At 50.5% G+C, this 228889-nt stretch overlaps 9 protein-coding genes and 2 long non-coding RNA genes across 18 annotated transcripts; 2 read left to right on the forward strand and 9 right to left on the reverse strand.

Moving 5' to 3' along the window:
* Positions 1 to 8146: 8146 nt before the first annotated feature.
* LOC103532969 (sulfate transporter) lies at positions 8147 to 11745 on the reverse strand. Its single transcript, XM_030459402.1, is given in 4 exon segments — positions 8147 to 9745; positions 10520 to 11150; positions 11593 to 11666; positions 11668 to 11745. Coding segments are annotated over 4 exon segments (2382 nt in total).
* Positions 11746 to 21166: 9421 nt separating this feature from the next.
* SLC26A2 (solute carrier family 26 member 2) lies at positions 21167 to 31801 on the reverse strand. Of its 2 annotated transcripts, none has more exons than XM_030459075.1 (3): positions 31671 to 31801; positions 25644 to 26297; positions 21167 to 22728 (listed from the first exon to the last, which is right to left on the reverse strand). In XM_030459075.1, the coding sequence occupies exons 2-3, from the start codon at positions 26283 to 26285 to the stop codon at positions 21229 to 21231; spliced, it is 2142 nt and encodes a 713-aa protein (XP_030314935.1). In that variant the 5' UTR covers positions 26286 to 26297; positions 31671 to 31801; the 3' UTR covers positions 21167 to 21228. The 2 variants fall into 2 exon arrangements, with proteins under 2 accessions (XP_030314935.1, XP_030314934.1); XM_030459074.1 differs by lacking the exon at positions 31671 to 31801 and adding an exon at positions 30910 to 31052.
* A 3672-nt stretch (positions 31802 to 35473) lies between these two features.
* On the reverse strand, positions 35474 to 37819 carry LOC115599069. Its single transcript, XR_003988126.1, has 4 exons — positions 37725 to 37819; positions 36978 to 37172; positions 36794 to 36816; positions 35474 to 35650 (listed from the first exon to the last, which is right to left on the reverse strand). It is a non-coding gene; the product is annotated as an uncharacterized LOC115599069 (long non-coding RNA).
* Positions 37820 to 39604: 1785 nt separating this feature from the next.
* LOC103532967 (tripartite motif-containing protein 29) lies at positions 39605 to 40299 on the reverse strand. The gene has a single exon (XM_030459403.1). The coding sequence runs from the start codon at positions 40070 to 40072 to the stop codon at positions 39605 to 39607; it is 468 nt and encodes a 155-aa protein (XP_030315263.1). The 5' UTR covers positions 40073 to 40299.
* Positions 40300 to 41101: 802 nt separating this feature from the next.
* Positions 41102 to 46616, reverse strand: LOC103532966 (E3 ubiquitin/ISG15 ligase TRIM25). The gene is made up of 6 exons (XM_008498781.2): positions 45720 to 46616; positions 45020 to 45115; positions 43750 to 43983; positions 43631 to 43653; positions 42554 to 42696; positions 41102 to 41902 (listed from the first exon to the last, which is right to left on the reverse strand). Exons 1-6 carry the CDS (start codon positions 46353 to 46355, stop codon positions 41367 to 41369), a joined length of 1668 nt encoding a protein of 555 aa, XP_008497003.2. The 5' UTR covers positions 46356 to 46616; the 3' UTR covers positions 41102 to 41366.
* A 10301-nt stretch (positions 46617 to 56917) lies between these two features.
* On the reverse strand, positions 56918 to 99565 carry PPARGC1B (PPARG coactivator 1 beta). The gene is made up of 12 exons (XM_030459036.1): positions 99408 to 99565; positions 68271 to 68444; positions 65650 to 65862; positions 63650 to 63766; positions 61747 to 62887; positions 61285 to 61321; positions 60796 to 60860; positions 59573 to 60341; positions 58994 to 59063; positions 58134 to 58255; positions 57603 to 57757; positions 56918 to 57109 (listed from the first exon to the last, which is right to left on the reverse strand). Exons 1-12 carry the CDS (start codon positions 99528 to 99530, stop codon positions 57006 to 57008), a joined length of 3090 nt encoding a protein of 1029 aa, XP_030314896.1. The 5' UTR covers positions 99531 to 99565; the 3' UTR covers positions 56918 to 57005.
* Positions 99566 to 117040: 17475 nt separating this feature from the next.
* On the reverse strand, positions 117041 to 130532 carry ARHGEF37 (Rho guanine nucleotide exchange factor 37). The gene is made up of 13 exons (XM_030459409.1): positions 130146 to 130532; positions 127912 to 128129; positions 127370 to 127496; positions 126837 to 126984; positions 125793 to 125992; positions 125075 to 125205; positions 124062 to 124166; positions 122130 to 122240; positions 120642 to 120971; positions 119572 to 119700; positions 119074 to 119269; positions 118503 to 118675; positions 117041 to 118158 (listed from the first exon to the last, which is right to left on the reverse strand). The coding sequence occupies exons 2-13, from the start codon at positions 128113 to 128115 to the stop codon at positions 117949 to 117951; spliced, it is 2064 nt and encodes a 687-aa protein (XP_030315269.1). The 5' UTR covers positions 128116 to 128129; positions 130146 to 130532; the 3' UTR covers positions 117041 to 117948.
* Positions 130533 to 148960: 18428 nt separating this feature from the next.
* CSNK1A1 (casein kinase 1 alpha 1) lies at positions 148961 to 182975 on the forward strand. Of its 5 annotated transcripts, none has more exons than XM_030459431.1 (11): positions 148961 to 149577; positions 150418 to 150524; positions 162224 to 162350; positions 164103 to 164201; positions 166553 to 166636; positions 169892 to 170031; positions 173154 to 173232; positions 174237 to 174311; positions 175455 to 175561; positions 176318 to 176466; positions 181455 to 182975. In XM_030459431.1, exons 1-11 carry the CDS (start codon positions 149455 to 149457, stop codon positions 181460 to 181462), a joined length of 1098 nt encoding a protein of 365 aa, XP_030315291.1. In that variant the 5' UTR covers positions 148961 to 149454; the 3' UTR covers positions 181463 to 182975. The 5 variants fall into 5 exon arrangements, with proteins under 5 accessions (XP_030315291.1, XP_030315294.1, XP_030315293.1 ...); XM_030459433.1 differs by having other exon boundaries at positions 148987 to 149577; positions 176318 to 176430; XM_030459434.1 differs by lacking the exon at positions 166553 to 166636.
* A 12917-nt stretch (positions 182976 to 195892) lies between these two features.
* On the reverse strand, positions 195893 to 199550 carry LOC115599117. Its single transcript, XR_003988135.1, has 3 exons — positions 199446 to 199550; positions 199169 to 199240; positions 195893 to 198461 (listed from the first exon to the last, which is right to left on the reverse strand). It is a non-coding gene; the product is annotated as an uncharacterized LOC115599117 (long non-coding RNA).
* Positions 199551 to 214261: 14711 nt separating this feature from the next.
* On the forward strand, positions 214262 to 215005 carry IL17B (interleukin 17B). Its single transcript, XM_030459215.1, has 2 exons — positions 214262 to 214521; positions 214696 to 215005. Exons 1-2 carry the CDS (start codon positions 214262 to 214264, stop codon positions 214949 to 214951), a joined length of 516 nt encoding a protein of 171 aa, XP_030315075.1. The 3' UTR covers positions 214952 to 215005.
* Positions 215006 to 221413: 6408 nt separating this feature from the next.
* Positions 221414 to 224672, reverse strand: PCYOX1L (prenylcysteine oxidase 1 like). Of its 3 annotated transcripts, none has more exons than XM_030459071.1 (6): positions 224537 to 224672; positions 224033 to 224239; positions 223339 to 223513; positions 223038 to 223249; positions 222798 to 222938; positions 221414 to 222244 (listed from the first exon to the last, which is right to left on the reverse strand). In XM_030459071.1, exons 1-6 carry the CDS (start codon positions 224625 to 224627, stop codon positions 221586 to 221588), a joined length of 1485 nt encoding a protein of 494 aa, XP_030314931.1. In that variant the 5' UTR covers positions 224628 to 224672; the 3' UTR covers positions 221414 to 221585. The 3 variants fall into 3 exon arrangements, with proteins under 3 accessions (XP_030314931.1, XP_030314932.1, XP_030314933.1); XM_030459072.1 differs by having other exon boundaries at positions 221432 to 222190; positions 224537 to 224649; XM_030459073.1 differs by lacking the exon at positions 224033 to 224239 and having other exon boundaries at positions 221432 to 222244; positions 224537 to 224649.
* Between the last annotated feature and the right edge of the window lie 4217 nt (positions 224673 to 228889).

The following is a 228889-nucleotide window of genomic DNA, read 5'->3' on the forward strand; positions in this document are numbered from 1 at the left end:
TCCCATCCCTGTGAAACAACGATGTGAGACAACGATGCCCTCCAGCGGCTGCATCCCCCCCCCCCTGCTCCCCTGCATCCCCGCCCCGGGATGACACCGGCCTGGATTTGGTTTTGGTTTTTTTTTTTTTTTTCATTTAATTTTGGCATCCTACCTAGTCTCAAAATAAATAAATACTTAAATCCCCCCAGTAAATCTTCTCCTGTGCCCAAGCCCTCTGCACCAGCACGCACCCACACGGCAGCCCTGTCCCTGCCTGACCCCCTCCCTGCCCTCCCTGCACCTCCCCAGCAGTGTCCCTGGCTGTCACCTCCCGGTGGCCGGGGACACTTGACACTGCCAGCTGTTGCATTTAGAGTAAATATCGATGTGGAAGAGAAAGCTACTATTTGCTGGAAATCGATTCAATTAAACGTTCTTATCCTTAAAAAAAAAAAAAAATGTAACTGAAAAGTAATGAACAGATTTATTGGCAGGGATGGTTGGAAGTGGAAACATCTTGAAGATGCATTCACCACCATTATATCTCTTCTACTTTATTTAACATTAGTATCTGTTATCCATTACCTGCTTTGTGAGTCTCCGATGCTCTCTAGCTTAGCATGTATTTTACCATACATTTAATCTTGTCTCTGTAAAGAAATCTCAATTGTACCAGCTGAAACACATTTCTAAGTAACGGAAGGAAGAGAGGAAAGGGAACAGAAGGGAAGGGAAGGGAAAAAGAAAAGATTTTCTTATTGCTGGACTCTTTTTTTCAGCCTTTAGGATGAAATCCCCTGCCCCCCATTTTCTCTGTTTTTTCCACAACTATGAGGGCTATATACTTGGTATTTTTAAAGATGCAACAGCTATCTTCATTGCTTCTAGTGATTCCCAGGAGGCAGAGCTGTTCAGATACTCACCACAGAGTCCCAAAATTGCAAGACATGACAAAACTGCAGGATTTTGCCAGAAAGGCCAAGGGCAGCAGGGCGACTGGAGCTGCTCTGGTGCAGTTGGATGGAATCAGAGTCACACTCTAAGTTCACCTACTCCATGTCTTAGGGTTTTTTAGACTAGGCAAATAAAGTGCATTTCAGTTCCTCTCCCTGCCTTTCCAGCTCGCTCTTATTACCATCTTTCTGCCCTGTTTTGAGCCTTTCTTACTTTCCTAAAAGAGATGAATTTCAGAGATTTTCCTTGTTGTCTGACAAGTGGACACAAAGGTCTCTCTGGTCACATTTTGTCCATTATGCTAACACTGTGCCACCTCCTGCCATTCTGAGCTGAGACCCTACCCTCGCTGTCCCCATGTCATGTGTCTGACAGCTGCTAGAAACCAGGGTTACAGCCTGTTAAGGATGCACTGAAAAAAAATTCATCCTCCTCACCTTTTTTCAGTCATGACAGCACCAATGAAAAGAGTTTCCTGTCAAGTTTCTGAGACCAGTATTATTGATAGATTAAAAAAAAAAAAAATTAGAAACCCCATCACTAAACTGAGCTCACAACACCAACATCTGCCTTAGGCCCTCTGTGGAACATCATTTGATTTTATACCAGCTGCAGATTAACTGTGCCATCACTCACCTCTTCTGATATCCCCCACTTTGTGACAGCATGACATGTCTGTCACCCTCACAGGTGATGGCAAGCTGTCACCTACTGATTGCCACAGTCAGCACAAGTAGATCTACCAGCACTGAACTCCTTACTCCTTTCTCCAGCCCCAGTAATAAGGTCCCCATGGTCAGGAGTCTTCTTGTCAACTCTCCTCTGCCATCTTTTCACTGAAATTGTAGTGTTCTTGGGCAAGCAGCCAGCAAAGGAAAAGGCAATAAAAATAAATCAGAGAGAGAAGGTTTAGTGATGCTTTTCAAATCTCTCCAAATCCTCATCCCACTCAAATGACCATGACTTTGTAACATTGGCCTTGTCCCCAGGGAGAGCCCTTGACCCTGGGAGAGCCCCCTCAGTTATCTGTGCAGTTGAGCATCCCATCTCCTCTATGGTTTGCTTCTTTAATTATTTTTGTTCTTGTCTCTAATCATTGTTGTTATTATTATTACTAACAAGTACTCCAAACTCTCAAAGGCCATTATAATGAGCACTAATTAACCAGCCAGATGGCAGCTGCCAAGAAGGCAGCACTGAGCATGGCATTCCCCAAGCTGCAGTGTGTGTCCATGTCCACCCCTCTCCTCCCTTTCCTCAGTCTCTCTGGCAAAGGCTTCCCCACTTGGATGGTTCAAACTGTAATCACCAGCAGCAGATCCAGTTCTGTAGCCAACAGCTGGGATGTCTTGGGTGGCCAGCAGCTGTATGTCCCCTCCTCAGGAGCTCTGGCTGCACTAGGCTAGCAGAGCTCTGCTTTTCCCCATTCCCCCTGGCCTTTACTTTCCAGCCTCCTGTTACATGGGTGGCTTTCCTTGATGGTTCTCTCTCTAACCAGGAACTGGCCCATAGCTGTGATGACAAACCCACACCACAGTCTGGTTACTTTCTTCTCCATGTGGGCTCCATGCATGCACTGGCACCAGTGTTGCTGATTTCTGACCTCCAAAAAACTCCCAGCTGGGCCAAGGCTGGGTGGATCTGCACAGTGCATCTCCCTCACTCACCTGGGCCCTCAGCTTTCCCTTTCAAGGATGTAAAAGGATACAACCCCCTCCCTGCAGCCATCCTGGGCTGTGCAATGAGCTGGGATCATCAGATCATACCCAGCCAGGAGTTATACTCTCTGCTTTTTGCACCTCAGGTGGAACATAGCTCCCATCCTCTTTCTCTATCAGTGCCATAGGATCTACCATTGCCATTTGCTTCTGCACAGCCTGAGTCAGATGAGAGAATTCTGTCTGTCTTTCCAAAGTGGCAATCTCCCAATTTGTAGCTACCATTCCCTGCATCCTTCAGCTGCTAATATGCCCAGGTAAATGGTTGTGGAGTGCTCAGGAAAGCATCAAGCCTGGGTGTGTAATGCAAAGGTTGTTATTCTGCCTGGAGAGTGGGGAGGCTCTTTGCACCATTTACTCCCTCCCAGACACCCTCTGGGGATGTCTACATCAGATTTGTCCTTCTGGACTCCCTCCATAGCCATGGGAAAAGACAGAGTCCCTCCAAAGGCTTTGAACTCCTCTTTAGAGAAGCAACTCCATGTCTGGAGAAACATCTCTCTCTTGATCAGCATGGTTTGAGAGGAATTTCCATTGCATGTCAAAAACTGGAAGATGTGGCTATGCCCCAGGTGTTGTGGCAGCCTCAGTCCTGCTGCCCAGCCTGATGCTGCTGGGACATGGGAAGCAGAAACCTGCTCCCAGTGCCCACTCCCCTAATAGACAGGAGGAAGCCTTTCTTCCCCAGGAAGCTGCTCTACTTCTTCAGACATTAATGTTAATCACTCATGAAACTGCCCTTACCGCTCCAGGGGCTGCTGAGATAAGAGGTGCCACTCATGCTGCTAATGTAAATTTGCTCTCATTTTGGAGGGAAGGCTGTTTGTAAGCAGAGGAGATGAGGATTACCAGGAGCCCAGAGGCTGCTGACAGACAGCTGCCATCCCTGTGTCTGCACTGCACTGGGGTGCTGGGTGGCTGATTAATCTGAGGATATTGAGCCATATTTATAAAAAAAAAAAAAAAAGACTGAAAGGTCCTCTTTTTACAGGAACAGCACCAAGAAAAGTCCCATCTCTTGGATTCATTGTGGGAAGAAAAAACGACTGAGAATGTTCTCAGTCAATATGTGGGACTCAAAAATATGAGGGATATAATATGGGGGATCTCAAAAGCTGCTGTGTCTGCTCCCTTTGCTGTTCTTGGCCATTGAATATCTGGAAATGCTACCAAAAATGTCTCTTGCAAAGCTGCCTGGTTGTAGCCTGGGCAGCTCTCTTTGGGGATGTAAATCTTATCATTTCCATTTTACATCATGTGGAGGGAGGAACTCAAGACAAACAAGATCTGGATGCTCAGTGTGCTGAGGTCACAGACACCCACACAGCTCAGCCTGGCAAGCTCCTGAGAAGTCAAGGGAGAAGGAGGCCCACTGGGTGAAAATAAACTGGATTATGTTAGCTCAAATCATTGTCCAGTGATTCCTTCATCCCCAGGCTATCTCCAATTATGGCCCTAACCTTTTTTTTTTTTTTCCCCCAAGGAAATCCAGTGCCATGGCCTGCAACTCTCTGCTTTCTCTTTCCAACTCAGTCAGGTCTTCTAGGGCATGCTTGCATGGGTAAGCTCTCTGCATGGCCTGGCAGCATGCTTACTGCTTTATTGCAGGTATAGATCTGCAGAAGCAACTTTTTGCCACGATATAGAGTGTGTGTTTCCAGGAACAGTCAATGGGAGCGAGAACAGCCCTCCATGCAGCATTCGGCGTCTCATATGTTTTCCAGAAGGGGAAGCAAACACCCATCATCCAGGACAACCTTTATTCCTTAAACTTTCCCAGAGGGAGCATTTCAAGGCATCAAAAGGATTTAAACCTGTCCAGCTGCTGCTGCAGCATAATTAACAGCTGCACAGTCAGCTCCAACTGCAGCTGACAAAGCCTTAGCAGCAATCCTCTCTTTATCACACTCCTGGAGTATTTATAGATCCACAGGAAGGCAGGGGGGGAGAGAGAGAGAAGGTGAATAACAGGTGAGCTGCTTACCAGGAGGGATAACATTTGCTTTCAGCTGCATGGCATTTCCTGGGCTCCTGGGGAAGCTTTAGGGGAGAGGTTAAGGTGAAATGCCCTGGGGTGCAGGCTGAACCCAACAGGATGGAGCAGCGTCTCCTCCTGGGTGGGAGATGTGGTGGGTCAGCTTTCCCATGGAATGGTGAGGTCCTTTGGCAAAGAGGGGGACTTAGGCTGAGTGCTGGAAGAGGACCAGTGCCCTGTGCCCTAAACAGCAGCCTTTTATCACTGGGAACTGGGAAACACAGTTTGGGTCCCTTCCTGCTCACATCTGCCTCTACTAGCGGATTTAGGTGGTGAGAAGCCACCCTGATCTCCTGTAACACTGATTATAAGATGACCTTGGACTCTGCCATTTGTTTTTCCTCATGTCTCCTATGTGTCACTCCCTGGGCCACTTTTTAGGAACTGATATAAAAATAGTACTTCTCCTTGAGCTACCCCAAGGGGAATGAAGAAACACCAGCTCACCAGGACGTTTGACTTGTGGGCTGGAAGGAGATGCTGGACCTGATGGGCTGGGAAGTCAGCCCAGGCAGTCTGTGCAAGGACTGACAGAGAGATCCCAGCTGCTCTGGGTTGGGTAGGAGAGGAAAGGAGATTGACACCTCAGTTCATCCCATAATACTACCAGATATCTCTGGCATTTTCACAGCTCTCCCAGCTCTGAGCAGAAACTGCTCAGCCATTTACCATCACAAAGGGCAATAGGAACCATTGCTCTGACAGTGAACTCCTCTGCCCTATCTTGCACCAGGCTGTGCCCAGGAGTTATCAGCACTGGTTTTATTTCCTGCTGTGGCTTTATGACCCCACTGAAATCATAAATGTATCTAAAGTCTAACTAAAGCAATTTAATATGCCCTATAAATGGTCTTATAAAAAAATGGAGCAATGTTATTCCAAAGAGGAAGGAAGGTTACAATCCTTGCAGGTAACAAGGCATTTCATCTTTACTGATTCCTGTTCAGACACAAAACTTCCCCATTATCCACTGCTCCATGGCTGATGCAACCTTCCTGGGGAGTTGCCTTATGCTGTGATGGCCTGAGAGCACCCTTGGAGAGACGTAGGAGCTGCTGCTCCTTAGAACTGCACCCCACTTCTGTACGTTCCCAGGGCACACTCTCAACCCAGCCCTGCAATCCTTGTACTTGCCCCTCAGTTTAGCTTGATCTGACACTCACAACCTTGCTCCATGGACCTGCAAGAACCTGGGCTGGGTTCCTGGAACCATAGTATTATGCTCTTCAAGCCATTTGGATTAGTCTTTCAACAACAAAAATACATTTTCCTGAGCAGAGCCAGCAGGTTTCCTTTTCCATGCACTTTATTTACAGCAGGCTCCCTGTCCCTGGGCTCCCAGGAGACTGCCATAGCTACAGTTCCCTTCAGCACAGTATCTTTTGTGCTGTATTTCTTGGATGAGGCCAGAGGAATAATCATATATTAAACATGCAACTTAAGAGGCCTTTTTACAAATGGAGTTTACAGAAGAAAAGCTGCTCTGGTACTTGGCAATGCTGCGGAGCCTCAGAGCAAGGACTCACCCCCAGGATGCAGAAGCAGAGCCAGCAGGCTGTCCCAGCCCAGGAGAAAGGACAGGACCTGGTGTCCACTTTGGAGCTGAGGCCTCTCCAGTTGCATACCTGGGGCCTTAGTGCATGTACAAGGCAGCCCTGCCTCATGGCTATGGGTGGCAGCACCATGTCTCCCTCTTTTCTTGGGATCTGGCCATGTACATGTTCTGCTGAGCACTGGGAGAACTGTGGCCACTGGAAGCTGTGGCACAAGTGTTCCTGATTTACATCTTATGAAGAGCAGCTGGTGACCTCAGATACTTTTTCTAGGCAGGAAATCTTGGATTTCAGCCACAGAAATTGTGAGAACCCCAGTCTATAAGTAATAGCAGGAGAATGTGCCTCTCCTCCACTGAAGCAGGTTGTCCTGAGCATCTCACAGGGCTTGAGAGAGAACTATCAGCTGAACAAACCCCCAGCAGCTTTCAGAAATGTCTTTATTTTTAAGGGAAGTGCTTTGCTGCTACCAGTTTGCTGCTGCAGTTTTGTGGCCATGAAGGGGGCATTAAACTCCTTGCCATAGGGTGTTCAGAAAATAAACAAGCCTCTGCAATCCATTTCCCACATTAACTCACATGGGCTGTGGGGAAGGCAAGGGCAGTTCAAAACAAAGGTATCTATTAATGAGTGAAGGAGTGAGTGGGAGTGGTGTTTCGTGCCCTGGTGCAGCACATCTCACGAGGCAAAAGAGTGGCCTCGTGGTCTGGCACCCAAAGATGCCTTGGGGTGTCTGTTTCTCCACAATATCATTTTATCACAGTATCATTTTCTCCAACAATATCTGTTTCTCCACAATATCAGAGTCTATACCACAGGAGGGTAGTGGCATCCTCCTCTCTTTCTCACATTATTCTGCCTTGGGCCAGTATATGGACAGTAGAGGTGCACACAGAAGGAAATTCCAGGTAACAAACTCCAGTTGCATTTGTGAAACTTCATGGTGGGTCCAAGCTGGCTGCATCCCCTGTCTTGTCTGGGGGTGCCCACCCTGAGCTGCAGAGCAAAGAGGCACAGCACAGGGGAGCTGCTTACCTTCATGCCTGGCCACAGAGGATGGGACCGTGCCTCCCCTGGGGAGGTGGGAAGCATCACCAGGACTTCTTCGAAGAGCAAATGGCAGACCTTGCTTTCCTTTCTCCTTTCTCCTTTGCCTTAGTGCCCTGTCTCGACCCTCCCTTCTCCCAAAATCAACCAGACGGTGGTTAATGCCAGGGAATGAGATTTTTGGGCATAAAGCTTGGGCCACCCACAGACACCTAGGGACAACTCTCCCCGCACCCCCCTTCCCAATGTCACCTGCTCAGCGAGGGACAGTGCTGCAGCCCGGAGGTGGCCCCGGCAGCTCAGTGCTCTCTTGACTGAGGCTCCCCAAGCCCCAGCGAAGGACCTTCCGCTCACTCCCCCCCCCCGGCCCCCCTTGCTCTGCTCCCCCGCCAGCGCTGCCCGGGGCTGGGGTCCGCAGCACACCCGAACCCCTCCGGAGCCGGCGGCGCGGCCGCGCAGCGTGGGGCACTCGCGCCCCCCAGCGGAGCCGAGCGCGAATCCGGGTGCTCAGTGCTCCTGGGGGGAGAGGCACCGGGGGTGGCTGTTCAAAGAAATTGGCGGTGGGAGCCTGGCTTCCCGCCTCCCTGCTCGGCATCTCTGTCCGGCACAGCCCTTTCCAAAAGGGAGATGGGTTTAAAGCCACCCAAGCTCTTCACCGGCAGGACAGACCTTGAACTGCCTCTAGGATTATTTACCTGCTGGGAATCTCTCCTGAAATCCACACTTTCCCTATTTCTTTTGCCCCATGCCTGCTGCTGAGGGTTCATCAAACTGTATTTTGTATGCTTTGACTGCACAAGGATTAAAGCTGCCCTCAAGAACATACCAAGCCCATCCCCTTTAGAAATCATGCAGGTCTACAAAGGCATCTGCAAGCTCACATCTCCAGGGCTTGGGAGAGCGTCATTATTCTCCTTGCCCTCCTCCTGCTGCACATGGTACCACCGTTCAGCAAACCTCACTGCATCATGGACACTGTGGAAAGCCAGCTGACCACCACTGTCTGTGTCTCCAGCCCAGCCTCCCTCTCTGAGCCTGTGGCGGATGGAGGGGTTGCAATTAGCCAGGAGCACCTGGACACCAATCTCCTTGTACTCGTGATGTATCTCCTTTAGAGCAGAGAGACCCACAGTGTCTATGAATTGCATTGCTCCACAGTCAAGAACTAAGGTGTGCATATCTGTGGAGGGAGGGCAGGCAGCTGCTGGAGGCTTCTCAACTCTTTCCTTGGCAGGTTTCAGGCAGCCAAACCTGGTGCCAAAAGAGCTCTTGCTGTTGCCTGTGTCTGCATCTCCCTGGGCCTCCACTCTTTGGTGCTTAGCAGACAGCAGGATAGGATTTACCCCAGTTTTCCGGTAGAGAACAGCCTTAAAATAGTCCTTGTTGGCATAGTAGAGGGATGACTCAAAGCGGAAGATTTTTATGTTGGCAATGCTGCTAAGCTGCTTGTAAGTGGACTGATCCTCATAGATTTCTGTGTTGCTGACCTTGCCCAGGAGCGTGGCCCTGGGTCTTTGTGTGCGGAAGATGATGCAGAGCAGAGCGAAGCAGATGCCCACCAGGAGCCCAATCTCTGTGGTGATCAGGGTTGAAGACAGCATGGTTGTCCACCACACCACTGTGTCCAGCTTGCTGAGCTGCCACATGCGGGGGGTGTCACGGAACTTCCTCAGGCCACTCCGCAAGTTGACAATGGTGACCACACCCAGGATGGAGGTCTGCAGTGAGTAGAAGAGGGGGGCAATCCACAGCAGCACTAGCAGCATCACCAGGGAGGTGACCAGGCCAGAGATCTGGGTATGGGTCCCTGTGGACTCCTTCAACAGAGTCTTGGTCAGGGCTGCGGAGCTAGCAAAGCAGTAGAAAAAAGAAGGGATCAGATTGCACATGCCAATGGCAATCATCTCTTGGTTGGCACGAACAGCATAGCCATGCTTTTTGCCAAAGATTTCCGCCAGGGAGACGGTCATGGCAAAGCCAATAACAGCAATGGGCAGAGCATCAACTGCCAGGGTGGAAAACAGGTTTATATCTGGTAAAGTGGGTTTTCTGAAACCAGTGGGGATAATCCCACAAACAGCAGACTTGTATCGCTCTTCGAAGTTGAAGTAATAAGATGTTACTGTGGCTACAATGACCACCAGAAGCTCTATGGGAAATGGGGCCTTCATCTTCTCCTTATACCTGTCATTGAGCTCTTTGACTGGCACTATGATGGCCAAAGCAACCAGGCTGGTGATCAGGTCACAGATGTTGGAGTTCTGGATATATCTGAAAAGGTCAACCCATGTCAGTATGAAGGACCCCACCCCTTCATGACGAGGGATTTTCAGTCCCAGGAGATACTTCATCTGGGAGGTGATGATGGTGAGGCTGGAGCCAGTCACAAAGCCACTGAGGAGAGGTTCTGATAGGTAGACAGCCACAAAGCCCAGCTGTAAAAGCCCCAGCAGGATCTGAAAAGCAAGCCAGCCATATCTTTAGATTCAAAGAGAAGGGTTGGGAGAGGTGGCAGGCAGTTTGTTAGTTTGCTTCCACTTTAGCAGCTCTGTCTATTCTGCCTACTGGGCACCCAGTGTGAGGCACAGGACTTTGTCTTCAGAGGTTAATCTGGGGCATGAAAAACTAAAAAACTTACCTACAGGCTAGGAGGTCCCTGCTGCTCTCTCCTTACAAGCCATAAGAGCACCTGGTTAACACTGAAGGCTAAGGCAGCAGCTGTGAGTACCACTCAGTGCCTTAAAACAGGTGATGCACTGAGTTTTAGTTGTCCCAGTGAAAGGGCTTGAAGCTGCTCGGTGACAGCTGGGCCCAGGCAGTGGGAACATTGCCAGGGAGGACAGCCTTTGAAGGAGGGTCTGCTGATGGCAGGGTCCTCAAGGGCTGTTCCTACCAAAAACTGCTCTAACCTGCCCCAGAGGCCAGCTCAGCTCCAGGGCTGGGTTGGTTATTCACAGTTCCTTCTCCCTTGCTCTGTCTGATCCTAAGCAAGTTTCAGACACATCCAAGGATGTGGCCTATGACATGGATGGAAACAAACCCTCATATTCAACTGTGTTGGGGGGTTTCTAAATCACTACATTTGACTCAAGGATGTCAGGATCTAGTCACATCAGAAAAGGTTTCTCATGACTCTGAACCAAGACTGGAGCTGAGAGATCTTTAGGTTCAGAGAAGTTCCTGGCAGGGCAAGGACAGAGGGGAAGCAACACAAGAGTGAACATTTGTACCTGATAAAGACCAACCAGAAAGCTTAAGGAAAGGGCCACAGTGATGGCGTAGCAGCTTCTGTCACAGGTACCTGTCCCATTACTGGAGGAGGTGAAGTTGCCCACCAGCAAAGAGCCCGTGTTGTCATTGCTGTACCCTGCTAGCTGGAGGTGTCTGTTCACAGACTGCCCAATCATCAGGCACAGGACACCAAAGGAACCCACAAAGTTATGGCGTGAAGTAGCCATAGCCACGTAGATGATATTGCAGAAGAAGTTGGTGTAGATTCCGTAGATGGGATCCTGGTTGGCTAAGAGAGAGTAGGAGATGGATTGAGGTATGGCAACTATCCCCACCAGGAGCCCAGATATGACATCTCCCAGCAAATGGGTCTTGGTGTTGTAACGGGGAAGCCATTCCAACACTGGGAACAGCTGACAGAAGAAGGTGATGATGGTTTGATGATTGCATGTGCACACCTCTCTGGCTTTCTTTAGGATGAAATCCTTGGTGCTGAAGTCTGGGGGCTCATTCTCCTCCAATCTGACAAGTATAAAATTGGCAGGACTCTCTTCTGGTGGTAGGGAGCTCAGTACATCTTTGCTGTGTCCTGACTTCTGGCTTGATGTGTCCTCCATTGCACCAAGAGAGCTGAGGTGGGAGAACAGGCAGCCATGAGGTGCTGCAGTCACACATATAAATGCTTTACTTAGCTGCAGGGCTCATCACACAGCTTGTACAGGTAAATAAATAAAGGAAAATAATCTCAGAAAAATCGAACAGAAAAGCACCTTCTCACTGGGCTGGTTGATTTGTTTGTTTTCCCTCTTGGACCCGATTAACCACAACCCTGTGAGGAGGCCTAGCATGGCTGCAGTTCAGAAATTGAACAGGGATGATAAGAAATCCCAATCCCCAGCCCTGCTGGGTCCTTTCACAGCACTCAACCCAAATCTCTTACCTCTTCCTGCAGAGAGACGCTTGGTGATTTCTCACTACCTGGAGCTCCTTTACTGTGGACTTCCCTGGAGCTCCTCACCTCACCTCACAGCACACAGTGAACAGAGAAAGAACGAGGCAAACAGCTTCAAACCCCTTTTCTTTGCCTTCCTTCTGGACCATGCACTGCTTCACTTGAGAAGAGATCTGAGTTACTCAGCCAGGAGCTCGGCCCTTTTATCTGGCTGCAGTTTATGAAAATGGTGCAGCCATCCAAACCCAGCTGTATTTTGAAAACAAACATCATTCTGGGAGAGTATTGTTGATGACAACTTGCTCTGGCCATTAAGAATGATTGAAGGGATTTAAAGAAGTGCTCCTGCCAGATTACAGTATTTCTGGTATCTGGAGGTGTTTGCTAAACAAGGGGAAAAAATGCAAAGAAATCTTCCTGCCTGTGCCTCCCTGCAGAGCATTGATGCCTGGGTCCTGCCAAACTTCTCTGCTCAGGTTTTAATCTGTACAGACAGGAAAGGTGTGACAACACAGGTTATTTCTAGGTAGGCAGAAGAAGTCTATATATGTGTCAAACCTGCACAATCCACATCTTGTTTGTGCCTTTTAGCACAAATAACAAGGGATTTTGCCTGCAAAAGTAAGCACAATTTAGTAAAATGCAGCACTGCATTTCTTCTGTAGGAAAAAGAGAACAGTTGCATTAGTAGCCAGGAAAAAAGGCAAAGTCTCATAATTCTGAATTGAAATAGAAGCCTCATAAACACCAGCTGTAACTGCTCTGCCCTTGCAATCTATGCCAGCAACCTGCATCAGACCTCTCAGCACACACTCCTACTCACCTCATTCTCCACTCTTTCTTTTCCACCTCTTTTTCACTGACTTGGTCTCTTAAGATTTTTCTGGACATGCCATTGCTTCATAGTCAGGCAGCTTGGTTGCTGCCTCTGCTTCTGACATTGTGTTCTGGGAGCATTTGGAGAGATGATGTGGGGTATGGGGAGAGAACATTTTCACAAAGCTTTGATTTAGATGCAGGGGAAATAACCTGAGAGAAGAGGAGGGGGAGATCAGCATCCTGAGTTACATTTATCTCATCAGTGGAAATCTGCATCTCAGTAATTAGAAGTAAATAAATAAGAAACATCAGTGCTCTCTGGCAACAGGAAAAAAATGAGAGCACATGGTAGGGTAGACAGCTACTCAATGTATTTATCTATTTATGTGAACTCTTGTTATTTCTGCCATTCCTCCACAGCTCATGTATTTTCATCAGCTGATAGCTCCCATTTCCCTTCCCCATCTTTCAGTAATGGACTGTATCTTCCCTCAGCCTTGTCATTGCTCTTGTCCTTAAAAGATGATCTCTTCATGTGTTCTATAATCCTTCCTAGCTATAGATAATTTTGTATCTTGGCCTGTCATCTGATATTGTCTCTGCTCACTCATTTTTATTTTCCATCTTCTTCCTTAGCAAATGACCCAAATTTCTATTTTCTATACTATTCCTTCATCTTGAAATTCAGTCACTGAAGTACTAGTGAGGCAGTCACTGAAAAGCTGGCCAGGTTTCTTTTAAGTCAGCTTGTCAGCTTGGATAAAACATATCTGAGCACAGTTCATCTTTGGGTTTTTATCTTTCTTGGAAAGCATTCATTTCCAGGTCTGGATCTCTGATCTGTACGCTATGAAAATGGAACAAGACAGTTGTGACAGTATCTAAGTTCCTTTCTCCTCTGCTCTGAATGCTGCTGCTTTTTCTTCCAACTTCCATTTTCACTTGTATATACTGGACCTCTTTTCTTCGTTATGATTTCCTTTACCACTTGATGTAGCTTGGTAAGCCTTGACAAAGCCATGCTCTTTTATCTGTCACAGGCATAGGTTCCTATTCAGGTTTCCGTTCCTTCTTTCTCCGTGCCTCCCCTGCCATCCTTTGCAAATCCCAGTATCCTTTCAATGAAGTCTAAAGCCTTACTTACCTTTCCTTTTCCCTCTGTGCAAATTCCCAGTTGCTTTTGTACACTTGGCTTCAATATATTTCATACTTTCCCTGCAATTATGTTCTTGAGCTCCTTTTCCCAAATAGCTTCCCAGTGTGTTTGGTTCTCTGCACTGCCCTCTTTGAAACTCCAAGCCTTCAATGCTCGGGCAGCTTCTGCATGGTCCTCTCTGTGCTGGAAATTTGGGCTGTGGGCACCAAGGAGAGGCCATTTTCTCCATACTGGCAGAGATACAAGAACACACTGGCTGACACTGACCACTCTGCATGTCTCCGAAAACACTTTCAATGAGGTGATGCCAGGGTGGAAGCTGCAAGTGTTTCCTGCTTGCTCTAGAAAGTGTACAACAGAGAGTTTAAAAAAAAGAAACCCACAATGGAACCTGAATGTGACCTTGAGCTGGCTAAGGCTGTGCTGCCTTCCAAAGACAAGGTCACTATTTTACTGCTGAAACTGTTTGTTTCCAAATGCACCTTCAAGGTGGCTCTTCATTGCCACCATAAACTCACTTAGCTGTTTAGCTCCATTCTGGGCAAGGTTGGGTTGGACAGATGGTATTAACTGGAACAATTCAAGTGTAGATAGGACATCGTCTGCCAGTAACATGGCAGCCTCTGATTTTAAGACAAGCAGAAAGCATGAAACCCAAATTTGTCATTTGTGGTATGGTACGTGAGCAATGTGGACATCCATCCATGCAACAGCCATTGCAGCCAGCTAGAAACAGAGCAGTGGAAACCCAAGCTCCAGGTGCAAGGAAAAAAAAATAGTGGGGCTACTTTGGTTTCCTATCCTAAAGCAGAAAAATAATGAAATTATCAGGGTCCATGATTGTTACCCAGACATTTTGCAATGGGAAATGTGTTGAGAATTCAAGTCTCTGCTGCTATGGCAATGCATTACTTCTGTTTAACACAATGAGCTGGCATCTCCAGTTTTCTTTGGAACAAAGCTAACTGCACTGCACAAGATTTTTTATTTGCTTTAGGGCTTGTAAATATACTCAAGACTTTGGCTACTGGAAGCCTTTCAAGTAACATTCCACCTGTCTTGGCTCCACAAATGGGCCAGCCTGGCATATCACACAGCTGAACCCCACTGCTTCACAGTTATTTATATCATATGCCCCTTCATTAGAAGAAGAAAAAAAAAAAAAAAGTGAGCCCAGGTAATGTTGCCAGGTATCTAAGAGAGATGTCTTTACTTCCCTTTAGATTTAGTACCTGACAGCCTTTTTGGATGGCTGCTGGTTCACTTCCACTTGGAAATGAATTTTCAACATGCAGACATCTGCAAAACACCATCCTTCCTCTAAAAGGAAAAAAAAAAGAAAGGCATTGAACTGGTCCCAGTTCTAAGACAGAGCAAAACATTACAGAAGTGCCCAAAGACAAAAAAGATTAACATAACTTCTTCTATGGTTTCTTGGAAAGCATTTCACATTTCTGCAAGAGATAACACCAGAGAATGTGGAAGCAGTATACAGGAGCTTTTTCACACACCCCAAATGGTGAGACAGACTGTCACAGGGTGCCGTGGGAGTCAAAGGGTTCCAGAAAAGGGATTAGGAAGCTTCACAGAGAAGTGCTGCAAAAGCTTTAACTAATGTTAAAGTGCTCAGGAAGTTTCTAGCCTGCTGCTTACCAACTTCTGGGAGGGCTCTGCATGAACTGGGCCCCTGGGGGACCTTCCCAAGCAGCCTCCACCAGGCTCTGACCTGGGAGATGGGGCTAGGGTGTCTCATCCAGCATAGGGGAATGTATGGTGAGGATTACAGCTGTCCACAGGTAAGGTAGTAGCAGGGGTGATGCTGATTGGAACTGTTATCTCAGCTCTGTATCAGCAGAAATCAGTTACTCAGCTGAAGGCAATGGCTCTCTGATGCTTTTCAGGAGAGCAGAAAGCTTCTGCTGGCATTCTCCATAACTGAGGAGTGCTCTTTCCACTCTGCTGGCACCAACCCAGTAATTACAGCATGTGCCCAAGGTCTCCTAAGGTAAATGGCATCCTCAGGTAAAAGCTGAGCCCCGCTGGATCAAGCAAGTCTTCTGCATAATTCAAGGGCATTTATGCAGATCAAATATTCACCGTAAGTGCCCAGAGCTGCACCCAAAGCTGCCTTCATTTTTGCTCAAGACACTTACCAGTTATGGCTGGTAACGTATCTGACCAAGTCAGACAAGTTATTATGCCAAATAACTCCGAAAAACATTGCATCAAGGCTGAATATGCCATACCATGTGCCGGAACTACACATCCTCTAAAAGCACAAGTGGCACCAAACCGGACCAAATCTGCCGTTTCTTGCATCTTGAGAATACGGGCCCGGCCCACAGGAGGGTGCTGCTGACCCAGCACAGCATCCCCGCACTGCTCCTCTTTAACCAGGAGACAAAGAGAGAACCGGGGTCAGGGGGAGGTGACAGCCTGCTGCTGGCCACGTGTCGTCGGTCAGTGCCTGGATAATGCCAGCAGGAAAATCCCACGGGTGTCTGCGTGGGTGCCACGCAGTGTAGGAACACGTGGGGTACACCAGGGAGCGGGCACTGCTGCCAAGAGAAAGAGGGGCTGGGAACTCACTGCTGAGGGATGGGTGGGTTTTCTTCTTCAGTGCTGCAGCACTTTCTAAATATCAAGCATGTGACCACGTAAAAAAAAAATCATAGATATAATCTTTTAATGGTGATAAAGAAATCCCAAAGATTTTAGCATGTTTGATAGAAAAATCGTTGTGCTAACAAAGCTTCTGCAATAAGGCACATTAGCATTTAAAAATGACAACTGATCCAGCTCTGACAGATGGAGACAATGTAAAGAGGCAACGACACAGAGAGGCTATATCCTATCACAGGACAAAACAAGAGGAGACACTGGCAAAACATTAATCCCATCACAAACATCACAAACATTTGGTCTGAGAGCACAGCACACAACAGGGAGCTGATGGCAAACACCCCTCCTCAGCCTGGTTGCAAATGCCCACCCAGCAAGGACTGATGCCATCAACTCACTTCCCAGAATCTTTAGATTCCACCACCAGTCTAGGAGAGATGTTATACCTTATTTTTTACAGCACAGACAAGTCACAGTAAATAAAAAGTAAGATCTTTCACACATACTGTGCACCTTTCCCACATTTTCTTCAAATAAAACTACTTGGTAAACCAAGGTCAGCTGATTGATGTGACTTATTCCATTCCTGAGGTCCTATTTGGTTAAACTTATTCTGCAACCTGAAAAAGCTACTCCAGGCAAAATTTGTCATGTTGTTAACTCTGCAAAACATTATGTCACAAATATCTAAAATTATTCTGAATTCAAAATAATTTTAAAAAACATACCCTGGAACATATCAAGGTACCAGAGATGATGGTCAGGGAACTCAAGAGCCTGAGGAACTCAAGGCATTATGTGCTTACCAGAAAAAGTGAGGCTTTTTCTCTTTAACCATGTTTCAAGTGCATTTCAAACATACATAAAATTTGCTTCCTTAAGTAAAAAATTAGACACAGAAAAACTGGAACAAATCCATCACAATGTTTCACTTCCTATTTTACTGTCAAGTCCTGAGATCATTTGGAAGCTGGACTAGGAGCTAAGTGCTTTCAGAGCTGGAGGGAGCTTGCATTCAAATAATTTGGGCAGTAATTACTCAATTCAGATTGGAATCTCAGTTCAATGCTGTAATTTTGCACATTAGAGAACAGCAATACACCTTATCTTACATAATATCCAGAAAATAAAACATAAAGGTGCTAATTATACTGTGAAATAAATACATATATTAAATATTTTCCATTTTACCTAGCCAGAGGCTTCACTTCCAGCATTGTAATGATCTCAAAAGAAAAAGCAAGGCTCAGAATTATTTCCACTTTAGGTAGAATTTGACTGAAATAGTTTTTCACATGAGCAGCTGATCCTACAAAGGCTTACAAACATGACAACCAAGTGCAAGTAATTCTTGGGACTTAACAAGGTCATTCACAGTGCAAAGTCTGCACTAAAGACATTGCTCCTTTTCCCTCTGCCAACAGAGCAGAAGTGCAAAACCCTTCTAGTGGGGACAGTGACATCAATACAGAAATCCCACTATGGTGTCCTATATTGAGACTCAGCAAAGCAAAGTAAGCTACAGAGATACAAAAGCACTTTGTACGGCATGAGCAGCAGATGACTGCTATCTGCCTCACAGCTTTATTAGCATAGCCATGTAAATAAAAACAATTAATTAAAAAATTAAAATAATTTCAATTATTTAATCACTTTTCCAAAGCCTGTGAAAAAAAAAAAAAACAAACTCACAACAGAAGATAATGCCCTGGAACAGTTTCACCCCCAACTCAGGGTTCTCATCTTCCAGTTTCTAGGATCTTCTAGACCAGTATCCTTGCCATGCTCCCAGTGCTGGGAGCACAGGTAGGGTAAGGTCATTGCTGAGCCCAGGTGAGCCCTGTGCCTGCCTGTGCACACCTTAGGGCCAGCACGGGTTTTCCTTCACCAATTCTGGAATGGAGACCCCTGGGTGCCTGATCTGACCCTGGCTAACAGCTCCCAACACCAGCAGCACTGGAGATGATAGCAGGTAAGTAAGAGTCATGGAGAACAGAAAGTTGGCACAGCCCTTGGGTGAAATATCCAAGGAACTGGACCCAAGGAGATGTGCAGTGCTACTGCCCTTCTCAAGAGACAACTGGCCACAGAAAGATTGGACCCCAGCAGGTAAGACCTAGATGTAGGACTTGGCACAAGCAGAGCTGACAGCCAACCTCAGCACAAGGCTGGGGGAGGCAGCTGGATATTGACCAGCTTAAAACCCTGGTGGGGCAGCCAGGCTGCTTTCCTGCCTGCAATACCTCACCTCTGCAGTCAGACCTATCAGCAATGGATTTTAATGTCTCTTGGCACACCCCAGCAGAAATGAGTGGAGATGAAGGAATAGCTGTGTTTTTTTCCCCAGAGAGAGTGCATCTTTCCATCCATCACTGCAGCCTGGCAGGGAAGGAGCAGAGCAGCCTGGAAGCTCTGCTGCCCTGGCTGAGAAAGCCACAGACAGACTTCAGTTAAAATTAGATTAAAATAAAAAAGCATAACACCAGAAAATCCCTTATTTATGGAGTTTGGAGCAGTGACTCCTGCAGCAGCACAAGAACACAGGTTCTGTGTTATTATTACACTTGCTATGGAGAAAGGCACACAGCAACTTAACAGTGTCACACAGCAGCCTTACAAAAAAGACACTTCCAGGTTAACCCATCATTCCTAGGAGGCACCATTACTCCTGCAGCTACACAAACCCTCACACAGCCCCACACTGGGCTGAGGTTCCAGGATGCCTCTGGGGGGATATGTACAGTGGTGCCCTCCATAGCCCCCTTTCTCCCAGAGAACTGGCGGGAAGTTCCACACCCTCTGTTGAGGACCTCCAGCCTTATCAAAAGATCTGGCATGAAAACTGAATAGCAGGTCACACGTAACAGCAACATACACAAAGGCAGTGACTCTGCTATTTACAGTCAATCATATGCAATGTTTTCCAGCAAAACACAGAGAAAAGTGTTTGAGGGTGGAGAGGTGAACCTGACAGTGAACCGGGGGGGGGAGCTGATGGAGCTCCTCCTGGACTTCACAAGGAAATCAGGTTCACTAAATCACACAAGGCTAAGCTTGTCAATGCCATTATAAATCAAAAAATTAGCACCACATACCCTACTGCAGTACCCTTCCCTGTTTTATGAAGTGAATTGAAAATTGTTTCCAAGCCAAAACAATCACAGAAGTGAAAGAGTTATTCATGCAACTGCCACGTTACAAGGAACTGACACTACCATCTACCACAGCCTGAACTGCAAAAAGAGAACCTGACATTTAGAAGGAGACTACTGAAAACATTTCCAGGAGTCTTTAGTATAGCTGAGACTGGGAGTGTTAATTTCCATAATGCAGTGTTATTGTCATTACTGAATGTGCTAATGATCTCTTAATCCTGCATTTAGACTGCTCGTTGCTGATAAGTACATTTGGGAATGGAGATGAACTGATTTATACCATCTCCCAGCCTGGTCTGGGATACTGAAGGTTACACCTGGGATCAGCATCCCTGTTCTGCACAAAGGCATAAACCCAAACCCAATAATCCTGAGATTCTCTCTTCCTATGAAGTACAAATTAAGCTGTGAGCAGGGATAAGAGAGAGCTAAAAGGCAGAGGGTACAGCAGACCTCCCTTTACAAAATCCCATACATGTATCCTACCATTAATTTAAAAGAGCAGAAGGCAGAAGAGCCCTTTCTAGGACAGCAACAGGAGCATTGCATAAGTATAACTGGACATATTTAGCTGCTGAATCCACCATACAGCAGCAAAAGATATACAAATATGTAGATACACACACACACGTGTGTATACATAGATACTAAATTTCCTTATAAGACAATTTGGGGACACAATTTTCAATCAGTGGTTCCTGATTCCTAAAGTAAAAATCAGATTACTTTAAAAGGGTCTACAAACTTATTCAAGCAAAGCATGTTTCCTGCTAGTAAGCTTAAATTGTATTCATGCCTATGTTAAAAAATTATTATAGGCCTAAGAATTATTATAGGCCTAAAAAAAAGACAACAACTTCTGGACACTACCTTAAATAAGAACATTAAAAGCTGGTCTTTGGTTGGTTGATTGCTTTTGGATTTTAATATGATTTCTTGTGTTTTGTTTGAAATGGAATTTTGAAGGCCATATTGCCAGTTGTGGCTGCACAAACAGCACTGAGGCCAAACAGCCTAGCTGAACATAAATCATTTCACTATACCTTTTAGCTGTAATCTAAAATAATGGCTTGAAAAACAATTTATGGCTGTTTTATTGTGCTTTTATGTAAACAAATACCCATGAGCTACAAAAATGTGTCCTGCTAGCTGTGGAAAGTGCATTCTTCTTGGAAGTAACATTGTAATTCCTCCCTTCCTGGCACAGGTAGAAATAGATGCAAAAAAGAAAAAAAAAACCAAACAAAAACCCAACCAAAAAAACAAAAACAAAAAAACAAAAAACAAAAAACCAAAACAAAACAGAAATAATCACTGTTTTCCCCTTCCCAAATAGAATTTGGATACACAAACCTGTGCATGGTCACAAGTCAAAAAATCCTCCACCTGAGCAGCATGGAAGGAATGTGGGAGAGAAGTTGGGAGTGCAAAGAGGAAAGACTCACCCAGAACAATTTCTACTTTACCTCATTAAGACCTCATGTATATTTAGATTTTATTTACCTGCCTCAAACCTGGGGAGTTTATAAAATAAACGTAAAAGTAAAAAACGAAGCAAACAGAAGCAATGCCAGGATGAGGGACAATAAATGAGTTGCCTCTCATTATTTGGCAGGACAGGATGCCCAGACTCCTTCAAAATCCCATCCCATATGTAAAGACAGTGTTGCAATAAAGACTTGATGATCCAAACTCAAAGAAGAACTGAGACATGGAAAATTCATGAGAGAAGAGAAATGAGATGACCAACAACATACAAAAGCTTTAAGTTTCACAGGTTGGCCTTAACCAAGAACTGCCTTCATTCAGTATCACCTATTGAATCACTATTACCAACAGGCAAATTCAAAGCCTTAATCAGACTGCACTGTAACCAGTGTGTTAACAACAACCCTGCCTCTTTTAATCAGGGTGCATATATATATATATATATATATTGCACAGACATACAGACCCACAGTCATTTTTTCCCAGGCTTTGTTCCAGCTTGCTGCCTCTCCACAATTAGTTCTCAGGATTGCTGGTCTCCCTGTGCCCCTTCACACCCAAAGCGAAGTCCACGGCCTGGTGCACACTGTGGAAGAGAAGGGGGTCCTCCCCCTCTTTAAAGAATTCTCCTCGGATCAGGGAACTCCTCACAGAAGGATTGCACTGGGCAAGTAGCACCTGGATATCGATCTCCCTGTAGTCCTTGCAGACTTCCTTGAGCGTGCGTATTCCTGCTGTGTCCAGAAATTGTACTGCACAACAGTCAATCACTATTGTGTGAAACCCCAGAGGTTCAGAGGCAAAATCCATGGAGATGTCAGTCTGGTTGCCACCAGACTTTTTCTCTTTAAGCATTGTTTTTGCAGCCTTTTTCTTCACTGCCTTTACCCAGACTGGGTTTACCCCAGTTTGCTTGTAGAGGGTGGATTTAAAGCACTCCTTGTTGATGTAGTAGAGGGGTGCCTCAAAACGAAACACCACGATCCCTGGCTTGGTTTGCAAGTTCTTGTAAGCAGACAAGGATTCATAGGTCTCCGACTCTGCAACCCAGCCAAGCAGTGGTGCCTCGGGTCTCTGAGTTCGGAAAATGACGCAGAGCATAGAGAAGCAAACACCAACCAAGAGCCCAATCTCAGTGCTAATGAGTGCTGAGGCTGCCATTGTAACCAGCCAGATCACAGTGTCCACCCTGCTCAAATGCCACATTTTTGGCAGGTCCTTGAACTTCCGCAGGGCTCCTCTGAGGTTCACAATGGTTATGACAGCAAGGACACACTTCTGAAGGGAATAAAATAAAGGTGCGATCACAAGGAGGACTAAGAGGATTACCAAACTAGTCACTACGCCAGACACTTGTGTCCTACAGCCCGTAGACTCTTTGACAAGAGTCTTGGCAAGTGCTGCACTTGTTGTGAAGCAATGGAAGAAAGAGGGAATGATGTTGCAGAAGCCAATGGCATACATTTCCTGGTTGGCCTTCACGGAATAACCATGCTTCTTGGCAAACATCTCTGAGAGGGAGACAGTGATGGCAAAGCCAATAATAGCTATAGGGATAGCATCCAAAGCCACATTAGGAATCAGGTTCCAGTCTGGAGGATGAGGTGGCAGAAACCCAGTTGGGATGTGTTCAGCAATGCTCGAGCCATAAGTCTCTCTCAGCTTCCCATAGTGAGATGCCAGAGTAGCTGCCACAACCACAACTAGTTCAACTGGGATTGGAGCCTTGAGCCTGGATTTAAAATGTTCATTAAGCTCTTTGGTTGGAATAAGTACAAGAAAGCATAAGAAGCTGGTGATGAGATCACATATGTTAGTCTTGTGTATGTTTCTGAAGATATTTATCCACGTGGTGATGAGGGAGCCAATGCCACTGCTCCGTGGAATGTCAAGGCCAAGGAGATACTTGACTTGTGAGGTTAAGATGGTGAAGGAGGCACCCGTGACAAATCCACTCAGCAGTGAATCCGAGAGGTACACTGAGAGAAAGCCCACTTGAAAGAAGCCCATTGCCACCTGGAAGGAATCAACCACACACAACAGATTAGGATGCAAATCCTTCAGATATCACTGTGGGACTCTGGAGGGAGGTCAGATTAAAAAAAAAAAACACCGTGCACAGCCCTGGAGCACAAGGCATGGTCTGAGATAGAGAAAAACAGCATCCAGCTAGTCCTGGTGCACTGCACTTAAGTCAAACGCTTTTTTAACAGGGAGAAGACTTTTTAGGGGCCTTTGTACTCTTAATTGTTTGCTCCTTGGTTCAGATGTAACTTCTTTTAGTTACCCCAGAAGGCAAAAAAAGAAGAAATCCTGGGGGGAAAAGCACTTGAAGTACTGGCTGCTTCTGTCATTTCTCTCTCAAGTTCTAATTAGCTCTGTGAACACTGCATGGATTCAAAACCTTTTTGTCTGTCTGTCTTACACTGGAGCTCAGAACCTGCAATAAAAATACAGCTTATGCCCTAACTGCTGTCCTTTGTACTGCTTAGAGTTTGCTGCATCTGACTCAGAAAGTACGTGAGGCAGATTCCATAAATTTTTAAGTGCACTGTCATTCATTTTTATTAATGCTCTTTCATGGGAGTGACTTATCCAGACTTATGGATACCTGCTCCATACACATTTCTTGATACCTGGAAAAAGTTCTTTCCTCCCCACTGACCTACATGCCAAATGGAACATGGACCTTCCCACAGCAGTTTGCTAGAAACTTTTTAATTCCCTGTGCTGGCCAGCAGGGATACTTACTCTGCTATCTGAAGAACCCATAGGTAGAAAAAATCAAGTAGTGTCAATTTGAGATACACTACTAGGTAGCTAAGGCAAAATAAAGGTAGCCAGGATCACAGCTGGAAACCTCGTGAGAACAATAAAGTATTTTTGATGTGAAGGCAAATTTAGGACCTGGACTGACTAGACATTGGCTCAGAGACAAACTCTAAAAAAAGGCTCCCTCACAGCCTTGGTAATTAGGTTAATGGAAGGTTTTTCTAACTGTGAAACATTAGCAATAAGTGCCTTACCTTGTTATGCTGTAGGCAGCTGGTGTGAGCAGACTTGCATTCTGAGATTTGATTAGAAAGTTTCTGGTACAAAAAATTTCTGATTCTGGTTACAGCTTCCAATTAAAAAAAAATATTTGAGCATATGAAGACCTATTGGTTAGCAGGCAGAGAGACAGAATAAGCCTAACAGAGGTACATAAGTACCTTCATACAAAGTTAGTTGTACCTACAAAGAATTGTGAATTGTACAGTGCAATTCACAACCTTGACACTGCACTGACATTACAGTGATGAAACACAAAACCCAGGGTATCTCACAAGTCCCAGAATATATCTGACATTACTCTATACTAACTTGCAGTACAAAAAAATGTCTCCAATTGCATCTAAAACCAGTGTTTTATACTATCACTGACATATTTCCTTATTTTTTGCTTCTCTTCAGTTTGATTAGCTAACACCCTGGAGGTCACCGTTAGAACAAATCAATGTGAACTCACAGACTGAAATACTACAGCTCTGGCAGTACCACTAAAACTAAATCCATTCTGATTAATGCACAATACTATGTGGAAAAAAGAAAAAAAAGAAAAAAAAAAGAAAAAAAAGAAAAAAAAGAAAAAAAAGAAAAAGAAAAAAAAGAAAAAAAAAAGAAAAAAAAGAAAAAAAAGAAAAAAGAAAAAGAAAAAAGAAAAAAAGAAAAAGAAAAAAAGAAAAAGAAAAAAAGAAAAAAGAAAGAAGAAAAAAAGAAAAAAAGAAAAAAGAAAAAAGAAAAAAAAAGAAAAAAAGAAAAGAAAAAAAGAAAAAAGAAAAAAGAAAAAAGAAAAAAGAAAAAAAGAAAAAAAGAAAAAAAGAAAAAAGAAAAAAGAAAAAAGAAAAAAGAAAAAAGAAAAAAGAAAAAAGAAAAAAAGAAAAAAGAAAAAAGAAAAAAGAAAAAAAGAAAAAAGAAAAAAAGAAAAAAAGAAAAAAGAAAAAAAGAAAAAAGAAAAAAGAAAAAAGAAAAAAAGAAAAAAAGAAAAAGAAAAAAGAAAAAAAGAAAAAGAAAAAAAGAAAAAAGAAAAAAAGAAAAAAGAAAAAGAAAAAAGAAAAAAGAAAAAAAGAAAAAAGAAAAAAGAAAAAAGAAAAAAGAAAAAAGAAAAAAAGAAAAAAGAAAAAAAGAAAAAAGAAAAAAAGAAAAAAGAAAAAAGAAAAAAAGAAAAAAAGAAAAAAAGAAAAAAGAAAAAAGAAAAAAGAAAAAAGAAAAAGAAAGAGATATTTGCTTTAATTTCAGTATGCAGTGAATTTTAGGAAGTAGCGATGGAGTAGTAAAATACAGCTGTGTAATGTATTTTAATATGGTAATAATTACATGTTTTATTTCAAATATATTTTATCACTTCAGTAGTATCCTTTTCATACAACAGCATTGTTTGGAATTTGAATGGGCAAAGAACAAAGTTTTACAAGCACAGTGACAAATAAAAAGAAACTGGAGATACTTTTCCTGTCCAGATTATTCTTTGATAAAAGGCAGATGACTGAAGTCTGAAATTAAAAGCTGACACATCATATTTTGGTCCAATGGAAGGGAGGCCTAAGCTATAAGCTAGAAAACAACCTAACAACTTCTGGCTATAGTGAGGAAGGTGATGAGTAAATTGTTTGAGAGCAGCAAGTGGCTATGTACAGGTCCTTACAGTCCCTAAGAGAGTAGCAATTAAGCACAAAACAGAAATTTAAAAAAAAAAATTAAAATAAAATAAAAAAGGACACCGAGGAGTTTCTTGCACCACAGTAACTATAGAACTCCAGTCCTCCCAGGGTCTGCTCCTTGGGATGTAGATTGAGAAGACTGCAAGCCCAGCAGGCTATTCACACAGACAGTGCCTTAAAGAATAATTAAAACTATTTCCATGAAATACTCGTTTGCCCACCTCCTCTTACCTGATAGACTCCAGCTATGAAGGTCATGGTGGCTCCCACTCTAATTGCATAGCAGCTTTTATCACAGAGCAGCTCCGGGGATGTCTGATTCAGAGGTGAGATGGTGCTGTTCCCAGGCGCTGCTGCAGCGCTGAGGACACTGAGTGCAGCTGGCTCCAAGTCATAGCCAGCTCTCTGTATTTCACGATCCACCACCTGTCCCACCATCAGGCAAATCACACCAAAGATGCCAACTGAGATGTGGAGGGAGGTTCCAAATATGAAATAAATAATGCTAGCAAAAAAGGACGTGTAAAGGCCATAAATAGGCTCCACTCCCGCCAAGATAGAATAGGCGATTGACTGTGGGACTAGTAAGACCCCCACGATCACACCAGACATTATGTCTCCCAATAGGTACTCTCTAAGTTTGTATTTAGGAAGCCACTGCAACACAGGAAAAAACCCCAAAACATGGTCTTTAACTTTGTCTGGAGTGCAGCTGCAAGTTTTCTTTGCTTGCTTAACCACCAGAGCCTTCAAGCTGCTCTTCTTCTCTTGCGGTTCCAAGAACATTGTGTGATGGAAACTGCACTTAGCATCATCTCCTTCTGGCATTTCAGTCACTGTGTGGATGTTGTTTGATTCTGCCATTGCTGCCATCTCAAGGACTCCCTGCAAACATGAAGGACCATTTGCATTAAACTACAAATTAGTGTGCTACGTCAATACTTTTTACCAGAGGAAATACAGTATTTATGAAAAACAAGAGCTGAAAGTCTCAGTTCAGCACAGAAAAAGCAATTTTCAAGCAAAGTTGGGAAAAGCCTCCTCATTATAACCCTGTCAAACAAGGAATCACCTTCTCTAGGAGGGAAGCTGATATCTCATAGAATAAACCTGCTGCTGGCAATATTGTGAAATAGAAAAGAATGCAGAAGCATTGTCACTCCAAGAGGCTTCCTTGGTAAAATTCTGATCTGCACACTGTTCCACCATGCAAAGATGGGCACAAGATTTTCTGGAGTCCAACAGTCACATTAATTCAGCTGCCAAAAATTAACTACAATGAGTATACTTCTAGTATTGCACAACTTGGTCTATATCTCACTTAAATATTTTTTTTTAATCCAATGTTTTCACACAGTGTTACCTAAGAAGATGCAATCTTTACACAGTGGCTTTATTCAGCCAATGATACACTGAAAGGAGTGCTCTTCACTTTTCAAAGTTGGTTTTCAAATAAATTACATCTGACCAAAACAATACACACAAATGAATAGGCACAATGGAAGGCAGGTGACACACTTCTGCTAGAACATGGGCTTTAACAAAAGCTGCCTACAAACAGTGAATCAAGGTAATTATATCAATGCACATTTAATACTGGAAACACATTGCCTGAAGCACTACAGCCTGCATTTCCCTAGAGCTACAGCATGCAGGGATCTATCTAAAGTCAACACACAGAACAGATGCTGATAGATATATCTGAAGTCAACTCACAGGACAGTTGCCAATAGTTAGCCAACAGCAAATATCAGAGAAAGGGGTTTGCATTTTCTGTTCTGCTCCTGGCCAGGACTCCTAAAAGGTCTTTTCATTCACTACAGAGCCAGAAACAGTGTGTCTTCTGGTGGGTAAGCTCCTGCATCCTTCCAGATAACCAAACAGAGCTCCCTTTGCTAGCCTGACGCTGGATTGGTACTGAAAAGGAGCCGTGTTTTGAACAGACACCTCCCTGGCTCCAAAACTGATCTGCATGAAGGCATCAGCAAGGATGGGTTTTCTGGGTAAGATGGGCACTGCATGCCTTCCTGTAATCATAACACACACAACCCATGCTCTGCCACATGCTGGAGCAGAATGAAGAGCATTGGCAAGTCTCACATTCTGTGTGAGATACTTTATTGATACCTTCACCTCTCTTCCCACCCAGCAGGTTTTTCTGCCAATGTCAATGCTTTTCTCCAGCTCCTGTCCTGTTCCCTATTTCCATGCCACACACTCTATACCCAACTCACCTGAACTGCACATGGAGCTTGCAAGGGGGTCTGAGCACAGCTGGAGGAGCTGCTTAGGCAGTGTCACACCCCAAAAAATGGACAAATGAAGTTTTAACACACTGCTGGATTGGGTGAGACTTCAGTGGAAAATTCCTAAGTTTGAACACAAGTCTTGATTCTGGTATCTATGTCCTCTTTTGCTCTTGGCCTTTATAACTTGGAGAACTGAAAGTTCTAGCTCCAAGGATGAGTCCACATAGAACTTTAGTACATATACATTTTTAGGAGTAAATTTTCAAATGTATATACTTGTCTCCATATTTGCTCTTGTAATTGAGTACAATAAAAGGAAAGAAAAGAAAGCCTCAATTTTGCCTACCTGCCCTGCTTGATTTTTCCAAACTTTTATCTTACAGCCTCGGCCATACTGCATTGTATACCCACATGTCTATAACAAATGTTATCATGACGAACTTTCCTTGGCTAATGCTTCCCAGATCTTTAACTTTTATGTGTCCCTATTAAGAACTGAGTTCATTACAATGCGGAAACATGCACTGAAAGAAATAACATACTCGAGATCATGCTTGAAGAACAGAATCACAGAATGTCAGAGGTTGGAAGGGACCTCCTTAAGATCATTAAGTTCAACCCCCCTGCCAGAGCAGGACCAAAACTAGGGCAGATCACTCGGAAAAGCAACCAGACAGGTCTTGAAAGTCTCAAGAGAAGAAGACTCCACAACCTCTCTGGACAACCTATTCCAGGGCTCTGTAACCCTTACAGTAAAGAAATTCCTCCTCACTTTGATGTGAAACTTCTTGTGCTCTACCTTGAAACCACTGATCCTCGTCCTACCACAGGGAACAAATGAGAAGAAGTTGTCCCTTCCTTCTTGATGCCCAGCCCTCATATATTTATACACATTAATTAGATCCTCTCTCAATCTTCTCTTCAGACTAAAAAGCCCCAGGTCCCTCAGACTTTTCTTCATAAGGTGGATGTTCCAGTCCCTTAAGCATCCTCATAGCCCTACATTGTACTCGAAAGTAAATTCCTGTCCCTCTTGAACTGGGGAGCCCAGAACTGGATGCAATAACATCCCTACCTTCCAGATACCTAATCATACCCCCATGTACAGTATTGAAAGGTCCACTCAGGGATTATTTATAGTACTCACTCCAAAGAAGCAAATACTACACAGTGAGAATTAAGTGGATCCAGCATTCAAAACCACATATGCATAATGTGTGTAAGCACATTCTATAAGCTGTATTTGCAGTTTCAGTCCTTTTGCATTTTACAAACCAAAAAGCTTTTCACCCAAAGTTCAGCAAATCAATACTGTAAAATTTGAGGGAAAAATTCACTCCAGACTGCCTTTTATTTGCAGCAGATCACTCAAATGAGTTTGTTCTCTGACTGAGATTTTAGTGAAGACCTTACTAAAAGAAAATCCTTCTGATTCCCCTCTCCCTCGTCCAGGACTTGTAGACAGCTCACTCAGACCTGGGATTTTCCCTTAACATGCCAGAGAAGTCACACACGAAACCCAGACAGTGCACTTCAGTTCTCTGCAGTGCTGTAAAACAGCTGCACAGTACCTGGCTTCCTTCAGTCATGTCTAGACAGTAGAGAAATGTCCTAAGTAGAATTCTTTTTGGCTACTAAACTCTGAGCATATACTGGATCTTTGTGTTGACCTGCAGGACAGCTTTCTCTACGTGGCATGAAAGGGGCCTTTCATCATGCAGTAACTGCTTCTCACAGTGCTATTTCCTAGTGTCCTGACATTTCCAACACCCATTTTACCCTTTTCTGCCTGAAAGGGTTGCTCTATAATATTTTTGAAACCATTGAGCTCCAAGTTTGCCTAGTAAAATTGGATTTTGATCTTAAAAAAAAAACAAAACCCACCCTTTGGTTACACTGAGGGATATTCTGTATACTTAACTTGGGAAAGGAGCTACCTTGCTTTTTACTTTGAAAGCCTCTTAACTGTGTACAAGAATCTTGTATGCCTAGAATTCCCTTTCATCAGCTCCTTTTTTCCCTAAGATCTTCAGGGAGTGTCTGATTGTCTCAAAGATTCACTTAAGATACAAAGTAAAAGCCTATAACACAGAACTGAGGAAGCTTTTAGTATCTCTGTTACTGATTGAGAAAAGAAAAAAAATTTTAAAAATATAAGGGGAGGGACTGCATTCTTGTGAGACTTTTACAGACTATTTCTGGACCCATACAGGCCTTACTGATGCCATGACATAGCAGAGGTGAACTAGCACCTGCCTAGCATCTGACTCTGGAGAAACACTACCTGCAGCACTGGGCTTGCTGGCGTGGACTCCATTTCTCTGTTACTGATCCCAGTCACATTGGCAGTGAGAGAATAATGGATTGTGAAGCCCACTCACCTGCTGAAATAACATTAAAAATTTAAACTTGAGAATTTAAGAGTGGAAACCATTTTTTTTCTAGATTATTTTTCTAAATTTCATGTGCACGAGTCATCACCATATGCAATCAGTACTCACCCTCACGTACCCATAAGTACAGAAGTTTAATGAACTTGAATACTAATGTATAAACACATGATCTAAAGAGATATGAACAATTTTTTAAGACATATAAAGGAGAAGCAGGCAAATCAAAAAGCCCAGTTCCACAAGAACTGTTGGGTTGGGTTGGGTTACTACCTCTGGGTCCTTGGAAAAGCGTCACCTTAAGAGTACTAAATGAAAGTATGCCACAATATTTTTGTAACTAAATCTTTGTCCTCAACTCTTCTTGGACAATAGCGTTTTCCAATTAATCTCTTAACTGTTGTGGAGGAACAAGGAAATAAAACTGCTATGAGAACACTGTGATAGGCACTGGAACAGCACTGCACGTACCTTGGAAGAAACTTCAGATTTTTGACAAAAGCCTTAATGTCCTCCAACAAAACAAACTACAGGTATTTAAACAAGAGACAAAAACTGTATGAATCTGAAATCTTATTAAGAACTATAAAAAGCAATACCATACTTATCAAGTTAATCAACACATTTGGGATGAGAGCTACTTCACTGTCAGCACAATAACTAAGCAGTCATTATCTCAAGTCGGAAAACCTGTAAAGCCGGACAAGAAAACCATCCTTGCGTAAAACATTCGATCTTCTCCTCTTTCAAATGTCAGCTCTCCCGACCACCGCCTCACGCAGCCCCGGGGCCCCTTCGGGGAAGGTCCCATGGCATGTGGCAGCCACGCTCCCAGCCATCCCTTCCCAGCCGTCTCACCTCCGAGAAAGCAGCTGTAAACCGAGAGTATCGGGCACACAGATCCCTCTCGCTGATAGCCAGCTGCCGCCTCACGCAGTTTCCATCCGAACCGGGTTTGTTACCGAGTTCGCCAAGCAGTACTTCCAGCAACCCAGTCCTCCCTCAGGACCCTCCTCCCGCCCTCACCGTTAGGTTAAAACAGCGCAGCCGTGTCCGGGCGGAGCTAGCGCTGCCCCGACGGCATTTCCTCGGGTAGGGGCTGCCAGGCTGAGGGGGATGGAAGAAACCGGTCCGGATCCCCACAGAACAGCGCAAGGGGTTTGCGCTGCACAAGGAAGTGTTTTGGATTTTTGTTTTGTTTTGTTTATACTTAAAGTCTGTAAGAACATACAGCAAGAAGACACCCATGCACACCTTCTACGCTCCTGAAATTGCGGGGTTTCGAGAAGAGTTTGTGTATCGCCTCGGAAACCAACCAACATTTACGCTTCCAGGATGGTGAAAAGTGACCAAGACTTTCAACACAACGTTCGGTTTCATCCTCTCCATCTCCGCACCGCTCCATTCACACCCAGCCCTCGGGCGGGCGGGCGGGCAGCCCCCCTCCTGCCTTTCATACTTCGTTTTCCTTCCCTTTTTTCTGTGGTAACGTTGCGCGAACCGCTCCACAAGGCGGGGCAGCGAGCAGCACTCCCCCCGCGGAGCCGAACCGGGCCGGGCCACGGCAGGGCGTCCCTCCCGCCTCCCGCCCACCCCACGCCGCTCAGGCGCCGACTCACCGCGTGGCCGCCACCGGTTCCGGCGAGACGTCGTCTGGGCGGGACACACTGACCAAGCGGACCGGCCCTGCGCCTCGACCCCGCCCGCCAGGGCCCGGGAGTCGGCGGGAAGGGGAAGCGAAGGGAAAAGAAGGGAAAGGAGAGAAGGGAAGGGGAGGCAGCACCGCCCCGTTGCCGCCCGGGGAGTGCCGGGCCGGGCCGCCCCCGAGGCAGCGGTGGGGAGCCGGGGACGGCCCAGCGTGGCGGGCAGGGCCTGAACTACCGGGCCGAACGCGTCAGTTTTTACTTTCTAATTAATTCCATGTGTGTTCTGAGTCACGAGCAGCCTGAAGAAGGCTGGTGCAGGGCTAACTCGCTGCCGGTGCACCTTACCCCAGAAAAAAAGACCCCGAAAAGATGAACGAAGCTGAGGGGCTCCGGTGAAGGATCTACATCTCCGTTAGGTCACACCCAGGCTCTTAATTTGAAAGATTATGTGTTGGTAACTTGATGTAAAGGAACCTTAAACTTTTCATGGCTGTCATAGATAAGGAGACTCTTAATAACTTCTGACAGAGAAAATGGCCTCGTTATGCTTTGAGGTCCTGTATTGATAAAAAACAGTCTTTTAAAACCCCTCAAGTGGTTTTTGCTCTGATCTCCAGATCTGTTTGGGAGACGCTTCCAACTGGGAAGGACAGAGGATCTTTGACAGTGTCAGTATTGAAAAATAACCAGGTTTTTGTTCAGTACTCTGGTTTTATCTCTGGACTGGAGGTTTAAGGTCGGAGGGGCTGTACGCAACCTTGTCTGCCTTCACTTTGTCATTTGCACAGAAAAGCAGACATTCTCTGCAGCTGAGTATTGCTTAATATTTGCATTTCAGCTGTTGCCTCCAGTGGCCAAAAAGCCTATCAAGATGGTCAGAGAAAGCAAGACCACTACAAGCCTGCAGAATTCATGCTCGTGTCTCTTGGTGTTAGACAAACACTATATATATCTTGTGCAATACAGAGTATTTCCAATAGTAAACACCCACTCCACCAGGATTTAACTAGATATCATGGTAATTAGAACAGGCAAGTCACAAAAAAATAAGAATCTCCTTCCTTCTCTCCTGGCTATCCTCCATCAAAACATCAGTGGCTCTGACTTTCTAATCCTTTTAGGAACTTCCACGGGAGTTTTAATTGTGTTTGAAGTGATGGTGCTCCAAAACTACCAGAACAAATCCTTGCAAGGAGTGACATCTATGACAAAAACCATTAAGAGGACTCTTTTGTGTGGGGACTCTGCAGGAACCTAATAAGAAACCACAAAGTAGTGGTTGTTACAGCATTTTCATTGATGTTCTAGTAGCTGTGGAACAAGTGGATCATCAAGTACACCATGTCTTTGTGGAAGAAACAGGGATATAATATCTCACTGGAGCACAGATAAAGAACATGATAATAAAAAAATTCCCTTTTTTTTTCTGAATCACTATAATTAGGGTCCTTTAAAATTTATTTTTACTGTACATTGGTTTTTGAAAAAGTGAGGGTGGTGGTAGGAAACCCAATTAAATATTTAAGATAAAGAAATAATTTTATTTCTAAATGCTTTCCTCTTCTCAAACTGTATTAAGTTTTATGGTTAATGTATTTCTCTCCTAAGGGAACCTTTGGCCTTGGACAAATGTGTCTCTGGGCTCGTCACACTCCAGAACCTCCTGCTAAGGAGCAGGGAGCTGGAGCTTGCTGACACACAAAGGCAGAGATGTGAAATCTGCCCTTCCCACTTCCTCTGTCAAACTCACTGCCTCTGGTTCTCCAGATGCCCCGTTGCCTTTGTAATAGCAAATTTCCAGAGACCAGCTTCCCAGACTACAAAATCATCTTGAAAATTGATTTCTTTTGTTCTAGTGGGGACATTCTCCTGGGAAGCCTGGCACACGCCAGCCACAGAAGCTCTCCCACCTTTCCTCTTGCCTGGCAGCTCTTGGTACAGCCCTCTGCTCCCTGGTCCCCCAAGCAAAAAGCTCTAAAGTCTTACCATCCTTCTCTGCCCTATCAATAAAACTCCTGTGCACTGGCTCTCCCTGATTCTTTTCAGTCCTCTCCAGGCTACCAGCTCTGTTTTATCAGTTAGGAGATAAAGGCACCCTCTGATTTCCCATGCAGGCAGCTTTATTTGGTGAGACAGGCAAACATTAACAGTCAGGAAATAAGGACAAAACCAACATAACAATAAGGTACACTTTGCTTCTTGAACCTGAGCCTCTGGGAGTAGCAATCAGTGGCCTTAAGACAGCCTTCCTCAAGACCTCCTGCAGTTTGCAGAGTGCAAAATCAAAGTGGTACCTGTTTGGTGCCTAATCTCAAGAAGTCCTGGTGTCAAACATAAAGGTTTAGCATGTCTGACTTACTTAGAAAACCTGTCAGACTAAGTAACAAAAAGAAGTCTGTCCTAGCTTTTGAAATATTATTTATGCATTTGATTATAAATTGGAACACATACTATGATGCTTGGCAAAAGCAAAAAAAAACAGCCATAAAATCAGCTGCTTCACTTTCCTCTGCTCTAAAGGTTTCCATCAAGGAAATGCCAAGTAAAAATGAAGTAGGTGGGGGGAAGAGAACATAATAACTAATGAAAGATGCAATAAATCAGAACCCTTAGAGTAATCAAAATACTTCAGCCACAAATACATCTGTCAAAAAGAAGCTGGCTCTGCCCATATCATCAGGTCTATGTATCTCACAATTATACTGCTATCAAGAGTATTTTGTACAAATAGCTGTGCGGATTTGCTACACTCTCAGTGTATGCCATCACCTAATGTTGTCTCCTAAAGTCATAAACTAATTAGTTATTAAACTTCTCAGTGTTGTTGTGGGTTAGGCTTAGTTAAATAATCACTGGACTCCAGTGTTCTATTACATTGTTTGCATCTAAGAGAGTCTTCCACCTCTCTTTGCTTTCTCAAGGCTAAGACATGGTGTATTGCAAGAAGTCTAAAATTCAGGCAATCCTATCTTTGAACTGGATGGTGGTTTCTGAGAAGACTCTTCTCTAAACTGGTCACAAATATTTCTTGCCGAGGCTCAGACCTTCAGGGAGATGAAAGCTGGCATGGAGGAAAGATAAAGTCAGTTCCTTATGCTTCCTGGAGAAAGAAAATATCATCATGGCTTCTCTGAGACTGTCAGAAATGGTGTTTAAAAAATGAGAAGTGCTTGCAGGCAAGGGGGTAACCATATATCCAGAAACATGCTTACATATCCAGAAACTTGTAAACTTCTGCCAGGAAGTGCAGGAATTTCTCAGCACCCTGCTGAGCCCTTTCCCTCTGCTGGTGAGGGATAGAAGGGTGCTCTGTTCTCCCAGGGCAGTCTCTGGCTGAAGGCATGGGAATACCTATCTGCAACACAGGTTTCACTATGGATTTGCTAAATTTGCTCTCTCTGGTGATTTGCAGCAGTGCAGCAACTTGCTGGCTGCAGCACTGAACTGCACTGGCTGGTCATGGCTCCTTCACCTTGGGTGAGAGCAGTAACTTACTTGATGGCAGCCAGAGAGGGTGGGCAAATGAAGAGGACATTTCTCAAAAGCATGATTGAGCATTCAAAGACTTGGTAGATAGGTGGGAGCAGGAAACGACATCACCCAAAGGATAAGCTCACCTTGTTTATCCTTGTTACCCCAAGAAACAATTTTTCTTCCCCCTTTGCCCTCCACCCCTCTCCAACACCCCCAAGACCCCATCCAGATCTTCTTCAGCCCTTCAAGGGCACCCCCTTTCCCCCCCAAAAATAAAGGAACCAGTGTTTGTTTGCCCTAAGCCTGGCTCACTGAGCCCTGTGGCTTGCTGGTGTGGGCTGGGGGCCAGCAGGTTGGGACAGGTCACTCACTGAAAACTTGTTGCAGCAGAGATCTCAGGTAAAGCCATCGTGTGTGTGTAGCAGTCTTCCTGGTACACCACCACCTCATCCATCCTGCTGACACTGCAATTCCCAAGCCTAGGGCATAGACAGTCATTTCACCAACAAAAAGCATTTAGCAAGTTAACAAACTTGGATAGGAAGGACTTCACAAAGAGGAGGGTGTTTTGGCAACATGAAGTAGCATGCAAACAACTCTCTGATAAGGTGAAGTGAGTTGCACTTCTTATATATTGTTATTTATGTGGCAATGCCTTTTGCATAGTAAATCTGGATGGGAACTTTCACATGCTGAAAATGAGAAAGGGGGACACATTTTGTTAATACCCTTGTGAATAGTGCTTTGACCTGCTGGAAGCATGCTCTTGCCCTTTTATAGCACAACAGCCATCATGACAGAAAATGCCAAATATATTAAATGGTTTCCAGCCTTCTGGAAAATTACTTTGATCCCACAGGCTAGATTTTGACTTGAGGCACAGGTGCAATAGTCTGTGTTGCTGCCAGCACAGCCCCTAGGTACATGGTGTTTCAAAGTCATCCTCACAATCCAAGTTCAACTCAGATTTAAGTTGCTGAGTTAGAGAGATGAGAGTTTACAATCTAGCTGGATATTTGAGCTAGCCCTTCATGCAGCTGGGTACTTTAGGGCTCCAGAAAAATCTCTTGTGGATCTTTAACCTACTGTCAGCAGAGCTTTGCACCACTGAATTACAGCTAGCACCCAAGTGTCAATCAGGAAGTGATAATTTATAAATTAAAAGTATTACTTGCAAGAGAAGTGATGGTAAATCTGTCTAGCTATTAAGCTTGCCCATAAAAAGCAGCAAAAATTGATGGGAAATGAGCCAGCAGCTAAAGGCACTGGGACTTACATTAAGGAGTGTCACCAATATGCATCCAAAAGAGTGTTGCTGTTAACTGAACATCTCTGACAAAAATGTTTTTCTGATAATAAAAGCCAGTGGTTTTCATCAGAATGCAGCAACCATGTAGCTGCCATGGAAACTTAAACCCAAAGGAACCACTAGAATGGCAGGCAGATATTTTGCCATCCTTGCTAGTAGTGTGGACATGGTGCCCTCTGGCTCAGCTGGAACAGGGAGCAGTTTTGCAGTGTAGGGTGATGGGACAGTGGGCCACAGGCACTGGGGTTTGACCCCAGCTATCAATACCATATCTTTTCAAAGAAGAAAACAAGTGTTTTCAGGGCAAACATACCTGTCTGTGTCCAGTTTAAATTCCTACAAATAGGATTGCACAAAGGAAAAAAAAAAAAAAAAAAAAAAAAGTTAGTTTGATTTCAAGAAAGGGCAGCTGGCTAAGAAATAGGCATCTTCATGAGAAAAAACAGAATACTGCTGCTTACTTTGAAGAAGAGGAAACTATCTGGTTGCTCTCTCACCTGCCAAGACTGAAGGTGCTACACAACCTCATCTCTCCTCTGTTCCATTTCCTTCTTCACTTTGGTAATGTCTGTCAGTTGTTTTTTCTTGTTGGATTGAATGTCCCTCAGAATGATCTTCTCTTTCTGAATAATCTCCATCTTCATCTCTTTAAACAGCTTTTGCAGCTGAGAAGTCACTGTTTTAGTATTAATCTAAATGAACAGGTAAGAAAATGGTGCAGTGTTTCAGGAACTCAGTGTTTAATTAATGCTTATTAATTAGGGCTGTATCTATCCTTTGCACGGGCTTTAGAAGGAAATGGACAATAAGCATTTGCATATAATATCTGATAAAACAGAGGGTTAGGAAAAGTCATCTGATATAGTAACAATCTGACAAAATTCAGCTAGCAATGCCAAAAGTGTATCAGCACACACAAGTGAAAATCCCACTTGTAGATAAATTGTTTTTCTTTTATTTAATGGATGGCAAACTTAAAAAAATGCATGATAATATGTACAGTCTGTGGTGTGCCAGTCTGGCCACCTCATCTGTGCAATCACAATAAATGATGCAGTCCCCCAGATGGTTTCTCTTGTGGAGCTGTGCTGTGAGGCTGAGAAAACTTCTGGCAGTTTCTTACACCAGTTTTTCGACTATATCTCTTTCTATTCATCTGCTTCTAACAGCATAATTGCCATCACTTATTGCTTCAAATTTGTGGAGGACAAGTGCTCTGAATTAGTGATGAGCTGGGTACCAACCTTGAGCTGATTCTCACTTTCCTGAAGCTCTTCTAGGGCAGTAGCTAAAGCACTTTTAAGTTCATGCAGTCACCTCATGGTGTCCGAGAGCTCACCCTAGCAGAAGGAAACACAAAACTGAACTTCATGGCAGGACTTCAACTGGACCAGCAGTCTGTGGAGCTGGTGAAATGGCTCAGGTGCCTTCTACCCACTTTCACCAGAGTCCTATCATAAACTGTTCATCTGCCTCCTCACAAAAATAAGGCATCATGGAAAACTAACATGATCTTGAAATCTCTGAAGTCAATGTTTAATTTTTATATCTGTGTAGCTTTGTAGGTTAATAAACAACTTTCCCCCCGAATAAGTAAATTTTGCTTTAAATTAATAACTCTCACTTTATCATTTAAAGCTCTTCTCATGCCAGAACTTTCAGACATGCCCTATCCTTAGTTTTCACATCTAACAGCAGTTGTGGGACCTGAGGATAAGGTAATAAGCAACCATCTTTTCTAAAGATCAGCAAACCAGCAGTACTTACTCACTCAGTTGTTTATTTTAACAGCTACCACAATCACTGGTGCCATTATACTGTAGGATAACACATTTCAGAGGGGACATTAAACCTTGCTTTTTGGTGATTACAGAGTCTCTGTGCAACACATAGTTCTGGTTGCTCCTGGCTGCTTCCAGCAGTGTTTTCACACCTTAAGCAGCCATGAATGGTCAAGGCAGCCACAGCTGCCAGATTACTATTTCTTTAATAAAGATTATGCCAGAAAAGCCAGGTTTTCCATGAGATAGTTGTCACAGCTGGAAAGTTTTAATTTCTGAAAAATTAAAAGACAATCAAATTTGACCCAGGTTCGTTTCACCAACCCCCCTTTTTTTATTCCTCAAGACCTGAATTCCTTGCCTATGCTGGGGAGTTAAAAAAGAAACTAAGAAATACACAGGCGAGATCTCTGCCCACCCATGGAGATATCTCCCCAGAGACAGAGCAGTGTTGTTCCTTTACCAGCTCCAGGAATGAAGGAAATTGCTACTATCCTACACAGCCCACTTCTGTTCAGCAGCTCTGATTTTTATTTTTTTTTTAATATGTAACCTGGGGAAGAAAGTTAACTTGTGCTACACCTAACTGCAAAAGATGCTTCTTGCCATTTCCCCGAGAGGCTGTGACCTGTCCAGAGCTCCAGAGCAAGGCTGGCACCTCCAGCCCACCACGGGGTTCCTGCTTGGGCTCTAAACTGAGTCCAGAAATTTCAAATGCAAGGCAGCCAGTGCGAGCACAGCAAATGCGTTTTATCCCCCCAGTCTCCGCTGGCTCTGTAGCATTGTCAAGGACATCAGTCGGACTCAAAAGCAGGCAGGTGGATGCTCCGTGTCCCTGTGTCTGCTGGGGATGCTGGATTGGCAAAACCTGAGGCAGTGCAAGGAGGGAGCCAGGAGTGGGAAAAGCTGGTTCCCGACCCCGAGTCCAGCAGCGGTGGGGACTCTTAGGTTCTGTGGAGAAAGAGACTTGGAATATGTCTTAATCCCGGCAGGAATATGTTTTAACCCTGCCCAGAAGACACCCTGCGGGGGCAGCTCGCAGCTGCCTGGCACAAGCCGCACATGCGCTCCAGCGGCCCGGGGCAGCCGAGCCCTGCGCCGTCCTCCCGCGTCAAAACACACCGGAGGATTTACCCACCCTTGTTCCGGGAAGCCCCAAATACCTTCCTCTGCTCTTCTCCCTCTGCTTAGCATGTCCGTCTGCTCTGGCACCGCAAAGGAGGAAACGCACCAGCCCTTCCTACGGCAAACACGAAGCCCCCCCTCTGCTCTCGCGTTCCATCCCCCCGCCCAGTCCCCTCCTCCAGCTTCCCCACAGGTCAGGAGTCCAGAGGGACCATGAGTCAGGAGTCCAGAGGGGCCATGAGGATGGGAAAGCCCCTTGCCAGCTGTTTGTCATGTGCCTCCTTCATGGTGATGATGGTGTGGCACTTGTGGCAGCCCGCGATGGAGCAGAGCACGCAGACGTTCTGCTGCTCCTCGTCCTGGCAGAAGCTTTCCAGCAGCCTGCCGTGTTCCAGGCATCTCCTCTCCTCGGACATAGCTGTGCCCACCTCCACCAGGACATGGGAAGCCTTGGCGTTGTGTTTGTCCAGGTGGCTCTGGCACAAAGATGCATCACAGATTAGGCAGGTTTTCACCGCTGGCAGGGGCAAGCCGAGGCAGAAGTCACAGAGAACTGCCTCCTTCTCCTCTGCAGAGCCCTTGTCTTCTTGTTCTTCGCAAGTGTTGGCCTGAAATGCCTCCACGATGCTGCACAGACGAAAATTCTTCTGTAGCTCCAGGATGGGGCCCAGGTGGAGCTTGCACATGTCGCAGGAGTAAGGGGCTTTGGATTGCTGCTGGGCACCAAGTGCCTTCTGAAAGCACTGCTCGCACAAGTTGTGACCACAGCTCAGCGACACTGGGCTCCTGTACAGACAGAGGCAGCCGGGACAGCTGAGCCCATCCTCCAGGCTAGCACCCCCTCATGGAGACAGCCAGTGAGAAACGAAAGTGCAAGAGTTTTGTTTTCTTTGTGCCCTTGGTGGAGACACAGCCCAGAGGCTGCAACTCGTTGGTCAGCAGAGATTCGCTCCCCATCGACAGCTCCACCCCCAAAGAGCTCTTGTCAGCCACCGGAGCACCTTCTAGATACTCAGCCTCAGCCACTGCACTGTTTCAGGCTGCATCACTCTGGATGGGAGGCCCCAGCAGGCTGGTGAGAGTAAGGGTACAAGATGGACAATCCTCCTCCTACGGTACTCAGCCCTCTCGGGAAAATCCTCCATCCCACACCGTAGGCAGCCAATTAAAGAGAAACCCTGGATGAAAAGAGCACATGCCTGGAAGGGGTAACCCAGGAATTTCCTCTGCTTTGTCCCTTTCTTCTCCACAGCAGCTACAGCTACGCCTGCTAGAGGTACCACAGGGAGAACTACCCATCAGAAGTTCTCACTGGGACTTGCTGGTCTCCTACCTGGAACCAACTGACAGGGGAATGGGGGCTGGTGAAGGCTCCCAGAAAGGCACCCTAGGACAGGAATATCCCTTGGCACCCCCCTTGCTTACTGCACTTCGAGCCCGTAGCACCTGAGGCCAGGCAGAGCAGCAGCCACTGCAGGTGGATTTGTGAGACCCAACCTCACCCACAGGGTTTTTCAAATAATTTTGGCATATAAAATGCAAAAGACAGCCACTTTCTTCCAAGACTGAAATAGGATTCCTTTTAGTATATGCAAAGTGTAGCATCATGCAAGGGCCCCGATGATCCCTGCTAGGGTAAAGAGGTCCTGCCTAGACCACTGTGTGCAAATAACCCTGTCTCAGGCTGAAAGAAGCAGAATTGCCCTTGCATTTTGCAAACCAAATTACTTTAATAAAATACAGCTATTTTGTTATTTAATAACATACAAGCAAAAAAGCACAACTTCACCGTATTTCCATCATGATTAACAAAAGAAATAAAGGCAGCTTTCTTGCACTACACAGCTGTGCCTCTGCCCTTACAGATGAGCAGCACTCCAAAAGCCAGTTTCTAGTATGCCAGTTTATCACAGCCTCCACACAGCAGCAGTCTCGACAGATAGGCCTGGAAACTCAGAACAGCATCTTGTCCCCACATCACTACAGGAGCTTCAAAGAGCCATTAAACACACTGAAGGTAGCATGGGCAGGATAGTTCGAAGGGATACTTACTGTCTCTATACACTCACATCTCTCACCATGCTTAGGAGACACCTTATAAAATGATAGTGTATTTCTTCTGCAGTCTAGTTGTACCCTGACCACTTTGAGATCTGTAGGAAAGCGTTTGCACATGATCATTGTTTTACCTAGGAACAAACGGAGATTATCATTAAGTATTTGCAGGTAGCACTGAGAAGAGGATTGAACAATTCCAAGCTCGCAGTCGTGGGCATTTCTGATGTCCACGTCCCAGAAGTGACAGCCTTCTGAGAAGCTCTGGTCGCTCTTCACGTATGAGGTGTCATGGCCTCTGTATGGGTTCTTGGAGTTGGATCCATCATATTCAGTCCATAGGTGAAAGGTACGATTTTGTTTCCTAACGTAGTAAGGTCTGCTCAGGGGTGCATTGACTGTGTCGCTACACTGAGCAAGTCCCTCTCCTAAAGCCATTGAAGTAGTCAGATGACTGCGAACTATAGAAAGAAAAAACACTTCATGATTAGCAGGATTAGCATGTTTGCATACATCCCCACTGCTGAAAGCCAGATTTCACAGTCCAAGTCAACCATATAAACTGAAGTCATCCTATCCAAGACATACAATTCAAGGACAACTCACCCAGGTCTTAAAAGCATGTTAGCTGAAACACCTGGACATCTCTTAGCTGCTCCTATGTAATTCTAAAGGGCATTGAAATTACTATAGGCTGATCTTACAAAACATTACTAAAGAGGAGAATTATTTACCAAGGAAGATGAGATTATTTACATCATAAGACAAACTCCACCTGCTGCTGCTGTGATGAGGTCTCAGCTCTCCATCAAGGTGATATTACAAGGCAGAAGAGGTGCTGCTCTTCTCTTAATCCTTTTAAGAAACTCCTTGGAAACCTATGTCTCTTTACCCAGAGCCCTTGTTACACAGCCTGTATCCATGGCATGTCCCAAAGCCCTGAAGCCCAGGACAAAAACTCTTTTACATACAAATGTGAAAATAATCATACCATGTTAGTAATCAGCTCCTAGAGAGGGACATGGTTACTTGGTGTCTTATTACAGTCCTTTCTGGAATATGTTTTGTTAGCTTATTTGAGTTGCTTGTCAGCTAGAGAAATGATCACTTACCAGGTGGGTTTTCAAATATGAGTTGCATATCTGAGAGGAATTGCTGGAAGAGCACTAAAATATTATTTGTTGTTGATTCATCCAAAACAATGGGTAGCTTTGGCAGTTCTACATCAGCTTTCTTTGGAACTGGATCCCGTTTCCTAAAAAGTGCAAAAAGATGCCAGAAGAGCAGCAAGTCATCAGAAAATCATCACTGAACCCATCCCTGAGTCAACAACTGCTTCCCCAGCCTTGATGGGAGGTAAAAAAAGCTCCTGTCTTTCCTTCCCCTCTGCAGTTTTACCAGGGACTCCCCCTCTGACAACTCTGTTCCCAGAATCCTAAAGCTCTTCAACATCAATCAGATGAAGTTCCTTGCATGGACAATATCTGTTCCCAGAAGACCTTGTCTCAGCCACCTCACCCCAGCTTCTGCCAGGACAGACCCCAGCATCGTGTTTGTAGTTCCTGTCCTCAAGTCCCCACAGCAGGAGCTATCAGGGCAGCCTCTGGGATGCTGGCACAGCAAACCAGAAGGGATGCTTATCTCAGCCAAGGGGAAACTGCTGCTCCTGAAGCGCAGGACTGGGGAAAGACCAGTCTGGAGCAGCCTGTATGCACCCAGCCCTGGGGGAACAGCTCTGAAGAACCATCAACTTTGTAGCCTCCTGACTTCACTGCACATTTTGGCTCCTGCCCCATTTGCTTTTTATAAGCAGAAGGCAAATGGAACCTTGAAAGATAAGACAGGAGAGCTAAGCTCTTCCAGCATTTGCATGGCAGCCAGGGACCTCAATATTTAGGCAGTGCCCACAGGACAGGTCTCCAGAAAAGGTGCAGAGGGTACTGAACAATCAGCCATGTTGAATGGGAAGAGTCTCACACAACCTCTGTTGGTATTTTGGGGCTTCTCCACATCTCTGACCAAGCCAGGCTCAGCATGTGCAGTCAGCATGACCAAGGGGCAGCCAGCTGAGCCCAGGGAGCTGTGGGGCTGCAGTGCACGTAGCCTGGGCTGGCAGCCCCAAATGCTGGGCTCTCACTCACCTGAAGCATGATGTAACACAACGACAGATGACCCCAGGAAGGGCTTACCTGGCCCGAATCACTTCAAAAGCCTGTAGAAGATGTTTTGGAAGTAGATTTAGCATAGTGCAAGCAAAGGCCAGGCCAAGACCTGAGTATCTCAGGGAAGGCAAGATGCTCTTAGCTACCTTGGTGAAAAGGAGAGGGTCCCTCTGATCTTGCAGAGCCTCCAGCTTCTCTACATCACAGTTGGCTGCATCTTCCTGCTCCCTGTACTTTTCTCTCTCTCTCTGAATCTGAAAAAGCTGCTGCTCCTCATTGTGACTGAGAACTCCCAGTTCCTCTCCTTTTTTGTTATCTAGCTGCCGATGCATCTCTTCATAGAGGCTCTCCAGCAGATCCCTCTGCAGGCTCTTCTCAGTCTATTAAGAAAAGACTTGAAAAGCTGTCAGGGACTGACCCTTAAGCTTTCCATACTAACTCACTCAGAAAATACCCTGGTCATTTCAGGGCTGAGAAGTAGCTACTAACAGAGAGCTTCTCCATATGACAACAAACCAAGATGTCCCACTATGGCAGAAAAACCAAGTGACATAAGTGGCCTTCCCCAGCATCTGGCACCTGACCAGAAAAAGATTAAAAAGTGGTGCTGCTTGCATGATGCTTGCTGAACACTTTCCACCAGGCATACATTGCTTTACTCTGCACTTGTACTTTCTAACAAGACTGTAGACCTGTGGTCCCTTTTAAGGATGGGTGAGGAAAAATGTTCTTGGCTTCCTGCCTCCACCAACCTTCCTTTACTGCCTGAAAGCAGCTACCCTGCCAGACAGGACACTGCAGCCAGGTAGTTTTGTCTTCAGACTAGAAGGGAGCATTTCCTTTGCACAGTGCCAGGACCTCTGGTTCCATAACTTTGGCTGGTGGAGGAAAGCAAGGGCCTGTTCTGCCTAAGTAGAATGAGCCAGTGTTTGGAGACCTGCCTTCAATTCCTTGTTCTTGCAGAGCTTTTGGATTAGTATTTGCACGCTGAGTGCCAAACCCAGGCACTTTGGGGCAATCTTGTACCCTCGTTGTCACCAACTTCTTCCACAACAGGCTATCTCTAAAGGGATTTCTTGCTGTAAAGAGGAACCGAATTGTTCTCCACACATATTTAGAGTCTGCAGATTGAAGGATGTTGGGAAGCAAAAAAATGCCAACCAGCACCCACCAATCCAGAGGCTTGGACTTAGCAGCAACTTTCACACTCAAAGGTTGTTTGGAAACTGAGAATGTACCCTGTAAGAAAGTTGTTGATCATCCCACCTCAAAGGAAAAACCTAAAAAAATAATCAGAGAAACCAAAAGGAACAAAAAACACTTTGGAAATCATGACCTGGGGAAGAGCAATAGAACCCCTTATCAGCTACCAGTATACAACCATCCCCCAAAGAGATATGGGGCTTTGGAACAAACCTTTACTTCCTCCTCTTGATTCAGCAGCTTTGATACCATTTTCCTCATTGCAGCTTTGTGTGTCTTCACCTTTTCCAGAACCTCAGGAAAAACACTCTGTGAAAATGACCAAGAGAGATACCAGGATAGGACCAACATATGTGCACAAAGTCAACAACTTTCTGTAATGAGCTTAAGTCAGACCTGTGTCCCCTGCACAGTCTCAGGACACATTAATACATTGTTTACTGGAAGATTTATCCCACAATTACAAAGATGGAAAGGCATTTTGAAACAGAAAAGTGTTCACATGCAATAACCAATCATGAAGCCACTTTCAGTGCAGACAGCTTCCTTTCTGCTACTCTGTCATACATTTTATTTGCATAAATGAAGGTCAGGCTTATCTTTTGGCTTGAAAATGCACCAAGGACTAGAAGCATAGTCACAAGCACTTGGTACCATCTATCTAGCTCCTCAAGGTAAAACGAAAATGTTTGTAACATCTTGTTTTACATAGCAAGGGGCATGCCCAGAGAGAATCTGGGGCAAAACTATGAATAAAACCCCAATATTCCACAGTGGAGACTTAGCCCCATCCTGAGCCTGCACTTCTGACACTTGGCAGATGTTTCATCTTTGTCCTGTGGCAGCTCTCTGTGCCACACACTCCTGTCTTTTTCACAGTGTGATCCAGGCCACTGCCCTATTAGCCTCTTACCCGTGCTTGGCCATAAGCCTCCTCCAAAGTAGTGATTTCGTGGTTCTTGTGCGAGCTGGTGAGAGGGCACATCATGCAGATGCAGAGCGAGTCTGTCTTGCAGAAGCACTCCAGCGGTTTGCCGTGCTGGGGACACTTCCTCTCAGCCAAAACATGAGCACCACAGGGCCCCAGCAGCACATGGCTCTTCAGGGGCGTCCTCAGGTTGTGCTTGCTCAGGTGGGCTTGGCAGAGGGATGCCTCGCAGGTCAGGCAGGTCTTCACAGCTGGCTGGGGCTCCTGAAGGCAGAAATCACATAGGATTACATCGTCTTGCTGGCCCAAACTTTCAGCTTTCTCTTCGTGCTGCGCTTCACTCTCTTCCTCTTCTTGGTGAGCAGGGGTATTCAGAAACTTCTGCGCGATACTGTTGAGCTGGACGTTGGTCTGCAGCTCCATGTCGGGGTCTGCTGGGGCATGGCACAGCGGGCAGCTGTACGGGCCCTGCGGGTGACGCCGGTGGCTGCGGACCTCCTGGATGCACTCCTTGCAGAAGCTGTGTCCGCAGCTCAGGGACACCGGCTCCCTGTAAATGCCCAGGCAGATGGGACAGGTCAGATCCTCCTCCACCCCGGGCACCGCACCCTGCTCGGCCATGGAGCGCCGAAGAGAGGAGCAGAAAAAACCCAGGAAGCGGAACTAGAGCTCCCTGCTCTGGGGGCCCTTTCCCCGCTTCCTCCAGCGGGGCGGAGGTCGGATTGGCAAATGCAGAATTTAGGGCACCTGGCACCGGCTGCCTGCCACGGGCATCCCAGCCCCAAAACCTCCGTCTGCACAAGAGAAATGTACTGTTTGATCCACCTGGAGCTTAAGAGGGCTGCAGAAGGGCTCGTTCTTTGCGGAAGACCGATGGGCTGAGGGGGGGGGGGGGGGGAGGGGAGGGCGGGGTTGTGCATTGTTCTGGGTTAGTCACTGCTCTGTGCTGAGATAATCTGCTGATTATTATTATTGCTTCCTGCTCCTGTGCCCAGCTACAGCCTTGCTGCTGCCTTCAGGTTGCCTAGGCTAAAACTTTTTTCTTTACCCTTCGTTAATGAAAGTTATTAATCCTTTAATTTTGTCAGGGACGCCACTGAGTAGAGAGGACATTGACGGGATCGCTGGGTGCCCTTGAGACGTGGAAGTCACCTGCGCTGGGCTCGAAGGGGACAACTTCAGGGAGTTGTGCGGATGAGGTGGCCAATGAGAAAACTGATGTGTCATCCAATGAAACTGTTAGAAACAACTTTTTGACCAATAGTATAATGACATGCTGACAGCTAAGAGTATGTCAAGGCATGTGCTCTGAGCAAAAAAGGTTGGAACTGCTTTGGCTGCAAAAGTGTATACGTGTGAAGCCCGGGGAAGGGAGAGAGCAGTGGGAATCTTCCTGGTCCTGACCTGAAATTTGACACCTAACAAGGTGAGCTACCGGGAACGGGACTGTAGCCACGGGACAGAATTTAACTAAGGAAGAAGACTTAATACTGTCCACGTGGAAAGCCCTGCTTGGCCAAAAAAGTGTTAAAATCAGTGACTATGGGCTGAGACATATCCTTCTGTAGAGCAAAAAGCAAGGATTTGAAGCAACACCTGCTATTGTGTTTAGTGTTACTGCATGGCAGGAAGCTGGGACAAGATTATGGGATGAAATATCTAAGGGATCAAAAGATGTGGTTGAAGTGGCTACTACATGGCGGTTGTTAAGTGAAACCTTGAAAGAGCGGAAGGCAGAACAGGACAAAAAAGGAAGAGGAGATAAAGGCAACAGCCACTGGAATGGAGGGGAAGGACTCTGATGGGGACTGTCAAATGGGGATGATAGAGGAAAAAAAATGGAGATGTTGCAGCTCCCAGCTGAACCCAGTCATCAGGTAGCAGGGAAGCTGGTGAAATCTCATGAATACCCATCACCTGCTGAACAGAGCAAGGCTGCAATAGCATGGAAAACACCAAAAGACTATCTGAATAATATTCCACCCTATAAGTCTCCTGCTCAGAAGTTAGCAGAACTAGCTGAGGAGTATGAGCCTGTTGTATCTTCTGCTTCTCCCACAATGGGAGAAGAGTACAGGGCTCCTTGCCCTCCTACTGTCACCCATCTCTATCCTCTATTGCCCAACAGTGACAGTGAGGGTAGGGATGAGAGGGAGAGAGGGTAGTGGTTCACCAACTTGGAGGGCAGACTGGAGGGGCTGCCTGTCAACAGAAGGAGAATAAAAATTTTGCTGCTCCTCTGGACCCTGCCCCTGGTGGTTGTGACTGTTAAACCACGGCATCCAAAATGGTTTTTGGATCAGGTTAAGAAAAAGGCAGCTGCAGTGGGGGACTGGGACTTAGTTGAAAAGTTGTGTCTCCCTTGTGAAAGCCCTCCTGATCCAGAGCTATGTGAGCCAATGGTGTATCCTGTATTTAAAGAGGTACCAGGTTTGGGGCATCAGGATGATCATAATCCATTCGCCTGGAAAGTAATGCAGGATTTGCCAATGTATTCATCAAAATATGGTGCTAATTCTCCAGAGGTGATGAAGTTAATACAAGTAATTAATATGCATTTGTTATGCCCATATAACATTACTCACCTTGCTCAGATTCTATTCTAACCTATTCAATTGATTGTTGAATTCAATACAGTAAACTTACAGGCTCTGGCAATGTGTTTTCCAATCCACAGGCACAGTGGCATCCAGTGCTGCTAGAGCAGTGCCAGCAAATTGGAATATCAGCATTAATTAAAACAATGGAACTAGCAGCACCACGCCCAAGATATACGACTGTTGAGCAGGGGCCATTTTTTGCAATTTGTGGAAAAAAAATCTCCACTGCCTTAGAAAAACAAGGAGATGATAATTTGCATCAGATACTGTGTAAGCAGTTGGCAAAGGACAATGCCAATGAGGATTGCAAAAAAATAATTGAGGCCTTACCTGGTGATCCTACTGTCCCTGACATGGTGGCTGCTTGCTCTGAAGTCAGTACAGTAGTGCATGAAATCCCCACACTAGCAACAGCTTTGAAGACTAAATCGGCCCTGCAATGTTTTGAGTGTAGGCAGGAAGGACATGTTAAAGCTAATTGCCTTACCAAATAAAAAAATAAGACAAAAGACTTCAATGCTAATGCTATGGGGGTAACCTACAATTGGACACTTTGCAAAGCAATGTTGATCTAAATTTCATGCTAACAGTCAACCACTCCACGGAAATGGCAAGAAGAGCGTGACAGGGCACGTGAGGACATAAATGCCCTGCAACAACCCCTTTATGGGGGTGACTCAGGTGACTTATCCCTCTTATAAACACCTCACAGGAAAAACCAGTGGATCAGAAGGCATGGCTGTATCTACCACTGACAAAGTAACTATTTCAACAAAAGACATACAGTGAAGTTGTGCTTTGTTGCTTGGATGTTATTAAATAACATAATAGCTGTATTTTATTAAAGTAATTTGGTTTGCAAAATGCAAGGGCAATTCTGCTTCTTTCAGCCTGAGACAGGGTTATTTGCACACAGTGGTCTAGGCAGGACTTCTTTACCCCAGCAGGGCCCTTGCATGATGCTACACTTTGCATATACTAAAAGGAATCCTATTTCAGTCTTGGAAGAAAGTGGCTGTCTTTTGCATTTTATATGCCAAAATGATTTGGAAAACCCTGTGGGTGAGGTTGGGTCTCCCAAATGCACCTGCAGGCAGCCTGCTAGCAAAGTGGTGCACAGCCACAGACAAACAGGCTTTTTTATCTCTTTCTTTTGGCCTCACAGCTACACTGATGTGGAGGTTACCCCCACTGGCAGCACCAAAGGGAGGGGAAACTCAGTAACAGGCAAAGTGCTTATACCAGAAGCACTGTAGAGAGAGCAGTAACGAGTCATCACGTGTATTAATGTCTCATACAATTTTAAAATACAGTGGTATTTCAGTGATCCTTGGATCTGAATAATTGCAAAAAACCCAGCAGAGCAAACCTGAACTTGTTACCCAGATGTAAATTTGGAGGTGAGCTGAACCCCAGGAGTGAGGATGCTCAGAGCAGCATCCCTCCCTCCACTGCCTGGGGGGGTCAGGGAGAGCCCCAGGTCCCAGAGGGATTCTCAGGTTGTCTTTTCCGCCTAAAACCACTAAGCTTCTGCCTGGAGCTGCCTTTCAGTAGCTTGCAGTGGTGAATGGAGATGGTCTGTGCCCATTTCACGGTGCTGAGCTGAACCCTTCCCCTGCCTCTCCCCAGGCAGGCATTACTATTTTACTGACCCACTGGAATGAAAACCCTGAGCAATCCAAAACCAGATACAGATGATAAACAGCATGTGCCAGCTCCAGGGCAATCTAGCTCCTCTCTGTGCCCCTCTCTAGCAGGCTCTGCATAGGAAGTCAGTCTTCGTTGGCCCGGGAGATACCGAGAGTTCAGGACAGAGTGTGCATGTGTGCCCTACTGCAGCGGGGACACTTTTCCTCCAGTCACTGCTGCTGCCACGTGGCTGGCAGAAGAGAGCAGCTCGGGTTTGACGAGAGCTGCCCGGCTCTCCACAGCTCTCTGCTATTTCTTCATTGCCCAGCCACTTACTTGGGGAGGAACAAAACACAACTGCACTAGCAAGGAAGGATCCTGGTGGGTGCCGTGGTGCGAGAGAAGGGGAGATGCTCAGAAAGGAGAGAGGCAGCAGCTGCTCCAGCCCTTCGCCCACCGCAGCCTCTGCCCTGGCCCTGGTGGTCCACGGGGTCTGTTCAGCCACCTCCGAGCATGGCCCCTTGGGCACTGCAGGCAGCAGGAGCCTGCGGGCATAAGGAGCTGGAAACCCACCCCAAGAGTCTGCAGAGTAGTGGGGGTTTTCGGGAGCAAGGGGGGGGATGTCAGTGTTAGAAAAGCCGTTGAGGAGAGGATGGTGGTTTCTTACCTGTAAGAAGACTGCTGAGAAACACGCGGGATCCAAGTCTGAGTTTGGAAGGACTGTGGGGGAGAGTAAAGGAACAGAAGAGGATCTGCCAGACCCAAACTCAGCAGCACCTGGGGAAAGTTCTCCACCTCCACCAGCATTTAAAGACACACAGAAAGCTCAGGTGGCAGAAGCTGGGACTAATGAATGAGCTGCTGAATTGATGTCGTAATTCACCGACAGCTGCCTTCAGGCTCCAGGTCAACTTGCAGGATAGTACTCGTCGAACAATATGCCTGGGAATGCAGCACCAGGATGCAATGGGTCAGACTGGGAGGAAAAGCCTCAGCTGTGGGTCTGTCCCTCCCTGTAGACCCTTCCTTCATCTGTCCCTGGTCCATCCTGGAGCCAACCAGGAACCCCACTCCTGTGCTGCTGTTCCCACTGGCACCCCCCTGGGCACCCCAACACTGGCTGCATTCCTATCTTCCCTCCTTGTAGTCTCATGTTTCAATCCATCCTGGCAGCATCACTGTGCTCTGATGTATCTTAGAAAAATATTAATATTTGGTGGCCCAGAAGCCTGTTTATTTTTGAAAGCAGCAGGGAAATGGGCTTCCCAGCAGTGCTCTGCTCAGGGGGCAGCAGCTGCAAGGCCGAGGGGCTGGGTTTGGGGCTGGGGGCTGGTTCTGGCTCTGTGCCTGGGTGGGGTATGGTTGCTGCCATCCCACAGCAGACCTGGAGTCTTTTTCACACTTATTGCAATCCAGTCCTTTGCTCCCTTACTCCCAGTCCAGCAAATATGATGTGCATGACCCCGCTCCTTTTTTAACGCTCCGGTGCGGATAATTTCTTCTGTGTTCTTCTGGGTCGTGCGGCAGCAGCACCACTCCCAAAGTACAGAGCCCAGGCTTTTCCTGCACGACTTAAAACAGGAAGAAGCCACACTTAAAATAGCAATAGACCGAGATATTCCCCTGCAGCAGCTGCATCCCTGGCAGTGGTGCAGTGTTGGTGTGAGCAAGCTCGGAGGCTCCACCACCCCACCAGCCCTGGCACCATCCCACTGCCAGCCTCCCAGACACAGGAGAGAAGCTTCTGCAAAGCAGAACAGCTCCCCCACAGCAGGCTGGCACTAATTACCTGCAGTATTAGCAGCACAGACTTGCTCATTCTTTTCTCTTTTTACTTTATAGTATATATGTTATCGTTTATTTATAGGCAGATCACTATTTACAGTACATGAGCGTAGAGATTCTACAGTCTTTTTGATGTAAACAAATAACTCCACGGCAGGGGAGTCTGGAAAAAGAAGCCAGTTCTGAAGTATTTACACAATTTAAAATAGAACTTTTATACCCACTGGATAGATATAGATAATACATTGAGCGATTTGGTTAAATTATCTATGAAACTATAGAATCTGACAATGTAAAAATACAAGAAAACGTTCTCTCATTTTAGAAGGTAGACAGTTAAATCACACTAGAAATAAATCTCTTTTTTAAAAATAATAACAATAATAATAAAGGAAAGGCATAAGAATCCATGCCATCTTTTGAAGTTAAAGTATATCACATAAATAAGGACACAATGGAACAGAACTGGCAAAAAAATTAAGTGAAATATAAAAAACCACTACCAATTTAAAATAAAAAAAGACAGACTAAAACTTGATTTTTAATCACAGAGGGATCAATTCTGCTACTTTTACTTATTCTGCAAGTAGGAAACTGCAGAGTTAAGTAGTACTTACTCAGTATGAGGAAGGGAAGCAGAATTGGCCCCTAATAGTTATTAGCAGTGTCCTTTCACTTAAAAAAAAAAAAAAAAAAAAAAAAAAGACAGAATTTAGCTTTTTTAAAATATAAATAACAAAGCAGATGTGCCCCTTTTTTAGGTGAAATTCTTACACTTTTCCCAAGAAATGCATCAGTTTGATCTTTGACTTTCTCACATGCATACACACACTCCCTCCCCAACTCAGTAGTTACTGCAGTGTGGCTCTGGGTGCGGTGCTGTGGCGGTGGGCACGGTGGCCAGGCTGCCACCACCAGCCCTGACCCCACAGTGGGCAAGGGGAGAGGAATAAAACCCAAAGGCTGCATTTGGCTCTATATTGCTTGAGATTGTTGGGGATAGACCACAACGCTTAGAACATAAAGGGCGTTTGGGCTCAGCTATGACCAACGATATATCTCAGTATTCAGCATATCTCAAAAAAACAAAAAAAACCCAAAAAAACCCAAACAAAACAAAAAAAGGGGGTGGCAGGGGGAAAGGGAAAAAGAAAAGAAAAAAATGTGTTGGTCTGCAATTGCAACACTCCTTTGTATGGACCAGTGCTGAAATCAGACACTCCAGACTGTAACATAATAACTGAGCTGCTGTTTCATTAAAAATGTGCAGCTCAGCCAGCTGCGCTGAGTAAGAATAAGAATAAAACTTTTCTTTGGGGCAGCACTGAACATAAAACCTAGGATTGTCCTCTACATTCAACCCAGACATCCAGAAATATTTGCTCCTTCCCACGGAGCCCCAGGACCTGCTGGATTCCAGCCAGAAACCTGGTACCTCACCCTGAACAACCAGCTTTTCTGGGGCAAATCTGTGCAAAAAAAGCGAAGGGACATTTTATCATGAAACTCTTCACATTCAGCACTTCCCCACAGTACCTGTGGGAAACTACTGGGGGACATTCAATTGTTATGTATTTTTTAAAAAAATAAATCTCCTCCTTATTGCCTAATGTGATACACCCTTTTGCTCCCAGTTTCTCTTTGAAGCAGTGCTCCCACCCATCCGCAGCTCCAGCCCCTTCAGGTGGAGAAGGGAAGCTTCCCGGAGGAGGAGGGTTCCCTTTTTAGGGTGCCCAACCTGAGCTGCACCCATGCTGGAGCACCTGCCACGATGCCACATAAAGCTGGATGGGACATAAAGCTAATCCTTGGAGGGGGGGCTGATCCCCACTCCTCAGCCCTGAAAGCTCCTTCAAGGCACTGACTGCTCTCCGGGCATCGCTTTGCTCCTGCCCTGCTTCCCTGTCAGCATCCAAAACAATCACAGGCCCTTAAGGCAGTGAGCTCACACCTGTAGCTTGTGCCCAAGCCCTCCCTCCTGCCCCTTTGCAGACTTGGGCACTGCGAGCTAAAAACACCTTAATATTACAACAGAAAAAAAAAAAAAAAAAAAAAAAAGGAAATACTAAAAAAAAAAAAAAAATCAAGTGGAAACATTTTTCACCACAAACCCTGTGGTAGATCCTAAACCCAGCAGACCTGTGCTTCTTGAGCTGAACACCCTCCAGTTGAGGGCAGCTGCCAGGGCAGGCAGCACACAGCTCCAGGGCAGGCAGACGATGCCCCTGGGACAGGCAGCTTGTACCACAGCTTTTCCCTGCTGCAGCAATGGGCTGGCAGGCACAGGCAGTGGCAGAGGGCTGCTGCAGCCGTAGTTGTGCCTCCTGTGACTTGCACACCTTTTGCCCACAGTGAGGAGAAATTTCTTGGGGGAGGAGGGGAAACAAACCACTCCAATTTAATAAGGGAAAAAAAAAACAAAACACAAAACCAAACCAAACCAACAACAAAAAAAAACCCACCCCAAACTAAAACCAACCAAAAAAAAAATCCAACCAAAACCCAACAACCCCAAACAAAAAGAAAACCCAAAAACCCCAAACCCACTTACAGGTTTCAGGCACCACGAAAACCACTTATTGCATCTCTTCCTACCCTACAGGTGCAGTACTGATCAGCTCTGTGCAGGATGAGCCCTCTCCTTCCGGAGCACCCACCTCAACATCCAGAAACTGGACAGAGGCTTCAGGCTGACCCGGGGTGCCCAGCCACAGGAAAACAATGTGAAATTTTGTATCTGGGTACACCAAAACCAATGCTTGGGAAGTGACTGAGTGATCATGCAGGAGAGGGCTCCCCCATCTCTGGAGCCCCCCAGCTCTGCACCAACCCTTCTCCTCCACCATGCTTGATGCATCCCCAGCAGGGCCCGGCCATGGGAGCTCAGTGCCCCTGGCTGAGCAGGAGATGGAAGAATTCCACTTACTTTGCTTTTTTTCTTGTTGTTTGTGGTTTGTTTGTTTGTTTGTTTTTGTTTTGATTGATCATTTTCTGAAAAACAGCACAGCACAGGACAGTACTACCCACCCTAAATGTGTCGCTATATACATTCTACGTAAGCTCTATAGCAATCACATGTAAACATCATCATTGTGAGGAAATACTAGGACAGAAAAAGGCAAAGCTACAATGAGGCAATTGCCAATAAGCAGATGCTCAGTCTCGGCCAGAGCTACTCGTGTTTGCTAAGGTGGGATGAGAAGTGAGGGGACCTTGTGGCAGGAGAGACGACGAACCTTGCTGCTGAGACTGAAATGGCACAAGGACTGTTCCCTGACAGTGATTGTCAGTGGCAGCAGATTGGGGACCTACGGTTCAAACCCTATAGAAGTCTGTGGGCCCTTCACACCGCCGGGCTGGTTGTCATCAGAGCCACAGCTACCCCAGGAAGCTGAGAAAAAAAGCCAGGGAACTGTGCTGGTATCAGTGCTGCCTGCAATCCTGCTCCCATCTGAGCCCAGCTGCAAAACACAGCCCTGGGGCCAAGGGCCACCTCAGCAGCACTCAAGCTCTTGGCATCACCTCACGTGCAATTCTGGAGGCTTTGGTCATACTCCCTACAAGAAGAAATAGTACTCATTCCAGGGAAATGTGAATAAAACCCTTAAGTCATGTTGAGGGGAGAACCCAGGAGACTCTAATCTAGCTATTGGCAGAGTTAAGGCTATAATATTCTATCTACATAGAATGGCTGAATCCCTAGTGGCCTCTGGGTCTGAAAAACAGAGATGATGAAGGTGATGGCTTGAGGAGCAGCAAAATTCCTGCTCCCTTGGGAAAACAGTGCCTCTGGCAAGCTTGCAGTGGGGTTTGCTCCAGCCAGTGATGGGCTCTCTCCCCATTCCACCTCACCTGGAGATGGAGGGCAAGTTTGCAAACAAATTCCAAGGGGAAGCACTGCCAGGCAGCCCCAAGGGCCCCCATCCAGAGGCAGAGTGGGTCAGCATGCCATGGGGTGCCAGCAGGCGTGGGGGGATGGATCCTGGGTGCCAAGGGGGTGCTGGGGAAGTGTATGGCTTATCAGGACAGAGCAGGGGCAGGGCTTTGGGTGAGGCTGACATTCAGCTCCCACCTCACTGCCTCTCTGCAGCCAGGCAGACTGCCAGGCAGGGATCTCAGAAGGGTCTTCTCACGCCGCTTGCTTTGCAGGGGGTGGAAGGGAGCAGGGAGCAAGCCGCTTGGCCCTGCTGGTCTCCCAGACACCTAGGGAGCTGGAGAGAAGCCAGATCCCTTGCATGGACCTAAAGACACAGGTTTCCCCAGGCTGTGCCAGCAGGACCCACTGGATCAAGCCTGGCTGGCTCCAGCCCCCCAGCCACTCTCTCCTGGCTCCAAAGGCAGCTGAGGGCTGGAGGAGCAGTGCTGGCTGGCAGGCATCAGTCCCGCAGGCCCTGAGCACTGCAACTCTCTACCACCCCTCTCCTTCGTGACTGCAAAGCTGCCTGGCCCCATGTGAGAACGGTGTGGGGCTGGTGTGTGTTCCACAGCCCGCCAGCTCCATCACACACCAGACCCAAGCTCAATATCTGGGTAGTGTGACCCATCTGGGCTGGGGCCAGGGAGTTCAGACCATGTGAGCAAGAAGAATGGCTTCGACAGGAAAGTGGGTGGCCCCAACGTGACCACTGAGCACCCCGGTTTGCAGGCGGGGGAGGTGGGTGCCTCCAGGTGAACACCCCCAGCTCCTTGACTCTGTTCTGACCCCCATTTGCTGAGTGGCAAATGCCTCATTACAGTGCATAGTTAAAAATCAAGGAAGCGGTACAATAAATCTGAATTACAGTACATCTGAGCCATAAATACATTTTTTTAAGTATATACTTTTTTTTCTCTCTCTTCTATTAAAAATTAGTTTATAATCCTGATTCTATTCACAATTAACAATTTCATCATCACACACTACAGACATAAAAATGTTATGGTGAACACAGCTGCAACTCCACAGTGGGAGCATGGAGTCAGGGGCTGGGACTGGGGAGTGGGGCCAAGGGGCTCCTAGGCTCACCCTAAAACAACCAGTCAGAAGCAGGGGGGACTAACGTGTGGCAGTGAGACATCAACACCATGGGGACTCACAGACAGAAGCAGCTTTGTTCAATGTAAACATCGATTGGAAGGGACAGCAGTCTCTCTCTCGTGCGTGCGTGCTCTCTCTCGCTCTCTCGCTTTCCACAGACTGAATAATTTCTTTGAAAACGTAAACATATTGGAAGTGCCTTGACTGAGGTATTGAGGTATTCCTCCAAGGTTAAGGCTGTTACCGATGCAGGCTGAGCTGGGCCTCCTGCAGCAAGCTGTCGAAATCCATGGTCTCGTACTTGCTTTTCACTGGAGCTGGGGAGGACTCCTCCACGCTGCAATCTGGGAATGGCAGGGACACAGGGCAGTCAGGGAGCAGGGAACACTTGCGACTTGGGCTCAAAAAATGCCACGTGCAGCATGCTGAGTCTGTTCTGCAGAGCAGCAAACCACATCTCTACGGCTCATGAGATGCTGCTGACTGCTTTCTCTAATGACTAGAAAGGGTCCAGCACAGTGCAGAAATGCAGCAGAGATAGGATGGTCTCTGGTTAGCTGAGACCCAGCAGCCCTGAGGTGTGATCCTACGTTTGCAGCCAACACACTCTGGGTCCTCATGCCAGTTGCTTTTTTCCTCTACCCCCCGTCACCCAAGCCATCTGACTGAGCTAAGAGCAGCTATGTGAGCCATAGGAGAGCCAGTAGGCTTTTCCTGCAGGCTCTAAAGAGGTTTAGGCTCCCCACATGGCTAGGGTTCATCAGCAGTACAATGTGTCACTACAGCTCTGTGTTGATACACAGGATACTTTGGCAAAAGCAGCTCCTGCTTTCTTACCCAAGTCAGTGTATCTGGTCCAGAAGAAGTGCCCAAGGCCACCAGAGCTGAGCTGGAATGAAGGCTCATTCCTCTTCCTTAGTGAGGTGCCATTCTTCAGAGATAAGGCGGCATGCTCTGAATACCGGTAGGTGATGAAGCCATATTTATCCCCCCTGAGCAACCAGAGAAAGAATTCAAAGTTTGATGGGTGCTGCAACCCCTCTGGCACAGCTCTCTCTAGGACTGCAACCCTGTCTGTCCATCCCACCATCCATCCATACTGCCAGCCCTTCATCCTGCTGTTCCTCTGCCCCTCCAGCCCTCCCCATGCCCTTAAACCTGGGGACATCCTGCACCTCCTCACCCAAAGTGCCAAGCCCCTGGGTTCAGCTGGCTGAGTGGGTTGGCATGGTGCCCCTCCAGCACAACCACATCAGTGGCACACAGAGATGGACACAGGGCTGACCCTGTACTGCCTGGCAGCACTGATGCTGTTGCAGGAGAAGGGTAGCAGCTGGAGCCGCAGACTGTGACTTGCTCCTCACCCACCTGTTAGTCCTGGACAGGACTTGACACTCCACGATTTCACCAAACACTTCAAAGCGTTTCTTCAGTTCACTGGAGCTCATGCTACTGGAGAGGTTTCTGATATACACCACCCGTCCTTCTCCCTGACAAAGCAAAGAAAAGGTTTCAGGTTCTGGGAGCCCCGTGCCTCTGTGCTGCTGATGGGTGCTGGAAATGCAGGGCCAGTGAAGAGCCTTGAGAAGCCAGCACCAGGAGTCAGGATGCAGCAGGGCAATATGCTGAGGGCACAGCTTGGCACCTCTGAGGTCCAGCTGTCTCTGCTCCAGCTGACTCATGGGTGTCAGCCTCAGGACACCACTGCAGCAGGGGACAGCCATGCCCCAATCCCTTAGGACAGTGTGACAACCAGGCTGCAGCAGTCATCCCCACCGTCTTCTTGTTTAAATTTCTCCTGCATTCCTGCAGCTTTTTTAACTCCTCCTGATGAAGATTCTTGGAAACTTTCCTGATGGTTGCTAGGGGCAAAATTCAGTTGCACTACAGAAAATTAAAAAAAATGCCCAGCAGCATACCCAGCTCCCAGGCATGGGCACAGGCAGCATTCCTGGTGCAGAACTACATCTATAACAGCTGAGCAGCTTCAGGGATCCCCCAGCTCACCCCACTTACTGCCAGCTTCACCGATGCAGGATGCTCTGGGCACCCAGAACTCTGTGTGTTGCCAGAGACTGGTGGTTTTCACTTCACATCTGTTTTTTTCTCTCCCTCCCTCCCTCCACCCCCATGTCCTTGGTTAAACTGGCCTCACACCAAGGGATGACGAAGCCAGAGCTGAGGGCTGGGGATTGCTCTGTCCCAGCGTGGGGTTCCCGCTCACTTACGATGGCCTTTTCCCGTCTCTTCTCCATCTGCCCCCGCTGCCCACCCCGACACTGCTCGCCATTCTCACACCTGGGAAGCGAGGGAGAGGAGGTCAGACAGGGGGATGGGAAGGATCCAGCAGGGAAAGCTTCAAGCGCCAAAGACACACTCCAAACATCAGAGAGCTGCCAAGGCACGTGGTGTCTGCAGCCATGGGCAGACAGGCTTGGAAGCACCAGCAGCTGAGGAGTGACAGGGGTCTGGAAACACTGGAAAGGATACTGGGAAAGTCCTGTCCGAGATGCCCAGGGGGTCCCAGCCAGTGCTCATCCCTCCTCAGGCACAGCCCCAGCCCATGACCCATTGCTGCCATCATGATGAAAATCCCTGGCAGCTTTCCCCCAGCATTGCTTTCTCTGGCTGTGGGTGATGTTTTTAGCAGCTGCTGATGTAGACCCAATTATTTCAATGTTTTTACTTTCATTAATCAACATCTTTATTACATGGGCTAGCAGACCAAATATGGGACTGACACACCCCAGAGCAAAAACACAGGGTGCAAAACCAGCCCCAAGTGTCCCCTCTACTGCCCCCTGTACCTGAAGGTCCGCCTGCTTGCAGGTGATCGGGACCGGCAGCACGAAGACCCTGAGCTGGACCTGCTCCGGGAACAGTAATGCAAACTGGTCCTGGAAAGGGGGTTTCTCCGCAGACACAGCTTGGTGTCACTGTGCTCCTCCTCCTCCTCTTCTTCCTCCTCCTCCTCCTCCTCCACTGGGGAGCCGCTCTCACTGCAGCTGTCTTCAAAGACAGTGTCATACTCGGGGCTCTTGCAGAAGACCATGTCCTCATCATCCAGAGCACTATCCAGAAAGCCAAAGTGCTTTGTTAAGCTGGCTCTGATCTCCTGGTCCCTCAGCTGCTTTACGCCATCCTTCCACAGCATCTGCATGCCTGCCTCCTTGCCACTGGGGTCCAGCCCCTGGTAGTGGGCGGCTGGGACCCTCCTCTTGTGCTCCATCTCCACCTGGCCTGGGGGCTCCCATGACTTGAGCACCTTCCTCTGCAGAGCAGCCTCAGGCTTCAGCACCTGGCAGTAGTCGTGGTCCCCGAAGGAGCGGGAGAAGGGCCGCTTGAGGATGCCCTGTTGCTCGGGGAGCACAGGGCGCCCGGTGGCTCGGCTCAGGTGGGCGAAGAGCTCTGTCCTCTCAGGGTGCTTCTTGGGGGCTTTCCTGGGGGCTGCCACATCCCCTGTGCCCCCAGAGCCGGGGGCTGTTCCATCCTCCTTCCCTGGTTCCTGGGGGATATCTGGCTTGTAGAGGTCTTCCTCAGCAGGCTTGTAAGGCGGAGTGGTTGGCGGTGTGAGACCTGAACCCCCCCAAACAAAGGGCAGGAGTCAGCTCTGCCCCCACCATCCTGCCCCATCCCACCCTGACACCTGAGATGCACCAAGCATTGCAAGGGAAGGAGGCTGCTCAGCCCCCCAGACTGATCCATCCAGTGGCGCTTGAGGAAAAAGGATCCCTGACCCCCTAAGGGACCAGAGAATTCTCCCTTCCCTCTTGGCTCATACAGAGGCCCCCTTAACTGTCCCCCTATTCCAAACACATCTCCCCAGCACTGGCTTCTCTGAAGGATGCAGCTTGCAGTGTTGGGATGTGGAGGCAGTGCATGGAAAGTTCTCTGCATTTGCAGTGCACAGGCCTGGGGACAAACATGCACACTTGGCTGCAGCCAAAGTCTCCAGGCTGAATTTAGGATAAAATTGCCCTATATCAGGAAGGATTTTTGCAAAATTAAAAAAATTAAAAGCCTGTCCTACCTGCTGTCCCACACAACTCCACAGTCAGCATCGGCTCAAAGTTTCTCTTCCCAAAGGTTGGGACACTGGAGAAGAGAAGAAAATAAAGAAGAAGAAAGTTTAGGCAAAACAAAACACTGAGAAAGCAAAAGGAAACTGAGAAAATGCTGCCTACAAGTGAGCCCTCCCACCATACCTAGTGCCTGATGGAGTAACCCCATGGGGGGATGCAAGGGGCATCAGGGCAAGCAGTATGCCCTCCCTGTGCCAGCCAGAGCTCTGGGGCATATTTCCTCTGGCACACAGAAATGCTCTGCCCTTGGCCAAGGGCTCTCCAAGCTCCTTGCACCCGAGCAAAAGCCACAGCTCCCCTCACCCCCCAGCCCAGCTGCACAGCTCGGTCTGCCCCGCAAAGGCAGCTTCACCCAGTCACTGCAGCTGTGCCCAGCCAGACAAACCGAGGCAGCTTTTCAACCCCAGCACAGGATAGTTAGCCCTGTGTGCACTTACGTTTGTGCCAAGGACAGCATGAGACACCTGGGTGTTTCTGAAAGGCAGGGAGAGAAGCAGGGTTACCAGCAGAGCCGTGCTCCCTCCAAAGCCCATGGTGCTCACAGTGGGAGCCGGGGTCCCTCTGCCCACCCAGGCCTGGAGACAGCAACATCTGCAGGAGAGCTAAAGCTGCTGGGGCTGAAGCTACCCCTGCTCACCAAGCACTTGTGGATAGCTGCAATTCTGAGAGACTAGTGCAGCTGAACGCTGGTGACCAGGCACAAAGTGAACCCCTGGGGAAGAAGGACCTGGAGGAATGGGGCAACCCGGTCCCTGCTGGGTTAGAGCTACACTGACTCCTTCATCTTGTTATAAGGACAGGGAAACTGAGGCAGAAGGCCCCCATCCCCCACAGACTGGAACAGCAGCGCAGTCACACCAAGGAGGGTGAGCAAAGCAACAGCCCCCGGCCCCCCTCACCTGCTTTCTCCGGGAGGGCACAGCCCCGGCTCTCAGCCCCGTCGCCCACCTCGCCATCCCCTGGGGAGCTCAGGGGGAGAGGCTGGGGCTCCACCAGCAGTGCCATGCTCCCGCTGTCTCTCTCCTCCATGCCCCCCACCTCCACTTCAGCCACGGGCTCTTCGGCAGAGAAGCCGTCCAGCGTTGAGCAGGCCAGGGTGTCCTGGGGGCCACAGCTGTCCCCTAACTCCTGGGGGCTGGAGGGCTCAGGGGGTGGCTCATCTAGGAAGGAGAGCCAGTGGCCAAGCTCAGGGTTGAGTCTCTTGGACCGGCGGACAGCATAAATGGTGCTCTCCTGCTTACGGGTCACCTTCCCCACAGCTGTGCCTGGGGTGCCCACATGCTTCCCAGCATCGTCCTCAAGGCCACCCGGCTCCTGCAGTGCCTCTGCCTTGGCCCCAGGGCTCTGCTGTGGCTCACCCTTCTCCGTCGCCGTTCTGGTTCTGGATGTGCAGCTCCCACCAGCATCCTCCCTGTCCTGGGCTGGTGGCACTGGGGAACGGTAGCCAGGTGGCCGGGCTAGGGCAGCATACACGGGCTTGCCCAGGCGGTATGGCTTGCTGACATCACACAGTAGGTCCCGTGCCAGCAATTCCTTCAGGATGGAGAAGGATGCCCCGGGCTTCTTGCAGCCCCCACCCATTTGCCAGGTGCAGCCCAGCTGGCTCTTGGCACTGCTGGAGCAGTCTGGTTTGGCTCTCTTGAAGGGGCTGCTGCAGGCTGGGGGCTTGGTGTCGGTGGCATCACGGGCAGGCAGCTTCCGTGGAGGCAGGCAGTAGGTGTGCATGTAGCGGATGAGCTCCACCATGGAGTGCATCTCCCCCTTGCAGGAGAACTGGCAACTGGAGCCATCCTCTGCCAAGGAGGGGGGAGTCACCGAGTCACCAGAGCTCAGCGAGTCCTCGCTGGAGTCACTGTCATCCTCATGATGGGCACAGTCCCCCAAGGATGAGAGGTGGAGACTGCTGGGGCATTCCTCAGGTACCTGGGAGGCTTTGGTCTGGGGGCAGGGGGTGCTGGAGGTGAGGTGCCGATGCAGCTCGGTGCAGCTGCGGCTTTGTGCCTGCGGGACACTTGCCCTCCTGTCCCGGGGACCCCCCACCTTTGGAGAAGAGAAAGGAGAAAGTTAGTCCCAAGCCTTGCAGCCGTGACCTGACACAAGTACCAGGCATAGGGGGCAGAAGCTCCCCAGCCAACAGAACTCCCCCACACCTGGGAATTTCCTCCCCCAGCATTCCGACCTGCCTGGAAATCATCCCCAAGCCCTGGGAGGTTTCCACACAGGGTTGGCAGCCCAAGGGCTGCCCCTCCATCAACCAGCATGCAATAATCTCCCTCTGGCCAGGAGGGATTTGCTGCTCTTCTCAGACAATCTAATTTGCTGGGCCTAATGCACTGCGCAATTACCATGAGCCAAGTCGAAAAATCTTTGATGGCAACTTCTGCTTGGTTTCAGGAGATCAGCTTAAGTGATGGGGTGGGCTCTGCAATGTGACACCCATCTTTCCTTGGTCCGTGGCTCCCAGCTTGGGCGGTGAGTCAGTGGGGAGGGGGCAATGGGGAGGCCAGGGACTTTACCAAACCAACACTCAGGAGAGTTGGGTCCAAATGGGATTGAGACATTTCTCAACCCAGCACAAAGCCCAAAGGTTTTGTGCTGAGCCCCAGCTGCAGCCCTAGCACAGGCAGGGTGGGTTGTGGCATTCCCCTCTTCACACTCTGCCATCAGTGAATGTCCCCAGACCCTGACCCAGCTCAGAGCCTGCCCATGCTCCCCAACACCATCCATTGGTGACCTCCTCTAGGAGAGTTCCCAGGGGCTCAGTGATGGGAGGGGCTGGAGCTCTGCCCACTGAGGATGTACCTTTGTGCAGGGCCGTGCGGGTCGGGACTTGGGGGTCCCTGGGCGCCGGGCGCTCCCATCCCGCTGAGCCTCACAGCTGGGAGGCACATGTGATGGAGAGAGGAGCAACTTCTTCAGCTGCAAAGAGAAGTGGCAAGAAAAGGAGTCGGCATCACAGCGAGGGCAGGAGAAACTGCCAGTGGGGCCGCAGCCTCCTGGCTCACACCTGCGCTGGTCCATTGCTGAGCATTTGACCCAAAAAGGGGTCAAAAAGGCAGGGAGGCATTTCCAACCTTCCCGTTGCTGTGGGGGCAGGTGTCCAGCCATGCACAGCCCTGAGGGGGTCAGGGCTGTCTCTGCAGCATTCACCAGTCTCCCCAAGCAGGTCGAATAAGTGAGAATTTACTTCCCAGGGGAATCCCCTCTTCTGACAGACACAAAGAAGCTATGGTGACATCCAGACTTCTCACTGCATCACTTCTGCCCTTAGGTGACAGAGACTTTACACTGGCATGAGTGATAGATTTGGACAGCTCGCTGGGTCCCCATGAAAGGTTCATTCAGCTGAAACATCCAGAGAAGGCCTTGACTCATTAATGAGCTTTCAAGGCATTTTGCAAAATATAAGCCCCTGTGGGGCCTGTTGAGGATCTTCCCCAACATCCCATGGGCGGTAGGAGTGGGGTTTTCCCTGGGTACCCAGGGTGCCACCATGTCTGATGGCAAGGTCAGCATAACATTTTCTTCTACGGAAAACCTTTTTTGTTTGTTTGTTTGTTTAGGGGAAGGAAAAAAATAAACCCCACATCCAGCAGCAACATTTCATATTCCACCCATGTCGCACTAACAACCAAAGGCGACAACAACTCAACAGCAAGATGACTGCGTAGGCACCTGGGGACTGCAGGGAGGAGACAGATCTGGGGCTCCCGTGCTGCCGAGCAGGCACCGAGTCCTGGGGCAGGCACGGGGCTGGGGGGCATTTAAGGGACAGAAACAGGGAGTGCCCCAATCAGGCTCTGCTGGGAAACATCAACCAGGGCACCCACAGCTTTAGACGTGCAGCTCCTGTTGGCAGAAGCTACCAGCACCTCTCTCCCCGACCTCTGCAACGTATACATCCTATATATACACATACATATTGTGTGTGATATATACCCTCCCTTTCCCCCCCACCCTGCCACCCCCCCCCGCGCAGGGAGTGGGCGGTGGAAATGCGCGCTCTCACCACTGGATGTCACTCCTCCCCACCACAGCCCTGGATTCTGGGGACACCCAGGTCCCCTAGTGGGGACCCTGAACCCCAGGAGGGAGCGGGCTAGGTGCCCCTATCCCAGGGGACCCGCTGGGGATGGCGGTGGTCTGCTGCAAAGGCTGCCAGTTATTTCGGGCCAGGAGGGGCAGTGGGGCTGGAGCCCCCACATTGCAGGAAACCAAAAGAGATGCTCCAGTCAACAAATCTGTAGCACTGGAGGCCACACAGCCCCTGAAGGGGTTAATGGTGGAAGAGGGAAGAGGGAAGTGGGACCCTCCCACTTAAAACTGGGGTCATGGGCTATCTGAAACTCCGGCCAAGCCCCCTCTGTCCCTCCTGCAACAGCAGCGGGCAGCTGGGCGCTGAGGCAGAGCTAGGTGGGAGCAGCCACCATTGCCCACGGGCACAGGGCTGGAATGCACCAGGGAGACCCCCCGAGGCAGCCCCACATCCATGTTCTGGATTAACAGCAGGTGTGGGTCTTGCCAAAGCAGCCACCGCCTCTTTGACACCTGCCCCCACCCCCTGCATAGATATATTTGTATACACACAGCTTGTTCCTGTGAGGATGGTGATGGAGGTGACAGCAATGATGCAGAACATGTATACGTATACAATACAAGTATATGCTTTGGTATTGACGGTTAAAGAGATTTTTAAGCCTAGAATGAAAAAATTCAGACCTTTGCTTCCTATCATACCCATGCAGCCGGCTTATCAGGGGCTCATCCAAATCCACCTTAAACAGTAGGAAGTGGGTTCTTACTAGAGACAGCTCATCAAACTCGGGGGCCGAGGATGGCCCCCCCATGACCGGGGCGGTGGATTTGGGGGAGGGGGCAGGCGAGGTGTAGGCATGGTTGAGTGTGTCCCCCTCTTCCAAAGTTCGGAAGGCAGCCAGGCCCATGTCATCTCCCTGTATATCATCCAGTGTCTCGGTGAGGGCTGCCAGCAGCGCTTCATTCTCGCTGTCTATTATCTGAAAGGAGCAGGCAAAAAAAGGAGGGGAAGTTAGGGTGGGCAGAGGACTGGAGGATGCTGGGCTGTAGAGAAGAAGGGTTGGAAGTGCCACACTAGCACTCACACTTTCCAGTGACCTATGGGGGACCTGAGAGAGCTTTTCCCCAACACAGCATTAGGATGGGATCGGGAGAAAAGAACCAACTGGAAAAGGAGCAGCAGTCCATCTCCCTGCATATCCAGGGGGAAAATAATGGATCAGAGCATTTTCTCCCCCCATAGTTGCCTCCACCCCACCATGAGGCAAACAGCAGCAGATAAAGAACCTGATTAAAAGGCTCCTTGTCCAAATCCTCCTGACTTTGGACTGCAAGCTCCCCATGGTGCTGGCTATCCCAGCATTGCTGAGAAGGGCTGAGAGCAGCATCCAGCTGGGATGGGAGCAGCATCCAGCTGGGATGGGAGCCCAGGCAGGGGGCAGGCACAGCTCCTTGCCCTCCATGAGGCAGAAGAGGCCTGAGAGGGTACAACCAGTTATTCACATCTCTCCTGACGAGGAAGGCAGAGAAAATATGGAAAGTCATAAGCCCAGCCCAGTAGACAAGAGGGCACAGCCCCCCTAGGGGGGCACAGGCTGCACCTCTGGCCAGATGTACAATTTGCAACAAGCTGAATGGGTTTCATTGTCACTGAAAGCCTCCAAATGCAGGCACTTCCAGCTTGACAGGGGCTCTGAGACCTCATGCTTAAAGCTGGCTGCACATGCTGCTCTGCAAGGGACCCACTCATGGCTCCAGAATGAGATGAGCCTTGTGTTACAGCTCCCCTGGTCTATTTTTTTGGTGAACAGCATGATCTGGGAATGTTGATGGGAGATTTGAGTTTCTGGGACTGCTCCTGTCTCCCTCCAGCCCACCACTCCAACCTGCCCCCTCAGGCCCCTCTGGGCTTGGCCTTGGCTGATTGATGCTCCTCCAGTCCTCCCAGTGCACTCCCAGCCCCATGAGTCCCCTTCCAGCCTAGATATACCGTGCAAAAGCCCAGAAGAGGATGCAGGAGATGAAGAATGGCTGAAATGAGCCAGTATTTCCTTCTTTTTGGTCCTCCATCATACTCTGAATGTAAACCATGTCCAAAAAGAAACAGGCTACCATCAGCTATAAAATTAGCACTGGGGTGAATTCAGGCTCACAAGAAGGACTGTTGACTGCACATCTTGCATTTCTCTCATCTTGTTTGAAAATTAAATATCTTTTGTTCCATGCCCTAACCTTGCTGGCAGTTACTAGAGCAGGCTCCAGGGAAAGGCAGCAGGATGCTCCATTTTTGGCTCCATTTCTTTTCCTCCTGTTATTGGCACAAGACTGCTGTACATACAAGTTCAGTGGGATACATTTCATCATACTCTGCTGCTCCTAATGGGCCTGTCTTTCACATTTCTTTTCTGTTTATCTTTTCCCCAGGAAGTTCAGCGGAAAATATGCATCTCGTGATGAAGGTCCCTCAGCTGGACTGGACCATTTTCAAGCACAGCATCAGCACAGCATAAAAGCCAGAGGGTTGTTATTATGGCCAGGTTAGAAAATATTGGGGCTTGTATTTTCTTTTTTTCCACTTGTTTAAATAAAAATCCTCCTCCCTCCCCAAATGTAACTCAGAGTTGGTGACTAGCATGCAACAGTGCTCAGCAGGGCATAAAGACCCCAGACCCTAAGGTTGGGCACATCCAGGGCACAACATGAGCTTTGAGAAAAGCAAGTGGGCTGCCCAGCCTGCCCTGCCCCAGGTCCCTGGGAGGTCTCTACAGCTCCCAGTCTCCAACCTGCCTGTGCTCACAGCCCTGCCCTGGCACCACAGCAAGGAGAGGCAAAAATGTGCCAAGGAACAGAGACAGGTCTTGCCAGTGCCCAAGAGCACCCTCTGCCTCAGCAGCTTTGTACCTCTTGGTCCCAGGTGCTGGCACCATGATGGGACCATCCCAGCCCAAAGGAGAGGAGAGAAAGGAGCTGCACTCTGCCAGAGGGATGCCAGCCCCAAACACAGGGAGGATGTCAGAGCCGGATTGCTGGGCTGCTTCCTGCTCCTGGGAAATGAATGTATCTGCCTCATGCCACAGCCCCCACGCTGCTACCCTGGCACACCCTGCCATCCCAGGAATCCAATGGGACATGCTGAGCATCAGCTGCAATTCCCTTTTAATAAGGCATCACAGGAGGGCTGGCTCAGCAGCAACCTTCCCCTACTCACCCACTCCCCCCCATCAGCCTTACTCTGCTTGCCCCATTTAGAGCCCACGTGCAAATTAACAGAGCAATTATCAGCTGGGGAGGAGCTATTAATAGTTGCGTGGGTCCTCTCCATCCTCCCTCATTCACTCCCTCTCCTGCCTGCCTCCTCGGGTCCCCTGTGCCAGGAGGATAGGGGTACCTGGAAGAGCTCAGAGTCATCAGTGCTGTACTGGCTGGAGTCGGTCTCCGAGTGCTCCCCGCACCACTGCAGCTCGCTGAAGCAGCTGGCTGAGTCGAAGTCGCTGGCATCAAGCTGGGACAAATCGATCTCAGGGAAGTCAGAGTAAAGGTGCTCCTCGCCAGACACCTCGTACTGGGGAGAGAAGAGGAAGGGGTGAGCCCAGGCCAGAGGACAGGAAGCAGCTACGGAGATGGTCGCTCTCCTCAGGCAGTTGTCTACACTTGAGCCCCTTACTCAGGCTCTCTTCTGAAATTAGCTTTGGTAAGTGGGTCCAGGAGCAATTACATGGCACTGGAGAGCCCAGAGAGCACCTCTTCACTGCATATCAGTTTGCACAGCCTGGCACTGGCACTGCTGGTTACTGAAATGGCCACCAAGCTCCCCCTCTTGCATCCCGTGCTGCACAGGCATCAAAACAGCAGCGCCTGGATGAGAAGAGCCTTGTCCCCTTTGGCCAGCAGCTCAGGACATAGAACATACACCCAGGCTGTGGTAAAGCAAGCTGCTGGGACTCTCAGGGGAAACCAAAGCCATTTCTGCCTGCAGAAATGGTGTCACCCAGCCTTATCCAGCTGCCCCAGGGACAGCAGAGAGAAGCAAGAGACCTGGGTGCACATGAGGCAGCAAGACTCAGGTGGGTGGCTTCACACCAGTCAGTGTGGCTGCTCTGTACCCTGTCCCCATCCCCACCAAACTGCATGGGGACAGTCACCCTGGAGAAGCTGCACATCCTGGGGCACCTCCAAGGCAATCCAGTATTGCACAGGCAGGGTGAGAAAAGCAGCATGGAAACAAACTGATGTTTGGGTGCACACAGGTCAATGGGAGCTTCAGGAACTGAGCTAAAAATCTCCATTTAACCACAGAAAGAAGCTGGGACCCCCCCCACTTCTGCCTGGCTCCCATCTACTGTCTGACCACAAGCCCCCCGCCCAGTCCTGCCTGCACTGCTGATTGCTGCCTCACATCATGCTTGGATTTGCCTCTGCTATTCAGGCTCAAATGCAGAGGGGAAAGGTCTGGTGCAACTGTTCCCAGTACTGGCTGCCCAGGGGGAGTTTTCTGGCTATGAGAGAAGCAGGTTTATTTAGAGCAAATGCATTTTGGAGCAGGTAAACATCTGAGCATGTGAGAGAGGCTGAAAAGGCAGGAGAACAAGGGATTTCAAACTGAAACTGAGCTGCAGGGATGGGAAAGACAGTGGGTTTTTTGTTTGTTTTGTTTGTTTGTTTTGGTTTGGTTTTTTGTAGTTGGGATAATCTGTGATTATTGATTGGCTTCCCATAGGCTGAGGAGAGTGGGTGCCAGTGATCCCCACCAGGTTTAGGATGCCCTGTGCCACACCAAAGGACACTTCTGTGCACATATATATGGATAGTTCTCATGGGCTCCCAAAGCTGGGGCTCTTCAAACCTGCCCTGCAATAACCTTTGCTCCTCAGGTGGTCAGAGGGCATGTAGGTCCCTGTCCTCATCACTGGCAGCTCGGGGGAACACAGACATTACTTCTCCCCAGCCCTCCTGTCCCCTCTGCTCAGGGGCATCCCAGGTAGCTCTGGGATCAGAAGTCCTTTGTCCTTCAGATATGTTCCTTACCTGTTGTGGCTTTTCCCTGCTTTTCTGCCACTGCTCTTGTGCCTGTTCCAGAAAAAGTCTTGCAACAACTTTGGCTCCCCCTTCTCCCCAAATCTTCCCATGGGAACACAGGCAAAGGCCTTTATTTTTAGAAAAGCTGTACATACATATATATATGTGTGTGTGTCTGTGTGTTCAATTAAAAATAGAAAAGCAGTCAAATTCTCCTGCTCCTTTTGATATGCCACAAGGGAAAAGATCCTGGTGCTGAGATCACAAGGAGCAGCTGACACCAGTGCTTGGGACGTCTTTTGATCAACTCCACAGATGTGACATGTCCCCATTGGCAACAGGGCTTGATAAAAATAAACTCCTGCAATCTAATGCTGCTGAGCTGCTTTCACTGGGTACCCTAGAGATAGGAGTGCCCTGGCACTGCCATGCAGCTGTTCTGAGACAGTGGTTGGCAGTGGATGCTCCCAGGTTCCCAGATAGCACAATTCAGGAGTGCCTGAAAACTCAGCTCTGCCTGCATCAGCCCTTGGAAAAAGCAAGGAGAGCCTTAGTTCAGTACAGTCACCTGCACAGGCACCCAGAAGGGCATCCCAGCATGGAGCTGTGGCTCCAGCTCGCCCCCGCTGCTGGAAAAGGTCATTTAACTGGTCCAGCCACTGAGGACTTGAGTCTCTGGAGGGAATCCATCACTCCAAGCACCGCCAGCCCTGCCCTGAGTGCTGAGAGCAGAGCCCCACTGCTCTGGGGGAGGACCCAGCCCCCTGCCCGGGTAGGGGGTGGCAGTGATGGGGAGGCTGCCTGTGGGCACTGGACCTCATCTGCTCTGACTTTCCTTTTTCCCACCCTTTGCATTTCCTGCTGCCTTGGGAGAGGAGTGAACTTTTGTTCTAATTTTACTTGGGAGTTTGTAGGAAGATCAGCCATGGGTTCTTGGTGTGCAGCCAGCAAACACCCAGGGAGACATGCTCAGAAATTCAGAGGCATCCTCCAGCCCAAACACCTGGCCCATGCACACCACAGTGGCACACCCAACCAGCGAGATGCCAGCAGTGACTTGTCTGATGAACCCCTCCTCCAGGAAGAGGGATGCCCAGGCAGCTATGAAAATACCCCTGTGCCACAGACTTCCAGCCTCTGGGAGCAGGAGCCTCAGTCTGGGCATCCTCTCTGGCACCAGGACTGCCCCACAGATGCACCAGGCAGGCAACTGCACCTGAAAGCCGAAGCTGAACAGCCCCTGCTCAGAGACAGCCTCCTTGGCTTGCTTTAAAGCATGAACCAACTCTGACCTCAGCTTGAGCAGAAATACAGTCTCAATTACAGGACAAAGAGGCAGCTGATACTTGCGTGTTGCAAGGAGCTTTGCCTCTGCAGAGGCTTTGCTTGCCGGCAGGACAGAGCATTAACGTTTGTATTCATCTCCAGATGAGCTCAGAGCTGCCAGGGGTTTATGGTGGAACCAGAGGCCATCCCCAGGAGGCCAGTGGAGACCCTCACGCCAAGAGTTTGTGCTGGGTTTGTGCCCCTGGCTGGGCTGGACCAGAAAGCAAGAGGGCTCTGTGCCCACCCTGCTGCCAACCCCACTGCCCATCTGCACCATGGCAGAGCTGGCAATAGCCAGGAAGTATGAGGGACAGTCTCCAAACCAGCAGTCAAGGGCATCCAGAGGTCACCCTCGACAACTCTCCTGTCCCAGGGCACCTCAACTGCACCTACATTTTTCCAGACAAGTACCAGTGGGGCCTCTCCTCAAGCACTGCAGGTGAGTAGGTGAGGAGCCAGCCCCCTGCAGCCTGTGCCATGCCTTCTGGAAACTCCATGTAAGCAAATTTAGTGGCCTCTGGTGTCCCCAGCAGCTCCAGTGTGTGTCCTGGGATGGACCTGCAGCAGACTGAGGGCAGCCACGGGCTGGAGCCACATCCAAGGCTGCCCCACTAAGCACAGCTCAGTGTTGGCTCCCATCACTTTGGGGAAAGCAGGTGGGACATTTCCCCTTTCAGGTCTTTCTCCTGCTTCAGAGCAGTCTTAATTCTGTTGCAGGAGCATGTAAAGTCTTTGTCAGCAGAGACACGAGGTTTCTCTCCAATCCCAACTTTAATTCAAATGCTGGATTAATGAGATGGAGAAATATTTTCCTCTTATTTAGTGTCAACTTGGGATACTCAGATTGAACCCCTGGGCCATCAGGGCTGCAGAGGGTGGCTGGGGACAGGCTGCTGGCTCCCAGGACAGCCATACCTAGCAAGCTCACCAAGAGCAGACCTTGGCTCCATGTTTGTGTGGTCAGCTTGCCTGGAGAACAGGCAGCTCATAGCTCTCCAGTATGCTTGACTGAAAACAGGCACCTGGAGTTCAACAGCCAGGTGATGTTCTGGGGTTTTGCCTTCCCTGTGGCAAGCCTGGGAAAGAGACAAAGAGGTGATACAACCTCTGGACATTGTCTTGGATGAAATGCAGCATGCCAAAAAACAGCAACCTGAACCAGAGCAAGCCAGAAGGCTCAGCTGGCCATTGCCTGTGGTGCCCAATGTGCTCAGAGGAGCAGTGACCGTGACAAAAGGACCTGCAGGTCCTCTCCACTGTCACACCCCAGACAACAGTACAGGTAGAAACTTCCCTTATCTGCAAAACCCCTGGATCCAGCCCCTTGAAGTTGTGGCCAAGTATTTTGCAGTGAGGCTCTGAGTGCTCCGGGCGATGCCATTGTGCTCATGATTAGTGAGGCTGCAAAAGTTTCAGCTTCTGAAGTCTGCCGGCACGAAAGTGCTGCTGGATGGGCACAGCATCTTCACAGGAACTTAATCCTGTTTAAGCCTGGCAGCCCAGATTTGCACTGCCGCCTGCATACATGGCCCCAGGATGCTTCGCAACCGCCTTGTCACTCACATGCCACTTTGCTGTACAGAAAAAAGGGAAGGAAAGCGACAGCTCCCCGGAGGGTCTGAAGGAACCGGCCAGAAACAAGCAGCCCATCTCCTTGCCAAGGAGCCAAAGCAGTGACTCAGCTCCACACGGAGCCGCCTCCCTCCCCACAGCCGAGTGCCTACCCAAAGCATTAAGGGATAAATATACATCCACATGCGCTGGAGACAGAGCCTCAAATTAGCCAGTAGCATTTAGGCTGGGACCCAAACCAGCAGAAGGTGAGAAATGCCGAGAACACCAAGTGCCGCCTCCTGCCAGCCGTCCCTCGGCCGCACGGGAAGCGCCGGCTCCCGCTGCCCCGCGTTGGCTGTGGGGCAAGGAGTTTCCCCCTCCACAGCCCGGGATTGTCTCTAAAAAAGAAAGAAAATCCTTGGGCAGGGGTTTTGGAGAGAGCTGTCCAGGCTTATCAGCGAAATCCGTAATTACCGACTGCTTGAAACGGGGATTACAGCCATGGGGGGAGACGGGCACCGGCGCGGCCGGTTCACCGGGATGAACCCTGCCCCGGGTAGGCAGCCGCGGGATGGATGCTGCAGCGGTGGGCACGCTGCCCACCCCGCAAGCTACTTCGGGCAGGGGGGACCCCAACTCAGGCAGGCACCAGCAGACCCCCAGCACCTTCCTGGGCCACTAAGAGAAGAGGCAATGGGGGCACGCAGCCAACATCAGGGACAAACCCAGCCCCACTGCCCCTAGGGTGCACCCTGCTGCCCCCATGGCTCCCACCCAGGGGATGTGGTCCCCCAGAGGTTCAGGCCATCAGCACCTTGGGGGGATGAAGCCGAGGGCTGCCAGCCCCTTATCATAGCCCAGCCCAGAGGGACTGTGTGGGGAGGGCAGTCCCTTCAAATACGGGGGAGGAGGGTAGAGGTGGGAATGGAGGAGGGAGCTATAAATAAGTGTAAATACAGCAAGGAGGCACCTGGCCAGAGCTGTGAAGGTCACCAGAGTATGTGCCAGCAGATAAGCAACCCCCCTTCCCACTGGCATTTCAGAAAATGTCACTGTGAATGAGAGAGAGGTGGTATCAGGTTGTGCCTTGGCCTGGCCGCCCCTTGGCACCTCCCGATATTTATAGCCTGAGAGCCCCAAAGTGGAGGGCAAGTGGTCCCTCCTCGGGAGGCAGTGAAGGCAGAAGGGACCCTGCCTGCAAACATACTGATGTGACATGGCACAGGAGAGGCAGGGCCTCAGCCAGCTCCCCCGTTCTGTGTGGCAAGGAGCACAGGAATCGCCCAGGTTCCTGAGTATGCACAGAGGCATGCAACACCTCCCTGTCCTGCCAGGAGCAGGAAATTTCATCCTCTGCAGACTGCTAATTTTTAAATTTATTTATTTATTTCTACTAATCTGTTTTAACAATTCAGCCCAGCCAGCAAGGGGAAAAACCAAGACTAGCATTTAAATTCTGGACAAGATAAATAGCAGGTTGAACCTATCTTCCAGTCAACCTGCTCAAAAGCAACTGCTGCTTGCCTACATTGCTGTGGCACAGGGGAGCCACAGCATCAGTGCCAAGCCCCATGCAAGGCACTCCATACCAACATGTGTGGAGCAGCCCCCAGGGTGCAGAGCAGGCAAGGGGAGGGGGTGCAGGCAGCACAGGACTCCAGACTCCAGCAGGACAGGGGGTGCTTAGTGCCAGGCTCTGAGCCATGGCCAGAACGTGAACACAGTCTGACTTTTGTCTTACATTAAAAGGGTGTAATTAAGATCAACCATGAGATGCCAGTAATAGGAAATATTAAACATTAACTGCAAACAATAAACATGAACTTGCCAGGGTATCTTTGATATGGAGGAAAGATGGAAGAAATGGCACTAAAGTATCCCTGAGTCACAGGATAGAAAAAAGGAGTCTGAGCTACTGTTAATAATGCCCTGAATAAACAACACTGCTGGAACACTTTAAACAAAGGTGGGTCAGGTTTAGGAAGAAGGGCATCAGCAAAGTATATCACAGGTTATGTATGTTCATACTATACTCAGTAGCTGTTTATTTCAGCTCCAAGTTGCAGAGTCCACATTATTCCTGAGCTCTGGGATGGGCCAGCCCAGGGACCCACCTGTGCAGTGGCAGAGTCAGGGAGACCCCAGAGCCCCAGCTGCCCAGCACAGAGCCCACAGCACCTTCCCACTGCCAGCACCCTCCAGCCCCACCACTGCCAGGGCAGTACCACCAAGTATGAGGCACAGGTAGAATAGGAGAACCAATGGTTGCTTTTGTCTCTGTAAGAAGAGGGGACAGCAGGAAGACACAGCAGAGAATGGGCTGATCCCAAAGAAGGATGCTCATCTTTCAACACCAGCTAATGGAAACAGCACCTGCTGACTGTGGCTGCTGCCAAGTGCTGTGCCATGCTGGCTTGCTCCTGCTGCTGCCATGTCCCTGGGGCACATTTTGCCAGGCAGAGGGCTGTCCAGGCATTGCCAGTGTGCTTGGGCACAGACAGCATGCTGGTAAGTGTCTCCCATCACAAGAGACATGTGACAGCTTTATTCTTCACCCCTCAAGCCAAACAGCAGCACCCATGCCACAACACTGCCAGCAGCCAGCCTGGCAAACACCACCAACCTCCCACTTACCGTGGCACAGCAGAGCAGAACCCCTAAAAATGCACATGCCAGTGGCTACTGCCAGTCTTAGCCCAGTCACCAAGAGATGTTGCTGCAGGCAGCAGGGCTGGCACTGCTGGATGGCATCAGCCAGGCAGGGCATGGGCCTGGTCCTGAACTGTGGTGGTATTTTCTGAGAAATCCTGTTATCTGCTCCAAAACCAAAGGCAGGACCAACAGACAGCAACTGCCATGTGCTGAGCTGGGTACAAAACCACAGTGGGAATTGAAATGTCCCATCAACTCTGGAGGTCTCTGGCCCTGCTATGCAATCCCCTGGCTGTGGAAAGAAGAGGTACAGGCAGAAGTTGCACTCCAGGAGCTGGGTGTCCCCGTGCTCCAGCCAGGGCACCTGGGGTGACACAGAGGGGCCAGGCTGTACCATGGGAAGGGGCAAGTGCCTGACTCACCCAGGAGCTGACTATTAGCCATCTCTGCTGGTCACAAAAATTCCCCATGATAGTAACTCCCTCCTTCTGAAAGGAAAACATGAGGGGGAGAGTATTTTCAGACCTTCCTCTTCTGATGTCCTGGCAGCCAGCAGCCACATGACAGCTTTGGGCAGAGGGACATCAGTGAGAAGGCTTCTCTGAGGCCAGGGGAGCTGCAGGGGCCAGAGGAGGAGCAGCCTTGCCCCTGCCCTGCTCCAGCCACTGTCCCCTTTGGAGGTTTGGTCACTAGCTTGTAGGTTGACAGGGCTCCACAAGGCCCTTTCTGTCCAGAGAATATTGCAAATGTCCTCCAATGGTGCAGCTCTTCCCAGACTGCATCAGCTCAGTTCCTTGGGCACTGTGCACCCTGGCACCAGCAGCTTTTCACCCCTCTCAGCCAGCAGCAAGAGGAAATCCCTGCCAGGAGGCAACAAGAAACTGTCTGTGCAGCTCCGCACACTCCAAGTGAGGTTGAACCTGCAGTAGCACAAACAGGAAAGCAGAGCTGCTACCCACAGGGAATGTGGTAAACATCCCTGTTTCATCCCACATCGGGCTTCCACTCCTGCACCAGTCCCACACTCCCTGACTGCAGCCGTAGCCTCGGGATCTCCCACAACGTTGTGTCTGGAAAGCTCCTGTCGGCTTTGCCAGGAGCCACAGCCTGTGGTCCTGGGAATCTCTGAGCTATTCCCATGGGCTGGCACAGACAACGAGGGGAAACCAGGAGGCTTTTGGGGCCAGCAGGGAGTGAGGGACCAGCAGGGCAGGCTTTTAATTGCACCAGAGCCACTCACCCTGGGGTGCTGCCAGCTCTGGGGTTGCTGCCTTGAGGCTGTGAAATGACAAGCCAGCTCCGGGTGATCTCTCGTTACTGAAATATCCTACTCCCCTGGCCCTGGCCACCAAACACAGGGCTTTCTTGGTGGCAGCAGCTCGGCACACAGCCTGGCTCTGCCAGGAGTCTGTAACTCCTCGTGGGTGCATTCTGGCGCTCTGTGAAATGGCAGCTGAGGGTAAAACTGGCCCGAATCCTGCCCCTTTACACAAACAGCTGACAAGTGGATGGGCAGAACCTGCTGCCTGTCAGACACCATAGCTCAGTGTTATCCCTCTGCCAGGTCTGTGGTCATTGTCTGCAGGATGCTCTTCACCTCCCCGAGTCATAGGCGCCTTTTTGGACCTCACCAATGCTCCCAACACAGAGCAAGAACGGTCCCGGGCAGCCTGTCCCCTGCTTGGGAGCACTCCCAGTCCCTTTTACCATGGAGACAGCAGGCAAGGGAGGGAGGAAAGCACATCTTCTGCCTGCAGACTTTGCACTAAAGCTCACAGATGTGCTGAGATCTTCCCCACCATGGAAGAGAGTGCAGTGTCCCAGGCTGCTCGGTGCTGCCGGCAGCAAAGCACCCATCTTAATGTTAATCAGGACGAGGCAGGAGGCAGTGAAGGTTCATGCTGGGGTTAAGAAGGCACAAGGAGGATCTTCCCACATTAGCCTGACCTCCCAGCAGGTTCCTGCCAGAGCCAGCTTTCCTGCCAAGGGTCTTTGGGGGAGCCCCTGTTGTGCCCAGCTCCTGCGTGGAAAATTAAGTTTTCTACTGGAGGTGCAAGACCTTCAAGGACAAAAACTGCTGTGGAAAGGGCAAAACTGCTCACACCTGTCCATACCAGACCTGTCCATGCGTGCTCAGGGTCATATACCAGTGAGGGTGGAAGCACCCTGCCCTCCTTGCCAGGCAGGTGGGTGCTGCCAGCCACCCTCACTGCATCCCTGCTGCAGGGACATGGGCAGTGCCCATGCATGCAGCTCCTGCCTGCTGCCCTCCACAAGGCCCTGGCACCCTACAGAGTGGCCATGCTGCCTGCATCTCACTGCTGCCCATCACCAGTGTCCCCAGCGACAGCAAGGAGAGGGGTTCTCCCCATTCCACCTCCTGAATCAGGGGCTCCCTCCTCTCTAGCTGGGCACCACAGTCTCTCATAAAATTCTTGACCATTTTCTGCACAGTGCCTGGAGATGACCTGGCCAGAAGCCTAGCATCACTGCCTAGCACGGTCACTGCTTGGCTAGATTCCAGCATGGCTCTGCCCATGTTCCCCAGGAAATCCAGCAAGGGGAGAGAGCTGGGGCATTGGTGGGCAGGCACAGCAAGGGCTCTGATGCCTCTTGGGGTTGCCAGCCCCAGCACCCAAAAACTGCAGAGAGCTGCCACATCTGCATTGCCCCTTCAGTGCCTCAAACCACTATAAAAAGTGGTGAGGGTGAAGGATGCTGAACAGATGGATATTTTCCATGTGGGCATCACCAGTGCCAGGAAATCACCAGTATTAACAGACCGATGGTATTAATACAATTCCAATTATTAGAGTGGGGGAAGTGAAGCACAGGGAGGTGAAATGAGAGTGGGTTAGAGCAGGTCCCATGACCACGGGCTCTGTACACAGCTCATGAGGTCAATGGAGATGTACGGGTGCCTCCTTCACCAGCACAACCTGTTTGTCCTGGGGATTTCCCTGTGCTACACCAACAGGCACCAGGCTTTGCTGTTCTGGAAGTGGTGAGTGTCCCTGTGAGTGCCACCTGCCCCTGGGGACCCAAGGCTGGAGCTCTGAGCCTCCCCTTTTTGGTTCTGCTGGAAACATTCCACAGCTGGAAACATTCTACAGCCTGGAGCCAGTGCTGCCAACCAGATGCTCCTCAAAGCTTTTCCTGGTGTCAGGACTGGACATTCCCCTCTCCCCTGCCCCCAAACAACAGATTCACCCCAGAAAGAAACTGCTCCAAGAACTCCAGATAGAAAAATCCCTCCAAGGGCAAAATGCCCCTCCAGAAGCACGTGTAAACCCAGGTGATCACCCCGAAACACAAAGCTTCACACTAGTACAAATTCCCCCCCACAAGGGACCACACCTCTCCCCTCCCCAAAACCCCAGGCTCCGGTGGGAAGCATGGGAGCTGTACATCCAGGTGGGGTTTGGCCACTCCCCACTGCAGCAGCTGGGTGCTAGCACCCCTCTTTCCCCCAGCCCAAGCTGGAGGGGGATGAAGCCCACAAACATTACTTCCAAATCAGACCCTTACCTGCTCCGGTACACTCTCCCTCACAACCCTGCTCTGAGCTTGACTGATCCCAAGCCTCATCCCCCCTTATTTTTTACCCCAGCTCATTTAGTAATCAACCTAAAACCAGGGACCCCAAGGTAGGCAGTCTGGCCTGACATCCAGACCTGAAATCTGGATCCAACAGCCTCATGCCCAGGAAGTGGTCTGACCCAGTATTGACTTACCAGGTCAGGAGTGTCAGGAGCTAAGGGTCCCCTCCAGTACATGGGAGGTCACCACTTCTCTGTCAGTGCCATGTCCCAGATGGCCCAAATCCCCATGCAGGGCTTGCAAGGGTTAAGGTGCCTGCTTGGTGTGTCACCTTCATACACTCTGAATGGTCCCAGTGCCTGGCAGCTGATCCCAAGTCATGTGGGCAGCTCCAGTAACCAGGCCCCATCAAAGCCTCTGCCTCATGTTTATCCATCCATCCATCCATCCATCCATCCATCTCCCCACTCCACGGAGGCCATCCATCCTTCTCAGCTACCTCTACGACCCATGCCAGGGGCTGCCATGTGGGAATGCAGCCAAATGTCTTTGGGCAGAGTCTCCAGTGTCACACTGGGAGGGAGCACAGAGGGTCCAGCAGGGATGCAAGGCAGCAAGCCCCACAGTCAGGCTGAGCACAGCACCAGTGGGGAAACCTGGCAGGGACCCTGCCCAGGACAGGCAGGCTGAGCTGGAGGGTAAAGCTGGCTTTGCACCCTGTGCCCCTGAGCCCCCAGCCACGGGGCCACGACAGACACAGCACCACAGCAAGCAAACCCCCTTGGCCTCCATCCAGCACTCCTCTCCACCAGTGCCGTTTCCAACCGTGGGCGATTGGGCGGAGCCACGCGTTCCCAGACCCGGAGGAGCTGTGCTTGGTTATGCAAACCGCAATGGGAGCTGTTTCAACTAGTTGGACTGCTGCCTGGCGGTCAGGTGCCTTCCTCCTCCTCCTCCTCTTGAAACGCCTGCCAGTCCCCTGCAGGCAACTGCACAGGCCCCCACGGGTGCCTCTGTCCCCACACTAAACATGCTGGGAACGTAGGGGATCTCTCTCCCTGGGGTGCCCTGGGAGGTGGGAGCATATGCAGGGGCTCTCCAAGCCCAGCATGGTGCAGTTATCCCCCAGCACAGCTGTGAACAAGCCCTGTCAGCACGTTTCACAAACCTTGAGGTGTCCTCAAGTGTCCCGGTATTGCTGATGCACACTGTGCACCACAGGCAACCAGAGGACAGGTTTTCCATGTGCAGCTTTGCACCCTCTCAACATCCATCACACTCGGCCAGGAGCAGAGAGCCAGGGCTGATCCAGCCCCAGGGTGCAGAGGTGGGAAAGCAATCATTTGCCCCATTGCTGGCGAGTTTTGCAGAGCACTGTGACTGTGCTGGCATTTCCCACCCAGTCTGTACCCTCTGTGGGACACAGGAACCCAAGTACACTGCTCCGTGTGACCTGCTGTGATCAAAATTTGAAGAGGTGCAGGAAAAAGTCAAGGTGCTTCAAGCCACAAAAGAGGCATCCAGCAGAACTGGTCACCACATCTGTCAGCAGCTGGCTCAGCCACACTTGATGTCTCATAGCATTCAATTCAAGGCACAGTGTTTAGCTTTGCCTGGAGAAACTATCCTCAGGCTAGAAGTGCTTCTGCTCCAATCAGCCTCTGACAGGTTGCAAAACGAGGGGGAAAACCCAGATCTGAGCACCAGGCATCTTCATGCAAATCTCATCGCTCCCGAGCCGGTAACAACCTCACACTCCGGGACACCAGGAAACCAGCAGCTCAGCTCTGCGCAGGGCTCTTCGCTCTTTGCACAACATTTCAGCCTCTCCTTAAATTTCAACACAGATTGCGAGGAACTTCATATGCTGCTGACTGAGTCACCAGAGGCCCCGCGGCCCTGGCTCCAGCAGGGAAATGTTCCCTTACCACCACCTCCGGCTGCTCCCTGCAGCTCCAGAAGCAGAGCCAGGGCTGCCAGGCTACTGCCGGAGGTTTCGGCACCGTATGGATTAGCAGCTCCCCAGGGTGATAGCTGACACCGCGCTAAAATGCAGGATGAAGTGGGACGAGCCAGCTGTCCGTCTGTAACAGGGCTGTGGGACTCCTGCCACGGACAATGTCTGACCCACGGGGCTTCAGGTGGGAATGCAGAGAGGGAAAAGTGCTGCAGAGCCAGTCTGTGTGCCACCCCTTGGAAAAGGGAGAGGACACGGAGAAGGGACTCGCTGGCCCGGCTGCAGCAGTGCCGCGAGAGGGAGCTGGCACCGGTTGGGGTGGTACAGAGGATGGCTCTGTCCCTGCAACACATTTCTTTACTACAAACTTCCGTGCAACAAAATAAGGCCTTTGCCAAAACTAAATGGGCCCCTAGCCAGACCCTTCCAAGGCTCCCTGGGATGCTCCTCTTTACCCATCCCTCTCAGCAGGTGACAGGATCTTATCACAGATGTCCATTTTTCTGCTTAGGGTGTTTTTCCAGCTGGTGCTGGATGTCCTTGAGGAGCTTTTCTGCAACGGTGGTACCAAGCTGGAGGAGCGGGGAAACCTGCCTGTGCTAAATAGTAAAAGCTGCTGGCAACACCGTGACGCTCCTCCAGACGCAGCATCTAAATATAGACTCCTCATTTCTTACCCTGCCAGCTGGATTTGGTGGGAGAGGAGCTGGGGGCTTGCACTGACACTCCCCATCACCCACGGCTGGGGGACTGCCTGTACACATCCAGTGCAGAAGCTCACAAGGGCTTAAACAGGGCGGAAAGTATTAAATAAACCCTGAGCTTTCTCCCTGGGTGCTTCAAAAAATGGGGTTTGTTTGCTGGTGAAAAGCTGTGGGTCCAAATCCCCCACTCTGCATCTTGAAGAGGGTTAAAGATGGGCTGGCATGAGCAGGTCCTGCCTGGTTGGGAAGGGATTCCCTCTGCTCCTGGCAAGGACAGAGGTGGTACCCAGGCCTCCTAGCAAAGGGGACACAGCTTTCTGGTGGCTTTCCTGCCAATGAAAGGCAGGCACACTTCCTCACCCAAACAAGCTATGGGCACCAGTGCTTGTCCTGGCTGCTCTTACTGTTTCCCTGGGACTAGGGATTGAGGGATTGATTCTCCCTGGGACTGAGGGATTGTTTCTGCCAAACACTTGGATTACACCAGGATTTGTCCCTCTCTTGCATATCCTGGAGGGAAGGAGACGCGTCCCAAAATTTGCTGGGAACCTGCAGCCTCCATAATGCTTTGACAAGGTTTTCCTAAGAGACTCCATTCAGTTGGGACCAGGATCTTTCCTGATGCTCTCTAGCTGGGACATCTGCAAAAGGCAGAAGAGCCCCAAGCTGTGTGCTTGCTGCCTCCATCACCACATCCAGGAAAAACAGGTAAAAAAGGGGGATACATGGCACACTGGCCCCTACCCCTGTGTGGCTGGGAAGCCACAGGCTGGGTCAAGGCACAGAAACCATCCCCCCTACTCCTGGCATCAAGTCCTATTGAGACAGGGCCAAGCAGGATGAGACAGGGCCAACCAGGACGGGAACTCCAGGCATCCTGCCTCCTGCTGCCGGCACTCCCGGTTCACACTGGGACACCTCCTCCCTGGGTGGTCAGGACACCCTGCTGCCAGCACTGCCAGCCTCCGACACAGCTCCTGGCCCCTAGCAGCAGTGCCAGCAAAAGGAAACGACCCTCTGGCTCCCCAGCCCACCCAGCCTTTCCCCCACAGCCATTCTACCCACCAAGCAGGAGGCTGAGATGCAAAAGGAGGGATGGGGTTAAGGCATTAATCATGCCTGCTGGGGAACAGCTGGATCCAGGGCCCACAGGAGTTTCAGTCCTGCACCCCACACACCCTAGTATTGGGACCACCCAAGGGTCTCACAGAACAGGGGGTCAGCACTGGCAGCTGGGGCAGCAGGGTGTACACCTCTGGGTGCATCACATCACCTGGTGGCAGCAGCAAAGGCAGCGGTGGTGGCCCCTGTGCCACCACTCACATGGGGACTGAGAAGCTTGCACAGCACTCCTGCTGCCCTCCTATCCATTGCACGCCTACCCGTAGCACAACAGCAACCCCAAAAAAACCCAAACCCTCAAACGTGATCTATGGATGATCTCCTCCTCCTCCCTGTGCTGACATCTGATGAAGCAGCAGAGTGAGGACACACAGACACCAGATTCTGCCTGCCCCCTCAGCCCCAAAGGCCTTTCCCCTGCTTTCCCCAGGCTCAAGGGGGGGCATAAACCCTTGGACAGTAGCTGGTATTTGGGTAACAGGCCACGGAGAACTGGGGATGCAGAGCCAGGAGCATGCGCTGCTCTTCTCCTGACAGACAGACAGAGGCAGCTGTGTCTGTCTGTCCATCAGGCCAGCAGCAATGCATGCTCCAGCAACTCTCCCACGGCTGCCAGCAAATACACTCGGGACCCCTGAGTCCAGATGTGAGGGGTGGCAGATGGGGGAAGGGCTCAGAGGGAAGGGGAGCCTGTCTGCCTGCAGCTCTGTCCTGCCTGCCTGCAGCTCTCTGGGCTGGGGGTCCTCCTGTGGCATCACTGCTTTTAACCCCCAGGACCACAGCTTATTTTGGGTGGTGACATGTGCCAGTTGAGGCTTGTCCTGCTGGAAGCAATCCTCTCCCCATCCCTGATAGGACGCCTTCACCCCAAACAGCTCGACCCTCTCCCACCCTTCCCTGCAGGATTTTCCTAATGCCCACCAAGGGATTTGCAGGTATAAAGGGCTCACTAAGTGCTAACCATGCTCAGGAACCGGCTGGAATCTCTCTTGGCAGACATCCAGGGTTCTCCTAGAGAAACGTCTGCAAAAAAAAAAAAAATTCACACCTCGTGCCTGCCACCCCAGCCCCGGGCAGCCCCTCAGCCCAGCCATCACCCCCCCAGAGGGGCAGGTCCTGTCGGAGGAGGCAGTGCCTGGGCAGCCTGCGCAGGGACAGCCAAAGAAGGAAAGGAGCCGGAGGGATGGATGGAGGAGCCGGCTGGACTCCCTGGCTAGCCAGCCAGCACATACTGTAAAAGGAGTGGGAACAGGGACTGCACAGCTCCGGCTCCAGCGGTTTTAAGATGGCTGTGAAGCCGAGAGGAGAAGGAGGAGGACATTAACCCTCCTGGCACTGCGCTGCAGCCAGAGGCGCTGCAGTGAGGATGTAGGGCGGGTTTCCGAGGCTCCATTTAACAGCAGACAGAGCTGGGTCCCCCAAGCTCTCACCCAATAAAATGCAGCTGGCAACGCTTTCAGGCCTGGCAGCACCAAATGAGATGCTGCCCTCAGGCCATGGGAAGGAGGAAGAGAAGGAGGAACAAGAGGCATATGGAGGATGCCTATGCAAAGGTGGTGGTCCTCCAGAGGTCCAGGGCCTTGAAGTCCCATGGACTCCCTGGGAGGATGCCCTCCCCCTCATACTGCACCCAGGAAAACATCCCACCAGGGATTCAGCAGCACCTGAGGGGCCAGAAAGGGGCACCCATGGGTGTCACCCGTCTGGGCGCCTGCCTGTCGGCATTGCCATCCCTTGCTATCTGCTCAGAGGGGAGCAGCAGGGCTGAGTGGCTGTTCAGCTTCCCTCCTCTTGTCCCTGTGGACATGCACGTGAATAATCACCTCTTTCCTGCTTAACGTTTTCCTTTAAAAACATCAGGTTTGGCCTTCCCTGCACTTCTCTGTGGGATTCATCAGAGCTGCAGGAACCCAGACCCAGCAACTGGAGAAGCAAAGGTATCAGGCACTTAACAGCAACTTCCCTTCTCCAAAATATTTATTGGTCATTGACGTCAAGTAATTATTGAGAATCATTAATTAAAAAAGCATTTAACAGCATTGCTTTTGTTGAGGTTTTGTCATTACAATTAGTTTATCAGCCAACAGGAGAAACATCAGCCTTTGCAGTTGCCTGGAGAGCAGCAAAGCGCCTATAATTAATTTCCCTTTCCGTAGCAAGTATTTTGCTTTGACATGCCTTGGGGACTTGCCTTTTTCCAGGTGTGCCAACCACCACAACTCTGGAAACACCCAGCCAAAGGGACCTCAAGAGGCCATCAGATGGGAACACCATGTCCTCTCTAGCCTGTCAGAGGCAACTACGCATGGATAGCGGCTCTTTTCAGGAAAGCATCCTGGCCAGAAGCCCTGATCCCAAGGAGGAAGCTGCACAGTTAACAGGATGCAGTGCTGTGGTCTCTCCAGGGCCAGCCTGCCATGCTCGCAAGCCACCTGAAGCCCTGTCCCTGGCTCTTATGATACCCACCTCCCTGTGCCAGTGCTGGCATTCTGCCACAGAGCAGCTTGCTGCAGGTGAGAGCCCAGGTCATCTACAGCCCTGCGTGATGGTCATTTGGCACCATAATTTGTCCCTATACCTGCTGGCATCCCTGTGATGCTCTGCCCTGAGGGCTGAGCTCAGGGTGGACAGAAAACTGATGGGGTAGCACCCACCACAAGCAGCAGCAGGAGGGCTGAGCTGGGGCTGGGGATGCCCAAACATCAGTAGCAAGCAGAAAGGATGCAACATTTGTGCTCAGAGTGACTCACGGCATGAATTTTGGTGGGTTATTGCCCCTTTATTTCCCAAGTACTCTGGCCCAAGGGAACATCACCTTATAGCAGGGCTGCATCCTCACTTCTTACATCCCAAGCTCCTCTTGCCACTTACTTGGCTTGGTCCTGTTCCTCTACCCCATTCCATGTGGGAACTTGAGCAGGGGAGGCCACCACACTGCACTGGGCTCTGCCTTTGATACAAGGTGAGCCCTGGGGAGCAGCACAGTTCCCCAAGAACCAGAGCACAGGGTCAAGGTACCCCCACCTCTGCCACTCCATCCCAGCCACCCCAGCACTGCTGCCTGTCTGCTGGCTTGGAGTCCCCTACCAGGGCAGGGCAGGAGGGACAGTGGGACATGGCACACGCTGGCAGCACCACACAGGGCACACACATGGACAGCACATGTGGGGGATCCAGCAGCTCCTGCCACACTGGTGCATGCAGACACACATCCATGCACACACAGTCACACAGATCCAAGGCTGGAGGCAACGTGGCTGCTCCAGCACCCAAACCCGCAGCCTGCAGAGCACCCAACACCCTGGAGGCTGGAGGAGAGGCAGACTAACCCCATGGGACATGGCTCTTGGGATGGGGCCTCCAGCATTGCCCAGGGCTGGGACCAGTGCAGACACAGCCAGAAGACCCCTGGGGCAGTTCCTGCTTGTTCCCATCCCTGCTGCAGCCTCAGCACCCACATTGCTGCACAGCTGGGCTGCAGCCCTGGTGCTCTCATGCACCCCCAGTGCACCACCAGGAGGGGCTGGCAGCCCCCACCCAGCAAGTGGGTCAGCTAAATATAAATGCAGCAGCCCAGGCAGCACCAGTACCAGACACCTTCCTGCCTTGCATCATTGGCACCCTAAAAACCATAGCCTGGAGACAGGGGCCAGCTCAGCCTGGGCTGTGGTAGCAGTGAAATGCTGCCATGTCACCAGAAGCACTGCCGAATCTGCTCCTTCAAAGCCATCACCAGAGGGCTCCCAGTCCTGTGGCCCACTCAGGGTGCACCTCAGCATGGAGGCAGGGGACAAGGTGGGACCAATTGTCCCCCAGACAGACACTCCTGGGAGGCTACAGCTCCACGCTGTGTGTGTACTCTTCCACACCCAACAGGCCTCCAGGAGGGAGATTTCCACTGCCATTCATTGAAACCAACTGCTCCAGGTCCCAAGCACCAAGGCAATAAGCTCAAAACCCTTCATTAGGGTTGGGTTGGGCACACATCTCCTGGGCCTGAGGCATACAGGCATGACACTCAGAACCGTGCACATATGGGTTAGGCTCACAGGGTAACATCAAGCAGCTCTGGTACAGTATATTCCTGGGTAAGGACTGCAGCAGGGTATGTTAGTCCCAGTATCCCCAGTTTGCTGCACCCCAAGAGCAGATGCCTTTCCCAGTGCAATCTGTCCCCCCCCTCAGCTGCACTGATGCAGTTTGTGGGTCCAGTAAATTTGGTGCTAGAGCCCAGAAGAGGCATGAGGCATGGTTTAAGGTACTTTAGGCTGCTATCAGATTCACAGCCTTGCTGGCACCATGCAAGGAGGAGAGGACTGGTGGTCATCCTACACCCCACAAACAGCTGGAAAAGCCCTTTGCAGCCTGCAGGTCTCCAGTTGTCTACAGTCAAACATCACCAGGCTCTCACCCAGCCCAGAGAGTTCATTATTAGGGAAAAACACTTTAATGAGGCAGCTTGTTAAAGGCAGGAACAGATTAGCCCTGGAACCTGAGGAACTATGTGGCTGCTGAGTTCAAGAACAAGAGAAAAGGAGAAATAGGCCTTTCCCTGGCAGTGGTATGAGATGCTGCCACAAAGCAGTGGGCTGAACCCATGAATCCTCAAAGTCCTTTCAAAGCCCTGCACCCTCCCAGGATTCTGTGTGAGCTCTAAAGATGGAAGATGCTGCAAAAGGAGGACCATAGCTTGAGAACTATGAAAACACCCACTGACATACAAGTGGAAAATAGTCCATCCCTGATAGTCAAGTTCAAGCACTGCCTCCTCCACTAATCAAGCAAAATCTCCCATCATCAGTGTGGACTTCCAGCAGGGATGCTCCAGGGAGAAAGCCTTTGGCACAAGACAGCCCCACTGGACAGAAGTGACGTGGGAGGAGAGGCAAAGGCAAGCAGAGTTCAGAGTTACAGTCACCAGAGAAAAATTAACCCTTAAAAAAAAATCCCTCTCCATTTCCCACTGCAAGGAAAGGTTTGCCTCTTTCCACAGCCAAATTAAATGCTGGTGAGTGGTAGAAGTGGGGTGAATGGGGCACCCTGGGAGGTCAGCATTACCTCAAAGCCATTTGGGCAGCAGGGAGAAGAAACAGGCCCATGCAAGAGCTGCTATGAATGAGGATGAGAACAGTGCTGCTAAAGATATCGTTGTGAACAGACACTATTAATAGTAATACTATAGGGCTTTTTTCTTGTGCTTTCCACAAGGCTCTCTCCGGGATTGGTAAATGCTAATGGATCGGGCCCTGCTACAACCCAAGGGAATGACAGAGCATGTGCATCATCGGACCCCAGCAACAAACTCATCCTCTGGAGGAATAAGAAGCAGCAGCAAGCAGAGGCAGAACCTCGGCAGGGCAGAGCAGAGCAGCACCGGCCGGACCTTCAGACCGAGCATCCCGCGCCGGAGCTGCTGGCGAGGCTGCCGCCGTGCCGGTTTCCATGACGACTTCGGCACTTGGCGTGAGATGGAGATGACGGGATCAGCCAGGAAAGTAACTGAGCGGAGCTGGCATCCTCCGTCTGCTGCAGCCAGCGGCACAGCCCTGACAGCCCTGCGCAGCCGGCTGGCACAGGGTGAAGCCCAGGGAGCCTCCGGGCATCTGGGTCGTCCCCTCCCCACCCCCCGCCCCCCGCACCTTACAAGGCGTGCTGGCTGCCAGCAGTCCTCCCGAAGTGGAGCCTGCCCACCCCATCGGTCCCCTTCACGACAGCTCCGTGAAAGCACAGTCCAGGTCCCGACCCTCTCCCCGGCCAGTCACACACCCGGCACCAGGGCACCCGGCCCGGTTTGTGCCCCAGGCTCTTGCTCCAGAGCTGCATTTCCACTCCTGGGGGGGCTGCCTCCCCGTGGCACCACCTCTAAGAACACAAATTCCATCATGCCCCAGCTTGTGGTGTCAGAGCCAGCCAGCACAGCCTGGCAGGGCTGACCCAGCTACTCCCTGCATCTCAAGGAGATGCCAGCAAAGCCCAGCAGTACCAGCCTTCACTAGTACAACCCCAACATTCACTGGCCCCCATGGAGCCTTTCCCTGACTTCCAGGTAATCCAAAACCAAGCACTCCAGCCAGACGTGCTCAGGGACATCAGGGAGCAATGGGGAACTAAACACCTGCAGCATATGACACCCCAGCTAGCACAGTACCTCCAGCCCCAAAAACCACTAGTGCCCAGCTGAGGGGTGCTCCCCAGGGACTGTGTCCCTTGCTAAGCCACCGTACGTGTCTGCTGCTTTCCTGAGCTCCTGGTGGGGAGAACGCAGGGCTGGGGCAGTGGGGAGGGCAGCTGGGAACCCCAGCACCCCCCCTGCCCACCCACAGGATCCTGCCGTGCACCCTTTTATTCCAGCAGTGCAATTAGCCTTGCTGACCCCTGAAATCCTCAGCCTCTCTAAGCAGCCATGCATTAAATCCCGGATCCAAGAGTGGAAATAGACTTGGTAAAAGGCTTATGGCCCTATTTATTACATTTTACGCATGACGGAGCCCGACAGCACCAGCAACGCCGCTGTGGTTGGCACTGGCTCTGCCTCCGCACCGAGGCAAGACAGACAGACAGAGAGGCAGGGTCTGAGGCAGGCAGCAGAGCCTTGGCGGGTGTCTCCTCCTGGCCTGGCTTGGGTTGGGTTGCCAGCTGAGTGCTGCTTCAGACACAGACAGGCAGGGATATCGATCCAGATGAAAGCAAACACCACTCTCGGGGCTGGGTAACCGATCCACTGCATCGTTGTATTCCTGAGAGCAGGGGCAGGAGGGCTGCAGACATCTGCCCATGTAGCTCAGGGATCCTGGGGACACTGCAAGCTCTCTGGCAGGGCCTCTACTAAGCTGCCTCCTCCCATTTCAATGTGCAGCCTTTATCTTCTCTCTTTCACCTCCGCCTAGCTAAAGCCAAATAATGCAGACCCAAGAGGGCATCACCAGAACAACATGGTCATTCCTTCACACTCCAGACAACTCCACCCACCAGGGCCAAAGGAACATCACACAGGGGTTTGACAGGTTGTATAAGGGCAGCATGTGAAGCCTTGGTGCTTGGTACACATTTTTTGCACACATTTTTTTCCACCAACACTTCCCCAGGTGGCTCCTGCCCCAGTGAAGCAGAGGTGGCAGAGGACCTTGAACACTGGGGAGAGCACTGGAACAAGGCTGCACAGCTCCAGTCTGAGCTGAGAGCATGGGGAGGAGCTGGGATGGGCAGTGGGGAAGATGTGGAGGTGGGCATTTGTCCCTGGCAAGGGGAAACAGCACCTTGGGGCATTCCTCATCTTGCCTTTCCAAAGGATCAGTCCAGCATCTTTCACTAAATAAGTTCAAGGGACTTTGATGCCTGCATCTAAGGCCCTTCCTTGCCTTTCCACCCCATACTGCAGTGGTGACTCTGCTGCAGCAACCCTCAGTTGTCACCCTGAGGTGCCACAGCCCCACAGGGCCCTTTGGCAGGGCAGGACATGGAGGATTCACCCCATAGCTCAGCTTTGTTCCCATGCTTTGAAGTACTGTTCCTTCCTCCAATGGGAGGCAAATAGCACATTAGCAAACAGCATGTTTGGGAATAGATGCGTTCTGGCCTCAAAAGGCATCAAGACATTTAGAAAAAAAAACTTCCAGTCCCCATCTCAGGTTCCTGCTTCCCTGCCAGCCTGCACATCCCATCACTGCCACAAGGTCCCTGGGACAGCTGCAAGCCCACCTTGTTAATGGCAGGGGAATAACCCCTCCAGGCCTGACTGAATGAGGTTTAAACCCCCTAAGACCCATCCACAAAGGTTCTGTACCCACCAGGGCACTTGCAGGTTCATCCTCCCCCCACCAGAGCAGCCACTATATTTAGGTATCTAAATGAGACAGAGTGGCTTTTCACAAAAAAAGAGTTAGTTTGGGTTACATAAATACAGAGAGAAACTTGAAAGCTGTGTTTCCATGTCCTTGTACTGCCATAAGCAAGCAGAGACAGGGACAGTCTCCCCCTGATAATCTGCCTTTCATTTCTTTCTGACTGGATGTGCTGATGGGATTTCCAGCTCTTCTGAGCAGACAGGCAGCAGGCAAAGCAGTGCAAGCAGAGACAAAGGAGTCTGGGCAAGTGGACCCTGATGGGCAGCCCCTGGTCACCACAGGGAGGCAGAGGTCCAAGGGGGCTGCCACTGTGCTAACATAGGAATGGAGAAGTCATTACTGCCAGCAGGACAGGCAGGATGACCAGAAGCACATCAGGAGAAGTCAACAGAAGTAAATAAACCAAGAAACCCCAGACATCCCCATCCACACCTCTCCTAAGAGCCCCCTGAGTCATCCCTCCCCACTCAGCTGACAATTTCTTTCTTCCTGCATCCAGTTCCACAACCTGAAGCCCATAGGGAGAGGAGAGGAATGTGCATTAGTGTGTCCTGCACACTTAACACTGCTCACCCCAAGCCCTGGGACTGCAGCGCAGGGGCTGCCCCTGCTCCCCAGTTCAGCTGCTGGTGTGAGCTGCTGGGAGGGTTGGTTGCTGGTCATCACTAAAGCAGTGTCCCACCCAGGGTTGGGTGACAACATGCACCACAAGGGTTTCTGGGGACATGTACCATGTGCTTTCATTTTCAAAACATATATAAATAGACATTCCTTCCTAAAAGGACAAGGGCACGAGAAAAAAAAGCAGCTCAAATACCAGCCAACATCTGAGAACACCACACAGTTCTCACAGGCTCGAGTTCTTTTACCTGGGAAACGGGTTTTAGCACCCAAAACCCACATGCACCAGTCTCCTGGTGGGGCCCACACAGAAGAAGAAACTTCCTTTTTAAGAAGAACATTTGCAATTTTTTTTCTTCTCATTATTAGCACAGTTAGGTCGTGACTATCTCTGTGCAAGCTTGCTTACAAGGAGCAGGGATGCTGGTTGGTTTAAACCCCCAGCTCCAGCTATGCAGAGCTCTGGGGTTTATGCTGTTCAAAAAAAAAAATTCCTCCCACCGCTAAGGATGCGCACACCTCTCACAGACAGGGCTGCAGGCCCCAGAACAGAGGAAGAAAGGAAAAGAGCTAAGCAGCCGCGGTTTAAAGCAAGCCGCCAGGAATGCAAACTTTAATTAGCTTGAAGCCAAAGGCTATGGAAGTTGCAAACATTTGCACTGAGGCTCTGCAATTCCCGGGAAATCAGGAGAGAGGGACTCGAGCTGGAACAAAGTTCAGCCCCACCGTGCCGAGTGCCAGGTGAGCAACCTCTGTGTGGCAGGAAAGAGCACTCGCCGCCTGCTCGCCCGCCACAAGTCACCACGCAGCCCCGTGTCCTGTCCTGCCCTGCCCTCCGGTGCCGTCCCCATCCTCTGGCACACAGGCAGCGGCTCCCCCCCCGCACCCCTGCCCCGAGCCCAGAGAGAACATGATCTGCCTGGGACATATCCCAGGAGCCAGAGGACCATGGCCACCCCCGCCTTGCACCAACCAGCCCCGGGTTGCTCTCAGAGGGTCTGGGCTCTGCAGGGGGGAAGGCAGAGCCAGCCCATGCTTTGGCCTTCAAGGGGAGCCGTGTGAGTGCGATGTTTTACACCTCCAGCTCATTGCTCCACGCACGTGTAGAAAACCCTGGCCCTGGCTGCAGTCAGCATTGCTCTTTGCTCTAACCCAGCCCTGCTGCCATCGGGCCAGCTGGAGCTCAGCCCTGACAGTCTTGTGTGCATGCAAAGGGTCGTGTGTCCTGCTGGGATGTTTCTTGAAACACCCCATGGCTGCATTTGTGCTTTCTTTATAAAAAGAAACAAACAAACAAACAAAAACCCCAAACCCATGATTCATTCCCACCTAGGCACTTCGGCTGAAACGAAGCAAGGAAGGGCTCGGGAAGAATGCTGTGGGATAGGGAACAGGCTGCCTGCTCCAGGCAGCAGCTCCCCTGCAACCCCAGCTCTGCACGCCGAGGGACAGCTGGGGCTGCTCTAGCCTCGGGTCCCCTCATGGCAGGACAGACAGGTCTCCAGCTGTCACTTGCAGGCAGTGAAACCTGCAATCCTCCTCCATCCAGGCGGGAGGGAAGAGAAGGAACAAGACCAGGGGCAGCTGGGCTTCCTTCCGTTCCCGAGGCACAGCCTGGAGCCCAGCCCGCCACTCCGGCTGCAGCACAACCCCAGCTCAGCCCCTGCGGCCGCAGGGATGCTCTGCCCTCTCCCCTCCATCTCCCCCCGGCCACAGGATTTCCTTGCTCTTGATGTACACGAAAATTAGGAAGCGAGGGTTCCTCGGGGACAAGGTGAGGAAGGCAGATTTGGTGGAGGAGGGGGGAGGATGGATGACACCTCCCATCCCCCTCATCTATCGCTCTATATGCCGGAGTGGAAAGGGGTCCTGCAGCCTCCCCAAACAAAAGCCGGGAAAGCAGAAGCGATGAACTCGCTGCAAACTGAAACAGGAACCGAGGAGCCCGAGCAGTGGCGCTGGCTCAGCAGAAGGGGCTGTTTGGGCCGGCGTGCTCCCTGCCGCTGCAGGCAGCGACCGCAGGGCGCAGAGGAAGAATTTAGAAAATGCATCTCAGGGAAGATCCGCTGCCCTGCAAATGTAGGCTCTGCAAGAGCTCAAGGCACTCGTTTTATCCTCCGCCACTTCAGCACAAAAACATCCATATAAAGCATGTATCGCTCGTCCCTGGGGAGAGCGTCACATCAGCTCTCCCAGCACACCGGGGTCTCTCCCGTTCCACACAGACTGTCCCCCCTCCTCACCAAACACCGAGGCCTCCAGCTCCCAGCTGCTGCGAGGTCAAATGCCTCCCTGCTGGCTGCCTGGGTGGGTGGGGTGCTGCGGGAAAGGGGGTACACATAGGCAGGTATGAAAATCTCCTGTGATCCTTCAGCAAGACCCTCATCGTGCTCCCACGATGGAGCTGCGGATACGGGAGGCACCCAGGGCCTTACAGCTTTGCCTCAGGACAGCAGGGATGCAAGATAAACGAAGTATTTTTCTTAAGCCCCTCATTGCTGCCCGGGAGCCAGCAGTGATAAAAGGTTGAGTCTGGATACTGGACAGGGCCATCCCAAAGAGCCCCCAGGTCTGCTGCAGCCTCCATGCCCCGCCATCAGCAGACACCAGACTTGCCACATGGGGAATCCCTCCCCGAGTGGTTTCCAGCTCTTATAGGGGCCAAAGGAGATTTCCAGCTTTTCTTTTTCCCTGTCCCTATTCTGAAGTGAACTGCCTTAACACAGCAATTTGCAGCAACTCAGCTGTGGCTGTTGCTTCTGCAGGGAGCTGGGGCAGGGTAAGGACAGGGCTGATGAGAACCTGAGAACAGCCAGACCTGTGCGAAGTCCTGCGGCATTTCTTGGAAGCTCACCTTATAGAAAGTAATAAATAAATAAATAAATTGTGAGGCAGAGCTCAGGAAAAAGTGCTGAAAAGCAGAATGGCCAAAAGATAAGGTAAGGGAAACACATTGGCTGGACCACCACCCACTGCCTACAGCACCGCTGCCCCTGGAAGTGGGTCACTACCTCAGCTGACCACCCGCCCCATTAACTTCAACCTTTAGTCTCTGGATCGTTACTACAAGCAGAGGCAGCTTGAAAACATCCTCTTCCAGGCTCTTTGCAAGAGGATAGTTTGCCAGGCAGCAGGCAGGTGGTGGGAACTTGTCCTTCCTGGCACAGCATAGGCAGAGGAGCCTGGGGTGCAGGCAAGGAGCTGCCCCAGCCTGTGTCCCCCAGGGAGAAGGACATGGCTGGGACCACAGCAGTCGGCCCAGAACAACCACACCTGCTGCACCCAGCAGCAGGTCCGGTGCATGCAAAGTTCCCCCTCTGCTAAATCACTTCACGTTGCCAAGCAGTCACAAGAAATATAAGCCCATGCAGGGTTGCCATGGAGCAGGGCTCGGCCACGGGAGCCCAAAGCCGATTCCTCCAGCGAACACATTTGCTTCCCAAAGCCCTGCCAACACCTCGTGTCACCAGCACCTTGTGTCCCCAGCTCCTCTATTGCACCAAGGGTCCCAGCAGAGCCTTCTCTCTGGGGACAGCCCTTCTCTTCCCTTCCCTGAGAGAGCCCGGGCCCCTCTGTGCCAGAGAGCCCCATGGGGTACTCAAGCTCAGAACACCCTACAGGGACAGCGTCCCTCACCCTGCTGACACCAACTCCAAGGCAGCAGCTGTGGTTTCAGTGGTGTTTGCCAGACTGTTCCTGCACAACACCTCTGTCCCAGCTAAACAGATTATGTCCCCGAGCTCTCATGGGTGATGGCACATGCCAGCCATGGGAAGCACACACTTGCCAGCACTCTGCTCACCAGCAGTGCAGACTTGGGGCTCCCACACTTGACCACAAGCCAGCCCCCAACCCCACCAAAGAGGATTTTGAGGCCTGGCAGGCTCCTGCACCTCAGGAGCAGCAGACAGCCGTGGCCACCAGCACAGCAAACCATCTGCCAGGAGCCAGCCTGCAGCATCCCTCTGCCCTGTGCAGAGGGCCATGGGATCCATTCCTTAAAGCCAGGGAGGGGTATAGAGCAAGAAGGGCATTTTACACTGGACAACCAACAGTGCTAGAGGAAGGAGAGTTTCTAACTACAAAGAGGCTTTTGACATTGGAAAGGTTAATGTGGGAGAGCAATCTGAATCCCTCACAAAGCTCCCTTTTCTGGAGGCACTAGGTTGAGACCTTAATTATTCACCTGTTGGAGAGGTTCCTTTCCATTACAGCATGAGCCCAGGACAGGAATGTGCAGGCAGGAGGGAGGAAATCTCATGATGTGGGTCAGCCCTGGGCCCCTGCCAGGGTGGGGAGCACCAGAGAAGGTGGTCAAAAGGAGGAGGAGAAGCCAGGTGGGTATGCAGGAGGTTCTGAAAGGGAGCCAGATTTCAGGCCAGACCACCTTTCCCCCCAGTGCTGCTCCCTCCCACTGCCCCCTGCAGCTGCTGTCCCCCAGCTCTGTGTGGCTGGCCCAGCAGTTCACCACACTCACCACCTCCTGTAGCAGCACAGGCAGCTGCCAAGGTCCCCAGCAACTGCTGCCCCTGCTTTGCACAATGTGCTCACACGGCCTCTGCTGACTAGTAACAGCCACCGTGCCACAGCCACCTTGTAGTGCTTTCGTGGGAGAGCAAGGGGGGGTCTCCAGACCCAGCAATGCAGCAGCCATTTGATCCAACCTGCAGCAATGCAGCCAGGATGGAGAAACACTAGACACAGGCCCTTGGGCTGCCTCAGTCATCCAGACTTCCTCCAAAAATCTTTGAGAGAATAGCCACAGAAAAAGCATGTTATGTGCTTCGTAAGGACTGTCAGAAATTAGGGATGAGTCCCTACTTCATTACTAGCAGTAACAACCCACTTGATGGATCACTTTTTCACAGAGGGCTTCACTGTGCTCCTGCACTCATCAATAGATTAAGTTGTTAGCAAGAGACTGAGAAGTTAAGAGAAAATATTTGTATTTCAGATCATATGATCTTTAAGCATCTCTCAGAGAAGCAGCCTGGTTTTTCACCCTTTCCCCCCTCTACTGCACTTTTTTTGGGGTTTTTAAATAAACCAAAGTCAGAGTCAAATGTCTCCTGCCGCTTGCAGGGATGCTGAGAATCAGCAGCTGCCCCGTGGTGCTCTCAGCAGAGCTGCTTGGCTGGCACTTCCCAGCACCTGGTGCCAGCAGATGAACCAGCTACAACCAGCTTCATATCTCTGAGCAGTGAAGAGTTGCACAAAATGGATTAAGCAGGCCCAGAAATGACATGCTTTGAGTCGCAACAGAACAAAATTGCTGTCTTTGTTGTTAAAAAGGGAAAAGGAGTTGGCAGGAGAAAGGCAGATATCAAGTGAAAACCCCTGATTTTCTTTCTGTAGCAATGCAGGTTCCTTGTGAATCATCGCTGTCCTCAATATGTAAATAGGGGTTAGCAGGCATCCTCAGCACAAGCCCATGTAAATAAGGGACTGGTACAAATATACATGTCAAACCTTCACAGAGCATCTCCCCAAGAGCCCTCCTGGAGAGGAAGGGATCACCTGGCACCTGCCTGCACCCAACTGCACCTTGCTCAAAACCTACTGTGAAAGCAAGGACTGGGAGGAGCACGGGGGAGAGAGAAGGAGAGTAAAGAGTTCCTCAAGATTTCCACTAAGGAAATGGCCAATATTCATCATCTCACAGCCTCCTAACATTGTAGTCTCTCAGGATAATCTGATCTTGTGCTGGAGCACTGGGGACTTTGTGGAAGCAGCTTTCGGGCTTCATTGAGAAGTCAGTAACCCAGTTGTAAGCAGAGGCTCGTACAGTAGTAATGGGGAGAGACGTCAGCGGCCACAGCCCGGGACCGCCTCCGCTCCCAGTTCTGGAGCGGGCAGGCATGTGACAGTAGCCAGGGCTGGAGCCTCCCTGCGGTTTCATCAGAGGTTAAGGTACAAGCACAACACACGCTTACAACTTCAGGCACTTCTTAAATACATGCAAAGCATAGCTGGAGGGGGGGGGGGCTTTCTTATCTCTTTTTTTTTTTTTTTTTCTTTTTTCCCTTTTCTTTTGACCCCAGCCTTTAACCCCTCTGAGCACGTGGGGACAGAGAGGAAATGCAATTCTCACAAGCAGGCAGGAGGGAGAGCAAACACAGGCTGCAGACACACCGCTGGGAGGGAAACTGCAAACCTGCAGATTCCTTTGCCGCTCTTCACATTACCCACCCCGCAGAGGTCAGAGCAGCAGTAACTGTGCTCATACCTACACTGCTCCCTGCAACACAGAGAGCACATAAGGGAGAGGAAGAGAAAACGAGAGCCCAAGCAGAGCAAAACGTATTGTAAGAGATGCCATAAAAATAGTTTCATTTCATCACAGGCCATTTTGCAGTCCCAAATTTTACCAGGGATGTTCACAACATGGTGGTTTTGCACCAGAGCAGGATGACAATTCTCAGGATTAGTTTATTCCCCTTAGCCAGTCCCTTTTAGGAATAAGATTCCTAAATTGGAATGTCAAATGCTAAACCACAAAACCAAAATAAAACAAGCCTTGAGATGCGTGCTGCAACCAGCACACGAGCTTTTAATTTCATGTCAAGCATGTGAAGACCAGGCAGATCACTGCAGGGAAGTGGAGCCAGGAACTTTCACCTGCCCAGGGAGCAATGGGGCTTTGGTGAGAGCTGCAACCTTTCTGCAATACTTCCCAGGGACAGCATCCCATACAACCAGTCTCTTCTGCTCTAGCCAACAGTTCCCTCAGCAATAATAAATCCGTCCAAATTAGAAAAAGCAAACAGCTTACAAAATCTTCTCAGCCCACTTCTCACCCTTCCTGGCCCTGCTGTTGTAATCAACCTGTCAGCAGCTCTTCGTTAACAACCGAAGCTGCTGCCTAGCCCCTGGCTCTGCCCTCAGCATGCTGCCCAGGTCCCATGCCAAGCCAGAGTGCTCTGGAGCTGGTGCATCAGAGAGGTGCCGGGACTACATCAGTCTAGCTGGTGGCAAGACTTGCCTGGTTCTGTCTGGCACATGCACCGGCGGCAAATCTGATTTACCAAGTCTTGAGACCTTATTTGTTTTGAACCCAAACAGCAGGATTAGTCCCTGTCCCATTCCCCACACACATGCTCCTGCTGTTTGCGATCTCGGAGCTAAACTGGTGAGAGAGCAAGGGTTGGGATAAATGTGCTAGCTGCACAATCGAAGCTATTTTGTAATCTCTGGTTATGAAAGTGGAGGGCTGGAGGGATGAGATATAGCTACACAAAACTCTTCCCACTTGCACCAGCCTCATCAATCCGACTGCAAAATGCGCGGTTGTGTTCCAGATCAGTCACGGCTCTTGCTACTGCCCGGCTTATTGTATAGCGCCTCCCTTCCACCCCCAAAATGGAAAAGCATGCAAGCCCTATAGCCAGCACGGCTCGCTCTCGTGATCCTGCGGGAGCTGCCAAGGAGCCTTAATCTGATTTTAATACCCAGCTCCGTCCAAACGGGAGCCCATCCAGATTTTGGAGACGCTGACTCGCAGCACCGAGACCCCTCTCCCAGCCAACACCACCACCACCCCTAAACCTGCATCCCCCAAGATCTGAGCCCGAATGCGTGTAACTGACGCTCGGCATGACTCATCCCACCGCCGGCTCTTATCAGCCCCCACCGCGCAGCCCCCTGCAGAGCCTCCACACCCCCTCCCCACTGCCCTGCACCGCCGCGTCCCCCTCCCCACCTCTGAAGCGCAGGGGGGAGGAAAGGGAGTGGGGGTGGTGTTGCAAAGGGGGGAATGCGTGTTCCCAAACCCATCAACTTCTTCCCCCCTCCCTCAAATTCCCTGCAGAAGTGGGAAAGGAGGGGGGGAGCGCTGGAGTCCACGTGCGAGTGGTGCTGAAAGCGCCGGCGGGGCTGCGGGGTTGCTGCCGCGGCGGGGCCGCCCCGAAGCCACCGAGACGGTCGCGGAGAAAGCCGAGGAGGGCGCAGGGTTTCGCGCGTCCCCCTGCCCTCCGCGCATCCGTCGTGCAAACGGGACACCCGCAGATCTTGCGGGCACCTGGTGGAAAAAGCAGGTCCCCGCACCAAAAGACAGGGTGCAGAGATCTGCTTTTCCCCCAGGCGGCCCGGGGAAGGTGCGGGATCTGCCGGCTTCCCCCTCACCACCACCACCCCTGAGTTGCACGGCGCTGGGGAGCCGGACAGCAGAGCTCCTCCACCACCCACCCTACCTGGCTGTCAGCGAGGTAACTGAAGACGAAAGAGGAAAGATCCTCGTCGAGCAGAGAGCTGCAATCCGGCCCCGGCTCCGCCATCTTCCACCTCCGGGCTGGGGCTGAGGCGGCACCGAGCATGCAGCAAAGCTCGGCGGCGGGGAGCCGGGCGGCCGGCGGGGCGGAGCCGCCTGCAGCCCCCGCCCGCCGGCTGCGGGAGCCGGGGAGGGGGGGGGTGGGGGGACGCCCGTGGTGGCAGAGTGCTCTGGAGGGGCTGCAACCACACCTGAGGCACAGACAGCTTCCCCTGCGGGACGCGCACCCTCTTGAAGTACCGCTGTGCACACCTGAGAAGCGGCAGTCCTTCAAAGTGGGGACACCTGGGGACACCAGCATCCTTCGCTGCCACTCAACAGTCCCTAGATCACCATAAGCTGAGATATATCAACCCTGAGTGCAGTGTGTCGGTATGAGACATATATATAAGAGGGGGGAGAAAACACACAAGGTTGCAGAGTTCCCTGTGGGGTTTGCAGCCGTGCATGGAGCATAAGCACATTCTTGCAGGAAGGGGCAGGCAGGTGCCTGCCCAGGGCACCAACTTTATGAAGTTCTATGCACACTGCAAAAGTGCTAGCCCTTAAGAATGGGGGCACCTATCATCACCTCTCAGCAGTCCCTGGATTACCCAGTGTTGAGATCCATAAACCCTGAATGCAGACTTCTGGGCTGAGGGTCAGTTCCAGGCTCAGTGAGTCTGCAGTGGAGCAGGGGCAGGTGGCTGGGAGTAAAGAGTAACAAGGAGCAAAAGATCTTTATGTTTCCTTCGTTTTCATCTCAGTGCTCATCCCACTGTAGCTGTGAGCATCTTGGTGTCACACATGTTGATTTTCTGTCTGGGGTTTTGAAGCGTACATTAAAAGCCCTTTCAGAAATAATTAATGATGGGCCCAAAAATCTCATGAATGTTCTATTTACTTACCCATAGCAATTAGATGGGAAAGCGCAGGGCTTGGCACTATAGCCTGAAATAGCTGATACACAACCAACTGAGTGGTAACACCTGCAGCCTAATGGCTCCAGATCCTCAAATCCCCTCAGATGGCCCTTCAAGATGAGTGGAAATGGCTGATGAAGCAAAGGGATGTGGAGAGCTCTGTATCAGCCTCTGATGGTTGAGCAGAAGGTGCTGCTTCTGCTGGTAGGAAAGGCTGTTTCCAGCCCCTGTTTAATACCCTCTGGCCTCTCTTTGGCTCAGAACATGCTGTAAACACTATGCAAAGTAGTAACATTGGATTTTCCCTAATGATCCCCAGCCTTGCATCAAAAGAAGATGTCAGTGGACAGCATGTGCTGTATCATACAGCTGATGAGAGCCAGGGGCAGGGGAGGCTGGGCTGCTGGGCTGGGACCAAAGGAAAAAAGCTGCCATCAACTCAACCTCATTACTGTGGTACTTAATGACTAATTACTGTTATGAAGTGCTGAAACAGTTACCCAAGGTGCTGCTGAAGCTGCTCCACTAGCAGTGAATCTTCTCTTTCCATGGGTGGGAGATCTGGGCCTAGAAACATGGCTGCTGGGATGCACAGCTCAACAGCAAGCACAGCACAATGCACGGCGGTACCAGACTGCGTAAGAAGGGCCCAGGGAAGGAAATTGCCTTGTTCTGGGGCACGTGCAATTCCTGGCAGACCAAGACTTGAATTCCCAGTTGACCCTGCTGGCCAGTGATCTGGAGTGCCTTGTCCCCCGGTCCCTCCTTTGCAGCAGATGCAAGCTCTGAATGCTACATAGCTGAGAACAGGAAGGACGTTTGCCCCATCAGAAGAAAAACAGGACTGGAAGGCGTCACCATAAAAGTAGTCTTTTGGGAGGAATTGATTGCACAAAAGGTGGGGTTGTTGCTTGAGTATCTTGTGATTTCCTTTATACAATTGTACTCAAATAGGAAGTAACCATTCATGAGAATTATTTGTGAATGGTTGTTCTGAAATCAAGTTATGCATAGCCATGTGTTTCAGAAATACCTTTTTCCTTCTGGTGTGTATGCGAAGACAGTTCCTCCTTTCTTGCTTTTTAACCCAGGAAGATGAGCCCTTTCCTGTCCCCAGCTGTCAGCAGCTGGTGGGCTGCAGGATGCTCACCCCAGTAGCAGCCACCACACAGTGTGGCTCAGCCAGGCAGCCCAGAAGCACCTGGGAGCTTGAGGAAAACAAAGCCCAGCCTGCACTGCCACATTTTTCCTCTGGACAAAGATGGGTTAGGGTTTCTTTCAGCTAAGTGGGCAAAACTGGATGGGATGTCAGGGTCAGGTTGCCTTTGTTCTGAGAGGGGGTGAGAGGACAGCAGAAACAGTGCAAAACAGGGGCATCTCAGAGGGGTGGACTTGCTGCTACTTCTGGGTTTCAGTGAGATCCCAGAGTTCGAAGTACAGTTGCTCACGTGGCTGCAAGTTGGTGTTAACATGCTCCAACTTCTCCTCCTGACTGCTCCAGACTTTTGCACAGTCCAAATGTTCTTCTATGGCTTTTTGGGTTTTTTCACCTGTAGAATGGAGATCACACCACTTCCAAGTGCCCTGGAGCTGCTGGTGGCATTGGCTGAGTAACACTCATAAAAGGGCTTCAAAAGCACCAGGACAGAGGTGATGGAGGACAAGATGTTACAGCTGTTATTGTCTCCAGGTCCTTAGAAGTCAGTCATGTGGCAGCCTCAGAAATACACATGATGGGTAGAGAGGGTGCCCAGCGCATGGTACTTCAGTGCAGTGGTGCAAAAGGGAATTTATATTCCCTGTGTGCACACCCCCAACTCTGAATGCACACAGGATGACCATGCAGTTTCGTTGGGTGTTCACAGCTTTCATCCTAAACCAGAGCTGAGCATGGGGAGCAGGAGAGCTGCCAGAGGTCTGGGTTCTGCTGCTCTTTACATTTATGTCCTCAAAGAGGTGTCAGCCACAGTTGGGCAGAAATAAGCCCCCCTTGCCTGCTGGCCCTGGCTGAGTGCTCCATAGCACTGCACCAGAGCTGCAGCCAGCTAAACATGATGCTGAACCCAGAGGGGCTGGGGATAATATTACCAAGGTAAAATATAACAGGAAAAGCCTGCAAATGCCCTTTCAAAACAGCAGAGAGCGAGTAATGTCATTAGGCCAGCGGTCAGGAGGGGACAGGGTTTGAAGGTACCCTTAGCCTACCAAAGGCCAAACGTGGGACAGGGGCAGGAGCCAATGAGCAGTGGCTGGACAGGAGACACCCCGTGCTGGGCAAACTCCTGCCTGCGGTTTCGTGTTGCAGCTGCCCCTGTTTGTGGATGGGAAAATGTTGTAAGGACGGGGCAGTGAGAGGCAGCAGCAAATGGGGCTCCTCCAAGTTACAACATTCCCAGCCTTTGGTGGGTCCTTGCAAGCCCCCCGTGTTGTGACACTCTCTCCTTGGTACTAAAATGAAATGCAGCCCCAGAGGGAATTGGTGTGACAGCCAGCACAACCACCCCAGGGGCCACTCTCACTGGGGACCCAGGATGGGGGGCTCTGTGCTGACTGGATCTCTCTGAGCTGGATGTTGGGAAGTTGAAGGAGCCCCTGAGGTTCTCCCAGAGTCCTCTCCTGAAGCAATCTTCGTTCCTGTGGGCTGCTAATTGGAGGCCCTGCTCCCCGTGGAGCAGCAGTGGTTAGCAGTGCTGTGCTCCAGGGTTTCCCTGACTTTCTCTGTTTGGCTCCTTTCTGCAAGCCCTGCTTTTCTTTCCCCTCTGCCTTGGCACTCAGCTCAGTCTTGTCTTTCACCTGAAGTCACTGAGTGCTGGGACCTAGTGTTGCTTTTTCTCCATCCTTTCTGTGTCCAGTGGCTTCTGATCAGCTATGTTCACCTGGGAGCTCCTACTTACTCCCCCTCTTTGGTTGGTGTCATGAGGGCTCTGTGATGCTTAATGGTCAGCAAGGAGTGAATCTCTAGAGATGCACAGCTGTGTGATGTGACCCCTTGTTCCCCACAGGCCTGGGTGGAAACTGTCCCTCCACCTCTCAGCCTGATGTCCTCTTTGCCACAGTGGATGAGGATGTGGCCTCTTGGGCTGCAGGGGACCTGGGAAACAAAAGAGTAGCTTCAGAGTATAAGTGGGTGCTGTGTTTACTCAGAGGTTGCTGTTCCCACTCCAGAATTCTCAGGCATCATCATGGAGAGATGCTCCACCGTGCCAGCAAAGACCCTTGTGCAGGCACACACAAGGACTGTGTCTGCCTCTGCCATGGCAGAGACCCCCCCCAGTGTCCTCTCTGGACTGCACCTGGCAGAGGATCCTTCCCCACCCTCTGCCACCAAACTCCACTTGCTGCAGCTCCTTTTCCCTGGAGCAGAGGCAGCTTCTTGGGCTGCTTGGGATGCACAAGCTCAGGGTGATGTTGTACAGGGCTCCAGCCTGCCCAATTCTGCATCCTTGCACATGCTGTGGAGCTAAAGCCATGCAGTTATTGGAGAGGAAACCTAGGGACAGAGAAATGTGGTGGCAAAGGAGTAAGAAGGCTGCTGTGGATGAGCTATTGGAACAGATGGGAATTTCCCAGAGCAAGCAGCTGAGCCCAGGCAGCATGGTGGAGTTCAGGGAAGGCTTCTGCACGATGGCTCATGCTGCCCACCAGCTGTGTGGGTTGAGCAAGGAGACCAAGGCTCCTTGCCCATTGACTCCTTATGGTGTTTTCAGTGACTCATTTGTCCATGGGAAGAAGCACACCCATGGCAGCTGAAGCAGCCTGTCCCCTCCAGCTGCTCCAGCACAGTGGGGTCAGCTCAGCCCCTCCTGCCTGGGGACAAGAGCCTGGCAGCAAACTCAAGCACTTGGCTCACTTTATCCAGAGGAAAAAAAATCCCATGAGAGACCCTGCACTGCTCTTTCTGCACTGCCCAACATTCTGACATGGAGACCCAAATCTTCCCCTTGCTGTGTTGCTGGCGAGGTCCCCATGTGCTGCCCCAGAGGCAGTCTGTGTGCAGGGACCAAAGGGACCTACGGTGTATAGAACATGTCTCTCAGGCTTACTCTCTCACTCTGAATGAGTTTGGCTTCTCTCATGCACCATGCCACTGGTGGCTCTCATACTGCACTGACAGTGTCTGTCATATCCCATTGATGTCACCCTGCTGTCCCCTCACCAGCCTGCCTGCCTTGTCCCTGCCTGCCAGGCTGCCTCAGGTCCTGCAGGCACTGCTCAGCCTCCCTCGTCTGCCCATTCCCACCTGGAAGGACAACACCAGGACTTGAGATGTCTCCTCCATCCCCATCATCCTGCTGCTGGCCACTCTGCTCCCTGTGAGGATCAAGGAGGAGGCAGGACAAGACCCAAACTGACCTCATCCTCCTGGCCCCAAACAGGGCATCTCCTCCTGCCTCTCCCTGGGGGCTGCTCAGACTCTGGGTGCTGCCATCACTGTTTTCTCTTCCTCTTTTTTGTTTAACTCTCTCCTCCTGGGTACACACTGCTGTTACCCGAGCAGGTCCCAATCCCTCTGCACCAGCAGAGCTGGCCAAGTGGGTAAGCAGTGAAGGGAGCTGCGTTGGATCCCCAGCACTGCCAAGGAAGGACTCGTTGTTCCTCAAGCAGCCGTTGCTGTCAGGGATGTCTGTGGGCATCTCCTCATCTCATGGCTCCCAGCCCAGGGCAACTGCCAGCCAGGCTGCCCCCATCTGTCCCCTGAGCATTCCTCACAGCAACTTGTGGTCACTGTCCTCAGCTACTGCACCCCCAGCCCAGGCACCAGCAGTGGGAAGGAGCTGGTTGTCAGGTCCTGGGACCCCCAGACTGCAGGCACCAGTGTTAGAGCAGAAACCCCTCCACAGGTGTCACGTCCCTGTCCCCTTGCCAGCCCAGCGAGCAGAGCCACTCACAGCTCTTTGAGGATCATCAGAGACAGGGCTGTGGGGCTGAGGGCTGGAGTGCTGGGACAGCAGGAACTGGTGCAGCTCCCAACCCTATGTAGTCACCGCTCTGCTCTTCCTCAGCCCCTCGGCACCATCTCCCTGGGTAGGAGTCACTTCAGCTCCAGCCAGCTCTATAAATAAAATCACACTCTTTTATCCCGCCAAATAGGTTCTCATTGATTTTACCCGTTCTTCCTCCTCCCTCCCGCATCCCTTTGATATGCGAAGTCAGCTGCGGAAGAGCTTGGGGAGCTACCAGCCTGGCAGGGAAAATGCCAGCCCGTCCAGCCCCTCACCCCAGAGGCAGCCGCTCTCCCTTGGTTTTTGCTCTCTGAACCTGCAGCACCACTGGAGAAGAAATAAAAGCTCCCTGGTGGAATTTTGCCAGCTAATTATTTATTAATCCCTCCTGACAGTGCAATTGCCAGCAGGGAGGCAGCCCCCAGGCCCCCGAGGTTGGAGAACTGCGGGCAGAGCCTCCTGGCCATGGCCAGGGGTACTTGGGGTGAGATGAGATACGGAGGGTGGAGGGAGCCTCCACCAGCTGCTTCCATTGCCAGTGGCTGAAATAAGGGGGACCCAGCTCAGAGACCCCGGGTCCTCATCCCGGGAAGCGCTGGGAGCTGGTCCCAGGGTGGTCTCTGGTCCCTTGTGGGTAATGTCAGCCCGGGGGGAGGGCTCAGCCCCCCCCCAAGAGCAGGGGGGGTGTGAGTGCCCGCTTGCTGCAAGCTGTCGTTCTGCACGCAGGAGCTCCTCGAGCAGAGGTGGCAAGCAACAGAAGTAATGCAGCAAAATCCCAGCTCGCAGTTTTCCTGGCTCTTGAAAGCATCTCGAGCTGCAAGACGCTCTCACCTCTTCCCTGCTATTCTTGCCGCTGACTGTGTGTTCGGGCTCCCTTGCCGGGGGGCGAGCAGCCCTTTCCCAGCCCAGGGTACCAGGCTGAGGTGGGGAGTCCCGCCCGCACCAGCAGCCGGAGCGGGGGGGAGCGGGGCTGCGGGTGACTGACTCATCGCCATGCAGTGTGCAATTACCAAGGCAAGTGCAGGTCCCTGCTGTTTTGCACAGGTATCTGTGTCAGCCAGGGCTATTTCCAGCTCTCTCCGCACTCCCGGCTCCTTCCATAGGTAAGGAATACAGCCACGTAGCTGCTCTGCCTGCCACAGGGACAGGCATGATGTTCCCACGAGCGAAGAGCCGGGGGGTTGGATGTTGCATCCTGAATTGCACAACGGGGGGAGGGGGGAATGGTGTGCAATTGCCCACGCATTTTATGTCTTTAAGGGCACAGGCAGAGCCGCAGACCGAGCAGCGGCACCAGGAGATGCAAGGAGACTGCACAGCTCCCAGTGCCACCAACTGGGCAGCACCAGGAGAGGAAGATATGGAGCTGTTGTTGTTGTTGTGAGCGTTGCTGGTACTGCTAGGAAGGAAGTGGCAGAGATAGGATAAAGCAGAGTTTGGAAAATGTGGTTGAGTTGCCATTCCTGGAGGTATTTAAAAGACATGTAGATTCAGTGCTTAGGGACACGGTTTACTGGTGGGGTTGGCAGTGTTAGATTACAGTTGGACTTGATGATCTTAAGGGTCTTTTCTAATTGATTCTATGAAATGCTCTGGCCTGGTAAGGCAGGGGAGGGGCCAGGAGAAAAGCAGCAAAGCAATGTGGGACAGCAGCCTCTGCCCTCCCTGCTGGAGCAGGTAACTGCAAGCTCCATGGGGCAGCCTCTGCCTCCCAATCTGTACACCCCCTGCACACCATCCCCCATCAAGCTGTTAAGCCAGGCCACGCTCAGAGAATGAGATTTTTTGATTCCCAAAATGTTTGCTTAAGACTTTGCTCGTTACTTTTCCCTCTGGTCACTGTGAGCAGGAAGCAGAGGAAGGCTTAGGCGTTGAGCACTTCTTGGATGAGCTCCAAACAAAGTTTCCAAAGCCTCGTTCACTTCGAGTGCGTTTGCAACTGGGATTGTCACAACGGGGCAGCAGCTGCTGCCCTCTCCCTATGGCCACACACCAAGGCAGCCCTTGCACCAATGCTCTGAGCAGCAAAAATCCTTCTGTGCTGGGCTGGATGAGGTGCACCCTCCTGGGAAGCCTGAAAAGGCTGAGTCTGCCTGGAGGAAGTGCTCTTGTCCTTGTACAACCTTTGGGAATTTTTGGGGCCACTGGAGGTTTGCTCAACCTGGAGGCTGCAGCACGGGGGAAGCTTCCATGTGCAATACAGATGTGCCTGGTGTGAGCCACCCTGTGCCTGTGCAGCGCGGTGAAACGATGGGTACGTGGCATTAGTGCAAAGCCCTGGGGACCACTTGTCAGTGCATGTAGCATGTCTTGCTTAACCAACCTTAAGATGAGAAGTGTTCATCACCCAGCTGGGCTCAGGGCACATGGGTCTGCTGGAGGCAGGCATAAGGGATAATTGGCCAAAGGAGGAATAAATACAGAGCCAGGACCTGCAAAGGGGCTGGGAGGGCTTCAGGCCTCAACCTCCCACCTATGCCTGACATGTGCTCACTAAAGCCTGTCCTTGGAGGGCATGAGGCTGCAGTCAGACCTTACACAAGCATGGACAAGTTTCCTGGCTGCAAGCAGCACAGAGCACCTTCATCCTTCCTGAAACCCCCCAGCAGAGCCCTTGAGGTGGGGGATCTACTTTTTTTTTGCTAGAAAACTCACATTAATGATCCTCGGTGCTGCCTCCATGGCCTTTGTCACAGTTTGGTGCCCCAGTGCCAGCTAGCTTCATTTTAAAAGCATTATTTATTTTTAATAAAGGCTGATCTAAACAGCAACATTGTCAGGATGATAAAAATAAAAATGCTGGGGTTATCACAACTGTCAGTATCTCTGGGAATGGGGGGGCTGTTAGTGCCCATCTGTGCTCCCTGTCTAGCCTGCACTGACACACAGGCACAGGAGGAAATGTCCCACAGCACATACCTGTGGGAAGCCTCTGTGAGAAAATGCAGTGCCTGCTATTCTATTTTTTTTTAATACACAGGTGCAATTTTTATGTATAGCTCTTATTTTCTAAATGTTTAGAAACTTTAATTTCATTTATTGCATGAATGAATGAGCAAATATGACATACACGAATATTGGAAAGTAAATTAGTTTGTTAATCCCCTTCATTAAAAGAACAATGTATTATTAAAGCATCTGAATTGCAGTGCACTGATATCACATTAGCATTAGTAATAAGTAATTGAAGAAGTTATAAGAAGTGCTGTTTATCCATATGAAACGAGATTTTCAGGGCACAGATCTGGCAGCATGTGTTGAATTGATGTGTGGAGTGAGACCATAAGCTGAGGAGACTGGCACAGTCTCCACTTGCCCAGGCAGCTGTGCTGGGCCACGGGGCAGGTTAGTGGCCAAGCCAGGAGCTTCACACCAAGGCTGTCCCTGGAAAAGTCGCTTCTGCTTCTCAGACGCACGGCAGTGTCACATCAGATGGGGAGAGTAGGGAGCATGCAGGGAGCAAGCAGAAAGCTCACTCCCTGAGCATCTCTGCTCCATCCATCACTCTTCTGGCAGACAGGAATAAAGCTTCACCTGAGGCTCCTGTGCTGGAGCCGTTGAAGCTCTGGCCAGCCCTGCTGGTTCCTCCCATGGGGCTGTGGCTTTGCCAGGGCCAGGCAGGGGCAGTGTGTGTGCCAGGGCTCCTCTCAAGCTCAGCTTCTCCCTAGGTTTTCCAGCCTGGCGAGCCCCATGAGTGGCTGTGTTTGAATGCTGCCTGGTCAGAGCAGAGTGCAGCCATGGCTGGGACAGAACAAAACCAGCATTCACGGGCAGTCATTTAAATTCCCAGCAGCTGTTCCCTCCCAGCACACTTCACACCCACCCTCCTTTGCTGTCCGCAGGCACTTTGGGGGCTTTTTCCCTGAGATGTTGAGCAGAGGCTGAGGAAGGCCTTTTGGCTCCTGGCTTGCTCGAGTGAGAAAGAAATTGCTTGCTTGTGGTTTAGTCTGGTTGGGTTTAACCCCAGCCCTGCTTTCCCGCGTGGGCTGCTGGCACCAGGGCCGGGCAGGGAGCAGGCAGCAGCACGCTGGGCACTGGCAGGAGGAGCCAGCATGCTGTGGTTTTCCAGCTGGAGACAGGCAGCTGCTGTGAAGTGAAGAGCTGGTGGTGAAAAGCTGCCTGCAATCCCATTAAGGCTGCGAGCACAAATGAGTTTAGTGGCCTCAATTTAATTCCCATTTGTACATGGTGAAGAAGAAAAAAAATAGAAAAAAGACAAAGAAAAGTGAAATGACAGATTAGGTGGGGTGGGGAGGCAGGAGCTCTCAGGGATGCGCCCAGCCATGGACAGAAGGTGCTGTGCTGGCAGCAGGGATGGGGCCTCACGGGGAAGAGAGGGACAAAGTCACTCCCAATGAATGTGCCCAACACTCCTGAGCCTGGGCCAGGGCAGTGACTGCAGCTTTGTGTATCTGAAACCCATTGGGAAGAGAGCACAGCAGGCACAGGGCTCCCCATCCCACTGGAGAGCTGTACCCACAGCAGGTGCAGGGGGACACCATGGGACAGGACCCTGTGTTTCCCTCCCCCCAGGACATGCGTGGGGCTGGAACAGACCTGACTGAGGGAAGGCTGGAGGAGGGAAGATGCTGCTTCAAACCTTGAGGAGCAGAGGTTTCAATTTCAAAAACTAAAGTGAGGATTTTCATCTATCTTTGCTTAGTGAGTTAATTACTTCATTTCTGATTTGATGCTCTTGTCTCTGATGACTCAGGCACAAGGAGAGCAGATAAGAGCAAAGAGGCCCAGCTGGAGAGACACTGGTGGATGCTCAGTGCCCAGTGTCCCCAGCCTGGATCCTTTACAAAGGATTCCAGAAATGCCATCAGCACTGGCAGCACGAGGCAGGCAGCAGCTTGGGGAGGTGAAAGCAGAAGCTACCATCCCTGATAGGAGATGGGCTCTGCCCTGTTATGGCTATGGCAATCATGCTAACAAGAGCACTAGGTATTTTATACTTGGCGTGACCTGCCCAGATCATGGTGTACCTCCTTGATCCTCTGGCCTTGTCCTCTTCTGGGACAAATAGATCTCTTGGATGGGGAGCTGAGAAGTACTTCTCCTTCCCCTGATACCTCCAGCTGGAACAGGGGACCTGGCTGCCTGTCCCCTGCCCTTGGGTGAGTGGCTCAGGCTGGCAGGCAGTGGAGAATGCCCCTAGCCTGGGGGAGTCCACCAGTCTCAGACCCCCCTGGCTGGATTTCTCCATCACAAAAAAAAACCCAAACCAGAAGTGTTTAACCTAAATAAACCATTTTAGATTGGGAAGGGCATCCAGTCTCATTGCACTCTGTTTCTCCCAACTTCAACAAGAAGATGGGCAAAACACACCTTTTCTTTGTTAAGGGGAGGTTTCTCCTTTCCCCCATTTCTTGTTTCCAAGTTCTGCAAGCCCCACAGAGATGTGAGCAGAGCTCTCTGCAGCTGGAGGGCCAACATCTCAGGTCTTTAAAATAAATAGAAAATGACCCAGTTTCTTTATTTTTCTCTTTTCCTGAAGTCCAAGAACCCAAAAAATGAGACAGTAAATGGAATCCACAAATAGATTTCACATATCCTTACAGAGCTGGGAGATTTCCCCAGAGCTGGGGAAATGGCTCCTGACTCCCCTGCTCTGAGCCAGGGATGGTGGCAACACACCCTCCCTGGGTCAGCTTTCCCAGGAGAGGCTTCGGGGCTGACCCCAGATGGACTGGCCCACACTGCCTATGAACTTCTTAGGAAAGCCTCCATCCCCTAAAGGTTCTGGTGCTCTTTGTCCCCAGGCACAGGGGTGGTTTGGATCAGACCTGGTTTATCCCCAGAATGGTGCAGGTGATATTCTGGTTTGTTGGGCTGGTGCTCCAAGGAACATCTCACTGCTGAGGTTCTGCCAGCACTGCAGCTGGATGTGCCTCTGATTCCACCTGGGAATGGCTTGAGTGCAGGAACACCTCTTCCCCTGTTGGGTTTTTTTGTTTGTTTGTTTTTTGGGTTTTTTTTTTTTTTTTGGTGGTTTTGGTTTGGTTTGGTTTGGTTTTTTGTTTGCTTGGTTTTTGTATTATTATTATTACTATTATTATTATATTTTTATTTTTATTTGTTTGCTTTGGTCTGGTTTGGTTGTTTTGTTGTTTTTTTTTCCTCTGCCCTGTTTTTTTACAGTACAAGGGGACTTGTACTGTCCCTGCACCCTCTGGGGACCATACTCTCCTGAGGCACGGTGGAAGCCTCCCCAAGGACTGGTCCCATCAGCCCTGCTCCAAGTATTCAGGTGAGCCGCAGAACATGCCCAGCCTTCAACTATTCCTATCACGTCCCATCTGGAGACAGAAATCTGCCTGCTGGCTTTACAATTAAAATTAAAATGATTTGATTATAGGGATTCATTAGTAAAAACAATCACCAGGCAGCCTTCTTCTCCCCGCCCCCTGCTCAGCCGTACCTCCCCGGGGCTGTTTCAGGTAAACTCCAGCCCGGACGCGGGCTGGGCACACAAAGGAGGTTCGTGCCTGCAGTTTATTGCTAGAGTTGGGTGCATCCCAAAGGAGGCAAATTTTAGACCCAGAAAACACTGCCTTCAGGTAGAGATGGAGCAGCAGGCTTGGACCGACGTCTGGGTGGGTTTCTGTCCCGGTGGGAAAGCGGGAAGCAGGGGAAGTGCTGAGCTGTCCCCAGATGATGTTCCACTCCCTAAAACCGCGGCGATTCTGGGGGAAGTCATTCAATTACCATTCGGGCTTTGGGAACAGGCTGTGCAGGCTTGGAGAGGTGGAATGCTAATGATGGAGGGCTCTGGAATGCTGCTGAGTTGCAGTGCCACTCTCCCGGCTGCTCCAAGAGCCTGGTTTTCTCTAAGCAGATGGGATGGCTCCGGGCGGTGGGGAGGTGAGGTGCGAATTAGGAAACTTTCTACCTCGGGTGTCAGATGCAAGGAGAAGGCTTTGAATCGGCTCTTGATGCTGAATTGGCCCCTTTCAAAGGGCCGGTGGCAGAGGGGGTATGTGGTAACCCTCGGCGGCATGCTGGCTGCCACCCCCACCAGAGCCCCGTGTCTGCAAAAGGCAGGATGACCCCTCTACCTACGGGAGGGGACACTTCCGTGCTGTGCTCACCTGTCCCACCTGCCCCTTCTTCATTTGTTCCTGCAAAAAGCTGCCTTTGGGGTCTGCACACACAGAGCAGGGCTGTGCCTCTGGCAAGCAGCCAGCTCACCCACAGAGAGCCAGGGTCCCGAGCCCCTGTGCCCAAAATGGCTCTTAAGACAGGGCTGCCTTTTTGGGAGGCACCAGCTCCCCAAAGACAGACTAAAGGTTTTGTCTGGGATACCTTTGCAGTTGTGTCATTGGGAAGCTCTTGCAGTCTCAAGTACAGCTGTGACACTTGGTGCAGCCAGCCCGAGGATGCAGGCACAGGGAGGTAGGAGAAGAGCTGTGCTCTGTCCCCTTTCCCAGGCTGACCAGTGGGAAAATGCAACTGTCACTGGAGCCAGCTGGAGGGCAGGAGGGAGCTCTGTGCCTCCTTCCTGACACACTCCTTAACTCCTGCAGCCTCTGGAAAGATCCTGAGCACTCTCTGGCCAGGGAAGTGAAGTTGAGGACAAGATGAGAATGCAGAGCCAAGGAAGCCCCAAAGAAAAGGGTGCATTAAACATGAGACCACCAGCTTGGGTGGTCCCTGCCTGAGGACCGCTGGGACATGGTAGGGCAGGGGCACATGGTGCAGGGGCTGCCTTTCTGGCTGAGTTGTTGGTGAGGGGTAGCTTTGCCCGCCTACTCCAGCTGACTCAGGTCAGGTCAGGGCTGGGCTGGCTTCTCAGCCCCCCCGGACTAGTGGCACAGGGCCAAGCTGTGGCCAGGGCAGGTGGCAGGGGGTGTGAGTTACAGGGTTACACTGAAGAAAGAGCAGCTCTCAGCGGGACACTGCCTTCCCAGGCTGTGTGACAACTGCCTGCAGATTCTCCAGCTCCATCCCCCATGTAGGGGCCTGAGTGCAGCCCAGGTGGTGGGGTCTGGCTGTGGGGATGTGCTCTGAGAGTGGGGCTGAGCTGCAAGCAGGGGGGAGCATGTGTGAAGTAGGCAGCACTAAGGGTGTTGTCGACCTACCCGGGTTTGCCTTGTGGGTGAAATCTTTAACCAGATCAAGGGTTTAACACTATCAGTGGCAGGAAAAATGTGGCACCATTTCCCGGGGCAAAGTATCTTGAGCACTGCAGAAATCCCAGACATGGCTCCTCTTCCTTGGGCCCTGCTCAGCAGCTTCCCAGCCCTCTTGTCTGGCTGTTCAGCACAGGGAACCCTAGGACCCTCTGTCTCTGCACCCCATGCACAGCCTGGGCTCCCAGCTGGCTCCTTCTTCCCTCCAAAATCATGGCTTGCACAGAACCAGGCACACCAGCATGGTGACAGCAAGAAGGAGCTGGCATTGCCACTTGCAGGGAGTAATTGGGCACAAATTGCCCTCCCGGTGGGAAGGAAGCACGAGAAGAAAGCCACTGCTAAAGAAAGGTTTCCATGTTTCCTCAGGGTGAGACCCCTGCCAGCCCCACGAGCTTTCCAGCCCTAGAAAGCAACAGAGCAAGATGATTGATTATTGTTATTAAGGCTGGAGGACAGTTTCTGTGCACATCCAGGTGGTTCAGGAGCAATTAGTCACCCTCTGGCAAGGGAGGGACCAGGCTGCCCCTCTGTCCCTGCCGAGGTGGAAGCCCTCTGCCACCTGAGCAAGGGTCCAAGGAGGCTCCTGGCACTCCTGGTACAGCCAAAGGGAGCCCTATCTCTTGTGGGCTTTATCTGATGGGCACGTTCCTTCCTGGCTTCCTGGGAACGGGCAGAGCTTTGGCAGCAGAGCAGCCCCAGGGCTGTGCTTGGTCCTGAGCTGAGTGTTACACCCCGAGGGCATCTGATGAGGGAAAGAAACAGGGTCTGCAGCCCCCAGCCGGGCCCAGCCCTGTGGCAGGGACTAACCCCCTACGAGGCCGATACCCTCACCGCAGACTCTGCTTTAACATGGCATGAGGAGGAGAGGTGTTTACCCCCGGGGCAGCGGGTGCCACCCTGCAGCCCCCAGCACAGACATCCTGCGGGACTCTGCCAGGCACCGGTCCAGCACGGGGCTCATCTGGCAGCGCCGTGACTGCAGGGACATTGGCAGCAGACGGATGCTGGCTGGGAAGGGGGGAGGCGTAATGATGGTCCGTCTCAGCAAAGGTAGCAGAGCATAAAAGCAATTTCACACTTTATTAGACAATTCAGGTGCCGGCTGCGCAGGCCTGGAGCGAGCGTTGCTGCTGATGCCTCTGCTCCTCTCCAGCATCCCAAGAGCTGCTCTCCGTGGGGCTCAGCCCTCCCTTGGCCACGCAGCTAAGCAGGGCTGGTGGCACCAGGAGCAGGGCCAGCACAGGCTGCCGGGGGCCAGGGGGCCAGGGCTGCGGGCTGCTTCACGTGGGCCACCCTGTTCCCACACATGTGCGGGCATCTGGGGACAGCACAGCTGCAGGCTGGCTCTGCTCGGGGCCAGCTCAGCCTGGCAGTGGTGGTGAACTTGAGCACCATTCCTGCAAACACAACTCTGCTCGGCCTGCCTGTGCCCTTCAGCCTGGAGCAGTCACCCTGCTCCTGAAGGGTCCCCGTCGCTGCCCCCCTCCCCTGCCCACTGCAGTCCTGCTGCGTCTCTCCTCCCCTTCCTGCACCCTGCGGTGAGCAGACAGGCAGTATTCAGGAGCCTTGGATCTTCCATGGTGGCTGCTTTCATCTCACTGCTCCCTGCCTTCTGCGTGTCCCAGCCAAGCCACGGGACACACGGACACCTTTCCACATGCAGCCATCCTCCCTGCGATCTGGGTGTTTCCTTCTGGAGATCTGCTTTGCAGCTCCCCACCTTGCCTGGGGCCACCTACCATGTCCCTGGGGACAGGCGTGCCCTGCAGGGCCAGAGAGAGCAGAGACTGAGGTGCCACCCTCCTGATCTCTGGCGCACGGCTGAGCTGGTGCCCTGCATCCCAGGGACACGGCCCTTTGCTGTCACACCCCACGGGAGGATGCTAATCAAATGCCTGCACATCCAGGATATGAATCAGCCCGGGCAGGAGTGCAACAGCCACTCCTGGACAAGCCAGACCAGTGTCAGAGCCCTCGCAGGTCGGCAGGTTGCAGGTTGCAGGCAGCGGTGCCTGCCTGCCTGCTGCCACCTTGCAGACCAGCCCCGAGCACGGAAAGAACTTGTCCTTGTCATGCATGTCCCTTCCCCTCGCATAGCCCTGCTCCTGCAGGGTGGCGCCAGCGGGGGACATGCCTAACCTTGACCTGTCCTCCTGGCCTGGAGCCAACCCTGCCAGGCTGTCCCCCTATGCCCCCGGCCACAAGCATGTTCCACCAGGCTGGCCAAAGCATTCCTCCCGGGAGAGCCTGTCCTCACTGGGCTATTTAAAGGCACACTTGTGCTCTTTATTCCCCCTCGTGTTTAGGTTGGAAGAGCCCAGTACCCTCCGGTGACTCTAAGGGGGCACTTCCAGGCTTGGGGCAGCAGTGGGTGCAACACTTCGTGGCAAGATCACAGAAGTGAGGGATGTCAAGTGCTCTGTGTCGTCCACACAAGTACTAGGGCATGTCCTATGGTGGAGATCCCACCACCGAGGTTGGAAGCTGGACTGGTGAGTACTGCAGAGCCCAACTTGCCCTATTGGGTCCAGAGACCAAAGGAACCACAGAAGCGAATTCCTCTCTTCTTAGCAGAGACTCTTGGTGTCTCAGCTGCAGCCAGCTTGCAGCACAACCATGTTATCTGTCTGGAGCAACTGGTGCCTGACAGAAGCAGCGTGTCCCCAAAGTGCTACCAGCTCCTGCAGAGCACTGGTGTGTGGCTCACGTATGTGCATGGACTGTTTCCACCTTGTCCTTCATGCCTGTCAGCCCTGGCAAGTGCTGCTAGATGGACATTTGGTGGCCAGAGGGGGCCCAGGAGAGGCAGCTGGGGTCTAGGACACCCCACAACAGCCTGCACCCCCTGTGCCAGCTGCAGGGAGGACACTGAGGTCCTTCTGGCCAGCACTGACAAGCAGGCAGCGCTGGCAGTGGCAGGAGGGAGGGAAAGGGGAGTTGCTGTTTCAGAGAACATTAAATCCAAAGTCCTGACAAGTGGGACAGAGAAAGCCCAACCGGTTTTATAAGCTGCCTATCAACACCTACCCACTCCAGGTCTCCTTCCAGCAGGCAGATCAAGGCACAGGCACCAGCAGTTCCTTGATACTCCTTGTCCCACTGTCGACCTTCACCCTCTGAAGTGTCCTGGGCCCCCATGGGCTGCAGAGCAGGACCTGCCCAAGCTGCTTGCTCCTGTGCTGGTGGGGCTGATTGCATCTGCACCTCGCTGAGCTGGCAGGAAGGCAGCTTGGGAGGGAAATCCGACCTGATATGATTTGATTAGGAACGGAAAAATCCGGAGGAGCCATCAAGCATTGAGCTGGAGGTGTTGGCCCTGCTGTGGAGCCAGGGCTGGGCCATTGAGCCTCAGAAACACAGCCTGCCTGCTGTTCCTGTCTGCAGAATGCATTGGCTTTCCCCATGCTGGGAGCATCCCCAGGCAATGTTCCCTGCTCTGCAACTGCCATCCCCTCCCAGGCTTGGTGTGGGTGAGCACTTGCTCTGGGCTTTCAACCTGGGCACCTGGGTAGAGGTAGCAAGCCCCCAGCCTCCCTGCCCTGAGCCCCCAGCAGCATCATGTAAGAACACAGCATCCTATTAAGCCATGGGGAAACGGAGGCACAGAGCTGTGTTGCCTAAGGCCCAAGCCTTAGGTCAGGCATGACCACTAAGCACAGCTGGGGCAGAGAAACAGCACAATGTGTTATAATGTCAGCACATCAGTCACACAATGTAGCATCAGTAGTGTACAGAGCACTTCTCATCATCAGAGCTCAAAGTGCCTCTCAAAGGGGTGAGCAGCATCAGCCTTACTGCACAGGGAGAAACTGAGGCCAGGAGTGGTGCTCAGTGTCCAGGAAGGCTGGGAACTCAGCCTGGGATCCTCCCCCAGCTGATAGTGTGGCTGGGCACAAGCTGGCCTTGCTGTGCCCTTTAGCAGGACATGAAGGCTGTGCTGCCAAGGGGATCACAAGGGCACATCTGGGTGGCCACCATGCAGTGCCTGGTGAGGAGGAGGAGCTGTGTCTCCAGAGCTGCTCCACTTCAGTCTCTGTGCTCATACCAGCACTGTCCCAGGAGCCCTCTTCCAAGAGCCTCAGATGCTCCATGCCAGGCTGAAGACCCCTTTTGCAATGCTGCACCCATTGCAGCTTGATCCTGATCTCATTGAGGACAATGCTGTCTCATCACCTCTAGGGACAGTTTTGTCACTGACATGAATGTCAGCAAATCCCTGGAAAACTACAGCCACCTGCCCTCACTCCTTCATGCTGCTCTCCTTAGTGCAAACATGGATCATGTGTGGCACTCTCACATCTACCCATCACAAGTGCCTCTCATCTGCCATCCCTCACAGCCACGTTGCCTGGGCCATATTCTGCTTCCCACCATCCTCCCAGCCCAGGGCCACCCCTTTCCAGCATCTCTGAGTCCTGGGATGCTAAGCAGAGGGCTCTCATCTGACAAAGCCTTCGCCCAGGGGTGTGGATCAGCTGTGATCACACGGGCAAGCTCCAGCCCATGGGCTCCTGCACTGGGATGGTCACCAGGTAGCTGGAGGGCACGTAGCCCCTTTGGCCATTCACTTCCACCAGGCTCCACTCTGTGCTCCCCTTCTTATCGTGTGGCTCCAGCACCACCACGGGCTGCCCTGCCTGGAGGGTCACCTCCTGTGGACTCCTGGCTGTGAAGGAGAATCCAGCGACCACCTGAAAAAGGCAGGGGAAGGAAGGAGGGAGGAAGCCCTTGTTGGACATGAGAGTCAAGGGACATACAAGGCAAGGCAGGACATATCCAGAAAGGCCGACACTGGGGACCCCACCAAGTAAAGTTCTCTTGCTCCATACACCCCAGCAAGGCAGACATCAGCCTTGTGAGCCCCTCAGTCAGGGGGTGTGAGACACCCCTGCTAGGCACATGGCTGCAAATGTATGAACATCCATGTGCTGGAAAAGCAGGTCCACCTTCCCACCCACACATTGCACACACGAGGGTTATCATAGAACTGGTGGGGTTGCTAGTAATGGTCCTGAGTTCTGTCCCCCACTCTCACCTGGAAAGCTGGAGTGAAGGTGGCCACATGGGGCTTGGGAGCTTCAGGAAATGCATACGAATGTCGCCTTCTCTCTGTGCTGGTCTCCAGGGCTGGCATCTGAATCCCAGGCTGCTGGCTTTGTACTGGGCAATAGGGCTGGAGTTTTCCAGCAGGCACAAACCCTCGGGGACCTGGAGGACATGTACACACACAAGTCATGAGGACCCACTGCCTGGCATACGCTGGAGGAGAGAGGAAACTTGACTGTTGCCTGACATGGGACAGCAGCTTTGTTCAAACCGGTCACTTGCTAGGGGACATCCAGCAGCGAAACCCCACAAAAAGGGGTTTCAAGATGTTTCTTTGCGGACAGGATTCTCCTTTCCCAGCCATTACAATTCACGAGTGATCTTTGGGGGAATGAATGGGAAACCTGAACTTTACAGCTAATGGCTATGGGTGCAGCTAGCAAAGCAGAGGTGGGTTTGGGAAGGACCTGGGAGGCAATCCAAGATGAGGAGGTGGTTCAGATTTGGTTTCTGACCCTGGTGCTGAGGCAGGAAGAGGCTACCCATAGTGTTCACAGTACCTCCAGCATCCACCAGCCATCTGCTTGTGTTCCCCTTAGTGTCCACACTTTGCAGCAGAGCTACAATTTGTCCTCTTTGCAAGGTCAGGTCCAAGTCTTTGCTGCCACTGATGTTGCTTGTAACTTGATAAAGCTTGTCTGGTCCATGTCTGCTCACAAGAGAAAGGACCTTTCGCTCCTCAGCGGGGTTCAGAGGCTGGTGGGGACCAAGAGACACAGGAGCACTTGGTGAGACACAAAGGAGAATGAAGACCCCCATGTGCATGTGTTCTCCTTTCTGCCAGATCACACCCCAGTGAGAGGTTATAGGAGAAACTCCTTCACACCAATTACCTGCTCTACCTCATGGTTTGGAGATGAAGGTCCAGAACAGCTGAGACTATTTCAGACAGGTTTTTTTCCCAGACACCTGCTGTCAGGGCTCGGGTGAAATACTGTGGCAATCCACCATGTCCCTTTCTGAGCCAGCTGGCCTGAGACCCCCTTCACAGCTCCTACCTGTGTCACAGGGCTCGGTGTGACTGTCTCAAAAGTCTGGCAGAAGGTCTGGAGCTGAGTGCCAGACTGCTGCAGAGTGTCTTGTACCATCTTCCAGAAACTGGGCAGGGGCATGTGGCCATGGGGCAGCTGTGAAGAGAGACCCTGAGATCAGAGAAGGCCCTAGGGAGGAGAAAAGCTGTGGGTAGTGTCAAAAGCGGGGGAGCAGGAAGAATAGGGCTGAGAAAGCAAGAGAGCAGAGCTTGCCATTAGAGATGAACCTTGCACCTAGGATCAAAACTGCTCCTCTCTGGCTTTGAGACACCTTCCTTGGGCAGGGCCATTCCTAAAGGGGGTCTTGGGCTACACCCAGCCCACATCAACAGCCCCTGGGTCCTGCTGTCCTGATCCAAGCCCACAGCATGTCCCACCTAACTATAAAGGGAGACAGGTGGATATAGCTCCAGGGTAGATATCTGCAGCATAAGCAACCCAGACTGAGCAGGGGGAATCCACCCTCATGATCAGGAATGTATGAACAGTGCCTGAGAGGAAATTCCCCATAGCTGCATCTTCTCAGCTTAGCCAATAGGTCAGGCTAGGGCCATGCTCTGCCCCAGGGCTGTGGACTGGTGCGATCTACCACATTTGCAAACATTAGGCTCAGAAAGCACCTGTGCAGTGAGGAATTCTGGCAGATATCTCCCAGGGGACTAGGGAATGAGGGATGCTCATTCCTCAGGCCAGGAGCTGTCTTCCTCCTCCTTGCCTTCCCAGCATGGAGCTCTCAGGAGAGTGGAGTTTGCACTGATTTCTCAGGCATCAAATCAATAAATGAAGTGTGATGTCCTCAAAGAGAGAGCAAGACAGTTCCTGGAAGTGAAGAAGACAAAATTTGGCTTTCCCCTGCTGAAGGGGAGGAGAGATCACTTACAAATGCTGGACAGGGAGTTGTGTGTCTGCAAGGGTGGGCTTGGCTACAGCAAACCTTCAGTGCCCTGATGTCTGAATGATGTCTCAAGCCTGAAGAAGACAGATCTGGCTCAGCACATGCAGCAGTTTGGGCACACACACTGCAGAGTCACTGTCACCTGTTCCAACTCCTTTTCTGCCTGGTGCAGGACCTGGGCAGCCAGGTCCCATTGCAGGGTGCTGAGGGAGCACAGTATCTGCCCCAGGAGCTGCAGAGCCACCTGGTTAAACAGTGGTAGCTCTGCCACAAGCAAGGCATTGATGGCAAGGTAGGTGTTCATGGCTGCCTCCTCATCATACGTCACGCTGCCCATCTCATTCTTCCGGTCCTGTATCTCCTCATAGTCCAGAAGTTTGTCCAGCCGCTTCTTGACCAGTTGCTGTGGACCCACCAGCATGTCTGAGAGGCTGCAGAGGGGCTGGCAGACCAGCCTGTCCAGACGGCGTTTCTGTGGGGTGAGAGAACCCAAATCCCCATGTCAACCCCCCCAGGCAGTCCCAGCTCTCTGCAGGGGACACTGTCTTACAGAAGAGAAAATTCTCATGGACCTACTGAAGGGTTTGTGTGGAATGGGGAGCACCTGAGGCATCTCGCTTCCCTGAGGAGAGGCACATAGGATGCCAACCAAAGCAAATCCTTGGCAGAGAGCAGTCATGCATGACATTGTTCAGAACTTGTGCTCCATACAAATGATCAGGGAGGACCCTCACACACAAGGCCCCATGAGCCAACAGAGGTGCTGCAGTGCCTATCCCATGCAGGTCATACTGTCCTGGTTTGACCAAGACCCTCAGCCCAAGGTCTGTGTGGTTATCCCATACAGTTACCCTCTTTCCCCATCCCTGGGAATGTCAGCATTCAGTGTCTCCTGCCACACTCACCACTACCTGGAAAATCTCCCTGACTGCCTTCAAGGTGGCATCCACTACCTGAGAGAGAATCTTGGAGAATCAAACAGGGTTGGTGGAAGGAGACAGAAGAGGGACTCTTGGGCTCCAAAAGGTGAGAACAGATGCCCAGAAGCTGTGGGTAGGTTGGACTGAGGTTTGGTGGCAAACAAACTTGTGTGAGTCAAATAAACAGTATGCCTGCTTTCCCACCACCCTGAGCCTGCAGGGCTGGCCCTGAACATGTCAGAGCCCTGTAAACACAAATAGTCTGTAATGGCCCAGACCAGCCTCACCTGGATCCTACACCCACACCCCTGCCCACAGCCCATTTAAGGGCCTCCAGCTGCTACTTCACCATTGTTTTGTGTCAGATGGTTTCTGCTGCTGTTTCCTGGGGGGGCCTCAGATCTCTGCTGTGAGTTTCTTAGAACCCTCAGATGGACATTACAGCTTATCTCCAGTACCAGATGGACCTCAGATCTGTGTTGTAGCCATGTCTGGCCTTATCTCCTCTTGTCTCCCGAATGGACACTGAAGCTTCATGAGTCTGGGACTGCTGATGGACCTGTTATCTACCTCTTCAAGCTCAGATCTCAGGGGACTCAGTTCTTGGCTGCCCTGGAGGAGCAGCCAGCCCTTGCTGTGCCCTGGCAGGAGGTATGAGAGCATTGCTTCACTGTGACCCTGGAGGAGACCTACAGGAAAGAAGCACTCACAAACTCTGGGAAAACAGTGCCATGGAGGTGCTCTGCAAAGCGGCGGTACTGCAGGGCAGGTCCCTCGTCGATCTCCAGCTCCCACTTGTGTGGAGTGGCAAACAGGAATGCCTGAAAGCGAGAAAACCATCAGACCTGGCCTGCAGAAGCAGCCCAACCTTAGCTAACCCATCCCTAACATATCCCTGTGTTTCCAAAGACATGGCTATATCCCAGCCTGGTCATGCTGTGCTAGCAGCCCAGTGGGACCAATGCTCTGGGCTAATCTTGTTTTTGAGCCAGGGAACTTGCTTAGGTGTCAACAAACCTCTGTGTTTAAGCAGGGGTCCTGCACTGGATTGCCAAAGCACTCCTACTCCAGCAAGTAGGAGCAAGACAAGGCAGCCAGGGCTGCCCAGTGGCCCTGGACAGCCTGCCCCAGCTTGATGTTGGCTGGTGTTTTGATGTTTGGATTTAGTGCTCTGCAGTCTCCTGCACTTATTTGTGTACAAAACCTTTCCCCCCACACCTCTGTGTATGGTGTGAGACTGGGGTAAAGGAAAGCAGCTAGGGAAAGGCTGGAAAAAGACCTTCCTCTGCTTTGAGAGGCTTTGCTCCAATGTTATCCCTGCAAGGAACAGCCTCTCTCCTGCCTTGGAGACAGATTTTGACCCACCACCTCTAGACCTAGAGCGTGGAGCACTGGGCTCCCAGATTCCTATCCTGCTGCCAGTGCCATGGAAAACCTGGTCTCCTGCTTCTCCCTGGGCTTGTTTTTTCTGCTGCTTGGGATGCTGCTCCTGCAGCTGGTTCTGGAGCAACAGGAGCAATTTGTTTGATTTCCCCTCAAATCAAGGGCATCTCTTAAAGAGTACACTCATCTCTGTCCTAAATTCTGTATTTATTCTGCCTATGGTCATGCTTAGGAGGCCTTTCCTTTGTATCCTGCCTTGCTGCAGGGGGGGACTGGAGATGGAGATGTAGAAGGGGAAAAGTATTGATGCTTTGAGCTGAAAGCACCAACTCTGAGATGTGTGTGCTGTTCCCCGGGTGCAGAGGCAGAGGTGGCTCTGCTGATGCTGCATGAACATAGATTTGCCTCCCCTTGTGATGGGGCCAGTACTACAGACAGATGCACAAGAGGGAACTGTCACCCAGGGCAAAGAGAGGCCAGGTTGTCTCTACTCTATGAGAACAAGTCTTCATCAGCTCCTCAGAACGGCTGTAAAAAGCTTTCAGAAAAAAAATGGGGCATCTATGCAGCTGCACCACCTTCCCCTACCAGCAGCTCCTCGAAAGCTGAATCCAAGCATGACTTCAGAGAGTCTTTTGATCCCTGTTTCCTCCTCCCCAAACCTATAAGGGGAGCCCGTGTCAATATTTTCATGACAAGGTTTTTCCAGCCCTTGAACTGTTGCTTTCTGAACTCTCTGCCATTTCCTGAGACTTTACTGATAACAGGGTCAGGGGACTGCAAGTTTTGTCATCACTCATACTTTCATGTTCCTCAGATGCCCTGAAGGATTTCCATAGAAAATCAGAGCAGCTACTGACCCAGGTGATCTCAGAAGGGAACTTTGTTGTCAGGCCTGATCAAGGGATGCTTCTGCCTTATACCTGTTATTAACAGAAGAATTCCCAGGCTGAACAACACTTATCATTTCCAGCTATTTTATACCTGGAAATAATGACTAGTTTAAGGACTGATTACTTTCAAATGACACCCAGCTCAGACTGTGTCAGCAAAGCCTCAACTTTGCTTTAAGATCCCCCAGACCTGAACAATCCTTGGATATTGTGCAAGCCCCTGGCACAACAGTACATTTTATCTGAGACATCCAAGTCCCTGAACATCCCCAACTGCTATTGGTCTCCAGAGGGCTCAAATACTCTGCAACCCCAAGAAATGAGGCCTGGATGGGGCCAACCCCCATTACAAGGTCAGGGTTTTACCTCTAAGTGGCCCAGGTAGGATGCCACGTTCTCCTTCAGCAAGGCCACACTGGACACCACACATTGGAACTGCTCCTCCAGGTTGTCATATTCTTTGTCTTCTGTCTGCAAGGCAAGAGGCAGCACATTCCCAGCATGGGCAAGCAGGGCAATGCCTTGGGCAGGGCTGATGCCTCTCACTGGGGACTAACATAAAAAGCAGCAGGCAGCTGCCTGCAGCTCCCAGTACTGGAGATAGGCAGGTGAGAGCCTGAGCAGGTACAGGAATTTGAAACTGGGCTTCTGGGGTGGGTGCAGTGCTGGGGAACACTGGGGTTGTTCAGTCTGGAGAAGATGAGGCTGAGAGGAGACCTTATAGCTCTCTTCAACTAGCTCAAGGGAGGTTGGAGCAAGGAGGGAAAGAGCCTCTTATCCTTAGTGATAGGACCAGAGGAAATGGATGCAAGGTGTGCTAGGGGAGGTTTAGGATGGATGTTAGGAAACATTTTTTCACTGAGAGGGTTGTCAGGCACTGGAATGGCCCAGGACAGTGGTAGAGTCACCATCTCTGGAGACATTTAAAAGGCATTTAGACCTGGTCCTTAAGTACATGGTTTAGTAGTTAAACTATGGTGTTGGTCAAAGGTTGGACTGGGTGATCTTGGAGGTCTCTTCCAACTTAAACATTCTGTGATTCTCTGTCTTTCCTTTCGCTGGGGTGCCCGAGGATCCTGTGGGTCTTTTGGGGACCAAAGAGCTCCCTTGCACTGCTCTGAGGCAGGGAGCGAGGTGTGTTCCTGCATCCCTCCTACCTCACTGATCCTTTGGATAGAGGGCCAGGAGTCAGCCTTTGCCTGCTCGAACATGGGGCTGTGGCCTTGTGACAGGACGGGCCACTGGGTGTCAGCATCGGCCACGCCACCTCGGCTGAGCTCGCCCGTCCTGCTGCTGAGGCGTGTCGGGGAGGGGGGGAGGGGGAAGCAGAAAGCACCAGAAACGCCCCAAGGAGCTGCGGTGGGATGCGGGCTGCCCACCTTGGCCACGATGCCAGCTTCGTGCATGAGGAGCCGGCTCAGCCTCGTGGTCTTCTTGGCGATGGAGTGCGTGTTGAGCCGTGCCAAGCGGTCCCGCAGAGTCAGATGCTCAGCTTTATTGTATTTGGTTGCTACCTCGGGGAGGGAGGGAGGGAGGGAGGAGGAGGGGGGGAACACAAGGTGGGAGGGGAAAAGAGATGAGAACTTGAGGGCAGCAATCTCAGCAGCCTGAGCAGGCGATGCGGGTGAGCGGCACCGAGGCCCCGGAGCTGAGAAGTCGCGATCAACAGGATAAGTAAACACAAGCCACATCAAAGAAGGGCAGCCCGGGGGAAAGTACTATGAAAACCAAAAAGAAAAGCAAGCTCCTGTTTGTGGGGAGTCTGGCTTCTCCTATCCCAAGGGCAGGACTCTTCCTCCCCATTCCCCAGCCTTGGGAATGCAGACAGACTGGTTTTTTGCTCAGCCCCCCCCATGCCACCCTGCTCCTGCTGCCTTCAGGTCTTGCCCAAGTGGCACCAGCAGAACCATAGCAGTGCCACAAACTGCCTGCACCATGCCAGGAGCTGCCTGCACCAGCCTGTGGGCCCCACCAGGTAGGACAGGTGGAGGGCAGGAGAGCTTTGAACTGACATAAGTAGGAACTGGGGCAACACCAAAGGGAGGTGACTGGAACGGGGCTGGGGCATCCCAAATGTCATGGCCCTTGCCCACTCACCCACTTCTCTACGCCGTTTGTACTCGTTGATGTTGGTGTTGACCTGGGCCATGGCGTGGACGGCTGCCTGCAGGGCTGGGTAGGCACTGGAACTGGTGGGAGTGTTCTCCAGGATCTTCCCCAGCAGCAGTGGGTATTTGGTGATCCTCTGCACTGGCATCACCAGGAAGAAGCTGAGGTCTGATGCACTCATGTGAGGCCTGATAGAGAGGGGAACTGCTCAAGGTTGGTGCAGGGGACTGCCACCCTGCCCTGCCACTCCCCTCAGCTTCTCTGTGAGCACTGTGGGGAGGAAGCAGCCCCTGTCTTGCTGCAGGGAATCTTTGCTGCCTTGGACCCACGGGTGAGCTGTGCCCAGCAGCAGTGGGGGGTTTCTGGTTGTGGACCCCTGCTCTCAGCTAGCTGGTGGGACATTCCTCTGTGAGTGCTGGCATGGGGATGCCATCCTCAAAGGCTGTGCCAGCCTCAGACAAGCACCCAGCCCTCCCTGAACAATGCTGCATTTGTCTAGCTAGGAGGCACGGGATCAACTCTTCTACCCACACGCAAGGCACCACTTGATAGAGAGTTCTGTGCCCAGAAACAGAGAGCAGAAAATCCCAGCAGCCCCTCTTCTGCTGCTCCTAGCTCTGATAGTGTTTGTCACCCTCCTAATATATTGCACAGGAGGGGTCTATCGGGTCTCTCAGGGCCAGCCTGTCTCTCTGTTCAAGCTGGGGAACATGGTCCCTCTTTGGACACAGCCTCTTTGGTTTGTGAGCAATGCGAGGATGTGGAGCAGGCAGGATCTGTAGATGCCACCCCATCTTTTGCTCTATGGTCCATGATAAAAAGCATCAGCCTGTAGCACCCCTTTGACAAGTGGCCCTGAGGATGCAGGATGAGCTGCCAAGGGACTACACCAGGCATTGCCACAGAGGTGATGGCTGTCATATTACACTCAGCCTGGTGGCACATAGCTGTGCAGGCAACTTGTCCCAAGAGAAGGGCAAGGCCAGTAGGTAAAACTGTACAGAGGTAGTGGCCTCAGCAGCAGGTACCTACACTGTTGCATTCAAGGTCTCCAAGATCTCCTCCTGCAGCCTGGGGTCCTTGCGGTAGCTCTCCACCAGCAAGAGAGCATGATCATAGCTGGCACAGTAGATCTTGTAGACAGTCTCCATCTCCTCCTTGAACTCCTGGAACAGGGTGCCTGGGGAAGGAGAGTGAGGCTGAAAAGCTCCTTTCCTATGATCTCAGAGAAAGGTGAAGGTTTCTCCCCAGCCTGCTGGAAGGGTGAGACCAACAGAGCAGTGACACCCAAATGTGCCAAGGCAGTGCTCTGCATCCTTGGGCATCTCTGCTAAGCTGGGCCTGATGCTGCCCTCACCTTGCCTTCTGCTGCCTGGGCAGGTCTGCCTTGCCCCTCTAGGGTGGGTGTGAGTGACTGCAACTTCCTGGAGCTGAGGGAAGTGCAGGAGGCATTGGAGCAAGGGGGGCTGAGGACTGCACCTGGGCACAGCACCCAGCAGCTGCACTGCCAGCACCAGCACAGGTATGGGTGGGCATGGATCTGCTCTCAGTGCTGCACCACTTACTGATGCTGAGCAGCTGCTCATGCTCATGCTGGGTGGTTGTGGCTTCAAGACCCTTCAGAAACCGTCTGGAGACGTGGAGGATGTCATCAGTGTTAGAGAAGAGTCCCTCCAGGTCAAGATCAGGCAGCTGAAGGGAACAAAGGATAAGCCAAATATATCAGACAGGGGTGGACCATATTCTGGAGGTGCTCACTCCCTTCTGAGCACTTGTGTCCTTCCAGCTGCCCCAAGTAACACCTGAGGAGCTGGAACAATGCTCTCTTTCAGGAGGTATTTGGGATGCTGAGACATGACTGTGCTTGCAAGTGGGGTAATTAGATCTTTTCTTGTTACAGATGCAGGGTTAAAGCTATTGGATGCCTGTACTGGGTCAGATCCAATGTCCAGCTGATCCACAACCTTGGCTGATCAGGGGAAGCCTGGGAAGATGGGAGGTGAGCATCTGGTGAACTCCCTGCAGTGACACAAGTGAGTGGCAGCTCTTGACAGGTTGACCCCATAGTCCCCAGCTTCTGGATTGGGGAGGATGTACCCTCTCTCACCTGCTTCTTCTGGAGGTGTGCTCGGATGTCCAACACACAGAGCTGGATGTTGTGGACATAGCTGGCTTCAGTGGTGATGAGCTCCTCAATGGCCAGCCGCTGGCTCAGCTCTGTCCTCTCACAGGGCATCACCTCTTCATAGACTGCCTCTTCGGGCTCAGCTGTGCCCTCAGCATCGGGTTCTGCCCCTTGGGCACTTGCCATCTCGGTAGGACACCCTGCAGGAGGTAACAGGGGTGGTTAAGGGGCAGGCTGTAGCAAGGGCAGCCCTGAAACCTATGCTCTGGTGCCCACAGCATATCCTAGCAGACGTTCGAGCCATCTGCATTTGCAAGCAAGGCATGGATGACACTCTAAAACCATAAAGTGCTTCAGACCAGAAACAGGCAGGCTGCCGAGGGCAGGCAGGGACCTGCCATGCACACATGCCCAGATTCCAGCGACCACATGCAGGGCCATGGTGCAGGCAGGGGAGCCCCAGGTGCAGGCAGGGGCCCAGCTGCACTTGCCCAGCACAGGGGCTGTGCAGGGGATGGTCCCCAAAATCAGAGCAGGGGTTGCCTGCCAGGGCTAGCTGTGCCCTCCCTGCCTTGGCTGCTGGCGCCTGGCACCTTGCCTTGCCTTCCAGAGTCCTATTCAGAGTACAAAGAGTGTTTTTGCAGTGCTTGAACAAGAGGCGTTTCTGTGGCAGGGAGAGATGATTTAAAAGTGACGAGGATGGGTGGAGAAGTGGGTGAAGCTGTGGGTGCCTCTGCCAGAGGGACTGGCAGCCCCTGGTGTGCAGTGCCGGTGTGCAGCCTCCCCCCCTCCCTTTCCCTCTCCTCTCTGCTTGTGGAGGGCATGAAAAATCAGAGAGGATTCATGCCATTTCCTTCTCAGGGAACGTCTTCTGCTCTAACTGATGCCAAGAAGGATGGAGCAGTTACTAAAGCACCACAGATAGTGCTTAGTCCCAGGCAGGAGGCCTTGAGAAAGAGACACAGCACAGCCAACGCCAGCCCAGCGCACAGCTCGGCCGGATCCAGATCCCAGGCGGGGGGAGGGATGCTGCCAGGCAGCCTGACTGCGGAGGAGGTGAACAGTGAAGGCGGGGCGGAGTTGGCTCGGCTGGATAAAAAGGAAGACGGCACCAGCAGCGACCCAGGCAGGGCAGCTCTGCGTCTGCCTGCTGCCACCTCCCCAACCAGTGCCATCTGTGCCCGACCCTGAGCCGGACTGCATCAGGCCAGGTGTCTGCCCCAGGCCGTTCAGCACCAGGTGCCTGCGGGGGAGCAGGGAGAGGGGCAGGCAGGGCAAGCCGAGCCTCTGCTAGAGAAAGGTTCAGCCGATTAAGTGGGTGGTACAGCTGCTATCAGCAGGCAGGGGGAATGTCCCCTCCTGGTACATGCTCACAGCTGCCCTGGAGGAACACTGAGCTTGGTAGAGCAAGCAAAGGCCAGTGAGAAGGTATTGGGAGCTCTGCCTGCCCTACAGGGGCACGTTACCCCGCCATCTGTCATCCCTGCTCTCCGTGGATTGGGCTGCCACCCCTACCAGTGACATGGCATTGGCTACTATAGGACACGGGGAATGGGAAACACTTTACTGAGCCCCTTGGGGTGCTTTCAAGATGTTCAGCCAGCAGGATGCCCATCAAGGAGTGTTGTACAAGCCCACTGTCCTCTCCTTGAGGGTGACAGCAATATCCTTGTCTAGAGGAAGGGCTGCAGTGGAGGCAGATGGATTTGAGACATCCCCTGAGCCCTGGAGAGACGCCCTGCAGCTTGGAGGCATTACGGGTGCTGGGATGTCACTGATCCCTTCACCAATATCCCCCAGGGCACTCAGTTGCTTTGGGGGTTGTCCCCAAACGGGGGAAACCTCTTTCCCTCCCCTCACTCTTTCTGCCTGAAACCAGAGGAAGAAGGGAATTGTGCAGTATTAAAAGAATTTCTGAGCAGCACTGGACCAGGCAGAGAGCGCAGGAGCAGGTTTCATTTTTCAGCTCCCCTCCCAGTCAGCTGCCGGACTGCGACATCCCCCTGTCACCTCGGAGCATCCCTGTCTGCAAAGCGGGGACCGGGCAGCGTCCTCCATCCAGCACCCCGACACCCGCAGGCACGGGGTGCCGCGGGCCCGCAGCTCCCACCCTGCGCCCGAGAGGCGGGCTCCGTGTCCTCCTCTCCCGCTACCCCCCCCGCCCCCCACTATGCTCCCTACCTCCGCGCCCCAAAACCCACTGCCCCGGCTCTTACCTGCTGCGGAGGCAGGGGCTGGCACCGGGAGCGGTACCCGCCTGCGGCCGCGCTCCGCTGCCCGCGGGAGGTTAAGGATAAACCCAACCCGAGCGGGAGGGGCGAGACCGCGCTGAGGGGCGGTGGCACCTGATACCGGGCCCTATCACCCGCCTGCCGCCGGTCCCGGTGTCGGGGCTCAGGCCGGTCCCGCCGGTCCGGCGATGAGCGCGGTGCTTCCTGCGCAGGCCCGGCGGCGGCGGGGGGGGCTGTCGGAGTGTGCTCACCGCCTCCCCCGACAGCCAAACCCGGCGGGGAGAAGGGGCTGGGGGGAGAGAACGGAGGAGTCCGTGCGGGAGCAGCCAGCGGGCTTCTTGTCCCGGGTCTGTATCAGACCCTGGCACAGCAAGTGCGGGCTCCTCTTTGCCCCTTGCCCACCCTCACACCGTGGTGACACAGCCAGCAACACGCTTGAGACATGGCCATAAAAAGACACGGAGAATCCGACCGTATTTGTTTACCGCAGGAACGAGCCGGTGTGTCCCCTGCCGCACTTGCCAGCTCGGCACCAGTACGGGAAGCCCGGTGGGTGCCCCTGTGGTTCCACAGCCCTTCCACGAACAGACAGAATTCCCCCGCGCTGTCCCGCAGGCAGGCATGAACAGGGCTGCTCTGCCATTGCTTCCCAGTTGCTGGACCACGAAAAAGGGTTCGGGGCAAACAGAAATGCAAATCTATAACTGAGGAAGCAGTTGCACAGATTGGGAGCCAGCAGCTATTTGGCACGAAGTTATTTTTCACTCGTGAAGTGTTTGCTTTTGTATAAACAAGTTACTGAGAGGAGAGAGGCTGAGCTGGAGCCAGCTCCTGTGGCTGTGCCCAGCCCCGGCCACAAGGAGAGAACAGCAGCACCTGGTTTTTTCCAGGCTGACCCACGGTGTCCTAAAAGTGTCACAGTAAACAGGACTCTTGAGTCTTTCAGTGACTCATGCAGGTCCCAGGCAGCATCTGTGACCAGAGCCAAACTTCCCCATGGGCCAGGATGAGCCCTATAGCACAGCCCTTCCTCCAGCTCTGTTTCTGGGGGTGCAAGCTAACTTCCCTCCAGCCGAGTTGCAGGGATTGATGTGGGCTGAGCAGAATGAGGATCTCCACACATCTGCCTGTCCAGCTGCTTCCTGGGAGGACCAGCCTGCCCACAGACCCATCCCACTCTCTTCTTTGCCCATATCCCACCCTGCCCTCAGAGAGCCCGGGTGCAGCTGGTGGGGCTGTGTGGGGGCCAAGAGCATGAAATTGCCATCCCTGGTCCCTGTCAGAGGGATGCTGCAGCACCCACGAGCAGTTGCAGATGGCTAAACAGGGCAAGAGGAACAGAGGAGCCTTCTGACAGAAGTGTGAAGAAATTCATGCACACTCATGTCCCCTGGCTAGGCAGGTGGCTGGGGTAAAGCCACTTCATGAGAATGGTTTCCAGGCCCACACCATACGGGCTTAGGGAGAGACACATAGCTGTGGTAGTGCAGGCACACAGGCAGAGGTGACCCACACAGGACTTGGCAGCAAGGACTTTACCTGGATGTGGCTCTTGGATGCAGATGTTGTCCTTCCTCCCTTGCAGGTGGCAGCAGGGATTCAGTCGTCACACAGGTGCTTTCTGAAGCAGTGGAAAGCCTGGCTGGGTGGCCTTTGTGCTGGAATCTCAGCTGTGTCAGGGGTCTCCCACCTTGATCATTGGGCAGGTGCTCTTACTGATATGTCCAACGAAGTCATCGCCCCTCCAGGTGCATCACAGCCTTTTTGCTACCACCAGTGTCTTGTGGCTGACCACACCAGGGCACCAACTCAGCTGTTGAGGGAGTCCCACTGGGCAGAGCTCCCCCCTTGGATGGTGTCCTCACCCCACTGGGGCCACCACAGGAGGGCAGGAACCTTGGCCACCCTTGGCCGGCTCATGCCATGGGCATTGCCTCAGGCATATTTCCCATTCCAGTCTGTTTTTTCAGACCTGGTTCCAGTGAGTTCCTTGCAGGATGCCCTCACAGGGAGCAGCTGACACCTCCTTCTTCCGTGTGCAACCTGTTTTCTTCTTGCCCTGTCACTGGCTCCACGCTCCTCCTGTCTACCCTGGGGCGGTGGCTCTGCTTGGCTCACCTGGATGGTTTGGGGACTGGGAGCAGTGTCACAGTGCTGTCACCTCTCCAGGGCTCCCCTGGGAGGTGTGAGAGCAGGCTGGCTGCCCTGGCCTGGCTCTCCTTACAAGAGAAAAGCAAATAGGCGCCGGCTGGTCGAGCAGAGTTGTTTGTGTGCCAGGGTGAGGTGTTGCGCTCAGGATAAGCCAAGTGAAAGGTCCCATCTGGGTGGGCTCTTCGTTAGCACTCTTGGCATCAGCACCCTTCTGTGCAGCCAGCACTCCCACCCTGCCAACACGGAACCTGCCAAGCAGTGTCAGGGTGTGGGACAATGTGTGGGATGGTGCGTGGGACCCCACAACCACTGTGGAGGGTGTAAAGGAGGCAGGACTGCATTCTCCTGCAACAGAGCCAGGTTTGCACAACCTCATTGCAAAACTGTTTTCACAGGATGATTCTCACACAGCAAGGCTGAGCCACCTCCCAGCTCTCTTCACACTCGTTGCCACAGCAGGAGCCCTCAGCCAGCTCTTTTTGGTAGTATTTAAGAAAAGAAACCACCCTGAGCTGCTGGTGGAGCAACGTGCCCCTGCAACACTCCTTGTGGGACAACCACAGGCCCAGTCCAGAGGCTGGAGAAACACCTGTTTGATGGTGCTGGGCTCTGGCTCAAAATAGGCATCACTGTAAAAGCATCAGTAAGAGAGAGGCAGGTTCAAGGGCAGGAGGATGCTGGCTGCCCAAGCTCAGGCAGTAGCCCAGTTGTATGTGGAGCTGTCTGGGAAAAAGCCAAGAAGGTGGTTATTATCTGCCTACATCTTATCCCAAATTTCTGCTGGCTCCTGGAAGGCTTTTTGCTGTTGACAAGGATTTTCCCAGCTATCCAAAACATTAAAGCTCAGACTACTCAGATGTAAGCTAAAGCCATCAGGGGGCTCTCTGGGAACACGCCAGATAAAGCTGGAGTTACACAGGGCTTGTTCAGAAAATAAACACAACTTCTAGCCATGCAAAGCATGACAGTTCAGGCTATGCCTAATAACAACAGGCGGGGGTTCCTCTCTGAGCAGCAGGTTTGCACAGGAAAGTTACATTTCCTCTCTTTAATCTTTTCCATTATTGCTATTCTTTGCATTTTGTTCCCATCTTGAAAGGACTTTGTGACCACATGCCACTATCAGCCATTCATGGTGGAAAAGAAAACACGGGGAAAATAATAGCAGCTAAAGAATGTGCTTGCAGGTGCATCCTAATCACAAAACTTCCTCCCACACTGCAAGTGTAGGAAGTGGACTTTCCCTCCAACACCGATGGATGTGTGTGCTGTGCAAAGCATGGGAGTTCAAGCCTAGGTGATAGGGAACAGAAAAAAAAGCTCATGAAATGGGCTTCATTCTGCTGAACTGGCCATCAGCATGTGCAACTCCTGAAAAAACACATCAATATCATTCCTTTCTCTTCCTTCTTCCCTTCCCAGCTAGCTTAACCTGTGCTTAAATCCTCTGTGGGAGGGGAAGCAGGGATGTGTGTACCTGCTCAGGATAATCCCATCCACCCACCTGACTACAGCTGTGCCAAGGCCCTGCTCCTAAGCAGGCAGAAATCAAGTTAGCTTTGGTGATCTGGAAGGAGTGGTGTGCTGGAGGACACTGATTGCACCACATGGCAGAGCAAAGTCTAAAAATAAGCAGGTAGCATTTGATCCAGCTGGAATAAAGAGTCAGCTCTTTATATCTAGGAGGGTCATTTGTGGACCTCAAGCAGATCTCCTACATGGAGGAGGTTTCAGCCCCTCTCAGACCCTCTGGGGTTACAGCAGTTCAAGTCTCCTGTATCCATATTTTAGTGCTTGAAGCTTCATGTCCATCAGCCCCTGTGGTCCTTCCTTGCACCCACCAAGTCCCTGCTGCCCTACATTACTTCACCTCCTCCAAGATTTCCATCTCTCTCCCAGGGCTAGTGAACCTGGTCCTGTCACCCAGCAGGTCCATGTCCTCGTTATCATCTGAACCAGCTGATGGTGAGGACAGTTCAAGGGGAAAGTCAGATGGTACTTTGAGGGTGCTGAATGCCAAGGTATCAGCCTTTCTACCCAGACAGCAGTGCCTGCTCCTTCGGGACCAGTGTGGAGCAGTGCTCTGCTGGGAGCCCTCTCCAATCTCTTGCTTGATGGACCAAGTAGTACTGATATTATTCTCTCTTTTTTTCCCCTACCATTAATGCAGAGATGCTGATGGCTCCTTTTCTTGCTGGTGAAGGGTAACAGTTTACTGGAGAGCAACCAGTTACCCAGTTAGCAAACAGGTCATTTTGTATGGGCAATGGTCTCCTCTCCCAGCCCATCCAGGATGTGCACACTGGCTCCTTCCTGGGGGTTGCTGCTTCCAAGCCTCTGATCAAGAAAGGCTCTTTGTCCCTATGTCTGCTCTGGGCTGGTCTGACCAGCCATGGCTGAGCTTGGTCCAAGGGACAGTGGCACCAGGGAGGGCTGGAGATATCCCCCAAGGACAGAGGGATGGGGGGATGTGCTCTGGCAGGGAGGATGAATGTCTCCTGGCCAGCCCCATGCATGCTGGAGCCACTGACACCCCATTAGAGGGCAGTGCCTGTGATGGCACTTAATGTCCAAGCACTCCGTGGCCAAAGCATCCCACATGGCAGGGGTACCATCCCACCAAGCACCTTCTTCCCAGAGTCAGGATGTAACGAGACATGAGAGAGGTAATAACAGATAGAATCTAAAAAAATAGAAAATTCTGGTGGCTGATGCTGCTTACTCATTCCTACTGATCAAACCAACATCTTCTCCCTGCCTGACTTTGTACAGTGTCTCCCTGTGCTGAATCATTACAGCCACCCACCCACAGAGCTCCCTGTGACCACCTCCTTCTCCCAGTGGCACCAAACACTTTCACCTTGGGCCACCTACAGGCCATGGCACCCAGGCACCCCACCCTGGGGTGCAGTTGCTCTTCTGCACAAGGTGAGGGCGCGAGAAGATAAGCAGAAGCATCTTCTCTCCAGATTCACCTCCCCTGGAGTCCCAGCTGCACCCCCTCCTCCAAGCAAGTTCCTGCAGGAGTGGTTGTTCTGGAGTCACCACAGCAGCTGCTGCCTGCACAGGAGGTGTTGTGGGAGCTGATTTATCTTGCTTGAGAGAGAAATGAGGGGTGGAAGGGAGGCAAAAGCAGCCCTTTGAAGCTGCCAAGCCAGTCCCTGTGCAAGCTTCCCATCCCTTGTTCCACTGACGCAACTGAGAGTGCCCCACCCCGACAGGACTTGTGTCTCTGCTGTGGGCCAGCAAAACAGCTGCCCCTTGAGAGGGGTCATCATGGGCTTGTTTCACTCCTTAAGACAGAGACCTAGCCTAGGAACCTTAGCTGTCTGTGCATGGTAAGGACTCCTGAAGCAAAGACCTTGCAGTAGCTCCCCAGCTCCATGCACTGGAGGGCAGGGGGGGGCAGCCCCTGATCTCTGTGCAAGGGGCTGGGGAAGCCCATAGCCAAGAGCCTTTTCTGAGGAGCAGCTTAGTGCCTGAGCTTCTCCTTCATTTTGTGAGCAGATAAACACCAAGCAGGGAGAACCAGACATCCCCACTGGAGGCTGCAGGGATCTGGAGGTGAGAAGCTGCCTGGAATTAAGGGATTTCTGAGGGCTGATCCCTGGTGGGGCTGCCACATGCCAGGGCTGAGAAGAGAAACAAACCCAGAAAGGGTGAAAAGTGGAAGGAGAGGTCCAGCTGTCCCTGGAGACCCAGCAGCAGCTGTAAGACTCCAGGACTAGCTCACAGTCTTGCCACCAGGTCCTCCTCTACCCACCTCCTGGCAAGGAGGACGTTTTACTGGAGAGGTGTTTGCTGTGGGAAAAAACCCAGCAGCATGGACGTTTAAATGATGATGTCTGGCACCACCTGCCCAGGTCCTGAGGCCCCTCCCATACCTATGACATTATTGGGCTCCCTGGGACTGCTCGGCCCATCAATTGCTTTGGCTGAAAGCAGAGCTCCCCTGTGCGTCAGCAGCCATTACTTCACCTCCTTCCCTCCAGCCACAAGCTGACTGCAGCATCAGGGAGATGGCTCCATTATTAATGATTGTAGATGAGATGCCAGCTCCTGATTTTCCACCCTCCTTGACTCACCAGCTTACTCCTCAGCTCCTGTCCTCCTCCCCAGGGCATGATGGAGAAAGGAGCTTCGACACCTTCAGAGACCTCTCTGCCAAGCCTTGGGTCCTGCTTCTGGCCAAAGGGGATCATCTAGAAAGGAGGCAGGGAAGGAAATCTGGTTCAAATGGGTTGCTGGGGTGTCCAGTGAGATGTCTGGCCAGAAGTCCCTTGGGAACATGGTGCTGTGTGGGAGGGAGACAGGAAAGACCTGCTAGGCAGATCAGTCTTCCCAGGCAGGAAAGGAAGGGTTGAAGTTGAGTCCCAGAAGAGGGAGACTGTCTATGGAGAAACACTCCATAGTGTGTTCTGAAGTGATCCAGCAAGGCAACCAAGGAAACTCCATGCAGGAAAAGGCAGAGCAAACACACAGAAACCAGTCCCAACCTTGGCAGGACAGAGGTGGGCTCTGCATGGTGCATCTTCTCCCAGGAAGGAGATCTTTTGGAGTAGTGCTAAATGATGTTTCAAAAATGTTTGGAGCAGAGAAAGCAGAAAACTAAACGTTGGAAGTGAGTATGAAAGTAACAGAGCAAGAGAAAGAGGAAACACTGGCATGGTGTGATCTGGACATGTGCCCATCTTCAGGGTGCTGCCTGTGGGTCTGGGTCTCCTCATCACCTCTGTCTCTTACAGAGACCTGGAAGAAGCTCAGAGAAGGGACACAGGAATAACTCAAGGTCTGGAGCAGTCTCTGTGCAGTCTCCATGGCCAGAAAAAGAGGTGACAGAGAGGTGTGGTACAGACCTGCACAGTCTTGGGAGGCATGTGAGGCTATGGAAGGGGTGATTATTCACCATCTCTTCTAGCAAAGGAGTACAAGTTCCAGGCAAAACTACCCAGAGGGAAGTTTGAAGCAAGGAAAAGGAAGTGGTTCTGGGTGCAATGTATAGTTAAACTGGGGAGCTCCTTCCCACAGGATGTGACAGATGCAAAGCATTTAAACAGGAACTGGATGAATTCATGGAAGAAAAATCCTTTGGGTTATTAAATACAAAGAACCACAACCTCTTCCTTAAGGATGGAGGACTGGTGGGAGCTCAGGGATTATTCTTGGGAAGTCTTGTTGTCCCTTTACTTTGGGCCTCTGTAAGCTTCTGATGATGGCCACAGCTGGAGCCAGGATATTCACCAGATGAGCTGTGTCCCAGCTCTTATGTTTGGTCAAACTGCTGCCCTGAGATGAAGCCACAGAGTGGGCAGCTCCCTGGGACCATGGCACCCTGCTTTCTCACCTGAGGGGAGCCTGGGCTGCTCTGGTCACAGGCTCTGCAGGGTGACTGTCCCATCTGTGGAGTTCAGCACAACCTGTCCCATGTGCCAGGCCAGCCAAGCCACCACGAGGTGGTCCCATTCCCTTTGGGTTTAGGAGAATATTTGGTAACAGAAGTTCACTATTTCTCTTGAAGCGCTTTTCAGAATGCCTCACCTTGGAGAACACCCCTCTGCCCCATCTCCTCTGCATTTTCAGGCAGCATGGAACCTAACAAAAGCAAAAATTTGCTGCTAACAGCCTTCTGGTGATGTCCTTGAGACAGAGGAGGTGAAAAGACTTAAGAATTCTTTGAGACCACCACAAAAGTTCTGGTCACAAAAAGTCATTGTAAAAAAGTCCTTTTGCTAGGACTCAGTCCTGCCTCTGTCACCAGCCTGCACCTCTGGGTGCTCATCTCCTCAGCTGCTTAATGCTCCCAAGAGTTCTAATCAGGTCAGAGATGGCAGGAGCTGACTATTTGGACTGAGCAGCTGCTTCCAGCATCTTCTGCTTGCCTGCTGCCACCCAGTCTGATGGTAGGGTCTGATCACTGGGATACCCTTGCAACCCTACTGAATTCAGCCTGAGTTTGGAGATTTCTGAACAACTCAATAGTGACAAAGCAAACCTCACAGCAAAAGCACTCAGGCAGAGACTGTCAGGTACCTGGAATTCCCTGCAATGTTCTCAGCAGATGGGTACCAGCTGCTAGGTACAGAGACTCCACTGGTTTGACAAGAGTCCAGTCTGTCTCCTCTGTTGTTTGAGAGGGGGTCCCGCAGAGGTGAAACAAATAAAATTTTCTATTTTTAGAAACATTTGGGCTTGGGATAATTTTTCAAAGCGGTGACTGACAGGGCTTCATGTGCTCCAGAGACTGAACACACCAGTTGCAGGATGGGTCACTCTTGGCAGCTACCTCTGGAAGTAAAGAGGACACTTTAAGGGGAAATGGATCCTTTTTTGTAGTTCCTGCTCCAAGCTGCCATCAGCAACTGTCCTGGTACAGCAGCACAGAGGTGATGGGAAACCAGCACTGTGACTGGCAGAGAGCTCCCAGTCAGGCCCTGGAATGTTTTGACTTAATGTACTGTTGCTGCAGTTTGTGCTGCAGAATCCAAGGGATGCTCTGGATGCATTGCCAACCTTTCAGCCAGCAGTGACACAAGACAGAGGAATGCTGTCACCTGCTGCACCCCATGGCTGCAGCACGTCTGCCCTTGGGTGAGTGTCAAACATTCATTTCTTCCCATCTGGTCTCAAAGCTTTTCTTGTCTCCCTCCCTGCAGAGAGGAGTCAGGTCCCACACATCTGAATCTTCCCAGGAAGCCTCAGAGCAATGTAAATTCTCTGTCTCACATGGCAGGTTGGGTGTCAGTCCCAGGGAATTGTGGCTCAGCCATTGAATGCCTTCCCCTCCTCTGAGGACCCTGGGGGACTCAGTCCTGTTGGAGACAGGATCACAAGAGACCTTGGGACAGCAGGGGAAACACCTCCCTGAGGAGAGAGGTGATGTGCCTGAGTCCCACTGAGATTTTGATCTGCTCCCCATATATCAGTGGGCTTTGGACCAGGCCAGCAGCACCTGTAATCAGGGCAAGCCATCCTTGCTGTGTGACATTCCTATGGCCTCACAGACCCAAAGGAGATGGATACAGAAAGGAGCATGGATACAAGAGCTCCACACTCAGAAATCCATGCAGCAACAAATAAAAATGTCTGTATTTTCACTCAGGCTCAATGCCAACAAGACCAGGCACAGAGCAGCAGCTAGCAGAGCCATTTTCCCACCCATCCTGACACTGCTCCACAGCTGAATCTGCTCTTGGGCTGCTGGAGGTGCTCTCCTGCCCTGTAGCAGAAGCAGAAGACTATGCAGAGGGAGCTTGTGCTCATCCTGCCAGCTCTGTAGTCCCTGCAGAGCAGAGGGAAGGTTCACCCCTTGCTGATGCTGCTCCCAGGTTTGTATCATGGGTGTCAGCAAAGCACCTTGCGCTTCAAGGCACCTTCCAAGGGCACTCAAGTGACTGGTCCAGTGCCTCTGAGCAGCAAGGCAGCAATTCCATCCAGTGCCTGAAAAGTGGCTGAAAGCTGCTTTGCTGTGTCACAGAGCCTGGGACAAGCTGTCCCTGCAGGGTCTCGCTCCCACCCAGCTCTGGGACTGAAGCTGGAATGTCCCCAGCTGGCTCAGAGTGTGGGCATGCCTGTTTCTGTGGCTGCCTGCATGTTGGCTGAACATCTAACAGGGACACCTGCTTTTGCAAACCATGGCCCCTGCTCCCATGAGCTGTGCTGAGCTGGTGTTTATTGGTGCTAAAATTAGCTGGAGGCCCATCAATAACGGAGCCCTTGAAAGAGCTTGCTCTCTAGAGCATCAATACAGGAGAGGCTGCACCCTTTTTGTCTGCTTACACAGCCCCCCAGATGATAAAGTGTGATCCACATGGCATGACTGATGCTCAGGAGGAGATGTGGAGCAAGGCCTTGTGTGACTGATCGATTTGTTAGTGATATTTCCAGTGCTGTGGTGACAATAACATGTGATGAGCCTTTCCCCTGCTCTGGCACTTTCCATTCTGCTCTATTCACAAAGGCTAATGAACCAGAGCTTGTGATGGTCTTTGGAGGAGGGGAGAGAAAATCAGGCATAGTAAAAAAGCATTTCTCAGCCCATGTTTTGTTGTTTTGTTCTGTTTTTTAAGCTCAACAAGAATCAGCTTTTGAATGAAATAAAAAACTGCTCCATTGGGTAGAGAAGGTGTTCAGGCCTGCGGGTGGAATGTTGGAAGGGATAGGACACAGGTGGAACCTACCCCTGGGAAGATACTCATGAAGGGGCTGGAGCCCCAGATTTCTAGCCACGATTTGCTGGAATCAGACACTCTGGCTTAAGTCCAAATCCTGGGATACTTCACCCAGTAGCATCTCAGCCCCACATCCTTGTGCATGGCATTCAGGGGATGGGCCAGCACTCAGCATCCCTCAGAGCTGCTCTTCTGTGAATCTCCCCCAGGATTCAGAATTTAGGAGTATGACCTAGGAAATGTCATGTTAAAATCACAGAGACATTTACAAACAAGACCCTGGAGGGATGAGGCTGCTTTCCACAGTGCTGTTCTCTCCAGGCTCTCTAGGATGCTTTTGAACATGTTTTTCTTTCCAAACTTGGGAGGAAGCAACTTGTTTTTAAAAAGAAACGGAAGGAACTGTAATGCTCTGACTCCAAAGGAATCATGACCCCTGAGGAGGTGCTGATAAAAGCCACTGCATGATGTGCTGCTAATGGTAAAATCACCAGACTCAGCAGCCCTTGATCAGGTCCCTCACCTGCAATCTGCTTGCACGATAATCCTCATCCTAAGGAAGGCCCTGAGAGTTCTAAGGATCAAGAGGTGGGAGGCAGAGGGAGCATCCCTGCTGCAGAGAGGCCTGGGGGACAGGAGGATGTTTGTCCTCCAAGATTAAGGTGATGGCAAACCAGCTGGGATGGGCTGTGCTCAGATGGCTGCTGCCACTGAAGAGCAGCAGTGTCCCCACCCAGCACAGCCAATGCCTGGCCAGGGGACACAGAACAGAGCTGGCCACATCCTGCACTCCAGGTTCCTGCCCTGCTGCTCCAGCAGACACTCTGCACCACCTGCTTTTGTTCCTCTTATCCTCCCTGGCCTCCTAAACCACAGCATATGGCATGTATACACATCCATGTTCCCTAAAATAGTTCAAGAAATTATACTTGGGAGGGAAGATTCACTCCCAGGTGTATCAGCCACCATCCACAAGCTGAATTATTTTGTGTTAGAGTAGACTCACCTCAGTGATTTGAACATGATTGCTTTAAGCAGAGTCACAGAGGAAATGTGCCTTGGATGCCAAATGCCAGCACTCTGCTCTAGCAGAGTAATTAATTCTAAAGCACCAGAGAAACTGCTGCTGAAGACTTATCTCTATCACTTGACATGCAGTGAATCATCTGTGCAGTCATTTACATGTTTTTGGCCCATGGTTTTCTTTTGAGTCTCTCACCTCACCCATCCACTCAAGTACTCAAAGCAATTTCAAGTCTGACATCACTGGAAAGTTTGGACCTCAGCTTCACCCCCATTCAGCAAATTGTTCCCAGTGACTGTGCCAAAGGAAAGGAGCTGCAGTTCCTCCCTCTACCTACAAACACTTCTGGAGCTGCACAGCTTCCTGACACTGCAGTAGAAAAAAGTAGGGAAGGAACCACTTTTGGAAACCTCATGGCCTTTCAGAGAGTAAAACAAGGTAAAAGAAGGTATACCAAGGGAAACCAGATGAGCTCCATCAAGGAGGTCCTAGGGATCTTGTGTCTCTGAGTCTTTTTGCCTGGGTGGATAATCTGAGCTCTGCAGCAGAGCCAGGGAAAGCCAAGCAGCCTTCAGACACTGCTTCTTGGCACTACTATGTTTGCTGGAGAAACTCTGCAGGAAAGTCTTCCAGGGAACAAGTTCATTGGTAGAGCTCCAGACATGCACTAACAGCATTTCCTATGAATCACCAAAATGGCTTGAAAATCCCCCTTTTCCTGCAGTACTGAAAAAAACTTTTTCCCAAACAGCCAAAAATGCCCCAGGCTGAAGAATTCCCCTCTTAACGTCTTGCAAAATTTGGAAATGGTGCTGTTAGCACATGGACATCATCTTCCTGGGCCAAGATATCTTTGGTTCAATTCACGTGAATGAGATTCACAAGAATGAGATTTCTGCCATGGATTTAGCCCTGCTCCAGGCTCTGTCCAGCCAGCCAGAGCCATACCCCAGCTCCAGGGCTCCCTGTGTCCCTTCCCCGCTGGAGGATGAGCAAAACACAACGCTGTATCCATGCTGCCAGGGCTGCAGATGATGGAGTCTGTCTGGAGACATGATGCAGTCAAATGAAAGGGTTTGGCAGAAAAGTTCTTTTACAGCAGTGCCAGACACAAAATCCCAGGCTCCGGGTCAGACATGGCACGGATGTGCAAATCTTTACTGAAGGAATAAAGCATCTCCTGTGCTGGCTGTAGCCCCAGACTAGAAGACATGACAACTTTCTGAGGGCTATGCACAAAAGCTTAAATCAGGCCCCCTTGCCAAAAATAATGGTGCCTCTTGCCTTGTGTCAGCACTGGCATTGAAGCTTTGTACTGAGAGCCAGCCTGGCAAACACAACCTGTGTCAGACTGCTCTGGAAAAAATTATTTTCAACCTGGACCACTTCCCTGGGCTAACTCCCTGCAGCCCTATGCCAGCCCCACCAGCAGGAGGGCAGGGACAAGTGTCCCTGGCAAGGGTGACAGCAGCATCTCTTTGGTACAGTGGATGCCCTTGGCATGGGTGGGTGTCACAAAGGATATTGCCCAAGGAATGTGGAGGGACCAGATCTCTTTCCCCTGCTGCAAGGCCCTGGTGAGCCCCACATCACCCTACTCTGCAGGGAAGCAGTGTTTGGAAAGATGGGTGGTGCCAAAGCCACCTTGTGAGGAGTCCTCAGAGGGTACCCAGGCTGGACTGCCCAAAGGTTGGTATGTCACAGGGGGGAGGTGAGCTACCTCAGGTGCACAAGCCTGGTTTGGTTCCTACTGGTACAAGCTCCTCACCTCCAGCTACTTTCCCAAACACCATAAACTCTGCTAAAAATAGCTGGTGGGAAAATAAACCTCAGTCAGCTGGAGCCTGAGGGCTCAGGAGGAGCGCAAATGCCACTGCATGAAGGGCACACTGCTGGCGGGAGCACGAGGGGATGCTGGAGCAGAATGGGTGTCCTCATATAAGCAACCTGCTATGTCTCCAAACTTGCAACCCAGATCTAGTTTAAAACACAGAGCCATGCCAGAAGCTCACTTGCCCCTCTTGTGAAGAGCAAAGAAATATTGAGATGAATTTGGCTGCCCAGGACTTAGTGGGACCCATTGGTGACTTCTCAGCTTGTGTACCTGCATGCAGATTTTACCCACTTACGAGGAAAATTGGGACCAAAACTGCCTTATGTTCTCTATTTCTCTGAGACAGTGAAGGCTTCAGAAAGAAGACAGGACCTTGGGTTGAAGAGACAGACCTTGTTTTTTCTTGAGTACACAGCGTACACAGGGTGAATGTCCCCCTCTGGAGAGGGGCTGATGCTGGGTAGCTGGAGGGACAATCTCAAGATGGAAGACACCAGTTTTATCTGGAGATTTTGGGCTCCTGGTGACCCCTTTCCTCTTCTTCCTTTGCATCAGGTCCAGCTTTACCTGACCCTGCCATGAGACAATTTGATTCTCTAAACCACCAGAGAATTATCTTGGCCAAACAAGGGAATTCTCCTCTGCCAGGTTAGGAGTGTGCATCAGCTCAGTGCTGGAGCAGCTGGCTGGGAGGCAGCAGGATTCTGCCACTGGGCAGAGGGATGGGGTCTGCCAGCTCCTGTAACTTTGTGGTCCATATTGCAGAAGCACTAAGGATGTACACCCCTGAGTAGCAGCAGCAGGTGGAAAGCCCTGGGAAATGGCAGGACTCTGGAGAAACTCAGAAATTATAACTTGAACTGAAAGTGAGCTGACTGCTCTGGAGCAGAGGCACTGCATGCCGACTTTTTCAGTCATGACTTTGGTTAGCTTGTCATTTTGGTGTTCCTCCCTCCCCAGGAGCCTTTGAACAAGAGCCCAGGATATCCCTGCTGCTCAGGAGTGTGAGCTGTTCCCTCTTGCTCCAACTTCACAGCAGCACATATTTGCTGACACAGTTACAAGCACACAAACAGGATGCTGCTTCATCAGTGCTGCAGCAAACAGATGGTTTATTATACTGAAAACACTCCTTTCCTCTGCTGGGATGAAACTAAGAGTTTTGGGACTGCTGTTTCAAAGCGGGCAAAGTAAAGGATGAGCAACACTGGGAATGAGGAGGGCCAGTCACACCGGACAGGCTTGGTCATGCAGCAGGACTCCCAGCCTTTCTTCTGGAAAGAGAAGAGAGGGGATTTATTCCTTTCACTCTACCAAGTGATGCAGCTAATAAGCATGCTTTTGTTGTCCTGGTATCCCTGAAAGATGTGAAAAATAATAATGAACAGGAATTAAAAGATAGGTTGTGGATACTCTATTATTCCAGTTTTCCCCACCTGCTTCGGTGGTGGTGCTGAGGCTGGTGGTGTTATCCCTGCTGGCAGTGATTTCAGGGATTCTTGTGGTCTCTCCTGGGTGCCTGCAGAGTGCCTTTCTGGGCATGTTCCTTCAGTTTTCCCATCTGACTGCTCCCACTTAGTGTTTTGGCTGACTGTCTTTGCCAAGAAGTGACAATCCTTGCACTGTCCCATGGAACCCATTTGAGTCATTCGTCTGGCAGAACATTAACCCAGAGAAAACACCCAGAGAAACTTGTAGGGCAATGTTCTACAGGCTTGGGCAGAAAACCAACCCACAGAGGGTGTGACGAACCAGCAGAGCTGGCCATTAGGAGCAGGGTGAGTAGGTGGACAGAGAAGGACGCAGAAGTAGGACCACCCTGTATGAGCAGCAATGAATCACTCCATCAGCCCAGCTGCTGTGAAACTGCAGCCCAAAATTCTCCTCTTAGCTAACATTTGCAGTGTATTTAATTGATATAATTTAAAACCCAGCCAGTATTTCCGTGGCTTTCCTGTTTGAGCAGATCTTGTTCCTGTTCTTGTTTGTCTTCACTGACTTCTGTACTTTCCTAAGGACTCAGGACATGAGCCCCAAAGCAGAGGCTGTGGTAGGGTTTTTACAAGGCCAGGGCTGCTTTCAGACTGTTGGTACCTTCACTGCTCAGCAAGGCAAACCCAACCATGTTGCCATAGGATGTGGTTTTCTGCAAGGGTTTAGGAGGGGCATTTTTCTGCACTGTGGCATGAGAACAGAACAGATCCATGGGCCAAAATAAAATAAATAAATAAAGGCAAAAACTCTGACCCAGGTGGGCTTCATCCTGACACTGGAGAGGACAACAAACTGTGTGAGACCCACCTCCAGATCTGATCATCTGGGATTTGTCAGGCAATGAGTCTCCCCCAGCCTTATGCTCAGCACTTACACAGTGCTGTTGTTCACTAGGTTTGGTTCTGTCTACCCAGAAACAGACCTGCCCTTTCCCTCTTCTCTGAAACTGAACCAGCCTCTCCTTGCTCTGGTGGAGACATAAACAGAGCCCCGAAGATGTAAACCTGACAGGTAGGGCACAACAATTGTCCAAAGCCCACAAAGAGATGTGTTCTGTGACCACAGGACTGTGGAAATGGCACGTGCTGGGATGGGGAAGCACAAGGCCCTCCAGTTCCTCCTTCTCCTGGACTAGAAACACCAGGATGCTTGGAGTGGCCAGAGATGGAGATGTAGCAGAGGTGTTTCCCACACTCCTGGTCCCAGGTGTTCATGAGTATATTCACTGCTCCTGGCCAGGGGGGATGGAGATGGAGCTGCAGCTGGATTGTTCCAGCCTGTTCCACAGTCCTTCCCACATTGCCTGGGCTGAATCCTTTGAATCCCCCCCCCATTCCCATCCCTGCTGCAGGAGCCATGAGTGAATGCATGTTTAAAATAACCCAGCAAAAAAACCCACCAAATGCTTATGGCTGGTTCTTTTTGCACAACACCCACCTAAACTGCAGAGATTTGGGGCACAATGTGTGTGCCTCGGTGTGTTTGCACAGACGGTCGCTCTGCTCTGTGATGTCCCCTGGACACAGGGATGTCCCCCGGCAGGCAGGAGGTGGCAGCATTGCATAGCCCAGGAGATCCTGATCATCTGCATACCCACCCGTGGTCTATTTACTGCCCAGGAGCTGCAGACCTGTTTTTCCAGCTCTTCCAAGGATACGTGACTCAAGCCAAACGCTCCCAAACGGCTCAAATCCCACCCCGAGCAACCATTAAAAACAACCAAAACCCCAAAGGCCACTAAATACACACCAGTCCTAAATTGTGTGCAAATCACCAGCACCAGCAACGTGAGGGCAACCGAGGACACCAGGACCTCAGCGCTTAGAAATCATTGAGTGTGATGTTCAAAAATACCTCATTTGCCCTTGAAACTCCAGCCCCCTTAACTCGTGTGTGATGTATCCCAGCTCCTCCGCACAAGCTCCACATTCCCTTTGAGTGACAGGGGAGCAGATATTCTTGCAAGTGCAAATGAATGCTCCTTGAGAGAACTGAGGAGGGAATGAGTTGGAGCTTACTCTCAGAGCATCATTTCTGGTGCATCTGGCACAGTTCAGGCTGATTCTTCATCCTTCACATTTTATTATTAGAGGTACAGAGGGACCTGTAGTAAAACCTGACAAAAAAGCTCCCTGGGAAAAAAAAAAAAAAAAAAAAAAAAAAGGGGGGAATTTGGAGCAGATATTTGCAGTCAGGATGATCCTTCCCTCTCTATTCTTCCTCATCTCTTGCTGTGGAGTCATCCTGTAGCTGAACTGAATACACTGTGGGAAGACACATGGGAAAATCACAGTCTTCCCTCACTAACAGCCAGAGGGATGCAAGCCATGACCCTTGTCTTTGTGCAGGCAGAAAGTGTTTGTGTCACGATGCCTTTACCATGCTTGAAAGCCAAATGGTGAGCACCACAGAAGACTTTGTTACTGTATGGATGCTGTTCTGTTAAGGAGTTATATGAACAACTTCCTACCTATACCAGTGCCCTAACCTGGACCTCTTTATCTCACTTTTCTCCAAAATAGTTAGCTATTCAAAAAAATCTGTCCATAGATCACAGAATCACAGAATCAGACGGGTTGGAAAGGACCTCAGATATCATCAAGTCCAACCCTTGACCCACTACCACCATGGTTTCTAGACTTAAAATCAAACTTTTAAAATTATTCTCATGGCTTTGGGTACACCAGGCAAGCTGGAAAGGAGTTTCTCTGATTGCACCTCTTAAAATCAGACACCCTGAGTAGGCTTTCCTTCTACATAGGAGGTACATGACTGTAGGAGCTTCATTTCTCCTGCAGACTGAATCATTTCCCAAATGTAGGCTTGCAGAGCAGAAGACGCTGCTCTGACAGGGAGTGATGATGAGTCACTGGAATTCACAGGTCTGTGTTCCTGCAAAGGAAAAACTCCCAGTGCTGAGCGAGGGGGCAACAGAGATCTCGGGTTTGACAGACAGCACAGAACAGCTCCTGGAGCACGAGCTGCTGGGTCAAAGAAATCTGGGAAAGGCAAGGAGCTGAGTGTGACAGCCACGTGAAGTCAGGGGCTGTGAGGCCAAGAAATGTGGCCATGGCAGGTGGCTCTGACTGTGGTGTGGTCTTCATGAAGGGGCTAGACTCACCTCAGGCTCCTCTTGCCAGTGGTGGTTGGATATTAGGTGGAAATTCTTTAGGAAGAGGGTGATCAGGCATTGGAATGGGCTGCCCAGGGAGGGGGTGGATTCTCCATCCCTGGAGGTTTTTAAGAAGAGGCTGAATGTGGCACTCAGTGCCATGGTCTGGCAACCACGGCGGTAGTGGATCAAGGGTTGGACTTGATGATCCTTTCCAACCCAAATGATTCCGGGATTCAGTGAATGGGGAAACTCCCGGGAGAAATGTGTCCTGCCCAGCCCGGGACTGCGGTGCTGAGTACCACAACTCAAGCAGGCTGAGAATGAGGGTTGGAAGGATAAATCAAACATTTTAAATCAGACACGGGGAGCAGGGAAGGGAAATGAAGCCGAGGGATGCCGTGTGTACCCGGGAGGGGGGAAGCTGCTGCCAGGCCCTCAACTCAGCCCCGCTGGGCTGCAGATCCCACAGGACAGGAGACAGAATGCTGATACCTCGTTGATATATGAAAAAAAAAACGATTAACACACGTGGAGATTGGGGTTTGGGACGCGACACAAACACTTGACACGCTGCCAGCAGCCCGGCCACGACAGAGCCACGCAGCGTCACGGGTGACCGCTCGGCCTCGCCTGCCCTTCCCTCGCAGCCAACCTGGGGACGATGCCCGGCTGCGGGTGGGCAGAGCTGATGGCCGGAGCCGGGCGGCATTGAAGCTCCCCCCTACCCCCATCACGGCGGGCAGGCCCCGGGGTGGCACGGGGGGGGGTGGAGGGGGGGCGCGGTCCCTTTAAGAAGCGGCTGTCGGTCCGCACGCCGCTTCCCGCCCCTTCCGCCCGGGGTCTGCCCCGGGTACTGCGCATGCGGGCAGCCCCCCCAGACACAGGCGGCGTGCGGCGGGGGCGGGGCCTGGCACGGATGGCGGCCGCTGATTGGCTGCTCGGGGAGGGGAAGGAGGCAGAGCTTGTGCCTGAAGCGCAGGCGCGCTGGAGGGGAGGCGGTGCCGTTCCTGGCGCAGGCGCGGCCGGGGCCCCGCCCCGCTCCCAGCGTGCCCTGCGCGGTGAAGAAGCGGCGGCTGCAGGCGGGGGCATTTTGTGTCCGCGGCGGCAGCGGTTGGGAGACAAGATGGCGGCGGCGGCCGAGTGAGGGACCGGCGGCGGCCGGGACCCGGCGGAGCCAGCCGGCTTCGCGGTTGTTTTTTTTAAATCCTTTCCCTCTCTCCTCTGCCTTTCCCTACCCTTGTTAGCCCCTCGGTGGCCGCCTCTCGTCTTTCTGGAGGCCACCGAGAACCGCGCGGCCGGGGAGCAGGACTGAGCCGCGGAAAGGGGCGCCCGGCGGAGGGCCCCGGTTGGAGCTGAGCAGCAGGGAGCAACCTTCCGATTCTGCTAACGCCTTCCCTCCTCTTTGCCCTCCCCTGCCCCTTTTCCCTCCTCCGGGGCGGCGGTAGAGCCCTCTTTCTTCCCCCGAGCCTCTCGGAAGTGCCGGGAGGGACCCTCGGCAGCCCCTCGCCATGGCGAGTAGCAGCGGCTCTAAGGCCGAGTTTATTGTCGGAGGCAAATACAAGCTGGTGCGGAAGATCGGGTCGGGCTCCTTCGGGGACATCTATTTGGCCATCAACATCACCAATGGGGAGGTAAGAGCGGCTTGCACTCCCTCGCCTTGGGCCCGTCGGCGCTGTCCCTTGGCACCTGGGGAGGTACGGGGGGGACTGGAGATCAACCGGGGGCGAGGGGAAGGCCTGGTTTTCCTCCAGCGATCCCCCAGGATTTTGCTCCCGGTGTCACCGGCTGCCAGGCCCCGGGCGGCCCTGTCTGTCCGGGTGGCTCAGCCGCCCTCCGGGGGTGTGGGGGCTGAAGGTCTGGACCCCGGGGTTAGGGAGACCCGGAGACCCTTCAGTCGTGCCAGCCTGGCCTCCCCCACCCAGCGATTGCTGAGCGAGTGGTGGGGAGAGGGCTCCACCATTGTGGGAAAAGATACTTTGTCTTTTACCCGCCGCCCTCTCCCACCAATCCCCCCCTCTCTCAGCTGGGGAACACTTTGCCTTGTTTTCATTAACAGTAATAGAAACAAAGAAGATCCCCTGTTCCTTCAACTTTTTTTTTTTTTTCTTGATGTGATTCTCTTTTTTTTTTCTTTTTTTTTTCTTTTTTTTCTTATCTCTCCTTCCTCCCCCTCATGGCTCTGAGCTGTAAAGAAGAAACACCTACGTATGTTCTCCCTCGCTTATATGGATCTGAAGACTTTACATCTCCAGCTCAGTTTCATGACCTGGATACTTACGTACAAATCATCACGATGCGGATTTTATTTGAAGATGCAACAAAATGCAGGACGTTGAGCACTAAGGGCTTTTAAAAACAAAAAAAACCCTCAAAGAATTTGCAGCAGGAGTGTTTGGGGGGATATTGAAGTGCTGTTCCCCTTAAGACTCAGTGGACGCTCTGCTCTGATTCCTTGTTCCCTTTCACTGTAGGAAGTTGCTGTGAAGTTGGAGTCTCAGAAGGCTAGACATCCCCAGCTGCTGTATGAAAGCAAACTATACAAGATTCTGCAGGGAGGAGTTGGCATACCACATATACGGTAGGAATCATTCATGTATGCCAGTACAGTGACTTCTCTTTAACGTTTGTGTGATGCAGGACACCAGCGTTAGAAAGATTTATCTGGGAACGACAGGGTTGTTGAGGGGGGGGAAAAATGCTCCACTGGAAGCTGTTCAGCTACTTGGGTATCTTCCCCAGTGGCTACAGTCTGCTCTTATTCGTACATACTGGGCTTTGAAAGTGAGATCTTCAGCTGTTCTGAACTCTGAGAAATTCTTGTCATGGTTAGAACAAAGTGTGAGACTTTTTTCGGTGAGAGCTGACGTTCTTAATGAGGTTGAGAGAGTTTGAAGCCCGTACTGGAAATGGCTGCTTTCTTTTGTTGCTTTTTTTTTGTTGTTGTTGCTTTTTTTCTTTTTTTTTCTTTTTTTTTTTGTTCCAACATGTCTTCCTCCTCCGCTCAGAAAATGGCGGATGGACGTGATTAACCCTCCCCCTTCTCGTGTTGGGACAAGGGACGTGCTCAGGCATGTATCTTTTCCTTTCATAGTTATGTGCTTGCAAGGCAAGAAAGAGCCTGCAGAGAACCTCAACCAGGAATGAGATGGCAGCCCCTTTCTGTTACTCATGCCTCACTAGGATTTCCATACAAAGTGCAAAGATTTATCCCTTCCAGTTCTTCATTATACAGCTGCCTCGTTTGTCTGAAACTTCCAGGAGTGTTTAGTAATGTGTTGATCTGGAACAAAATTGCTGGTGCAGCAAATTCGAGGAGGAGTAACTTATTATTGTGATGTTATACTGGGTTAGTTCCTAACTACTGAATCTGTATCAGAATTGATTAAATGAAACTTGAGTTACCTTCAGAATAACTTTGTACAAGGAAGTGTTTGGGGTTTTTTTAAACTTTGTTAGTGTTTGGTTTTACAGTTAATATTTTGTATGCTTGTGCTGTGACATAAAGGAATTTTGTTCGTTGAGCTGCCAAAATTATTTCAGTTTAGGATACTGGGTCAAACTGGAGGTTCCATTTTATCTTTTAAACCTTCCCTGACTTTGTTTTGTGTGTACTTGTATCAGTAGCAGCCTGTAGGGTCTGTTGTCATAAAGATGATTTATTCTAGATCATGTATTAATTTTAACAAACTCTAAAACAAGCTTTTATTTCTGAGGTGAATAGTACCCCTCCTGTCCCTTTTTCCCCTTGGACACAGCTCTGTGTAGTCCTGAATGTGAGCTGGAGCTCCATAGCAGTGGGGACAGTGTTGTCCTGGCCATCTGTCCTCATTAACAACAGCCTTTTGCAGGAATAAAATAACCATACCTGAATTAAGCAGCTTAAACAGAGTTGCTTATGTAAAACCAGATTTCATCTTTATTTTACACTACAGTTTCCTTCTTAACTTAAATGAGTGCTTTTACTGGACAATTGAAAGAGCAGAAGTTGCATTTTGGAAGGCTGTCACACACAGTATAGTACGTGCTAAAACAAGGATAACTGGGAAAACAGCCAAAGCAAGCAGATATCAGGTGTTTCATCACAAAACTCATGTGGGCATTCTTAAACTTTTTTTTAAAAAGAAGTAAATGAATGTTTGGTGCTGTAATGAAGCTTAATTTGCACATTTTTCAACCTTTCTGTGTAACAGAAGTGTACTACTGTTTAAATTCTTGGATTTGATTAAAATTCCCTGTGAGAGTGCTTTGTTTAAAGCTTAAATACTTGATATAATCTTCCATGCTGAGAAACCTGCTTATAACTTCAATTATAGCAGTCGCCTTTTCAAGTTTTTCTCTGTTTGACATTGTTCTGACATTTGTTTTGTGTATAACCAGTAACTGTGGTTTAGAAGTCTCCCCACCATAGGGGAATGACAACCTTTCTGCAATACACACTTCCTTCCTCCTCCCTCCACCCCACAAATAATAGACTACAAGAATCTGTAGAAGAATGAACAACTGAGACAATACTCAAAACTTCTCAAGTTGATTTATAGGCTGATAATTCTCAGGGAGTGTGATCTATTTGATAATATCAGTGCTCAAAGTTTTTAACTTTTAAGTTTCTTGGTAATAATTTTTGTACCATTTTTCTGGAAAAGTGTCTTTCAGGAAAAAAACCAACTACTTTTTGAATTAAGGATTAATTTTAATTTATTTTGTATGTAACAGATGCTACTTGACAGGTTCTTTGACAAAGCTTCTGTTGCTACTTGTTGTCTTGCTGCATGACATCTGGTGATGCTTGAAGAAATCTCAAATAGTATTTTTATGCTTTCTGTCTTCTGTAGGAGGAAGCCTACAGAGCAGGGTTTGCAGAACAGGTTTTGTGACAAATGTTAGGATGTGGTGTGTTTAGTAGAAGTGGAATCTTTGGCACCCTGAATATAAGGGAGAGAATTTCACCTCCCAAATAAGATGTATCTCTGAGGTGATTAACAAGGATCTATCTTTGAATAGGTCATTGTAAAGATGAGGACCAAAGTGGAATTACTGTGCATATTGTTTCAGACAATTCAAGCTTTTCTGACGTGTTTTTGGCAGCAGCTGAGCTAGAATGTATGACTGTACTTAGGTCACTTTGCATTTGTAATTGATAATAGTGATTCCACCATTGTTTTATAATGGTACTGCTGTCAAGTTGGAATAAGCTGTACTTGGCTCAGTATCTTTAGAAGGATGAACCAAGTTGAAGGAAAACCTTCTTGTACATTTGTTTAAATTTCTGTTATGTGACACCTTTCAACAACAGCATCTTTAGCAGAGCATTTGATACAAAATTGAAGAATCCTGCTAAGCTTTTCCCATTGCTATGCTGGTCTCAGCAGCACTTTTATCTCAGTGCTACACATCTGGGAAATGCAGACACCTGATCTTTCCTTCCTCATTTAACAAAGTAATGCAGTGTCCAAGATCAGCTTACTAAAAGTTGCATTAGGTGACTTTGCCTTACTAAAGTGGTCTGCTGTGGTTCTTTGAGTCACAAAGATGAAGTAAGAGGTGAGGTATGGATTGCTCATTGGGCACCTGTTCTTGAAGTTGAATTCTGCCCTTTAAATGTGATTGCAAGCTTAGTCATAAGATAGCATATCTGGAGTGTCATGGAAATTATCTAGAACCTGGCAAAAATTTTATATCTTTTAATGTTGATTTGATGGCCTTTTCTGGCTGACTGCAAGAAAGCAGATGGGCAAAATATCAATGTTGGCTCTAAGTTTTGTAGTGCTTCTGTGAGATCAAGTGTTGAGTTCTGTGGAAAGTGAACAAGGTGCCATGGTACTCCCACTGTAACAGAACATGTTTGCACATAAAACAGCAAAAAAATTGATTGGAGTGTCTATTCTCTGAGTATTCTAAACCCTCTTAGACATGCAGATTTTTGACTACTGTTCATTGCTGCTCCTAAAAGAGTAGGAAACAATCCTGAGTTTCACAAAAAAAAAAAATATATATATATATGCTCTATGGATTTATAAGTATTAGCATGTTCTTGATGCACAAGTTTTGGTTAACTATGGCCTTTATTTTTCACAAAGGGCTCTTGAACCAAGCTTAACATTCTAACAGACTGATTTGCCTTTAGGACACAATGCAAAGTCTGCAGTATTCTACTGGGCTTATTCTCATTGTTCTCAACCATCAACTGTCTCTTTTTTCCTTTCTTTTTTCAGTGGGAAAGCGTTTTTAGCTGTAATCTTGTTAACTGGGCACTGATCCTATTAGTCTGGACTATACCTTTATTCCCAAGTTCTGGGTTCTGGCTTGGAGGACTTCAGTAGGCTATGATTTTTTTGGTTTGTTCATAGTGTAACCATTAAAGCACTCTTGGCAAAAAAAATTTTCAATGTATTTGTGACAGCAACTCTTGATTTTGCTGTGTATGGTGTTTACCAACTATTGTTCATATCCATCATGAAATTACCTTTAGGTATTCTTACAGACATACTTTAAAAGAGGAGTGTGCTTCAGATTTTTGTTGATTATACCACGGAATATCTTATTTCTGTTGTCATTAATGGAAAACAGCTGTACTGGAATTGGCTGTGGCTATTGGTGATACTTTAGAAATGTTGCTCTTAAGATCAGGAGGAGAGTGGAGTCAATGTGAAACACCTACTGCATGTATTCTTCTTTGGGCAAGCCCAAAGAGATACCATACAGCTTGTGAGGCTGATCAAGGTGATTATTTAAGTTTAAATCCAAAAAGCTACTGACCTGGCAATTTTTTGCAATGTAATCTTGAAAACTGAACAAGTGACTCCTTCTGAACTTTTTAATCCAGTAATTGCAAAATATTTTGATGTTGAAATTTAGTACTGGCACCCATGTACCACCACACACTCTTGCAAGCAGTGAAGCATATTTTAAAGATTCTGGCAAAAAAAAGTCTTGAAAGGTTTTGTGTTTCTGATTCCTTGCTGCCATGTTGTTGGTTAATCTATCAATAGTAGACTGCCTGTGTTCTTCTTTACTAGGTGATACATTTAATGGAAAAATGTGTTTATATTTTGGTAATTTTAGAGTTGTTCTCACAGATTTTTCTGTGAGCACTTTGAATTTCAGTCTCTTATTGGAAGTGCTTAAAAATAATTGTAAATACACCCATCCTAAACACCTTCATTTTAAGGTGCTTCTTAATAACTTCATGCAGTCTGGGGAAAAAAAAAAAAAAAGCAAAACAGAAAAATACCCACCAAACTGACAAATGAAAACCAACTCACCAACACATCTCACAGATTAAAAAAAAAAAACCAACATCCAGACCCGAAAATAATAGTGAGAAGAAGTCTGGAAAGTTTTCTATCTTCTTTTCATTGGTAGTTCTGGGAATAATGAGAGAGAAGTTCCTAGGAATAGAGCCTCCTATTAATCTTCTGTTATTACCTAAGGCTGTATGCTGAAGGGCAGAACCCCTCTAGTAGATAAAAGGAAGCTTCTTGTTCTGGTAGCTCAAAGTAAAATTTCAATCTAGTCTTCTAATACCTAATTTTTTTTTCTGTTGAGAGAATGAATATTTAACCAAAATCTATTTCATATTTTATAACAATTTAAACTTGTGTCTTTAATTGGTGTTTGTGGACTTCTTAGCAGCATCCAGGAGATACCACAGTTTGAAAACAAAGCTGTCCCCCTTATTTATTTTTAAACTTTTTTATCCTTGCCTTAGGTCAGTCTTTGCAGAAACAGCTGCAGAAGTATGCAGTTTCAGTTCAGTATTATACTTCCTTGGTACAGGTGATGAGCAGAAGCTCTATTAAAATGCTATTTCCCCCAGGCAATGTTTCCTTTAGCTACTGTGGATCAATGGCTTTGCCTCTCAGCTGAACTGAACCTCCTGACTTTATGGAAGACATTTTATTTACATTCTCCTGACTTCCTAGCAGACATTAATGTACCTCCCTGAACAGCTAGCAAAACAGCAAGTTAACTGTGTGGATGTGTGCAACACAGCACTAGACAAATGAAATTACTGTTTCTTAGGAGATGAGTTACACTGGTAGACTTCACATATTCATACTTTTCTCATAACTACAAAAAAAGATACAGAATTTTATTTTTAGAGTCTTAACTTCACAGTGTAGAGTGTTCAGTGCTGTTTCTTTCTTTAGCACTTGGGTGGCCTAATTCATACTCACCATGGCAACTAATGTTAGGTGACATCTGCTAAATATTCCACTTCAGTATTTCAGTCATGCCATATTATGTTAAGTTCATTTATATTACTCCTAGCTGGCTAGCAGTTAGAAAGTGTTTTTCCAGTTTAGGGAAAGATAAACTAGAAGTATAATAATTTAGATGTCAGTCTTGTGACAGTAGATTAACTTTTGTGTGTTGCAACAGTATCTGTTAAGACTCGAATTAGTATATATTTGCAGGCAGAATATACTTGCCAGTTTGTCCAAAACATTATTTGTCAGGAGATGTCTGTACTGAAGTCTAGAACGTGGGACCAGAAGGGACCTGTTTGGTCTGAATCAGCACCTGTTTTGGACAACATGCTGTTCTTTCTGTTAATCAGTCAGGTGCTATGTTAAAACTTTCTAGGCTAGCATGGCAGTGCTGATTTTGTTATTGGAGAGCAAGAGAGAGAGAGGGAGAGAGCTTCTGTTCCTAAAAATAAATGCACATACCTGTAGGCAGTCAGCTCCCATTTACTTATTGTTGATTTTTTTTTTTATTAATGACCTTCTTTCTGTTACAGTCTCTATTTATGAAGAATAGTTGTGTAACTCCATAGCTGCCTTGCTGAGCTGTTTGAATACATGGTTACAGAGGTCACCACCTTCCCATCTTTCAAAGTCTATTCTGTCTCTGTTCCAAGTTGGATTTCCTTTCCTGAATGTTGGTGATAGGGCTTGCACATCAGTGTCTGTAGCATCAATCCCAATTGCTTCACAGTTTCTGTAGAATTCTATAGAATGCGTGTACTTTTACTGGTTAGAATTATTTTTCAGTGATGCCTGATATTAGAGTTACATGATTATAGGGAGGTCTGTGTTCTGTCATCTGACTAATGCCTAGCTCAGAGACTTCTGTGTGACTTAGTGCTTTCAGAAGTGGTGCACAGCTCCAGGGTGTTCATCAGTTCAGTGTCATTCGGTTTTCTGAAGGATATCTGAATCCTCTGTGTTCATGAACCCTTCTGGATGTGAATATTCCCCCTTGTGTGCTTGCTGCCTTGTCAAACATACTAATAAGGTGATCTCAAGTAATTCTACTAAGAAGTTCTTTCAAAATGTTCTTTTTTGTTTTAACAAATTTTAAAATAACCATAATTCTTCTGACAATCTTTGTTTTTGTCATGTAAACTCTGTCACATGGTGTTTGAAAGCAAAAATACTGGGAAAAATAATTGCATAGGACTAAAAGTAATTGTCGGGTCAAATGTTATGATTTAGGATAGCAGTGAAACATCAGAGTTCCAAAACATTTTTTAAAATTCTTTTTGAATGTGACTACAGAGATTTCTAGAAGTCTGAAGGTTTAACTATTCAAATACTATCAAGCAGCATTGTAATTCCTTGTAGTCAGGAACCAGGAAATACTTTTTTGATCTCAAAAACATGACCTTCTGCAGTTCTGTTTGTAATTCCAGGTTGCCACAACCTCCACTGGAATAGTTGATGATCAAATTGACCGAAGCCTTTAGTGTAGGATACATTACCTGGCAAAGCAGGTGTTGATTGAGGAGAGCTTTTATTAGGCTGGAATAAAATAGTCTTGTTACAGTTGTTGTGGTAGTTGGAACACTTTCTTGTGGCACTGAGCTGTTCTGGTTTGTGTACAAAAAGCTGTAGACAAAATGATGAACCACTATGGTAATGGTGACAATGCCTTTACTGTCTTTATCATTTCAGAATGCGTTGGATTTGAGGGTTCTTTACCAGTGATTAACAACTGTATGTTTTTTTCAGGAGTTAGGTTAACCTTGATCTGAGTTTGAGGGGTTTTTAATGGGAATTTTCTGAATCCTTTTGGTCAGCATGTGACCAGCTCATACGTAGCTTTTGTAATTAACTGCTGGTTTTGTTACCTTGTTGGAATTACAAATGCTGATGTAATGGATGAAACTGCTGGTCACCTGCTAAAATTGTGTACGTGGTACAGTAGTCTGAAACTATAATTTTATATCCTATAACATTCAGACAGTGTCTGAATTCTGTAAGCCTGTTGCTAACCTCTCTCTTCTATCTGGCCTGCCTCAATTGGACTCTTTCAAAGGTTTTTTCAGTTTAAAAAAACCCAAAAACTATTAAACATCTTGTGACATTTTAAAAAGCACTTCTTTCGTTATTATTATTATTTATAATATATGCAGTTGCTGAAGTACATATCTACAGTCAAGGGAATTTAAAAAGAAACACCTCACTTAAGTTGAATAAAACATTTACAGTTTCAGCTCTGCATGTATACTGGGGCAATATATCAGACTGCTAAGCCACATGATGTGGAAATTTGTTGACGTGGTGAGTTTTGGTCAGATAAGTCACCAAGTCAAGTTAAGGTCACTGTTCAATCTTTAACCATGGTTTGACAAAAAGGTTCATAAAGGATATTTGCTGTATTCCAACTAATCTCTAGTAATTTGATCTGCAGCTTTAAACAGATGAGGCAAGGGAGAGTGACAAAGCATTTTCATGCATGTGTGAGCTTGGGCACACATTACAGCTTGGATATGGACTAGGATTCTGAAAAGCTGTATGAGATGTTAGTGGTGTGTGTGTTTGGGGCTTGTTTGGGGTTTTTGGTTGCTTTTTTTTTCTTTTTCTTTTTTTTTCTTTTTTTCTTTTTTGCATAAGTAGGAATCAACCTGTCCTACAGAACCAAAATCCTCTGCTTAGGAAATATGTTCTAATTGGATGTGCAGTACTGTAGGAATGAGTTAGAGATATAATAAGTTTTCTGGTCATTTAACTTTTCTTGAAATAATACACCACATGTAACTGTGCAGAGTCATTACCCACCCCAGTGAACTGTCAAATAGTTAACTATCTGCTCCCACTTTTGAATCCCCTCCAAAACTTCCCAGGCTAAAATGGTATTGCTGCTGCTTCCTCAGCTTTAGTATGTGATAGAATACTTCCAGGTGTGGTTAAAAAAAGAAGTCCATGGTGCTCTAACATAAATGTGAGACGTTTGTGTTCTGGGATGCTTAGTGTCATCTAATAGTTGTTCAGGGCTTTGTATGGATCATTCCTCAGTATTAGTGGTTCACTCTGTGTTTCATTGTTGAAGCAATTTTAGAATTTTTGAAGATTTCTCATTTTACCAGCTTCTGCTTCTGGAGTTGTGTTCAGTTTGTTGATGTCTACACCTTAGCCCTTGCTGAAGTGCTCTGAATTTGTGCATATCCAAAATGTGTGGATACATACCATTATATCCAAGGTTTCCTGACAAGAGCCAAGACTTCTGACACTTTTACTCTGAGCTGAGCAGCAGCTACTTGACTTTGAATCCACATGATGTATCCTTACTTCTTAATCCCATTTTCCCTGGAAATGTTCCAAGGGAAATGAGAACTTGCAGTGTTAACAAAGTAAATAAAGCACAGGTTACTCCAGTATCCTAGCAGACATTTCAGTTTTGAAATTAATAGATGGCTCAGTCTTCTGTGAGATGAATTGCAGGCAGGTAAACAAAACCAAAATGTTATGAGGGCACATCTTCCTACTTTGTCTTGTAGAGTTGATTCTGCTTTTCACTAGTACAAAATGGTCAGGAGATGAAAATTTTCTTGTGCATATGCAGACATAGGCCAAATAAAAGGTTGTGCAATCATCCTGAATTACTGCACTTCATCTTTTTCATCAGCTTCACTTTTTCTGTGATGCTGTAACTAAATTTTCTCAGCTCAGTTGAAGGCTGATTTTTTGATCTTTTTCTCTTAAAATTCTTTCTCTTGGGTACTGAACCATTAAAGTATTGAACAATTACACTCAGTATCTGAATTGGACTTCCATTTCTTTAAGAATTTATCTGGATATTGATTTGGACATTAGAATGCTTCAGTTCAGCCCATTGTTTTTTACACTTTCACAACAAACTTCTGTTTCATCTGACAGAATAAGCAGGTTAATGGTCCAGTTTTCATTACTCTAGATTACTGTAATGTTTTCTTTTCATTTGTGTCCTATGGAGTTGTTTATAGAGCCTTGTCAAAACTACTGTTTGCAGGACTTTGGTAGGAACCAAGAAGTATGTATGCAGTCATTCTTCAGTTGTAGGTGGTTCATAGTTCATTAGGAGTGTTTATTAACAGCATCTCTACTTTGACTCAATCTCTGCATGGTGTATTTTAAACAGTCCTTTTGGTTGTTATTGCAGTTGAAACTTGCTTCTGATCACTCCCTAAAAGGACCTAGCTGAGCAAGTATTTCCAAAATGCATGTATTTATGGTTTGGTGTCAGGTTGCAGTGTGAATATTAACCTCGTCATAAATTACTGACTTTATCAAATAATACCATAAACATGCTTTTCCAGTTGAGTCACTTGTCATTTGGTTTGGTCACTTTTTTTGGTACATTTGATAGTATCCATAGTACTTTTAATGAATTTTAAGAAGACAAAACCTGATAAATGCTATTTAGCAGTATTGTTATGAACATAAACATGTTGGAGGAAAACTGTTCTGTTGACATTTCATTTTAATTACTGCTTTCAAAATACGTATTTTCTGCATCCCCTTTTGATGTAGGGAGTGAGCAAAGGTCCTAGATTGGTTGTAAAACAAAGAGTATGATCCACAGTCCATGTAAAACATTGTAATGCAGTATTAGAAATTTTATAGAAGTCCGTTGTTTCCACTAGAATTCCAATAAGAAGGTAGAAGCCAGTAGTTCCTGAAACAAATCAAATACATAATCTTTTCTCTACAGTTATGTAAACATTTTATTTTACTACTCTGGCTAAGCTTGGAGTCCTGTGAGTACCAAGGAATTTCTCAGCTTTATCAGTGGTAACTATTTTTCAGACAACCATGCATGACTCTCCTGAAGTCATTGCCTAAAGTGGAAATAAAATGTCTATACAGGTCTTTAAGCCCCAGCTACTTCTGTGTTTGAGATTTTTTTTTTTTTTTTAATCTGCAAGCTTTTATTATGGGGTGTATTCTTAGTGTATTTTGCCTGCACTGCTGTTGCTGGAAACATCAAGCCTCGTCCAGGAGAGAGCTGGTCAGTCAGTGTCCTGCCCATCCACTCCTGGTGCTTGGTCCCTGCCAAAAAGACTGGGTGCCTAGAAAAGGCAAAATGCAGCGTTCTGATCAATAAAGTGTTGAATCTTTACAGTGATGTACCAGCACTCAGCTTCATGAAGACCTTTTCACACACCCCTCTCACTTAACTGTAGTTGTCTGGAATGTGCAAAAGGACTGTAGAAAATAATATTCAGGTTCACTTGGCAGGAGTGAAAGGTGTTGACTGCAGGTCCTCTCAGATAGCTTAGGTTGTGAAATATTCTCCACCAGGTGCAGATAACATAAAGCTGTGGTGGAAATTATAGATACGGATTGGAAGGAAAAATACACATGGGTAGCCTTCTGTTTGTGCTCATAGCATTGGTACCATTTAATTTTTTGCCCTGAGTCATCAGATACTTAAGGGTGTATATCACAGTCTTCTTAGCTGCAATTGCTACATTGCTACATCTGTATTTTTAGGAAACTTGAGTGGTTTTTCCTCTCTGAAAACTTGTTTTTGAGTCTGTATCTTCAGTAGGACCACAGAAATCGGTTACTGTGTTGAATGAAGTAGTAGAAGTAGTATTGTACAAGTTAATTGTGAGTTGCTTTGGTCTGTTGCAGATAAATTAGAGCTGAAAATAAAGCCTAAAGCATCTGAAGGTGTTTCTGGCAAGTTAAATAACACAGGAAACAATGATAGGAATGTAAGGTGTCCTGCAGATAAGTTTAATTTCAGATTTTGTACACACCTCAGTCTATTGACATGTAAGGGCTTCTGCTTTGATTATATATTTTGGTGCTTGGTATTTCAGTTGCTGCAAAGGTGGGATCCTCTAGAGGGAAAACTAAATCCATGCACAAACTTGCAAACTTGTATTCTGTTTTGTTCTCAGACTTTGTTTCTGGGGAAAACAAGACACTGCTTGCTCTAGTTTTTAGTTAGCTTTTAATCTTGAGTGTCAGTCAGCAAAGTGCCCTTGCAACCAAGAGTACTAATGGCATCCTGGGCTGCTTTAGGATTCCTGCTAACACTGGATAATTTTCTTTGTTGCAGGTGGTATGGTCAGGAAAAGGACTACAATGTTCTAGTTATGGATCTTCTTGGTCCCAGCCTTGAAGACCTCTTCAACTTCTGTTCCCGCAGGTTTACGATGAAAACAGTACTTATGTTAGCAGACCAGGTATGTACACATTTTACTGGGAGGAAGTTGAAAACCCTAAAGCCATTTTGTGCAGCGTGGCTCTCAAAGTGTGTAAAATAATGCGCTGTGAAGTATTGTATAGAGCAGATGAACACTTGACCTTTATAGGAACAAAGCAGTTGTGACTTTTGTGTGCCATGGCAGACATAGTGGACACAGGCCCATAGTGGGAGGGCAGCACAGATAACATTTCCTTTATGCTGCAGCTCTATCAAGGACAACTTTATTAGTATTGAGACTAGTATTGAGTGGATTACCTCCCCAGTATCAGTAATGGGGGAGGTACTGTAAGGATGGAAGCAGTCTCTAGTTAGGGTTGACTTGATTCAGTGGAAACCTGTTACATGTAGGGCAGCTGCAGTGACAGGCAGGCAGCATGCAGGTCTCTGGGTTTGTTCTTACTGAATATCACTGTGCACTCACAACCTTCTTTAGCTTCTAGTGTCAGATCATGAGATAATAAATACAGTTTTGGTTGTTGTGGTACCTGAAGACAGTTATTAAAGCTGTTAGTGAATGTGGCATTGCCTCAAACTTAAGGCCTCTAAAACTCAAGTCTGTTACTTAAGGCATCAGCAGAACCTGTTTAGTCTTTCTAGTAATTGATATATTTTTTTCAACTTGGTCATGGCAGTACAGCATTTGAAATGTCCAGCCATATTTATTTCTTGCTATTTAAGAAATAGCTTGATTGTTCTGTCTTCAGGTACTAGAAAGGCAGTAAGGGTTTCTGGAGTTGAATTTTCAATGCTAGTTTAAATTTCATCTAATATTACGTAATCAGTATTAGTACCAAGTTGTCACTTAGCCAGATGCTCAGAGTCTGCCAGGCTTGTGGCCAAGGAAGCTCATGATGGCATCTTTATGGATACAAGGTCAGCTGTCCCTGTTCTCAACTGCTCTAAGTAAGTGGCACTTTAAAGAGTCATTTGCCTGCTCAGTTAGATAGAGTCTGGGTGTTACAGCATCTACAGGGAATTTGTGTGGTTTTTGTGTGGTACTTCTTTGGATGATAAACACCAGCTAGTTGTCATCTAGGAAACATAGAAGGGGATGTACATGGAACTGGCTTTTGTCATAAACCAGTAGGACATCTGTTAGGGGTATGGTGTGTCAATTCAGCTCACTAAAGGATGTGTGAAGGGTGTTCTGGGAGCTGGAAATCTGAACCACATAAATGTGTGTGCTGTGATCTCACGCACAGGAAATGATATGACCATATATGATGATACAGATGTGCCAGAATTTCTTGGCATCTTCATTGCTGACTATTATTCCTGCATCATGGTAGCCTAGATATGACAGTATGGGCCACAATCAAGTTGTTACTTGCTCTGTGTAAAGTGTTGCCTGGCAGAGTGGCCTGATGATGAATGAGTAACTTGGCCAGGGGGAGGGAATGAGGGTTAGGATTTTGTGGTGGATGTAGAAAACCTCTGAAGTAAGGAAAAAACCTACTCTTCAATTGGACACTATAGTTAGAAAATTAAATACTTGAAATTATTTCCCAGACATACATGTTAATCTGCCATTTCATTATGGAGTTTTAAAAAAAAAAAGTGTACTTGGACAGCATAAAAAAAAGACCTGGTTCAGCTAGTATATAAACTTAAGCTGCAGAGGAACGTATCACAAAATTAATCCTTTCATTGAAGGTTTAAGAGAATCATAATGCTCTCATTGACATGGTACATGGTTTATTACTGTTTTGTTTTTGTTTTTTTTTTACAGATGATCAGTAGAATTGAATATGTGCACACAAAGAATTTTATACACAGAGACATTAAACCAGATAACTTCCTAATGGGTATTGGGCGTCACTGTAATAAGGTTAGTCTAATTCTCTTTGCTTAAAAGATCCAAAGGGAATGGCTATGTCACTTTAGTCAAGCTGCACAACATTTTTAAAACTCACTGCTGAAACTGTTCTGGATGGTAAACCATGATTCTGTGTGAGAATTTGGATTTGTCAATGTCTGCTTCTAAATGCAGTGGCATACACCTGTGTGTGACCCCCTTGCCTTACCTGTGCCATGCATTTGATTGCAAGAAGATCATAAACTAACCCTAGAGAATACCTAGCTACTTTCCTAAATAATGGAGTTTCATTATCTAGATGACTTATGTAATATAATTTATTTTCCTCAATGATAAAGTCAAATCTTACCTGTGGCTCTGGGGCTGATTTGGATGAAAATAATTTGTGCCAGCGTGGGAGCTCCTGACCTACCAGTCACCAGGGGTTTAAATCTTGCAGTCACAGACTGGTAAAGAGAACTCTTCATCCATCAGAATTGCAGATACCATACAACTAGTAGCCAACATTTAGGTCATTTGTCTTTATAAATAAATGAATTTATGCAAATATGTTGATGTAAAACTTAAGTTGTACTTGAATATGTTGTACAACAAATAACTGCACTCAATTTACTTCCTGGAAAAAGAAGTGGGGAGGGGGCATGGCTGAGGTTGTTGAACTTGTTTGGGTGGGTAAACATAGTCAGAAGTGCATGTTTCCTGTTGAAAACCTTATATAGAAGAAAACTGGGGTTTTTGGTTTTTTTATTTTATTTCTAGTTCTCTTGAGTGAAATATGCTTAATCCTGCAATTTGTATGTTGAGCTCGGGCAGACAGGCAGCATTGGCAATGCATTAAGCATGCTACTTAATAGAAATTAACTTCAGGACAAATGTATGTGATCAAGTGGTTTATTGGAAGCAAGATTCCCACTTCTCTATATGCCATCAGAGAATGTCTATCTTTAGGCACTACTGGTGTTCAAAATGTTTACCTTTGTTTGCCTGTATGAATGCCAACTTCAGGGCCATGAGCATTAGAAGGGGAAAGCTTGATTAACATGGGATAACAGCTCTTGTCTGAAGAGGTGCAGTGCACTCAATGTTTAGATCCAACCATTGTTGGAAAAGCTTGTAAGTCCAGCTGAAGGGCAGTCTACATGTAATCCTGTTGCTGTTAAACTTTTCTTGTTCCCAAATTTCATACTTTCACTCTGTAGAGCTCTATTTTTCTCTGCTGTGTTGAGCAGTTAGGCTCCTTAATTTTCTGGCATGACTTAGAATATAACTTTTTTTTTTTTCCCCCTAGGTTTAGTTTCTGATTTCCAGTTGTTCTTTTTGGGCCATTTTTCTATACTTTTGCACAGTCATGCTAGGTTGGCATTGCTGCATTCTGTTTCATCTGGACGTGGATTAATGGCCTATGAAATGCTGCTGCACTTCCTTTAGTGGGGGAACACATTAGATTTGCATCAACTGAAATGAAAAGCAAAATTGCCTGTAAACCATTTTATTTTTTCCCATTAGTAGGCTAGTTAAAGAGCCACACAGAGATACGGTGGTAAACACTGTGGGTGTGGGCTTTGTTCCTGTTGTAGGGTTTTAGAGATGAGGGAGGTAGTTCTTGATGGAAGTACAAATCTGTAGGCTTACATGAGCACAATTAGGAATGGGTTGTTTCAGTTTTGAACCACGGGAACACTTGCCACCATACAGTATTTACTTTGCTTATTTTTTGTAACTAAGGATAGGTTTTGGATTTTTTTTGAGATGACTATGCCCAGAAAATTGGCCACAAAGCCTAGAATAGCATGGTAATCTTGTTCCAGTAGCTTCCTGTCAGATTTATTAAAAATAAATTAATTTTTTCAAATTTTAATTTGGTGATTGGGAGAAATTTTGCTCCCACTTTAAAAGATGAATTTTCAGCTCTGCTAGAAATAAGCCCTGCATGCTTATGAAAGTAAACTTTAAGGTGACTAAATGCCTTCTACCTCTTCCTTACTGAAGATTTACTTTTTCTAAATGTCTTTTGGGGGAAGGGCAGTTTGTGGAATCAAAGGATGCTTTTGTAAGCAAAGCTTCGATTTCCTTTTTTAATAGAGCCAAATGTCACCATTGCTATCCCTTGTCAAGGCAGTGCCATTTTGGAGTGGCTCCGTTGAAATTTACCTTGTCACATCTTCCAAATTTTCTCCTTTAAAAAAAAAAATAAAAAATATACAAACATAGTTTTTTGAAAACTACAGTGCTTGGTGGAAGAAGGATGGCATTTGGCTACCCTGTTCTTTCTCAAACGCCTCGGTGTTGCCTGTCTGCGCCGGCCATTGTTGCAATGTAAGCAATACTGTTTGATGCACTGCCACCCTCTATTGTTTGTTCAGTGTTTAGAATCTCCAGTGGGGAAGAGGAAAAGAAGCATGACTGTTAGTACTTCTCAGGACCCATCTTTCTCAGGATTAAACCAGGTCTGAACTGTCTCCTATTCCAACCTCAACCCCAAATTCATGTGCTTTATTTTTGTTTTGGTTTGGTTTTGTTTGGTTTGGTTTTTTGTTTTGGTTTTTTTTGTTTTGGTTTTCTTTTTTGTTTTTCCTGGAGAATGTAGACCTTGCAAAAGCACCTCTTATGTTGGCATTATTCAGACATACTTGGCAAACATGTAACATTACTAAGATGTTTCCCTGTGGCGCTTGTTGAAATTGTGGAGTTGTTCTAAACTTGATAATAAAAAGGGTTAAATGTACATTCTTGATTTCAGATGCAGAAGCAGGTTTTACTTTTGCCCTTTAGAACTTGAAATCTCTTGAATGTGTTGAAGGGTAGACATACCACCCTTGTGAAATAAGAGGTCCTCTGTGTAGGGCTGTCTGCTTGTCTTCTAGTAGGGCTCCTGTAGTGTCTTTGAATGCACTTGGAGAACTTCAATTATCAATTCAGCCAAACCCTTTCCTTCGCAGGTTTTGGTCAAAATCTTCCAAAATAAGCGACAAGAACTGAAATATTTTCATCCATTGTGTTTATAAAATGAAATTTCTGTAACAAACTGTCTTGGACAAATATCTCATAGTGTTAAATGTTGTTCTCCTCTTAAAGAGAAGATGAATTGGAGAGGAATGAAGACATATGCCAGTTCATAGCAGGACAGCTGGAAATGGCTGAATGTGAATCATAGCTCAGGAGTTTGGCCATGGAATCAGTCCGTAACTTTCCACAGTGATAGTCTTCATGTATTAAATCCCAGGAAGCTAACTGCTGGATGCAAGCTGATAGGATGCTGTTGTCTGCTTCTGAAAGTCTCTTATCAGTTGAGGCAAAGACTTTGATCTACTTCTCTAGTTGCTTTTGGCAAAAATCTTGCCCTACTTCTCCAGTTTCCTGCTGATCATGCAACAAACAGAATTAAGGTGATACGAGGTTATCTGTGGGAATATTTGTGTTCCTGCTGGCTGGCATTGATATGTTCTGTGCTCGTCCAGATCAGGCTGTATCTTCCAACTTAACTCTTTGCAAGACAGATGATGGATTCACTCCTTTGCCTTCCACCCATCTAGAATTTAACATGCAAAATGAGCCTTAATTTCCTGAAAGAAAGGGGTGCCAGAAAATAATACCCAGTTACTTGACTGGTGTAAAACAGGTCTGTCTTGCTGAATTAGTTTTGGGTTTGGGTTTGGTTTTTTTTTTAACATATGCCTCTTGACAATGCAGAATTACCTTTCTCAGTTCTAATCCAAGAGATCTCATAACAGTTGTGGAAGAGGCAGAACATGATTTATTTTATAACTTTGGAAGAAAGTACTCCTAGCAGGTCAGTGCTAAGCAGGGCTAGACACCAGCCAACTATGTATTACAGGCACACTTGCAGTGTTGGCTATTTTGATTCATGAACTGTGACTTTGTCCCTTCATACTGTAAAGTTAACAGCAAGATCCCCAGGATTACTGAAAGCATGTGAAGACTTTGAATTGTTTAAAGTGTTTGTAACTAAATGTGCAACAAAAATATTCTGACTGAGTATATTGTTTAGTTTTCTCCTTATCAAGTCATAATATTTTGGTTAAACTAATGGGCAAAGGGCCTGCAAAAATAGTTTGCTAAACATCAGAGTGTCATCAAATGAGAAAATAAGGGATTGCATTTGAGCTCAAGCATTGCTTAGGAACATTGCATTTGTTGTATATTAATGATGTAGAAGCTTTCTGGTATCAAAATCCCTGGTTGGTAGCTGGAGAAACATCTCCATGTTCACTACCTCCCTACCTCTAGTGGTAGCTGTAGTGGGTGCAACAAACACAAGACCTCTGCTTCTGTGAACAGTCTGACCAGTGCAGTTGAGTTTAACTCCTCTTGCTCAAAGCATTCTGGATTTTCAGGGTGACCTCTGCAACAGTGAATGCAGAACTTCTGTGCTTTGTGGTTGCATATAAATCACAGCAAGACTTCAGCTCCAGGTTTTTTGCTCCAGTGGTTTAAGAGTCGTTTTCCTTTGTGTTTTCCTGTCTAGACTATAGTTAGGAAATCTTCAACTGTAATTCTGAAACATACCTCCCATGCAATTCTGAGACTTTTAGTCTTTCAGTACCTTTGATACTTCCATGTTGAGTGTCACTTCATAATTTACAATACTTTCAGTGTGCCAGAGTGACCCTTTGTCTTGTCTTGGATGTAGCCAGAGCTGCACATCAGTCACCAGTACTTGCTTACATTTAAAGCTGCATCTTTTGTTCTGGAATCACCTTTAAGGTGACACTGAATAGTTTTTTACAGAGAATTTATTGAATCTTGTGTCTTCCCATCATCTCCTTTGCCCACACAAATTACTCTTGCAGTATTCATGAATCAGTAGGGGCTGTAGTACCTGGTGCTGCAGCATTAATCCACCATTGGAATTAGAAATTCAGCCTGACTTGTAGCTTGAAGACTGATTGCTAGAATTGGAAATTATCCTTAGATACTTTTGCTTCAGCTTTTTTGTCTAGTCCTGAGCCTTGTGACAAGGAGGTGCAGTCTGTATAATGTTTGTAGATAGGCTGGCTGTCAGCACACTGATTTATTTAGCACCCACTCCTTTGTTGCTACATCCAAAATTGTTGGGCAAGCTTGGTTATTAGAAACCTGAACTGGATTCCATGTACTAGGCCCCAGCTTCCTGGCTGTAATAATACCAGTGTGTCATGCTGCTGTGATGGTCTTCTGGTAGTCTTAAAATAAGAATATGACTGAAAAGAAGAGGTCTTGTTTACTGTTGAAGGTTTCAACCTTATACTCTGCAGAGTGACAGAATTGTTCTTTGATGCAGTAGAATATATAGGGTGTGCCTCCTGCGTTAAGCTGCTGAGCTACCATTAACTCTGTAAATCTGGTGTGAGTGGATTTGGTGAGGTGTCCTTCACAAGACTTGGTTTCCTCCCTAAGTTGTGCACTGTAGTTAGAGCTAATACGATGCAAACTACAATACAGTAGTTGTAGAACTAAGCTACAGCTGCTGAGTAGCACAATCTAATCCATCCCACTGGATTCAGAAAAGGCTTGAACTAATTAATTCAGTTTTGAATTGGCTGGTTAAAGCTCATTGCAAATCTGCACTGTTACTTTGCTTCCTCTTAACTGTAGGCTATTACATTTTGTGGATGTCTTAAAATGTAGCTAGTGCCTAGTAAAAGAAGTTGGGGATTCCTTGCATTGTACAGGAATATAATCTATTTTCATTTTTCTTTAAGTTATTCCTTATTGACTTTGGTTTGGCCAAAAAGTACCGGGACAACAGGACACGGCAACACATACCATACAGAGAAGACAAAAATCTCACTGGCACAGCTCGATATGCCAGTATCAATGCACATCTTGGCATTGAGCAGAGGTGAGTTCAAGGAGATTACTGCTTTGCTTTTGAAGGCTGCAAGATCTTACTTGTAAGCTCCTAAAGTGTCTGAAATAATTTTATGTGAATAAGTGTATGTATCCCTTTTCAAATGCTTTTCTTTTTGGCTGTCTGTGCAAAGCTAGGGAAAAAAAAAATCCAAACATCTAATTTGCATTTTAAAGACAGTCTAGTTCTTGCAGGGGTGAGGTAGTTGTTCTGCATACTGGTTTCTTTTTTTCTAAAAGATAAAGCAATATTTCCATGTGTATCTGTCAGAGGACCACCACAAATGAAATGGTTGGTACCTGACTGTGTTGGTACCTGTTGATGCCACTTCTTACTGCTTTGAGTTGCAATTCTGTAGCCAGAAAGGGTATTCTTTATGTGGTATCTCTGTCCTGTTTTCTCACCCTTCCTTCAAGTTAGTGAACAATTATTTATCCTTTTGCCTGCAAGCAAGACTTAAAGATAATATGCTTCACTTACGCTTCACTTACTGTATGTGGGTTTCTGGTATACACAACCATGTCTGTTCTCTATGTTTATATGTACACAAGTATGTGTGTATACATGCTTTTATGTTTAAACTTTGCTTAATCAACAAACATAACTTTTATTATCTGGATGAAAAGCATATTGCTACTAGAGTATCATAGCAGTGGCCCAGGGGAGGTACACTTCCAAACAAAGTGCTCTGTTTGGTACTTGTGATAGATGAAGTGATGTCTCTTTCTTACCTGTACACCTAGATATTGTGATGTCTAAGTGTAATAGTGTGGCTCGATGACATCATGCTGAGGTCACTAAGGCAATGAATCTCCCATGAATGTCTGTGCTTCTGACTTAGAGTTTGATCAAGGTGGGAATGACAATTTCTGGTGGTCAGCTTCAACAGGACATGAATATTCAGTGCTTCTAAATGCTTCATCCTTCCTCTTATTTCCTTAAGACTCCTTAAGTGTATTTTATTGTCTGTCAGTGTCATTATTTAAGCTCACTTGACATGTGGGTCATGTAGGGTAAAGGACAGGTGTAATTTCTTGTAAGGGAATAGCTGTGTTAGCACCTTACCCTCTTAGCAGAGAGGGAACAGCAAAGGAGCACTGAATTTTTTATTTAGTTGAAGGTCTCAGCTGGTACTGGGAATTCTAGTATAGTTAGAAATGTAGCTTGGTTCATGCTAAAAGCTAGTAAACAGTCTAGATCAAGCCAACAATGAGACAAACAAATAATATATTCTTATAATCTGGAGAAACCAGTCCTGCAGCTTAAGGCAGAACATCTCAACTTAGTGCTGTACTTCAACTGTTACAGAAAGTGCTTTCCTATTGGTAATGAGAGCTATTCAGGATGAGCTGTGGGAGCTGGTTGCAATGTTCACTATTTCTTGTTTTAGTAATGGAGAATATTGTCCTATTTTCTAAATCCTGAAAATCATTTTTATCAATATGTGCTCAAATGCAATAAATCCATTACAGATTTACAGAACTGTTCCCTACCACAATATAAGGAATATAAACATTTAAACAATGAACTAGAAGGGGGATGGAAACCATTAATCCCAATATTGCTTCTGAATTTACCATTGCCTTCTCAGAAAATGTGTGTTGTGTCATGGCCCCACGCTGGTTCAGTGAATCCTGTTGATTATTAAAATCTGCAATTCTAACAGAATTAGCAGGTCTTGCAGACTGGAGTTTGTAGTCTTGGTATCATCCCTTTGTCTTTGGCTGTGGTTTCATGTTACAGCTAAGACAACATCAGAGCTAGCTGCTGTCCAGAGGAGTAAAGCAGTCTTCCCTCACTCCTGGGCACAGCTGGAGATTTTTTTGTCCTTGTGGTGAAATGTTTTAGGAAGCCAAGCAGATTTTCTTGTATGGCTCCCTGAGCTGATTTCCCTAAAGGGTCAGAGAGCTGGACCAGCAGTTGAAGTGGTGACAGACAGGCCATTCTGATTATCATTAGTGGTTATATTGGGTTGGCTATAGCACAAAGCAGGACCTACAACTTCTGTCCTCTGCTGCCAAGATCTGGAGATCAATCTCTCCAGGCTCTTCCAGGTTTCTCTCACTTAGAGGAAGCTGTTTGCCCATTTACAGAATCCTGTTTGCAGTACTGCTCTCAGCCTTTTTCTTGCAGATCTGTCTGGGTGGCAAAGCAGCAGCAAGACTACCTATCAGGTTTTTTTGATAAGGGAGCTGGGAGGACAAAGATGAGTTATTTTTCTGTCTTGTGTTAAATGGGTGTCAGCTGCAGAGAGAGGCAAAATCTGATTCTTCTGCAACTGGAAAGAGGCAACATTGCCAAGAGAAAAAATAAATAAATCATGGAGTATTTTTTTTCTGCTTCAGTGAACTATACTAGCTTTAGTGATCATGAAAACTGTATGGCAAGGTGTGGTGGTATTCATGTGGCTATAGTGTGGATCTGGAGCACATGCAGTACAGAAAATATCTGCATCCTCTTACATGAGTTTGCTTGCAGTCTGTAGATAGATAACTTTGGAGTCTCTAGCTGCATTGAAACTGCTTTCTTGTGGGGAGAAAGAGGCATCTTTGTATGCAAATAATTCTTGTCCTTTAAAAATCAGAAACAATTCAGGTTTTCTTTAACAGAAATGAAGAAAGAAAGGAGTTACACCCTTTCCAGGCTGCCTATTCAGTATTGTTCCCAGACTGAGGCAAGGTTCAGGGAAGAATTTTCCTGAATGAAATTAAGACTAACATCCTGTATCTCTCAAAATGCATTCCATAGTTCTTGCAGGTTCAACTTGAACTAGTTTAGTTCAGTTCCAAGCTACTTAATTAAATGGGAAAGACATTAAATATTTAATTTTCTAAAGTTTTTCCCCAAATTATTCTGATGTAACTGCAGATAGAAACTTACACACTCAATACCTACTGACTATTTCTTGCTTGAAAATGAATAGGATCTCCTGCTTGTGAAGACTTGTTACGTGTCTGCCAGTGGAATCCTGAGCACCTAGATGTCTTAGCTGTATTAGAAAGAGACCTTCTTTTGCACCAAAGCTTAGGTTTTATTCTTTAATTATTATTCTTTTTTTTTTTTTAATGAAATGCCAGAATTTGTAATTCATTCTGTTCTTTGTCTTTCTGCAGTCGTCGGGATGACATGGAGTCTCTAGGCTATGTATTGATGTACTTTAACAGAACCAGTCTGCCTTGGCAAGGATTAAAGGTAGGTTATGTTGCCTTTTTTTTACTCCACACCCTTCCTTTTTTTGTTTGGGTATTGTACTTCTGTCTGCTGGTCGGGATAGGTGGTTGTATATAATGTTTGGCTTCAGTTATACAAAGCAGCATTTGCCAAGGCATGACATTTATAGAATGTAGGAGAAAATTTTCCTGTTCTTCATGCAGTAGGCAAAATGTGTATTGTTTGACTGTCTTAAAATTTGTGCTAAACAATAGCTTACATCATCTTTGCAGATTATTATTGTCCTGTTGTAGGCTCAGGCCCTCTTCAGGAAGCAGAAAATAACATTGTTTAGTGGCTTTTGGAATTGCTATAGAGAATAAGGGATAACATCTCACCTAGCATGTTTAGTTTTAGTGATATGTCCAGTCCAATTTATGGTTTGACTGAATAATTATTAGCTGCAACAGAGTTGTTTCCAATACTACCCTGTGTGGTAGCCAAGTACAAGCACGGCAAATATTTCTTATTTGTTATATAGACTTCAGTAATTTGTTTTTGTATTTTAATTGTTTTTCTTCCTGTGTGGGAGTTGTGTAACCCAAATGGTGTTGCAGCTGCAAGTTTTCTAAAGGCAAGCAGCTTGTGAAACACTAGAACTCTTCAGCTGCAAATGAATGTAATGGCTGCTCACTGAAACACGAAGGCAGCCCCTGAATGGGGTACTGAGTGGGAATTAATAGAACTTTGGCAAATGGAACTGTGAGTCTGGCCTGTTTAATGGACAAAAGCATCAGCTAGAACTACACGAGCTGTGCCATGTGATGGAAGCATTAGACTGCAACAAATGGTATTAAACTGTGTCCAAATCTTAATACCAGATTGACCTTCATTCTCTTTGCAATAAGAGTGTGGGACTTTGAGATTTCACAGAAAATACTTATGGTTGACCAAAGGATTTTTGTCTTTTTTTTTTTTTTTGCTACTGTCCTTGTTAATCCACTGTTGCACAATATCTCTTATATTGTGACCTACATGTTCCACAGGCTGCAACAAAGAAGCAAAAGTATGAAAAGATTAGTGAAAAGAAAATGTCCACTCCTGTTGAGGTTTTGTGTAAGGTAAGAGTTTCCAGATGATGTCATACTGCAAAATGGAAGTTCTTCTCATTCTTCTTTTTATATCTGGTGCCAATATATTAGATGTTCAGCAGAAAATGCCACATGAAAATAATACTTCTCTGGTGGTCATGGGTGTCTTGTGTTTGGCCACCCAGCAAGACTGTTTGCTGCTGTTCTTGGTGTAGCTCATGCCACTGCCTTTTCAGCTGTTGGCTGTGCAAGCTCTCCAGCTATTTTAAGTGGGGCTTTTTCATTTCTTCAGCTCTACAGGAAAAGTTGTACATGTGCCCTCTTGGATAAATAGAGCCAAGATGAGACTGCACAGTTTGCCCATTAATACTTATTTCTGCTGCTTCAACAGTGTTCATATTGTCTTCTGTATTTCCAGTGGAGGCTGTAGTGGAATTGGATGCCAAGTGATCTTTAAAGCCACGTTGCAGAATGATGTTTTTACAGTGCTGTCCTTTGGGTCTTAAGATTTTTCTTGAACTGTGGCAGTCACATGCCTGTCCTTGAAATGTGGTAGTTTTTGAACCTCAAACAGCAGCACCCAGGATTGCACTTCAAGTCATGTACATTTATATAATCTTAGTCTGACATCCTTCAAGCTGCTGAACTGTTAAACCCTAAAAAAATTGGGGTTTTTTTTTGTAGTTCAGCACCGTGCTGTTTGCTGTTACCTATTTACACATAGGCTTTAATACAGCATTAAATGTATAAATATGTAAAGCAGGGAATCTTCAAAAAAAGTCTTTCTAGTTTGTCTTCACATTCTGTAGTGGTAACTGACCTTGCTCAAGTTGATCAAGGAAGGATGAGTGGAATCTTTAGAGCCAATTACTACTTTTTTCAGAGACCTAGTTAATAAGAACTAGGTTTAATTAGGATGAAGTTATTTAAATATGTTGTATGTTGAAGGTTTCGGTAACAGAGCACTTGTGATTGCAAAGCATGCATCAGGTAACAACTCTGAGGAAGAATGCAGAATAAATTAATAACCAGAGGCAGAGAGGCGTCTATGCACATGAATCTTCAGCCAGTTTTTCTCTTCCATTATAGACAGTAATAAAGCTTTTTGCCTTCTTAGAGGGTTGTTAGCTTTTTTCTGCAAGCCAGGGCTTGATTAACACTGTTTATTTACAGGGATTCCCTGCAGAATTTGCCATGTATCTGAACTACTGTCGTGGCCTGCGCTTTGAAGAGGCACCAGATTACATGTATCTGAGGCAATTATTCCGTATTCTTTTCAGGTCAGTCTCAAAGTGGAAAAGTACAGAAATTTCAGGGCTTTACCACTTGGTAACCACTCTGCAGGACTTGCACTGCAGAAAACTGCTCTGTGTGTATGTGGTGGTGTAGGGAGTTTTTCTGAAACTTTCAATTTCAGAGGTTGAAAAGCTAATTTAAAGACCTGAAAAATACTGTTCAACATTAAACCTGAAAGAAAAGATTCACTTGATTTTGACTTGCATAATCTGACCACTGATAATAATAGGTTGAGCCTGTGCTTCAAGTTCTGTTTCAAGTAGCTTAAAAAATTGACCCCTCATTTTTTGAATCTCCTTGTGTTTGGAGATGGACGGGACTGGCAGTTGTGTCTGAAGAGCTGGTACTGATCTCAAGAGTCTCCCTCCATATTTCTGGAATTCAAAGTAATTACTATCTTATGATCTACAGTAATTGCAGCCTCTCATTGAAATTATATGTATTTTAAAAACTAGAGAACCATAATGCAGAAAAACAGATAAGCTGGGTTGTGAGGAAGTGCTGCTTCTGCAAATGGAGACTTCTTTGAAAACAGTAAAGAAAATGCTGCTTGATGGTATTTGGACTTGCATCAGGAATCCCTTTTAAGTTAATAATACTTAGCATTTATATACCACTCATAATCTCCAAAGCAGCTTACAAAAAGAGTTAACTTCTGGTTCTGGGTTTTCAGCAGCGGCTTGGTATTGGCAATAAACAAGTTATGATGTGTTACAGTAAAGTATTTCACTCTTTTCTAGGACCTTGAACCACCAATATGACTACACATTTGACTGGACAATGTTAAAGCAGAAAGCAGCACAGCAGGCAGCCTCTTCCAGTGGGCAGGGGCAGCAGGCCCAAACCCCCACAGGCAAGCAAACTGACAAATCCAAGAGTAACATGAAAGGTTAGTAGCCAAGAACCAAGTGACGTTACAGGAAAAAAATTTACACTAATTTGGACAATGTCAGCAATTTAAGTGTTAGATCAAGGAGGTGGTTAAAAAAAAAAGTATTTGGCTGTTAATTTAAAAAGCAAAAAAAAAAAAAATGAAAAAAAAAAAGACGTCCTTGGAGAATTTGACTACTAACTTTAATACCAAAATGTCCTTGTTCTTCATATCATTTCTTCTGGGGATGTTGGGTCATTTTAACCACTGCATCTTTTGCTCCCGCATTAACCACTTTCCAAAAACAAACTGACTTGGTGGTGGGAATGTGACATTTTTATTTATTTTTATTTATATATATACATATATGCTATATATATTTATATATATATAAATACATAAAGCAATCCAAAATCCTAGACCTAACACTTCTTAAGGGATAAATCTCATTAACTAGGCAAGGATCTAGAGACTTTGGGTTCTACTGTGTTCCAGCTGGTAATAGTGCTCTGGGTTTGCTTCTGTTCTGTATGCCTCAAACACTTGAAACAGAAAATTGTGAATTATCTGGCTTCTTCTGATGGGTTTACATTGAAATGTTTGGTCCAGAGTTAAAGGAAAGGGCCAGTGAGCTCGAAATACTTTTCCTAAATCAGAATAACCCTGAACTGTTGTGGGACTGCCAAGTCACAATTTTCTAAGTATCTGGATGCTCTGGTGTGGGACTTAAGGTTTCTTGACTGTTTTTAATGTTTCTAGGTTATGGTTTCAAAGGGAAATGTGTGGAAATATTCCAGATATAATTGTGTTAAAACTGAGCTCTAAGAAGGCATGGAGAATTATTTTTTTTAAACATCCTGGAAGCTTTTTTAGATGGTTGTGACATGAATCTGCTGGTGGTTAGTTAGTCTAGTAGGTGCTACAGTGACTAGTACAGGCAGTCTTGTAATGAAACTGAGCTTCAAGATGAGCTGTGAATAAAACTGAAGCTAATGAGGTTGTCTGAGAACAGAGAAAATAGGTTTGTTATTGCTACTGAGGTGTTCTGTTGAAGTATTGCTGCTGTTTGCTACTCTTCGGTAAATCCTTCTCTTGATTATCATTTTTATATTTATAAAATCATACATCAAGTGAGCATGGCAGACTTGGAAGTCAAAGAAATGCTTACAGTAAAATTACCAAAACATTTTTCTTGTGTTGTGGCAGCATTCAAACATTGCTCAATTGCTTTTGTTAAAATAACTATTTAGGAATACAAAACCTCCTTGTATTTCTGGATGAAGTAGGGTAGCTGCTGAAATCTGAAACTGAAGAAAACAAATTTCCATAGGATACCATTAAATGTGAGATCCTTTGTGGCATAAAGAGTCCAACTTGTTTTGTTGGAGCTTACAGGTGTTACGACACTGGGGGCTGTAAACCAGTTCCTTCAGCTGTAACACCAGTATGTACCAGACTCAGTGATGAAGTGCCCAGGCTTAGGTTGCTTCCTGAAACACAGAGGCTCTGACTGGAGTTCAGAACCCACTACTGGATTCAGCCCAGTTCAGTCAGGGTGTGGAGAGGTTGGCTGTTGGAGCAGGAGGAAATAATTGGAGTGAAAATTCATTTTTCACTACAGCTCGCATTTAAGTGTAGGTTTTACAAGAGGTGATGATCTATAAGCCAACACTGTCCTGAAAATCAAGTTGTATGCACCTTAAGTGTTTTTCTGGTGAAGTATTCTGAGATTTCATGTGCTGCTTTCCTGGCTCAGGTGTTCTCTGACCAAGTGCTATACAGTAAGTGAAGAAAAGGTCATCATAATGATTATCAAACCTCCAGTTCTAGTGAGTGACAGAGTGCAAAGCTGCAGCTGAATGGCACCCATGTAACCAGGGAGGCTGTCTTGCAGTTGAACCTAATAGACCACTTCTGTTTCCTGGTGGATCTCCCTCATCACACTGTACTTCAGTCACAGGTCCTGTCATGGTAACTATGGTGAAGTTGTTTTTCCAGCAGAATTTCATTGGCTCTTGCATGAGTTAACAGCCTTCTGGGGAGATGGCTCCCTCCTCACCCCTCCCTTAGTGTGACCTTTGGATTGATCAAGCTGTAATGTCAGCAAAGCATTAAAGTAGTACTTGTCAAACATCAGAAGATTTCCCCTGTTTCCTAAAAGTTAGGCACTTCAGAGTCAAGATTCTAGATTTCTAAAATCCTGTGTACCTTTTTTTGTGTGGGAAATACTGCCTGTTAATGAAGATTTTCTGAAACCAGCTAAACTCAAGAGAGAGCCTGCATGTCTTGTATGCTCTCCCACACTGAACATTAATAAAATACCTGATTTGTTTCTTTCAGAGTTCAGTTAAATTCTCATGTACTTGGTGTAGCAAAGACTATGCTGAAGTGGCTTTAAAGGCTTCATAATTTCACATTATATATCCTGTTTAACAAGAGTACTTGAAATAACAATTTACAGGTGCATTTATTGGTTAAAACTTAGTTTACTCTGTAAAAGTGCAGGTACTGTTGAAGATGTGCATTTTGGGAGTGGAACAGGACAGCAAGGTGAAATCTGACTACTTTCAAACCGTGTCCAGAATCTTACATGATTTAGATTATTTGGACAGTGTGGTGATCTATGGATACTCCTGGCTGCCCTAAGTAAGATGTGTATTGAAGCATTTCACTGGTTCCTATATGTTATTTAGGCTGAATAATCAGTTTGGTTCCAGGGCAGCCTGTTCTATCAATGGCCTTTTTCTTTTTTTTTTTTTTTTTTTCCCTGTCCCTCTATGGAACCCTGATCTGCAAGATCAGCTGGTTTTGAATGTGGGAGAGATGAACTGTTTCAACAGAGTTCTGCTGACTCTGGGAAGTTTGGCTCTTGATCCCTTGACAGTGCAGTGGTTGTTCAGGTGTGATTTGTACCAATGTCAGCTTCCCTCAGTCATAAAACTGACTGCAGCAGTCAATCTCTGGGATAAAGTCTTATCAGTTCCATTTGCAAGGGATGTTTTTCATGTTCTTCAGTGTGGAGTCCTGTAAGCCTGTCAGCAGTCCCATTAGCATTCACTGGACACCTGTGGTCATGGCAGTATTTATTAGAACAGACTGTCAGTTCTACTAGAGATGTAGCTAAATGATAGCTAAATACTTTTTGCTTCTTTTGTACTACTTAGAAAAAAAGTTTGAGCACTTCTCAAGTAGAGGAGCTTCTTAGAGTATGACCATACAGTTGCTCTTTCCCTATTGAGCCCCCCCCCCATAGTCATAATAAAGCAATTTGAGTATCCCTTATGTTGCGTAGAGATTAAAGTTTTGGGTAACACCCCAGAGTGTTGAATGTGGACATTTGAGCAGGCTCTGTGTATAGTGAAGATTTGTTAGGTGCCAACATAAACTCTTCAGCATGGGCTTCATACTGACAAAGTCGTCTGTGTTACATCAATGTCTCAACATCTACTTTGGCAGCTGTGTTTGGAAACACTTTCATGTAATCTTAATAGGACTTTCAAGGGATGCTGCAGGTTGAACCAAGCTCTTTGTAGAGTTGGGCATTCTCTTGCCCAAAATACTTTTGATTTGAGGTGATCTAACAACTAGCAGCATATAATTTTGTTTGCATGTCCTTTGTCCTTGGGTTTTGGATATTATTTTCATTTCATGCTTCTAAAGCAATGGGTTGCTCTGCTTCCACATTTGGGAGCATACTCGTTGTTGACTTAGTTTTGGCAACTTAATGGAAGAATTGGTTTAAATGATGAATCATCACTGGAAAAACAGTGTAACTTTGGTTTTATGATCATAACCCTTACATGATACAACTCTGTCAGTGGAACTAAGGAGTAGCTGTGGTTTCAATTCTGGTGCTGGATAAAGAGAATTGTCCTTTGGTGTATTAACACAGAGGTCAAAATAAAGCTACTGAATCTCTTCTGACTGTAGCCTATTCTGTAAGAGTTAAAGCTTTCTTCTGGATACTGTCCAGATAGATCTTTTGTTTAAGCCTTGCACTCGCTTCTCTCTGGATGACAGCACAAGCTGTAGTTGAGGTCAGCTTTGTCTGTATTTCATTCTGAAGAGATTTCTGTTGCAAAAACTCTGAGCTGTTACTCAGATGAATTCATACATCAACAGAATACCATGCTATTTGGAGGGCATCCAGAACAGAAACTTCCTTAGCAAAATAGTCTTTGGTTGAGGCTCCTGTTACCTGTATGTGCTGCTACCTGAGTCACCATAATCAAGTGGGTAAGCAGTCACTTAAAGACTGGCTTAGCTTGCAGCAACTGGTTCTTTGAGATCTGTGGATATATTCCTTTACTCTCCCTTTTCCACAATGTCTTGAGCTTGTTGTTTGGAGTTTTGAACTTGAAAAGAATTGTTCTTGATGCCCCACCTCTGCTGCCACATGAGTTGTTTGACTTGTCCTTCCAAGGACAAAAGGTTTGCTAGTCACTGTCAAGGGGTTTTGCCTGGAGAATTGTACATATGAGCATGTAGTGAACACCAGTTAATGTAAGGTAAGTTTATTCCTGTTCCTTTTCCTCCTGTCTGGAAGGAGTCTGACACTGCTGGTCTGTGAGTCCAGACACTGCTGGACTGTGTCTCTGAAGAGGACCACTGCAATCAGATGAGTTTGACATTCAAGGATATAAACACAAGACAGCAGACAAGTAGCAAACAATCCTATGAAATTACACCCTGCTTCGTGGTGGCAATAACACATCTTGTTTTCAAACTTGGTCTGAGTTGCTGGTTGAGGAGTGTGGCATCCAGCTGGTGCATAAGCCAGCTTTCCTCTGCAGCAGTAGTTGTGAGAGAGAGGTGTGTTTGAGATAAAGGGTGGTGGCAAATGCTGGTTAGCTTTGGAAATGGACACCAGGAGCTCTACAGTTCTGAGATGGGGTGCAGCATTTTCCCCTTTGAATGACCATAACTGATGTTTAATTCTCCTGCTGTGAAAACTGTTTCTCATTTCCATCCTGTATCAATAAGTTGCCCTTGTGTTTATCTTTCAGGTTTCTGAGCATGGCAAGGATGGGACAAAGCAGAGCAGATCGGAGCAGGACTTGTCACTCCCCAAATCCTAGAATTTTTAGTTCATACGTACACTTGCCAGTGGCTGTGAGCAACCATTTACTTGGTGTAAAGAACTTAATATCAGTATAAACTGGCTCTGGGCAGTGTCGATGATGCTGCACTTTTGAGTTGTAGCAGCTGTAATTGTGAATATTACCGAGATAGTGAAACATGGTGTCCAGTTTTCTATTGCATTTTTTTCAAGTGGAAAAGTTAACTAATGGTTGACACACAAGTGGAGAAAATTGTGCATATGCCAATTTTTGTTACCTTTTTACTTTGAACTACACTGCTTATGAGATCTCATTGTTTTGGAAGAATGGCATGAACAGTCTTCGGCAACAGTTGTGATAATTGTAAATGCTCACAATTGTGCACTCTTTTCTGGTTATTCCTCCCTGGGTTTTGAAAGTTGTACACTTAAAACATTCTTAAAGTTGTTGGCTTCTATGTGCAACATACCAAGCCAGCTGACATGGTAGTAACCAAAGATTCCAGTTTTTAAGCATATGAGAGACTCTGCCTGCTTACCTGTGCTAGAAATAACAGCATCTAAAGTGAAGACTTAAGAGAAACTTAGCGACTACTAGATAATCTTTAGGACTCTGCATTAACTCTATAATGTTCTTGGTATAAAAGGAGAAACAGCATATTTGTCACGAAATTTAGTTAACATCTTACAACTGAAACTGTATGTAAGTTGCTTAGATAAATGTAATCACTGTAAACATCTATATGATCTGGGATTTTGTTTTTATTTTGAAGCGGGAGCTTTTTTGTTTACAAGTTCATTAAAAACTAAACTGTTTCTGTAAGGAAATGAGATTTTTTTTTTTTTAATCTGCCTTGTTAATTCAGTTTAAGAAATCTACATTACCCTGTTTTTAAACCAAGTTTCAATGCCATTTGTTAAGCAAAAGAAGTCGTATTTCTTTCTAAATCATTTTAGATTTAGTGTTGTAACTCTTCCTCATTTTGTTTTTAAATAAATTTTGTATTTTTTTCCTTGAAGGGGAAAGGGCAGTCTTGCATTTTTATGACTTGTTGTTTGAGACCAGCCCTCTGTACTAAGATTGGATTTTTTTAAAACAATGTGGCATCTTTTGCAGACCTGGTATTGGCAGCCTCCCAGTGTTGCCATGTCCTCCATTGGCTGGATTAATTGTGATTGCTAGTTTTGAGAAAAATTTGAATGGAGTATTTGGATGGTTTTAAACCAAGGCATTTTCTTTCAAGTTCTTGTGAAGTGGATATGACCAGATTTACTCTTGTTCTTGGGGACAGCCTCACACCATGCAGAGTTCACACTGGTTACTGCCCCAGGCTGTCTTCCTTCTCACTCCTATTCTAGCCCAGCTGAAAGAAAGAAATACTTTTATTGCTGGTAATTCTTTAACAGTGTAATTTATTCCTTTATAGCATGTCAGAATAAATTAAAAAAATGTCTGAAAATGCTGCCAGATGCCTATTGTGTAAATGTTGTTTGTATGTTAGCATTTGAGACAGTTCTATGCATGTAGCAGAGTTCCTGGTCACAATTCCTACGTTTACTGTTTGAAATGGTCTTTACTTTGAAAAGGTTTTTATTTTGAGAACTGTTTCTTCAGCTTCCTAAGTCCTGACACTGTGCACTCTGTCACCATGGGCTGGTAATCCGGATCAAGGCCGCACTCTTACATGGTCACTGTGCATATCCCTTGACGAGGAGAATCAGCCCTGAGAAGATGTTAAACTTTAGCTGGAGAACATCATGTGCTAATAAACATTTGCATAGATAATCTGGGAGTGCAGAGAGGCAGAAAGTCTGCTGTGCTTCAGAGATATTGGTGCACATTTGGAAACGCCCAAGTCAGAGCAGTCTCTGTTACGTGCAATATGGAAGAAGAAACGTAGCTCATCAGGCTGGGATCTTGCTGCAGGCTCTTGGGTCTTGTCCTATCCAAATAAGGATACTTTGCAAGCAATGCCTTGTATGAAAACCAGTTTGTTTCTGAAAACTGGTATCTAGAATACTGTGTTATGTCCTTGTATACAAGTTCTGCTGTCCAGGCAATGCATTCTGAATTGGCAGAAGGGGAAGAAGCGTCAATGAAATGCTGCCTTGGCAGCTGTTTTCAGGGTGGCTGCTTGGAACTGTTTTGTCACCACTTTTCTTGCTTTGACATGAGGTATTTGAAAGTCAGAGGAAATAATTTGGTTTCAGGAGAAAAAATTAATTCCTCTGTTCACTAAATTTAGTCATGACTTTGAGGAGAGAGGGCTGTCAAATTTTAGAAACAAAAATCCCTTGTTAAGCAAAGTAAGCAGGAGCAGTTCCTATGCGTGGAGTATCAAAAGCATTGGTTTGTAGTTATGCTCAAGCCTTGTCATGCAGAGGAGTGTGGAGTCCAATTAGGCTTTCAGACCTGGCATGTTAATAGAGTTACATCTGTGCAGAAGTCTGAGCTGAAACTGTCAGCTGTGTCATGCTGCTTTGCAGAAAATCAGCCTGCACCAGACATGCTGAACAATGAACAAGACAGCAACCTGCCTTAAAGAGGCTGGGATATTGAACACTCATTTGCTATATAATGTCTGGTTTGTAACAGATTTAAAACTGAAAGCATTAAAAGCTATGTGGATCTTGACTTCTGGTTGCAGCACTGCAAAGGTTTTTTGTTGGGAGGTTTCTTAGCTACAGGCTGAGGAAAAGTCAAACTTCTGCAAGCAATCCTTGGCCCTTTACATGTAGGTACCTTTATGACGGGCCATGAACTGCATGAACTACAGCCTTAAGGAAACTGCTAGATTTTGGGTGATTGTCAGGCTTCAGCAGCAGGTTGTTACCAGTCTTACAAAGCTGTGTACATTTTCAAGCCTCCCTATGGCAACTCCCAGGTGTCTTAAGGCCACCTTTTAGAGACTTGATTAATTTGGAGCATGAAGCACTCTTATGCAAGGCATCCTGGTTCATTATTTTTAACCTATTTAAGCTATTCCTTGTTAGAAGCAATTGAGAGCCTTTCCCTTTTCTCCCATAAAAGGCTCTGCAAGAAGGACAAACTGCTCTAGGTTTCAGTTATTGGTAACATTATGCTCACTGCCTTCTGTGGTGTTGGGTATTGGTAAAAAGTGATTAATTCAAACCCTGATTATGCTGAAAACAGCCTCTGAAAGCAAGATTGGTGTGTTGTGCCATCCTGACTTTTTTTACCCATATATCTATTGAATTCTATCTGTATGAGGATTATGTGTTGACTTGTTCTGCTGTTCCACTACTCTGCCTGTTCTCTCAGTTGGCTTTTCCAGGTGCTTTATTTTCAACTTGTACATGCTTTGTGTGATGTGCTTTTCCTAGAATGGGCAGCAGCAGAGGTGAAGGTGTCTGGGTCCATAGCTGGGCTGCTTTGAGCTGGAACCTGGCTTAGATGCCTCGCTGGAGTCCCTTCCACCTGGATTTTTTTCTCTGATCCCAAATTGGCTTTTTGCATAAGGATTTAATTTCTCCTGACAGCATTCTCCTATTTGGTTGATTTGTTGGTTAGCCAGCTCTGACAGCCCCATCTGCTCCTTACTTAAATTGTAGTGAAGTAATCATGATTTCATATCAGTTTGATATCATAATATAAGTTTATGAGCATGGCAGGCTCCAAGCTAAAAGGAAAAGTGGGCTGGGAGGAAGAGCTGTCTGCTCTGAACGTGACTGTCTCTGGAAACACAAGGCAAGGGATGATGCAGAGGAAGTACCCATCCTCCTAATTGAGCCTGAGTGGAGGGACTGTGTCCATGGAGTGTTCTAATGTGGAAATGGGTCCCTAATGTAATCCTTGTCATCCAGGGCTAAACAGGAAGGGGGGAGGGTGGAACCAGGTCTGTATGCAAAGAATTGAGATTGGTGTTGTGCCAGGACACAAGGATGTTCATCGTTCTCAGCTGCATTAATGAAGCTTTTCAAAATAGACCCAGGGCTGTGTTGTCCTCAGTCATGAGGGAAAGCTGATGGATGTGTTTAAGGGAGACAGTGGCCAAAGGACAGGGCTGTGTCCTTGTGTTTAAAGGAATCATTGGGCTCATCTGCTTTGCCAAGCTCTGCAGTGAAGGTGTGAAATGTTTTGAACTAAGATACTGCCTTGATTCTTTGCATCATATCAGAAATAATTAGATGTGACTGATGTTAGTGCTGAATTCATGTAGCTGGAAATCAGGAGGAGCTAGGAAGTATTCTCACACCAGCCTAGGGTGAAGAGATCTCCAAGTATTTTGTCCATAAAACTGAAGGTGATGTAACTCCATTTTCAGGTAACAGCTTGGATTTTTGGCACTGGGGGCTGCTTCTGGAAGTACCTGGCCACACTTGATTCTGTTTGGCATCTCCAGGAGCCTTTTGTTCCTGCTGATAGTACAGCTTGGGTTTTGTAAACACAGCTGGTCTTAACTTCATTTCTTTCCATCTCTGAGTTTGGATGATAGCATCAATACATGTAGCTGATGGAGAGGCTTTTTTCAGAGCTGTGGTGTGCTGAAGAGCAGGCTGCCAGCTCCCTTTGCTGCCCCCTGTTCTTTGCTACCCTTGGAATAGTAGTGAGCCTTGAGCTACTTTGCAGATGACAGACTTTGAACTTTTACATTAAAGCCATTTGAGATGTTCAGAAGATCTTGAAAGGTGTCCATGCTGTTGTACAGGGCAGACTGGCTTTTGGGCTTTCCTTGTTGGAGCCCTTGTGTGTAATGATAAATCTGGGGCCTGATCCTTCCCAGCCCTATAAATACCCAGGGCAGGTGCTTGGCTTGGCACAACTCATAACCATGGAGGTGAGGCAGTGCTACCTGTGCTCTGCCTTTTGGGACCTTGTGGTCCACCAGACAAGGGGCAGAAGAAACAGATCTTTCCCTTCCTCAACCCCTGGGTGAGTCCCTCATATGTGGTTGTGGCCAAAGCAGCACAGTGGGACTTCTAAATGAGACCATCAGCTGTTCGTAACTGAGAACCTCAGGGGTTAATACCCTGCTTACCCTGAGATCTGGCTGGCTGTCCCTACTTGCTGAACACACTTCTTATGTGGGTTTTGTACATGAACTGGTTACACTGCTCAGCAGTGTGGGCAATTTTAATAGTCCATGAGCCCATCTCTGTACAACAGGGACTGATGTTTCACAGGTCCTGCTGTCCCCAGGTAGGTACAAGGGGGCTGACCCCAGGACCACCCTGGGGCTTGCAGCAGTTTCTCTGCTTGGGCTCTGCTGAGAAGGATTTGCCAGATCTTCATCTGGTAGCAGCAGTAGGTAGAATTTCACCAAAGTCAGGCAGAAAGGAGCCAGGAAGCTCTTGTCTGGCTCAACACAGGGGCAGGGAGTGGGGGAGGAGAGCAGAGGTACAGCTAGAAACTGGTGCAAGTCCTTTGGGCTGAGAAAAATCACTTGGGCTGCAAATAGATTCATGCTTGTGTGCCAAAGGCTTCCCCCCCTGGCACAGTTTTGACTTGTGCTGAGCTCTTTCCTCCTCTGTGGCTGCTGGCATGGGTCAGGTCACCTGGTGGGGAAAAGCCATCAAACAGCACCAGGAGTGTTTGCACAGTGGTGTGGGTGTGTTCATTTCTGTTCCTTTGGGGGTGGCCACTTGAATATGTGAATGGGACCTTGGGTGACTCCCATAGCGTGGCACTGTTGGAACAGCAGGTATGGCCAGAAATTCCTACTGACCCATGTGCTGGAAATGCTCTCCTTCCTTCCCAAGACCCCTTCTGGAGTAGGAAAGGTGAGGAACCCAGCTGTGGCCATTCTTCCCTTGGACTGCACAGGAAGGATTAATAGATGGCATTTATTAGAGAAGTTTGTGCTACAGTGGCTGCTTGTGTCCGGGTAACTGAAGAGCATCAATCACCCAAACCCCATTTGTGTTGCACCCCCAGCGTGGGAAGGTTCTGCTGTGCTACAGCTGGGCTACAGCAGGTTCCTGGCTGCCTGGCCTGGAGCTGTTAACAAATCCCATAAACTGATTATGGGTGTAAGTCATTGCTCAGTGACCTTTCTCCCTCTCGCTGACAGCTTTTTACATTGCACCTCCTGACCTTCCCTCTACCTGCTGGCGGGGAGCTCCCAGCTCTGGGGCAGCACGGGTGGGATGGGAGCTGGGCATGGGTCTGCTGGACTGGGCAGCAGATCCCACAGCCAGCAGACCCTGCCAGAACCTGGCAGCATCTTCCCAGGAGGCAAAGCACAAGCTTGGGAAGTTCATGTTGATTGGAAGTGGCTTGTTTATGCTTTCCAACATGTGAACAGCTCTCAGAGGCTGATCTGTGCTCTGTTCAGCCTTTCCTATTGAAAGATCTCCTGGTCCCAGACCCAGTCTTGTGTCTCCCAAAACTCCAACTGCAGGCAGGGGTAGGGAGCTGTGTGGGCAGGATCCCTTTGGTGGCCAAGGAGAGGTTTAATGGTGGCACTGGACAGACTGGCTCAGTTGTGGATAGGCAGCACTTCTTGGCTTGGCTATTTTTCTGAGGAAGGAGCTGAACTGGGGTGACAGGGAACACTTTGGTGACCACGAGATGCATGGTGTGGGGTGTGTTTGGATGTATTTATGGCCCTTTGTGAGAAGGGAGCAGCAGGAGGAAGGAGTTGTCGTAACACAAGCCAGGTTCCAGTGCCAAGATCACGCAGGCAGCTGTCTGCTCCTCTTTCCTAGAGGACTCCAGTGTGTTCCCTGCCTCAGGGAAGTCCCGGGGTAGCTGCCCACTCCCTGTCCTGTCTGCGGGTAATGGGAGAGCCTGGAACCACCCACTTGCTGTCCTCCCACCTTCTCCTCTGACCTGCTGCTCTTGGGGGTTCAGCTGGTGAAAGCAGAGCCGGTGCTGCTCTCCTCAGTGGGGTTGCTGGGTGACTGAGTGGTAAACACAGCACGGGCCCAGCCTTCCCCTCCCCTTCCTGGAACCAGGGCACAGCTGTCCCTGATGGAGCTGAGGAGCAGCAGCCAGGGACCTGGCTTGAAGGGCAAACAGCCCCATGCCTGGGACCTGGTAAGCCCCAGCTCATGGGTGAGAGCAGCCTGCCTTTCCCTGTCTAGGCATGTGGCACATGCTGGTGACCCCTGACAGAGCCCATGGGGCTGCTGGCTGCAACAAGTGGCCCAGTTCTTAGCCCAGTGTTCCATTTTGCTGCCCAAAGAATCTCCACTGCTGGGAGCATCCCAACACAAGAGTCCCAGAGCTGCAGCATCCCTTCAGATGATGCTGCTCATCAAACCCCCAGTTTCCAGAAGCTTCCCTGTAATCTCTAGGAAGAAGTTTAAAGATCAAGGTCCTGGAGCAAACACACAGACAAGGCACAGTCAAGCCTATTTCACCCTTGGTTCTTCCTGTGCGTGATATGGGGGCTTGTGTGGAGCATGGTGGCAAGCCTGCCAGGTTCTAATGTGTGGTGGGTTGCAGTGGGGTTATCTACAGTGCTGGCAGGCTGTGTCTCTGGCAGGGAATGGGAGAGGAGTGTGGTATTTGGAATAATCCTGCCCCTCTAAATAGCTCACCAGCTGCTGATGCTCGTTAATGTGGCTGAGCCTTGGTCCTGGGGGGACGTGGGGTCCTTGGGATCAGGGTTGCAAGGGGAGCTTTGTGCGATGGGAAGGAATCCCAAAGCCTGGGGAACACTTTCCAGGAAAGAAGTGCTTGTGCCCAACAAATCCCATTTCTAGAAGGGCAAGGCAGCCTCCCATGCGGATCTGTGGCTGCTTTTATTCTCACCGCAGTCATCGAGAGCTGGGGCTGAAGCCCTGATCTCAGCCTCTGTGCCTACATCCTGGGAGCTAAAGGCTGAACCAGCTCCACGTCAAAGAGCCCTTTGTCAGCTCTCCAGCTGCCCTGGAGCTGGCTGCTGGCGTCTTCAGGGTGTTGCCCTGGTTTAGAGACCTGCGTGTCTGCTCTTGAGTGGGTTCAAAAGTGTTGGCCCAGACCAGAGCCAGGGTCCCATGTGCACCCTGCTCCCCTCACCCTGGTGCCAGGGAACAGCCACGAGTTTCCTGGCTGCGTGGGTGCAGCTGCTGCAAAGATGGTACCGAAACTGCTGCGGCAGCTCTGTCTGGGGGGATGGGAAAGCTGAGGGATGTTCTGGGCAGGGCTGGATTTCTGTATGGCTTACCTGGCTGTCCTTGGGACTGCCACCTGCAGCTGAGCCCTAGCACAAATTCTGCTAAACGCCTCCCCCCCAGGTGAACTTGGGTGAACATAAAGCAGCTTGAAGCTTTAAGTTTATCCTTTCCCCCCCAAGAAAAAGTGCTTTGTCTGAGTGTGGAGTGGGGTTTGGAGGTGCTGTTGTGACAGGCCAGCAATGGTGCAGGAAGTTGGATGAAGTGTTTAAACAGCTCTGCTGCAAGAGCCTGAAAAAGAGAGACAGGTAGTCTAGAAGCATGGGCAGAGCATGGCAGAGCCTCCTCTCTGGGTCTGCTTCATCATCCTTGTCTCTGCCAGCTTGGCTAGCCTGCTGCTGCCCTAAGTGGCATAGGCAAATGTCTGGGGTGTGTTGCACCTAGGTTCAAAATTAAGACCATTTTCTCTCAGGTGGATAGCACAGCTGTCTGGCTGCCTTCAAACCTGCCCACTCAGTTCCTGAGCCCCTGCAGTCCAGCTCGAGCAATAACATCACTTTCAGATAAGGAGAAAATAAGGCTCTCATTTCTTCAGCTTGCATCAGGAGGAGCGTGGTAGATCCCTGGTGTCTAGTCTGGCTTTTCCTGATAGCTGGTGTATGGAGGTGTTGCTGATGGAAAGCTGAACACAGTGTGGGAAGTGCTTTGGTTTAAAGTGTGTGAGCTGCCACCCAGTCTCCTTCCTGCAGAGGAGCCCCCAGGTGCGGTGTCTGCTCCTGCCGGGGTTGGGCTAGGGCATTTGGCTTTCCCAGGCTCCGAGCAGGGGTGGGGGCTGCCAGCTCGGGGCAGCGCCGGCTCTAGAAGGAGAGATACGCATCTGACTCGCACGTCCTGTTAGATAAGCACTTCTCTTTTAACATGCTTGCTGGGTAGGACCAACGCCTACCTTTCAAAGCTGCCATGGCGTTGAAAAACCATTCCTGCTGTCGGCAGGATTTCATCAGACGAACGCGTCCTCTGCCTCTTCCTCCCCCTGCTCCCGCACTGCGCGGAGGCTCCGGCCCCTGCACCCACCTCCCAGCCCATAGCATCGCCGTGACCCCCGGCAGAAGAGGAGCTGGGAGACTCCCTGCACCTACCACCGCCCATGCAGCCACCCTGAGCCTCTTCTGGTCCCTCCACCTGCCTGCGAGGCACCGGGGCTGGTGGCAGGTGGGACAGCCCCTTGCTGGTGGGCCTGGGAAAGAGCATGAGGTTGTTTTCAGGGTGGGTTTCTTTCTTTCTTTCCCACCTATAAAAACTTCTAGGGCATTTCTTAAAACACTCTGAAGTGGCTCCTCTGTCCCATACAATCCTGTCCCATACCATCCTGTCCCATACCATCCTGGTCTCAGCCTGTTTTGTGCCATACCACCCCTAAGCAACCAGCTTCAGCTCCTTCATCCCACTTAGCCCAGATTTTCTTCTAAATAGGTCACTCTTTAATTGAGGACAAGTACAAAGTTCCTCTGTTTCTCCTAGTCCTCCTAGGCTGGACAAACCCACTTCAGGAGCTGCGAGACCTGGGGCAGGGCTGAGTGATTTAATCCATAGTGGCTGCTGCAGCTCTGGCTGGATTCTCCAGCTCCAGGTCTTTTGGTTGCTGGTGTGTGAAGCTGGGGAGGGCAGGGCAGGGCAGGGCAGGGCTGACTCAACAGCCCTCTGAAAGCCCAACCCTTGCTCATTTGCAGGAGCAAGGTAGATTTAAAGCAGGAGTCTGGGTTGTGGCTGTTACAGAGGAGGGAGTCCTGATCTGCTGGGGTTGGGTTGTGCATCTCCCCAAAGAGGGGAAACCCCAAATGTTGCAGCTATTCCTGCCCTTGAAAGGGGTGCTTGGCATGGGGATGCAGACCCCTGGAAGGGCTCAGTGCTGGAGAGTGTGAGCTTTTTGCTCTTCATCTCCCTCCTGGCTGTGCTGTGCAGACCCCACAGGTGCCCCAACTGTAAGGAGATCCTGGGGCAGCCCACGGGGCCCAGCCCGGCAGCTGCCTGCTCCTCTGCAGCACAGACTCCGACTCCCAGCCCCTATCTGTGTGTATTTAGTTTTCCCTGCTCGTCTCCATGCAAACAAAAGGCGGACAAAATGAGCCAGCTGCGGCCCCTTGATCCTGGCTCCATGGATCAAAGTCCAGCTGGGAGCACGGCCAGCTTGTGGCTACGGGACTTTTTGCTGACCAGGGAGGGGTCTGCTAGAGCAGGACGGACATGGCTCTGGATCCTGCCACACTGCTCTGGGATGCTCTGGGGTAGCAGAAGCAGCCCTGACCCGTTTTATCCAGAACGGGAGCTGGTTCCCAACCCCGGGGCAGAGGTTAATACAGCCTCGGAACGCGATGCCAGAGCTTGAGCTCTTTCCTCACAGGAGGAGAGATAAGCCCAGAGCCCGGCCCGTGGCGCTGAGGCTGTGGTGTGCCTTCAATCTACATTGGTTCCCAACAGGCCCTGGGCGATGGGGAAGGAGCTGAAGGGGAGCGGGCAGGGGATGCTCCCTGCCTGCCCTCTGTGCTGAGCCTGTGCAGCGAGTTGTCCGCAGTCTCTGCTGCCAGGGCAGGGCCAGCCAGGGGAGGATCAAAGCCAGCCCTCGTCCCAGGCCTCAGGGGACGGGGGTAGGAGGGAAAGGCGGTGGGAAACTTGTCCTGTTGGCGATCGGCTCCCGCCGCCTCGTCCCTGCCTGGCTGCGTTTCACTTTCCCAGCTTGCCGGGGGTGCTGGGCAGGGCGAGCCGGACCCGCCTGGTGCTGATCCGCGCCCAGCAGGGCTGGGGCTGCCGGGCCTGCTCGCCGGGACCGTGACCTGCTGACGGAGGGGCTTTCGGGAGGGCGGAGCTCACAGGGCCGGGATGGACTGGGCTGGCTCTGGGTTCCGGCGGGCCCAGTCCCTGCCCCCGGCTGTCCCCGCCGCTGCTGAGCGCGGTGCGGGAGCTGTCAGTGCCCGTCCAGCAGTGGGGAGCTGAGCTCTGCCCCGCCGGGTTTGGCACCGCCGCCTGCGCACCCTGCGCGGTGCTGATTCAGCGGGGTGGGGTCTGCCAGCCCCGGCTGGGAGCAGGATGAGCCCTGCGGCGGGCACCGCACCCGCCTCCTCCATCCCGGTCCATGGGCTGGCAGCTCCCCTGCACCCTGCCCGCCTGGGCTCCTCGGGGGGGGCCCGTGCCCGCCCCTTCCCGCTCCCTCTCCAGCTTCCCACGCACACGCTAATCCCGTCCCGCTGCAGCAGCGAGCGCGGCTCAGCCCTAGCAGGGCTGGGTTTGCAGGCACAGCCTCTGAGCCGGGGGTCCTGGGGTGCTGTGAGCCCCCCGGGATCTGAACCACGCGGTCCTGCCTGGATAGAGCCAGGCACATCCCCGTGTCTCCAGCACAGCTCCGGGGAGCTGGGGGGTTCGGCAGCGTAGGCCTGGGGGGCTGCTCTCTGGAGCCAGGGAAGCGGTGGATGTGGATCAAGGGGGATGCGGTGTGTGGAGCCCCTGGAAGGGCTATGCAGAACAGGCAGGACCAAGGTTCATCCAAGGGCCCCTGGGGATGCAGATGGACTCCACTGCTCCTCTGCCACTCACTTGGTGCGTGTGTACCTGCGTGTGATCACACCCTCACCTCCCTTCCCAGCCCTGCTGAGCTCATGGAAAGTCTGCATATGCAAAAAGCCCTCACCCTAGGAGACTTTCCCCAGCTCAAGGATGCCTTGCCCTTGGCAGGAGATGAGCTGGGGTGCTCCAAAACACCTTGGGGCCAACACCTGAAGCAAGGGCCACGATGCTGAGCATGCTGGGCACCCAGGGCCAGCACCTGGGCATATTCAGGCCATCCCTCCCTGTGTTGGGGTAGAGATGGCTGCTGGTGGTGAGGTGTGGCTTCCAGTATTCTGTGTCCTCTCTCTAGCTAGGCAGTAAGAGACTCCCTAAATTTTGTTTTCTTTTTATTTGAGGGATATGACACACCATAGATGTCTCTGCGAGGAGATGAAGTGAGGGAAGCACAATTAGGCAGTCTCTGTGGACTGAGGAGGATTTATGACCGCCAAGTTTCTACTAAGACAGTATCTATACAGGATTCTTGGAGGGGGTGGAGGAGAAAAAGCTGCCCAAAAAAGGGAGTGTGGCAGTTGTGCCTCCCCTCCTGGGTGCTTTCGAGAGAGCAAGGAACATGGGGGGGAGGCTCATCCCGCCTGGAATAAAGGAGGAATGAGTTTGTCTGCCTGAGAGCTCGAGGTAAGCAGCCCCACGCTGCCACTGCTGCCGTGTCCCAGCTCCCTCATCCGTGCCGGGGCGTGGGGCTGTGCCAGCGGGTGCTGCTCCCAGGTGTTGCCGGCTGACTCAGCGCTGCGCCCTTCCCGGCACCGCGGACCTCTCGGCAGCGGCACAGGGCGGGCTGGGTCCCGGGGCTGAGCTGTGCTGAGTGTCTCGGCACTCCCCGGTGACTCCATGCCAACGCCGTCTCACCAGTAGGGAAACTGAGGCACGAAGCATGCAGCGCCTGTGAATGATGCCGGGGTGGCAACTTGCCTGGGGTGACGTGACTCCCCTGGCTGCCCCTGGCAGAAAGAGGTATGGTATGGCTGCCTGCCCCACCACAGTGCTGCCCAGAGACCCCAGGTGAGTCTCATGGCCACCCTCACCCTGGTCATCCCCACCCTGGTCATCCTCACCCTGGCCATCCTGGGGTGGGTAGCAAAGCCCTGTCTGTGTTGTTCCCAAGGCAAGGGATGGGCAGGAGATTTGTGCCTCAGTTTCCCTATCAGGTAGATTGGGCAGTGCTCCAGCCTCTGTGCCCAGAGCTGCTGGTATCCCATTTCCATGGTGGGTGAGTCCCAAGGGGGACATCTGCTGAATATGTGAAGGTCTCTGCCCACTGCTGCTCCTGGCACAGGTGGGCTCTGCAGGTGCCTGGTTAGTGAGAGGTGGGGAGCCAAACCCCAGCCCTGCTCTGGTTACATGGAGGAGACTGGTGCTTCCCCTCAATGGCTGGGGCAGTGGGTTCGAGGGTAGGCTGGGGGCCTGTCGGGAGTTTTTTAGCTAAGGGGATTTTTGGGAGGCCAGAAATTGCCTGTGTTATCCCAACCTAAATGTCCCTCAGGAAGAGGGTCAGCCTTCATGAATTCTGTGCCTGAAAAAAAGGGGGAAAACGAAAGAAGGAAACAATCAAAGCTCTCTGAGTTGGCATTTCCTGGACTAAGTGCTGTATTTTTTTAATTTGGGTGTGTGTGAGAGACGTGGCTTTCCATCCTGTGTCGGCATGTCATGTAACCCCCCCAACAACTGAAATCAAAACAAACTGCTTGGAAAGGGTTGAAACAGACCCGTTGGAGCCATGGCAAACCAGCAGTGCTGTCACAGGGGGGGACATTGAGTTTGTGTCATGATTTGTCACTTTCAGAGAGGTTTTATGATTTCTGCTTTTCCCTCTTGTGCAGAATGGGAAGGACTTTTCCCATCCCTGTCCTCTCCTGGATGGGTTTTAAGGTGGCCACTGTGAGCAGGATCTCCTTGCCCTCCCAGACCTATCCCACCTACCTGCCCATTCCAGGCACCCCACTGGGGGGTTTGGAAGTGCCCCTTCCACCTCCCCAAGGGGGCTGCCAGCCAGCAGGCCCTGGCAGAGCAGGCAGTAAGCACAGCAGGCAGGCACAGTTTGCCCAGCTCTTCCCTGCCAGGAATAGGGTGGGGTGTGGGCAGATATGATGATGATGCCAGTGGGGAGATGTCAGGACATCCCACAGAGTCCCCTACCCCCAGTGCTGCCCCTCACTCGGTGCTGTTCTTACAGCTGGGGGGGCTCATCCGTTGCTCAGCCATGAACTGGGCTGGGGACATGCGGGGACTCTGTCCCCACAGCACGCCCGGGGACAGACTTCACCTCTCCCACATCCAGGCTGGCATCGGGGCAGGTAGGGCATGAGATGGAGAGGGGACACAGGGACAAGCAGTGCGTAAGGAAGGAGAGGACACTGTCTGCTTCTCCGGTGTTGTGGGATTGGTTCTGATGCTGCGTGCGGTGAGACCGGCAGCCTCAGCCTGCGGGGTGTCCCCGTCCAGAGCTGCCAGGACCGGCAGGGGCAGGCAGGGCGGGCAGAGCAGGCAGGAATGGGCAGGGAGGGCAGCACAGCCTGCTCCGGGCTAGGCAGCACTGCCACCTGCTGCCTGCCCTGACTGCTGCCTGCCCTTTCTGCTGCCCATTCTGCCTGCTACCTCCCCCACCTACTGCCCCCCCCCCCCTCCTGCCCATCCTGCCTCCTGCCCATCCTTTCTGCTGCCTGCCCTGCTTGCTGCTCCCCCTGCCTGCTGCACCTGCCTGCATCCGCTGGCAGGGCTGTGATTAATGTGGGCCCGGAAGGCTGCAGGGAGAGATCCCAGTGCCTGCTGCTCAGGGTGCTCAGGCTGCCCAGCAGCAAGGAGGGGGACGATGGGTGCATCAGGAGCTTTGCAGGAGCACGGCAGAACCAGGGGCTGGGGAGGATGTGGTGGGGGAGAGGAAGGAGGGAGCAGCCCCTCGGGGAAGTGCTCCACAAGTGGTTCTCATCCCTTCCTGCCCCAAACCGTGCAGGCACCAGACTGCAGGTTCTCACCCTGCTCTTAGCCCCAAAGGACTACCCAGGACAGAGTCGCTCCGGAGTCCAGACCTTTATTGCTCCCTGGGTTGCATGTGCAGGACAGGAGTAGTGTGCATGGCCATCTGCCTGTCAGCCACGTCCCCTTGATGAGCTGTGACCCTCGGGGACATGTTACCTCCCAGCCTGGGGCAGCAGGGGCTGCCTGGGCTGGCTTACCCACCTCCCCATGTTTGGGGTAGCCAGGGAGCTCCCCCTCCCACTCACAGCCCCCACAAGCATCCCCGTACCTCAGTCACCTCTTCCACAGGCTGTGGCTCCCCGTGGGATGGGCCATCTCAAGCTGCAGAGCCATGGCCCCAAGAACAGTATTTCCAGGAATCCCCAACGTAGCGCTAAGGGATTCCTGGGAAAACTGGACCCTGAGGGCACAGCGACCCAGGCTCTCCACCAGCCCCATACATCCTCCCATGTGGCTGATGGGTGGTGCCACTGCCAGGTCCCTGCTGTCCCTCCCCACAACCACACAAGGCTCCCATACTCCTGCTGGTGCCCAGTGCCCAACCACTGAGCAGATATAGGGGTCCCTCTTCTGCAAGGAGAAACTTCCCCACCTCCTGTCCCCCCTTGCTCTCTGCAAGGATCCAGAGCTTTGGGGTGAGCCCCTTCCCATAGCCAGGGCTCCAGCTCTCCTCGTGTCACTTGTCCCAGAGGGTGGGGGGGTCCCAGAGGTCCCCAGGGTGCGCAGTTCCTCCCTTCCCGAGCTACAGTGCTTCATCTCAGACTCCCAATTGACCAGAGATGCAGCACTGCACCTTGGGCTGGGAGACATGGAGGAGCCCACGGTCACTCTTGCTGCAGCTGGCATGCGTCCGTGGGTCGTGCCACAGCAAGGCTGTGTGTCCATCTGTCTGGCTGGATGCAGGCAGAGAGGCCTCCCCCCCACCAGAGCCCTGTGCCCTAATCCCCAACATGATGGAAGGACAGACCTGGGCTTGGTAGCTCAGCCTGACCCCAGCTCTGCAGGGACAGACAGGGATAGACAGGGGGACTTCTGCCTCCAAATCTGTGTACCCCTCCCCAAGAGCTGGTGGGGAGCTGGGCAAGAAGTGAGGGCTATGGGAATTGCCCCAGGGCCCAGTGCTGCCTCTCGGTGGGGTCAGGACTCCCCAGGGCAGTGTGGGGCTGATCACATCTTCCCTGCTCCAGGGAATACGGAGCATGTGAATGCTCCAGCTATCCCTGTCCTCATCAGAGGAGAGCCTGCAGCTGGACAGCCCCTGTGGGAAGGCTTCAGCCTTGGCTTCCCCCACTCAGGTATGGGCCTGATCCATTCCTAGGTTGGTAGGACTGAGCCCAACTCTTCCCCTGGGCAAGGGACAGGGGCTGCAGGAGAGATGTCACCCAGACCTTTGCCCTCGCTTCAGCCCATCTGGACCCAAGGTCAAGGACCAGGGGGGGAAGCAGGAGGAGAGGGAGGATGGAGGAGCAGCCAAGCCCAAAAAATGTCTTTTGCAGGCAAACACTAACATCCTGAGCAGAGCTGAAACGTGATAAACAGACCATCTATCACAACTCTGTCCCACTGCCGGGCCCCGGCAGCAGCGTTGCTCCCTGCAGCCTGACGAGAAGCAGATGGAGCATCTCCGGAGTCAGCCCCTGCATCCGGCACCGCCCCCCCGGCAGGGTGCACCCAGCTGGGGACCGAGGTAGAAACCAAGCTATGCAACGTGCTGGGCTCCTCCTTCTGCTGCCCCCGGGTCGGAAAGGATGGGGAAGAAAAGCCCCGTGGTGCCCCAAGCTTGTGGCATCCATCAGTCGGGAAAGACATTTGGGAGCAGCCTTGGCTGACACAGGGTTATCTCCATACCAGCCAGACCTCTGGCCAGCCCAGAGCTCAGGCCAAGTGTGGTAACAGCCACAGGGATAGCCACAAGGATCCAGAGCCAGAGGAGGTGCTGCAGAGACCCTCCCACCACCCTATGCCTTTGCAGAGCCTCTGCCCCACTGCTGGCCCAACTGGGCAGTGCCCTGGGCCTCTGCATCCCCCTGGGAAGGGGTTGCTGTGTTTTCAGCCAGAGTTGATGTGCAGGGAGCCAGCCTGGAGAGCCAGCTCTGCTTTGCACATCTGGGCAGTGGGGAGAGGGGGCAGGTTTGCCCTCAGGGTGCAGCTGCCTGTGCCCAGGGAAAGGGCCCACGCTGGCAGTGTTGCTGGTGTGCTGGTTCTGGTCTCTCACTGCTGGCCATGTTTCTGGGGCTGTGCAGTCATCATGTGCCTTTGGCAGCTTCGATACTCCCAGGGACTCCCCCAGCCGAGCCTGTAAGACACAGAGGACAGAAGTGAGTGTGGCAGTGCAGAGCAGAGCTGCATGCTCCCAGGCCTCTTCTGGGCAGCTGCTATGGGGTCCCCTTGGGTGCCCAGCATCCCATGGGGCTGATGACAGCAGTGCCAGCAGCTCTGTCCACACAAGAAACCCCATGATAGCCTCTCAAAGGCCTCCATCTGGCTGCTTGAAGCCATATGTGCCTAAAACCCAAAGGTATGGGGGACATTCCCCTTTCCCAGTAGTGGCTGGCAGGTTCCCCAGGCATGTGTGAGCCCTGCAGTGGGGCTTGTGGATGGCCCTTGTCAAATCCCAGACATTGTCCTGGCCTTGGTGGGAAAAGATGGGATGGAGACCTCAGCTGCTATCCCCAGGGAGGTGGTGGAGGGGGGAAGAAAGAGCAAGAGAGTCAGGAGGAATGCATTGGGCTGCACATCCTGCTAGGATGGAGGCAAAACATCTGTTGCTGCGACTCATCCACACCAGCCTGAGGGGAGGTCCTGGGGTGGGGTGGGGGAGGCACCCCCATCCTGCCTCTGATGTCCCCATCACGTATCCCCAAGATGGGGCAAAAAATCCATCTCTGCAGGGCCTGCCCTTTCCCCCTTGTCTCCACTCCCTGTTTTGTCCCGAATTCCCAAGGAGAGGAGGCTGCCACCAGCGTGCCATGCGGCCACCACCCTCTGCTCCCCGGCACTCACATTGCTGCTGCTGGGTAACCTCCGTGTTCAGGAACACTCGTGTCCCCCGAGCAGTGCCTGCCAGGAGGAGAGCTACGGGTACAAACAAACCATGATGCTTGAAAAGAAACCAGGTAACAAATGGCTGGACTCACGGTCCTGCCAACCAGCCACCACCCCAGCCCCCGGCCCGGGCTCACCAGAGGGCACGGCATGCACTCCCAGGACAGTCCCCTGCTCCTTCCCTTGGTCACCCCAGTACTGTCTGGCACTGCCCTTGCTCCTACCCACCGCTCACCTCCAGCCTTTGCCTCTGCTCAGCCGTTTCCCTGCTCGTCCTCCTGCTCCCATCCTCCCGGCACCGCGGGAGAGGGGCTGGGAGCTGCTTGCGGGCTGGCGCTGGGCTGAGCCACAGCTTGGCCCTCCCCGTGGTTACAACACAGCGCCCTTTCCCCTCTCCAGGCAAGACGACGCTGCAGGAAATGTCCTTTTTTTTTTTTTTTTTTTTTTTTTTTTTTTTTTTTTAATAGCAGTTGGGATTTGTTTCCTCCTTGAAATTCCCCAGCCCCGTGAGGCCAGATCTGGGCTTTTGAGAGAAGTGTGAACCCCCTCAGCCAGAAGGGCTCTGCCTCGAGTGGCTCCAGAAGACCCCAAATCACTGGAGGAGGGCAGAAGGCACTAGGTGATGCTTAGCCCCATGCTGGTGCCCTTTCTCCTCCTCCTGTCCCCTATTGCTGGATATTCACCAGCTGTTGGGGCTCCATCCCTGCCCCAGCTGAGCTGTGAATCAGCTCTGGCCATCAGCCACTCACCCAGCCCTGATACCACCACTGCTGGCTGAGCAGGCAATGAGCATCAGGCAATGTAAATCCTACCCAAGGACCCTCCAACCCCCCCTCAGTGATGAGGACAGTGGAGGGGAACATGCTCTTGCTTGGAGGTGTCACTGAACTCAATAGAAATTTAAGGGACTGATCCCAGAGCAGCTTCTGCTGCCTGTTGGGTGTCCCTCACAGGCAGCGATCACACGAGGATGCTCCTTGCTGTCACTTTGCAGCCCTAGCTGGTGGCAAGACAGCTCCAATGCTCTTTCCAGCCCTCCCAGCATCTCCATCCCATTCCCACCATCTCCATCCTGTTCCCTTCAGACCACAGTGGCTTCCACGGAGAAGTGGTGCCTCCTCTCTCCCTTCCTCCCTCCCACCCTTCTTTGCCAGTGCTGATATTAAATCAAAGGTTTATGAGAAAACAGAGGGGCCAAGGGAGATCCTAATCTGGTCACAGGCTGATTAACCCCAAGTTCAGGCTGAGGTCCTGATGCTCAGCTATAAATAGCTCTGCCTTCCCATTCCCATCCTCCCACCAGGGCTGCGGCGTGCCTGCCCTTTTATGGTCAAAAAGGCAGATTTGGAGATGGAGCGGCCCCCATCTCCCATGCTGGGGGCGAGCCAAGGGGGCCCAGGGGGATGCTGCTCTTTCTCGCTGGGCTTTGCTGGGATAATTTATAATGCCAAGAACAAAGGAGCAGGTTTGGGGGGATGAGACCAGGGGATGGGTGCTGAGGCGAATTCGCATCTGGTCTGTACTCCTTCCTCCCGGGCAGGCAGCCCATCTCCTGGTGCCAGGATGAGGGTGAAATCACCTGATTTGGTGTCTCTGCAGGGAGCTGGGATCCTCCGCATCCCGCTTGAGGTGAGAAGTGGTGGCACAGTGGGGGTGGCGGGAAGGAGCCCAGGGATAGATGATGTCTCTGCCACCTCTGGGCTGCAAACACAAGCTGACACATCGGTTTGTCACCTTGGAGCAGGAGACCAACCCTGCCATCATGTCCTGGCCACCACTGCCCAGTCCTCTGCCACCACCCAGAACCCACTGGTTCATGCAAAGCCGCTGGTGCTTGCTGCTGTGTGAGAGGCTGAAATCCTCCAGCAACACCAGAGCCTGGCCTGGAGGTGAGAAAGAGCCTCCAGGGGGGCAGGAAGAGCAGGGAGGGGATCCACGGCTGGAAGAAGCACAACTTAAGGAAGAGCCAAGGCACACAACAGCCTCAGCCCTTCCCCACTGCCCACCAACCACCATCTCCACAGACGTGGCTTCTTTCCTCCTCCCAGTGCTGCCTCCCCCTTGAAGAAGGAGCACAGCCTTGGGCCCCCTTCCCAGCCTACCACTCTAAGGTATTTGGGGGTGCAGGGAGCCCACTGCTGAGGGCTGACTCCTGCTGTCCCCAGTGCTGTCCCCAGGGCACATGGATCGTGGGAGCGGGTGCCGGCACCAGCCCTCCTGCTCTGTTTACACGTCACATTCCTGGTCTGGAGGAAGTGGTGCAGGGGTGAAGTCCCAGCAGGGACAGGCCATCACGTCACTGGCCTCCAGCCCTCCCAGGGAAGGGCTGGTGGGAATCCAGAGTGCTGTGGGGAGAGCTCTCACTGGACACTGTTCCCAAGCAGTGCAGGACAACTGCTCCAGCATCCTCCATGCTCCCTGGGTCCTGCGTGGCTCCCAGCTGGAGCTGGCAGAGGGCATGGTGGCTCCTCGGCATGGCAGGCATGCAGGAGCTCACAGGAGGCCAGTCAAGAGCCTGGAACTGGAGTGGACAGGGAGCACTGAGATCCTTCTCATCTCTCAGAGGCACAGCCATGGTGTGGCTGGAGCTCATTAAGCTGCCAGTGCTCTTGGCTGCTTATCTGGGCTTTCTCATCTTATCTCTGCTCCTGCAAGGGAGAAGGGGAGCAGGGGGATGTGCAGCATTGCCTGGACATGAGGGGAGCCTAGTTAGCAAATCACTGCCCCTGCAGGCCCCAGCTTTCCCAGCCCTGTCTTCTCCTGGCCAGTAGTAAAGGACCCTTAACAGAAAATGCTCCAAATGGGCCAAGCTCCCAGCAAGCAGGAGAGGAGAGGAGATGAAATGAAGAGAAAGATGGAGCACAACAGTTACATCAGGAGCATCTGCCCCATATACGTCAGGGTCCCCAGGCCCGGTCCACTGCTGTGTCTTGTCCTAGGGAAGCTTCTTGTCCGCTTTCCAGCAGAGTTCGGTCCTGTGTTGCCCATCATGACAGGATGTCCCTGCAGAGCAGGGGAGATGTGCTCCCAGGACAAAGACCTGGCTGCCTGCATGCTGCCAGCTGGCACACTGACCATCTCCTGTGGCTCTGGCACTGCATAGCACCAGGCTTCCCTGCTTCAGTGACAACGAGACCTCCTGTTTCATCTAAGTCCCTGGCCAGGCTGGCTGCCTCTCACTTAGCCTGACCACACATATCTAGTCACCTGCCTAGCAGACAGCCACACACAGTGTTCACCTAATGCACAGGGCTGGCCCCAGGGGCTTGCAGGCCCTCCAGAAGTCCCCTCCCCATCCCACAGGCAGCACGACCATCCCCAGCTTGTTCACCAGCACAGAGCAGCTTCATCCCTCACCTCCACCCAGCAGTGGGAAGATGCTCGCTCGCAGCAGCCACAGTTCAGGTGCTGGAACACGGGCACCCCTGTAGTGGTTGGTAGGAGAGGAGGAGGAGATCTTGTGTCCCCCCTGAGCCCTGCTGGTGGGTGCTGCTGGTGGGCAGACACTGCCCCTGCTCCCCAAGACATCCCCAGAATGGGGCAGGCAGCATGTCCCCACTGCACGGGGGAGGCCAGAGCCAGGAATGGAGACAGGGCTGAGATGATCCCTGCAAATCCACATGGTCCTAGACATGCAAAGGGGTTCATGTTCAGGATTGGTGACTGCCCCCCCCAGCACCCACTGGCCTGCAGCCATGGAATGTGTGCTGGGCTTCATCCCCCCCCCATCCTGAGCCTCCCCGGGTGCAGGATCTGCTCTGCTTGCCTCCTCTGCGTGCTCCCAGCCAAGGTCAAAGGATGCTGAAATGGCTCCAGAGCTCAGATTTCCAGCCTCTTGCCTCATCATCTGCTGATCGACTCTAGCTCATCGAGCTTGTGCTGGAGCTCCCCTGGAGAGCACACTGGGACCCCCATCCCCTGTGCTGCCCATGGTCCTGTCTGAGCTCCTGCATGCAGGACACTCATGCCACACATGCCAAGGCACAGCAGTGACCAGCTGAGTGCAGTGCCCACACACCTGCCAGGCTGCTGGGCACAGCCCTCGCTTGCCAGGAGGCAAAGAGTGCCATGGGCTGAGGGTGAGGCTCATCCTGGCCCTGCTCAGCTGGATCCATGGCATTCTGCACCCTGGAGCTGGGCACTGGCTCTCCCAGCTCATCCCTGGAGAGAAGTGGGATGCTGGTGATGAACAAAGGAAGGTTTCACTGGTGCAGTGGAACAAACCTTGGAAAAGCCTGATCAGAAATGAAGCTGGTTCTTGGATAGAAAAGGAGACTAAGGAAAGAAAGGCGAGGAGGGGGAGGAGGGGGGGGGGGGAGAACCTTTAATCATCTCCAGACTGCCTCTTGACAGGCATGGAGGGAAATGCCACTCTATCCAGCAGCCACCCAGAGCTGCAGCCTGTCTAGACACAGCCTTCCCCGAATTCCTGCTGATAACTGCTTGGGAAATCTTTGGCAGGGGCGTTTGCTTATGTTCGTTGGAAATTAACTCGTCTCCCATCAGCCAGAGGCGGGGAGGCAATGGAGTTGCCCTTTGGCAGGGCACCCAGACGAGTGGGCAGAGCCCAAGGAGCATGACAAGGTTCAGGAAGGATAGCCCTGTGCCAGGGACACTGCTGCTGGGACAGGCATGCAGGCTGTGTCACTTCCATGTCTTCCTGTCCCTGTGGGCAGCATCCCAGTGCCAAAATGCCACAACTATTCCGGGAGCATCCTGGAGCAGCAAGAAACCTTTGAAGCACAGACTGGGAGAGTGGTGGCTGTGGCACCCCTGAGAGATTTATAGTGCCCTGGTTACTGTCACCACCCCTCTGCAGAGGGGTGCAGATCCCATAGGGGACCTTGTACCCTGGGGGATGACACTGCACCCTGGCTGGGGTCCCTGTGCTGTACCCAAGTGACAGCTGGTGGTTGTCCCTGTGGCAATGGGAGCTGCCCTGCAGATGAAGGAGGCAGGGAGACATGGCAGCTTGCTGCCACATGCCTGCTGGGCACAGTGTCCCCAGATGACCTGCTGGGAGGGCACAATCACTGCCAATGGCCTGGGACAGCCAAGGGACAACACAGAGGCAGCTGCAAAAGGCAGCACTGGCAAAGGCAGCACTGCACCATGCAAGGGACAGGCAGGGAGAGACGTGACCCGGACAGCCTCAGGGAGTCTTGGCAAGTTTTGAGCTCAAGGCTGTCTAGGAAAAAGCCGTGTTCATCATCTTGTGCCACATGGGGATGGCAGCCTTGCCATTGCCTGCTGTGTGCCCCATGCCCTCCCCACCAGTCCTTCAGCCAGGCCAGGGCTCTGCTGCCCACTCCCACAGGTGACCAGGCTGGGCAGCCACAGATGTAGCTCCAGGGGATGGGGATGTGGCCACCACTCACCCAGTGGGTGAGGGAGCAGGGAAATGCTGGGGCTGGGATCAGTGCTGCAGAACAAGCTCAGTCAGCATGAGCGCCCTGGGTAGGGTGGCTGCAGCACCCTGCAAACCTCCAATGGTGAACCCTGGCCCTATCCTCTCCTCAGGAAAAGGGGCAGCACTCCGGCCCCCAGATGAGCCAAGTGAGTGGTCCGTGCCCTGGCTGCCATGGGGAGTCCACCCACCCACAGTCGCCTCTGGCTTCCCACTTTTTTCCATCCTAAACATACACAAAGCAGAAAACAATTCCTCCCCAAGCCCCGGGAGGCTCCTTCCCTGCCTCCAAAAAGCTGGGAGAGCCCCACTGAGCCTCTCTCCCAGGGACAGATTTTGGGGAACCTCTCTGCTTGGGGCTTCCTGGCACCAAGGCTGCTCTGATCACTCCTCACCAGCTCTGTGCCTAGGGGCTTTCCCTGGTGCAGGGGCACCTCTGCCCACCTCCCCATAGCCAGCTTGTCCCAGCATCTCAAGGCTGGCAGAGCGAATGCTGCTTCCCCCGCTTCCACACCCAGAGTAGGCACCAGGCACAGCAGGAGCGCACACGTTGTCAGGAAGTCTCAGCACCCTCTGCCCCCCATCCGCCCCATCCACCCCATGCCCTTGCCCAGTCCCTCCATCCATGGGCACCTACCTGCCAGCCCAACTTCTGGCGAGGCAGCTCAGGGACACGGGCACAGTGCTTGCCATCTCTTCCTGGCACATTACAACCCACCACTGGGACCCTGGTGCTGCCAGCTGGGGTTTTTTAAGTGGCTGCCATGGGAGCCCTCGGCGAAAAACTCCTTTCAGGCTGCTCAGAAGCTGGAAAACCTTTTTCTTTTTACCTTATATGAGCTGCAGGAGGAGGCCAGGCTGCCGATGGGCATCGCTGTCAGGGGTGCCGAGGGGATCCATTGGCTGGGGGGCCGTCACGTGGACCCACGCCGCGACCCGCCGCCGCGCAGCCCAGTGTTGCTTTTACCCCCTAAGGAAGGGCTGCTTGACAATTTTCATATTTCTTCTAAATTTGGAGATTTCAGACAATGCTGGGAGGCTTGGCTCGGGATGCCAGAGGCCCATGTGGAAGTCATTAAGTCGGAGAGGGGGAGCGAGGGAAGGAGGGCCGTGGGGAGCTGGGGGAGGAGAACAGCCAGGGCTGCTCTGACTCTGCCTGGGAATCCAGGCCATCCCACCCGGAGAAAGTTGTTCGCAAAAACTGACTTCCTCCCAGGACCGCGCACCGGGGGGGGACACGGATCCCATTGCCGGTGTGGCGGGGCTCTGGTGGGGCCATGGGGCTGGGGGAGCCGGGGCAGTGCTGGCCCCCATCCCGTCAGCCAGGGGAAGGAAGTGGAGATGCTCCCTGGCTCGGCTGGAGGTGGCTCATGATTCCCATTACTTTGAAAAGCTCCATCTGGAGTGGGAAAAAGGAGTTTCAGCAGCCACGCTGGGCTGCCTGTGTGTGCGGGGTGAGACCCTCGAGTGCCTGGGACCCCCAGGGGAGAGTGCTGGTGAGGCCAGGGCTGTGGGGCTGGATGCATGTGGCATTTTTCCCCAGGTTGTAGCAGTAGGGGAAGCCAGCATGGGAGTTCCATCACTGCAGGGCCGCATCAGCCCAACCCCTCCTGGCCCCGCATGGGCCATGTGTCCATGTATGGCCTGCAGCCGGCACTGGAGCCCCAGTAATGAGCAGCCAGTTGGCAGCTCAGGAGGGAAACACCCAGCACCAAGGCACCTTCATCCTCCTGCACCAGCCATCAGCCCCCAACATGGCAAGAAAGAGGGATGTCTCTGCCCTGAGACCCTGCAATGATACAGATGTGTGCAGGGCTGTGCCCAGCTCCCCAGCCAGTGAAACCAGCAGTGGAGTGTGGCTGCCAAGGAGAAAGCATCTTCTGCAGGGACCTCTGCAGCAAGTGATAATCGAGGGAGAACTGGGGAACAAGGCTGAAAGTCCATGCAGCACTTCCATGTGTCCCCCTGGACATCCTTCCCATACTGAGGCCATGGCTGGCCATCAGTCCCCTGCCCCCCAGTAGCCCCATGCTCTTGTAAACCGGGTGGTCACCAGCCTGGCACAGGTCTGAACATCGTGGAGGTCTCAGTGTCATCCATCCCCAACACCTGGGGGAGGTGAAAGAGCAGGCTGGCAAAGCCAGTTCTGAACCAGCAGGCCTGGTTTGGCTCAGCTGATGGAGAAGCATACACTGCTGGGAAGAGGGATCATGGGCAAGTCATTTGGGAAGTTAAACAGGTGAGGAGGAGGAGAGGGAGCAGATGGCCAGGCCACTGTGGAGCACCTGGCCATGCTGCTGGCTCTGGAGATGGCACCCCAAGGTGGGAGCTGGGAGACAGAGGGGATCAAACCCAGTGCAGAGGAGTTGTACCCATGGTGGGGTTCAGCAGAAGGAGGGGTGAGTCTAGGAGAGTGCTGCCCTCCCAGCTGCAGTAAAGAACAAGCAGGAAACCAGACTGGGATTTTTACACCACCACACACAGGCAGACACTCACACTCTGCCCCTACCCCAGGCACCCTGCAGCAACAAATACCAATGCCAGGCCACCACAAAACAGGCAAATGTAGGAACCACCGTGCACTCAGTCGTGCTCCCTACTCTGCAAGACTGGCAGTGCCTGAACCTGCTGGCAGCATGCCCAAACCTGAGGGGGAGAGGCAGCTTGTGTCCTCCAAGAAGCCAGGGCCACCACTGAGGTACCTGACCAAGAATACAAAGTTCCCTGGGGCTGCTGGCAGCAGACAGAGGGGAAAAAAAGCACCCTGCCTGATTCAGTCCCTGCACACACACAGAGCCCATGGCAGGACAAGCCTGGATTCTGTCACAGCCCAGGAGTAGGCAGCTCCCAGCAGCTCTGCCTGCAGGACCCAAGGCTTGGTGTATGAAGGGAGCACAGCCCTGCAATCCCACAGCAGGGACATCCACCTTCCATCCCCCCTGTGGCACGTTCCCAGGGCACGCTGGGGCTCTTCCTGGGCATGGAGCCCTCCCACAACACCTCTGCCCTCACACTCCTCACTGTGTCGGGCACCCTTTGTCGGCAGATACCGAGCTCATCCCCATCCCATCCCGAGCCCAGCACCTTCCCTGGGAGCCAGCATGGGGCCAGCCACCTCCTGGGCCCTGTCACCCTCTATCCCCTCTCCCCTTTGCACAACCATACAGCCCCTGCACTCGGTGGGCTGGCTTTAGGTGAAGCACAACTAACTGCTGCCATTAAACAAACCCTATAATTAGAAACCAGGTTTCCTAAATGAAGTGAAAAATGTAACGTTAGCCTGTGTTTGTTCGCTGGATGCTGCTCTCTTGTTCCATGACCCAGAGGGGTCATGCCCTGTGGTTTCTGAGAAGCCTTAATAAGGTAATGTTTGGGAGGTTACTATCTTTACAACTCTTGTCTTATTACAACTCCATAAGAAAAACATTTGGGGCAAAGCAGGATTCCTTGGCGCGGGTTTGTTTTTGTTCACTAAGATGCTGCCCAGCGATCCCTTCTCGCAACAGATTCAGTTTCAGTATCTCCACAAAAGCTCTCTTTTTTTCCCAATTCCCCGCTAACCTTCTGGATCTGAGGGCCTGGATGGTCTTGGGTGTCCGGGACATCCCTGCTCCAGTCCCAGGCAGACAGGCAGAGGGATTGCTGGCTGTGCACAGGGCAATGCCATAGGGCAGCAATGGAGCAGGAGCCCCTGGGCAGGATCTGCAGGGCTGCTTCTTCCTTCCCCAGAGCCAAGGGAGCTACAAGAGAAATCTCTCTCCCATGAGCCCTGCTAATGTCCAACTACACCAAATTTACAGCCTTTCCACCTGCTGCCCAACATCAGAGGGAGCTGCTGGGGGCAGATGGCTGCTTCTCACCCCATATATTATTACACCCAAGAGCAGGCAGCCCCTGCCTCTCTCACCCCCATGCATGCAACATCTCTGATGCAGGAGCAGGACAGTGTGATTAATGGGCAAGCTGAGCTGAAGCAGCTCTGAAGGTGACCTTCAGGACTGGCTTGTGCTGCTCTGAAAATCCCTTCCCTCCACAGACTGCTAAAACAGCAGCATGGAGGAGCAGAGGATGGGAACCAGGGCAGGACACTTTCTGACCTGACTGCAAACCATCAGTTTCTCCCATGGTTAGCCGGGGTTCCCTGCATGTGGTGCAGTGGCCAGGGCTGCAGGGAGGAGAGGTTTGACTTGAACACGACACACCAACGCAGATGTCAGTGCCACCATTTACCTCCACCCCCTGCTTTGCCCTGGGAAACCAGGAACTTGAACACCCGCCCACAAACAAAAGCCACCAAAGCCCTAAAAATAAGAGGCTTTCTCCTCGCAGACCCAGAGGGCATCGCTGCCCTGAAAGTACATCCCTGGGAGCTCCCTATAGCCCCGTGCCCTTGCCGAGGACAGTGGGTATGGCCCCAGGCTGCTCTGTGTGCCCCATGTGGGGCTGGAGGGCCAGCTCTTCCCATAACCAGAAGCTGGGATGCAGAACATATTCTGTCAGGACTAAGGCAGAACTATTCTGGCACCTTTGCAATCCAGCACGACACACACACATGGCTGCAAAGAGCTCAGTGGTTGTTGTCCAACCCTCTGTTTGTTGCCTTAGGCTGCTGGTGCCCAGGTGATCCCTGCCTGGAAGAGACCACGCGTCTGTCCTGCTCCATCCTATGGAGAGCTGGGGCTGCCCTGTGCAGAGCACCTAAAGGGGCCCTATTGGGACCAGGGCCGTGCCCTCGCAACAACCCCTTCAGTTCTCCCCCTCGGCCAGAGAGGGGACAGCAGGAGCAGGAGCCGCGCTGGGCGCTGTGCCGGGCAGGGGCGGAAGGAAGCGGGTGTTTCCAGCTCAGGGAGCGGCAGAGCAGGCTTTTTCCATCAGGTGCTCTGTCTCCAGGAGCAGAAAGCAGAAAAAAACAAAAGGCGGGAGAGGAGCGGGGCAGGAGGAACCTGCGCGTCTGGATCGTGTCACCGGCGACGTGCTGTAAACTCCGGGTGGCTGATGGATGTGCGGGCGGAACCTCCGCGGGCTGTGCCGGGCACCCACCCTCCCTCCCGGCCCTGCCGCCGGCTCTGGTCCCCCGTGAGTCTCCTGCCCGTGGGTGGGCAGGCTGGGGTGCTGCTGGCCCGCAGCCCCAAAGGACAGCCCTGCACAGCTCTGCCTCCCGACGCCAAAGCCTGGCTGTTATCTCACGCGCGTGATCCAGAGGGTTGTGATTCACAGACAGCCCGGAGCATCACCCAGCTCCCGCCCGGGGAGGCAGAAGGGCTGCTGAGGCAGCCGGATTAGGGCTACATAAATAATACTGTCCTTTGATGCAAGCCCTGGCGCAGAGAGACCCTGGGCTGCCAACAGCTCATCCTCACAAAGCCTCCCCCCCCTCCCTCTTGCCCACCACACCTCAGCCCCTTGGGGCAGCTCCACAGCTGCAGCACCCGCATCTTCCTGGCCAGGGTGGGGAGTTTGGGGACAGCTCTGGCATCAAGGGGACGCAGGAAGAGGCGAGTCCCCAACCCATGGATGGCTGCCTGGAGGAAGGCACCCATCCTGGCTCAACGCCAGCAACAACTTCCTGGCCGTCCTTGCCAGTCGGGCTTAGGGTCTGTGTTTATGCAATGGCAGGAGCCGGCAGAACCAAGCACTTTTTATTTTTCCCTTTTTTGAGAACGGGGAGGTTTAATTCCCACCAATGTTCTTTTTCCAGCGAGCTTAAAATAAGCCTTTTTGGCCTGGGCGCCTCTGGAGTGGCTCACGCACTGAGCACAGCCCGTTGTGCAAATATGGATGTGAGCTCCGTGCTGAGGGCTTGGATGGGCATTACCTGCCAGGGGGGGGCAAGACGGCCCCGTGCTGTCCCCCAGGCTGGTGGCCCCAGCCCTAAGCCCTCCTCCTTGCCACAGCATGGGGCTGGCTCACAGATGAGCCTGGCAAAACAGGCTCATCAGAGCACACTTAATATTTGGTGGGTGGAAAATGTTGCTCATGCAGAGACAGGAGGTGCTGTGGCCATGCTGGAGCCTCCTGAAGCCAGCCCTAGAAATGGGTTCATGTGTGCTCAGGTGTGTTGGGCACACACCCCAAGGAGGATCAGGTTCTGGAACATGGAGAGGAGGTCCTACCCTGCAGCGTGACACCAGTAGTGATGCTGCCCATTACCAGCTGCAAATGGAGGGCACTACAGACCCCATGACAACAGATAACCCAGCAGGGACATTCAAGCCTGTGAAAAAAAGGCAAGTATCTACTTTCTGCCAGTATGGGAATTCTCCACATTCCCTTACCTGGGGTCTCGATCATCTGCTTCCTGGCCAGAGCATCCCTCCCACCAAGAACTCCAGGTTCTGCTTTCCACTCGGTTTCCTGTGGCAGTAGGGTAATGTTGTGAGGAGTAGCAGGGATGAGCACATACAACAAAAGCACATACACTCTCCCCTTTCAGCAACCCACTCCCAGAAGAGCCTTTCAGGGGGTTCCAGGCCTTCCCAGCCACCTGCACCCTCACCTCCCTCGATAAGGCTGACCCTGCTCCCACAGGGGTGACACCATGGCCGGCAGATCAGCCATCCCACCCCAGCCAGGAGGCAGGGGCTGGCCCTGACCCAGCTGCCCACACCCCCAGGCCCCTTCCCTTGTGTGAGGCTGGTGGGGAAAATCCGCCTGCACCCGCCCCCGCCTCCCCCAGCATATCAAATTTGGCCATGTCTGGAAAGCCCTGGTTTCCTTTTCACCAAAAAAGATCAAAACTGGGTAATTGGCTGCCGGTGCAGATGCCTCTGAGCCTCTCTCATGTGTAAACAGCATTGCCGAGTGCTGACACAACACAGGCAGCTACGGCACACACAGGCACCCGTCAGGCACCCCAGGCCCAGGGCTGCTCACTGCCCCTTCTTAAGGGATCATGGAATAGGAGGTGAAGTCCCCAGGGGCTGGCTCAGCATCCCAGAAAACGTGGTTGAGGGCCAGGCACTGCCCTGCCACTCGATGCAGCAAAGGCAGGTCCCCTCTGCCAGGTCCCCCAAGTGACTAAAGGGACACACTATGCTCAGTGCACAACATCACAGCTCACCTGACAGGACGGCAAGGATCCCAAAACTCTGTGCTAGGGTTGTCCTTGGGGAAATTAATGTGGGCTGGGCATCCCCAAGGGGTGGGAGCAGCTGGGCTGCATTCCCTGCTGCATCCCGGGGGTGATGGGGCTGGGAGGAGGAGAGGGGCAGCTTGGGTTGAGGGTGAAGTGAGATTAACCCCCTTTGTGGGGCTTTCTAGAGGCCTAACTCCCAGACTGGGTAAAGAAGGTGGAAATTTTACCACCATCCTCCAGAGCACGAGGGTCTTCCAGCCCCTGAGGATGTACAGTGAGTTGGGAGGCAGTGGGAGACCCAACACATAGTTGCTGATGCAAAAGCTGGTGGTGCTGGGGAAGGAGTGGGATGAAAGGTGAGGCAGAAAACACCAGAGAGGGGTTGGATCAGCCTCCAGAACCGCCCGGCCCGCGGGGGTAGCCCTGACCCTGCTAGGGGTCTCTCCAAAGCAGCGGGACAGCCCCTGGTGCCCCTGAGCCTGGGGAACAGCATCGGGGATCCCCGGCCCTCGCTTCCAGGCAGGGCGAGCAGGGAAGGAGGGATGCCGGGAGGGCGGGAGGGTGGCCTGGAGGGGAGATGCTGGGGGAGAAGTTGAGGAGGAGGGATGCAGATGGGGATGGATGGAGGGCCGGAGATGCGGTTGGGTGGAGGACAGCACCATCGTGTGGCACAGCGACCGCCAGGCTGCAGGGACAGTCCCAGGCAGGGAAAGCTGGGCTGCTGAAGCCCCCGGCTCACGCCCAGGGCCAGAGAGGCCCCTTCTGCTCTGGAATGGGTTATCGCAGCCGGCATCCCCCCCGTGCCTCAGTTTCCCCACCGCAGCAGCTTGCACCCCAGTACTTGGCCCTGGGAAGACAGCAGCATGGCACGAGGAGCAGCACCCCAACACTGCCCACCTCCCAACCCTGCAGCTCTGGGGCCCAGCCCCAAGGACATCTGTGAGCAGAGCTGATGTGTCCCCATTGCCAAGGGATGGGGACAGGTTTCAGGAAAGCAGAAAAGGGAAGAGCTTGGAGACAGAAACATCAGGGGTGCAGGAAGTAATGAGTGCTGTCACCTTACCACTGGGCAGAAGGGTCTGGTGGCTTCCAAGGGCAGCAGAGATGGTAGTGGCACACAGGTGAGGGTGGGGCCCTCAACTCTCCCCACAGGAACAGCAGGACAGCCCCAGGCTACCTGCACACTCTCCTGCCATCGCAGGACACAGCCCACCCTGAGTCCTCCTGTGAGACTTCACTCCCCCAGCCTAGCAACTATGTCCCTCTCGACCCCAGCAGGGCTGTGACCATGCTGGTGGTACAACCAGACCCCAAACCCCCTCCTCAGGGCAGGGGTTTGCCCAGCAAGCCCCTTCAGGCTTCCAGGTCCAGAGGGGACCTGCCACCCTCCACATCCAGAGCCACAGGTGGAGCCAATGCCTGGGAAGGCGGTGGTGGCCCAGTCCCAGACCACGCTGGCCCCCAGCCCTGCTGGCTCCGAGGCTCCCTGGCACCTCGGGGACCAGACACACCTCAAGCCAGGGGCTGGGGCTTTCCCTTTTTAGCTGCCCAGCTCTACAGCCACACTGCAGGACAGCAGACAGCAGCCCCTCCACGGCAATGGAGAGGGCTCCAAACCTGGTAGGTGACTGCACGGTGGCTCAGGGCTCGCTCCTTGTTTTCCTTCTTTAATTTAATTATTTGCAGGCTTGATTACGTGTAGCTACCTGGGCTTGTTTACTTTGGAGTTGCATGCTGTGGCCTGCCAGGCCCATTACTCCCATAACTGGCACGGTAAGGATGCAACAGGCTCGGGAAGCAAAGCTGTGACCATCCCACTGGACAGTCCAGCACTGGAGGGGGAAAACTGCCCCAGCTGAGTGGTCTCTGCCCCGGGACACTGCACACCCCTGGGAAGGGCTGCAGGACAGTAGGCAGGGTGGGGGGCTGCCTGTGGCCAGCTGCAGGGACACAAATAGCAGGGAACAGGACTACAGAAAGCAACTTTGTTCACTGCTGGGCAGCCTGCCGGGTGTCAGCACACGGGAGCTCAGCCCTGTGAGGCCGGAGGGAGAAGGAAAAAGCATCTTTCTTTCTCTCTCACCGTCCCCGGAGCACAGAGGGAGGGAGAGGAGGATTTGGATAAAGATCTCATTCTTGACTGTCTCATCTCTAAAGCTCCTTTTAAACCAGAGGCTGCCGAGGTACACCCTGACCTGAGGGTGTACCCATCCCTCCCAGCTGCCTTGGGGTGGATAGGGGACGGGGCACAGCTCAGGCATTTTGGAAAATGCTGCAACCAGGGCAAGGGGCTTTGCAGCCATAAGACGGGGCCTGGGTAGGGGCTCACCATGGCTGCACGCCAAGCCACCCCTGTAAACTGCCCTCATGTGCTTCCATGGGTCCTGCCCACAAGCCACTGTTGCCCTTTAAGGGTTGCATGTGCCACCCCCAAGTTAATGTGGTCCTGCACATCCCAGTGACCCATGGGAGGTGAGAAAACTACGCTTGTACACCAGCCCAGTGCCCTGGACAGCCACACAGCCTCCTCCTTCCTCCTCAGCTTCTCTTTTGCATCTTCACCTTTGCCATGGTCCTGGTCCCTGAAGCAAAGGACCAAAGCAAGGCAGCGAAGGGCCGGAGAAGGGGCCTGGTGCGGCCCCCCATGGCCACCCCTACCCTGGCCTGGGCCCCCGACAACCCCTACACGTCCATGGCAGACTACAGGCACAGCATCCAGGACATGGTGCAGCAGCTGAGGAACAGCTCCGAGCCAGGAGACACCAAGTGCCAGGTCAATCTGAGGCTCTGGAGGTCCAACCGGCGGAGCATGTCCCCCTGGGCCTACAGGTGAGCTTGGGACAGGGACCTCAGGGATATGCACGGTGGCTCTGTGCCACCAAATGCTGTGGCAGCCACAACTCCAGGATCTGCTGGCTTCAGGGTGGGAGGGTTCAGCACAACGCCCGTATCACCTCCATCTTCCCATGTCCCCAGACTTGTCTCTCTTTCCCTCTTCTGCAGCATAAACCATGATGCAACACGCATCCCAGCAGACATCCCTGAAGCTCGCTGCCTCTGCACGGGGTGCATCAACCCTTTCACACTGCAGGAGGACCGCACCATGGCCAGCATTCCCATCTACAGCGGGCTGCCTGTCCGCCGGCTGCTCTGCCCCCTGACAGGTGAGGTTGGGCACAAGGCCTCCAGGAAAACATGTCACAAGAAGTACCAGATGGTCATGGAGACCATCGCTGTGGGCTGCACCTGCATCTTCTGAGGCTGCAGAGCTAATCCCTGCAGCCATGCATGAGCATCTAACCAGCTTGCTCTTGCTTCCTGAGCTTGCCCAGTCCTCTGGGACAATGTTGCCTGGCCAAGCATCATGCCAAGGAGAGCCCCTCTGCAAGGAGAGGAAGCTCCAAGGCCTCTCTAAAATCACCCCTAAGACTCCCTCAGCTCTTCAGCCACCCGGGGCTGCTCTTTTGCCAGCTATTTGGTGCTGCTTGTACCCAATAAAGTGCTTTTTCCAGCCGTGTGTTCCCTGTTCAGCTCCTTTCCTGCCCTGCTCTGTCCAGGGGGGAGCAGGCATCGGGCGGTGGTCGGGAAGGGTCGGAACACTGTGTGAGGGGGAGTGCGGCCGCCTGAGGGGAAGGGGAGAGGGAGCCGCCTGGGGAACGGGCAGGAGGGCGGTGAGGGCTTCGGTGCCGCCGTCGAAGGATCCGCGATCGCCTCGAGGCGGGAGGGGGTCAATCATTGCCTTCGGGGGGGCTGCGAGCGCCGTGGGGAGGCCTGGGGCTCAGGCGCCCGCCCGGGGAGGGGCGGTCAACCATCGCCGTCGGGGGAGCGGAGGGTCCGGCCCCACCGGGAGGAGCCCTCGGAACGAGCCCTTGGCACTCGTCCCTGCGAGGAGCACCGGAGGCACAGAATCGGTGAGAAAATTGGATCGGCGTGGTTTTCTTGGGTGGGGGGGGGGGTTGGGTGCTGGGGAGAGGAGGGGCAGGGGGTAGGGACGAGGGGAAGGGTGGGAGTTGGGTGGTGCTGAGGGGAGCTCCCTCCGGGCACCGGCGGCTCTCTCGGAGCTGACCGCCTCCTCCCGCCTTGGGACCGCCCGGTGGAACAGGCAGAGGAGGCATCATCCGTCCTGTGACACTGCGAGGCGAGAGCGAGCGAGAAGACGGGCGGGGGACACCCGGGGGACCGGAGCGGAGGAAGGAGAAAGGCGGCCTGGGCGAAGGGACCTCCCTGTCACCGGGGCTCTGGGCACCAGAGAGCATTGCCAGCACTTTTGGGGTGCCCTGGCTGGCTCTGAGCTGGGAGACCTCCCTGTAAGCAGGGCTCGGGGCTTCATCTTTTTGCACTGTTTGTCTGTCCTTTTGGCTGCACAGAGCTCGTCCTCTCTCCTGGGAACTTCTCTTTGTGCATCCTGGGCTTTGTGGGTGTAAGTGAGGGAATGAGTGAACTTGTCCTTTAGGCCCCCTTTAAAATCACTGCAGTTTAGCTTCAGCTTCCCAGGGGAGAGCACCAGGGCCCTGTGCAGTAACAGGAGGGTCCCCTTTGAGCCCACCAGAGGAGGGAGGGTCCAGGTTTTATGTTTTTCTGACAACTGCCTTTAAAAAAATCTGCCTTTAGCTGGAATAAAATGTTCCAGGACAGACATTCCACTCTTGGGATATCGTGAGATCCCTAGGTAAAAGCCACAATTGTCATGGGAGCTGTAGAGCTCACTTGAAACTTTTTGCCCCTTTTCTCCTCAATAATAAGGATAAAATGAAGTGCAGAACACAGGTGGGACACAGCACACAGAGAACACAACACAAAACCCCCACACACACCCCACATCCCCTCCATGCTCCCCCCCAGCACCATCCCAGCCCCTCACCCTTCCCTGACTGACCATCTGGTGCTGCTGCTCCCCTCGCTTCCCTCTGAGCTCCTCCGAATTCATGGGAATCTTCTTGACAGCACCACAGCCACCTGGGACTCAGGACAGGAAAAGCAGAGAGCAGAGAAACACCTGAGCAAAATTAAGAGCAAAACTCCCAGCCCCCACGTCCCTCATCCTGTGGCAAGATGGGGGGGATTTGGGGACAGACACAACAGGCATTTTGGGGAGGGGTTTTTTTAGGGAGGCAGTGGGAAGGAGGTGGAAGTCCAGAGGTTTTCCCAACCTGGAATGTCCACTGGTGGTGGGGGTGCAGGGGAAGTCTTCCCGTAGGACAGGGGTGGAAGGACACTCACCGGGAGCTCCGCCATTCCGTGCCGCATGTATGGCCAGTAGCCAGCAGTTACATCAGGTGTTGAATAGGTTGTTGTTGATCAGTTGTTGAATCGGTTGTTGTTGAACAGTTGTTGATCAATTGTTGATCAGCAGTTGAATCAGTTATTGATCAGTTGTTGATCAGCTGTTGTTGAATCAGTTGTTGATCAGTTGTTGTTGATCAGTAGTTGAATCAGTTGTTAATCAGTTGTTAATAAGTTGTTGCTGATCAGTTGTTGATCAGTTGTCGCTGAACCAGTTGCAGCAGCACCCAGGGCAGTGGAAGCACAAAGTGAAACACGGCGAGACGGACCCCGCCCGCTCCCGAATACACCTGTGAGGGGGATGTCATGACAAGGGGCCCCCTGTGACCCCCAACCCCAGAGCCGGGGCGGGAGGCAGAGCACAGAGTACACACAGACGGGCACAGAGCGGCCCCCACGCTGGACCCACGCCCGGAGGTTACTCAGGGATCAGCCAATCACAGCGAGGGAGCGGGGTAGCGCTGGGACCGCTCCTCTCCGCCCCGGGCTTTCTCCCGCAGCGCCCCTGCCGGTGCGGAGGACACCAGTGGAGGTGGGTCTGGGCACCCCGCAATGCCGGGATGGAGGGGACACAGCCTGGAAACCCCCCCGGGGGGACCCGACACCCCTAGGCAGGGACAAACCGAACCCCTTTGGAGGTGAGAGGAGAAAGAACTCTGAGCTCCGGCAAGTAGTGAGTGAGGACACAAGTGCTCAGCCTACGGGAGCCTCCTGTATCACCAAAATTAACCCGATTTTGGGGTGCTCTCAGTTTCTAAAGCTGTTGCTGCCAAGACGTGGGGAGTGAAGTGGCCCCAAGGGAAGGAATCAGAAGGTGACAACTCGAGCAGTTCAAATTCCTTGATGGTCAAAGTGTTTTGAAGTCATCGGCTACCTCACGCCCCACAGAAGGGGGATGGTTTTCACCAAGAGCTTTCAGCAGGGCTTCAAGCTCTCAAGCACACCTCCAGGGTCTGGCATTGGAAAGAAAACTGTAAACAGGAGCAGTTTTGAAGTATAGTTGGCAGCTTGTGTTTCTGTGTACCCTTTCCAATCTGGAAGGCTGCCTGGGATTGACAGAATGAATTATGTTCCTCGACAGTAAAAGGACTCTCATTTTTAAGGGAATTCTAGAGAGATTTTAGTTTAAACCAACAAAGGGTACAGGCAGACACTTCAAATCAACAGTATACTACACCTGCAATCCCTGATGTTCCAAAAATACCTTAAACATTTTTCTCCCTGCCAAAAGCTTTGGTTTACTGCAGATGGTCAGAAAGACCAAGTTCAAAGGCACCCTACATCAACCTACGTTCTTTTAGAATCATTACAGCCTTCCCAATCCATTCAGCACATCACTAACCTTGCTGAGCACCCAACCTAGGAGCGATCATATTTTGAAACTCCACACACAAGTAATATGAGCACAAGAAGGAAGAGGGAACAATTTCCCTCCCAGAATCCTGATTCCTACTTGCTTCCAGGCACTCTTATCAGATCACTACTACTTTATGCAATCCACTTTCTTGTAGGAGTGTTAATACTGGTTCCTAACATTCGTACTCAAATAAGTACTTTCTGTGATCATAATTTAAGCAAGCTGAGCTTGGGACAAATTCACTTGAGTCAACCCCCTCCATGTATTTTCCCCTAAGGGCATCTGAGGCTACTGCAGCTGTTTTCACCACACTTAAATTAAAAAATCCAGTGAATTTGGAGCTCAGCAGGGCACCTGGCAGTACTTTTTCCATTGTAAGTGGGTTTTGTATATTAATATTTTGCCAGAAGACTCTCAAGCAGCAGTGCCACTGATCCAGATTGTGCATCTGGTTAAAAGGAAGGCCTTCAGTACATATGGAACCTACACTACAAAAACAAGCAAGCAAGAAGTGACCTTTCATGAGCTCTTCTAGTACAAAGTCTGGACAGCCCTTCCTTGCTAAAAGAACACTGATTTTTGCAGATTATCTATTTACAGATTAGATGGTGTGAATTGATTTGCACTGTCTAGAGGTAACTCGCACACATTCTGCCAACTCCACACATGCATCAATATTTGGCATTTAATATATATACATATATATGTAAATAATAATATATATGTATATGTATATGTATATGTATATGTATATGTATATGTATAAAAAAACCCAGTTAATTCATGAGGCTTCTTCCCCTGTTTTGTAAATTGTCTGCGGGCACATTCTCCAAAGAGAGGAGTACAAAGCCACCAGGGAAGGAGAACCGGGCCAGGGAAAGGGCCCTCCCTTGCTGACAGGGGAGGTCTGGGGCTCCAGCGAGCTCCCTTCCCCAACTCGGGTGCGGAGGCGGCGGCTCTCACCCTCCTGACAGGGCTCCGGCAGCCAAACCATGGGGCAAGAGGGCAAAAGGCAAAGCCCCGAGCCCTGCTTACAGGGAGGTCTCCTAGCTCAGAGCCAGCCAGGGCACCCCAAAAGTGCTGGCAATGCTCTCTGGTGCCCAGAGCCCCGGTGACAGGGAGGTCCCTTCGCCCAGGCCGCCTTTCTCCTTCCTCCGCTCCGGTCCCCCGGGTGTCCCCCGCCCGTCTTCTCGCTCGCTCTCGTCTCGCAGTGTCACAGGACGGATGATGCCTCCTCTGCCTGTTCCACCGGGCGGTCCCAAGGCGGGAGGAGGCGGTCAGCTCCGAGAGAGCCGCCGGTGCCCGGAGGGAGCTCCCCTCAGCACCACCCAACTCCCACCCTTCCCCTCGTCCCTACCCTCTGCCCCTCCTCTCCCCAGCACCCCCCCCCCCCCCCCCAAGAAATCCACGCCAATCCGCTTTGCTCACCGATTCTGTGCCTCCGGTGCTCCTCGCAGGGACGAGTGCCAAGGGCTCGTTCCGAGGGCTCCCCCGACGGCGATGGTTGACCGCCCCTCCCCGGGCGGGCGCCTGAGCCCCAGGCCTCCCCACGGCGCTCGCAGCCCCCCCGAAGGCAATGATCGACCCCCTCCCGCCCCGAGGCGATCGCGGATCCTTCGACGGCGGCACCGAAGCCCTCACCGCCCTCCTGCCCGTTCCCCAGGCGGCTCCCGCTCCCCTTCCCCTCAGGCGGCCGCACTCCCCCTCACACAGTGTTCCGACCCTTCCCGACCACCGTGCACGGCTCCTTCTCAGCACTTAACTACTCCTGTGACACTTCCACGCGTTTCCCACCCCTGCGAGACCCCCACGCTCCTCGCCATGGCTGCTCCCACCCGTGCGGAGCTGGGCAGGTAAGGAGCTGAACGGGGAACACATCACTTCAGAAAGCACTTTGCTGGGGACACAGCGCACAGAAAGGGAAAGGGAAGTTCCAGAGGCGCAAGAAACGGCCCCAAAAAACGGGTGACGGCAACCCCGAAAATGGGGAGATGCTCTTATCGGAACTCAGCAGGCATCTGAAGAACCAATTCGGTGAGAAAAGACCATCCGAGAGGTTTTTTTTTCCAGGAGGGGCGGGGCGACTCGGGAGGTCAAGGGGGGGTATCCTCTCATGTTAGAGAATCTAGGGGTTTAGGTGTGGGAGGGTGGGCAGCAGTCGTGTTGGGAGCAGCAATTTTTGTCGGTCCTGAGCATGCCCTCCTAACTTTGCAGCAGCTGCTGCTGGAGAAGATCAAAGTGGCATCCATCGTGTGTGGAAGGAGCAGTGCAGTGATAATGAGCGTGAGGAGGAGTGGCAAGACGAAGAAGGGAAGAACAACGCACTCCTGGAGAAGGGGATACCCTCCCTTCTGCGGGTCTGCCCTCACCTAAAGGATCCCCTGCTCTTCCGGGCTGTTCAGGGTAGGTGAATGTTGAGCAGGTGCCACATGTGTTGGGCTCCAAGGGTGTGATGGAGGGAGGGAGCAGCCGGGATCCCTTTGCACTTCGAGGAGTGAGGCCTCCTCCTTCTGCAAAGTACCCCTTTCACTCCATCAGTGCAAAAGCTTCTGGAGCACTCATTCCTTCCCAGTGGTCCCCTGCCCTCCTATGAGCTTCTTTGTGCTGGGCCGGGGAGCTCAGGGAGCAGGAAGCAGAGGGGACTTTGGGAAGCTTCCAAGATCCTCAATAATGTACAGCACCTGCCCCCTGCTGAGCTGCCCCTTGCCCTGGCCCATCCCACTGCCCCTACTGCCCTGCCTTCCCCGGCTGGGTGATTCCCAGCCTTCTCCCAGGGAGGCTCTTCTGCCCCACCAAAGGCAGCCAAGCCCCAGATTCAGGGAAGCAAGGGAACCCCAGGAAGCAGGGAGCAAGTACCTCTCCCATTACAGCCTGCCCGACAGACCAAACCCTGTGCAGGTTCAGTGAGTGGGGCTGGGGTCCATGCACATATGGTATGGAAGGGGACACAGGACCTCCTGCCCCAGCCAGGGCCAGACCTGCCATGGAGTTTCACCCTTTTGCACAGGAGAAGGCACAGTCTCCTATCCAGCAAAGTGTGGAGAAGGGGGAACAGGGAAACCGAGGCACACAGCTCAGACACACAGCAAAACCAGGCAGGGCCTGTATTCCTGAGGGGAACTCAGGTTCAAGTCATCCAGGACACAGCTAATGCCCTCTTTCTCCAGCCCCAACCCCCCTGATGTCCCCAAGGCAATAAATATTCCCCAGGCTACTACACACACAAACTCCCAGCCCACTGCCTCCCCCAGTGTCACAGCTCAGTCTTCACCTTGTGCATCAAGTCCTTCTGGTCGATTTTCTCCAGGTCCTGATGCCAACGGTTGTAAGCCAGCAGGGCCACATTTTTGGCTGCCACTGCTATCATCTCCATGGAGCTGGCCAACCACTCCACACCGCTGAGGTAGAAGAGGTTTTCATGGAGCACGATGGGTGGAAGGGACTTGGCAGCATCGTAGCGGGGATAGGTCTGCCATTCTGTCACCTGCACGGAGTAGTAGGACCTGAAGAGGGTCTTCAGCTGCTGCTTGTCCAGTGGCTGCTGGGAGAGGACACGCCACACAGCAGCCTCCTGGGGCTGCTTGCGGCGGAAAGCTGTTGAGATGTTGACAGGACAGATATTGTCCATGGCATGAAAGAAGAGGTCGGGGGTGTCAGTGGTGAGAATGCTGGCGAAAGGAAACAACTTGGGGTCAGGGAAGCCAAAGTAGGAGGAGTTGAGGTAGCCATGCACCACAGAGGTGACAGAGGGTTGGAAGGCTCCAGGGAAGTCAGCGATGGGCGGGTCAAAGTTCTCAAAGGTGAAGTTGCTCCTGCTGGGGTGCAGGGGAGTTGTCACCACCACCATGTCGTAGAAAGCTGAGCCCTGGCCTTCACTGCCTTCATAGTGCACCTGGTACAGGGCTCTCCCTTCTGAAAAGAGATGGTGACAGTTAGGAGTAACCCTGAGCGCCAAGTGGTATTGTCCTGGCCCCCTTTTTTCTAGAACAGCCTTTATCTCCTGGTTTTCCAGTGCACACCAGTGCTGGACCATCCAGGTTATGGATGAGTTGATGAAGGTTTAGGGTAGCAGAAAGAGCATTTTGTCAAGCCTGTAGGAGAAAGTTTCCAGATAAGTTCAGCCTAGCATGGCAAGCAAGACTGAGGCTGTGCAGCCCACCCTTGAAACCCCAGCTATGCAGGCCTTCTGCTGTGCTGGGCTGTGGAGAAAGCCTGAAACAAGGATGGTGCCACAGAAGAGACCTGAGGGACTTCAGGAAAGAGGCAGGGGAACCCCCAGGGCCAAGACCTTTATCACAGAGCTACCACCAAATCGGCTGAGTGGAGGAGATGGAGAGACCCCCAGGCCCTTGCTCAAACACTCTACCAGGACCACGATGCTCTCCAGCTTCCCAAGACTGTCCCAGCATCCCTGTGCTGCCACCACCCACCTTCCACCCAGAGCAGATCCCATGCCCAGGCTCACCTGAGCTGTGCAGAGAGACACCCAACACCCTGGCTGGGATGACATTGGCTTTGGTCAGCTTCAGCAGCCCCGAACACACAAGCTTGTTGCCTCCTTCCACTGCCCAGGTGCTGCCCTGGGCTCCTGCCAGCGACATGGCTCCTGGGGAGAGGAAGAGGAACGGGGTTCAGCAGCCTGCCTGCAGAGGGGACTCTGGGAAGGGGGAGTCACCTGTGGAGGAGAGGGGGTTCCCAGTTTCACCTGCAAAGGCAGGCACCAGCACTGACTGCCCATAGCTGGAGCGCAGGACGGCTGCAATAACGTCATCCACAAAGCGCTGAGTGACGCCCACCTCCAGCAAGGACTCAGCCACCGAGCGCTGGGTCATGTTGATGAAGGCATCACCCCCCAGCGAGCGCAGCAGCTCCTCCAGGCTGGAAAAGGCATAGCCATGTGCCTGGTACTTGTAGATCCTGGAGGAGACATGAATGCAGGGCACCTGGTGATATCCCGGAGCCAGGGAAGACTCCCTGTATCCCTCCAGCCCCTCAGGCTCTCCTACCTCATGAATTTCTCCATCACCTCCTCCACCCACATCTGCAGGCGTAGGAAGCTGATTCCATAGTGCCACCACAGCCGGAAGAGGTTGAGCAGGTACCAGTCGGTTTCCTCCAGGACAAAGTGCTCCCCACTGAATATGGCACTCTTCCCCGCCACCTCCCGCCGGTGCTTGAGCCCTGCAGGGAGCAGAGGGGCCCGGGCCCGCTGAGCTGGCACATCCCCTGGGGCTATCTCACCCCCTGAGGCTAACACACCCCATGGGAATAACACACTCCCCTGGGAAAGGCCAGTGCCAAGTGTCCACGTTGTGAGGATGAGGGCAAAGATGCTCTTGTAAGAGCACCAGGGCCAGGGAGATCTCGGGGTGCTGGGACCCCAGTCAGACCCTGTATGTTGGGGCATCCTGTGGAGCTGATGTAGCTAGGACAAACTGGTGGGATTTTGTGAATCCCCTCCCGTGCAGTAATTCCATCAGAATCCCTCACCCTGATGCTCTGCTGGGTCCCCTCTCCCTTTCCCTTCCAGGACACAACAGGGCTGGGGCACAGGGACAGTGAGGGGGTCACCGCCTGCCCGGGGTTCTAAGATGGATTAGAAGGAGCCCTCCCCATTGCCCCAAGTGCTCAGCTCGGGGGCACCCCAGCCCCTCTGCCCACGGAAGAGAGCCGTGCCAGCGCTGGGGTGCCCATGCTCACCCAGGACCTTGACGAAGTCCTGCATGTGGAGGCTGAGGGCGTGGATGGAGGCTCCCCTGCTCTCGTACTGCTGCTTGTTGACGGTGACGGTGGCCAACCGGCCACCCACGCCCGCCGGCTCGTACACATCCAGCTGCACCTGCGGCCCGAAGTGCTGCTGCAGAAAGTAGGCGACAGCCGAACCGCCCAGTCCGGCGCCCACCACGGCTGCCGGCAGGAAGGGGCGAGAGCGGCCGGGTCAGCAGCGCGCCCCGGGTGAGCAGGGGGAGGCGCTGCCCCCCGGCCGGACCCCCGGGGAGGGAAGGGGCCAGCGCCGTGTGGAAGGATGCCGGGGGAGGGGGGGGGTACTCCGCACATTCTCTGCTGTCACCGCGGAGGGATGCCGGAGCTCCCCGCGGGCCCCTCTCCCACCCCTGCAGGCAGGGAGGAGGCCGGGAGCTGCCGGTACCCGGGCTGGGTGCCCCCTCCCCACCCGGTCCGCTTTCCCCCCATCCCCGCTCCTACCGATGCTGCGCGGCGGGGCGCGGGAGGCGGCGGGCGCGGCCAGGATGGAGGCGAGAGCCGGGAGGAGCAGCGCGGGGATCGGCTGGGCCATGGCGCGGGCGGTGAGCGGAGAGCGGGGACCCAGCAGGGCCCGCCCCGGCTCGCTCCTTCCCGCCCCTTCCCGCAGGCTCAGCCCCACAGCCCCCGCTGCCGCTCCGCCCCGCCGGTCCGCGGATGGGCCCGAGCTGGCAGCCCGGTTCGGCGGCGCGGGGGGAGGCTCGGCCCGGTAGTGCGAGGGGATGGCGGCGGCGAGGCGGGCAGGGTGGGTACCGCAGAGCCCGAGGGATTTGCACAGCCGGCACAGGAGACACGACAGCCGTGCAAAAATCAGTCCGTGTGGTTGTCTCCCGTCCTCGGTGAATGGCACTGAGGATCAGCAGGGATCTTCAGCATCCAAAAGTGCAGGGAACGGCACACGAACTCCCTCAGGCACAGCCACAGCTGAGATCCTCGGTGTCCTCATCTCCTCATGTAGCTGCGTGCCCACCAGAATGCTCTGCAGCATCACCAGCTCAGCAGTGAACCCAGGAGCCCCAACCCAGGAGCTACCCCCTGGCAACACCTTTCCCCCTCTCTGGGGGCTCTGCCATAGGGCAGGACTCGGGCCCAGCTGCTGCTGGAGCATGTTTGCCATGTGCTCAGTCTGCACATGGATCGCCAGGCTGGGGGAGCAGGATGGATCCCACGTGGCTCATCCACACAAAGGCCATTTCAAGTCTTCACTTGTACTTTCTGCCCTGGGCAAAACAAGGTGGCAGCCTGTGCCGTGGGGATCCCACCTGGGAGCCTGCTGCTGCTCAGTTTACAAAGGATAGCAAAAACTGAGTGAAAATTCTGGAACAGGCAGGACATGTAATTGCAGGCCAAGAGCCTGCTGTAACCCAGGGCTGGCTCTGTAGTAAGGGATAAAATTTAGTTTGCGAATCCATCACCAGAACTTTGTCTCAGGAGAAAACACAACACAAGCACAGGCTCCTTTGTTTTCCCCCAGCCAGGACCCACTTCTTAGTTTCTGTGTGGGGGAGCACACACACCCCACAAACTCAGGTGTGAGCATTTTTAGGTGGGGGGCTTTGCACAGATCAAAACTACTGCGGCTCAGCTCAGCCAGCACCTTACAATGGGCAGCGTCTCCCAAAAGAGCAGATGTTGCTCCCAAAGTAACTTAAAACACAGCACACAAGTATCTGTGCAGCACATTCAGGTTCTAACAAGCCCTTACTTAACCAGCCTGATTTCACCGTGACTGTGGGTGACAAGAAATCTGTCTGCACCCACAGCAAAGCTCCCAGGAGTCCAGCTAAGTGCTGCTCCCCATCACCTCCCTCTCACAACAGCCCATGCCCTGCTTGCAGGCATCCATAAACACAATGCTCTGCTCACAAGCTCTGATGCTTTTCAGCAAATGGAGGTGGCTGTGGTTTGGAAACTCCCAATTCTCACAGTTGGTGCAGAGAAAAAACCAGCAGAGCCAGAAATGACTGCCACAGCATCAGGCTGCACGATTTCCTGGTTAGCAAACACTGAGCAATACCATCACAGCTGATTTTAGGATGAATAAGGAAGAGCCCATACAATGGGATATTGCCTCTGCAATCACATGGAGGCTGTGCTGGCAGATCTTTAGCACAGAGGTTAGAACTCACCCCAGAAAGGCCATTTGCAAAGGTTTTTTTCCTAACAAGAAGTGCCCCAAGGCATTCAGGTCTTCAGGAGAACAAGGCAAGCAAGGCCCGCTGACAAGGCACTGGGTGTTACAAGACTAAGACAAAACCAGGAATAGAGGCCCATCTATTTTTAGATGACACATGGAGAATGAGATGTTACAATCACAGCCCTAAAGAGAAATTCTGGTATTTTCTCCAGCAAATCCCCGAAATCAAAACCTACCTGTGGACACTACTGTACCTTAAGCCACCTGAACTGCCACACGCAGAAGCGTGGAGCAAAGTGGAGCTGTGAGAGAACAGGACAGCAAAAATAAAACCAGATATCAAGCATGTCAACTGCTGGCAGAGTTCTGCAGACTGAACCACCATCAAAGGCTGACAGACAGCATTTCTCTCTGTGATGGTCCCTGAGTGGGCAGTAACAGACTCAGAAGTAGGCATGGAAGTAGCAGGGAACAACACACATGGGCTCAGTGCAGAAATCAACAGCTCACCAGGATCAGGAGAGATGGCACAGACATGTACATTTCTTGGCATCCACTGAAAGGACTGTTCAACATGTTATTAACAAATTTCTGCACTGCCATGGACTACAGATCTTATTTTAGACAGTAAGGTCGGTGGCAGTGAGAAACCTTTTACTCTTCAGTCCCATCCAATTAAAGTGGCACTGGGAAGTAGCAGCAGTTTGGGGCAGGGAAAAAAGGAAAAAGAAACAACTGTAACTCCGTTTTTTTTTAATTAGCAAAATGACAGTATCTGGACATGTAAAGGAAATCAGCCCTTTCCAACATTAACTCCAATGTCATTGTCAATTACTTGCCCAATTCCCACACTTCAATCTGTCTTTCATACAGCCAGAGCCTTAAGGGTAAACAAAGAGCACAGAAACACAAAAACAATACAATATATACAGGCTTTCCACCAACTGAATGGACTTAGATTTTTGGAGATAAGCAGCGCTTTGTTCATTTGGCAGTATGAACAGCAAGTGACAACAAACATTTCACATTTTAAAATAAAAAATACTACAATATTCACATACAAAACTTAAATACATTTTTTTAAAAAATTAAAGAACTGATAACAACTATTGGTTTGTAACAACTGTCTCTTTCAGCACTGGAAAATTAGGGTCCAGAAAGCAACATTCACATTCTGCCACTGCTCCCAGTCAGTTATGATGCTGCCACACTCATGTGACATTTCCTCCATCCCTGCTACCCTATTCCTGTGTTTTATTGAACAGTCATTGAGTAAAGTGACTGGAGACAGAAAGCTGATGGGTCAGTCTCCTCTCTGGATAACAGCACCAATGGGACCCTGCCCCACCGTGAGGAGTGTGCAAGCTTTGCACAAACAGGGCAGACAAAGGAACAAGGGAAATCTACAAAGGAGAAACTCAATCCACCCTTATGCAATCACATCCACAACAAAAGAGATCATTAAGTGTGCTTGAAAGGCAAGAGAATCACATTTTGCCTGGGAAATCTGGATTCCGTGATGGAATCCAGGTTTGGTTATTTCATTTTCACTTCACCATTCAAAAGAAGCAGAAACTAGTACAAACAACAGGTACAGTATTTATCTCTTTGGTATCTCTTCTGTTAAAAGAGTGTCTAAGCAATGGGTTAGGGTTAGGTTATTACATCTCTCAGTAATCATCATAAAAGACCACTAACATCTGTAGAAGTTTCATAGACTGAAAAAACTGGGGCAAAAATGGGGAAAATGACTTGACCAAACTGGAACAAGGCCTGTGGGAGGGTGAGAAAGACTGCAGAGGAACTGGATCCCTCAGATCCCTGCTGCAGCCACACAACAGTTCCTCGGATCCCAGACTCAAGAGCTGAATCAATAACCTCTTATTACAGACAGAAGGTCAGGAGTGCATTTTAGGGTATGTCTTTAAGGCAAAAATGGGTGAATACTAGTTGAGGAGACAGGCAGACCTACCAAATAGTTCAAAAGTGGATCAAGTAGCTGTAGTATACTTCACAGCCAAGTGGCTCTATGGGTCAGCTTAATGAGGATTTGGATCCCATCACTTCTGGTTCCACACTACTTTTAAATCCAGCTTAGGTAAGGCTGCAGCCTTTCTACAAAAGAAAACTACCTGTTGTGTAAAATGCCTTGTTTTAGTTCTTTGCTTATAAAATTCCCCATTCAAAGTTAGTTTTCATAACCACCTCTCCCCTCATATCGCAAAAAGTCTCAACTGACAGAGCAGGGGCCAAAAGGCAGCAGGGAACCCAACCACTCCCTCCAGCTCCAGTTTCTTCAGAACAGGCTGCAGACAGTCTTGAGGCAGAGCAGCAAGACTTCTGCTTGCTTCATATTTTACCTGTTCTTTGTCTTAATCTCCAGCATAATCTGGTGATTCACTCAGCATGCAGACCAGCAAAACAATGGCAGAGAAGTCCTGTGTATGTGAAATTTGTAACAACGTGATAAAACAAGAGCAATGAACAAGAAGTTTGTTCAAATGGTCTAAGGCTGCTATGAAGCACTGTTTCAGGGTTGAAATGTCAAGTACCTGCCTGAAAACCTAACTACACAGGGGCAAAATCTGCACTTCAGAAAGTAGCTGCTACCACATACAGCTGTCACACAAGCAGTTTGCATGTGGAATATTAGAAATGGG

This window comes from Calypte anna, chromosome 13, assembly GCF_003957555.1.
Source record: "Calypte anna isolate BGI_N300 chromosome 13, bCalAnn1_v1.p, whole genome shotgun sequence".
Classification (NCBI taxonomy): domain Eukaryota; kingdom Metazoa; phylum Chordata; class Aves; order Apodiformes; family Trochilidae; genus Calypte; species Calypte anna.

Coding starts and splice junctions, on each gene's coding strand:
- SLC26A2 (XM_030459075.1), bottom strand. CDS start 26,285: ATGGCAGCAATGGCAGAATCAAACAACATCCACACAGTGACTGAAATG. Junction 22,729..25,643: donor TCATAGCTGGAGTCTATCAG/GTAAGAGGAGGT, acceptor GATTCCTTCCAG/GTGGCAATGGGCTTCTTTCA.
- LOC103532967 (XM_030459403.1), bottom strand. CDS start 40,072: ATGTGCAAGCTCCACCTGGGCCCCATCCTGGAGCTACAGAAGAATTTT.
- LOC103532966 (XM_008498781.2), bottom strand. CDS start 46,355: ATGGCCGAGCAGGGTGCGGTGCCCGGGGTGGAGGAGGATCTGACCTGT. Junction 43,654..43,749: donor ACCCTCTCCTTTTCACCAAG/GTAGCTAAGAGC, acceptor CATCTTCTACAG/GCTTTTGAAGTGATTCGGGC. Junction 41,903..42,553: donor CATATTTGAAAACCCACCTG/GTAAGTGATCAT, acceptor TTCTTTCTATAG/TTCGCAGTCATCTGACTACT.
- PPARGC1B (XM_030459036.1), bottom strand. CDS start 99,530: ATGCTCGGTGCCGCCTCAGCCCCAGCCCGGAGGTGGAAGATGGCGGAG. Junction 62,888..63,649: donor CCGCACGGCCCTGCACAAAG/GTACATCCTCAG, acceptor TCTTCTCCAAAG/GTGGGGGGTCCCCGGGACAG. Junction 59,064..59,572: donor GCAAGCAGGCGGACCTTCAG/GTACAGGGGGCA, acceptor CTCGCTTCCCAG/GTGTGAGAATGGCGAGCAGT.
- ARHGEF37 (XM_030459409.1), bottom strand. CDS start 128,115: ATGGCAAGTGCCCAAGGGGCAGAACCCGATGCTGAGGGCACAGCTGAG. Junction 126,985..127,369: donor TGAGCAGCTGCTCAGCATCA/GTAAGTGGTGCA, acceptor CTCCTTCCCCAG/GCACCCTGTTCCAGGAGTTC. Junction 119,701..120,641: donor CAGAAAAGGAGTTGGAACAG/GTGACAGTGACT, acceptor CTCTCTTCACAG/CTGCCCCATGGCCACATGCC.
- CSNK1A1 (XM_030459431.1), top strand. CDS start 149,455: ATGGCGAGTAGCAGCGGCTCTAAGGCCGAGTTTATTGTCGGAGGCAAA. Junction 149,578..150,417: donor TCAACATCACCAATGGGGAG/GTAAGAGCGGCT, acceptor CTTTCACTGTAG/GAAGTTGCTGTGAAGTTGGA. Junction 170,032..173,153: donor CATCTTGGCATTGAGCAGAG/GTGAGTTCAAGG, acceptor GTCTTTCTGCAG/TCGTCGGGATGACATGGAGT.
- IL17B (XM_030459215.1), top strand. CDS start 214,262: ATGGTCCTGGTCCCTGAAGCAAAGGACCAAAGCAAGGCAGCGAAGGGC. Junction 214,522..214,695: donor ATGTCCCCCTGGGCCTACAG/GTGAGCTTGGGA, acceptor CCTCTTCTGCAG/CATAAACCATGATGCAACAC.
- PCYOX1L (XM_030459071.1), bottom strand. CDS start 224,627: ATGGCCCAGCCGATCCCCGCGCTGCTCCTCCCGGCTCTCGCCTCCATC. Junction 223,514..224,032: donor GGACTTCGTCAAGGTCCTGG/GTGAGCATGGGC, acceptor TGCTCCCTGCAG/GGCTCAAGCACCGGCGGGAG. Junction 222,245..222,797: donor TGTCTCTCTGCACAGCTCAG/GTGAGCCTGGGC, acceptor ATCTCTTTTCAG/AAGGGAGAGCCCTGTACCAG.